The sequence below is a fragment of the Engystomops pustulosus genome, chromosome 8 (assembly GCF_040894005.1).
Source record: "Engystomops pustulosus chromosome 8, aEngPut4.maternal, whole genome shotgun sequence".
NCBI classification, from domain to species: Eukaryota; Metazoa; Chordata; class Amphibia; order Anura; family Leptodactylidae; genus Engystomops; species Engystomops pustulosus.
This window is the reverse complement of record NC_092418.1, coordinates 89,355,250-89,593,371: the sequence shown is the minus strand read 5'-3', so window position 1 is coordinate 89,593,371 and position 238,122 is coordinate 89,355,250. Positions and strand designations below refer to the sequence as shown.

The 238,122-nt window shown below is 42.1% G+C and overlaps 6 protein-coding genes across 8 annotated transcripts; all 6 read right to left on the bottom strand.

Moving 5' to 3' along the window:
- Positions 1 to 9,262: 9,262 nt before the first annotated feature.
- Positions 9,263 to 28,218, bottom strand: LOC140075586 (acetylcholine receptor subunit alpha-1-B). Its single transcript, XM_072121675.1, has 9 exons — positions 28,042 to 28,218; positions 23,194 to 23,339; positions 22,373 to 22,417; positions 19,325 to 19,434; positions 17,945 to 18,140; positions 15,379 to 15,616; positions 13,607 to 13,830; positions 12,948 to 13,181; positions 9,263 to 11,308 (listed from the first exon to the last, which is right to left on the bottom strand). Exons 1-9 carry the CDS (start codon positions 28,082 to 28,084, stop codon positions 11,177 to 11,179), a joined length of 1,368 nt encoding a protein of 455 aa, XP_071977776.1. The 5' UTR covers positions 28,085 to 28,218; the 3' UTR covers positions 9,263 to 11,176.
- A 5,205-nt stretch (positions 28,219 to 33,423) lies between these two features.
- LOC140075585 (acetylcholine receptor subunit alpha-1-A-like) lies at positions 33,424 to 41,155 on the bottom strand. Its single transcript, XM_072121674.1, has 9 exons — positions 41,007 to 41,155; positions 39,073 to 39,218; positions 38,271 to 38,315; positions 38,067 to 38,176; positions 37,036 to 37,231; positions 36,206 to 36,443; positions 35,515 to 35,738; positions 34,341 to 34,580; positions 33,424 to 33,766 (listed from the first exon to the last, which is right to left on the bottom strand). The coding sequence occupies exons 1-9, from the start codon at positions 41,044 to 41,046 to the stop codon at positions 33,635 to 33,637; spliced, it is 1,371 nt and encodes a 456-aa protein (XP_071977775.1). The 5' UTR covers positions 41,047 to 41,155; the 3' UTR covers positions 33,424 to 33,634.
- A 10,082-nt stretch (positions 41,156 to 51,237) lies between these two features.
- Positions 51,238 to 65,619, bottom strand: LOC140074762 (intelectin-1-like). The gene is made up of 8 exons (XM_072119922.1): positions 65,508 to 65,619; positions 59,681 to 59,748; positions 58,430 to 58,597; positions 57,296 to 57,543; positions 56,255 to 56,413; positions 54,150 to 54,270; positions 52,787 to 52,896; positions 51,238 to 51,750 (listed from the first exon to the last, which is right to left on the bottom strand). The coding sequence occupies exons 2-8, from the start codon at positions 59,742 to 59,744 to the stop codon at positions 51,598 to 51,600; spliced, it is 1,023 nt and encodes a 340-aa protein (XP_071976023.1). The 5' UTR covers positions 59,745 to 59,748; positions 65,508 to 65,619; the 3' UTR covers positions 51,238 to 51,597.
- A 7,924-nt stretch (positions 65,620 to 73,543) lies between these two features.
- Positions 73,544 to 136,893, bottom strand: CHN1 (chimerin 1). Its single transcript, XM_072121672.1, has 14 exons — positions 136,662 to 136,893; positions 136,473 to 136,563; positions 125,258 to 125,296; positions 122,430 to 122,485; positions 114,596 to 114,627; positions 113,599 to 113,712; positions 104,905 to 105,193; positions 86,837 to 86,914; positions 83,005 to 83,089; positions 78,532 to 78,705; positions 78,178 to 78,255; positions 77,332 to 77,469; positions 76,915 to 77,020; positions 73,544 to 74,613 (listed from the first exon to the last, which is right to left on the bottom strand). The coding sequence occupies exons 2-14, from the start codon at positions 136,489 to 136,491 to the stop codon at positions 74,442 to 74,444; spliced, it is 1,380 nt and encodes a 459-aa protein (XP_071977773.1). The 5' UTR covers positions 136,492 to 136,563; positions 136,662 to 136,893; the 3' UTR covers positions 73,544 to 74,441.
- Positions 136,894 to 159,066: 22,173 nt separating this feature from the next.
- Positions 159,067 to 214,920, bottom strand: ATF2 (activating transcription factor 2). Of its 3 annotated transcripts, none has more exons than XM_072121668.1 (12): positions 214,541 to 214,920; positions 203,727 to 203,797; positions 202,931 to 203,027; positions 201,028 to 201,146; positions 199,806 to 199,934; positions 197,788 to 197,963; positions 196,411 to 196,525; positions 193,448 to 193,534; positions 183,483 to 183,626; positions 181,272 to 181,478; positions 170,075 to 170,180; positions 159,067 to 159,753 (listed from the first exon to the last, which is right to left on the bottom strand). In XM_072121668.1, the coding sequence occupies exons 2-12, from the start codon at positions 203,772 to 203,774 to the stop codon at positions 159,527 to 159,529; spliced, it is 1,455 nt and encodes a 484-aa protein (XP_071977769.1). In that variant the 5' UTR covers positions 203,775 to 203,797; positions 214,541 to 214,920; the 3' UTR covers positions 159,067 to 159,526. The 3 variants fall into 3 exon arrangements, with proteins under 3 accessions (XP_071977769.1, XP_071977771.1, XP_071977770.1); XM_072121670.1 differs by having other exon boundaries at positions 159,067 to 159,750; XM_072121669.1 differs by having other exon boundaries at positions 214,693 to 214,920.
- An 18,515-nt stretch (positions 214,921 to 233,435) lies between these two features.
- Positions 233,436 to 237,262, bottom strand: ATP5MC3 (ATP synthase membrane subunit c locus 3). The gene is made up of 5 exons (XM_072121666.1): positions 237,112 to 237,262; positions 236,828 to 236,918; positions 236,046 to 236,123; positions 235,593 to 235,786; positions 233,436 to 233,841 (listed from the first exon to the last, which is right to left on the bottom strand). Exons 2-5 carry the CDS (start codon positions 236,864 to 236,866, stop codon positions 233,727 to 233,729), a joined length of 426 nt encoding a protein of 141 aa, XP_071977767.1. The 5' UTR covers positions 236,867 to 236,918; positions 237,112 to 237,262; the 3' UTR covers positions 233,436 to 233,726.
- Between the last annotated feature and the right edge of the window lie 860 nt (positions 237,263 to 238,122).

Below are 238,122 nucleotides of genomic sequence, written 5' to 3'. Positions count from 1 at the left end.
ACTGGTACAGTTGCTCTACATTTGTTTTATTGTAGATACCAGATGTGAAGCTAGCGGTGCCAGCAGTGGCATAACTTGAGAAGGGCCCCAGTACAAATTCTGTGCCAGGCCTCTTACTATAATGTATGGTTTATAGTATTAGTCTTCTCATAAGGGAAAGTGACACCATAAAGGCCCCCTTATCCTCTAGGGCCCGGTTGTGACCGCACCATCTGCACCCCCTCAAGTTAAGCCCCTGGGTGTTAGCATAAGGGGGATAAATAATATATCCGCAATTAATGCTGATCCCATGCTGAAGTACACCCTCTATTGCATAGTAACAACAATAAATAGTACCCCCATATTGAAGATGGCCCCAACACTAAAAATTGCCCCCTCCACACTAAGAAATGATCCCAGATAGTGCACACTGCACTGCTCTTAGTAAATGTGCCCCAATGTGCGGATAGGTCTCCAGACTTGTGCTACGCACCCCTCGCAACACACAGCATTATCCAATCAAAAACAACATGCAGGTAGAATTGCTGGCCTCGGTCAGGCGGTCCTTTTTCTGTAAGCTGCTTAGAGTAGGTATGTTTTAGGGCCAGCATAAGCGCAAGTTTAACCCCTTCCCGACATTTGACGTAATAGTACTGCATGGCGGGAGGTGCGTTCCCGCATTATGCAGTAATATTACGTCATGCTTCTGGTGCCAGCGCCTCAACGGAACCGGCGCCAGAAACTGCGGGTGTCGGCTGTATATTATAGCTGACCCCGCCTCTAACACATCACGGGTGTTAACCCCTAATAAGCCACGGTCGTGCGGACTGTGGCGTATAAGAGGCATTTAACATGAATCGGACACCCCACCCCTCCACGGCGCTTACGGGGGAGGGGGGGGTTTCCATAGCTCCGATCACAGCACCAGGATCTGCCAGTGTCCCGGGGCTGTGCAATCCTCTTCTGGAGCAGGGTCCCTGCCGCAGCATGCTCAGTATGTTACATAACACAGTGTAATACATAGCTTGAGAAAAATAGCTTGAACAAGCGATCAGAGGATCGCTTGTTCAAGCAAACCTGTAAAAGAAAAGAAAAAAAGTTAAAAACCCTAAATAAACTGTGTACTGCCCCCAAAAGATTCCAAAAAATCAAAACCAAATTTGACAATTTTCTTTTCCTCCATAAATTAAAGAGTTAATAAAATCTCATCAAAAAGCTAATGACCCACTAAAATGAAGTATTTGTAAAGTGCATCTCATGTCGCAAAAAATAAGCCCTTATATGTCCAAATTGGCAAAAAAATAAAGATTGTATAGCCAATAAAAAGTGACAATGCATAATCTGCTCTGAATGGCGCAGCTTCCCTTCGATGCCCTGGTGTGTGCCCATACAGCAGGTTACCACCAATATGGGGTATTGTTATACGCGGGAGGGATTGGGTATCAAACTTTGTGGAGCGTTTTGGTATTTTATCCACTGAGAATTTGTACATTTTATGAAAAACTCATTCATTTAGCCAAAAAAAATGTCATTTCGAAATTGCATCCGATTTTGTTTTAACCACTGTAAAGCAATTAAAGGGTTAACAAACTTCATAAAAGATGTTTTACGTACGTTGAGGGGTGTCGTTTTTATAATGAAACCTGAGCAGGTCCCTCAGTAGCGTGATTTTGGTTTTTTTATGAAAATGTGAAAAATCGCACCTAAATAGACATACGTGAATGTTAGTTATTACATATTTTGCTGTTATGACTATGTGTGGAAAAAGTAGAACATTGAATTTCGAAAATTGAGAATTTTTCCAAATTTTCACCAAATATCTGATTTTCTCATAAATAAATGCAAAACATACAACCAAAATTTTTTAACTAACATGAAGTACAAAGTTTCACGAGAAAATGTCAAAATCACTTGGATATGTTAAAGCGTTCCAAAGTTATAACCACTTATAGTGACACAGGGCAGATTTGAAAAAATGGGCCGTGTCAGGAAGGTGAAAAGTGGCTTCGGCGTTAAGGGGTTAAAAAACCCACAGAAAATAAATCAGGCGAACACCAGGAAAAAAATGCAAAGATAGATGCAGCGTAAAGATGAAAACCAAGCTTGTGGGGGAAAAACAACAGCACCAAAAAAATCCCCGCAAAAATATGAGCAAGTAATAAATGTGCAAGAAAAAAACGGAAAAAAAAAAACCACACCAACCCACCCAAAATAAATTAAGATAAATCTCCCCCCTGCAGTAGCAATGGACCCACATACACCACCTCCTACGTGGTGTAGTTTTGCGATTAAATTTGCGTTCTTTTGAAAATTCTCCGTTGATAAATGTGGTGTATTTTTTCTGCCATTTCTGTGACTGTAAAAACTGCCAAACTGTAAAAACGATGTTTGCGCAAAAATTTGCGACAGTGTTGGGTGCCCTAGGACTTTCAATATAGCACCGCTGATAAGGGCCCTATGGATCTTGCATAGTGAACGGTGCATCTAATTTATAACTTTTAATTATGTATAGATAAGAACACAGAAACTGTAAAAAAAAAAAAACTTTTGCCCATGTAAACCAATCACAGCTCAGCTTTATTTTTTATAACCAGCTGTGGGGAAATTAAAACTGGGAGCTGATTGGTTGCCATGGGCAACTTGAACAGTTGTGCTGTCAGACACTTCTGATAAATCTCCCCCAATTGTTTATCATTATACCTATCACAGTATTTTACTTTTTCCTTGTTTTCATCTATATATTATTAAAAGTTATATTTTAGCAGGACTGTTTATATCCCTCTTAACGACTCTTTTGCCAGGAAGCATCTTCTGACAACATATTTGACCACTTATAGTTTTAAACGCCTCCGCTCACAGTCTCTCTAAGAAGCTAATAATTTCATACTTCCTCTTCTGCAGGAAACAAGACTTTTTAAAGTTTTTATTTTGGCAATATTCATGCAAGACCTCACTGGAGTGTCCTAATCTGTTACCCATAATGTACCTAGTAACCAACAATAATAGGTTGAGCTCATAGACGGCTAACTTAGAGAAATTGGGCTATGATGCTAAATCTGTAGCAAGGCATATCACATATTCTTAAAGGGGGTTGTCTGGGATGAACTTTTTTTTAAATTATGGGTAAGGCTATGGGTGAGGCGATGTATATTTAGCCTCACCCGGTGCAGCATGGTGCTGCCTTTCACCACCATGCTGCCTCACAGTTGTCAACACAACATAATTGCTGAGCCTGTATGTACAAACAGTGGCTGGAAATGACTTACGCTACCACACGGCACCAAAAATGAGGTGAGTATACACTATTTACTGTGTTCATACCACCCTTGAGCCACTAGTGAAAAAAAAATCCTGGGCAACCCCTTTAATACACTGGTTTCATTCTAAGGGGCAGAGGAACATTTTGGGCCTTCTCAGGCTTCGTGGTATGGGAACAGTTGATCCTTACCCCCTATAGATAATTCAATGTCTCCTCCTTGGACAATTGGTAAGTATAACACAGCAGAGTTCACAGAGCTCCATGTGCTCTGCTTATACCATCCCATATAATGACCATGAAGTGGTAAATATAAAGTGCTACTAGGTTTAGGCTTTGGACAGAATCAGGCCTCTTCTCCCTCTTGCAGCTGACATTAAAATGTAACACCTATTTCATAAAATTTCAAAAAAAAAATCACGTTGTTTAGATTAGGTATTGGGAAGAGTGACTGAGCATGTCTGTCCACCAGCAAGCAGCTCATAAACTGGATGTGCACGTTACTGTACACTTTGAACACCAGATGGTGCCATACTATGTGAGTAAATGTAATCACAATCTCTGGATATTTCATGGGTGACAAAGATAGTTCATTTTTCTTATAATTTATACAATGAATGTGTGGACACCCCCTTTAATAGGTGACTTGGTTGATGAAATCAAAAGAGTCTCAGTTGGTTGTCTCTAGCAGGTTCTGTAAACACCGCTGTGAGTTTCCAGCTTGCTTTCATGTCCCCAAGATCTTATCTGACCCCATTGTAGTTTGGTGAGATCTGTAAGATTTATTAGTGTCCATTTACAGGCAGTTCTGCTGTGGAAACAAAGTGAAGACATAACTTTATTTACTTGTGATGTTGGATTGCTGTCCTCACTTGTATTGTGTAACAATTGGTCTCTCCGCTTTGGTGATTTTTGGTATTGTATGTGGGTCAAGTAAAGTCATCCAGCAGATAGCGGAGAAGCTGGCAGCAGCATTGCAGGTAACCTACGTCTCTATTAACCCCAAACAAAAGAGATGATGCTACTATCTCAGCATCCATGTCCTACTGTATATTTGGCCAGGTAAACAGCGCCACATTCATCCCTGGGCAGCATCTGGTACTGCAGCATCTTTCAGCATTTTACGTTTAATTCTTTAACTTTTGATCTTTACATGAAGACATTGGGGCAAATTTACTTACCCGGCCCATTCGCGATCCAGCGGCGCGTTCTCTGCTCTGGATTCGGGTCCGGCCGGGATTCATGAAGGCAGTTCCTCCGCCGTCCACCAGGTGGCGCTGCTGCGCTGAAAATCATCTCCACGCGCCGGAATGCACCACCTCGGACCAGGTGAAGGTAAGCGGTCCCCAAGCGACACTTTTTCGGTTTTTAAATGCGGCGGTTTTTCCGAATACGTCGGGTTTTCGTTCGGCCACGTCCCCCGATTTCCGTCGCGCGCATGCCGGCGCCGATGCGCCACAATCCGATCGCGTGCGACACAATCCCGGGGCAATTCAGGTACAATCGGCGCAAATCGGAAATATTCGGGTAACACGTCGGGAAAACGCGATTCGGGCCCTTAGTAAATGACCCCCATTGATTTTTGTTGTTTTCATTCTGTCATTTTAAACCTCTAAAGTAAAGAAAACTGTACTTTATTGGAAAGCGAGTAATGCTGGTACAGCCCAGGAAATTCTCCAGGGATGAGACTGAACACTGGAAGACAGAGAAATTCTGCCGATCAAAGCACTTCCAGATGTTGGTAATGTAGGAAAGGGCTGTATGGCTGCGTGTGCTAGGGGTCTCGGGAGGTGATTTTATGTGACCATGTTTCCTTAACAGTAAAACAACTATTAGAGGACCCCACAAGAAGGAAAAAGCAAACAAAAATACATCTGTGTGGTAGCACCTACATTAAGGATGAGTTCATATATGAAAAATGACTTCCAGATTTTACCATGGATTTAGCCACGGATTTGAAACAGAACCCAAGGATGATTAGTCCATAGTGTGGGGCACATTTACTTACCTTTCCAAGTCACGATACCCGAGATGCGTTCCCCGACGTTGATGCTCAGAGCCGCGACCCACGTAAATCCCGCACCCGATATCCTGCATGTGTCGCTCCCCGCTCAGGTCCGCTGAAGTTCACTTTCTTCTTCCAGGTGCATGTCAGTGCTTGGGTTGCGACACAAATTTGAATGTTAAATCCTGCGCTTAGTAAACCCCCCCCGATTTGTGTCACGTGAAAGCCGTGGTGATTGCGTCACAATCCGATCGCGTGCAACACAATCCCCGGCGCTATCCCCAAAAAGTCGGGAAACACAACGAAAATGCAGCCATGGGACTATTAGTAAATAGGCCCCACTGTGTCTAGTTGCTCTATGTGTTTACCTACAGGTACGGTCAGGAATCTTTCATACATACATAATACATGATACAAGATCACCAATCTATCAAAATAGCATACATGTCATTTAGGCATTTTCCTAATAGAACAAAATGGCTCCAGTACTGTATGCCAATGGATGTGGATGTGCCTCCAATAAATGTGGCACATCCATACATTTGGTGCATTTTACAACCACATAGCTGACCCTTTAACCACCAGCCTGTTATGCAGCAAGATGTCCAAGCATTTTTTGCAATTTTTTCACCATCACCTTTTAAAAACCATAATTTTTGACATTTTCAGTCCTCCTAGCTATATGAGGGCTTGTTTTGTGGGCCGAGTTTATTTTTTTAATGGCCCCATTTAGGGGTACATAGAATGTATTGATGAACTTTAATTGAGCCTTAAAGGGTTTTTTTTCCCCATGAAACAAGTCAGTGATGAGACAGATCACGAGAACGGGGGGTCCGATGGGGTCTCCAGTCGGACCCCTTGTCGCTCCTCGAGATGAGCTGTCCCATTCATCTCTATGGGGCTGACGGAGATTGCCAAGCAAAGCTTCTTGGCAAGAGATGAATGGTGCAGCCTGGACATGCTTGTCCTGCTCCTCTGTTCACCTCAGGAACAACGGGGGGTCTGACTTGGGTACATTGGACCCCATCTGACCCCTCATCACTGAGACCTCCACCAATCCACAAGTTAGACCCTATCCTGGCCTAACTTGTTTCATTGGAAAACCTCTTAAAATGAGTGAAATTAAAAAAAATGCTACCTTGTTGCTTTTTAAAAAAAAAATTTTAAACTTAGAATTTTGTGATTCATTTACGATTCTGCGTCTGGACCCCTGGTATTTCTCTGGTTATATAGTTTTAAAGGAAACCTACCATTTGATTTAATGCATTATGAAGCAAATATACCTTGTGAATGCTGTAGCTACACTGATGCAGGATCATATCAAGGTTAATCCCAGAGTTGAGTGGTTCTGCTGAAAAAAACAATTATAACATTAAGGACCTTGGGAAAGCTGGGTCAGGCTGGCTATCTACATTAACACATTACACACAGAGCTTTTCATTACACATGGAGCTTAGTCAAGACATGACTAATCAACCTCAGCTGGATCACTCATACACATCAGCTGGGGGATTGGTGCAGCAATTGATTATTCTGCTTTCAGGCACGACCCAGGTGTAACGGGTCACACAGACAACAGAACTAAAAGTCTCTATGGGAAGAGTCCGGAGGGAGGAGTCTGTGGACCAGTGGACCCTCTGGACCACCGCAGGAGATGGTATGCAGCCCGCAGTGGCAGGAAAGGTACAGGGATGTGCTGGAAACAGTCCAAGCTTGGGATGACAGCAGCAACACAGAGGAACACTGGTGACACTGGCACGGACTGCAGACACCGCTGGACTGGAGACAGGAGCACCAGAAGCGTATGGGAACGCTGTAGACAGGAGACACGGAGGCGTCTGGAAATGCTGGAGGAAAGGACACACCAGGGGCGTATGGGAACGCTGGAGACAGGAGACACAGAGGCGTTTGGAAACGCTAGAGGAACACGGAGGCGTCTGGAAAAGCTGATGGGCAATCACTTCAACAGGAACTGCTGTGGGAAGCGAGGTGTGGAAACCTTGGAAGTTCCATAGAATGCTGAAGATCCGGCCAGGAAGGAAGGGAGGAGACGGATTATAAGGGCTGAGCCGGATTAGCGAACGCCAATCAGGAGGACGCTGGCCCTTTAAGGCTTGAGAAGTCCATGCGCGGACACCATTGATTACATCATCCTCTCCTGCAGTGAATAACTAATGTGCTAAGAGAAGCGTTGAACCCGCAGAAGCGAGACAGCTTAATTATCATCATTTTATAATTGTTTAATCAGCAAAACTATTCAGCGCAGGGATTAAACAAGATATGATCCTGCATCAGTGTAGCTACAGCAGTCTTAAGGTAAGTTTGCTTCATAATGCATCAAATCAAATCAAATGGTAGTGCAACACCCCTGCCAATGTGCAGGCAGTGGAGTGTTTGTGAATAAGCCCCTTGTTTGTGTCTCCCTGTACAACTCACTTCACAGGATTATACAACTATCTAAAGGCAATTAGTAGCGGTAAATACTGCCTGGAGAGGCAAGGGTTAAAACTGTTTAATATTGTTATCCAATGATGTTCCAATCTGTAAGCTGGAGTGTGATTGGAGAGTGAGCACCACCTGACCAGGAATAATAAAACCCCTGGACAGGAAGTGACAAGTCCTCTTTAGGCCCAGCTCCTGACTGAGGAGCACCTCTTTAGGCCCAGCATCTGACTGAGGAGCACCTCTTGGAACCTAGTTCCTGACTGAGGAGCATCACCTTAGAGCACAAGCTCTTGCTACAGGCCTCATGGGCCTCAGCTCTCAACATAGAACACACACTGAGAGAAGGAGACAGTGTCAGTGCACCACTAGCACAGACACACAGAACACCCAGGACAAAGCTGCAGCTTCCATACCTGGACACATCTACCTCCCAGCCTGGTAGTAGGCTACTACTAGGCTGGTGAATCTACTCCTGAGGATCACTCTCCATGACCACTCCAGTAATCTGAACTTCTCCAATAATCCGGCATCTGTTCTGAAATCGTTTGGCTCATTGCCTGCAGTTGTTTCAATGAAGAACCGTGAGTTACTTTTACACAACATTGCCTCCGTCTGGTCCCTGTATACGCTGTACCATCAAGGGCTCCCCCATCCACTACCCAGGGACATATACTACGGACACTAAAGGGTTGCCCCAGGGAGATTCAGTACAGCAGCCTCTCCCTCTCTACAATTTCTTGCACACACCACCTGCTGGAAACCTGCCAGGCTGTAGGACAGCCCTCCGGTTCCCATACCAAGCACCGTGACCACAGCGTGCCTAGGCCACAACCGCCAGCCACTCCAGTATCCTGGGCCCCGCTGCATCCAGGCCCCAAGTAAAGGCTAGGTCCCAGTGGGGGATGTTGCAGTAGGTCAACCAAAGCATTAACCTTCTCCTATTTAAAGGGGACCTACCACCACGATTCTACCTATAAAGGTAGAACGGGTGGTAGGTGGATGAATGGGACGTGAGGATAGCCCTTTTTTGGGCTAATCCTCACGTCCCGGCTATCCTTTGGTAAACATTAATAAGTCTGTATGTAAATTTTTTACGAGGAGCTGCGCGCCAAAGATTACATGGTAGGCGGGGGAACGAGGCTACTGGGGCGTGGAATAGCAGCGACGTGTAGCCTCATGTCCAGCTACTCCACGCCCCAGTAGCCACTTAAAAAAATTTACATACAGACTTATTAAAGTTTACTAAAGGATAGCCGGGACGTGAGGTTTAGCCCAAAAAAGAGCTATCCTCACGTCCCATTCATCCACCTACCACCCGTTCTACCTTTATAGGTAGAATCGTGGTGGTAGGTCCCCTTTAAGCACTATCTCAGGTGAGCGGTATAAAGTAGGATGATTGTTCTCCCTTGCCTGACTGTACTACAGGGCGCAGTGTGCTCTCTCTATTTGTGGTATATTATCAGTCACAATAAAAAGAATAAACACCAGCTCCAAGCAAATGTCACCACAATAGAACACAGACTTAAAAAAAAAACTGTGACATCATTGATATAGACACAGTTTATAAATTCACACACAATATTGTGACATCAGCATAGTAAAGCACAATCTTCTGAAACAACTTAGTGACTTCATCATCAATTTCTGTAGGATGTAAATGAACACATTACATTGTAACATCATTAATAGAGCCCTGCCTGCACTTCTACAGAAACAGCAACAACAGTAGAGCACAAACAGACATGTATTATTATTGTGTTAACAATACACATCACAATAGAGAATAAATCCAGGAATACATGATAACGACATAATAACAAAAGAGAATATCCTATGAATAGAGCACAGCCTATAAATACGTAAGCACACTATTACTATATCAATTCATTATGGTACAACCTAAAAATATACACACACCTAGGACATCATTACAAATCGGTGACATCATTACAATAGTCCTACAATAGAGCCTATAAACACAGAGTGGGGCAGATTTACTTACCCGGTCCATTCGCGATCCAGCGGCGCGTTCTCTGCGCTGGATTCGGGTCTGGCCGGGATTCATTAAGGTAGTTCCTCCGCCATCCACCAGGTGGTGCTGCTGCGCTGAAAAGCAATGGAACGCGCTGGAGTTCACCGAGCCAGGCTGAGTGAAGGTAAGTGCAAGCTCCGTGACAGATTTTTTTGTTTTAAAAGCGGCGGTTTTTCCGAATCCGTTGGGTTTTCATTCGGCCACACCCCCCGTTTTCCGTCGTGTGCATGCCAGCGCCGATGCGTCACAATCCAATCGCGTGCGCCAAAATCCCGGGGCAATTCAGGGGAAATCGGCGCAAATCGGAAATATTCGGGTAACACGTCGGGAAAAAGCGAATCGGGCCCTTAGTAAATGACCCCCAGTGTATTCTGACATCATCAAAGCAGCCTGTAAAAACTGTACTCCATTTACAGAGCCGGGGCTTCCATGGAAGGTGGCAAGTAAAACTGTACTTATTAATGTAATGTGCTGTGGAGCTGTATTAGGCATGACAACATTGTTTTGAATTATTCCTGCACTATGATATCCTGTAATTACTGCAACATCATTTTTATTGTTTCTGTACTGTGACATCACTGTGTTAATAATAAATAATAATAAACCATTTATTTATATAGTGCACACAGATTACGCAGTGCTGCGCAGAGTTTGCCAAATCAGTCCCTGTCCCCAATGAGGCTCACAATCTAATCATCCTCCCAGTATGTTTTGGAGTGTGGGAGGAAACCAGAGGACCTGGAGGAAACCCATGCAAACATGGAGAGAACATACAAACTCTTTGCAGATGTTGAGCCTGGGACTTGAATGCAGGACCCCAGCGCTGCACTGTGTTGGTAATAATTGTACTATGATATCTCTGTATGTATTATCACTGTACTGAAGTCTTTATATATATATATATATATATATATATATATATAACTTTGAATGCTATACTATACATATAATCCTACATCTAGCATGTAATATATACTTCCCTAAATGCAGATAAGCATGAACACACCCTATTTGACTTTTACTGGAAAGTCATTATTAATACTCACCTAGAACATGGAAAGTAAAAGGAAAATAGAATTATTTTTTTTATTATGGAAGATACACAATCATGTGAATAATGTATGTACAGTTAAGGTTTAGCTTCACCCCAGCATTTCTTTAATATACCTTTATTACTGAAATTGCTTATGACCATCATATTATAAAGCAATAGACCTGAAATCTGTGTGCCCTTCCTTACTTAAACCATATAAACCATAGTGCCCCTTTAATAAACTTCCTTACAATGCCACAAATAAAGTACTTGGAGTAGTCCATCATCCAAACTGATAGGAGTTATCTTAGGGTAGGCACCATCATCTGCAGCTTCTTCAGTATGTGGCGGAATACGGCATTTCAGTATCATCAGATAAAGATATTCACTCATGTTGTTGCCATTCATTCAATAATGAAACATATTTCAATCCTGTGAATTAAGCTCAATCAGGCGTCCTGCAAAGACAGCTGTAGTTCCGATGACACAGACAACCATGAACAATGCGAGCAGAATGTGATCCAGCACCATCGCCACAAACTTCCATTCTTCTGAAGCCTGCATAAATGAGAGGAGAATGAAGATAGTCCTTCCAAAAGTTACATTTTCACCAGAAGCAAGGGCTACTAGGGGAGCATTGTGGGGGAACAGTGACTGCTGGATTGGCACTGTAGCTACTGGGGGGCAGTGTGGGGCTCTGTAACTGCTGGGTGAGCCATGCGGATTCTGGAGGTGCGCTGTGGCTACTAGGGGGCACTATGGCTACTAGGGGGCAGTGTGGCTACTGGTGGGCACTGTGACTATTAGAGAGCAGTGTGGGGGCACAGTGACTGCAGGGGGCACTGTGGCTGCTGGATGGGCACTGTAGCTACTGGTGGTGCAGTGTGGGGGCTCTGTGACTGCTGGGTGGGCCATGAGAAGAGACTTTTGGAGGGGTACTTTGGCTACTGTGGGGGGGCACTGCAACTATATTGGCTACTGTGAGGCACTGTGACTTGGTCCTTGTGGTTCTTTGTCCTCTATGTAGTAAGGTTGGTTGCTTTGCTGTTTCTATGTAGTAGGCTTGGTTCTGTTAACATATCTATGTTATAAGATTCTGGCCCTGTATCTATATAATAAGCTTTAATCTGGATATATATATATATATATATATATATATATATTAGTAATCTTGTTTCTGGTAATGTATCTCCATAGTAATCTGGTATATGGTATAGCTCATATGTAACAAGTATTTATATATATTAAATTGGTATGAGAGGGCACAAAATTTGATAGTCTTCCCCATGTGGGATGGAGGCACTGCTGTCCTCGTGTAAAACTGCACTGCAGGGACATCGGCCAGAGTTGCCCCGGGGCCTACCAAAACCTGGAGCCGGCCCTGGCTACTACACTAGGTGAAAAGATAAGGGCACATACTTTTAAGCTGAAAAAATAAAAAATAATGTTTTTTGTCCAATTTATGTTTGCACCAATCATTTTAGGATAAATGTACCTAAGTGTGAAAGAAAAGGCATAAATGGATAGCAATAAATGTATTCTGCAAAAGATACTTGTGCACATAGAATCTCTAGAAGTCCATATTCCAGTATGCCGCCATATAGTGCCACCAAGAGACATTTGACGCTAGTTGTTGTTTGCCACTCGTGGTGTTTTGTACTGTGATGTTATATTAGGGGGCCTTAATGTATTTGGCTCACACCATAAGAAGAACAAATGAAAGTCACACAAACCACATTCAGAAAGGGTTTCAGAAGTTGGTAGACTTGCTTATTATTGGTCTTATTATATGCTAAAAAATGAGCCAAAAAAAGTATCAGGAAACCTAAAGTGCAGGAAAAGTGTCAGGATTGAAGAGCTGCCCAAATTGTGCGCCAAAAAAAAAAAAAAAGCTGTGAGTATTGTTAAAGGAGCTAAATTGTGGCGCCGACATATAATAAATAAATATAATAAATATGGATCACAAGGCACAGCAACAAAAAAAATAAAAAATGTCTGCTAAATAACTGGCAGAAAGCAAATAAAAAATGGAAAAAAAAGTGTTGGAGAAACTGGAAGAGCAAGAAAGTGTCAGGATGCATAGGTTGCGACCAAAATTGAGCGACAAAAAAAATTCTGTAAATCAAATAATAAATTACCCCCGATGATCACTTTTGTTAATATACTCTGTTATCTAAAACCGATAAAACCTTCTAACCTTATTAGACTCTTGGTCCGATTTCATGGTCTCTGCGATATACTTCACTCCTTCTATAGCGCTCTTCACGTCAGGGTTCTTTAGGATGGGAGACTGGTAAACCACTGCCGCAGGACCCAGTTTCCCAGATATTTCCGATATATCAATGTCTTCTGCAAAGATCTTCTGTTTCTCTTGTGACGGCCGTTTCATGGTAGAGAAAAACATCATGTTTGGGATTGTTTCGATAAAAATCTGAATATAAAGAAGGGTGGTCATTGCATTTTGCAGTACGAAAACATGGCTTCTAATAGATAAAATGGATAACATTATAAATTATTTGACAAACTAGCAGTACTACTTTTTACATGTCTGCGATCATGTTCATAATATGAATTTCTTTATTTGAATGAGCAGCATGCAGTACTATATTTCCCCTGTAGTGGCCACTGCAGGATAAGTGTGTTACAGGACAAACCTTCCCTTGCTGATATCATCTAGTTACTAGCTCCTGAGACCACTTTTACTAGCTAATAGTAAAAGGGGTCTCAGGAGCTCACCCTGCAGTACCCAGCTGATTGCCATGTTTCTTTTTCTTTACATGGTTTTGTATTGTTTGGGCAACCCCTTTAAAGAAACCATATAGCCCCTTTAATTGTCAGCATAACAGCATAACTTACCTTCCTCACCCAAGGTGGCATTGTGTGAGTGCTTGGGGAACGATGATGAGTATTAATGACTATGACAGTAATAATAATTGATGCTATGACTAACACCATTGTAAATAACATGTATTTTCCGATCAGCGGCACCGCACTGGACGTTGATGGGATCAGTTCAACAATAACCAAAAGAAACACAGTCAGGGACACCAGAACGGAGATGCTTAGCGTCATTTTCTCTCCTGTTAAAAGCACAAAGAGAAATTGGAACATTAACTTAGCCCGAACCTCGTCCTCATTAACCCCTTTTATGATAAACTGGAGCATCGTCCAACATCAGTGTATGAACCCATAGGCTGGATTTCTACAAACTCCATAATCTTGTAGATATTATGTAGGAAATATTTCTTTAAGAGTAAAACTAAATAATAAAGACCAGCTTTCATTCTTTAGAATGGGATATTCAATGAGATCATATACTGTATGTATATACTGTACGCCACCTCCGAGTTGATATAGATTTGAGTTATTGTTAAAGGTAGGACTGCAGATGTCTATTAATAATCTGTGGAGAGGAGCTTAAAGGGGTATTCCCATTTCAGGAAATAAATATTTTCCAATATACTTTCTGTATCAATTCCTCACAGTTTTCTAGATCTCTGCTTGCTGTCATTCTATAGAAAGCTTCCATGTTTATCTGTACAGCGCTGCGGAATCTGTGTGCGCTATATAGCACCGATCGAGGGTGTTTTCACGTTGATCGCCGTGAATGCTACCGGCGGCTTCAAAAAGATGGCGGCGCATGGGCGCTGCCATCTTGCCGCGGATCGTCGCTCCCCGATGACGTCACCGGGAGCGGTGATCCGTTGCCATGACAGCTTCGGGTCTCACGAAGGCCCGAAGCTGTCTCATTTTAACCCATTCATTACAATGTGCTAATTGCACATTGTAATGAAGGAGGAGGAAAATCCCCATATACTGCCATACTGCAGTATGGCAGTATATGATAGGAACGATTAGACAACCTAGGGTTAAAGTAACCTAGGGAGTCTGAAAAATAATAAAAGTAAAAATAAAAAAAAAGTTTAAAAAAAAATTATAATAAAAAAAACCTAAAAATTCAAATTATCCCCTTTCCCTAGAACTGATATAAATATTAATAAACAGTAAAAATCATAAACACTGTGTCAGAAAATGCCCGATCTATCAAAATATAATAATGGTTTTTTACTACGTTTAACCCTGTAACGGAAAAAAAATTATAAAAAGTGATCAAAAGGCCGTACAGGCCTAAAATTTATAGCAATGAAAACACCATCTAAAGTCGCAAAAAATTATACCACTCACATCTCCGTACACCAAAGTATGAAAAAGTTATTTGGCGCCAGAAGATGACAAAATCCCCCCAAAAATTTTTGTACAGGAGGTTTTAATTTTTGTAAATGTATGAAAACATTATAAAACCTATACAAATTTGGTATCCCCGTGATCGCTGCAACCCAAAGAATAGAGTAGACACGTCACTATGAATTGCAATTTGTTACGCAAAAAATAAGCCATCACAGAGCTCTTTATGTGGAAAAATAAAAAAGTTATAGATTTTTGAAGGTGGTGAGTGAAAAATGGAAGTGAAAAAACTAAAAAAGGCCAAGTCGTTAAGGGGTTAAGATTAGGGTAGGATACACCAGTCTCCGCCATTATGTCACAATAATATCGATCATTATGGAAAGTCGTATAGAAGCCCTTCAAGATCATGTATGAAACATTTCTTACTCCAAAATCCTCCGTACCTGAATCAGTGGGCAGATAGAAAACCAAACCCGTCAAAAAGGAGAAAAGCAGACAAGGAATGATGACATTGACGATGAAGTAAAGTGGAAGACGCTGTAAGACGAAGTGGTAGGTGATATCCAAGTATGGGACATCAGGACAGCATGTGTATGTCACCGAATGTTTCCAGCAGCGGTAATCCTTCATCAACCACTCTCCACTCTCCATGAAGTTACTGAGATCTGGACGATCACTTTCCTAAATAGTAGAATATTCCATTTAGCAAATGTAGTTGAATGCGTTCAATGCTTTCACTGATATTGGAGAACACATTACTTGAATGTTGTTGGCCAAAGTTAACAATTTTGTCAGAACAGGCTAATTATCTAATGTAATGAGGTTTCTAGATTCACTCCCTGCTTCCTGGTTAGAACACATGCATGCCTAGCCAGGCTGAGGCAAGCATATACAGTATGTGTATGGGTGGGAGTGACTCTTTGTGGGACCACTGGTTGTGACACTGCTTTAGTAATGTTAATGCAAATCTGGGAAGAATGGACAACTCACAAGGGAGTGGTGTCCAAGATAAAGAGGAGGATGGGGGAAAAAAACCATGTGGAACATGTGGTGGGACACATTTGTGTAATAATAATAATGTTCTTAGTCATGAACATATTGATCAATGGTTCCATCACTGTTTTTGAGTCCTGCTGGCCTGTCACCAATGTAGTAGGGCAAAGCACTTAAAGAAGGACGATTCATTTGCATTGTACAATTATTTACTATTTCAAGTTTATAAAAAAAATTTCTTGGGAAAAAAAGAAGGATGACTCGGTGATAATCGGTGAATCTGGTATAAAATAAGCCTTTGCATGTTTCAGCTCAGAACTTAAAGGGATGTTTTTATTTCAGCAAGTTAATGTTATTGTTTGTATGATGAAAAGTTATACAATTTTCCAATATACTTTCTGTATCGATTCCTCACCATTTTCTAGATCTCTGCTTGCTGTCATTCTATAGAAAGCTTCTATGTCTACATCCAAGGGACAGAAATCTGACCATGGTCATACAGGTGCACGGCTCGTTATATCAAACAGCTCTGATTACTCTCTGTGATATAACAAGCCTTGCACCTGTGTGACCATGGTTAGATGTTTGTCCACTGGAAAGAAACATCGAGGGTGGTGGCACATGTGGCGTTTTGAACCAGTTTTTGGCCTGTTAAAAAACAAATTTGTTTAAAAATGCATGCGTTTTTTGAAAACCCATCCATTTTGAGCTTTTTTAATTAAGATAATTGTGAAAACGGACAAAAACGCATGCATTTTTCAAAAACCCATGCGGTTTTAAACGTATGCGTTTTTTAACGGACTGCTTAATAACGGCCTAAAAACGGGTTCAAAACACCACGTGTGACACCACCCTGAAGCTTTCTATGGAAAGAAAGCAAGCAGAGATCTAGATAACTGTGAGGAATTGATACAGAAAGTATACTGGAAAATTGTATAACTTTTCATCATACAAACAATACTATTATATTGCTCAAATAGGAATATCCCTTTAAGCCTTTGTCAAGTTCTGAGCTGAAATGCGTTCCAAAAAAAAATACTCTTATACCACAGTATCAGCACCTATGACCTACTCTGTGCTTTGTCTTAGTAATGTTTATGCCTGTGTTCCCAATGTTATACTACTACACTGGTACATCTAGCACAATCCGTTGTGTCGCCCCAAGGCATACATGGCAGCTCCATGCGTCACTGATTAACAAATATATTAATTTGTGGCAGAACTACATGTTACCATAGGATCCTAAGTGTAGGAATTTCCAATCTGTAATGACATAAGGACTTGAGGGTCTATTCACATCTGCTCTGGATCTTCCATTTATAACAGAAGCTACAATACAGTCACTGATCTGTCATACACTGAATAGTAGCTGAGCAGATCAGACCCCAGTGACACTGCTGATATATCACTGGAGAACTATTTCACATCAAAAACTTTGGACCTCTGGTTGGAAATGTGAACAACAACTTATGAGGCATCCAGCCAGTCATATACAACATATGAGACTAGATGTATGATAAGGATTCATGAAAATACACCATAACCATTGCCATTTTAATGGTCAAATCATATAATATGGATAACTTCAATTTACAGGCGGTCCCCTACTTAAGAACACTCGACTTACATACGACCCCTAGTTACAGGGTCGGACCTCTGGATATTGGTAATTTATTGTGCTTTAGTCCTAGGCTACAATAAACAGCTATAACAGTAATCACAGGTGTCTGTAATGAAGCTTTATTGTTAATCCTGGTTCTTATGACAATCCAACATTTTTAAAATCCAATTGTCACAGAGACCAAAAAAGTTCTGGCTGGGGTTACAATGATAAAATATACAGTTCTGACTTACATACAAATTCAACTTAAGAACAAACCTACAGACCCTATCTTGTATGTAACCCAGGGACTGCCTGTATTATTATATGTTGTGAACACAAAAAATGATAAATTAAGTAGCTAGAAATTTTACAAAACATTGACCCATTGACCAAATCCTGCATTCAGTCCTTACCGGGTTTATGACCACTAACTTGCCGTCGTAGGTCCACGTTCCGAGTTTCATGCTACAGTTCTGCTGGTCGAATGGAAAGTATGTGACTATAATTTCACAGTAACTTTTAAAAATGGCTGGAGGGGTCCATATAATCTTTCCTGTATAATCCAGGAGGACTTTTGTATCCTTTACAATTGCAAAGTCCCCATCTGCACTATAACAAAATTAAAAAAAAGATCTTTATTCACATTCACAAATGTTTCTACATATTAATTGATATACAAATTGTTGTAACGATATAATATAAAACTAAAGTTATTCCAGACTTTGGTGGCTGTTCATACAGGGGAGCACTACTTTGTTGTCAGTCTATTGTTTCGGGTTGTTGGGCTTATACTAGGATGTGGTGTCCTGTGCGAGCCTCATTGGTTTGGAGAATAATGCTAAATTATGTTTATGTATATAATATTGTACTATTATACATAGAAGACTTATTCTTGGAAATATCATTAACTCTAGAATTAACAACAACTTTATATAGATGATACCTATTAGATATATAGATAATAGATGTAAGATAAAGAGACAGATAGATAGATAGATAGATAGATAGATAGATAGATATGAGGTAGATAGATAGTCAGACAGATAGATAGATAGTTGGATAGATGATCGGTAGATAGATAGATAGATAGATAGATAGATAGATAGATAGATAGATAGATAATAGATAGATAGATAGATAGATAGATAGATAGAAAAGCGAGATAGATTGATAGATAGATAGATAGATAGATAGATAGATAGATAGATAGATAGATAGATAGATATGAGGTAGATAGATAGATAGATAGATAGATAGATAGATAGTCAGACAGACAGACAGATAGACAGATAGATAGATAGATAGATAGATAGATAGATAGTTGGATAGATAATAGATAGATAGATAAATAGAAAAGCGAGATAGATAGATAGATAGATAGATAGAAAAGCGAGATAGATAGATAATACCTATTAGATATATAGATAAAGGGGGACATTAATCATAGTTTGCGTTTTTTGTGCGCAAAAATCGGGCGCAGTTTGTTAATTTGGCGCATTTATGTGCCATTTTCTGGCGCACTGCAAAATCGCACTTAGTGGTTTTGAGTCCCTGCGCCGTATTTGACATAGTGAGAGGCTGCTATAAGGATGTTTAGCTTCATCCGAAGTCTTTCTCAAGGAAAAAGCTTTTGCTTGAGAAAGGCTTCGGATGAAGCTGAAATGTAGCAGCTTGGGAATAAACACCACTTGAATTATTCCACTATGATGGAGGCATGGATGGATGGATGGACGGATGGACGGACAATTGAGTTACCAGCCATATGATAAAAACAGAAAGTGAACTGATCTTACTTGTTGTAAAGAACAAAATCAGGATGCCAAATATCACTGGAAGGAATTCGTATTTTCTGGATCTCGCCATACTTTGCTGGGTTCCATTTTAAATTCACATCTACCCATTGCTAAATAAAGAAAACAAAATATATTAGTGTCATCTTACATGTACAAAACATTAACCATAGCTCAAGTCTATTGTGACACATATTTATACACATAGAGCTGTAGAATTTGAACAAAGACCTGAATTTTTTTGTCTTCGTGTCTCACTGACCTCCAGTGGATGTTAGGGTGCATTCACATGGAGGTATGCCCAAAAGGAGGAGAGGTGAGTGCTACTCACCCCTCCCCTCTCCATAGAAAATAATGATATATGGACAAAGATAGAGCAGCACTCATTGTTCTCACCACGTAAGGAGGACGTATATCGAATATATGTCCCTCATATATGTTCACAAATTTTGTTTTTGGGCATAAAATTATGTGCACATAAATGTTGTAGTCTCTTTTTTCTAGTCTCTCTTCTATCACAATGCAATATTTGCAGTGAAATTATCTGACCATATCCACCTATTGGAAATGTAACAGGACTTTAAAAATTTAGTGCCAATATAGGGTGCTTCTGTTTTTTTGGATTTGATTAAGATTATGATTGCATGCAGCAACCACTAGGAGGCGCTTATTGCTTATGTTTTTGCATAACTGATCTTGATGAATGCTGGTGAATACAGTTTCCTCTAGTGGTGGCTGCAGGTAACAACTATGACTATACTACTAGCAGGGGAAGCATCACATTTTATTGTCACCTATTGACAAAACATGGACGTCTATGTCTCTACTTTGCATCACAAAGGGAATCTGTCACCATGATTTACTAGCTGTGCCAACACATGTCACCCATACCTTTGATTTTATTGTACTTTATTATGTTTTATTGTGCCAAAACTTTAGAAATATGAAAAATAGAGAGAAGTGCTGTGGCTGGGCAGCTCAGGGCTCTGGCTCCAGATTTAGCTGGACCCAGGTGTGACAAGACAGGGAAGAATGAGAGAAGGTGCTGGATGGTGTTTGCGTGCGTTTCCTCCGGTTTCCTCCCACACTCCAAAACATACTGGTAGGTTGATTAGATTGATTAGATTGTGAGCCCCATGGGGACAGGGACCAATTTGACATGCTTTGTGTGCACTATATACGTAAAGAATTATTATTATTTTGGTGGAAGTGCAGCAGTTATTATTGCTTTGGAGCTGGAGTCCTGAGGTGCTCCGCCCCAACACCCCCCAGAGCACTTTAGCCTCATTTGCATATTGATAAAGTTAACTTTTTGCATAGAAGGAGCAACTAGAAAATAAAAACAAAGGTATGGATGACACGTGTGGTATAGCCCTATGTAACAGCAGTTAGTTTGTGTAGGCGAAACGCGGTGACAGATTCCCATTAAGCATAAACTAGGCACACAACAACATAATATTAATTGGTTCATCCAGGTATTATTCTCTCAACTATATATATATCCACTGACTATGAGGATAACAATGTCCACACTTTGTTTATTAATAGCTGGATGCTCCATATATTTTTTCTTCACAGAGATAAGATGAAGCATTGAGAAGAACTGGATGCCGGGATCTGACCATGTCTAATCCACAGTGATGATCGGTGCAGACAAGAATTGCCACAAGGATGGATACAAAGCCGTGTATTCATCGGGGTAGAATGAGAGTAATTATATTGGAATGACAGCCACGTGATGAGACGACGAGGGGGACGCCATGAGCTAAAGTTCAGTTTTATCTACTGATTCATAATATCCCCAAATATATAACTACTGCTATCTCCCATTAATGGATTTTCCACAACTGTATTCATTTTAAGGACCTGTCACTTTTCCTGACATTTCCGTTTAAAAGATACTTGTATTTTTTAATAACTTGAAGCTATTATTCATATAATTCTATATTGTGCCCCTTCTCTATTATTCCTATTTGGCATTTATGAAGAAAATGACAACTGGGTGGTACCAAATGATCTTATGGATTGGTTGTAAACTAAAAACAAGGATGTTCAACTTTAAACAAAATCTATCATCAAAATAAACCAGGGGCACGTAACCATAGTTCCAGACACCATGACTGTGGTTATCATCTCATTGGTTTCCTTCTAAACTTTTAAAATTAGCATCATTTTAAAAGTTGATTCAAGAAGAAAGGAGGCCATAGATAGCAAATATAAAAAGATAACCACAGTCACAGTGTCTGGATCTATGAGTATTTGGATCTATGCTAGTATTTAATGATACATTTCCTTTAAATTTTAATGGTCAACTTTGAGGTCCGATCAACAAAACTTGATTTGTCAAACGGGGTTTAGGTAAACACAAATGCTTATCAGTATTGTTCTGGGGCTCTTTGGGCCCACCAAATAAAGTTATTCTGGGGGCCCACCCTTCACCATATTACAGGAAAAATCCTGTAGCCTCAAGATTACCGTATTTTTCGGACTATAAGGCGCACCGGGTTATAAGGCGCACCATCAATAAATACCTGCTTAAATGTCTAGGTTCATATATAAGGCACACCGGATTATAAGGATGAATGACCAGCAGGTGGCAGACCTGTGCACAGTTCAAGGCAGCTGTTGTCTGTAAGTACGGTTCATATATAAGGCGCACTGGACTATAAGGCGCACCTTTAATTTCTGAGAAAATCAAAGGATTTTTTGTGCGCCTTATAGTCCGAAAAATACAGTAGGTTGTCTTCTACAATATCTATAGGGTCCAGGATTAGGTTAGGGCCTCTGGTGGACTTGCAGTACCTGGCACAGCTACTTTTAGCAATGAGGCACTGTGGCTTTATTTACAACAAAGAGAGAAAGGGACCTGTGACATTACAGTGACTATGTGCAGTTGATTATTGTGGTCCCAGATTTTCAAGGTTTTACAACCTCATTATTCATAAGATAGTATAGATCATTTACATACAAGTCCTGGAATTCTTCTTTTAATTCCACGTCCCAAAAGGAGACAAACAAAAGTAACATTTACATTATAAAAGATGCACAAACCTGCTTGAGACGAACATTTGTTGCTACAATTTGATTGACTTCATCCTGGAAACATATGAAATGATAGTATGAGTTGTAATATTGTATTAAACTACTTAAAAAAAGTTTGCGCTATTTGGCTTCAAAAGCAAAAAGTTCATTGTGCAATGATATTATATCATGAATGCAGGGCTTTTAATTTGGTGAATATAATGGCGATTTCTTCATCTGAAACAACAGTGGTGGGTATAAACCCACAAAAATGTCAAGGATAATAACTTGGCATGTGGCCTTGAGCATCATTTTTAGCGTGACAATTATGTCTCGCCCTTCAGAAGTCAACTAAATGCACAAGAACTCACTCTTCTTAAAGGGTGTCTCTCAGGTCATTGTGGTTCTGGGGCACAGAGTTACAAAACTCTTCACGGTGACTAAGCTAATCTCATATGTTTGCAATAACCATATACTGTTGATTAATTGTTAGGTGTTTTCTTGGTGTTTTCTTGGATGTTAAAATATGAACAGCATGATAAGGAGGACTGTTTAAATACCAATTTAGATTGAACAAGGAAATGTATTGGGTATTTCATGGTACAAACACCTGTTGTGAAATTTGCTGTTAAGCTCCTTGTTAAAGAAAGGCAAATTGTGCAAAAAATAATAAAACATTGAAGAATTGGACACACATGCATTCAAAGGCATGCAGAAAAGGTCACATTAAGTTAATCTGTAAAGGTTACAGTGCACTTAAGGTTCATCCTGGAATTTCACCCACAAGCAAAATATCCCTCATTATTTGTGAGTAGTAAATTCTAGCATTGACCCTTCTTAAAAGTTCATACCACATTGATAAGCTGGATGAGCTGTAATCCAACTGTGACCACCACTTTATCACTGAATGTCTCCACTGGACGCACAACTTTGTTGTAGTTTGCAAAGAGGTCTTTAATCAGACGCGTTTCATGTTCATGGGAGAGAGAGGCTCCAGCTGTAGAGATAGAGAGAATATATTATAGGATGTAGGCGTCCGGGAAGCTTATATATGGGGGCTGTCAGCAGGCTGGTGGGCAATTGCGACTTTACTTCCATCAACAGTGAATTAGGGCACATTTGTGCAGTTTGGTAAAGGTAAAATAGCATTATTGGGAAAAAGCATGGTTAGGCTACATTCAGCCAAACGTGTGCCCGTCGTACCATAGCACGCCATGCACACGTCGCCCCCCCCTGCTTGCCCCCACACTCTCTATTGAGATGCATGGCACATGGTGCCATAATATGGAGAAAGATAGGACATGTCCTATCACGGCACGGCAACGCTCAGTGTGCCCATTGCCGGCCAATGGGGGAAATATATACAACATATATATGGCGGCTGTATATATGTCCCCCTATGGCCGTGTGAATGTAGCCTTAATACTGTTTTTTACAGATTACAAATGTGCAAAACACATACCGTATATACTCGAGTATAAGCCGACCCGAGTATAAGCCGAGACCCCTAATTTCAACACAAAAAACTGGGAAAACCTATTGACTCGAGTATAAGCCGAGGGTGGGAAATGCATTGGTTACAGCCTCCCAGTATATAGTCTGCCAGCCCCTGTAGCATACAGCCTACCCAACCCCTGTAGCATACAGCCTACCCAGCCCCTGTAGAAGAAAAAAAAAATAACACTGTACTCATCTTTCCGACATCCCCCATAGGTCCTCTTCTGCCTCAGACGTCAGAAAGGGGAGTTTTGTCTTTATGTTTTTAGTTGACTCGAGTATAAGCCGAGTTAGGGTTTTTGAGCACAAATTTTGTGCTGAAAAACTAGGCTTATACTCGAGTATATAAGGTATGTCCTTTACGTACAGTACATAAATTAAGGAAAGAGCTTTTAATGACACTAAATACAGTATATTGGGGCAAAAATGTACAAAACTATAGAAAAAAAACTAGCAGAGTTTCCCTCAACTGCATAAAAATGCATTTAAAACCCTATTGTATATAATAAAAAAGTGGGGTTATTGATCAAGTGTTTCCCACACCATTGGGAAATCATGTAGATCGGTGGGGGCCCAGCAGCTGACCAATGTGCCTGCTTCATTCATTACTATGGGACCACTGGAAAAAGCTGAGTGCAATGCTCATCTAATTCCTGCAGTCCCATCTGTTCATAAGAAAGCTGAGTGACAACCAACTGAAAAGCCATATTAGCTCCCACATGGTTTGTCAACAACCCAGTGTGATACAAGGGCCAAAATTGTGCAGGGAAACAGAAATAGGGATGAACCTCTGCTTAAAGGGGTTTTATTTTCTAGAGGTCCAGAGCGGCTATGCCTCAATACTATTGTCACACAATGGGGCTCATTTATTAAGGGTCACTGCACTTTTGTCGGACTGTGCACTGGGGCTAAAATGGCTTGTATAGGTATTTAAGAAGTGCGTGCGCTGGGATTGTGGCACATGTGACCCTTTTTGTGGCACAACTGCGCTGGCTTCCACGCGACACAAATTAGGGGACGTGCCAGTGGTCGGTCCTGCTGATTCGGAACAAGCGCGGTATTTAACTTTTACATTTTTTGCAAGTCCTATGTTTAAAATGCACCACAAAAAAGATGGTGAACTCTGTCGGACCTGAGCGGGGAAGTGACACATTTATGTTTCCTGGTGCACAATCTTAGTGAATCGCTGCACGCAGCATTATAGAAGCACAATGCGGTCACTGTGATCTCCAGTGACCGGGTAAGTAAATGTGCCCCAATGAATATTAGGGACATCTGGGGTCAGGCCCACAGCAATCATGCATTTATCCACTATTCTATTGATAGGTGATAACCATTCCTCAACACTTCTAGACAATGGAAGGAAGAATGGAATTTGAAGACAACAATCCCTAATCCTCATTAGGAATTATTTATACACAATATAATTCCCCCACTCTTCGTGGCTCTACACTTGTAGACTTGTACACTTGTTGTATTTTCCAATGGCTTCATTTACAGGGTACAAATAAGATAACAATACAAATCTTTTAACTTTCATGAGGAGGAATGGAGGAATGGATATTTTTTTTTTTTTTTTTTTTAATAAAAACATTGATTCAGTTCTTGTATGATATAAAACAAATGCTTAATTATTTATGTGATTAGTGGTAAAGGAGACACCAAATATGTACAGGTAGTCTTAAGTTTTAGAGAACAAGTAACATCTTTTTAAGAAGAACTCATTTATGTATGTGTCATTATAGTCTGAGAGCCATAACTTTTATTATTAGGACTTGCTTTTTGTGGGATAATGTTTCAATAATACTACTTTGGGTCACATCTGAATTTTTGATCTCTTTTTTAAAAAAATGTAGGAGATAGGAAGCATAAAAAATTAAAAGGAAGCACTCTTAATAAAAGTGGCTTTATTTTGCAAAAGTTAACACACAAAATGGAGAACAGTTTTTCCCATTATTATGTGGTTATTGAGTAAAATTTTTCGAGGTCATAGCAGAACTGTTATTTTCTCCAACAATAAAACTTAATGGGGGAATTCATTAATGTGTCACAGGCTCTGACAGAGCAGGAGAACACTAGTTTTTTGTCATGATGAATCTGTTGCAATTTTAAAATAGTTGATTTCCACTTTTAGACCTGCTTTTAGCTGGTTTAAACTGTGTACCACAATGTGCCGGACCCTCCTATTTTTGGGGGCACAGAGACTATTTCCCACCCGACCATGTCCCCTTTTCCCAAAGAATCTTGCGCAGGTGGTTAATAAATTTCTCTCTATGTTTCCTGTGCCTCCAAATGGGGCCATTGGAAATCATGTACCGTATCTTCCTAAATTAAAAAATGTAAAGAGTCTTACAATGCAACAACACTGAAAAAAACTATGTTTGGCCTAAAATTTCAAAACACAGTGGTCACTATGGAATTTTAACTATAAACATTGTATTTGGTGTTCATAAGGACTAATTGTATTCAACCCCTTGATGCCCAGCTCCCTCTAACATAATGGGCTGAAAGCTGCCAAGGGAGTGTGGAGAGGGCTAATGGACACTCCGTACACAGGGGGTGTCAGCTGTATTATACAGCTGACACCTGCCAGTAACTGCCACAGCTAACAATGCTGCACATGGGCCCGGCCTTCTGTAAATGCTGATTGGCGCCCTCTATGACATCATCGGAGGGTGTTAATTGTTTGTCACAGTTGTCAATTGGTGCTGTATATTACTGTCTGCAAATGGTTGCCTGTAATATAGAAGCAGTATATTGTATATGTGATCAGACCCTTAAGTACCTTAGAGGGTCTAAAATAATAGTAAAAAAAATTTAAATGTTTTTAAAAATATGAAAAAATTACCCTCTTTTCTCCTTATCTCCACGCCTGTGTAGCAGCCTAATGATCAGGCCATCATTAGGCCATCAATTCCTCAGTCAAGCTTTAACTTAAATATTTTAACACAGGCCGCCCAGAGGTCCTTCACTGGACCCCGAGCAGAATCAAAGCCTTTCCTATCTCTAGTGTAGGTGCCGAGGCTGGACTGTGTTGCCACCTGCATGACCTGATGTCCTGCGATATTCTTCTGAAGTGGCGCTAGTGGCACTTAAAAAGTAAACAAATAAACCAAAAAATCTTAAAATATTAGCTATCCTGCATTCCAAAATATAATCTCCTTTATGAATGAAAAAAAAGGATCCAAACTGATGCATTTTTGTCATTTTGCCTCCTGTGAAAATCCGAATAAAAATGAAACGGAGGTACAGTTGTACAAATGGTAAAAAAATGGTAAAAATTGACAGCAGTTCCAAATGTTAAAGTATGAAAAAGTTACGGGTGTCGGAATAAGATAGCACAAAAGGTTTTTTTTTTATGCAAAGTTTTTACATTTTTTTTTATAAAGACAAAAAAACCCGACCAATTTATACAGTAAATTTGGTATCTCTGTGATCGTATTGAGCCAAAGTGTAAAGGGAGGTGTCATCTGGACCGTACAGTGAAATCTTATAACAAAGCCCAACAGAAAATAGTGCATCTGCATTTTCGATGCGAATTCCAGCACATTTGGAATTTTTTTTCCAGATTTCCAGTACATGGCACAAAAAATACAATTGGTGCCGCAGACAACAAACCCTCATATGGAACTATGAAAAAACAAAACTCAAAAACCTAAGAAACACTGAGCTTCAAGGGGTTATTACATTTCATATTTCACAGCCTTTATATAACATTGTATACAATGTCAAATAAATATTGATATTATTGATATTCAATAATATTTGTTACTTTAATATTATATTCCAATGTTAAAAAATGGCAAATTACGCATCCAGTTTTTCTCTGAATGTAAGATCCAGACTAGTATAACTTCTGCTTTAAAAATTCTGTCTTATCTAAGACCCTTTTGGCATGAGATTTGCTGTCAGAGGCCGGACCTTCACAACAAAATGTACTACAGAAGAATTCACTGTCCTAAAATATCGACCCACACATTATACACACAAAAAAACAACATAAACATCTACGGAACCAACTGAACTATCACACATTCTAACTATATTTGTAAGTGCAACAGAGGCTTCAAACCTTATATGCAAAATACAGGAATAAATGATCAAAGCGACATTACAATTATGTACCAGGGCGATTCCCACTCCAACATATGTGTTGTACAATGCAATAAAAGTGATATATAAAGTAAAAATATTAAAAATACCTGATGTTATGAAGAAAATAAGGCTTACGATAGTAAAATCCATTTCCTTCCTTTTCTCCCAGCTCTCTTACACTTTGGTTTGATGCCGGGAATGATGAAATCTTAGACAGTTGAAACTTGTCTGGTGTGTAGGACACAGCCGCTTCCGGTGCCATGGATTGGAATGAAACTACTGGGCTATTATTGCTCTCCACCTGTTCCCAGGGACAGCTGAGCCTCTGGGAGCTTGGAGAAATGATAGAGCAGACATGTCTCCTACAAGTTATTGGTTCAAGTAGAGTTACAGAGGGTTAAGCCCATCTTATTTATATTCCCCATTAATAAATTATCTCTAATTTATACTGTACGTAGGTGTGTTTCTATATCTCTGCCTGCAACCAAAAAATCAAAATGTGGTCTTGGACGCCATGAAGGCAGTTTTGTAAAAAATACTGTTGTCTTTATGATTTTTTAATCTTTTTTTTGTGTGGTGTTCGGTTTGGTTCCATTTTGGTTGCACCTATGCAGGATTTGTGGTTGAAGGGTGCAAATGTTAACAGGACTAAACAAAGGTTATTGTTTTTGTTGACTTTGTCCAAACATCAAGAAAAAATTTGGTTCGGAACCCAGACTTGACCCAGAACTTGGCCCCGAACATAAACCACATTGAAGTCAATGAGTAGCCAAAGTTTAACATCCAAAAATGATTGTAAAATGGAGGCAGTAAGAGGTAGAGGGCTGAAAAATGCTGGCCTTTGAAAAGCTCTAAAATTTTTTAGGGTTGTGGCCGTCCCACAATACAATCATTTCCAGCAGCCACTACTATTTTTCTCGGCAGGCCATCCCTGACCAGCACCAACAGCTGATACTTCCACCACCAAGCATTGCCGGTTATCACTCCTTCCGGTTGCCTCCTCCTACTACCCTGCTTCCTCTTCTCTTGCCTCTTAAAACAATCAGCCTCGGGCCGGCACCACCAGTTTCAGCAGAGTCATGGGGAAACGGCAGCAAGCCGCACTGAAACTCATCTGTCAGGGCAAAAGCCCATCCACTGCCAAAAGTAGCGAAAACCCTAGACTAACTCACTGGGACAATTGAAACTATTTACAAAAACATAAACTATTTACAAAAAGTAAATAGTGCGGTTCAGGTCCGCTTAACACTAGTCTCAATATCTTTCTATATTTATACTAGTAAAGGATTTTTTGGGGGTTCTTTGTTATATTGATACTAAGGACCTATTCTGGGCTCCCAATATGTTTCATCTGTACCTTGCATCACTAATTCCCATTGTGTCTCTGTAATAGTATCCCCACTTATGTGCCATTTAATGCCGATATCATCTTTTGTAGCAGTATCCTTGATACAAGGGCCTTAGTATAGACTGTGTATAGGCTTCCACATTTATTCACTATTTTACACATATTTAGGACTATGAGTCCCATTAGTATGGGTAGAACACTTAGCGTTTGCAATACGTTTACAAATGCAATGCAAATTCCTGAGGACAGGGCTTGGCTAGTGAAATACATGCGAACGGTAACAAGCATTGTGCGCGTGCAAAACCCTGGGTTCTGGTTACCGATCGCATGCCTTTGACTGGAAATGCAGATGTAATTGGGCCGAGCCCTGCCCCCGGCATTTGTAAACTCAATAATAAACGCCATATGTGAATGCAAGTCAAGGATTTTTTTCATTTTGGGCTTTGGGACATATTTATATAACTGTCTTTAAGGAAATCTACCATGGGGAATCTAGTTTCTGAAAGATTCCCCATGGTAGATTCCCTGTCCAGTAAGCAGCTGCATCCCGTTTGTCACTAATCCAGGGATGTAGCTGCTGCACAAATAAAGTTTAATGATTCAGTATGCAAATTAATCTCTGAGGCTACTGGGGGCATGAGGTAGCCTAAAGACAGCTCTAGGGGGGGTGAAGGCTACTGACCTGCCTCTATCCGCCCGTCTCTGGCATTATTTGAGCTCTGTGCCAGCGCAGTAGCTCTCTGCCGTCACGCTGCCCGCAGACAAATGGGAGCTCCCCAGCAGCAGATGAGTTAATTAATGAATTTATTAATTTGATGCTGGCCCAAGTCAGGTGAACCTACGCAGTCTCCTGCCTGCTTGGCAGCCCATATTCCTTGATTTCGGCTGTATCTTTCTTTTTGACAGTCCTTGACACTACAATCTGTCATGGAGTCTTACTAGGTGCCATCGTGCCATAGGTGCCATCACTGTAATTCAGGCAGAGTAAAAGGGTGTGTAAATTAAATGTTTTATTTTACGTCAAAGACAAAATAATGTGAGCTTATCAATAATATATCACAATGTGGGGAAGCTTAAGATGCACCGACTTTTGATGTTTCCCCCACTCCACGTGTAACATTGGATACACTAAGAGACCAGACTAATTCTAAAGCATAGCTACTAATGCACCGGCACCGGAGTGGGTGGTCCCCGGCCTGGCTCACTGTGCACCCCAGCATACCCCACTCCACACTCCTTTCTGCACACTTAGCATGGAGGTGATGTTAAGAGGGGAAAACCACAGGTCGCGTAGCAGGAATTACAACTTTATCAGGGTTCATATGCGTAGTATATCATATTCGTATAGCTCAGACTCTTTTTACCTAATATTCATGACCTAGTATTAAGGATTTCATTTGAAAGTTTGTTAGAGTATTAACAGGCACATGTCTCTTAATAGATTTGTTGCATCTTGGGTTGTGTTGAAGTCAAGAAATGTCTAAAACAGGTGAAAATTTGATTCAAAATTAGCTCTATTTTCTATCCTTAGTCATTGCAAATAGATCTTCCCCCCATGGAGTGGCTAGTGGCAAGTCACATATCTTGGCACAAGTTTAAGATTTTAAGAATTTTGTATAGTGACTCTGTGAATGAATAGGCAATATCCTTTGTGTAGTTTACTCAAAAATAAAAAAAACAAATAACATTCTTACAAATCTGCCCTATTGGTTGTACCAACTTTGATTGTTATTCCCTGTCCACTGTTCAGTGAAGGTCCTCTTATTGGGACCCCTAGTGATCATGAGAACAGACCCCGGCACAAAAATGGGTGGCGCTGTTGTGACTAGCTGAATTAAGAAGCAGGTCATGCATGGGTCCTGGTGCTTCATTCAAAAGTACATGAGTGGCGGATATTGCCAAGGACATCTGTCAGATGTCTGTGCCACTCTCATTTACTGTCTGTGGATATGCTGGAGATAGCTGAGCACCATGCCCGGCAATTTCTGGTGCTCCTGTAGAATTGAAAGGTGCTCCAAGCAATTAGTGAGAAAGGGACGCCTGTTCTTGTGAATTAAGAGCTCCATTTTCAAGATCGGTGTAATTTTGATTGATCAGATTGTTATTGCCTAATCTCTTTAGGGATAACAATCCCCTTTAAAAGGAACCTGTCACCACATTTTTACAAATACAAATACAGTGACAGGTTCCCATAGAGCCCTCTTAACTCACTGACATCCTTTTAGCAAAAATTGTTTCCCTTACATGCCCATGAATCAACTTTATGTTATATTACCTAGCATCATAGGCTACGTGTCCTGCTTGGACAGCCCCTCCGATCCCCCCCTCCCCATGTCCCATGCCTCTTCTCAGCATTTAGCACTTAATGTCATGTGACCAGGGTGATGTCATCTAAGGTCCTTTACCAGTTACATTTGCAACATCTACCCCATGTATGTATTTGATTACATGAAATCGCAGCAGCCTTCATGGACTTCTACTCCACCCCATCCTCCATGGAGGCTGGCTGTGATTTGATGTGCTTAGATACATACATGGGGTAGACATTGCAAATGTAACTGGTAAAGGTAACAGAGCTCTCTCCTAATGTTCCATACAGCAGCATGTCCTAGCAGTGAGACCTGTCAATCGGGAAGAAGGATTTGTATTATCAGAAAACCCAGGTATACACAGGCGCGCTGCTTGGCGATGGATCAGATATCATATTTATTCAGGTAGATAAAACGGAGAACGCATTTCGCGAGCGAACCATTCCCTTAATCAGGTCCAAATGACTAAAAATTTACGTTTTAACTACCTAAATAAAGGGAACGGTGCATTCCTGAAATGCCTTGTCCCTTTTATCTACCAATAAATCCAATAGCTGATCTACACCGAGCAGTGCGTCTGTGTATACCTGGGTTTTCTATCAATACAAATCCACTACCACATCTAATTTTACATTAGACACCAGGAGACGCTGCAGCTAAAAACGGAAGAACCCAATATTGTAATTGTTGACCTGACTGGCTGATTTTAACATTGCAGCCATGGAAAGGAACCATTTAGGGATAAGGGCAATGCTTTTTAATCCACGGTTTTTCTAAGGTATTTATTTTGGGTGGGTTCATTTAAATGGCAGGTTCTCTTTAAGTAATTTTGCAAATACGTTACAAGGTGTTCCAATTTGATGTAACTGCTGTTCTCTTATATTTTTGTGCACTTGCTTCTGATATACTGGGGCAGATTTACTTACCCGGTCCATTCGCGATCCAGCGGCGGGTTCTCTGCAGTGGATTCGGGTCCAGTCGGGATTCACTAAGGTAGTTCCTCCGACGTCCACCAGGTGGCGCTGCTGCGCTGAAGTTCCCCGAGGCCCGCCGAAATGCACTCAAGTTCACCGGCCTATTCCTAGTGAAGGTAAGTGCAAGTCTTGCGACACTTTTTTTTTTTTTAAATGCGGCGGTTTTTCAGAATCCGTCGGGTTTTCGTTCGGCCACGCCCCCCGATTTCCGTCGTGTGCATGCCAGCGCCAATGCACGACCGCGTGCGCCTAAATCCCAGGGCAATACAGGGAAAATCGGCGCAAATCGGAAATATTCAGGTAACACGTTGGGAAAACGCGAATCGGGTCCTTAGTAAATGACCCCCACTGTGTACTTTGTGTGGTGTGTTAAAAAGATAAAAATACACACAAACTTCAATTTAAACAGATAAAAATTTTATTCAAACCACATGTAATATACATATCAATATGAACAGACAATAATTACTACTGCACATTAATGGGTAATGAACACCCATTGCTTTGCTGGTAGAACATTATAAATACACAATTTCTTAATACAGGCGGTCCCCTACTTAAGGACACCCGACTTACAGACAACCCATAGTTACAGACAGACCCCTCTGCCCCCTGTGACCTCTGGTGAAGCTCTCTGGATGCTTTAAAATAGTCCCAGACTGCAATAATCAGCTTAAAATTGTCTGCAATGAAGCTTTATTGATAATTCTTGGTCCTATTACAGCAAAAAAATTTGAAACTCCAATTGTCACTGGGGCAAAAAAAAAAAATTGTCGGGAACTACAATGATAAAATATACAGTTTCGACTTACATACAAATTCAACTTAAGAACAAACCTATAGTCCCTATCTTGTATGTAACCCGGGGACTGCCTGTAACTACATTTTTTTTCCGGAAAATATCTGAATCTTTAATTATCTGTTCACACGTTGACTTTAGTATTTACAGAGGACATCTTTGTGCAATTGTGAATCATTTTGACAACTATAAATCACTTCATGGTGACTTTTGAGTAACATTTTTATCTAGGAGCTTCATGGCCTCATAGGATAACCAACATGTGGCAACTCAACCCTGCAAATGTAACTCAATGAGCCGTCCAGCAAATATAGCCACAGTCCCAATTATACAGACTAGCATAAAAACTGCTAGGAGAATGTGATCAATCACCATTGCAGAGAATATCCATTCTTCTGATGCCTGTAAATACAAAATACATGCATTATTATAGACTAAGCAGGTAGTCATATATCCTCAGAAGTCCGTAGGACTGCATATGACCTAAGAATGCAAGTCTACGTTTTGAATGGTGCTCCATAATAAAACAGTATACTAAGAGCCACTTAGCTCCCTCTAGTGGTTGCTGCAGGTAGCCATTATGTAATTTCTAATCAACATGTCTATATGGAGGATGTGCTGCTCGGTATAAAAATAAGGAGCCTCAATTGCTTTAAACTAAATCACAAAACTAATCATTGCAGGACTTCAAACCAATTAAGACACAAAAACCAAAAAGGTGGACACTGACTTTAGCCCATCAGATGGATTTTATTGCATATGTTATATTTGTCTTTTGCAGCATTAGATATTTACTTTATCGTGTGATAAAGCAATAAGCTGTTTTGTGGTCAGGCCAGTTCTATAACTAGTCCCACTGTCTGAGCTATTATTGTGGTGTGCTTGACATGCCGCAGAGGTTCTTACATGAGTAAGTGCATGTTTTGGAAATCTCTAAGCAGATGATTCCCACTTTCAGATGTGAAACATATTTTACCTTATTAGACTCTTGGTCTGAATTCATGGACTCTGCAATATATTTAACTCCATCTATGGCGTTCTTCACATCTGGGTTCTTTAAGATAGGGGACTGGTAGGTATCAGTGGCAGGACCCAGTTTTCCAGAGATATCTGAAATATCAATGTCTTCTGTGAATATCTTCTTCCCTTTCTTCTCTTGTGTTGGCCGCTTCATTGTAGAAAAGAACATCATGTTCGGAATTGTTTCAATGAAAACCTGGTGAAGAGAACGTATGACTGGTAACGCGTTCAACTAAACAGTGGTTGGCACATTCACAACTGAATTACAAGTGACTACTAAAACTGTAATATTATTGATGCCTTTAATCCACTCAGACTGTTTAGAGTTTGACTGGGTTTTTTGTGTGTTGCCATTCTTGAATTTCTGGACCATCATTTGGAGTTGGATCCATCAAATTCCTTAATTTTGCTATGAAACGGAACTATAGAACTATAATTTGTGACTACAGTCTAGCTACAGTGTTTCCAGAAAGTCTAAAGTAGTCTGAGGCACACCTCCTGCCTCATCATTGGTTTAGACAACTGTTCCCTCCTCCCCCTTGCAACTTTGTCTACTCTGTCCAGCTGTGTAGCAGCTCTCTGTACTCTGATTGGACCCTGTGTAGCAGCTCTCTGTACTCTGATTGGCCCCTGTGTAGCAGCTCTCCGTACTCTGATTGGCCCCGTGTAGCAGCTCTCTGTATTCTGATTGGACCCCGTGTAGCAGCTTTCTGTAGTCTGATTGGACCCCGTGTAGCAGCTTTCTGTAGTCTTATTGGCTCCCATGTAGCAGCTCGCTGTACTCTGATTGCCTCTTTTGTAGCACCTTTCTGTACTCTGATTGGCTCCTTTGTAGCAGCTTTCTGTACTCTGATTGGACCCTGTATATAAACCCAATGCAGTCAGTGCAAAGAAATATGATTTTTTATTTCATCAAAGGGCATAAGGATTGTAAAGTAGAGATTACTAAAAACTCTAAATTATATTATTAGGTAAAGGGTAGGGTCACTTTATGGCTGCTTTCCCACAAACGGGCCAAATATACTTCCCCACAACATCCATGTGAAAAGGGCCTAAGGCTGATTTTATATCAGTGATGAACTGAACCTATTATAATTATTATGAAGTATTATTTTGAAGGTGCAACTCACCTTTCTCATCCACTGTGGCATAATATGAGTACTCGGAGTACGGAAATGAGCATTGATTACAATAACGGTGATGACAATGGAGGCGATGACAAACATCATGGTAAATAACATGTATTTCCCGATCAGCGGCACAGCACTTGAAGTAGACGGGATCAATTCAACGATAACCAGAAGAAACACAGTCAGGGACAGCAGAACAGAAACACTAAGTGTTATCTTTTCACCTGCCAATGAAGAATTTGTTTAAGTCAATCGTAAATCCAAGAATTTAGATATACAGGTGGTCCTTTACTTAAGAACACCCAACTTACAGATGACCCCTAGTTACAAACGGACCTCTGGATGTTGGTAATTTACTGTACTTTAGCCCCAGGCTTCAATAAACAGCTATAACAGATATCACAGGTGTCTGCAATTAAGCTTTATTGTTAATCCTGGTTCTTATGACAATCCAACATTTTTAATATCCAATTGTCACAGAGACCAAAAAAAGTTTGGCTGGAGTTACAATTATAAACTATACAGTTCCGAGTTACATACAAATTCAACTTAAGAACAAACCTACAGAACCTATCCTGTACGTAACCCGGGGACTGCCTGTAGTACATATTAAATAGTTCTAGAATTGGAACTGGATTAGATCATAGGGATGTTGTGGGGACCCCATAATACAGCATAATAGAACACATACCTGAACCAGTGGGCAAATAAAACACTAAACCAGTCAAAAAAGAGAAGAGCAGGCAGGGAATGATGACATTGACAATGAAGTAAAGTGGAAGGCGCTGCAGAAGGAAATGGTAGGTGATATCCAGATATGGTTTATCAGGGCAGCAGTCATAGAAAACATAGTGCTTCCAGCATTGGTAATCCTTCATGAACCATTCTCCGCTCTCCATGAAACTGCTCATGTCAGGACGGTCGCTCTCCTACAAGAAAATAATGCAGATACATTTCAGTCATTATATACTCATAGTATATCTAAACTTTATATAAATACAATGTAAAATTGTATTGTCATGTATTATTATAGGTACATATAGATAGTTTGGTATAGATAAAGAAACAAATTTCTGATCTAGGGAGAATCCAACATGCGCATCCCTCTACATCTAAAAGAGAAAAAAGTTTCACTATCATGAGAGACAAGGATTCTTTACTGTGAGACTGTAGGACTCTCTACTTCTGTCATCTACTAAAAAAGTATCCGGAGATCGGTTGGCAAATGGGAGTGATTATTCAGTAGAGCTTCTCCTGAGTCATAGAGCCTTCCGCTTGACTATGGAAGTTGAATTTAGAGAAGTTGTCTACACATTACTGTTTATGGCCTATCCATAAATGGGAACCATTGCTGCTCCCAACTGCATGATCTCTAAGCATATGACAATAAGGATTCGCCTTCAACAGTATTTCCTGGACAACCCCTTTAATGTACCAGTGCCTTTTTACTCAATCAAACCAAGTAACTTTGGCTGACATGAAATCTAAGACAACAAACCAATTTCTACCTTTACGTCTTACCGGATTTATAACGACTAGAACACCATCATAGGTCCATGTCCCCAGCTTCATGCTGCAGTTCTGCTGGTCAAATGGAAAATGTGTGACGATCATTTCACAGTAACTCTTGAAGATGGCTGGTGGATTCCATACAATTTTCCCGGTATAGTCCACCAGGGCTTTCGTTTCCTGGACAATCGCAAAGTCGCCGTTTGCACTGTAAATGAGATAACAAGCCTAATAATTATCTATACGCCTAAAATGATATTCTAATGGTGATCAACATAAGGATTTGTTGTAGAACAGCCTTATTGGGCTGTTTCTGCACCTCCTGATCACCTCTGGGAGGAGGAGACAGAACAGCTGTTTGCTTTATTTAGATTAAAGGGGGTTCCTGTATGATAATATCCCATTTCTTAATTTATTTATGTCAGGATTCAGGGGTAGTGGACCCACTGAACCAATGTGGACGATGAAGTAAGCCGTCACCTGGTTTTCACCAGAGCCCGCCGCAAAGTGGGTTGGACTTGCTGCGGCGTGGTACCCCCACAGGTGTGACTTTGTCCACGGCCAAGGCGAGGTACAGAGTCTTCAGGCAGAATCGTGGTCGGGGACAGGCAGGAGGTTGAGACAGACACACAGAAGTGAGGTCAGTAACAAGGCAAAAGGTCAAGGCAGGCAGGAGAGTGGCAAAGTCTGGGATGGAACAAGGGTCACAACGACAATTCACCAAATAATCGCAGGGCATAGGAACAAGCTTTTCACTACGGCACAAAGATCCGTCGGGCAAGAGGCTGGCAATTTATTAAGTACCAGATGGCCAGTGCCAATTAGTGGCGCACTGCCCCTTAAAATCTCCGGGAGCTGTTGCGTGCGTGCCCTAGAAGGGTGGGATGTGTGCCATGGACCGCCGGAGCCATCGCTGGAACGTGGTCTGGTAAGCCAGGCAGCCGAGGTGAACTGGAGAGGGGCACGGTGCACCTAAGACCTGGGATATGGGTTGCAGGAGCACCTGTGACAATTTATTTAAATAATTAAAAAAAAAACCTTACTTGTTGTATAGGACTAAATCAGGACGCCAAATATCCCCAGAAAGAATACGTATTTTCTCAATTCCTCCATAATTTTTTGGGTCCCACTTTAGGTTGACATCTACCCATTGCTTAAAGACAAAATAAAAAGAACACCAAAGATAATGTAAACCGCCATTGGATCAATGTATTATTGGATGGATATTCAAATATTCTATCACAAACCTGTTTGAGACGAACATTTGTTGTCACAATCTGATTGACTTCATCCTTGAGAAAGGAAATAAAGGAAAACAAGATATTAACCATAAACGAAACAATATGTTCAAACAATGATATTTCTACTTTTTTTAATATTTTTGGAGTGCTGGAAAGGATTTATTTTTTCATATTTACCATATCCTGATGTAAGAAGACAGCTCTGGTATAGACTTTGTTCTTATGGGGCTTCAAGATAGACTTCATCTAGTGGACTATTCACTGACTATAAACCTCATCCATAGACAGACAACCAAAACTACAATTCCTCCATTATGCTCCATTATGGTATTACATGTGTTCATCTAAAATCTCCCTTACTGTTTTTATTTCTATACAGGAGGTCCCCGACTTAAGGACGCCCAACTTACATACAACCCCTAGTTACGGATGAACCTCTCTGCCCCCTGTGACCTCTGTTGAAGCTCTCTGGATACTTTACATAAGTCCCAGGTTGCAATGATCAGCGGTAGGGTGTCTGTAAAGAAGTTTTATTGGTGATCTTTATTTTAGTCTGGGGCTACAATTATAAAATATGCCATTTCCAACTTACATACAAATTCAACTTAAAAACAAACCCTAAGGTCTATCTCATTCATAACCTGGTTATTGCCGGTATATGACTTTGGCAACGTTGTTTGAAAACAGTCTGTGCCGAAAGAGGCTGCATTGCAAAAATTCAGGATTTATAAAGGTTGTGCAGTGTGTGATAGTGAGGTGGGGGAGTGCAGGGGTGGAAAGATTTGTTTGTTAAATGTAATATTCCTACCACATCAATCAGCTGAATCAACTGGAGACCGACAGTCACTACAACTGCGTCTTTAAACTTCTGGACGGGGCGAACAACTTTGTTATAGTCTTGGAACAGGTCCTTGATCAAGCGGGATTCATCTTCAGAGGAGAGAACAGTTCCAGCTACACAGAAAAAAGTTTTTAAAAATTTTATTTTCCTGTTATTAAGTTTATTTTGGTTCTATCAAAACCCACAATTTCCTAAGGGATCAATAAAGCTTTATTGTATCGTATTGTATTTAAAGGCATAGCTAACATAGCTTTATGGTCAAAGTATTACGGCACAATTTTTTGGGGAGAAGCTAAGGGAGATATAGGCTCATGTATGCAGTAAGCATATAGATCTGCTATTGGATATTTTTGACCTTGTGGGTCATTTACTTCACATTTTTTCGATTGCGGAAAGATATTATCCAATATATATGTATACATTATAGATCAGAGGATGAGGAAAGAAGATGATAATGAAATATGCAGATTGTTCACTACATATTTGCAGATTCATCTAGTGGATGTTTTCTATTCACCCTACATACAGCATAAAGGACCAACTACTCATATTACAAAGAACTAAAAATACCCCTGGCGTTCACCTGCAGCTGCCAGTCAGACACATTACACACATTCTACACAACACATCATGTTCCTGACATGAAGAAAACAGTATCAATAATTCTCAAAAAAATTTGCAAAATTTTGTGCCGTAAATTTCTACACATTTTCTTAGTCTTAGTTGATTATAAAGTATTATAGTATCTATACTGGTATCTTTTGGAGCAAAAATCACTGGGACAGTAGAAACTACTATCCTGCTGAAACCCATAAGGCAGAAATCCTGGTGAGGTTTTAACATGTGGAGGTCCATAGCCCACCATGGTAGGAATAAACAGTGTAATTATACATGTAACAGTCCGGACTGTAATGTATTACATGTGTTCATCTAACATCTAAAATATTCCTTATTGTTTTTATTTCTATACAGGAGGTCCTCGACTTAAGGACATGTGTACAAAGTTATATCTTTACTAATTTATTTTATTTATATATATTTTTTTATTATTTTGCAACGTTTATGTCTATGTTTTATAGATTTGAAACAATGTATGACAAATGTCACATATGAAGCAAAGTCATTGCTTCTTATTAATATGGAATAGCTCACTCCTTTTGTTCCATATGAATGTTTGTGCTCTGTCATGTATTATTATATTTGTATTTGTCCCCTATGATTTGTAAAGTGCTACGGAATATGATGGCACTATATAAATTTAAAAAAATATTATTATTATTATAGCTTAGAATCCTTAGCCTGAAAGTTGTGCATTTGCTTAATATGACTTGAAGATGTCATCTTAGAGACATTGATAAATATTCTAGTGTCAAGATTACCAAATTAAAGTAAATTTCATTAGGATCCAAACCTAACATAAATTTCATTGGGTTCTATTGCTTCTAGGGGAAACTACTAAATATCTAAAGTGTATGGGACAACCTGGAAGTTACATTCATAATGTATAGCTAGAATTTTATGTACAGGAGGTCCCCTACTTAAGAAAACCTGACTTACAGACAACCCCTAGTTACAAACGGATCTCTGGATGTCTGGATTTACTGTACTTTAGTCCTAGGCTACAATAACCAGCTATAACAGTTATCACAGGTGTCTGTAATGAAGCTTCATTGTTAATCCTGGTTCTTGTGACAACCGAACATTTTTAAAATCCAATTGTCACAGAGACCAAAAACATTCTGTCTGGAGTTACAATTATAAAATATACAGTTCCAACTTACATACAAATTCAACTCAAGAACAAACCTACAGAACCTATCTTGTACGTAACCCGTGGACTGTCCGTAATATAAATGTATCATTCTACAGTATAGATGGGGAGATTAGAAGGGTTACGGTACCTGTTAGGAGGAGAATAAAATGTGTGATGGTGAAATCCATTTCCTTCCACTTCTGTCAGCTTTATTCCTCTCTGGTTACATGTCTGGAACTCTTCCTCGAAGAGGCGGACTCTGTGCCTTCCCATCCAGCTATCAGGAATGATGTTACTGGGACTATTGTTACTTCACACCTGTTCGGGGAGACAGCTGAAGATTTCCGAATGACTCCATAGTATGTGACATGAGATCTACATTATGATTTCGGATGTAAATACCCTCAGATAAATGTGAATGCCCCTGCAGACAACTCTTTGATAATCTGTGGGTTACCACAGTGTTTCTGACATTTTAGAATAGAAGTCCAGAGATGTAGATCTATATATTCCTTTGACTGCTGTGATATGGGGTTGATGCCAAGACACTTCTAACACCTATAGCAAAATGTTTTGGTGCCACCAAGCTGTTTTTGTTGTAATTCCCCCATTACGTTTTCATGACATATAGATTGGGAACTAATCAAAATACACCATTCTCTCCAGAACTGCACTTAGGAGCTGCATTGGTCTATCTCGGACCTGGGCATTGTACCACATCCAGCCCACTATCACTGACAAGCCCGCGTGAGCTCATTGAAAAATCATTAAATAATTATGCAATTAGGTCTCCATATTTTCATTGAATCTTTGTTATGTTTTATTTACTTTTTTATGTAGGAATATGTTATATACTGAAAACAGAATATAGGTATTGGGTAGAACAGAGTTAATTATTGCTCCATGGAAAAATTAAATGCCCACCCCTTGTTTACTTGATACATACAATAAAAAGGTCTTCTATATGAGGCTTACATGCACTAATCCCTGCTGTATCACAGGTTTCGAATGTATTGGCATCCTGACGACACGAATACAATAGAAAGAAGATGGAGAAATTTGGATTGTAGCTTACCTTCAGGGTCCCCCGAAGAGGAAAAATCAGGGGACCCAGAGCAGGAGCTCCAACAATAATCCAACTCTGTCCACACCTTCTTGCTCCTTCTGTAGTCTTGGCAGCCAAGGATGCCGCTTTAAGGCTACATTCACACGATGTATGCCCGCCGTACCGTAGACATGTCCTATCTTTCTACGGGCTACAGAAAGGTGTGGTGCTGCACGCGTGCTGCACCGTACCGCTCTCGTATGGCGCCGTGAGGCCATAGAAGTGTATGGGAGATGTATATATAATGCATATACTTCAGCCGTATATATACGTCCGCCATACGTTTGTGTGAATGTAGCCTAAAATAGCGATGAGTATGGCACATCCTGGGCTGTCTTGGACCACAGGAGGAAGCCTTGAGTCCTGTCTGGCAAACTCTATGTTAGGGTGAAGGCCTTTGTACCCATAGAAAGGGCTCTGAGTGCCACCTCCAGCACCCATACCATATGTTCACCTCCGCTGCCCTATGACGTATAATTGGGATCATTTACTAATTCACGTTTTCCTGACGTGTTACCCGAATATTTCCGATTTGCGCCAACTTTCCCTGTATTGTCCCGGGTTTTTTGCGCACGCGATCGGATTGTGGCGCATCGGCGCCGGCATGCACGTGCCAGAAATCGGGGGGCATGACCGAACGATAACCTGGCGGATTCAGAGAAACCGCCGCATTAAAAAAAAAAAAGTGTCGCGGGACACGCGCTTACCTTCACCCACGATGGCTCGGTGAACTCCAGTGCATTCTGATGCTCTTCAGTGCAGCAGCGACACCTGGTGGACGTCGGAAGAACTGCCTTAGTGAATCGCCGGAAGACCCGAATCCACCGCAGAGAACGCGCCGCTGGATCGCGAATGGGCCGGGTAAGTAAATCTGCCCCATTGTCTTATAACCTTACAAGGGTCAAGTGTAGATGTTGTGTACAGTAATAACTGTACTAATGTGATACTAATGTTAAATGGGAGAAATTCAAATCTATCCTGGGTTTTTATACTTCTAAATTTATTCCAATAGGCAACAAGTATAGACGGGCTAGATTACACCCCGCGTGGCTTACAGCTACAGTTAAAAGGGCAATTAATGAGAAAAAGAGGGCATTTAAAAAATATAAATCTGACGGGTCACCTGAGGCTTTCAATACTTACAAAAAACTTACCAAAATCTGTAAAAAAGAAATCAAATCAGCCAAAATACAAAATGAAAGACAGGTAGCTAAAGATAGCAAAACAAATCCCAAGAAATTTTTTAGGTATATCAATGCAAAAAAAAATGGGTCACAACAGGTTGGACCCCTTTATTCTGAAAATGGGGCATCGGTGACTGGAGACCAGGAGAAGGCGGAGATACTTAATAGGTTTTTTAGCTCCGTTTATACAATAGAAGAGAGAACTTCTGACTTGGGTGGTGCCAGTGCGGGTCATGGATCCTGTGATATACTAGGCTGGCTAAATGTAGACATTATCCAATCTAAGCTCAATAAAATCAATGTGTACAAAGCTCCTGGACCAGATGGGTTACACCCCAGAGTTCTTAAAGAACTCAGTTCTGTTATTGCTGTACCGCTGGCTAAAATCTTCAGGGATTCCGTAATGTCTGGTGTGGTGCCAAGTGACTGGCGCAAGGCAAATGTGGTGCCAATATATAAAAAGGGCTCTAGAACTTCGCCTGGCAATTACAGGCCTGTAAGCTTAACTTCCATTGTGGGGAAAGTATTGGAAGGGTTAGTAAAAGACTACATACTGGAGTATGTGACATCAAATAGTATAATAAGTGACAGCCAGCATGGGTTTACTAAGAATAGAAGTTGTCAAACTAACCTTATCTGCTTCTATGAAGAGGTGAGCAGATGCCTGGATGGAGGAGCAGCTGTGGATATTGTGTTCTTGGACTTTGCAAAGGCATTTGACACTGTCCCTCATAGACGCCTGATGGGTAAAATTAGGACTATTGGTTTGGCAGAAATCATTTGCAATTGGATTGAAAACTGGCTGAAGGATCGTATCCAGAGAGTTGTGGTCAATGATTCCTACTCGGAATGGTCACCAGTTATGAGTGGTGTACCTCAGGGTTCTGTGCTTGGCCCATTACTATTTAATATATTTATTAATGATATAGAGGTAGGTATTAATAGCACTGTGTCTATTTTTGCAGATGACACCAAGCTGTGTAGTGTAATACAGTCTATGGAGGATGTTCATAGGCTGCAGGGTGACTTGGACAAACTGAATGTTTGGTCATCCAATTGGCAAATGAGGTTTAATGTGGATAAATGTAAGGTTATGCACCTGGGGGCTAATAATCCAAAGGCAAAATATGTCCTTGGGGGAGTAAATCTGGGAGAGTCCCTTGTTGAGAAGGACCTGGGGGTACTAGTAGATCATAAATTGAATAACAGCATGCAATGTCAATCAGCTGCCTCTAAAGCCAGTAGGATCTTGTCATGTATCAAAAGTGGTATGGACTCTCGTGATAGGGATGTAATATTACCACTATACAAGGCACTGGTTCGGCCACACCTGGAATATGCTGTCCAGTTCTGGGCACCGGTCCATAAAAAGGATGCCCTGGAGCTGGAGAGGGTTCAACGTAGAGCCACAAAAATGATAAGGGGTATGGAGGGTCTCAGTTATGAGGAAAGATTAAAACAACTAGATTTATTTAGTCTGGAAAAGAGACGACTACGAGGGGACATGATTAATTTATTTAAATATATGAATGGTCCATACAAAAAATATGGTGGTAAGTTGTTTCAGATTAGATCAAATCAAAAGACGAGGGGGCACTGTCTCCGTTTGGAGAAATCAAGGTTTAATCACCGGAGGCGACAGGGCTTTTTTACTATGAGAACGGTCAATCTGTGGAATAGCCTGCCTCAGGCGCTGGTCACAGCAGGGAAAGCGGATAGCTTCAAGAAGGGTCTTGATGCCTTTTTACACCTAAATAACATTGATGGTTATGTTATTTAGAATTGTTTCCCCTAAATCCCTTCCTCATCCAATCCCTTCCCTTCCTTGGTTGAACTTGATGGACAAGTGTCTTTTTTCAACCGTAGAAACTATGAAACTATGAAACTGCTGTCATGTCACTGGTACAAAACCAGTTTATATTGTTTATTCTGAGGAATTTGAATGTTAATATTCATATACACTTTATGTCCCCCCACCCTTTTCTTCTTTCTGTTCCTCACTAAAAGAGTGCTGAAAAATCTTCCAAAATAACAAAATGTACGTACATAAACTACATAAAAAACCTTATGTAAAACTAATGGGTGTTTTAGAAGTATAAAGTGAAAAAAAATCATTCACTCAGAGGCATGAGTGGAAGCTGGAATCGGCATTATGTTTTCTCAAAGAATAAATGGTGCAATTTAATAAAAGTTTGTCATTGTCCTCAGGTAATTGCGACTGGTGTATGATAAATAACCCCCACTCTTAATCAATGATCATAACAGTTTTAACAATCCAATACGTGTAATCATGTATGTTATGTTATTCAGGGGTCATTATAAGTCGGGGGCTACAGGGAGAGGAATTATACTATGGGAGACCACTAATGGGACATTATAAAGTGTGGATGACTCTAATAGGGATATTATACTTTGTGGATACACTATGGGGTTGTGAAAGAGGAGGGTCAAATGGAATGGCTCAAAATTCGGCATCTCACCGCCATCTAGAAATGCCCCTCACTGTCACAGCTGTCTCGCTGCTTCATCGTGTGGAGTGTCGTGTGGATGAAGTGGAGTATTGGTGTGTACCAAAGTTTACCTTAAAGGGGTATTCTCGCCTGGGCATTCACATTCACTTTGATTTATCTGCCATATGTAAACATTTCTTCAATTAGATGTTATTAAAAAAATGTTCCTGTGTGATGATAATGCCTCATAAATGTAGTCATATGGTCCCTTAGAAACAAGACTGACTCCTTGGATACGGCCACCTCTGCTGGAGGGATTGCACAAAGAAACAAAAAGTTATTGTATATGAAATGTCCGGGAGTTACTGCATGTCCCACAGACGTCCTGTGGTATTGAACGCTAAAGTCAGGGGGTCAGGCAGGACTCAATAGCACATGTCTGGCCACCTCTGCCAAAGTGTGGGGTGGTCGTATCCAAGCTATCTTGTTTCTAAGGGACAACATGGATATCTTTAGGAGAAATTATCTTCACACAGGAACATTTTTTAAATAACATCCAATTGAAGAAATGTTTACATAAGGCAAATGAATTTAATTAAATGTGAATGCCCAGATGGGAATACCCCATTAAGATTTGTTGCCCACTCAAATACTTTTGAAGTGGCAATAAGGATCAATTGTATCAACATCCTCTAAATAGCAATACAATTTAATACAAGAGTATTAAATTGGCATATATATGGCATATACCTCTCTCTATGACACAAGTAGTGTAATGATATAATGACACCGTTATTGTCATCACCCGGGAGGTAGAGGAAGCTGCGTCAGAATGGCGGAATGGTAGAGGACAGTGACTTTACTATTGACAGAATATTTTATAATTAAGAGAGGGGGGATGGCACCAACTCATCTTCAATCTTCAAAATGGCCTCCAAGACCTGGAGTTCAATTCATAGTTCACTCTGATCCACTATACTGCTGGCAAATGCTCCTCACAGGCTGCCCAGAACTGTGAAGAAGCAGGTTGTTGATTGACTGTTACCCCTTGAGGGGTGATCCTGCATCTATAGTTTTCTGTAAACTTTCCTGCCATTGTGCACACCTGACCCACCTTTGGGCACAAACAAAATCTCCTCAGAGCAGGTCAGCCGCCATTTTCTAGGAGACAGAGCACATAATTCTCATTATATTACGGTAGTTTCTCAAAATATGTATTTTACAGATCAGTGCAAGCACAGTGGGGCAGATTTACTTACCTGGTCCATTCGCGATCCAGCGGCGCGTTCTGTGTGAAGGATTCGAGTCTTCCATCGATTCACTAAGGCAGTTCCTCCGACGTCGGGCCGAGTGCAGGTAAATGCGGGTCAAGCGACATATATTTTTTTTAAATGCGGCTGTTCCTCCGAATCCGTTGGGTTTTCGTTCAGCCACGCCCCCCGATTTCCATCGCGTGCACACCGGCGCCAATGTGCCACAATCCAATCGCGTGCACCAAAAACCCAGGGCAATTCAGGGAAAATCGACGCAAAACGGAAAAATTTGAGTAACCCGACGTAAAAACGTGATTCTGGCCCTTAGTAAATGACCCCCACTAACTCTCTCAGTCACCAGTCCTGTAATATCTTATTAAAAAGTCCACATATCAATATTTTTTTTTTCTGTGAATATCAGCGTACCCATTTGTGGGTTGATATCTTACACAATTCCTTCTTTTTCACAATAATATGATATTAAGATTTGTTTCACTTCTGGAGAAGTAGTGATGAAATTACCTCAGGCCCTTTCACACAGAGTTTTGTCATTGGAGCCCTGACATTTTTCATCAGATTTCAATCAGATTCTGTTCAATTTGTGTGAGAAAAAAACCTTATTAATGTGGTCTATGTTTTCTATAGCAATGAATCAGTGAATATTGCATTGCACTTATATTAATTTCATAATGCTTTTTTGATGCATTCCCATAGATTTATTAGTAGAAAACGACCCTCTGGAAATCCTTGTACCTCTGGATACACCAGGAAGCTCGGCCCTGTATTTGGCGGCCAGGCTGTGCCGCATACAATTTTACTCTGGCCCTGCCAGGCGTAGAATTGCACCACAACCTGCAAATTTTTAGACGTGAAAGTGTGCAGGCTATAATGTGTGCTCAGCGAGTGCTATAGCGTGTGCTCGGCGTGTAGATGGCACAATAATAACAGTAATAGCGATTACTTCAAGTCCTGATAAATCTCCTCCAATGAGTCAGAGTAAAATGCAAATCCAAAATGTCAAAAATGCACACAGAACAATTGTGCGAAAGGGCCCTTCAGGTCTCAGGCCGGCCTGCAACATCTACATACAGCCCCTAGGTGTCAGCAAAACGCCCTGTAGAAAAAACATATTTTTCATAAACCTCTATATAAAATAGTCATGGCCCTGTGGGTCATTGCAATTTTTTTATTAGGTTTTTTTCTGTAAACTGAATAGTTATATAAAGTAACAAAAAAGCTACGTATATATATATATTTTTTTTTATTTGATCATTAAAAAAATACCTGATTTGATAATGATTACAATCCTAACTGCTGTGTAGATTAACCTATGAAGGTGATGACACAGCACTTACATTTTTCTAAGTACTAAGGTTACTACTCATGCATTTAAACACATCTCCTCTTCTTTCTTTGCTTTTTAAGGAGCCAGTGTGTACACCAGCTTATGTGTACACAGCCTATCATGGATTTACCTAAAGTGCATAAATGAAATTTTCTAGCTTGTCTTGTCTTACAGTGTTTTTGATTCTGCTGATTCCAATTGTTAGAGCCTTAGCCTATTCTGTACTAGGTTCCTGATCTATAATCCTATGAGTACGACCCTGACTTGTTACCGGCTTCTCATCTAGTGCTGCTGCGTATTTCCTGATTTTGCTTGTATCCTGCCTGTCCTAACCTCAGACTAATGCCTCATACACATGTTGTTTCATCAGGTGATACGGCTGAGATTTTTGCGACTCTCTCGTGGCTCCATGTATTTAAAAAGGACAACGAAAGGGTGATGCTGCATCTAGAGTCCTGATTCCTGTAGTCTGTGTATTCTACACATGCTGGGCACCATGTATGGTCTCTATCCTGTATAACGCTGAGGATTCCTTAGCCCTGTGTCTCAGCCTAGTGCCATGGGTTTGCAGTGGGCTGCTAGGTAACAGCCTCCCATTTTTTTGAGTGGATTCACAAAATCGGATAACATGCGGTCTGTTTTTGTGGCCATACAGTGGAGAGACGGTGAAAATACTGTTGACACATGGGCAGCAAATACAGCCATGTTTTGCGTCCATAGAATAAATATGTTTGTGTGCAGGAGGCCTAACCCTGGCTATTCTCTTTCCTGCTCACTATGTACATTTTGCCTGTGTAGAGTGCGCCAAATCTGGTGCCCTCTGCACTGCCCCGACAGAATGCTCCATTTATATTTTGGTGCACCTTTAACATAGGGCTTTGCATATTCAGGAATGGTAGTGCATGTTCTTCCTGAATCTGGCACTCCCTAAACTGCCCCGACAGAGTGCACCAACATTTTTTTTGAGCATTATAGGGCATGCAACACAATTCTGTCGAACACTGCATGATAAATTTGGCGCACTATAAAGGTATGGCACAATGCATAATAAATGTGTTCAACTGTGCACAGAAACAAATTTTGTGGGTATAGTGCACAGGGCCACCATCATGGGGGGGGAGGGTCCAGTGGGTTCAAGGGCCCCCCCGTTTTACTATCACAAGAATTGACATTAACATTTCATTAAAGGGGTGTCTGGCAGGATATTTAATTGAAGGGGGAATCTGGCAGGACATTTCATTAAAGGGGGCATCTGGCAGGACATTTCAGGAAAGGGGGCATCTAGAGTGGACATTTCATTAATAGGGGGCATCTGCTGTGAACTGAGGGGGCTGACTGTGAACTGGTGGGGACATGTGCTGGGGCTATCTATATACTGAGTGGGCAAGTGCAGAGTCTAGCTTGCCGTGGCTCAAAAAGGTTTTGGTAAAAAAAATGTGTATAATGTTATGTATCAATGTGGGAATTGAGGCCGGTGGGGGGGGGGCACCCACAGGGGGGCCCCAAAATTCCTAGTGGCAGCCCTGATAGTGCAGCTGAGACACAAATGTGTCACGAGCAACACATTTGCGTCTTGGACACTTCTTAAATACATGTGCTCTACCCTTCTACGTTCCACATACCTCCTGATGACTGTAACTTGTTTGTTCTTGTCTGAATGTTGTGTTTGTGTACCCCTCATTGATTGTACAGCACGGTGGAATTAATGGTGCTCTATAAATAAATAATAACAATAGTAGTGTCAGTATGCAATGCAAATAGTCACAAATCCATAAATCTTTTAAAGTTTTTTTTTGTAATCATCACTTTATTACAGTTTGTAAAGAGAGTAAAATGATCTACAAAGTCAATTATAGACAAAAAAAACCCATAAACCTAGGACATAAACAATTTAGACACCCCCTTCCCCCTCCCACACCGCTGGCCAGGGCTCATTTAGGCCTGTGAGTCAGGTCTACAGACTAACTACTGGCAGATTTTTGTTATAATGTGGGATAAGATAGTGGGCCCTGGCCCCCTGCCCCTACAAAATGACCTTCCTTTTTTGATAACCTTTAATACATTTTAAAAATAGATATATAGACATATAGACAGACAGATAAACAAAAGTCCGATGCATCACTGCTATATAAAAATTAATTTTAAAAAGTTGAGTTGAAGCCAATAGTGTGAGGCATTTACTCCATGTTACACATAATTTTAAAAAACTGGCCGCACTCCCGAAGCTTGTGAGGATCAACTGGATTTATTAAAGCAGCGACGTTTCGGCCTTCATTACTGAAGCCAAGACTTGAGAAAGGCTTCAGTAATGGAGGCCAAAACGTTGCTGTTTGAATAAATCCACCTCATTTACACAAGCTTTGGGAGTGCTGCCAGTGTTGGAAGGATTGATAGATAGATAGCTAGATAGATAGATAGATAGATAGATAGATAGATAGATAGCGGGGGACCAGAATACCGGGGTGGCTGGCTAGTGCGGCCTTGGGCACGCCCTGGTGACAACGGTGCTTGGTATGGGAACCGGGGGGCTGTCCTACAGCCTGGCAGGTCTCCAGCTGGTGTGTGCAAGATATATTGAGGGAGAGGCTGATGTATTGGCTTCTCCCTGGGGCAACCCCTGGTGTCTGTAAGAACTGTCCCTGGTTGATGGATGGGGAAGCCCATGGTTGTAAGCAGCCGTATCCAGGGATCAGACGGAGCCAATCAACTTACAGTTCTTTATTGAACAGCAGGCAATGTCCAAGCACAATAAGAGCAGATTCTTTATGTTGGGATGATCATGGTGAGTTGGTGCACGCAGCCTGATAGTAGATGCAGGCTGGGCGAATGCCGGTGGAACTGAGTCCAAGTGGTGAAACTTGCAGTTCTGGGCTTAAGTCTCAAGACTTGCCCTGTGTATCAGGCCTGATGCACTAGTAGTTCCTGGGATTGATAGCTGAGGCAGCACTGAGTGTGTGCTCCTCACTCCTCACTGAGACAAAACAGACAGGTCATTGGATAATTGCATACACCGGTCAACTGTTGCCTTTCCAGATACATTTGCACAATACCCAGGTTCTAGAACCTTCCTAGAGGGTTCGCGACCCCCCCTAACAACTTCTTACCTGGAGAGGGTGCTGTTCGCAACTACCAGCCTCCCTATGCATTGGCAGGGGTGTTGTAGATAGATAGATAGACAAGGAAGGATACTGGTTAGTCTGTTTGTGTACCTACAGATGATTAATTAGTGCAATATGTGCCTTTTAATCATTAATTCCAAAGATGTTATATAATATAAGCAGCTGATTAAATGGATGCATAAACTGTTGCTGTAGCTATGAAATATTCACTGGCTTTAATATTCAATAAGATATATCATTACTTTTGAACAAAAATGTGTTATATTGCTTTATAACAGAAAAGTCATTGATAGAAGATAAGTATAGAAGATTCTACAAAATCCCTGCTAGCACTCCATCCGCGATGTGTACCAACTCCATCCCAGTCCAGTGATGTAAAGTCTCCACATTGCCTGGGACTATCTTCCGGAAAATAACCACCTCCTCCAATACAGACCTGCAAGGGTTAAGGTGAGATTTAGCGCATTCACAGTCATGTATGCAATTCTTAGATACGACATGCAGGGACACACAGAAGCTCAGGTATCTAGTATATCAGAAAGCAGGAGGCTTGTCACTGTTAGTAATAACATAAATCATACACAAAAAAAATTTCTAATGAGTTTCATGTTTTTCAAGAGGCCTTAGCATATTATCATGATCGGTAATGGGGCATATTTACTAAGGATGGCGCTACCCACTGTTCACCTTTTTCAGGGATTACGTGGCTTGCACAGTAAGAGTTTGTGCCGGGATTTTGTGTTGCAGCTGCGCTGGCTTCCATGCGACACAAATTGGTGAGCGTGCCGTCGGCCGATCCTACTGAATCAGACTGAGCGCGGGATTTAATTTTCAAATTGTGTCGCAAGCACTTACATGCAGCACTAAAATAAAGGTGAACTCTGTCGGACCTGAGCGGGGCACATTTGGGTCACATTTACTTACCTGGTCCTGTCGCGATCCCCGATCCAAATGGTCCGACGAAGATGAAGGCCGACACGATTCACGTAGCTCGTGCGCCCGACTTCCTGCATCCGTCGCTTCCCCGCAGAAGTCCGCCAGAGTTCCCCTTCTTCTTCCCAGTGCTTGTAAGTGTGTATCTTGCGACACAATTTGAAATCTTAAATCCCCCTCATAGTCTGAATCCGTCGGTTGTCCGACGGCCCGCAAGCCCCCCCTCCCCCGATTACTGTCACGTGCAAGCCGGCGCCGATGCGCCAAAATCCCCTATTAAGTGCGCCGCAAAACGGAAATCGTGGCGAAACCCGAAGTAAATGCGCTCCGTGGACCATTAGTAAATTAGCTCCAATGTGTCTAAAAGTATGTTACACAAATAAGGTCTATAGAATTCTTTTTTTAAATGATTGATTATTTCCTAAAATTATTAGTGTATATACAGTATAGTGTAAGTAAATAGTCCCTGCATAAGATCAGTTTAAAGCACATAGAGCTATTCCATTTAATGACATGTGTAGATATGTTTGACAACTTACATGTTCTGTGTTACAAAAGTTTTCTTTCACTTTTATTCCGGCACATAGCGCTATTGCGGCCTTTTCATTGTTGAAAACTCGAAATTGGATAAATCCTGGCGTGAAGTAATCTGTGGATGAGGGTATACATGTTCCCATCAGAACCCCTACATTATACCGTGTCAAGGAATATCTGAGCAGGACTCAGTCAACAGTTCCTCCTTATACCCTAAGTACATCAGTGTATAGGCATAGAGTGACATGTGTTGTCCTTAGGCTCAAAAAACTACACCATTCTAATGTCACTTGTCATAGGACCAATTATCACCAAACAGCAGAGCAAACAAGCACAAAACAAGTATCACAGGTGCTCCTGCTACCCATGTTTTGGGTTGCAGGCGTACCTGTGCCCCCAGGACCCCCACTGGCTTACTCAATTGTCTTTGCTCCTGTTCCCATTCCAGCGGCTGTGCACGCATGTCCCCGTCTCCTAGGGTGCGCGCACCCCGGCTTCAGAGGATTTAAAGGGCCACCACACCGTTAACTGGCGTTGGCCATTTTCCAGTATCCCTTATAATCCAGCCTCTCCCTGCACACCCTGACGGATCTTGAGCCCTAGATAAAGCTTTGTTCCATGCCCTGTGCTGTTATTGTGATTTTACGCTGTGACCCCGGTTCCGTTCCTGACTACGCTCCTCTGCTGCCTGCCTTGACCTATTGGTACGTCCCCGACTCTGATCCCGAGCTGCCTGCCCTGACCTCCCCGACTACGTTCTGCTCAACGTCCTTGTACCTTGCCTTGGCCGCGGACAAAGTCGCACCTGTGGAATGACCTGGTGGTACCACGCCGCAGCAAGTCCAACCTGCTTTGCGGCGGCCTCTGGTGAGAAACCGGGTAACACTTTGTTTCCGGTCCTAGGTGTCAGCTTACATCATCGTCCACGGTGGTCCAGTGGGTCCGCTACCTCTGGTGCCTGACAACAAGTTGTTTACTTATTGGGACAAGCTGGGGCAAGCTGCTACCAAAAATGCTAACGGTAAGTCAAGTTTTGATAGTTTTGAAAAGAAAACTATTTGCACAGCACTGCTCGTCTGTTATTTAAACATGTTAATGACCATCATAGGTAGGAACTTCTGATGCGTTCAGGCAAAAAATTGCCCTTGATCTCAACCTATGTAGGCTAAGATTAAGGGCAATTGTTTGCCTAAAATGTCAGAAGTACCATTCTATAATGGTCATGGAAAAGTATTAATATGCATTAATAAAGTTATTGACTGGATTACGCTCGTGTTTTTTTTTAAGAATAGCCCCTGACCCAACCTCTTATTACTGTATCTAATCCCTGCACCACATTCATATTCTCATTCAAAATAAAAATCTTACTTTTCCCATTAGGGCCATACAGACTGGCTGTCTTCTCTTCTCCACCCTGATCATAAACCACTGGAACAGCCGGTCCATTGTTAGTGGAACATTTACCTGCATTATATCTTACAGGATACTTCTACAAGAAAGAAATAATTAATAATTAAGAAATAGACTATGAAGCCATAGTCTCTTCTCTTCCTTTAGCGTAATATTTTTATACAATGTGTGGCCCTATGTATGAAGACCAATCTCCAATGTTGCTTGAAGTTTGTGAACCCTTCAAAAAATTTTCTGTTTTTGTCTAAATCAAAAGTGGTGTGAAGAAGGAGAAGAATGCATGAGGAGACTGAGACACGGGTACACAGGCTGCTGCAGCTGACCCCCAGGACTCATCTTTAGCCAGGTAATGTGAAAAAAATTTAAGTATTGGCAGTACTCAGAATGCTAACAAAGGCATTTTTAAAATCAGCGTAGTGTGTGCTAAAGGGACCTTTCACCAGCTAAAAAATGACATATCTCCAGATATATCCAGTGCGTGCCAGGGGGCGAGTGCGGTTTACATTATATGTTAGTGCACCAGCGTGTGATAAATCCCCCCAATATGTGTTTGTGTATTTACAGTATGTTATATATATATAAATATATAATGCATGTTGTTTGAAGAGGATATATACATTGCATATATGGATGTGCACTGTGTGGGGTCGTGGTAATTGCAGTAGTCATAGTTAGTGGGTAGGGGGAACCTGTTTGGAATTTTACCCCGGGGCCCAGTGGACCCCTATATCCAGACAAGATTAGTAACTTGAAACTATTGGATCCTAGTACAAAATGTATTCCAGACCCCCTATCTATAAAATAGTATTTGTAGTAGCAATCTCTTCATATTTGCAACTAAGACATTTACACCCCATATTTCTAGTTACAGATTTTATAGAGGAAAGATTTATGGAGAGGCGCTCTCCATACATGCAGCAAATGCAGCCTTTTCATTACCCTATCCACAGCATTTTTGTGTCTGAAGAAGGTCCGCGACGGACAGAAATGTCACTGATAATCTGCTGTCTGAAAATGTATCAATTAAAAATAACCACTATGCATTGATACAGTGTGACTGGAATTTAATGGATCTGTACATAAAAAAGAATGTTTGACCCTTTCCAGAGCACCTATTTTACACCCAGACAAATGTGTTCAGCGAACTCATACAGCTTGGAGAATCGAGAAGTGGACATTTCAAAAAAGTTGCACGTTTTTGCACAACCACGGTAAAAATAAGCAATTGTTAGAGCAAATAAACTCCAGCCCTGAGCAGGTGTAGGCAAACGTTTAAACAGGCTTTAACATTTGGGGGGAGATCATTGCATGTATATTTTTGACTTGGGGGAGGGCGCTTTTATGAGCTTTGCCCTGTTGGGTAAAATACCTAGAAACTACCTTGGCATTGAATAACCTACCTAAACTGTAAATTATTTACTTTGCACAGTGTGCCTACCATTTCTAGGTGGCTTTGGCTGGTACTGTGTGCCTCGGGCTGGCACTGTGTGCAAAGAAGTCTCCACTCTCCTGGCACTCTGCCTGTGTGATAAACTTCTCCTCTTCTGTAATGGAGTCATCACACAGGCACAGCCATACACTGGGGGTGGGCAGACCTAGGGCAAAAGGGAGGTGCTGTGCCTACCTACAGATAGGAAGCGGAATGTGGGAGACAGCAGGAGGAAACTGATGCCGTCTTGTTGTCTCCTGGATTCACTGCAGCTCTGGAGCGGTGTGTCTCGGATCCTAAGACCATCAAAAATCTGTGTTTTCAGATGGTCTTAGGGCACCTAGTAATGCAATCGGCCCTCACAACAGTTGTAATATATTTTTATGCCAAAATAAATAAATTATCTAATGCACAATGTTCTACCTGGTGTGTAGTGAAGGTTATAAAGTAGCATCAACTTTGTTTACCTTTTCCATTTACCCATGAAACACATCATGACCCAAAATAAGATCCTTAAAGAATATGAAGTGTTTATTGCATACTGTCTGAATACATTTTCTGAAATATTGAATTTGTTTCTAGAATCCTGAGATACTAAGTGTAACCCAATGGAACCTGTATAAATATTAGGTACCTCATAAAGATGGAAGAGATTTCCTCCATTGGTGGAAAGGAAGCCATTTTCTGTCCGGTATCTTAGAAGAGATTTCTTCTTCCACAGGGAGAGGGGAGTTTTGTTCGGCACATGCCACAAAGCCATATTAGCTGCATGTATATCATAGTAACCTGGATTCTGAAGAAACAAATGTGTATAAGCTTTTACACATTTCTCAGTCCTGCTAAATTCTCAATGCAAATATTCCACAGCACTTCTGTTACGTGTATCTATGGCCCTAAGGAGAACCTGTCACCAGTGACACCCCCAAAGAAACACATTTAGAACCTTTTATATGTCTTTCATACACATTCAACTGATGCCTCTGTTCATTGGATTAAAGCCAGCATTGTTCTAAAAAAGACTTTTATTGATTCCTCTGTTCCAGTCATGGCGGTGGGGAGCTGTAGTATACAGTCATCCTAACCGATCTCCTCGGTCTCCTGACACTGCTAGCCGCTAAAGAGAATTCCTGAGAGTGGGGGAGCAGATGAGAGAGAAAGTGGCTTTGCCTCTGCTACATTATTAGTCACTCTTTCAGGAAGGGAGGGATGAGAGTGACGCTGGATTTGTGAAGAAAAATCAAATTGCTCCTCACTCCACCATCAGGAATTCTCTTCAGATAGCTTGACTGTATAATGCAGCTCCCCACCTCCATGACTGAGACAGAGATCATCAATAAAAGTCTTTTTAAAGAAGAATGGTTGTCCTATCCCCCTGATTAAATTCATTAGTGAAACATGTATAAAGACATCTAAAAGGTAGTGTTTGTGGTGTGTAAGTGGTCCCTGGTGACAGGTTCTCTTTAAAGAGATTTCCCATCATATAAATTCAGAATGTTTTACCAGTAAATGCAGTATCTGGTTGGAACCTAAACCGATCCTGATGATGAAGGGGTTGTTGCTCTAATTTAGTTCTGCACAGTGGAAATTGAAATGTAACCGATACAAAATCACTTTATAAGCCCTAGCTATAAGCTGCAATGCATTCTATGTACCTGTTTACATCTTTTGAAGTTACCTTGTAGTCATCACTTGTGGCTCCATCAGGGAGCCCAAATGTTGCATAGTTTGCCCAGTTTCCATCTCCTTCAGGAATATTCACATTGCTTCCCTGTTGACTAGACCAGCGATCTCCAGTTGTGCACTTCCCATTAAGGTTGTTTTCGTGAATACTTGCTACCAATGTCCAGCCTCCGCCATTGGTCGTCATGTCACAGAATGTTTGGTAGGAAATTCCATGCTCAGTAGTTAAGGTATAAATGCCATCTGTTACCACAAAGATCTATGTATCACTATTCATACATAACATTTTACTCATTACTTTCAGCCGCCAGTGTGGAGAAACTAGTAGTGGATGTGCTACACGGTGTAGCAGGCCAAAATAACCCTTACCCAAATTAAACCCAGGTATTACGTAGTTTGGCAGAAGCCAGAGTATACCCCATAAATTACCAGTCCTAGGCCAAACTATACCCCAGGGTATAAACTATACCTTCCACATCAGTGCCGAGACCCCCACAGATTGGAGATCGGTGATTTCCGTCAGCTTCATAGACATTAATGGAACAGAACGGTCATGAGCGCCCGTCTGCTCCATTAATCTGATGGAGCGACCCCTCATTTTCACGATCTGGGGGGCTCTCAGCACTAAACCCAATGATCAGCAAGTTAGGCCCTATCCTATGGATAGGGCCTAACTTTACTTTGCGGGAAAACCCCTTTAAGTCAGCTGTCCCACATACAAGCAAAGAATAACAAAAGTATATGAGATTTTTTCAAGTACTTTTTATGGAGTCTTCATTCTGATAATTTGAACCCAAACTCTATAATGTGCACAAGGTTTGGTAAATTTGGTGCTTTTTATAACAGGAACTATAAGAATTAATGACTTATTCATTATATGCCATAAATAGTTAGTGCCTGGAAAACACATTCTGAAATTTTGGTAATATTATGAAATGTTGAACTCGATAAATCTGGTGACACCGACTTTACAAATTTGCCAAATCTTAGCACAATTTTGCACAAAGTTGTAAAGCGGAGAATTGATAAACTCCCTTTCTCTAATACCGTAAGAAACAATATTCCTCCAGCGCATATATTTAACCGATATGAATAAAATAAATATAATATGACAACTTCTCGGACTCACCAATGGCGTTGTTGTCAAACTGACGGATGTCCTTGCAGCTCCTGTACTTGTAGTTGTACATATTGGTAGGGAGGAAGGAATATCCATTGACTTGGCTTGTTGCATCTTTGTCCCAGCATGCCAGGAGATTTAGAATCCTTTGCTTCTTCTGAAGATGGGAAATATTGTCTGATAAAATATGACATAACAGGAAGACATTATTATAATATATAAAGAAAAGTAACACCTAACTGGTGTTACCCATCATGGGATGTTTCTTGTGTGGCACCTTGATAATGAAACATCTTTTTATAGACCATCAGTTGAACCAAGTGATATTTTATACTAAGTGGTGAGATTGATTTCTAATTACTGATAGATTTCAGCTGGGGACTTTCCATGAATTTTTGTACCTGTTCTTTCTTCATGGGCTCATGGGATCCTGGGAGATTTTTTGTAATTTTCTATAACATTTTCTATGTTCAGTTTTCTGGTAACCGGACAAACCTTTCTCATGTTAAAAGGGCTATACCCATTTCAGAAAATGTATGTTATTGTTTATATGATGAAAAGTTATACAATTCTCCAATATACTTTCTGTATCAATTCCTCACGCTTTTCTAGATCTCTGCTTGCTGTCATCTTATAGAAAGCTTCTATGTTTCCTTCCAGTGGATAGCGATCTGACCATGGTCACACAGGTGCACGCCTCGTTATATCACACAGCTCTGATTACTCTCTGTGATATAATGAGCCATGCACCTGTGTGACCATGGTCGGATCGCCATCCACTTGAAGTAAACATAGAAGCTTTCTATAGAAGGACAGCAAGCAGAGATCTAGAAAAGCGTGAGGAATTGATACAGAAAGTATATTGGAAAATTGTGTAACTTTTCATCATACAAACAATAACATTAATTTGCTGTTATGGGAAAACCCCTTTAAGGGGTCCGCAGTGTCTGTTAAAAAATGTGTTATTTATGTCTCTGCTCTTATTTTTCTAGAAGTAATATACTGAGCTGACATCAGGAAAGAGCAAAGAATAAATGGAAAACCAGAAGCTCAATCTCATCTCCTGATACTTCACTTATGGGAAGCCCATGTGATAACCTCTGAGTCTGTCATCTCTTTTAGCTGCTGTGTCAGCATTTGATAATACAGCAAATCTAGTCATTTTATTAGAAAAAACACACATGTTCAATCAGTTGACTACAGGCAATATCTTCAATCACTGTCATCACAATCCTTACCATACAGCTCATGTTCACTCACCACAGGAATCAGAATGGCCCTTAGTAAATATTAGAACCAACACCAAAAATCTGCAGACCAGCATTTTTCTGGTAAGACATAAATAAATCCATAATACATTAGACAATACATAATACGGTACATACAGGTCACAGCATAATGTAATACTACATAATTTATTGTTAAACAATCTGTCTATATCCAGGGAAAGATTGATACTACTATGGTCCCTGGGCTGTGTTAAGATTATGGGCCCCATTTGTCTGAACATTTTAAATGATTTATTGTTTACTGCATAGATACAAGAATATGATATGGTACAAGAACAAGCTTACTAAATACAGAACCATGGATGCCATACAAGGACCAAGCTTTTACATATATACAGTACTGTAACAAAGATTGCTACATAGATACCGTACCAGGACCAAGCTTTCTCTCTATCAATATTATATGTACATTGGTGTGTATATATTTATATACAGTATATGTGTGTATGTGTGTATATATCTATATGTATACACTACTGGAAGATTATTACATAGATTACTACATTCATACAGCACCAGATCCAAGTTTACAACATATATACAGTACAAGAATCAAGCCTACTACATATTCAGTACCATATTCCAGCTTACTACATGGAATAATTTTCATTACTTAGCTACCTATATAAATACAGTACCAGAATCAAGCTTATGACATATGGGCAGTACCATAATTAAGCATACCACATAGATTAAGCATCAGAACTACATAAATATAGCACTGGAGTCCCAATATACTTCATAGATTCAGAATCAAACCTGCAGCTTGCTTCATAGATCCAGATGCATAATGCAAATACTATATGCATATGGTACAAGAACCAAGCTTACTACATAGGTACAATGACAGAATGAGGAAAAATGGGGAGAAGAGAGGGTGGGTGCAATATTAGGGGGAGTAGGGTGGGTGTCCAGAATCAATAAAAGGGAGCAGAGGGGGGCACAATGTGAGGGGGAGCAGAAAGGGGATCCACATCAGGAGATAAAAATATTTGGGAGGGTTTACAAAGCAAAGGGGAACAGAGAGGGAGTGCAACCTAGGAAGAGTGGGGCCCACACCCACTGCGGTTTACTGCTGTGCAGACCCTGGTTGCAGGTCCTTAGTTCTGTAACCCGTCATTTTAGTACTCAATACTGCCAATAAAGGCTTTTGTATCATATGTACTGGTATCTTTCAGACATTGGTACTAGAAGGAGCGAAAGGTGATAGAACCAATATTCATACTCAGCTATCTACATCAGTTTCATAGACAGTTAAATGGATCGGAAGCGCTCATGTGCAATATGTTCTCCTGATCCATGGGAGTCCCATCACTAAGACCCCCACCGATAGCAAGTTAGTTTGGTTTTCGTTATTCTCTTTCACTATGAAGGAGAATAACAGAAATCAAATACTTATGGTAAATGGAAGTGGTTCTATTTACAAACATTTGTGATAGACATCCATGTATAAAAGGGTCTCTTTTATCTTGCTTTCACATTAATACTGTAAAACATAATGCAAACTGCAATGTTAATTTTTTATATTATACCAGAAGCATGATGAAAGGGAACCTTTCATGCTTTCAAGTCTATTGTAAATGGTGGGGGGTGGGGCCACAAATTTCCAATTGCCATAAATATTGCCAAGGGCATAAGAGGGGCATTTTAATTGAAGAGAAAAGCTCTGTGCTCATAATTTTCTCTAAATACACAACCACATCTAATTGACTATAGCGGGATGCATAAGATTTCCTTGTGGGTATCTCTTAAGGTGGCGCCATTCTTGCCTCTATAAAATAATGGAAAGGGTTGACACAAATCTCCAAACATAAGAGCTATAACAACTCCAAAATTCACAGCTGATCCTAAACTTTAGGTACTATATAATATACAGGCAGTCCCCTAGTTAAGAACACACAACTTACAGACGACCCCTAGTTACAAATGGACCTCTAGTAATCGGTAATTCACTGGACTTTATTCCCAGGCTAAAATAAACAGCTGTAACAGTTATTAAATGTGTCTGTAATGAATCTTTTTGTTAATCCTGGTTCTTATGACAATCCAACATTTTTAAAATCCAATTGTCACAGATTCCAAAAAAAATTTGTCTGGAGTTACAATTATAAAATATACAGTTCCGACTGTGAGTTTCGCCAGGGGCTGAAGCCCCGGATGAAGCCACCTGGTGTAACTCGGAGTCGGGCTGTTAATGTCGACGTGCAACCACTATATTTTTATAAGGCCTTTTTATCTGAAGATTTTTGTGAGTACATGAAATAAAAGGAAAAGTTTTTTATGAAAAACCCTATTTCTCTTCCTTATCGGTGAATGGATTTGAAGTGTTCCCATTCCGGACCAGAGCGGAACCAACATTGGAGGAGTTGAGTTTCCGAGTTGGAAGACCGGACACACGCACCGCATTCCAGTAGGAGCCGCAGGATCCACGGGCACTTCGAGTTGAAAAGAACACTACACCAAGGGGGGATAACGCACAAATATGTGTTTGGAAATGGAGAGGTACTGTGTTTTTCCCTATTGACTGTTTTTAATAATACTTAAAGGGGTTATCCGGGTTTTAAAAATTTCTTATGGCCAGGCTGGGGAGGGCTATTTAAACATAATAAACATGTACTTACCTCCTCCGGTGCTGCCGATGTCCCACGTCCCTTCGATTCGTGCCCCTGTAAGCCACGCACAGGGAGCTTCCGGTCCATGCTGTGGCCGGCTCCTCCCATCCATCCCTATCTCTCAGCATTGTAAGCACTGGGAGATGGTGTCGGATGGGAGCTTCCGGCCCGCCAGAAGCTCCCTGTGCGCCCCTGTATACAAACCGGCGCACAGAGAAGACCGGCCATGGCGCGGAACATCGGTGGTGCCGGACAAGGTAAGTACATGTTTATTATTTTTAAAAAGCCCTCCACAGCCCAGCCATAAGTAATTTTTAAAACCCGGATAACCCCTTTAATACATATGGAGGACGTTGATGCAGAGGGACATTTGTATTCTTGTATTTCAAACATAAGATTAAGGCTACATTTATCCGATGTATGCCCGCCGTATCGTAGTACGTAGTACCGCGGGCATACATCGGCGCTGCGGAGAGGAGCAGGGGATGAGCACAGCTCACCCCGCCCCTCCCCATAGGAATATATGGCGCACGCCGCCGTATTCCATAGAAAGATAGTACATGTCCTATCTTTCTACGGGCTACAGAATAGTACGGTGCGGCACGTGTCATGGTGGTGGTGTCATGGTGTGGGGAATATTTTCTTGGCACTCTTTGGGCCCCTTGGTACCAATTGAGCATCGTTGCAACGCCACAGCCTACTTGAGTATTGTTGCTGACCATGTCCATCCCTTTATGAGCACAATGTACCCAACATCTGATGGCTACTTTCAGCAGGATAATGCACCATGTCATAAAGCTGGAATCATCTCAGACTGGTTTCTTGAACATGACAATGAGTTCACTGTACTCAAATGGCCTCCACAGTCACCAGATCTCAATCCAATAGAGCATCTTTGGGATGTGGTGGAACGGGAGATTCGCATCATGGATGTGCAGCCGACAAATCTGCGGCAACTGTGTGATGCCATCATGTCAATATGGACCAAAATCTCTGAGGAATGCTTCCAGCACCTTGTTGAATCTATGCCACGAAGAATTGAGGCAGTTCTGAAGGCAAAAGGGGGTCCAACCCGTTACTAGCATGGTGTACCTAATAAAGTGGCCGGTGAGTGTACGTCCCCCATACGTTCGTGTGAATGTAGTCTAATAGAGCATGAGAAAAATACATCCATATATTGGGTTCACATTTATATATTGTTAAAGGAAATCCACCATCGGAAGGACATGCACTTACATGCTGGTGTGTGCCCCCTTTGCTAGGATTTGCTTTTGGCTCCTTATGCCCTTGTTTTTATGACAAAAAAAAGCTTTAAAAATTATGTAAATGAACAGGAGGGGCTCCCGGCTTGATAAATACCTATGGAGCCTGGTTCCCTGAGGTTAATTTATAAAAATTTTAAAGCCTTTTTTTTGTAACATAATGGCATAAGAAGCTAAAAGAAGAGCAGATCCTTCCAGAGGAGGCATAATAATAATTATAATAATTCCTTTATTTATATAGCCCACACAAAGATTAGCTTTTCACATATCTTGCCAAATCGGTCCCTGTCCCCAATGGCACCTGCATGTAAGTGTGCTTGGTTTACAATCCTTCATCATGGTCTTAGATTTACTTTGACAAATTGACATCATGATGAGAAATATGTTGTATGTTTGCTTTGTTGAAAAAAAAGAATTTTTAAAAAATGTAATTATTGTAACCATATGGAAAGGAAGGGGTGAACATGGGGTAAGGCCCCAAAAGAAGCCATTACAGTGAAGCCTAGGCCAGACAAGCAAGCTCTTTGGTGAGTCTTGTATATATGAAAAAAAAAAGCAATCCTGTGTGTATATCACTTTGTGGAATTTCAATAAATACTTTTGTTGGATGATACAGTGTCCCATGTATTTTAAATCTATATTTATATCATATATTATATGTTTTATATTTTGTATTTTTTCTATCTGAAGTTATTGATCTAAGCTTTAGATTCTAATGAGACTTAAGGGAGAATGAAGCCTACACGTGTGAAGAAGTTGACTGACATCCTAATAAGGATCCATTCACATGATACAGCAACACAACTAAACCAGGAGCAATAATCCTGCAAGTCAAGTGGATAATCTCACGGCGTGGAACCTGTATAAATCTTCTGGGAAACAGTAATAGGGCTCCTTTATTTTGTGAATAGTCATTTATCATTAAATATGGTGAAACTCTTTAAAGTTCAATTGTAATTTCGGATGATATTGCTTGGGGGAGGGAGGGTTGTGAACATTTTTCTAATATATGTAATTAAGAAATTCTCCTTAGTTTGTGAAGAAACAGACTGCTAAGTTTTTCTTAGTTACACTGTTATTTCTATCTGTCTACAGGATTAAAGACAACTCTCTCCTCTCCTGTTGTTTACACAGCTGTGAGTGAGTGTTAGACCTTCCTGTTCTCTCCCTGGCTGTAGTATGCTATAAGCACTGTATACAAACATCAAACCGAAAGTAAAGGGGGGGTTAAACCTCCCTTCTCAGAGCTGTTTAACCAAACACAGAGAGATTAGATATAGGCTCATGCAGCCTCCATAGACAAACACTGTGCAGGCTGGAATACACATTTCTATGGGAGGGAGTGGCGTGATTTTTTTTTTTACAAACTAAGCAGAATTTGCTAATGAAGCATATTGGAAACATGTTCACCACATTCCCATACACACAATAGTAAAATGAAATGACGGTTATGCTTTAAAAGAGAAAAAAAAACATTGCTGTTTTTTGTATGTGTATAGTATTGCAACTCAGCCCAAATGTGTTCAAAATTGCTAAATTTAGCACTAAACACACAGAGGAAAACAATACAGGTGGTCCCCTACTTAAGGATCTCTCTGCCCACTGTGACCTCTGGTGAAGCTCTCTGGATGTTACTATAGTCCCAGACTGCAATGATCAGCTGTAAGGTGTCTGTAATTAACTTTATTGATATTCCTTGGTCCCATTACAGCAAAAAATTTTGAAACTACAATTGTCACTGGGGCAGTGCGAAAGAGCCCCAAATCTGGGAATGTCCGTCTCAATCTGGGATGGTTGGGAGGGTCTGATATTACAACATGTTCATATCGGTGATCTGCCCTTGAGGAAATGATCTGCCACTGCCTAGAATACGGGTTCCAAAAACAACTAAAAATATCTAATGGTTAAATAAAGGATTTCTTACCAGTGTCTTGTCTTCTGAGTCCCCCGGTGCTTTATATTGATCTGCAATGTCCTGTATATTAAAAGGTTTAGTCAAAAGATCAGGAAACAAATTTCCCACGTCACCTTCATGAGTTCGTGCAGGAATGTGCTGAGTTTTATATCTTAAAATACTTACATAACAAAATATACCGCCATCCGTTTCCTTTTCTCATGCACAGGCGATAAACAGTGGTAAACATTGTACATGGCGGGGATGTTGTGTAATAGAATTTTAGTAAAAACCTAAAAAAATTATGAAATATTGAATAAAAGGATTGCTTGAATGCAATAGGCCGGCTACTTTCCGTTGTTTTTTTTTTTGTGTGTTTTTTTTTAATTATTTGCCAAAAGAGGTACATGTGAATACCTAAACATTGTTACTATATATACCCCTTACTGACATGTGACATACTATTATGTCACATGTCTGCTGTGGGTGTATGGAGAGGGCTTACAGGCTGAGCCCTCTCTATATAAGGTGGGCCTTTGCTGCATATTGCAGCAAACACCCACCGGTAACACCCGCGGTCAGGTCACCTATGGGGTGTTAACCCTGTAAAGGCCTCCGGAAAGCTCCGGCGTGCAGATGCCGCCATTTGGATTCGATCGCTGCCCCCTGCAAAGTGATCGGGGGTCGACAATCAGTTGCCATGACAGCCTGGGGTCTTACAAAGACCCGAGACTGTATGGTTTTAACCTCCTCCTCAGAATGTATGATTTGCACATTGTAATAAATGATGCGGTAAATCCCTATATACTGCCATACAGTAGTATGGCAGTATATAGTAGGATCAATCAGGCAGCCTAGGGTTAAACTACCCTAGGGGGTCTATAAAATAGTAAAACTAAAAAAAAATTGTATTAAAAAAACCCTAAAAATTCTAATCACTCTGCTTTCCCTAGAACACATATAAATAAACAGTAAAAATCATAAACATGTTATGTATCGCTGCATCCCAAAATGTCCAATCTATCATAATAGAGTAACGTTTTTTTCCCCAATGTTTAACACTGTAACGGAAAATAGCGGCCAAAGTCGAAAATACCACTTTTTTTTGCCATTTTGAAAAATATAAAAAATTCTATAAAAAGTGATCAAAGGTCTGCACAATCCTAAAAATGGAAGCATTGAAAACGTCATCAAACATCGCAAAATATCACCACCCACAACTCCGTATACCGCAGTATGAAAAAATTATTAGCACCAGAAGATGGCAAAATGAAGAATGTAAGGTTATAATTTTTATAAATTTATGAAAATATTATAAAACCTATATAAATTTGGTATCCCTGTGATCGCACCGACCCAAAGAATAAAGTAGATGGGTCATTTGGGGCGCACATAGTGAAAGCTGTAAAATCAAAGCCCAGAAGAAAATGTTGCAAATGTGGTTTTTTTTACCATTTTCACTGCATTTGGAATTGTTTTCCTGCTTCCCAGTGCACGGCATGGAATATTAAATACCCTCACTGTAAAGTGCAATTTGTTACACAGAAAACAAGCTGTTACACAGTTCTGTACATGGAAAAATAAAAAAAGTTATAGATTTTTGAAGGTGTGGAGTAAAAATTGGAAACGCAAAAACAAAAAAGAGCCTGGGCGTTAAGGGGTTAAACATGACAATGACATGTATGAGGTCAACCAAAACAACTAGTTGCAGGCAAAAGACTTCTACTACGGACAGGGGCGTTGCTAGGTCAAAAGGATCTCCTTGGGTCAGCAGGACATCAGCCCCGCTGCCCGGGCATTCCTCCCCTCTCTCATATCACGATCCGTGTCCTTAGGACACAGATCATGATGAGAACGTTTGCACGCACTGCTTTCCTCTGCAGGTCCTAACTTCCAGGAGAAATTACAATATTACTAATACTAGGCTGCTGGACCTGTGATGATGTTATGATCACATGAACGGCAGGGGAAAGTGATACACAGAGCTGCATATGCGAGGTAAGGGTACATACACACGCGGCATGCTCTATCTTTTTGCGGTGTGCGGCCCGGATCGGTGCCATACATGTGTGGCACCGGATCCCGCTGTACCGCTATTGGCGTCTATGGGGACGTACATGCGGCCGCATATACGTCCCCGCAGACGCCCATGTGAATAATCCCTAAGGAGGTGAGGAGGAAACATAATAACAGCTAAGGGAAGGGGGAGAATATGGGGGTAACTGTGTGGGCACATTACTTACGGGGGGGGGGGCTGTGTGGGACATTACTTACTGGGGGTCTGTGTGGGCACATTACTTACGGGGGGGGACTGTGTTGGAACATTACTTACTGGGGGGCTGTGTGGGCACATTACTTATTAGGGGCTGTGTGAGCACATTACTTACTCGGGGGCTGTGTGGGACATTAGTTACTGGGGGGGCTGTTTAAGCACATTACTTACTGGGGGGGGGGGCTGTGTGGACACATTACTTACTGGGGGTCTGTGTGGGCACATTACTTACTGGGGGGGGGCTGTGTGGACACATTACTTACTGGGGGGTAACTGTGTGAGGCACATTACTTACTGGGGGGTAACTGTGCGGGCACATTACTTACTGGGGGTCCGTGTGGGCACATTACTTACTGGGGGCTTTGTGAGGCATATTACTTACTGGGGGGCTGTGAGGCATATTACTTACGGGGGGGTAACTGTGTGGGCACATTACTTACTGGGGGTCTGTGGGGGCACATTACTTACTGGGGGACTGTGAGGCACAATACATACTGGGGGGCTGTGTGAGGACATTACTTACTGGGAGGCTGTGTGAGGGACATTACTTACTGGGGGTCTGTGTGGGCACATTACTTACTGGGGGATTTGTGAGGCATATTACTTACTGGGGGGCTGTGTGGGCACATTACTTACTGGGGGGCTGTGTGGGCACATTACTTACTGGGGGGCTGTGAGGCATATTACTTACTGGGGGGTAACTGTGTGGGCACATTACTTACTGGGGGGCGGTGTGAGGACATTACTTACTGGGAGGCTTTGTGAGGGACATTACTTACTGGGAGGCTTTGTGAGGGACATTACTTACTGGGGGTCTGTGTGGGCACATTACTTACTGGGAGGCTGTGTGTGGGACATTACTTACTGGGGGGCTGTGTGAGGACATTACTTACTGGGGGGCTGTGTGAAGCATATTACTTACTGGGGGGCTGTGTGAGGCACATAACTTACTGGGGGGCTGTGTGAGGCATATTACTTACTGGGGGCTGTGTGAGGCATATTACTTACTGGGGGCTGTGTGAGGCATATTACTTACTGGGGGCTGTGTGAGGACATTTATCAAACTGGAGGAGATTTATCAAACTGCCTAACAGTAAGAATGTGCTTAGTTGCCCATGGCATCCAATGTCAGGTTCCCTTTAAAATATCCATGAGCACTGGTAAAATGAGAGCTCAGCTGTAATTGGTTGCCATGTGCAACTAAGCAAAGTCTTACTCTTAGGGAGCTTAATAAATCTCCCCCATTGTCCTGATGAAAAGGCCAAAACAGCAAATGATTGAGCTAATGATGCCTCGATAGAAGTTATCAGGCGAGTATGATGAAGTCACATTACCGACACCAACTCCCTGCAAATAGACAGGCTCCTTTTTTTTTTTAATTAAGATTTTTATTTATTTTCATAAATTATACCAAGTTTACAATACAATGTAAATAGACACGTTCTTAATAGGTTAAGCCGATCAATGCAGACAGTATTGCAGACATCCCGCGTTCACTACAATACAGTTTGTGCGGTGCAGGTGACATCTTCTGTAGGGATTTTCACTTTCCTTTTTCTCCTCAGTCTAGCCCAGACCCTCATGAAGACTTTTCCAGCTTCAACTTGCCAATGCAGAATGGGGAATATTTACTTACCCGGTCCTGCGGATCTCACGAAAGTGCATTGTCTGACCAGAACGCATTCTGCCGCAATTCACTAAGATTGTGCGCCCGATATCCTGCATGTGTCGCTTCCCCGCTCAGGTCGGACAGAGTTCACCTTCTTCCTGGTGCATGTAAGTGCATTGACTTGCGACACAATCTAAATGTTAAATCCCACAGTCACTCTCAATCAGTCGGATCGTCTGTCGGCACGCCCCCTGATTTCTGTTGCATGGAAGCCGGCACAGCTGCTCCAAAATCCGATCACGTGCGACACAATCCCAGCGCAAACCCCTGTTAAATACCTGTCACAGCCATGCAAATCCTGAAAACCGTGAACAGTCTGACGAAAATGCAATCCGCGACCCTTAGTAAATAAGCCCCAATATGTTTATTGGATTTGTTGTGATATCTTTAGCGCTTTACTTTTACAGCTTCTTTGCCATCATCCACCTAAACTGCAGGGTGGACACTATAATAGTTCCTACAATGAACACTTAACCATGGACATTGATACTTCCTCCCCAATGTAGTGGTGCCCCCTGAGTAAGACATCGGACGGCGACCAGTGGCATTTTGCTCTCTTTGGTCAGTAACGTGAGCTAGAATTGTACATATAACAGCCTGTGCACAATGTATCATACACAAGACTGAGCCTCACTGCACACATCTGGACCCGGTGATACCTGAATGAATCCTCACATGTAAGCACCAAGTCGCCATCTGCCAGCGTTATCCTTTGGGACAATCATCTCTTCCACATATATTCATTCCGTTGCACAAAGGTAAATGTAAAACTTCCATGAGATAAAACACATAGAAATAGTTGTTAGCAGTAACACAGCAGTAGTAGTCTACATAGTTATAGAAAACGCAGGGGAAGGACTGTTTCACACTGATGGTTGGTCTATAAATTACGGACCATGCAATGTGCGGTTTCATGGAATGACCTCACGTCTGGGAAAGGGATTCCTTGCATCATAGTGATATATGACACACAGAGTCCCTACAAGACAGCAGCACTGTTATCGTGATTCATGAACTGACCAGGGCAGCATGTGGGAGTCTGGGCACCACTTTACTATTGTCTATAGACTACAAATAAGTGAATGCTCTGAACTATCAAGAGTGGCATTACCCATACAAGAGGACACACAGTGGCATCTCCTAAACTCTAGGAAACAGCTGCTTCTCCAGAACTGGTTGTTAAAAAGTAAAAATGAAAAAAAAACCAAAACCTGCTGTTTTGGCTGGACTCCTTCCCAAATGCTTTAACACACAGGACAATCAACACAATTTTAAGCGAACCTCTCACCGGGGATGGCATTTTTATCTGGTGACAGGTTCCCGTGGCCTATGCTATGCCAGTTTTAAAAATTCCTTTGTCAGCATTCTGAAACTTTTCAGTACTTTATTTAACTTTATTTCACATTACCTGGCTCCCTGCCAGCAGCATGTGGTGAGTCCCAGAGGAGGGGGCAGCTGCAGCCTGTGTGAGTTTACTCTCCTCCCCACTTCCTGTCATGTGCATTGAGCAGTCAGGAGGGAGGGGGATGATGTAGAGTAGAGTAAGAATGCATGAGGAGACACAGGCTGCAGGTGCCCCTCCCCTGGGACTCACCACATGCTGCTGGAAGGGAGCCAGGTAATGTGAATTAAGCTTATATAAACTACTGAAATAAATGACAAAGGCATTTTTAAAATCAGCATAACATGGGCTATCAGAACCCATCACCAGCTAAAAATGACATTAATGGTGACAACGGCAGAGCAGGAAACAAGGAACTCCTTGCACTGCTTTAGGCAGCAGAGCTGTACTTATGCCCCTTCCTGCCCAACATACATTTGTTTGGGTAAAAATGTGAAATCCACCTCTGTTATATGAAAGAATTTAGAATTCAAGAGAAAACACCAGATTGATTGTCAGAGAAGATAACCATAACACGCGTCTCTGCTCCGGCACCTCCTCCCTGGCAGTAGAGAGGATTAGAATGGTCAGATACTGTGACTGATATCTCAGCAGCTATGGGGGCTAGAAAGAAAATTAGAAGTGCCACTGAATCTGTGTAGCGCCCCCTATAGAATGCTAGGTTTATCTTCAACTGTATGAGGTGGTGAAAGGTACTCTTTAATGGCATATTACTTTTGCAAATGCTGAGCAGACACCACGCTGTAAGTTTACCCCCTTGAGATGCCTAGTTGAAAAAAGGCAACAGCATCTAGGTGGCTCCCTCTTTCAACCCAATTATGGCAAGGAATTCCCATCGCAGACAGAACATACAGGTTGTCCAGGATTAGCAGGCCATTGGTCAGTACCAGGGAATATTATTAACCTAAAAACGTAGATAAACCCCTCTCTGCTTTGATGGCTCCCTCTGCCACTGGTTTGTACAACGTGGCTGCCCTAGGGATGCAACATTGATGTAAATGTGACCAAAAAAAAAAAAAAATTAAAAATGATTTAAAATATACAATTTGAAGATAAGGTAATACCAACAAAGTAAATTTTTCCATTGTTGAAATTAATTTGTATTAAAAATGAGAAAATGGCCACTTCTTCCTGATCAAATGTAATATATGTAATCCAAAACTTTGCATAGGCCATGCGGTTTTTATCTACTTACTGTGGGGGAAGGGGGTGGTGGGAGGTGGAGGGGTGTGTGTGAAAAACTTACAATAAACATAATTGAAAATAAAATAGGTCTGATTTAGTATGTGATTAGGATTCTCATAATTAAGGGACACAGTCACCAGCTTTTACCCTATTAACGAAAATCTACCAATTGCTTTTATGCATTTTGAACCAAATATACCATGGAAATGCTGAAGCTTCTGCTGATGCAGAAACATATCTTGTTTAATCCATGAATGTAGTGCCATTACCCTAATTATGCACTGCTCCAGAGTGCTCCACGCTGTATTAACTGTGTGTGTCCCTGACAGGCAGAAGTAATCAAATCACTGCACCATCCCCCAGCTGCTGAGTATGAGTCATCCAGCTCAGGTTGATTAGTCCTGTCTGGACAGTTCAGGAAGCTCCTGTGTATGTGGAAGTAATGTATTTATGTTAGCAGCCAGCCTGCACCCAGCTTTCCCAAGGTCCTGAATTTTATAATTTTTTTAAAAAAAATAAAACCACTTGAATCAGGGATTAAACAAGATATGTTTCTGCATCAGTGTCGCTACAGCATTCTCAAGGTATGCTTGGTTTATAATGCATAAAAACTAATGGTAGATTTCCTTTAAACTAGCAGGCCCCTCATGTAGAGTATAAAATGTCCTTTCTATTCCCTCTTATGTAAAATCTCTGTTTACCTGTAAAAAAATAGAACTCCTCCAAAGTCGTAAGCAACTGGAACCAGATATACAGGTCGTTAAAGATTTACAGAATCGTTATCTGCAGCTCGCCAGCTATACAGGCGGTCCCCTACTTAAGGACACCCGACTTACAGACAACCCATAGTTACAACCCATAGACAATCCTATTACAGCAAAAAAATTTGAAACTCCAATTGTCACTGGGGCAAAAAAAAAAATTGTCGGGAACTACAATGATAAAATATACAGTTTCGACTTACATACAAATTCAACTTAAGAACAAACCTACAGTCCCTATCTTGTATGTAACCCGGGGACTGCCTGTATATGCCTTTCACCACTTTTAACTTTCTTTTTCTAGATAAAATCTGGTGACCCTTTACAAAATGTCAAAACGAAGCATGATAAACCAGAGACATTACTCATACATCCATGTACCATGACCGTGGTAATCTTCTTATATTTCTTATCCATGGCCTCATTCCTTCTAAAATCAACCTTTTAAAATTATGCTAATGAGTCCAAAGGGCTTTGGGGGGAGTTACCAGATCCCCTCAGTGTTGTAGCTTCACAGGCTGTTACACTGTGAACAGCACTTCCTTTTTTCACGTGTGGGAGAGTGCTTAAGGGACATTAGAAAACAGTGTAACAGCCTGTAAAGCTATAGCATGGAGGGGCTCTGGTGGCTTTAATAGAGAAGTATACACTAGTCGTGTGCTACGAGATCCTATGATTTCTGTGCAGGCCCAGGTTAGATACTTGGAATATTCTCTACTCTTCATCCTCTTCAATGAACGGTCTTAACACATGGAGTATTAAATCGAGACATAGAAGGGTTTTCTAAAACCTAGGTTTAATAAATTAAGAGGTGCATGCCAGATGAAAAATACAAAAATACATTAAAAATGAAACAATGCAGCATGTACAGCCATCACCACACAAACAGCTCAGTAAACATCGTAAAAACTCAAGCTCTCGACCAAAAAAAAAAAAAAGATCCTGCCATGTTATGCGAAAAAAGAACCCAAAAAATGGAAAACAATCAAAAGGGGGAAAAAAAAAACAAACCAGTGCGATACAAGTGTCATTAAGGTAACCGCTTCACAAACTCATTCTCCTAATAGGATTATGCTGCAACAGAAGAGAGAATCACAATGTCGTCACACCAGGGGGATGAACATGCTGATTTTACAGTCACGACCCGTTTAGCTAGAAGATATCTCTGTAAGGAGAGCTCCGACAAAAACGGAGACATACATGCAGCCATTTACAATTACTGTAAACACGTTGCGGTAATGGCTCGGAGGGGCGGACGTTACCGCTTTCACAATAGCATTGATTGCCACAGCTAAAACAATAGAAAAAAAAATGGCGCAGTTTCTGTCCTGTGTATATAATAAGCACTAGTAACGTGTACCCTCCGCCTTGGTACGGTGGAGGCAGAAGGTGCCTCATGCCTCAGTGATGCGACTAGCTCGGACAGGCGGCATGCTAATGGATTCTGGTTTGGCCCATAACACGTTCTACTCCTGTGCCTCATGCTCGGACTAAGCAGAGGACGTCTACCAAATACTGTCTAGAAGATGGCTGCCTCCGCGACGTCATGGACTCTAGTGATCTGCCTACTACACGTTATGGTGGCCCCACTATACACAGGTGACAAGGGTAGGGTTTGTGTCTCCTTGACTATCCTTCATCTTCCCGGAAAATACGGATTATGGAAATTTCTTCCTCAGAATAAAATGTCCTCGTTCTTGATGAGCATTTCCACCACTAGTCTCTGATAACGGATGTCGTTTAGTGCCGCCATGGCATCCAGCTCCGGCGCTCGCATGAGAGTCGGTCCGAACACGATGCCAAGGTTCTCTGCGCTCATTAGGTTGTCCTTCTCGTGAAGAGTTACCCTGAGGGGGATACAAAATGACATCTCATTACGCCTGTCGTGCATCTAAAATGAGGGGTTATCTGTAGGGCATTGTGGGCAAAGCAGAACATGCAAATAAATCTACTTGTGCCCCAAAAGCATAAAGGACTTTTCAGTTTTGGTTTATCTCAGACGGTGACATTACTCGCTGGGAAAGACCTATTATGGGTTGCTAGGATACAGTCTCATTGCTGTCACACGGATGCCCGGAGGACTGACGCACGTGATATATAGTGACTGGCAGTAACGAAGGCCGAGGCCATCCCCTCTAATGAGCGAGCCCTAATGAGGACTGGCACACCAGGTGTAAGGGAGCCAATATCACTAACATTATACAGGGAAATCTACATTACTGTCCATGATAGAGACCTGCAGGATTACACCCAGGATTGGGACTGGATTCACAGTATATGGGTAGGACAAGGTCAATCATGACAACTTTATTAGTGAACTGTAAATATGGGGGGGGGGGGGGGGGGGGGATAAATCAGGGCTGGTACTCCAGTTCTTTTGGTGTACAAGCCCTAAAACATACCGCAGTTACTAGTCCCACTCCTCCACTAGTAGTGGAGGAGTGGGACCCTTCTTACTGTGCCCCCCTCCGGCAGATGCCCCTTCTTACTGTGCCCCCCTCCGGCAGATGCCCCTTCTTACTGTGCCCCCCTCCGGCAGATGCCCCTTCTTACTGCCCCCCCCCCCTCCGGCAGATGCCCCTTCTTACTGCCCCCCCCCCTCCGGCAGATGCCCCTTCTTACTGTCCCCCCCCCCCTCCGGCAGATGCCCCTTCTTACTGTGCCCCCCTCCGGCAGATGCCCCTTCTTACTGTGCCCCCCTCCGGCAGCTGCCTGGCGTATTGTATACCAGCACAAACTGCCCTCCAGATACAGCAGGAGGCTGGAGATTCCCGATGTATATGGCGGTGGAGGGGTGAGGACTTGATAACATTGTGCCTATGTTAATGGACAATCCCCTTCAAGACTGCACCCCAACCTACAGTTATCCGATAGTTGGGGGTATGCTGCTGCTGGAAGCCCAAAACTGAAAGATTCTAAACCCCCCTTTTCACAGTACAGTGTCTGGTCTCAAGTCAATCAATAGGCTCGTATACAAAGTGATGGTCTCCACAGCCCCCTATATGAGCGGACCACCTGAGCTGTAAATCTCAGAACAGGTCCTATTCCTGCCAAAGCTTCCGGCTTGGACAATGTTTTCTGCCGCCATCTGCATATGAACAAACCTTACACACAGACGCGAACAGCAGACCAAAGATCCGTAAAAGACACTTCCTTATTTTTCGGTTAAGTAGTGAGGAGGAATAGAGGACCTGTTTGGTGGTGGGACTGCTAGGAATTACTAATTTTCCAATTGTGTTGATAAAGTTTTAAATATTTCCAAAATAACGCCCCCCTAATGATCCAAAATAAAGCAAAGTAACCAATCACGGGCTGAAGTGGGTTTCACTGGAGCTGCAATACCGGATTGTATTATTATATTTTTTTTACTTCCCCCATAGCAATCCGGTACTGCCGCTCCAGTAAAACCCACTTTAGCCTGTGATTTTTTGTTTTATTTTATAAAATTTGCATTTTTTTCCACCATTTCTGCAAAGAGGCAAAAACCTCTTTTATCTGTGGCTTAAAAGAGAATTATCTCTCTCATCCGGCTACAGCATTACTTTCTTTTGGGTCTGCTCAGTGTTGGATAAATAATTTCCTAACAATTTAAGAAATTTTACAATGGCCACCAGGGGACATCTGGATGGAGCAGATAGTAGGATATCGGCTAATCCCAGTTCATGCTCCTTTACGAAGAACGTGAACACTCAATAGGATCGAATTGAATTTTTTAGCGTCTTAGGTTTTTTTTCGGGCATCTCAACACTGAATATTTTAGTTTCAGAATTTTTTTTGCTTAAGACTGTGAACGTAGTCACGGAAAATTTACTTTTTTTCAGTATTTTTAGTAAAATGTGCCAGTTTTTGGCTGTATGATAACACAGGCTCATTCTGTTATCTAGTCGGCAGCACGGACTCTATAATGGGACTGCATGCGACGATAAAGAGAAAGGATTACAGAAAACGTATCATGTCGCTCAGCGTGACCAATTAGCAGATAATGCTTGGCGAGCCCTGGGAACCTGGCAAACTGAGAGGCGGCTTCACAGCCAGTGGGCATGGAATAATTTCCTCCTCCTGGGGCAGGACTAACTAGAGCTTTAGCTCCCAAATACTGCTCAGCGCCTAACAACGTCGCGCCATTTGATGTGCTTAGATGGATTTACCTTTTCAGATGGGCCATGAGATAGCGCAATGTTTCACAGTGTGCAGGAGGTAGCAGCTTCAAAGCTTCGTGAAGAGCTTCTAACTGTGCGTCCGGGTCCACAGCCTCTGAAAAAGGAAAAAAAAATGGGGTTAATCTACAGATTAAAGCGATAGTGGATGAAACGTATCTAATCACTGCAAGGCATTGTGGATGCTGACTACTACCACTGATTGTGAGGCAAAGTATGAATTTTATAGAGCGGAGAAGGAGCCTCCGGTAACACTGACACAGGACCACAAGTAGCAGACGATCACATGACTCTTGCCAAATTATCCTTGAAATAAGTTTTTATTCAACTTCCACTACAGCTACATTCAGTGTTGCAATATGATGGCTGGCAGCCGGGGATATGACATGATGCATTTTGTGCACTTACTTGCAGACTCGAGGAACTTGGGGTAGGCGTCATATGTTATCAGTGGGATTGGTAATTCCCTGAAGTACAGTTTCAGTGCACCAGTTATAATGTTAATGTCTTCATAGACATTCACAGATATATCAGCCTTCTCACCATCTACAAGGAAAGACAGGGATAAACATGATATTCTATAGGTTATATGAACGGACACTTGTACATTTGTTCTAATTGCGGTATAATTGGGATTGCTTTCATTTGATCCCATTTCATGCCTTTAATTTAAAGGAAATGTACCATCAAAAACAGTATAATATACCAAGGACACTTATTTAGGACGCTACCAGAGCCTCTTCATGCTGGAACCTCACAGGCTGTTACACTGCACAGGAGAACTCCCCCCCCCCCCCCTTCCACTGTGCACTGAAACTTTCTCTGCTGTCATAAGATTACTTCAGACGGAAGGAGGGGGGGGGGGGCTGAGGGGGCTGAGGGAGCAGAGGGATAGGGGGGGGGTGCTGAAAGAGCAGAGGGATAGGAGGGGGGGGTGCTGAGGGAGCAGAGGGATAGGATTAGACAGTGTAACAGCCTGTAAAGCTAAAGCACAGAGGGGCTCTTGTTACACCCCCCATTAGCCAGTCAGACTCATTAGCATAATTTTAAATGTTGATTTTAGAAGGCAGGAGGCCATGGATAACAAATATAAAAGATGACCAAAGCCTGATGGCTGGATCTACAAGTAAGCATGCTTGAACTCTGATGGTAGATCTCTATTAAACTAAAACTTTCCAATGAGCCCATTTTTAACCATTTGTATCCCCACTAAAAATAAAGTATTTGCTAATTTATAAAAGGCTAAAGATTTACCTCTGTCGAAGGCCATTTTGGCGTCTTCAATGAGATCAGTAAAACCTGATATTCGGTATAATCCTTCTGAGTTCAACCCTGTTGAAACAAATACAGTAGGATGTAAAAAAAAATCATATGGGACATCTCATCATATGGGAACGCAGACAAGAGGAAAGGGTTGTAGGAGGTGAACCATGGCCGATGTCTTCTAGTACCAGAGCTACTCTTGTCTATGGGTTGTATTCAGTACTGCAGCGTGACATTTTTTCACATTTTTTACAACTTCATTAACAGATCTTCACTACATTATGTAGAACTTTGTCCACTCATGTAGAAGTTCTGACCTCTAGTGGTAGCGGACAGGAGCCTTACCTCTAGACTCTATCTCTCGTATACACATGTCCACCACCATTGGCCTCTTCGTGTTGTGTGCTTTGACTAAGGTGGTGAGGTCACAGCTGTAAACTTTCTTGACGTGTTTCAAGTCCGGCTTGCAGTCATTAGGAACCATCTTGGAACATTGCTTGTGGACATTCAAGCCACAATCTGCAACATAAATACAAAAAAGATATAGTGTATAGAAGTCAGAAATAGGCAGCATCACTATAGTTGGAGGAGTTTTCCAGGTCTAAAAAATAGCTGTGTTCTTCTGAAAATACAGGACTACAAACACCTCAAGTTGTTTTTTTTATGGTATCAAAGCTCAGCCATAGTCACTTCAAAAGAGTTGAACTGCAATACCCAACACAACCAAGGACTGGTGTGGCACTGTTTCAGAAAATGCACTGGTAGTTAAAGGTGTTGGCCACTTTTCAGTAATTCTCTTCCATTAGACATGTCTCTACATGTATATGTACTTATATCTTTGCCTGCTGTGATAGCTTCAGGCCCTGTCTAACACTTCCCCAGCCCGTCCAGTCCATAGTCTCTCTATTTTTCACTGTTCGTCCTCACTGAGAAAGACTAGGAGAGGTAGCAGGAGGAGTCATAACTCTCCTGCTGCAGCTACTCCTATTCAGCGAGCTCAGAGATGTAAACAAAGAATCATGGGGAGTCTGCACACAGCAGAAAAGTAAGTATCAGGACTGCTGAATCACTTGATGAACATTAGGTAGTAAAGGCACATGGGAAACTTATTTAAAAAGTAACCAACCCCTTCACCAGTTAGGGATTAAATATTAACCCCTGCCTCTTGTCAGGTCAATATGCCCAAAGTTGATACCTAAGAGCTTGTGTATAGCTTTTCAGTTGTTCTAAATTCCACCGTCAGCATGCCACACAACAGATTGGGGAACACTGGTTTAGATCAGAAAACCCCTATATATTTGGATATCTTTATACACAGAATATGATGTAAAAGCCAAGACAAGTCTTACTTTGTAACAGCATATAAAGCGGGTAATGACTGCGTTCAGTGTAGGGACACAATGCCAACCACAGAACTGGCAGGGCACAGCGAAATGTCACCAAGTGTCAGTCACAGGGTGACAACAGATAATTTTGAGCACTTAACATTTCGTTCCAGCCAAAAACTAGATATGCTCCTGACTAACGCAAACACTTTCCATGACATATGATGTAAGGAGCCTTCAGGCCACTTAGGGATGTCAGAACGAGGCGATTGGGAATTTAGCTTCTGCGTGGAAGCAATAGTAATAGCAACTTTTTTAGGTAACGTTTCATGGGAAGAAAGCATGAAACCCCTTAATAGGGATTTTTCCCCCTCATCAGTTCAGAGCAGGGTAAATGAGGGGTCATATATTCAAGTTCAGGGGCATTTCATTCAGCCTCCAAGTAACCTGCAATGTACTAATGAGGGGCAAGCACCCTAAAACAGCACCACCCCTTCTCATGGTTGTGTGTGGCATTGCTTCTCAGCCTCCTATACTTCATATCTACATTTGCAATTGCAGTTCCAAGTTCAACAACAGGTTATCTCAAAGTCCTCCAAAGGGTGCCTGCAAAAATGTGTCATGTTCCTGACCAATAACGCAGGATCTCTCATCAAGGTAGGACTTAGATTTTTGGCAAAAGTCTGCCTCCCAGTTATGAGCCAACCCTTGTTCATGTACATATCCACTGCACATACACCTAGAGTATAGACACTAGTAGTAGCAAGGACAAGTGCAAAATAAGTCTTTTTAGGATATAACAGAGCTGTGTAGTCTTGCAACGAGTTTATGGCAAGAGATGACCTAAAAAGTCTGTGAATTAAACTAAATTGATGAGCACATTTATATTACACACACGAGTAGACCGGATTAATGCTTCCACATCAAGTGACTTGGCCGCTGAACCGCAGGCTGCAGATGGCTCTACAACACACAGGTCTATGAATAGAATTCAGCCTCAGTCCTCTCCTTTCTGCTCCAACAGGGAACTAACCATCCCGGAGGCCCTTGGTAAAGGGAAGGCGCCAGCTTTTTTGGCACGATTCATTAGGCACAGGTTAATGGGCAAGATGTCCTCCTGTCCACCGTCACAGATCTTGGGAAGAGCAAATAAAAATGGCTCGTTTACCCTTGGTGCTCGGATCTTTTTGCTCCAATTCACAACCATGTGTAAGTGCTCAAATATTCTAAGAAAACACTTGTCCTCCCGAATTCTTGGCAAGATGGTTATATCTCCCTGAAACGGTTCCCCTCTTCACTGTGGTTTATTAGCAGAATTGCTCTTACTCAACTGAATCACAGAACCAGACCAGGGTGGTGCAGTTTCTGGAAGAACCAAAGACCTACTCTTCTAAACCCATCTTGCGCAGTCTTGCTCCCCCGTCATTGCTCATATCTGCTGCTTGGGTTAATGTAGTTAAATGGGTAATGATATAAAGGCACAGTTTTAGGAGATGCCATTGGTTGTCGGTCCAACATCTCAACCCACCACTGATCTAGGAAATGAAATGACTCCTACGCTGGTTTTCTGGACCACCACTAAGCAGCAAGAGAATACGAAGAGGACATTATTCTCAGGATCAGAGACCAGACAACTACTCATCTTGTGATATACCATAACTACTCAAGACCTACACACTTTCTTACACCACGCCTTCCATCCACTGGTCGTCCATCTACCATCATGCTCCACTTCAATGAAGTTGCCACGCTATTTACATATATAAAAATATATCAAGCGATTCAGGCTGTAACATTTTATCAATCATTCTTAGACTCGGAACATGAATACAAGATCCAGGATAAAAGTAGATGTTCTGTATATCTGGAACATGAACACAGATGGTGCGCGGAAACAGTCATCACCACCAGCCCTTGATCTGTAACACATGGATATGTTCTTCCTGTAGTAGAACCAGAGATTATTATCTTTGCCCAGTTCATTAAACTATGGAAAAAGACAACACAGCAGAACTGGACTCGCCCCTTTAACTCTAACATGATGACCTAATGACATTCAGAATCACCAATGCATTGTGTTATCACTATGATCGGCACCAATGAAAACCCAGCGCTTACACCTGGTGAAGCAGGGATATATTATTACGCACAGTTATTGCACCTGTAGCATTGAGCTTTTCTGCACCGGATATTAGGTAGCGCTATTCTCGCTAGGTTTCCATGTACTCTGCATCTCTTTGTCCCTACAGTCCTGAATGATGGATGGCAGGCTCCACAACGCTCCAACTTTCATTAGAAATATTTCACAGCCTTGGTGAAGTATGCCACGCTGCTATTTAAAGGTCAATGGTGACATTAGGCAAATGTGCAACTTATTCTACGCTCTGGTAGTTCATCAAAATCAGTGAATAGTCTATTAAAAGTGTTTAGAAAAACCAATAACCATATAAGGGAACTCTCAAGGGGTGAGGGTGGGGGTTTGTTCTTGTGCAAAAAATCTTTCATTCTTGAGTCGGAAATCCTTACTAAGAAGCTTCCCTCTAGTTGGAGGACCAGTCCTGCCCTTACTAAACAATAGACATTGTGTAATGCTTCATTTCCCCTGTGGTGGCGCTGTCAGAAAAATTAAAAACACTTACGGACAGATTAGAGCCCATCATAGGATCTCAGCACTTAGGAGCCTAACAAGTGGAAATGGTCAAAAAACAACATTAAAAGGGGTTGTCCACTCACAACAAGTTAGCCCCTATCCACAGGAAAGCGAATAACTTGCTGACTAGTGGGGGTCTCAGTGGTTGGATCACAAGAACAGGGGTCTGTTGTAACTTTTTTTGCACCCCAGAAGAATAAAGTACCAGGTGGGACGTGTGCGCTGCCACTCCATTCACTGTCTATGGAACTGATAGAATATGGTGCTCAGTCATCTCTGCCAGGGCAATACAGATGGATAAAGTAGCAACAGGGGTACACCAGACACCCATTCTTGTGTTCCTTGGTGGTCCCTCCTATTAGCAAACTAGCCCCTATTTTGTGGATATGGGCCAACTTGTTGTCACTGTAAAACCCCTTTAAAAGCTACAAGTTGTGTCCAATCCTTGTTCTGCTGTGACAAATGACAAAGCCAACTAAGTGCATGTTCAATCTACAAGATTTGGGTCCAAACAAAAAAGTCTTCACCTAGAGCACTACACACTGCTGGACAAATGCGGAAACATCTCTTGCAGAGTTTAGCACATACAGGCATCTACTGTAGTTTTTTTTTTTTTTGTCTCAGTATGGAATAGTGCAGCAAACTGCAGAACACCATACAGCAACAAATGCAGTATATGGCAAAAAAAAAAAGAAAAAAGGATGGCATCTGTGATGTGGTTTTCTGACCTTCAGATACATTCGATGTATACGTTGATGTCCTGTTGTCCTATCTGTAGCATGGAAGCAGCTGTAAATTATTATTTTAGCATTTGATAGTGGTGTATTTCCAGGAGATACATACCTGCACATTTTACTCCCTGAGCGATTAGCCCCCACATGAAGTTGGCACAGTATTCACACCAATGAGGACCCCTGAATGTGTGTACCTGTAAAAATGCAGAATACAATTACAATGCAAAAAAAGTTCCAAGGAAATGCAAATTTAGAGAGGAAAATAAATATAATCGCTTCTGGATAAGTGGCCGCGGGTCTATGGATTTGTGCCGTGAAGCCGCAATGACTTAAATCTGCAATGACTTTGTATATGTATGATGGCACAATGGAAATCAAACCATTACCAAGGCGGACACGGCGCAGCAGAAAATGTGATTATATAGTATATTTTCATTGCTGTCAGCCTCCTGCATCAACAATCTCCTTCCTGCCAAAGGGAAAGTGAGTGCATTTATATTCATTGCCTTACTAAAGCCTCTGGCTGTCAAAACTGCAAAAGTGACATTCAGGCGACAAGATCCACTCAACGGCACAGGAGAGACTGGAGGTAAGTACAAAGTGTCACTCAGATGCTGACAAGGTAAAATGTCCACATTACAGACTGATGAGGACGCGACAACAACGCAGGAAAAGACACAAACCTACACGAGTAAAAGATTCTAGCAGATAGAAGAGTAAACCATTAGCTCTACGGAGTGTGAGGCAGAGAATAAAGAGGGTCTGAAGAGCTCACACCCCAATACTGGCCTCAGTGGCCTGCCTGACATGTCATGTGTACAAGCAATGCGTAAAAATGCATAAAAACGGCATGTTACAGAGCAGGATAAGCTGAGCATTTGATATTTGGTTTGGGAAAGGGGGGGGGATCAGTAATCGAACTTAAAAAACACACTATGAGCTCTAGAGTCCAGTGGGAGGTCTTTCTTGGTGACCGGCAAACTGTATGAGCTGTCGATGACCGTTTAGAATCGCCCACCAGAACCCCAAAAACAACATTTTTACAGTCATCGATCAATAATTGATGTTAAGAATTGCAAACTGCTCCACCTGCTCTATATAGGACACCATGTTGATTTTCAGCTCCTCCTGCTCTACAACATACTGCAATCAGCTCAGAATCTCTTGCTCTACAATATACTGATAGGATGCTATGTACAATCTGCTCACCTCCTTCTGCTCTACAACATACGGTCTGCAGAGAGGATGTTAAGTACTATCTGCGCAGTCCCTGCGGCCTGCAAACAGGACACTATGTTCTGCTCAGTCCCTCCTGCTCTTTAACAAGCTGCAATCTGCTCAGTCCCTCCTGCTCTATAACATGCTGCAATCTGCTCAGTCCCTCCTGCTCTATAACATGCTTCAATCTGCTTTGATTCTTTCCTGCCCTATAACATGCTGACTGCAGATAGGTCACTATGTACAAACATATCTCCTCGTGTTCTATAACAAGCTTACTGCAGCCCTTAGGCTCCCAATAGTAGATTGAGTGGTCCTCACAACAGCAGAAGGTTGTCCTGTAAGGCTCATACTATGAAGGAATACACAGGCTTCGTGAATAATATATGGTTGGTATTTGGAAGACATTCTCTATAATGTGAAACCTGATGCCAAAATCTAATTCAATGTGTCAAGTGAAAGGCTGAATAGATTCTGCCCAATTTGATGAGAGGAGATCTCGAGTACTCCCTATAATGGCAGGGACACAGTAATAGCCTCCATCTGCCTCCTTTCTATACTTTTCAAACATCAAGGCAGTCCACATTGTGCACCATTATAATGCATTGATTCCCATTTTGGAACTGAATGTAAGGATGAAACCATCTGGACAAGGCCTTCTATACCTTATACCAAAAATCAGCAAGACAATAATCCTAGAAAGCAAGTACCTGCACTTAAAGGGGTTGTCCACTTTCAGCAAATAACTGATATTGTTTGTGTAAGGAAAAGTGATACAATTTTCCAATATACTTTCTGTATCAATTTCCCATAGTATGCTTGCTGTCATGCTATAGAAAGCTTCTATATTTACTTCCAGTTTATAGAAATCTGTCCATTGTCACACAGGTGCACGGCTCGTTATATCACACCGCTCTGATTACTCTCTGTGATATAACGAGCCGTGCACATGTGTGACCATGGTCAGATTTCTGTCCACTGGAAGAAAACAATGAAGCTTCCTATAGCAGGAAAGCAAGCAGAGATCTAGAAAACCGTGAGGAATTCATAAAGAAAGTATATCGGAAAATTGTATAACTTTTCCTTACACAAACCATATCAATTATTTGCTGAAAGTGGACAACCCCTTTAATGTAAAGTATCAGGTAGCGGGCAGGGGGTTATGTCTCTATATAATGTCCATCATTGTAAATAGAGACATAAATATGGATTATGAGAAGTGAACCATCAAGTATCAGGCTCCATTGGAGTCCAATGCTCTGTACAATGGCAGCTGTGTCCTGATCAGAGGAGGTGTTGTGGCCCACTTACTGTACAAGGGACGGGGAGAGGACCCCAATCTGTCACTTGGCATGTACACAGGGACAGATTTGCATAGTTATTATTATGCGGTGCGGTCTCTGCTGATGCGGAGGCACATTACAATGTGAGAGCGTCATTGTGAAGCGGGAGAAAATGTCATTTACATTACAGTAAAGACAGTGTCAGTGCATTCAATAGACACTTGTAGGCGAGTGAGGACACTTCATTAATCCCCGAGAAAAGCCAGACAAGAGCTCCAGACCATCTGGCTGATCTGCGTGCAGGAGCATATGTTTGCTCTAAATGACTGATCTGGGCTTAGAAGGGGGAGAAAAAACTGCCAAAAAACAAAGATCATTAACTCTGATCATTGGGAAAAAGAAAAAAATGATTATACTGAAGGTCTCTGATCTGATTATTGATTCCACCCTATAACAGATCAACTATAGATCACTACTTTCAATATGAGCCATCAATTTATTCTCCGGTTGAATTGCAAATCCAATAGGTTACAGCTACAGAAAATACAGTGTAAGCACAATAATGAGGTTTTTTCCAGTCACGGTGGCTGCACCTACCAATATAGGAGGGATGGGATTGACCGTCTAACGTTATAAGGGGTCACCTAACTTTCCTGACATCTGCCATTCAAGAAAAGGGGTCAGGCTCCCTGAGTCTTAAGTTTTTGGCAAGACTTGTCAGACACTAACTTTTTCCCCTGTTGATCGCTAATCGATTATAATGTGGCAGCATGGGTGGTAGCCCAGGGCCCAGGCCTTCTAGGGGCCCATAGCCACCAAATGCAAAACTGAGAAAAAAACTTCACCCATAAAAGCCTTGTACATCTGTTCCTGCTCTCAAACAGCAAGGACCTGTAAAAGGTCCTCCAAAGACCCTGAAACCACAGATTGACAGCGAACGGATACATCCTTCATTCCTGAAAATTGCTACCGTTGCCGATGTAGATAAAAAGTACCTTGGAAGTCAAACTTGCTCTATGTTTCAGTGGCTCTAAAGTCTACAGTGTTTTGTGCTATTGTGTCCATCCACTATACGTTATCTGTAGCTGGTCACCGGTAGTAAAACTACACAGAACACTGGATAACATTAGTATATGGGTGCATACAACCAACATATATACGTGCATACAAAAACCCCAACAATAGTGATGGAGATATGGGGACCACAGGCCAGCGCTATACACTAGATAAAGTCCTGCATTGTCGTATGGGCTGTATCATTATTAACACAAGAGTAGGTTAAGATGCATTGAAATGCCTATATATGCATTGCTTAGAAAGTCAAAATAAAATGAAATGGAATAATCCAAGTTTATAAAATATACAAAATACAGTAAGACAACAAAAAAATTGTAAAGGTTCAAGCTCAGCAACACAAACTCATGCAACATTAGATCTTACCTTAAAATTGTGGACTTTCTCATACTTGGGAACCTGTTCGTTTTCCTTTAGCGTCGCTCTCCTTACCAGGGACGTTAACTGCGAATAAGCAAACAGTTTCAGAGGTTTCCACAATGTAGCAGAAGTCTTTCGCGAGTTCAGCTTCATGCTCAGCGCCGCTGCCAGCAGATCCTGCTGCTGGCTCTCCTGATTTTTAGGATTCCACCCAGATTGAACATATTTTAGGTTGGACTGGGACTCTTTAGACGGCATTTTGTTACAAGGTTAAGAAGTGAAAAATGATAGACAAAACTTCTATCAACAAAATAAATAGGAAAATGCAAAAAAAAATATATATATATACCAGCGTTAAGACAAAAATAAATAATAGAAAAATAATATGAGGACTTCTAAGTGCACATCCTGCAGAAGGGGCTTTATCGGACAGTCACGGCAAAGGGATGCTTATCAGGGATTATTTCTTGGATCCAGAGACAGAAGCTTGTAAGGAAAAAAGGAATATAGGAAGTGCACATTTAAAAGATGCCAAAGACGTCTAGCTTCCATTTACAAACCAGATGCAAAAAATACATGTAAAGATATAATGTCCATATGGTTAGTAGTGCAGCTCAGGAGGATGCTCCGAGGCTGGAGATATCGGCTTAGTGAATGAGGGGAAGGAGGAGGGAGAATGGGCTTAGTAGTCACGCTGCTTCACACAGACCACAATAAGAGGATATCCAACCAATGAGACCGAGCAGCAGCCCTTATGTATTCATCTGCTCACAATCCCACCCCCGGTTTCCCCCTACGCAAGAATTTTCTTTGATTACTTAACCAGAACGGAGCTGAAGCACTTGGAAAATGTAACAATAATAATATGGAGTGCAGGAAGTGTCTGCCATGAAGAGGTTAAGGCGGCAGACATACAGAACAAGTCGCAGGGACCCTTATGAGCAATGGATGAGTAATACTTTGTTACATTGTATGTTCCCTGTAAACCCTGCCGCTTATCAATCACTTCTATTCACCATCACGGTGGAAAATCCTGGGACAAGGACTAATTCTGGTAATGAAAACATCCAGCGAGATAAACTATGGCTTCCCATCCGGGAATGTGAATGTAATATGTTACTAAAACTAATTTACTATGGTCACCATAATTTATGTGCAAAATGATGGGATGTGCATTGTGTGGTAACAGGGGGAAAACATGAAAAGATACATCAACCAGACAGAATGTTAAGCACTATATGGAGTTCGAGTAGGTCCTTCTACCAAGAGAGCCAAGATGGGCAAAGGACTCCTGCTAGACATTGGAAGGCGTCCAGCCTTCCAGTAATTTATCCTCCGGTCCAGTGATATTATAGATTCTTGAGCACCCATGACTGTCAGTTCACTTCACTGGACCACTTTAGGTAGGTCTTGGGAGCCACCTCACTGGACCTGCTGCTTTGGTGATGCTTGCAGGTGTTGAACGGACCCGATGTTCGCTTTCGGATTTGGCGGCGCGATCCGGACACATTGTCTCTCTGGCCACTCATAGCCATGGCTGCCCAAATGCTAATCCTGCACTGTGTCTGGGTCAGACGTCCGGACCTGAACATTGGGTCTGCTCTTCTCTAACTGGACTTGGTTGCGTAGCCAACATAATTTAGTATGTGTCATAGTTGCCCAGTCCCTTACTCATTATTCCTGCTTCGAACACATCAAGAACTGATGGCTCACTTATCACCGAATATATCCCACTGCTTACCAGGACTGATCCATGTAAAATTGGATCATCGATTCTTATGCTATAGCGGATCACGTGGCCAATAATTAGGCTGGTTCCTTTAATTTCCTCCATTGTAGTTTTTTTTGTGCAAAATATTTTCTGTTACAAACACAAAAACTCTCCAGTCTACAGCAAACAAAGAGAACTCCCATTTGGGTAATAAATGAAGCATGCAGACAATATGGTTAATAAAAGTCTACGGAGCTCCGGGGTAGGTAATTTTCACTTTATAGAAGAGAAAATGGAAATGAGCGCGATTATTACTCGCAGAAATCTATAATAAGTCTTATGGGAGCAGTAATTAGGGAAGTGAGACATGAACAAGTGGAGGCAGCACATCCTTATAAGGATCCTTCCATCCAGCAATAATTACATGTACGTGGGAATGCGGTATATATATTATTCATATGTAGAGACCAATCTATTCATTATGTGATTATGGAAATATTAACTTTATTACGAAAAACAGAGTGCAGGGCGCTTCACCCAGCTATAGCTAGAAGAACTGCAAGTCACGTCTGTGATAGCAGCACCATGACACAGACTCCCCTCAATACAGGGTCATGTGATGACAACAGTCTCCTCCATAGAAGCATTGCTATAGGATGTGAGGATTTTGGTGATACTGGTGACTGGAATCTCCAGGTCTAGACATGCTCAACAAGTTTGAGAAATCCTAGAGAAGTCAGTGGTGGGAGATTGGAAATATATTCTCTATTTAGGCTATATCCTTTGTATGTGCTATAAAATGTCCGGATGGGGATTACCTTTAAGGAAATCTACCACCGGGATCATGGACTGTAAAAATTATGCAAATGAGCCTAAGGGGCTCTGGACTAAATTAACAACTATGGAGACGGGAGCCCCTTGGGCTTGTTTGCATAATAATTTTATTTTAACTTGCATATTTTTTGCATAAATTTATTTTTTAAAGCCTTTTTTTTTGTAAGAACAAGGATGTAAAAAAAACTAAACAAAGACCAGATCCTGCGCTTGGTTTACAGTCCTTACAGTAGATTTCCCTTAACCAAACTTAACAAAACTGTTAAATAAATATGCAATACGTAGCCTTTCCTTATCTGTGCTGTGTACAGGAAATCAGATACACTGCTTAATACAGGAGAAAGAAGCAGAAAAAAGGCAAAGAAGCTGATTTATACAAGTATAATAAAAAATTTAAAGTTATCATTTGCTCCATTCATTTGGACAATAAAAGGATGCTTTATTCCTTGTGCTACAAAGGAAATCTACCAGGATCAAGGATTATAAACCAAGCACACATAAACCCCTGCCAGATCCACTCTTCTTTGTTAAAAGAAGCACATAGGAAGCTAAAAGAAGAGTGGATCCTGCCAGATTGGGTATACACCAGCATGTAAATGTGCTTGCTTTACAATCCTTCATCCTGGTGGTAGATGTCCTTTAATGCTGTATCCACATATACTCTCTGCCACAATGTCACGGTGGACACGGTATACATGTTTAAAAGGGGCCTGGATGACTTCTTAAAGAGCAAAAATATAATTCATTATGGGAAGAAAACATTTGTTTAATCTCATAGGTTGGACTTGATACCATGACACCATATTGACTTTGAACCAAGGAAATGTAACCAGAAAATCCAGAGTCAGATACGGATTCAAAAAAGGGATCAAATATTGACTGTGTGAAAGACCTGATACAGATATTATTCACATGATGCAAAAAATATGCCTTGGAAATTTCATTGTGGTGTCGATTTAAAATTCACAGCAAGAACGTGAACATTTTTAAGGTGAAGTCCTAAAATTATTTATGTAATTCTAGCAACACCAGTAGTTTTAAAACCCTGAGAACAATGTATTTGGCATTGCGATTTTTTTTTTTTTTTTTTTTTTTAAAGGTCACATAGATTTCCAATGAAAATCTATGACTCAGAAATATAGTAAAGCTTACGCTCCGGTCATTCCTATAAGGTCTTCCTGCAAACCCTTTCTCATAAATCCTGCGCCGCTAATCAATGAAGTGGAAAAATCAATAAGTCCATGGAATTCCTAAACTCCTTTCAACTACATCACTTCATTAGAAGGAAATGGCACTACTCCAAACACGGCTCTCCCCGGCTGCAGGTCCAGACGTCCCCTGTACAGCCGGCCAGATTAGGTGGCTACAGACAGGCAGCAGTTACAAGGATAGCATCTCTTGGCACGCTCCGTAAAGAAACAGGGTCTGTTTTGATTCCGTGGCCACTGTTAGTCATACTTCCTAACCTGCCCTATATCCCAGCTTGTAATCTCTGCGAAATGACGGAGAGATACAAAACAACAACGTTTCTTTTTCCTATCAGAATTCCATCGACTTAACGTCTGGTAAACGTCTTCGAAAACCCTCTCGTCTGGACGCGTAGGGAACAATAGGAGCTGAAGATTCCATGGAGTGAAGAGGAAGTCTTGTATTTATATATATCTATACCTTAACATTTACTGGACATAAAAAGGTTTCCCAACTTGCAATTTCAAAACACAGATTTCACACTAAGTCCCCAATACTGAGGACGACACTGCGAGCCTTTCTATGTCACACAATAGATTGCTACATCTAAACATAACCTACAGCAAATCCATCAAAAACTCATTCAGGCTGGAGACTCACACTGGGGGGGGGGGGGGGATAAGATTTTACTGAGGTTAAGGATTTTCTTTGGTGCAAGATTCTTGTAACATAGTAAAATCTGTGAACTTGCTCAAATATTTTCACCTTTTTTAAAAATTATTATTATTATAACGCTTTATATTATATATACAGGCGGTCCCCTACTTAAGAACACCTGACTTACAGACGACCCCTAGTAACAAACAGACCTCTGGATGTTGGTATTTTACTGTACTTTACCAACAGGCTACAATAAACAGCTGTAACAGTTATCACAGGTGTCTGTAATGAAGCTTTATTCTTAATCCTGGTTTTTATGACAATCCAACAATTTTAAAATTCAATTGTCACAGAGGAAAGACACTTTTCTGGCTGGGGTTACAATTGTAAAACATACAAATTCTTGCATACAAATTCAACTTAAGAACAAACCTACAGAACCTATCCTGTACGTAACCCGGGGACTGCCTGTATATCCATTACTTCTCACGTCAGACTTTTTCTTCAAATTTTTTGCAGTTTAGGTGAAAAAGGTTAAGGAAATCTTACCTTATAAAAGTGACTGAAGCCTCTGCAGGATCTGGCTAGTTGTAATAGTCTTTTATGGTGTTCTTTTCCTAAAATATGTAAAAAAATATATATATATGCTTATGAGCTGCACGGGCACTTGCAGCTCATCTGCATATTCTTAATTCATCATTTTTAGGAAAAGGAGCAGATAAAAGACTATTACAAAAGGCCAGATCTTGCATCAGGGTTCAAAGAGGGTTCAGTCAGTGATGCTGTTTTACGAGGCAAGAATCAGAAGTCCTTGACACCATGGGACACTTGTGATCTAAGAGAAAACAACATCCCATAGTCATTGAGGCTCTAGGCTGGGGTCACACCTTGCTTTTGTGCATACGCCGACACGTCAGGAGGATTCCTGTCTTTCCATCCTGTATTTTTTTGACGGACAGAATGTTTAGTTACCAGATGGAGGCAACAACTCTGGCACAATTTGTCAATGTATATGCTAAGCGTTTACGTTAGGTGCTTACGCTTAGCGTATACAAATAAGGTGGTGTTAACCCAGCCTAAGGGTGTGTTCACATGTTCAGTTTTTCAGGTGCAGTTTTTGATGTCCAAACTAGGAGTCAAGTGAAAAAAAGAAGAGGAACAGCTTCTCTCAATGATATGTTCTTAACCATTATGATAATCCAGTTTTTGACTTAAAAAAAAAAAAAAAAGCATCAGAAAACTGAAGCACCCTAAAAGCTACAACTAATCAAAACGAGTCAATTGGGATTGTAATGAGCTTCATACCATTTAGCATTAATCACCTAAAACTAAATGCCAATGTAAAAAAAACTATATAAAAATGGAAAGTTGGAAGTGTAGATCTCTCAAAACTAAGGAAATTCCAATCTTACCCTCAGAATCAATGAAGCAAAATCACTCAGAAAAATAGCAAGAAATTTCCTTATCTTATCACAGAGGAAGAGATATGAAATGTTACGACCTTGGGACGGGAAATTTTTTTAGAAGACCTTCTGCTTGCCATGCGATTTTCAGAAGGACTGATAATCAAATACAATAGGTTACTGATAATCGTGCTACAATATGAAATATTCCTTCCTCTGTACTGTGTCCATGCAGGGTGTCAATCACTGGATGTCAGGTCAAAGGGCTTCATATACCTTAGATAGCGGTCACGCACCTCTGGTCCCAGCTTATTCTCTTGTACGTGTCGAAAGCCTACATGCCCCCCACCCTCTCTCTCCTAAAATTGATGGGGTTGTGGGTTGGCCAACATTTTAGTTTATGACCATCTTTAAAGTACATATTCCATCAGGATGAAGGTTTGTAAACCAAGCGCACTGACATACTGGTGTCCCCCCCCCTGGCAGGATCTGTTATTCTTTTTGCTTCATATGCCCTAGTTTTTATTTAAAAAAAATCTTTTTTTTTCCATAGATTTCCAGTTGACTTTTGTATTTGAATAAAGTTTATTTTAAATCTCTGCAAAAGGAAATCTGTAATATCACTGCCGGTTCCTAGAGGGGCTGTCAGAAAAATCTATAAACCACTTTATGCCTTTGAAAATATTGTAGTTATGGTACTTATTCTAGTGTTATGCCGCTTTTAGTGTTATACCCGACATGCTGTAAATCTACACTATTCTTTTAAAATGCTTCATTTTCTATTCATAAACATAGATGTATCAAGATTCTGCTTAAATCATACATATACATTAGGCTATATTCACACGACCGTAGACGGCTGCAGGCTTGCGGCTTTACATACGTTCCCTATAGGCCGGCAATGGGCGCTCGGAGCGATACGGTGCCGCATCACTATGGAGAGGAGAGGGGTCAGCCCTCCTCCTCTCCATGGCTCCGGCTACGGTCAGGTAGGCATACAAGCATACGTGAAAACACATACATACTGACATATGTATGGCATATATGGGGAGTTAGAAGAAATACTCATCCATATGGGCACCATTAGACATGCACGGTGTGACTTAATTTTGCAGCATATGGGAAATTCATTTTTCAAAAACATTAAAAAGTATATAAACAAATAATGTAAAAAAATATTTGATACAAATACAGCAAAAAACTTTCTTGGCTGCGGACCATAACCAAAACTTTTATGGAAAAGCTTCAATTCTGCAGTAAAATCACATCGCTCTTGGAATCCATCATCCCTTCTCCATGTTCCTAGATGATCTGCACAATCCTGTAATTGACTTCAATTACCAGACCCATAAAAATACAAAAGGATTTGTCTTGAAGAAACACAGGCACGATATTTATTGCTGCAAGTCAACTGGGTTTAACAACATTTCACAATAGGGTTTCGCATGGCTGATTGCATCAATAACCGGCTACGTTACTGCTGACATCTATTCCTCCGAAAGGCTTAGGATACAGATAAATAAGTCACTACAGACTTGGGGAAGGACAACGGGTTCATAATGTATTAAGAAGTTATTCTTTTACTATTTCCGAATAACCTAATTTACATAATGCAGGGATTATTCCTTATGTAGTTATTGCTTTCTATCCGAAAAGTTTGGTTGTCTCCTTATCCTTGGATCTCAAAATTACTGGAAAACCTTATAAAGGCTTAAAAAATAGCGCCCTACTCCCGATTCCTGCGTCATGTCTTCTACCTGTTCACAGACACTTTAGGCAGGGTATGCAGCTGGAGCAGGGTATATACACTAATTATTTTACCTTTAAAAAGGATATTCTCACAAAGACAAGGCCACCCGGTAGTTTTCGGTGGGGAGCATCCAGTAAGCATACAGGGGCACTGCTCCGACGGACAGCAGCGTGGGACACCGGGAGCGAAGGAGGAGGTCAGTACAGGTTTATTTCTTTTAAAAAAAAATCCCTCCCCAGCCCTGCTCCTAGATTTATGACACTTGGAAACCCCTTAAAGCAAAGCCTCTTAATGGATGTAAAAAGTAAAATCTTATCCTAATGCCCCAACTAAATATTCACGTAACATTGATTCTAAAGTAACCTCTAAAACTGGCGTAGAAGCAGTGATAAATCTAACCTAATGCCCCCCTACAAATTCACGTAACATTGATTGTAAAGTTTCCTGCCATTCTCTCCTCCTTGGTCCCTTAACATGGATATCAAGAAAAACCAGGAAGTAGAAAGGTGCTACCAGAACCGGGAAGTGTCCGAATACAAACGCTGGGGGAACGGAGAACTAAATGACGCCAATCTGCACAAACCTTCGCTCATTAACATAAAGCAAAGATTTCATCTGCAATCCAATGACCTAAGCTTTTGTCAACGCGTATCCAAGATGGCGTCTATTGAGGAGTTTGGTTCAGGTGCTGGAATACAGTTTTTTTATATTATACCTGCTATGTGATGCACTGGATATCTCGTAGTTTAATAGGGTCTAAGGATAGGCACAACTCTACCAGTCATCCCAGGATAAGGTAAGACTAGCAGGATAAGTTTTACATTTCCGCTATTCTGTTAAGGCCATTGGACAAGTCAAATAGACCTCTGAGAAATACTGATACATTTTTATGTGCTGTATAAAATGGAATAAATACATTGGAGGCTTGTAATGAAAAACACAGGCGTTGCTATCAGCGAGGCCGTTCATCCATTTGATCAAACCCTTCCTGTACAGTAAGGAGTCAGCAGTAATTTCCCAGCAAGTTTCCTTCCTTAGAAAAGCAATGTTCTCGCTCCAGTCATTCAATGTACAGTTGTTTGTTATGCAGCGTCGCGATGGAAAACTGCAGGTCTTTCTTATAGCAAACCTATTTTTAAGAATGTTCCATCAAAACAACGACAAGAGAGGATTCCCCTCATAAAGTAGCAACTATAAAAAAAATAATCATAATCCGTAGAGAAAGCAGATTTGGTGGCGTTCCTTGGTAGCCTGGCAGATGAAGTAGATGCCAGGAGCGTGCTGAAGGATATGATGGTGGATATAAATTATTAAACCGTGCAATGTATACCTGGGAGGGAGACCAAATTCAGTAAAAATAAATTACCATATATACTCAAGTATAAGCTGAGGCCCCTACATTTACATAGGGTGGGAAATGTTGTCACTTCAATTTAATAGAATGCCCAGCAGAGCCCCCTAATCACTAAATGTGCCCAGCAGATCCCCCCCCCCCATCAATAAACATGCCCAGCACATTCCCCCGTCATTAAATATGCCCAGCAGAGCCCCCCCCCATCTGTATATTAGCCCAGCAGATTCCTCCCATCAATATGCCAAGCATAGCTCCCTCATCAATAAATGTGGCCAAAAGAGCCCCCTTGAAAATAATAAACCCAATAATTAACTCTTGTGCTCTTCGTGCTACCGGGGTCTTTCCGACAGGGATGGAAGAGGCACATCTATGCGATCTGCCCTGTCAACACCGCCACGTCATTATACGTGCATGCTGAGTGTATAGACATGCCTATGACAGAAAGACGCCGGGAGCCGCAAGGAAAACAAGAGCTGTTTGGAGCGCCGTTGGAGTGCCTTATACTCAAAGATACATGATACCTAGAAATACTCATAGTAGATTTATTATTTTACGCTGGCGCTATGATAAAGCCCCATCACCACAGCAGATACCGATGTATGGCATCCGTCACCATCCCTTGGAGCTGTCCACTGCTATAACTGTAAGTTAGAAAATCCTGAACTCTAAAATGGCAGCAGAGTAAATAAAGACTTGGCCAAATCGGCGATACACAGACAGCAATCTATGACTATATAAGGAATATGACCAGACTCACTGCTCGTGTCTTCACTGCATGGTGTAAAAAACAACATGTGCTTCCAATATTGCGTTAAAAATTGAGAATGTGATTAATCTAATTTGACTCCCCATAAAACATAATGCTTTGCCTTGTGAACCAATACAGCCCAGACCACTGCAAAGAGCACAATTACACAGTTAACTTAGATCTACAAAGACAAATGTGGTATTTTATGTGTATAATTACCAGGAAGAAAAGATGAATTGTTAAACGCGATCTGCGTATATAGTAATGAACCCACAAGGTCTTCTACGCAACATGCGGAAAAACCTTCATTAAAGAGACTGTCAAATCTTTTGATACTGAAGAAATGGCCTTAGGAGAGGCCATTAGTATGAGGCTGCTCTCACACTGACGTCCTGGGGACGTATATCCGGCTGCAAATATATGTCCCCCCACCCCCATAGATACGTATGGCGCACCAGACCATAGCTGGGATATTTCCCCATAAGTACAGCCATGCACCAGGCGTCCCTATGGAGAGGAGTGAGAAGTGCTTGGCTGTATGCTAGTATGTTATGTGTGAAAGTGGCCTTAGATTGGTGGGGGGCTGACAAAAGGAACCCCTACCACTCAGCCTTTCAAGAGTCACCAGCATGAAAAACTAAAGCAAAGTTAAAAGTGTCACTCTAATGGGCGTACTCAACATGATCATGGTGGTTATGCTCTACAAAACCCTCTGGTAGGTTACACCAAGGCCATTAAAGGGGTATTCCGGGAGTATGAACGTCTGATACAAAAACCCATAATGCTATAAACAAATGAATACAAAAACTCAATGTTATTAGTCACAAACTGTCACACGAGTCACAAAATGTTATGGGCCTTCTAAAGTAGGCGAAGTTATCACCAAGATGGCCACCACTGGAAACTACAAGTCCCATGATCCCTCAGTTTTCAGTAACTCCTCGTCCGTCTCATCCTCTGCTCCCAGTGATGATGTAACAGATTGTCCTGCTCTGTTACCATAGTAATGATGTGTAACTGCCATCACTGCACATTACCTCATTTGAATGGCGTCTCACGACAACACTGGCATGCACTGCAACCAACCAGCTAGTGTACTTTCTGTATCAATTCTTCACAGTTTTCTAGATCTAGGCTTGATGTTTTCTTGCCGTCATGCAATAGGAAACTTCACCGTTTACTTCCTGTAGATGAACACTGGTCCCTGGTCATGTGATGTCCCACGGGTGCAAGGCACGTTATAACACACAGCTCTGATTACGCTCTGTGATACTAAAGAGCTGTGCACCTGTGTGACCTCACATGAACAAAAACTGGTATTTATCTACAAGAACTGAACAATAATGAAGCTTCCTGTTGCATAACAGCAAGCAGAGATCTGGAAAACCGTGAAGAATTGATGCAGAAAATATATTGGAAAAGTAAATATCTTTTCGTTAACACAAACACTATTAATTATTGGCTGGAATGTGCTGGAATTATTGACCGTCTGTTCTGGGTCATTAGAGGTTCACTTCCTGTAGAGTCTATACACACCAATAGCTTCAAGGTCTTGATGGAAGGTCAGTTTGTACTATAGACATTACACTTCATTAACCCAAAAGAGACATTTTTGAGCTTATTCGCAGGTTCACTGTAATTTTGGAGATAAAGGGATATTATAGTATTGGCTTTTTTTTACATATATCTTCTCGTTAGCCTCCAGCCCATTTCCAAGTAATCAACGATTTTCGGCAATGAATGGCTCCATTTCCCGCTGTCATTTACAGTAGACTTGTGCCTGCGCAGCGTCACTTACATCTTTTCTTTCTACAGGAGCCAGGACTTTTCTGGTTAAATTCTGATTCAGAGTCGTCGTATCCTGTTTAGACTGTCGCTGGTCCTGGTTATTTATATTAGTCGCGCTCTTTACAGAAATCGTTTCCAGTCATTATAGACTTAAGGATTTCAACATCACAGAAGAGTTTGTCAGGATTTTTATACTTCACGCAGTAACACAGGCCAATCTTTATAGATATACAGTCACGTGGCTCTAAAAACCTTATATCATTACCCATTTATGTCGGTAGGTGAGTTCTATGGTGATGAATTAGAAAGTAGGACCATGGGGAGCCTCATGGGATCTGAATCTGACAGGGGTACAGAACGTCTAAGCGCCTATGAAGGAGACAGGAGGTAAAAGTATGGAACCAAGCACAGGAGAGGCGAGTAGATTTCGATGAAGCTAGTGTCCGGTCAAGGCAGGTAGACATCAAGAGAGGGTTTCACAATGACTAGACAGGAACAAAGGATACTAGGGCTGTACAGTGGCTCAGTGGTTAGCACTACAGCTTTGCAGCGCTGGGGTCCTGGGTTCAAGTCCGACCCAGATCAACATCTGCAAAATGTTTGTATGTTCTCTCCTTGCTTGTGGGCATTTTTTCCGGGTCCTCCGGTTTCCTCCCACACCCCATTGGCAAGCTCTGTGCAGCTCTGCATAATCTGTGTGCGCTATATAAAGATTATTGTTATTAATACTTATGCAACAGCAGGATGTCTTCATCAGGAAAATGTAGTCTTCATTGGATTATGTACTGTTCCTTAAAGTTCAGTCAAGGTAAAGCAAGGATTCTAGGTGCACCCATCTAATATTCCAAAGTTGTGAAAGGTTTGATGTTGGATACATATGGTTTTAGCTCAAGTGATGCTTCAGCCTTCGAACTCATTTCAGGTAATAAGGGACTCAGCTTATTTGCATATGACTTTTGAGGTGGTTTTTAATAAAAACATTTTCAACATAAAAATGGGATATTTCATACCTGAAATAAGGGACCGAGAGTTAAGTGGGTTAAAAGCTGGTGACTGAGTCCCATATGTTTACCGCCAAGTGCTTGGCTGCACCTGTACTATCCATGGATTAGCTTCAGGTACAGTAATTGTCATCGATTCCCTTGAGGCTTTGTCATACATTTGCGGTAAATTGTTCTGCTGTCTGTAGTAATAAATTTCTTTTTGGTACATTTTTTTCCTGTTGTATAAGTAATAAGCCATAAAGTCTTCTATAAGAGGAAGCTTGGCTGGTACTATTCCCTAATTCTTCTCACATGGCAGCAGGGTCTCTTACATAAGGGATTTCCGCACAGTAAAGAGGTTGTGTTCCACCGTCCTTAATTCCTGGAATCTGAAATGCACGGCCGTGTCTTATCACTTTCCTATAAACAAGGAGCCCTGTGACGGCTTCTGCTCTTGATGCAGAGACAGAAATTAATTTTAGCCGAAAAAACAGAAGACAAGGGAGAGCTTTTCATCTGGTTTACATAACTCGTTCTTGGAATGTAAAGTCTTAATGGGATAATGTTTGTAAATAGGGCAGAGAATGTTATTATACACAGTATGTGACTGCGTGCAGGCAGCTGCGGCGTTATATACCAAAATGTACAGTATAAACACCGGGAAGCAAGAACAAGACCTGATTTACATTCCACTTTAACATTCAACTTTTTAGAAGTTGGGGCCATACAGTATAATATTTCCTTCCTGCAAAACCCCTTTCTGCTGCAGTTATTTTTCACCTAAATCCAGAGGAATAAGTTTCCTTTGTTTTCACCAATGCTTCCGATCAATAAAGTCACTGTAGTTGTATGAGGCCTAGTTTTTAGTAGGACCAATTGTAGTTGGTAATCAGGGCTGTGGAGTCGGAGTTGTGAAAAAATGGACCAACTCCACAAACGTACAGTAATAGATTATAAAAATTGCTAAATTTCCTTTAAAATGTCTGTTCTATTCCTGCATCAAAACAGAAAAAACCAGTGCAGACCCCAGAGTAAATCCTCTCCTTTTCTGACTCTTCTCTTCCCTACTTCCCTCTTCACTACTCTGTAGCTTCTTCTCGCCCTCATGTGCCGCTCTGCTCTGTGTCCTCTGCCGGCTAAACGCGCGGCATCAGGACCCAGAGCAGAGCTGCACCAGGACAGCTGACAGTACTTTCCACTCATGGGTCGTCTCCTGCTCCTGTAGGCGCCCCTATCTGGGTCCTGACCTGGGAGCATACCACCAGTGTCAGGAGTCAGGACACAGAGCGGAGCAGCAGGAAAAGACCCAGAAGCAATGAGGACTTCTAAGCTGCACTCACCGCTACCCGGCCTCCTGCACCGACGAATGCTTCCATTAGTAGCTTTCATCAGTTACGGAAATCCACATTGGACTCACTGTCAGAATGGTGCAGACTGCAACGCATGGCTTGAAGTGCCTGCACTTTATGTACATGCTCAGTAGTGAAGCTCCTCTGCTATAGAGAGGAATAAGACACTGGAAGGAATGTCCGCCTTTATCTCAAGCACTGCTATAGGGGACCAGAAAAACAGAACTGCCAGAGTCCTGAAGTCAAAGTCTGTTATTTTGGAGAAACAGAGGATTTGGAGGTTTGTCTTACAGACTCCATAGCCCTGTTGGTAATCGTATAATTTTGGGCTCATGCGTTGCACTGATGAACTTTTATTCACCCTTTCTTTACAGCAGACTAAAAAAGGAATGCTAATCTGAAGTCTTAATAATTTGAATTTAACTAAAAATTTTAATGACCTACATTTGCACATTGAAATTCTTTGGGGGGAGGGGGGTGGGGGGTGGCAATGTCACCTTCCAATAGCTGTGTGAGGGCTTGTTTTGTTCGCAATAAACTATAGGTTTCATTGGTACAACCCTTGAGAATCAAATCTTTGATTGCTTTCAATATAATTTTTTTGTGTGCGATGAATGATGTCAGTGTCAATTTTGCATTGCTTTGCCTTAATATATATTTTAAGTTTTTGGTTATGGAGGATAAATACTATTATAGTTTGCTATACTATAATTCTGGGTTGGTATATGTTTGTACGTGCCAAAATGTTTATTCTTTGAGAAAGATGATCTAGGCAGCCTTGCGGTCCATCAAATGACCCCTGGCTACCATGTGACACTATCTGCATCCCGCGATTGCTGCTGTGAAGTGGAGTCCCATGGAGAAAGAGGGAGCTCCCTTTACAGCCACTTAGACACTGAGCTCCATGTTTGACCACAGTGTTACAATGGGATAAACATCTGGGATCAAAGCTTTTCCAATCCCGGATGTTATCACCAGTGCATGGGCTGTGATAACAAAGCTGTGCAGCAGCAGCAGTAGGACACAATATAATGCTATATTCTTCTTAAATGTGGCTGTAGAAAGCCGATGTATCAGAAGAAGTAGCCTCAAAAACTGCTGTAAAAGAATTAAAACAATACGGTGGCTTAGAAAACCAACATGGCTGCTTGTCTGGTATTGTAGCTCAGTGCCACTCACTGTAATGCAACTGAGCTACAGTAATACCATGGACAGGTGGGGTCCTGTTTCTGAAAGAAAGTAGCAACTTTTTTCTAATTCTGTTCATATTAGTCATCAGTAGGTAGCGTAGCACCTACAATGCCATACTGAGCAAACAATGGGAATGAAGGGCCAGAAACCGTAAGCCTAGAATTGTGCACCTTAGTTTATGGCTTTGCCGAGTTCTCTTTGAACAATGGAGAAAATAATGAAGAATAGAGTCAAACGCTTCTGGAATCCAAAATTTTTAGGCCATGTTACTGTTTATCTTTCTAAAAGTGACAACAATCTTTGTCGATCTGTCCTTATTGTAAGTCTACCATCAAAATCCATCATGATAAACCAAGGTCACTTACTGATGGATTCAGGTTCCATGACTGGGATAATATGCTTAGATTTATTATCCAGGGGTTCCTTCCTTCTAAAATTCACTTTTAAAATTATACTAATGAGCCAGACGTGCTACCCAAGCCCCTCTGTGCTGTACAGGCTGTTACATTGTACTGGAGCACTGCCCCCTCCCACTATGTGAGATTACATCAGTCAGAGGGAGAATAGGGGAGGTTGAGACACCATGGAGGGGCTCTGTTAACGCCCATCAGGAGCCCTCCTGGTCAATAAGCATAGTTTTAAAGTTGAAGGAAGGAGGCCATGGATTACAAATATAAAAGAGTACCACAGTCATGGTGTCTGGATCCATAATCATGCCCGATTTTGATGGTAGATTTCCTTTAAAATGTACCTCTTGAACTGCTCCCATAATTGTTCCATATGAATGGACCATAATTATATAACCTGATGCCTTGCATCTCCTTAAGTAGGTGAATGTAAAATCCAGAACACGTTCCTTTGAAGCTCCACAACCCAATTACATCACAAGATGTTTTGATCAATATCAGAAAAGCAGCAAGAAAATAAAAAGTTTACGATTTTACATGTTCTACGCTGCCAAGTTCTGACAGTCGAGAACTAGTCAAGTGAAAAGGTTTCACGTTTTTTATCCTTAATGAACAGAATAATTTATAGACTGGTGAACTTTTCAGTCACAGCTAAAAATATCCAGGCAGTAGAAACTAGAGATGTCAAACTTTTCCCCCCAAAATATTTTTTTGTGAACGTTCCGCAACTTTGACGCTGACTGGGGTGAAGCCACAGAATACAAATGGGTTAAACACGAGAATCCTACTGCAACTAAACTTCGAACTCAACTTCTTCTCTAAAAGGTTGATCGTCACTGCCCTAGAGTTTTGAGTGCAATAAACAAATGGGTTTTGTCTGTAGTTTGGCCAAAGTGCCAACACGGCAATGTAAGCAGTGACTTATTGCTCCTTGCTCTGCCACCGCTTTTAATCATATCAGCATCCTGAGGAAGGTCCAAGGTCCTTAATAAGAGGGGGGCTGGAGAAGGAGCTCCAATGATAATCCAGCTCTGTCCACAGCTACTCAATCACCACCGGCAGTCCCAGGTGGCCAAGGATGTTCATTTTAAATTAGCCCTGAGTGCAGCAAGTCCTGAGCCATTTGGGACTACTGGAATAAGCCATGTGTTATATCTAACAAACTCTGTTCTGGAGCCACAGTGCACACAACTGCTCTAAGTGGTCCTAAACCTGTGAATCTACTCTTGTGGCTTGCTTAGGTAATACAGTGGATAATCTTGACAATATGATGGCTCCAAAGGTTGGAAAATCTGAATCTGTAGTTGTTGGATTGGCCAGCTCTTTTCCAATTTTATTCTGATTTGATGTCCATAAATGGATATTACACCTTAAATGGGTTTCCTGGTTTCCTCTGTCCCTCCGGTAATGGAGGTTTTTGACTGGTTTTGTACCTGGCCACAAGTTCCTGGGGGTCATGGGGCCCCGATTCAGTCAACAAGCGACTGGCTTGAATATAGGCCAGACTTCCATTTTCCAGAGAAACTTATCACCTTGTACAGGTGGTGGCAGTTAATATAAAATACTTAGCAAAATAAAATATTAGCAGAAATGGTACCCCCAACCCTATGCCGGAAAGTGTCAACAAGACCGTGAAGACCAGTTATGAACTGGTGTCATTGGGAACAGATTGTTACAAACCATGGATTACAGGTTATTTAAAGCCAATTCTCTTATGCAGATAGAGAGCGCTAGAACTGAAATGTACAAAAAAAAAAAAAAAAAAAAACACGGATAGTGCACAAATGATATCGGACATACAGATAGAAAATCATAGAATATGAAAAAAAAAAAAAAATAGGAAAAGTTTTTCATCTATAAAAAAGGCGAGCAAGGATATGTAAATAAGGCTCAATTAAGTCCAGTGTTCCACTTTGGGCCTTCACAAATGCCAAATTATATGACTTATAGCTCTGTGCTGGAAACAAATGCAGAGTTTGGACATGAAAGATTAACATAGATTCCCCTGGCTTCCATTTTCAGTTTTAAGATACATTGGGCAGATTTATCAAGCTGTCTGACAGTCAGAATATTGCTAGTTGCCCATGGCAACCAATCACAGCTCAGCTTTCATTTTGCCAGTGCTCATGAATATTTTAAAGGGGAGCTGTGATTGGTTGCCCTGGGCAACTAGAAATATTCAGACTTTCAGACAGCTTGATAAATCTGCCCCATTGTCTTCGACATCCAAAGATCTCCCTCCTACAGCTGTAAATAATAATGCGACTCCTAGTCCATATATCCCTCATCCCTACATATTGACTCCGGACATGGCAGGATAAGGTCATAATATGGGAGGCAAGTAAATTGTATATAGTGAAAAAAACACAGGGCTATAAACAATTCTGCCTATCCCTGCAAAGTTTACAATTACCGTCCCCTTTCGTCCAGTCTCTTATGTGGTGACTTGATGTCTATATGTGCAAAGATAGAGCACAATCACAATATCCCAAAAATAGAAGAGACATTAGATCACAGATGTCAATGACCCCGTATCACAGCCAGTCGGAATTTACTATACGGAAAATAACATTGTGTCAGGAAACAGTCATCCTGATAGCATTCTTACAACTAAAATTAGAAAATGTAAAAACATGTAAACTACATTACCCTGGAAAATACTTCACAGAACCAATCGATCAGATTAGATTAAGTTAAATAAAACTTACCCTTTTCTCTACTACTGCGTCCTCCCCCAAGGATTCCTTCTCGCCCTGCTCTTCTTTCACAGCCGGCATCTGTTTCTTATGTGTTGGCTCTCGGTTTAACGTTGTGTAACCTATATGTTCATAAATTGGGTTTATGGTCATCTTGGCGATGTACTCGGCTGCTTTCGTCTCAATGTACAGAGTGATCAAGCCGTCGGTCACGAGGTCGTGGATAGATTCAAATCTCTTCTCCCCGACAAAATGCTTCCCGTCATAGTAGAGCCTAAAGTTTCTAGTCTGGTTTCCAAATCTGCCTCAAGAAAAAGAGAAAAAAAAAGTAAGATTTTATTTCAAGAAATTTATAATTTTTTGGAAAGGAAAAAGACAGAAGATCTTATTCCTTCCGAGAATCTAACGCTCTACTTTGGGATTTGGGGCAGCCTGGTAACTAGAGAAGTAGAAGTCTCTGTGCTGTAATTTGTACAAGGCAGTTCATTACATTGGTGGAAAAAAAAAAGCCATATATCATTAGTCCATTTGAGGTTTTTTTTTTTTACTGGCAGAACTGTGGCTTCTTTTTACAGTGAGCTGAAGATGCGGCATGTTCTTACAGAATACTCTACTATTGCAGGTAATCAATACAGCAAACTGTTGCGGACAGAGCGCCCGGCGGTCTTGTCATTTACTAGGGAAAGCCTTTTCAGGATTCAGCTTGGCTCCGGTGCCAATAATTACACTGAAAAAGCATCTGCTGCCAGAATCTCAGCAAAATGGGACAGAACGGCACAAGGATAATTATTCTTTACTTTTGGAGAAAGGCCAAGAGCTAACTCTTTGGCGTTTGACAAAAGAAGCTCTGTGGTGCGCCTGCTAAAAATCACGCTGTTTTTAGGAAACCTTTCATGTTCTGGCTGAAAGACATAAGTGGCGTGACATGGCGGCTCGGCTTCTGAAAAATGTATTTCTTCTGAAGGCCTTCAGAGTAAACAGCTCAAAGAGAGGAGAGTGGTACAACAAATATATCCATGATTGTGGTTTATAATAAGAAGCAGGGGATGTGGCCTGTGCCCCTTAAAATCCCACTTATAGGCCATATGTTAAGGACTACAAGACAAGGGGCACATTTCTTAACAAAGCAAATATTAATATACAGCTAGGCAGATTACTGGGAGTATAAAAGTTAAGAGTCTAGGAGAAAACATTCGGCACAGGGAGGACTGATAAATGTCATTTTGGTTCAAAGAAGTTTTGGGCCAAAATATATTAATGACCTCTTCATAGGATGATGGATTTATAGGTGGTTTTAAACCGATTGGTTTTAAACTATGGAAGGAGTTTTCTGCTTGGGGCTTCATCCAAAGTGTTTTGGATACCTTGCCTCACGGAAGATGACAATCTTGTTGAAGTCCAATTCCCAATTCAGAAAAAAAAAAATCCCACCTATCTACTTTTGGAAGAATTACCATAAAGCAGACTTTAGCATATGGTAAGGGTTTCATATGGGTTTCCACCATTAAAACAACATAAGTCACAGAAATAGTAATACCCAGAAGACTCCAAGTCAGTTTAGATTTGTTGGAGACTTTGGGTTTAAGTTCGAAATAACTTCCCGATTCCCTTTAAATATGTCAAAAGTCAAAGTCTAAAGGACACTATTTTACTTCAGAAACAAAAAGAGAAAGTTACATCTGAATATCACATGAAGTAATGGGTGAGGAGGGTCTATCTTAAGGCTATTTGTGAAACATGGTTGCCATCTAAAAAGTCACCATAATAGGAAGGTGGTCAAGTAACAGATCAAAGAAGTCCATAATTGTCTCCATCAGTTTTGCAATATCTCTTGTGGAACAAAAGTTATTAACACAGAGTTTCTCCATAGGTTCCCATGAAGGTTCATAATGATTGGTACAGGAAAACACAGCAAAATGTGGTACTTTCCAGGCAATGTTGCTTATTGTTCCTACAACTTTCTGTGTTCATAACTTTTGAAGCACATTGAAAATCTGATTGTGGCAATTGGAGAGACAATTCTGGTCATCTTTGATATGCTACATGAACATCTGCCTATTGGAAAAAAAGTCGCCTTGATACAATATGGCGAGTTTCAAGATTAAGGTCAGGTCCCAGACATAACCTTAAAGATAGGGTGCCCATGATCAGGTACATGCTCGGGTATCAGTTGTGTCACTTTACCTTTTGTTTGACATAAAAGGGTGTCCTGCAACTTTTGACTCTCCCTATAGAACATCATTCAAAGAACAAAAATGTCAGAAAGCCCAGGTCCATTTGGCAATGAAAGAAGCTGTTTGTATGATGACTAACTATAATGAATTTTAAGCCTTTATTTTAAAAATGGCTTTGCTATAAAAAAAAGATGATGACATAAAGCTACCATGTTCCACTGCTTTCTTACTACAAGTCCTAAGAATCTCCATGATGGTTTTTCCATGCAGGAGGCGATCCAAAATATTTGATGTGCAGGAACCTTGGATTACAAGTAACCTTATCTGTAAGTGTTTGCCAAGACATGCTTGCATTTTACAAAAATTGGAACTTGGTTGACAAGAAAAATTTCATAATACATAGTACATCCTTCTCTCACAAAATTGAAAATAAGCCACTATTGAAGAAGTAGAATATAAGAACTAGATGCACTACAAATGATGACTATGGGAAAACTTGCTTTAATATACAAGCAGTTTGAATTTAGAGCAAAAATTCTGCTTGTAATTTGGTCCATGTTGAACCAATTGTCTGAGTTTCAACGATTTCCTATGGTAAAGCATGCTTTGATATACAAGTGATTTGGATTACAAGCATCTTTTAAAACAAATTATGCTCGTAATCCAAGGTTTCATTGCACTATGAAGACTGACAAAAATAAATATAGTTAGAAATTTGTTCATCATTGAAGAAGTTCTCTAAGATGATAAAATAGGAAGCAGCTGTTACAATATACGTTAATAAGACCAATTACTTACGGAAGTGCTTCAAGTTAAATTCCATCCTACATGAAAATAATGTATGATATGCCTACTGTATGTAGCAAACATGCAGATACAGGCAATAAAATATACACAGCTGTACGTCGCATGGATGAAGAGTTTACTTTCTCAATAAATACAAGAACAACATTAATAAAACAAAAGCTAAATATATACCGTATTAAAATGTGTTGTGTCTAATCATCAGTGACAGCTACATTATTATACAGGATGCAGAGTCCTGGGAATAGTTATATGATTTTGTATATTAAAACTCAAACTAGCATACATGAATATTGCAGGAAAAAAACGACGAAATTAGGTCTGAAGGTACACACACATATATATTATATACACTCACCGGCCACTTTATTAGGCACACCTGTCCAACTGCTCGTTAACACTTAATTTCTAATCAGCCAATCACATGGCAGCAACTCAGTGCATTTAGGCATGTAGACATGGTCAAGACAATCTCCTGCAGTTCAAACCGAGCACCAGTATGGGGAAGAAAGGTGATTTGAGGCCTTTGAACGTGGCATGGTTGTTGGTGCCAGAAGGGCTGGTCTTAGTATTTCAGAAACTGCTGATCTACTGGGATTTTCACGCACAACCATCTCTAGGGTTTACAGAGAATGGTCCAAAAATGAAAATACATCCAGTGAGCGGCAGTTCTGTGGGCGGAAATGCCTTGTTGATGCCAGGAGAATGGAGAGAGGAGAATGGGCAGACTGGTTCGAGCTGATAGAAAGGCAACAGTGACTCAAATCGCCACCCGTTACAACCAAGGTAGGCAGAAGAGCATCTCTGATCGCACAGTACGTCGAACTTTGAGGCAGATGGGCTACAGCAGCAGAAGACCACACCGGGTGCCACTCCTTTCAGCTAAGAACAGGAAACTGAGCACAAGCTCATCGAAATTGGACAGTAGAAGATTGGAAAAACGTTGCCTGGTCTGATGAGTCTCGATTTCTGCTGCGACATTCGGATGGTAGGGTCAGAATTTGGCGTCAACAACATGAAAGCATGGATCCATCCTGCCTTGTATCAACGGTTCAGGCTGGTGGTGGTGTCGTCATGGTGTGGGGAATATTTTCTTGGCACTCTTTGGGCCCCTTGGTACCACTTGAGCATCGTTGCAACGCCACAGCCTACCTGAGTATTGTTGCTGACCATGTCCATCCCTTTATGACCACAATGTACCCAACATCTGATGGCTACTTTCAGCAGGATAATGCGCCATGTCATAAAGCTGGAATCATCTCAGACTGGTTTCTTGAACATGACAATGAGTTCACTGTACTCAAATGGCCTCCACAGCCACCAGATCTCAATCCAATAGAGCATCTTTGGGATGTGGTGGAACGGGAGATTCGCATCATGGATGAGCAGCCGACAAATCTGCGGCAACTGTGTGATGCCATCATGTCAATATGGACCAAAATCTCTGAGGAATGCTTCCAGCACCTTGTTGAATCTATGCCACGAAGAATTGAGGCAGTTCTGAAGGCAAAAGGGGGTCCAACCCGTTACTAGCATGGTGTACCTAATAAAGTGGCCGGTGAGTGTAGATAGATAGATGATCAAAATGTCTTTCAAAATAGCAGTCATTGATACCAAGCAGTTATGGATAGGGGGTTTGTGTCCCAAATAAAAAAAAAAAAAAAAAATACAAAAAAAACATTTATACTGACCTTGATTGCGCGGTCGCGTAGTGAAGCCGACGTACTACACTCCAACTTCACTGAGGATGTTACAGGCACAATAAAGCTAGGGTGTACTACTCCAGTTTCACCAAGCAACTGTGCAGGGAGCGCATGAGATGGGTCTGATGCATCTCAGTGGATCCAACTATAGGTAAATATAAAGGTTTTTTATAGCGGGAACATTAGGACTTGCTAAAGGGACTATTTAAGACACTAAACCACTGGGACCATAAGGACTTGTGGGTGGGTTAGTGTCCGAATTTGCCCTGTTAAGTACCTTTAAGACCCCTTGACCACAAGAGTTTTAAGGAAGTGGTTAAGAGCAGAGAGAAGATGATTTGTGCCATTGTTGCATAGCCCTGGGAATCTCTAGATAGACTCGGACAGTCGCTGAGTAAAGTCGTGCAATTTTCAACATGGCTCTAGAAACAATAAAAATCCTAATCCTCTGCCAAATCATTCCTGATTACCTGATTACCTGGGCACCACCGCACCCAAGCACTGAATGTTGTTCCGGCCAGTGATTGCCTGTAAGGCTACATTCATATCTCATTATTGTCCTCCATTGTCAGGATTCCTGACGTGTCCTTAAAAAGAAAACCCAGGAAATATACCACTGGATGCCCATCAGTGGGATATCTTTTCCTGTTCATCCTCTAAAGCGAGAGGAGGAGTGAACATTGAGAGCAGTCATTGGTTGCTGCCAATGCTTAGGGTGTTTCCCCAGTGATGTCACTGTCCCTATATGCAGGTAATATGTATGAGCATGCTTTTCTTTACAAAATCTTTGGTCCGAATATAGAAATCTTTAATTTTTATTAATATGTAAACCACATTTTGATAAGTCATGCCATTTCCAGTAGAGCCCATCTTTGGAGATTCACAGGGGAAACAGGTCACTGTCAATCAAGGATGCGAGTGCCGTATGGCAACAACGCTCAAGGAAAGGTGCACCGGACCATACTGCACGGCATTTCAACAAATCGTGGGTGTTTGCCAGCTAAGGTATATCCTAATGCATGCATAGAGCATATAGAGTGTATCTATTGGTTGCCTTTATCATAAAATTGTTGTCGTCGCCCAGCCCCCCCCCCCCCCCAAAAAAAATGAAATACATTTTCCCTTTGAATACACATACGGACTAGAAACCATGGTAACCAGATCCTTAACAATAATTAAATGAAGAACAGAAGGATCTGGAACGCCAACACCTACTTTTTGTGAACTCTTCTAGCGTTTTTTCCTCCTCCTACCAAAAAATACATTTAAAGAAACATGAATGATTGAAGTTGCACAAATCAAACCGCATCAGATCCATACTTGTATTTTGTTATACTTGGCCTCAGAGGAATCCAGCATCTTCTGAACTCTTCAACTCTGCAGCTTATCGTCCATCTAATAACCGTTACTTTTATAGAGAGAGACTGTAGACAGTTCCATTTATAGAGGAAGATCACAATGTAACGTTAATGCCTGGGTCAAGGAAAATTACACGTTTCCATCTTGAACTTCAGTGTCTTCAGTACATTATCAAATGTCAATAATAATCAGTGCCGTTAACCGTAAGGCACAACCTCTCTGGTTGTCTTGGATTAGCAAAAAATAAAAAGACGCTGTACTCCTCGCCCTTAAAGCCCATTTATTGGGTATATGTTACGTACTACTAGAGATCCGTCAGGATGATTTGGTACACAAAACTACCCATAGGTAGATTGGTGGTTTAGTGTCCCAAAATCACCTATAAGTGGTCAAATTAAAAAATAAATAAAGAACTCCCACATTTATACTTGCTTTCATCTGGAGCTCCCGACATCCCAGTGCTGCGGCAAGTGAAGCCACCAATGAAGCCTGGATACTATCCCAGCTTAACTTGCCACAACACCAGAGGAGGCGCTGCCATGGGATCTGCAGATGTGCCTCATTGGACTCGCATCCAGGTGAGTCTGTGCAAGACTAATATAAAGGTAGATTTGAGACCCTAAGCCACAGGCCCATATGGATCTGTAGGGTGGTTTAGAATCCCAAATTGACTCTGGCCCAAAAGGTCTGTATTTGACCGGGAAAACTGATCGATGCGGGGGGCTGAAGTTTACAACCTGAAATTTGAAGACATCCTTAGGACAGGCCTCTGCTGAGTGATCCACTGGCTGTAGAGGGGCAGGAATTAGACCTGCTCTGTAATTTGTGGCCTGGGAAGTTGGCTCGGCCATGACACGGTGGACGCACCGGTGCTGGGCATGAGCCCATAAAAACAGCTGAAGAAACGGATAGCACACGGCTCTAAAACACATTTGGGCATGTAGCCTATATCTGGAGCACAGTATGTGCGCCTGTTACATCGAAGACTCTGAACGTGTGCATAGGACTGACCCATGGCCATTGAAAGAAGAAGAAGAAATCGAGAGCCTTGGAAAGCACAGCCGTGTGTACAAGCATATAGACAGACAATCAAACAACGGCTAGAACACCTCTCCAAGCAATGTTCATGACCTCTAGAGGTTGCGAGGTTACGGCATACATTAGTGATGAGGAGACTTTGCATATGCAGGATTTCGTGGCTCTTAAGAAATGAATAGTCAGCACATTTGTAGACATGTGGTTTGTGGCGCATCTCCAGCAGCACTTGATGCAATCCTCAATGTTATTCTGAGGTAAGTCACAACATTTACAAGATACACTCCATCAATGTGAATTCATTCTTCATTTGCCTCTTGCAGATGCAGGAATTATATATAAACTGGTTATTAGATCATAGGATAGAGGACAAATTCTTGCATCGTTTGAGGTTTGCATGTTTATTCATCTTGTGCTATATCCTACAAGGGTGTAGAGAGTACAGGATCCTACAAATCCCGCTCCTTGTAGCTGTGCAGATCCTGAATATTAGTCAAGGCACTGAATCCTCTAATAAAGACGCGCACATGTTTGCCGTTACCCGCAGTATAGAAAGCACTTCAGTCATTGCGCTGTCACCGCTGAGGACACGACAATCCTGCCAGAGATATTAGCCGTTCACGTGTTCCCGAGTTTCTCTACATAATCATCTCCAGCGAGCGGCTTGTACTATCCCAGCGTGGGCAGAATAATACCGCCATTACTTCTTCCAGCAGATTATGCTCCGTTCTATTGTCTTAACAGAGGAAGAAAATTACCATCACGAGTCCTTGAAATGCTGTAAAGGAAATGCAGGAACATGTGATGTGTTTTCTACCTTGTCCATAGACTCTGGTGAATCCCGGCACCAATTTTAATCCAAACAGGTAGCGACTCCCATTGTCCCATCACAAGGGACATTTACTAACCTCTGAGAAGGGACATGAGGAAACTGGAAAACAGGATGTGTCCTAATAATAAGATCAGACTCCCCTGTAATCCAAACCTTTGACCACACTCCCGCCTTTAATACAGCGCGGCCAGGACAGACTCCCGCCTTTAATACTGCAACTCCAGAAGAGACTCTAGCCTTAATGAGAGACTCCCACCTTATATAGGGCGCCTCCAGGAGATACCCCCACCTTTAATACAGCTCCCTAAGAAAGACTCCTAATATAGCCCCCAGAACATAACTCCCCCTTTAAATACAGTCTCCAGTGAGCACCAAAGACAATGGGGCAGATTTATGAAAATTGTGGTAAGGTAAGATAAGATTCATAAGAGCCTTCTCTGGATAATAAATTTGTTGTACTTTGCACCTCCTATATTATTTTACCCCTGAAAACTAGGACAGATTTCTGTTGGGTCAGCATTATTTTTGGCGCACTGACTTTTTTCCCCATGAGGCCATGCCCCCTTTTAATGTCGAATGAGTCGTAGGAGAGCCAGAAAACGGTCTAAAACCCCTTATAAAAGTGTTGGCACAGACAGTTTTTAGTAAAAAGTATGATGGAATTCTGGCTTGGACAGATTAATAAATCTCCCCCAACTTTTGCCCCAGGAGTGTTGACAAGTATAGACATACAGCACCCACCACAGTATAACACATCACATAATAGACCAGCAGCAGCAGCGTACATGACATGTCTTACCTTAAAGCTAAGGTGTATGTTCCAGGCTGCCGCTGACTTTCACGAATTAGGTAGCCTCCTTCTGCAATGCTTAGTAAGTGATCGGTTTCTTCCCTCGAAATCATACCGAAATATCTAAAGACAAAGAAACGTTCACCGTGAGCTGACAATTAGTATTGCAATAAACATACACATCCCCTGCAATGTCCGCCATGCTCCATGGGCTGGTAGGCGGCTTCTCAAGCAGGGCCAAGTTCAGCCCTTTAGTGACTTAACATAGAATTGTAGCATTGCCACTACTCTCCAGTATTATGAGCCTGCTAGTAAGCTGGTAAAGTTAGGCCCATGTTCAGATCTGCATTCAGACCTCCGTTATTACAAATGAGATTTGTTATCTTGGCCTACGTGGCTGGATAAATGTGGCATGTGCTGGATATCCAACATATTTGTTCGAAAGTTGCGAATTTGGCACAACAACTTCCTATGTTTTTCCTACCTCCAGGAGGAGACTGCAGTGAATTTTTGCCAAAATTTGCAACTTTTGATCAGATGTGCCTACCCCTGGTTCATATGTAGAGTTAGTTGACCAAATGAGAAATAGTGGAGAGGTTTGGCAAAAAAGATGCAGATCTGGCGCTACTAAGAGGGAATTTGAAGAAATAAAACGGCAATGAGACATCCCCATTATGAGCTACAATGAAAAGCAGCTCTGGCAGACCTGAGCCATCTATGGGTTACAGCTACACTCATGCCAGTCATGTTTTATCATAACAGGGGGGGATGAGAAAACCCTGTGCCTCCCGCTGACACGATCTTGTTGATTGACAATACAGTGTAGAAGACGGAATATTCTATCATCGCTGGATAACTCATCAATGCTGTATAGATTATCTATAGACAATAATTATACAGTAGCACCTGCCATTGGGATAAGGTTCATCAGCCGATCATAGGAACATGTTATAATGAGGATTTGCCTGGCTGTAAAAGATTATATGCGGAGGAAAGGTCTACTCACTCTCTTCCATAATACTTTGGTCTGTTTTCCACCTGAAAAAAAAAAACACATTTGTTTAATGACGATGACCCCTGAAATTGGTGTTTATTTTTTCAAAATTATGTTTATTAAACGAATATTCCTATCCGGACAGTGTGAAGATAATTTCCCATAAATGCCGCCATGTTGTCCCTTAGAAACAAGACTTTTAGATCCTTGGATACGACCACCACCCAGCTATGGCAGCAGCGGTCACAGATGTGCTCCTTAGGCACCTGGATTCTGAATTAATGTAGTAAATCCCAGACATTTCACATACGAAAACATTCTATTTAAGGAGTGGTTATATCAAAGGACAAAAATCTTGATTCTACGGGGCGTGTCTACATTTATGGGAAATTTTCTTCACATATGTACATAATTTTTTATTACATCCATTTGAAGAAATGCATATAAATGTCACTGCCAAGATGAGAACATCCCTTTAAAGGAAACCTACCACTTGAAGTGGCAGGTTTAAGAAGAAAACACCGGAGCTTATTTTTGTTAGTGTTTTAAACCGCAGTATCGCGGTTTAAAACACTTTTTAAACTTTATAGCCGGTGCAGGGAGGTACGCGCTTTTATCAGAATTCACAATATTCGAACTAAGTATTGCCTCAAGGATTTGGCTCAGCAAGACAACACCTCGCCATATGCCCAAACAGACCATATGGACATCCTGGTGGTGGGGGAATCATCTACGTGAGGCTCCAGTCTATGGGACAGAGAGAATGGCTGCTAATAAACATCAGTACTACATGAGATGCAGGAAGATGTCTGGCTGTTATTAAAGACCAATTCAGACAGACGCGAGTATCCAGGAAACAGGTCACTTTTCCTGTTCTGCACTGATGAGAAGCAAAAACTCTGAAACAGCTGCTTGCAGATGGGAATCTTAATTCTTGAAAAGACCGATTTGGTTTGTCCATTTTCATGTCACAAAGGAATTGACTAGTCGGGAGGAAGAGGAAGAGTTACTGAGCTTAAAAGAGGCTCATGCTAATTTTTATTATTATCTCCTATCCAGAGGGTGATGGTCCAAATTAAGGGAACACTGAATGATAATGTTTGGGGGGGTTCCCTGTTTAATAAATGGAGTAGCCGGTAAAGCATGCATCTATGGGATGGCTGGAAGATACAAAGCACATTGCTCGGCTACATCTACCACTCTCATTGAGGCTCAGAGGAGGGCTGGAGATACCAGAGCGCTGTGCTCTGCAACTCCCGACACTCCCATATTATAGAATAGGCATTAGGACGCAAGGTCGAGCTTCTGCTCAATTTTATAGTGAAATGGGGAGGCCTGTTCTAATGATCAATGTGGGTCTCAACAGTCAGACCCCATTACAGGCGGTCCCCTACTACAGAACACCTAACTTACAGACGACCCCTTGTTACAAACGGACCTCTGGATGTTGGTAATTTACTGTACTTTTGCCCTAGGCTACAATAAACAGCTCTAACAGTTATCAAAGGTGTCTACAACTAAGCGTCATGGTTAATCCTGGTTCTTATGACAATGCAACATTTTTAAAATACAATTGTCACACAGACACAAAAAAAAAATTGGTTGGGTCTACAATGATAAAATATACAGTTCCGACTTACCAGTACATACAAATTCAACATAAGAACAAACCGCCTGTATTCTGATTGTTATTCTATATGCACATGATAGGGGGTAAACAAAACTTGGTAAAATCCATACAAGATTCCTTACATGTAAAGGCAGTCTCCTCAGGATAACATATTACCCAGCCTGCCACACTGTACACAGTGCTTTATCAGGCTTAATAAAGCCTCAACATCAGTGACATACTGCACGTTAGATCTGTAATAGATGAGAATCACTAGGGCCGCCATCAGTCAGAGTATCACTCCGTTCAGTCCAGATGAGCAATGCTCGGACCTGGAAATGAGCATAAACCAGGTTTCTTGGACTGAAAATTGGTTCTAAGACAATTCCTATGGTAGTTGTTATCCTACCACATTTCTTTACTTAAAGGAAACCTACCACTTCCGCACCGTGCGCGCGACCACGGACCACGGTGTGGTGGAGCTACTTGTATATAAAGACTACTAAAGCGTTTAAACGCTTTACATCTGTTTAAAAACATAACGGAGATGAGCGCCGGCACCGGCTCACCCTGAGCTGGTGCACGGCGTTTTCAGCTTCCCACCATCGGACACGGTAGGTTTCCTTTAATGAAATTTCCATATTTTTGGCAAACAGCGAAGAAAAAGGAAAGATTTTTTTTATTACCACTAGTAATAAATATATCTCCACTTTTAAAAACATTTAAAAGGGGAACTGGTAAATACATAAAACTCAGTCTTTAAAGAGAACCCGTCATGCAAAATAACCCCCTAAACTAAATATATTTTCATAAACTGCCATTAGAGAGCATTGCCTCTATCCCTTCATTGTCCCTCTACATGCCTGTAAACCTAAGCAATGAGGTCCTAAAGCTGTATGCAAATGACCTGTGAAATGTCCAATGAGGCATTAGCATATTCAAGCTGTCCACCTTATTCATGAGAGGGAGGCACAGCCACGCCCCCAGTGCATGACTGACAGCCTGTATAATGATGTGAGGCTGTATAATGATGTGCTTCCTGGTGCTGGTGGCCACACCCCCTGCAGCCTGTGTGTGCATGTGTGTGTGTGTATAGGAGAGATACAACAGCTCCAGGCAGCCATGTTACAGCAGAACATGTCAGATTCATGTGTAGCTGATGTCTGTGTCTCTCACCTGTATATTAGGAGGATGCAGCATGTCAGCAGATGCAGCACAGACACCAGCAATGCTTTACTATACATTACACACAGACATGAGCAGGGGGAGGAGAGGGGAGGGGTAACAGGGGTGACATCACTGCCTCTGACCATGTGACCAGCCTCATTTACATGATAAAAAATAGATGATTTTACAATGAATAATGTATGAAATGACTAGATAAAGACTGGGATGGGATCCTTGTGAGCTGCTCCAACACGTAGGAGTGACAGGACTAGTGGCAGAGACCTGATGACAAAGTGTCCTTTAACTATTAATATCCAAGCCCATGTGACGGTAACATTATTATTGAACAGACAATGCTACTCGTACAATGATCCCGTACCCCTGCTGGTCCCTAGCGTTGTGTACATTTGCCTCCATAGACACACAGGAAACACATCAGAAGTAGGACAATCTGTTTTGTGCATGTAAACAAATTAAAAATTAAATTCATTTATTTCTCAGTTTGAAAATAATATTTTCTGGTGACATTTCTTTCTGTTTGTTTCAGGAAAGTGTAGGAAATATCCACAGATTTATTCAGGGGAAACAAATTGCACCAATATTTTATAAAAACAGCAGGGACTCAATGCTCAGCGCTGCTTCCGCTGTAGAGTTTCATGTGAATGGGCTGAGCTGCAATACCAAGTACTGCCACTATACAATGTATGGCACTGTTCTTGATAAAGAGACTGCAGTGCTCATCCAAATGTCTCTTCAAACAGCTGGCTGGGTGTTGTACTGCACACCGAATACACGTTACCGGAATACACCATAAGAGGGGTTGTCCAGAATCAGGGGTTTTACATACAGTGCATGGAAGGATATACAAATGAAACAAACACCATTTAAATATCATACCTGGTGCTCTGGTTCAGCGAGTCGTGGTTGTCACCACCGGCCTCTGCTTGTATAAAGGTTCAGCAGTGTCCATAGTCAGCAACCAGTTGCCCTCAAAAGGAATGAAGGCCCTGATCACAGGAGCTTACAATCAATAATGGTTGAAAAAAATGCAACCACCCAGACGGGAAGACAACTATTTTATGAGAGCCTGTGTCCAGCTGCTGAAAATAGCTATAAAAGGTGATTGTAAACTTTATTTATTAAAAAAAATTAAGTATTACAAATCAATAGAACATAACATATAATATTTAATAATTTTATTGCGACACCCCCAACCTGACTCTAGATGAAAATGTCACTGAATATATAAGTCAAGGAACTCATTATCACTTATAGCTGATCGAACTGACATCCATGCAAATGACTAATAATTATATTCTGTAATGTTCTATCCTGTAGTAGTTGAAGTTGCAGATATTCCATGTTTATATCCATACAAGTTCAGAAGTTCGCTGTATGAATGGAGAACAGCTGGATACACAAAATGTTGTTACATTCACTAATCAGTAAAGTAAAATGTATCTCCCACTGCATAAATATAATACAGCAGCAGAGAGGGGGCACATATAGAGCAGTGACATCCATCACTGCATGTACTGGCACCAGAACCAGCATCTATACACTGGATCAGGGAGATCACCCGATGCATTTATTTTCAGCCTATGTTGGATGTTTTGAAGTATTTTCTAAAAAATACATAAGGTAAAAGTAACAGCACAATTATCCAATTCTATCACAGCAGGGAGCAGGATGAAGCCCCCCGGTCTGGTGGCAATTAAAAGAATTCTTCATTAACATGGATTCATGATTACAAACCAGTACAACAGCCTGGGGGGTGTTATGCATCACATCTGTGCTAATAAGGAGGACTCCTCATAGGAGTGGAGCTCTATATAATGATAGATCCAGTAGATACATCTTCATCATCTTACATTCGATAAATTGATCAATTCTAAATGTATATTTCGGTTATAGATCCTATTACAGTTTATGGATGGTCTATATGTTGTATATAGAGTGTAGCCACATGCACCCACAGACTATTTTAGTTTAATCTTTTATATAGAGGCTTTCCCAAGACCATTTTCCTATCCATCCCAGTATTTTTATTTACCTAGAATACTATAGAAATACACAAGAAATATGGCTCCTGTGTGACATCACAGGAGGGGGGCACACGCTATCCCAGCCCTGTGTGACATCACAGGAGGGGGGCACACGCTATCCCTGCCCTGTGTGACATCACAGGAGGGGGGCACACGCTATCCCAGCCCTGTGTGACATCACAAGGGGGGGGGGGGGGGGACACGCTATTCCTGCCCTGTGTGACATCACAGGGGGGGGGGGGGGGCACACGCTATCCCAGCCCTGTGTGACATGACAGGAGGGGGGCACACGCTATTCCTGCCCTGTGTGACATCACAGGAGGGTGGCACACACTATCCCAGCCCTGTGTGACATCACAGGAGGGGGGCACACGCTATCCCAGCCCTGTGTGACATCACAGGAGGGGGGCACACGCTATCCCAGCCCTGTGTGACATCACAGGAGGGGGGCACACGCTATCCCAGCCCTGTGTGACATCACAGGAGGGGGGCACACGCTATCCCAGCCCTGTGTGACATCACAGGAGGGGGGCACACGCTATCCCAGCCCTGTGTGACATCACAGGAGGGGGGCACACGCTATCCCAGCCCTGTGTGACATCACAGGAGGGGGGCACACGCTATCCCAGCCCTGTGTGACATCACAGGAGGGGGGCACACGCTATCCCAGCCCTGTGTGACATCACAGGAGGGGGAGGGGGACACGCTATTCCTGCCCTGTGTGACATCACTGTGGGGGGGGGGGGGGGCACGCTATCCCAGCCCTGTGTGACATCACAGGAGGGGGGCACACGCTATCCCAGCCCTGAGTGACATCACAGGAGGGGGAGAGGGACACGCTATTCCTGCCCTGTGTGACATCACAGGAGGGGGGGGGGGGGGGCCACACGCTATCCCAGCCCTGTGTGACATCACAAGAGGGGGGGGGGGCACACGCTATCCCTGCCACGTGTGACATCACAGGAGGGGGGGGCACACGCTATCCCAGCCCTGTGTGAGATCACTGTGGGGGGGGGGCACACACGCTATCCCTGCCCTGTGTGACATCACAGGAGAGGGGCACACGCTATCCCAGCCCTGTGTGACATCACAAGAAGGGGGGGCACACGCTATCCCAGCCCTGTGTGACATCACAGGAGGGGGGGGGCACACGCTATCCCAGCCCTGTGTGACATCACAGGAGGGGGGCACACGCTATCCCAGCCCTGTGTGACATCACAGGAGGGGGACACTTTTCCTGTTCTGTGTGACATCATAGGAGGGGGCCACACTATCTCAGCCCTGTATGACATCACAGGAGGGGGGCACATGCTATCCCAGTCCTGTGTGACATCACAGGAGGGGGACACTTTCCCTGTCATAGGAGACTCATTTGATGCTATACATGCACCCTAGTTATTTTATCTACAAAATAATAAAATCTTCATTTTTGGCAAAATTCTTGGCATTACTATAACCACAACATGTTTTTTTCCAATTTATACCTACAAGACTAATGTCTCATCTCTCTTGCGATCCCATCGCTTAGCAACAAACCTGACAGATGAGAAGTTTAAGAAAAAAACGCCTCGCCATGCTGCCAGGAGGAAGGCGCGATGCCAGCTGCTGCATATCTAATAGCTCGGGCACAAGTACTCTGTGCTAACAGGTATATTCAGTATGGAGGTGAATGCAGCGTATATGCAAATATCTCTGGGATTATACAAAATACAATGGCCACGTATGCCAAGCGGGAGTGCAGAAAAAAGGTATAATGTTACTCTGCCTGATACCACTAGGAGGAGCTGACTGCCAATGCATATTAGAGTTCAATGATAGCAATAGTAAAAACCACTATGCAGTGAGCGACCCCTAGTGGCAGCCGCTAGAAAGCAGATAATGATTGTGTTACTTCATGGATTTTGAGCTCAAAAGTGCAAAATGTGGTTTTCATACAAATTCTGTTCATATGCATTAAATAAAATGAGACATTTTTCTGCAGGAAAAAAACACAGGATTTAATAAATTAAAAAATGATCCCATACATATCCTATTTCAATGTTAATAGCTTCTGCTGATAGTACAACACATGATGCATCAGAGAATTTGTAAGGGGGAGAATTATAAATGTTTTTTTTTTATAATTTAGAACAAATCCTTTCTTCAGGGGGTTACCATAAGCCCAATCATCACCAGAACCAATCAATTATTACATTATATATTAGGCAAATGTTAACTAGTAAAGCACCACTGACCTCTAGTCAGTATGATCCCTTCTAGTCCCATAACTTCCATGAATAATGTGCTCCACCAATCACAATATTACTAACCTTAAAGGGGTTGTAAGAATTATTGTTATCCCCTACAACAGCAAAGGGGCTAACAATCTAATATGTGAGGGTCCAACTCCTAGGATCCCCTACAATCAAGGTAGTGGACTGCAGTTTACAAGAATCAATCAATGAGAACGGGACCACCCACTGATCAGATTACTATTCCCAATACCTGGCAAAACCCCTTTAAAAACCAAACTGTTAACTAAGTAATTGTTGGTTCACATAACTTCCTTATACCAAGAAACATCACCAAAAAGATGAAATGTTAACAGTCCAAACAGGAAGAACCCCAAGCTTATCATTATGGTGAAAACAACTATTTTGGTCTATACTGCCCCCTACTGACATATTACAGCCACCACCAATTATTCCCATTGAATACTGCTAACAGCCGAGCCAAAAGTCTTTTCCATAAAGCAAGGTATCATTTCTGGTAAAATCAGAAATGTCAGGATTGTTAGTAGGTCTCAAATGCATCAAAAATATAATAAACTGTATTCAGGTTGTAACAGGGCTCCGGAGCACCTCACATGGGAGTGAAAACCAGGCGGAGTAAAATGGGAAAAAATGACAACCCGGACAATAATGAAAGCATAAAACAAGACTATAAAGCCATAATGAGAAAAAGAGAGAAGCACTAGGCAGCTAAAATAAATGGAAAGAAACAATCCGGCCACATGTTAACAATAGGAAGACTCCCGGGTACCTACCTCACACGTGCAGGTGATCCTCCGGGGGTGAGGAGCCTCCTGCTGCAGCTGATACACTAAGGAAAGAAGAATACACACATTATTATCATCTTTATATTTACACAACAGCAGGACCAAATTATATATATAGTACATTCTCCTGAGGAATTCTGATATAAGTGAGATATTACAGACCTTCAGAGGTCCTTATAGGTAAATAAGTGTATTGTACATGTAGCACAAAATGCTTTGTATATTGTACATAGTGTCCTGTCTGCAGGGAGGATGTTATAGAGCAGGAGGAACTGAGAAGAATGCTGTAAAGCAACTAATGACAAGCTACACAGAATTTTTTTAATCAAAACATATACACTGAGCTTATCCCGCTCTATTACATTTGGCCAAAGGATAGGACATTGTGGAAAATCTGCTCAGAACCTCCTGCTCTATAACATGCTGTCTGCAGATACAACACTATGTACTATCTGCTCAGCAGTTCCTGCAGATACAACACTATGAACAACCTGCTCAGCTGCTCCTACTCTATAACATGCTGCCTGCATATAGTGTACATTCTGCTCAGCTGTTCCTGCTCTATAATATGCTGTCTGTAGATAGGGCACTGTGAACGATCTACTCAGGTGTTCCTGCTCTTTAATATGCTGCCTGCATATCAGACTGCATATATAAAGTGCATAAAATATAGTTACAGGGTTTTATCATATCTTATTTAAATTTGTTTTTGAAAAAAACCAAGGGAAAATTAAAGTGGTTTCAGCCCTTAAAGGAACAGTGGCTCCACCAATTAGCCCGATATCTTTCCAGTCCTCCAATGGTCATCCCTACCAGTAAGTGTGATGAAGCAGTAAGGGTGTAGTCTTACTATAATGCGGTCTCATACTATTACATAGACCTCTGGCAGCGCTGCTTAGCGTGACAATAGAAGCTCATCAGGATCATCTGCGTTTCTGACCCGGCTTATAATAGCAGCATTTATTCAATTATATCCTTCCTGATGTAGACATTTCCTGGTTATAGAGTTCAAAAACTGTATTCAACAATTCACCGTATTCATGTTTTCTAGACAAAGTCACAATGAAAGGCAGAGGATATCAGAGGCCTGTACATAATGAAATTACCATCTCACTATTAGGTGCAAATGTGGATTCATTTCTTTGCACATTTTAATAGCCCATGGGGCTACTTCAAACCCCTTGGATAGGTGGAAATTTCAAACATATTCTACTGCCTGCAGCCACCACTAGAGGGAGCTCACTGCATACTATTATTATACTGATATGAAGAATGCAGTAATTTCTGAATGCCCCATCTAGAGATCACTGTAGGCAGCCTGGAGATTATAAAAAGAGGTATATTTCCTTGTTCTGTTTGTCATGTGGTTTCCAGCAGACATTGCATGTCCTCTAGTGGTCTCAACATCCTGATCCCCTTCTACACACAGGAGATGACCTCTGACTGTACATATTCACCCCTAAATGAGTTTTCTGCATGTTGAAAGACAATGAGAGATAAACAGGGACAAATGCATCCCAAATAGCACCCATAATTGAAGGATCTGTTGCTGTGATCTGATCATTTATTTTCCACCCCTGGAAGTTTATATGTGAAACAGTCAAGGAGGAATCAAACCAGCTTTCCATAGACACTTAAAGGGGTTGTATCATTTATGACTCTTCTCTGATTAATATGGATCTTATCTTACTGCTATGACCCAGACCGAACACGAGGACAAACCTCCTACACATCCAGAGAAGGGGCGTAGCAATTGAATGAAGTGGCAGATTTAACATGTGTCCAGTGATCCACTCTATACTATGGGAGAGTCGGAAAGTGCTGAGCACAGCGCTCTGGTATCTCGGCTCTTATTCTAAGTGAAAGGTTGTTACGGAGATAGCCAAGCGCAGTGCTCAGCATTTTCTTATGCTCCAGTAGTATTGAATGTAGTGGCAGGACAGACCCATGACCTTGCGCCTAATTTAATTAATGGCCCACATTCTACAGAAGGATGGGGGTTTGTTTTCGTGATTGGTGTAGTTCAGAGATTTCAGATGGATAAGAAATAACAATAATACTTAGGTACAAACCCTTTAAGCACTCATCTACTGTGCTATGGCAGTCATTTCCAAATATTTTTAAGTCACTTTGCCCCCAACATCAACCGAGTAACCCCTAACAAAGTTTCAGGGAATGCTGTTTGGGAAGCGCAGTATTATAGGGTAATTGTCTTCAGGACTCCATTGAATCCCTATGGAAGGTTATGGGACAATGAAATCAGATCATTACAACGGTTGGTAATTCTTGTTGGGTGATTCATGACACTTTGGGCATGGAAGAATCCAGGTGACGATACCTAGGCTGTCATTACATGGTGGGTATTAATGCACTCTAAGGTTAGATTCAGACAGTGTGATAGGGTTTGGTAAAATCCTATAAGAACCACATTAAAAAAAAAAAAAGCAATAGCGGTGCCCGGCAGCCCTTGGACATGCCATGGCTTCAGGTTGGCACGTTATAAAAAAAAAAAGTACACAAAAAAACCACCAGTTTACAATTGCCTTTTTTGATAAGCCTTTCACATCATTGTCTGAATACACCCCTACAGCATGTACCCTGTAAGCAGGAGGGTAGGTTCCGCGATTCATAAAGGAATGGGTAGAATTGTGTCTACATCTTCCCTCTTATTACTCCAGTCTTTCCAGAGATTTCCTGTCTGCCTGAGATGAGAGGACAATGGCAGCTGCCCGGGCTCATGTATCAGCATGTTCTTTCCCGCTGCAGAATATCTGATAAATGGGATCTGATAGATTACGGGATGGTAGTATACTTACAGTAAGATTTCCATACAGGAGGCCTGTACTCGTCATTGTCTGCAAGACAAAGAAATCAGAAGTTAATCACATATGACAGTGGTAAGTACAGACAAAGTGACCTTCACATGTATTGTAAAACAGACCAAACCTGAATACATTTTAACTTCTACACTAGGTTACATGAACATTTTATTGGGCCATTTGTTAGTGATTAATTCATCAGCTAACACACAGCCCCATGTATTAATAAGGGTTCATACAAATGGCTGTGGATTTTGTGGCCAGCGCATGGGTAGACCGCAAATTATGGAGCCCGTGTTTGTGGCTCGGGCAATCCTCATCTACTGACATCAGCGCCTCACACCCAAGTTTTCTTCAACCACCTGTATGCTGCAGTCACTTCTCACTGTGGCATCCAAGGGATGCCTTAGACTGGGGTTAGAGGTTTCCTTCATCAGTAAGGGCAGGATCTGAACCATCATAATCATCTTTATATAGGCATTGTGGCAGTCACTAAGCAGTTAACAATATAATAGAAAACGTAACACATATCTCCTACTTCTAAATTTATTGCTTTTCTGTACTAAGATATGGGTCTAGGACACTGACCTGTAGAGGGAGGAATTCTCTCTCATAAAAGAAATTCTAGCCCATACCATATCCATGAAAAGACAAAAACGTAGACATCATCATTCAGATTTTGGCTGCCGTCCACTAAGTGGAATACAGATAATAAAGTCTCCTCTTCATGCCAGCAGTGATCTCATATGACTGCCCCTTTAACTCTGGTAAGTAGGAAATAAGCATAAAAGGAACAAAACTACTGTGCTACAAAAAACAACAACGCCATAAAGATCTGCTGTGCTATGGAGTAAGCAGCAGGCGCTCCCCTTCATGCACACAGAGACCCCATGATAGCAGCACAACTGGCTGGAGACACTGATTCATCCACAGGCTGCTCAATAGCTGTGACCTCATATAACCTTCCCTTAAAGAGACTCGGACACTTCTCTTAAAATGAGGGTGCCTATTAGATTCTGCAATTACTAGTAAAGTAATGGGCACTACTGACCCCACTGAACACTGCCCCCATCTCCCCCAAACAAAGATTGCTGTATGTTAAGTGGTCCTGCACGTCTTAATGGTCACACTGTTGTGTTGTGGTTGTGTTCAGCATAATATTCTATAATTATCAAAATTGCGATCGTACAAAGGGGGCTCATAATCTTCTTAGTAGGCATCGCGAGCCTAAGACCATGTTCACACTCTGAGTGTAGAAACACATTTCTTGCACAGTGGGAAGTAGTTTAACCTCAAACCAGTTGCCTTTATACCTGGACGCTTGTTTTTGGGAACAATCAATACGTGTTTTGCTGGTAAACAAAGCAAGATACTCGTTGCTCGTTCCCAAATACAAGAATTTAGGTCTAAACGCATTCGGGTTGGGGATTAGCTCCTCCCCCATGCACTTGAATTGTGTTTTTAAATGCAATTCAAACACAGCTTGTTATCCGAGTCTCAACTTTCTTAAAAGGGTTGTCTGTGGAGTAACAATCAATTTCAAACCAACTCCCAAGTGCAAACTACAAGTTTTTTTAATTCTAGATATATTCACGTCATTGATCACTCCAGTTTTGACAGTCTCCATTTCTTGGTCCCTGCTGTGTAGTCAATCCCTACATGAGTAGGACAATCCACCGCTGTGGGCAATGACTGGATAGGGGGAGGGATTTTCCATGTGTCAAGAAAGACCAGGGACCAGAAACTGGCTTCAAGGCAGAGTCAGAATCCAAGGGGGATGAGAGTTGGCCTTTGTTCCTAAATTTTTGCTCACAATTTTAAGAGTTGAAGCAGGCTATATCACTTCATTCAAATCATGGTTCATATAGGGGTTTTCCCTTCTATTTGATGTCCATATTCCCTAATAGTAAAGGCGTTATCCCAGTGGAAGCTCTTTCCCCACATTCTTGCATAGACAAATACCAGCCCCCCCCCCCATCAGGAAAAAGTGCTCTGAAGAAATGTTTCTATGTCCCTAGAACCCAGTATAGTGTAAGTATACAGGCGGTCCCCTACTTAAGAACACCTGCCTTACAGACGACCCCTTGTTACAAACGGACCTCTGGATATTGGTTATTTACTGTACTTTAGCCCCAGGCTACAATAAACAGCTATAACAGTTATCACTGGTGTCTGTAATGAAGATTTATTATTAATCCTGGTTCTTATGACAATCCAACATTTTTAAAATCCAATTGACACAGAGCAAAAAAATTCTGGCCTGGGGTTACAATTATAAAATATACAGTTCCAACTTACATACAAATTCAACTTAAGAACGAACCTACTGAAACGATCTTGTGCGTAACCCGATGACTGCCTGTATGTATGTATAATGTGATATATATATATATTTTTTTTTTTTATTAGTGTCACACATTAGTGACACACACCATTGACAATAAGAATGGCAACAACTAATGAGCGATTTTTGCATCTCCACTAGGTACAAAAATCATTGTAAAGTACACCTATGATAAGGTATTCCAGTATTGCTATTTTATATAGAAAGCAAAGTTTGGCTGATACGTAGTATTCGTCCAGTACCAGAGCCTGTATTCTGCAGTGGCGGGGGGGGGGGCTATAATTAATACACTTATAATATACTATAAGTGGAAATAACACATGATAGGATTCTCTCTCATAAGAAAAGTTGCTAATGCATTTTCATATACAATAAATGGATGGCCAAATTTAAAAAACAAACAAAAGAAAAACAGATCCCTGGCGGACAGAAACTGGAGGAAACAATCTGATCTAGCGCTGGATTATATAACCTCCCGCCTGCTCTCCGTTTGTTATATTTCAGCCTGGATCAGCACTTCCTTTCCTGTCAATTCAATACAAACCTGAAAACTTTCACTCACCCCTTCCCGTGTTGTGGGAGCCGAGTGCAGAAAAGGAAATACTAAGGAAGCGGCCGCCAACAAAGCTGGAGGAAAAACACACGACCTGAAGATGGATCTCACAGGCTGTCAGTAAGAAATATCCAAGATCAGTCCTAAAGACTTTGAGGAAAAGGAGGACGAGAGCAGCTGAGCAGTTTTCATGCATCATCTCGGCACAGGGGGAAACCATTGAATGGAGACACCTCCTTCTAAGAAACTCAAGTTTTGGTAATGATAAGTGGCACAACCCGTCACTATTACCCAACTCTCCCGAAGGTTTCCAAAAAAAAGGGAGTCCACTCAGAGCCCTGGAAGAGTCTGCTGGACTAGGCTCTGGATTTGATTTTAGTCCACATGGGCATTTTATTGGGCATGACCGACACGTCAAATATTCGGACAGGTCATATAACCAAATGTACAATAACAACCAAATTCTCAATAAATCATAGAACAAAAAAGGCGATGTGCACTAAAACAAGATAAATCTCTGACCAGGACATGTGAAGCAAAGCCTCATGGCATCTGGACGGACATGAGAACTAGCTATGGCACATATGCCGCCCGCTGGTGACATCTGTGCAGTTTACATGTCGCCTTGGCTCCATAGGGATGATTTATGTACCAGAAAGTTTGGCTGAAGTAAAAAAAAATTAGATTCATTGGAAGAAAAAAAATTCTTAGGTGACAGAAAAAATCCTCTACAACTCGTTCAATGGGTATCAACAAAAAGCATCTAATATCATGAGACTAAACTACTCTCTACTGGAAACGCAACTCCATGCATCCATAGACAGGCAGTCCCCTACTTAAGACACCCGACTTACAGACAGACCTGTTTGCCCACTGTGACCTCTGGTGAAGCTCTCTGGATGTTACTATAGTCCCAGACTGCAATGATCAGCTGTAAGATGTCTGTAATGAAGTTTTACTCATAATCCTTGGTCCCATTACAGCAAAAAATTTTAAAAATGCAATTGTCACTGGGGCAAAAAAAAAGGTTACAATTATAAAACATACCTTTTCAAGTCGAGAACAAACCTAAAGAACCTATCCCGTATGTAACCCGGGGACTTCCTTTACTGCCAAGTGAAAGACTACGTAATAAATCATCTAGTACCGGACTAGAAAGTAACTACCGTATATACTCGTGTATAAGCCGAGATTTTCAGCACAAAAAATGTGCTGAAAAACCTCGCCTCGGCTTATACACGAGTCAATGATACATATACATAATGATACAAAAATAAATACATTAATACTCACCCTCCGGTGTTCCCGATGTTCCTCGTGGCTCCCGGCGGCTCCCGATCCCCATCGCGGCTCCCGGCGGCTTCTTCACTCTTCTCTGGCCGGGAGATCGCGCCGGCCGTCGCATACTGTGATGCGACGCTGTCGCCGCGGATGACGTCATCAGCGGCGACAGCGCGGCATCACAGTGTGAGACGGCCGGCGCGATCTCCCGGCCAGAGAAGAGTGAAGAAGCCGCCGGGGACAACGGGACAACGGAGGGTGAGCATTATGTTTATTTCTTTATCTGTATAGGGGCTGCTGTATACTACTGGGGACAAGCTGTATACTACTGGGGGCAGTGCTGTGTAGTACTGGGGGCAGGCTGTATACTACTGGGGGCAGGCTGTATACTACTGGGGGCAGGCTGTATACTACTGGGGGCAGGCTGTATACTACTGGGGGCAGGCTGTATACTACTGGGGGCAGGCTGTATACTACTGGGGGCAGGCTGTATACTACTGGGGGCAGGCTGTATACTACTGGGGGCAGGCTGTATACTACTGGGGGCAGGCTGTATACTACTGGGGGCAGGCTGTATACTACTGGGGGCAGGCTGTATACTACTGGGGGCAGGCTGTATACTACTGGGGGCAGGCTGTATACTACTGGGGGCAGGCTGTATACTACTGGGGGCAGGCTGTATACTACTGGGGGCAGGCTGTATACTACTGGGGGCAGGCTGTATACTACTGGGGGCAGGCTGTATACTACTGGGGGCAGGCTGTATACTACTGGGGGCAGGCTGTATACTACTGGGGGCAGGCTGTATACTACTGGGGGCAGGCTGTATACTACTGGGGGCAGGCTGTATACTACTGGGGGCAGGCTGTATACTACTGGGGGCAGGCTGTATACTACTGGGGGCAGGCTGTATACTACTGGGGGCAGGCTGTATACTACTGGGGGCAGGCTGTATACTACTGGGGGCAGGCTGTATACTACTGGGGGCAGGCTGTATACTACTGGGGGCAGGCTGTATACTACTGGGGGCAGGCTGTATACTACTGGGGGCAGGCTGTATACTACTGGGGGCAGGCTGTATACTACTGGGGGCAGGCTGTATACTACTGGGGGCAGGCTGTATACTACTGGGGGCAGGCTGTATACTACTGGGGGCAGGCTGTATACTACTGGGGGCAGGCTGTATACTACTGGGGGCAGGCTGTATACTACTGGGGGCAGGCTGTATACTACTGGGGGCAGGCTGTATACTACTGGGGGCAGGCTGTATACTACTGGGGGCAGGCTGTATACTACTGGGGGCAGGCTGTATACTACTGGGGGCAGGCTGTATACTACTGGGGGCAGGCTGTATACTACTGGGGGCAGGCTGTATACTACTGGGGGCAGGCTGTATACTACTGGGGGCAGGCTGTATACTACTGGGGGCAGGCTGTATACTACTGGGGGCAGGCTGTATACTACTGGGGGCAGGCTGTATACTACTGGGGGCAGGCTGTATACTACTGGGGGCAGGCTGTATACTACTGGGGGCAGGCTGTATACTACTGGGGGCAGGCTGTATACTACTGGGGGCAGGCTGTATACTACTGGGGGCAGGCTGTATACTACTGGGGGCAGGCTGTATACTACTGGGGGCAGGCTGTATACTACTGGGGGCAGGCTGTATACTACTGGGGGCAGGCTGTATACTACTGGGGGCAGGCTGTATACTACTGGGGGCAGGCTGTATACTACTGGGGGCAGGCTGTATACTACTGGGGGCAGGCTGTATACTACTGGGGGCAGGCTGTATACTACTGGGGGCAGGCTGTATACTACTGGGGGCAGGCTGTATACTACTGGGGGCAGGCTGTATACTACTGGGGGCAGGCTGTATACTACTGGGGGCAGGCTGTATACTACTGGGGGCAGGCTGTATACTACTGGGGGCAGGCTGTATACTACTGGGGGCAGGCTGTATACTACTGGGGGCAGGCTGTATACTACTGGGGGCAGGCTGTATACTACTGGGGGCAGGCTGTATACTACTGGGGGCAGGCTGTATACTACTGGGGGCAGGCTGTATACTACTGGGGGCAGGCTGTATACTACTGGGGGCAGGCTGTATACTACTGGGGGCAGGCTGTATACTACTGGGGGCAGGCTGTATACTACTGGGGGCAGGCTGTATACTACTGGGGGCAGGCTGTATACTACTGGGGGCAGGCTGTATACTACTGGGGGCAGGCTGTATACTACTGGGGGCAGGCTGTATACTACTGGGGGCAGGCTGTATACTACTGGGGGCAGGCTGTATACTACTGGGGGCAGGCTGTATACTACTGGGGGCAGGCTGTATACTACTGGGGGCAGGCTGTATACTACTGGGGGCAGGCTGTATACTACTGGGGGCAGGCTGTATACTACTGGGGGCAGGCTGTATACTACTGGGGGCAGGCTGTATACTACTGGGGGCAGGCTGTATACTACTGGGGGCAGGCTGTATACTACTGGGGGCAGGCTGTATACTACTGGGGGCAGGCTGTATACTACTGGGGGCAGGCTGTATACTACTGGGGGCAGGCTGTATACTACTGGGGGCAGGCTGTATACTACTGGGGGCAGGCTGTATACTACTGGGGGCAGGCTGTATACTACTGGGGGCAGGCTGTATACTACTGGGGGCAGGCTGTATACTACTGGGGGCAGGCTGTATACTACTGGGGGCAGGCTGTATACTACTGGGGGCAGGCTGTATACTACTGGGGGCAGGCTGTATACTACTGGGGGCAGGCTGTATACTACTGGGGGCAGGCTGTATACTACTGGGGGCAGGCTGTATACTACTGGGGGCAGGCTGTATACTACTGGGGGCAGGCTGTATACTACTGGGGGCAGGCTGTATACTACTGGGGGCAGGCTGTATACTACTGGGGGCAGGCTGTATACTACTGGGGGCAGGCTGTATACTACTGGGGGCAGGCTGTATACTGCAAGGGGACAAGCTGTATACTGCAAGGGGACAAGCTGTATACTACTGCGGGGCAGGCTGTATACTACATGGGGGCTGGCTGAATACTACACCCTCGGCTTATACTTGAGTCAATAGGTTTTCCCAGTTTTCGGTGGTAAAATTAGGGGTCTCGGCTTATACTCGGGTCGGCTTATACTCGAGTATATACGGTACTTACAGGCAGAAGTCAACCCAAAGTGCTGCAGCTTAAAAAACTCAAAATAGAGGGCAGGGGAAAGAGACAGGGGTAAAGGTAGAATCTGGTACAGCCAAGTAGGTTTCTATCTCACCCCAAGTGCTTTATTCAAATCAATGTTGGCCATTTCTTTAATGCGATGTATAATGTGACCCATGAGTGAGATAAGTCACTGCTTTCTGTGTGCAGTGTATGGGAGACATGATACAAATCCCCCACAAAATAGTCAAGTTTATTTTGTAAGATGAAGGATTGTAAACCAAGTACACTGACATTTTTATGCCCTGTTTTTTTAAAGGCTTTTAAAATTATGCAAATGAACCTAAGGGGCTCTGGGCTCTATAGGTGTTAAAGGAGCCTGGAGGCCCTCAGACTTTAAAGCCTTTTTTTGTAAAAACCAGGGCATAAAACGCTAAAAAAAGAGTGTACTCACACAAGTATGTCAGTGTGCTAAGTTTACAATCCTTAATACTAGTGGTAGATGCCCTTTAAGCTAATTTTGTTGATGGGTTAGGTTCACTTTATATGCAATGTCAGCTTTACCAAGGCGTGACTAAAATAATGTGATAAAAACTGAGTAGGATCTGGACATAATATGCTTATTTTGGAACCAAAAATACATAGGTGCAGATTGGTAAACGTCTACACAGTAATATCCCCAATAAACTTTGTAGACAATGGGGAATATTTACTTACCCGGCTGACGGAGTTCCCGAAATATGGAGTGTCTAACAATCATGCACGCCAGCGCCATTCACAAAGATTGTGCGCCCGATATCCTGCATGTATCCCGCTCAGGTCCGCCGGAGTTCATCATCTTCTTCCCGGTGCTTGTAAGTGCATTGGTTGGGACACAATTTTAATCTTAAATCCTGCACTCAGTCCGAATCAGTCGGATTGTCCGACGGTGCACCCCCCCAATTTCTGTCACATGAAAGCCAGCGCTATTGTGCCACAATCCAATCGGGAGCGACTCTAATCGCCAGTTAAATACCTGTCACAGCGGCGCGAATCCATAAAATTTATAAAATCTGACGAAAGTGCGATCTGCAGACCCTTAGTAAATAAGCCCCAACAGGTCACTCTTAAAGCCAATGAAAACAATTGGAAAATGATAGGTACATCTTTTTTTTTTTTTTTTAATTTTTAATAGATGATATTATGGGACTTTTCTCCTAATATCAGGTTCCTTTTAAAGTATTTTTAGGAAAACCGATAAATACTCAACCTTGTGTAGGGGTTCAAACCCCCCCCCCCCCCCCAAAAAAAAATCTGACATTAGGAAGTGTATTACTCTGCTACCAGACATGTCTATGGTTCTGTAGCAAGGAAAGCTGAGTGACAACCATCATGAGGACTGTAATAGCCATATCTTCACATATTACCAAGCTTTTCTAGATGTTAATTTTGATAAAACTCTTCTTATACATGTGGAGAGCCACAGTTATAGACTTTTATATTGAGTAGTTCCCTCTCTCAGTAGACATCTGCTAGTGCATTGATCTCTAACCCCTAAATGGAATCCCATTCATCTGGACAGATACAGTTCCCTTCTTATATTACACTCGAATAAAGTGCATTTAGTCCATACACAGGACAGTCCATTAGGCCTGAATAAAATAGGTGTCATGGATGCACAATTAGCCCGATTCATATGCAAATGTCAGCAGCGCCAGATAATAATTGTACTCCCACCCCCTAATGATACAGCAGCTAAAGCAACATAAAGCCACATAGCTTGGGGTCTATTATGTGCAATAAGGAAGCTTCTCTCATTGAGCAGCTGCTTTACAGGGAACAGAATAAGGGCATATTCACACTGCTATGATCAGAACTAGGAGCATCATAGTGATATATGATACAAGGAGTCCCTTCTTCCCTGCAAAACAGTGGCGCCAAATTATAATCATGCGGGGAAGCAGGGACTCCTTGTACCATATATCACTATGATGCACCTAGTCCTGACCAGGGCAGTGTGAATATGCCCTTACTCTGTTCCCTGTAAACCAGCTGTTCAGCGAGTCCCATCCTCTGCACTGTGGTTCATCTGTTTTAGCCCCTATGCACCATTTCAGTGTCAATATTGCAGCTGCAACACCCACAGCTCTTGGCTAGAGATGAGCGGACCAGACATTGTGGTTTGGGTGCTGACCCAGACGTATTGCGGTAGAATAGTCAGTCCAGTAAATTCACACTCATAACAACTAGCCATGATTATGATTGGCCTGGAACATCAGGTCCGCTCATTTCTACTCCAAGGCCGTATTCACATGACCGTTATGATGAAGCACGCTCTACCTTTCCCCGTGTTTTCGGCCATGGGGCGCCGTTTCCTATGAAGAGGGGAAGGGTGAGCAGCGCCAAATGGAACAGGACCTAAAACACTTTACTAAGGGTGGCGGCACAGGCTTTCATGCGACAGAATTCGGGGGTGGGAGGGGTAGTCGGACAATCCCACTGATTTGGACCAAGCGTGGGATTTAACTTTCAAATTGTGTTCCAAGATCAAGCACTTACATGCACCGAGAAGAAGAAGGTGAACTCCGGTGGACCTGAGCGGGGAAGCGACACATGCAAGACGCATGATCTTAGTGCAGAGTGCATTATTGTAGGACAATGCACTCTCGTGAACTCTGTAGGACCGGGTAAGTAAATGTGCCCCAGTCTGTTACAGTGGCTGAGCACTTCCCCCTCCCACTATATTAGATTACATCAGACCGAGGGAGTTGGAAGTGCAGAGGAAACACAGCAAGTTCAAGACAGTCTAAAAGCATGTGAATCTCCAGCACAGAGGGGCTCTGGTATCAAGCCTTTCAGGCTCATTAGCATAGTTTTAAAAGCTGATTTTAGAAGAAAATAGGCCGTGGATAACAAATATAAGATTACCACAGTCCCGGTGCCTGGATCTATGAGTAAGTGTCCCTGGTTTATCATGATGGATGATTTCCTTTAAGGTAATATCATGAGAAAAATCTACTGCTGACCCTGACTATGTACAATTACCCACATGGATCTAACAGGAGAGGTGAAGCTTTAATTCCCCACCCCCTACAATTTTCCTGTTGGCCACAATTTTGCCAATGTGTCTAGCAAAAGGAATATATCACTTCTCGACTATGATGACTACTTTTGAATCAGATTTCCATTTCCTTTATGTGATTAAAGCAGAGAAATGTTATTTCCCCTATTATTTTTAGTAAAAAAAAATGTGAACAGTAATAATATGTCAAACAGTAACCTAAAAAAAAAAAAAGTATCCAGTGAGACTTTGCAAAAAATATAACATTTCTATCAACCATTGGACACAATTTAGTGACAGTCACCGAGTTGTTATACAAATAAAGTCATGTTAAGGCTTTTAGCGCATGGGTTTCATCATACTTGTATGCAATATTACCCAAAAAAAGAAACACTGTGTAACCGCGCCGTGCCTCCATAGTCTTAAATTGGACAATAATTGTTACGTCGGCATCATTGTTCCATGTGGGATGGTACATATGTCTAATGTATTGATAAATCGGCCACAACATGCCGCCATATGGTACACCGCGTATTACAATGGACACCTGGCCATTAAGGGTGATGCCACACATGGCCTTTTGAACCCGTTTTTAAGCAAAAAGCTTGTTTAAAAACGTGCCAAAAAACGAATTCAAAACAAGTTCAAAACGCCATGTGTGGCATCACCCTAATAGGGGTATAATTAAGGATGAGACAATTAGGTAGAGGGGCTGCACACGCCCATAGGCAGTGCCTGGAGAGGAAACAATAGATAAGGATGGATGAAGGATCCTTGGATCCAGGATTAGGGATCACAATGACACAATACAATCCTCTACTCACCGAATAATGTGAGGGCCATGGTCAGGACCTGGGGAGTCCTTGCACAGAGACCTGGGGCTGCTGCAGATCCTTCAAGTTGTGCTGGAAATCACTGTAAGAGATAAAAGTTACATTGCAGCAGAAGCCTCCATCATGTCCAGGTGCTCGCACCCTCCCGCCTGTGTGTGTCATGGAGGCAGCAGCACTCACTCGCTATCAGGACGAGCGGAGACGATCGCAGTCACGCCGCATCCCTCTGCCTCCCGGCCGCCATCTTGCCTCTGCCTCCCCCCCTCACACAGAGGCGGCGGTCAGGCTGGCGTAGTCCTGGCAACAGGAAATCCTCGCTACCTCTCGCCCAGTGACTGAGCTGTCATGTACATGTCCTGGGTTATATCACGATATCACATATATTATCATAGTATAATAAATCATAACTGCAAACCTTACGTATATATCATATGGAAAGTAATGCATGCACACCTAGCAGCCAATCAGGTTACAGCTTAATATAGTCGCAGTGCAGGTTAGCGGAATGAAAGCAGTGATTTGATTGGTTGCAATAAAAATAACATTTTTTTTGCTTTTACCTTACTTTTAGGTTTTTTTTCAAACAAAATTATTATTATATTAGTTTCTTATAGCGTTGTGATGTCAGAAACACATGAAAAGAATATACAGTGTTTTACAGTCCCTGCAATCTTTCCGGGATTAAGGCCCCACAACAATATTGGGGGCCGTGATCTGTCCGCATAAATTATAGTCAGGTAACTGCCCCCTATAGAGGTCTATTACACCCAGTCATGGCGGGCATACCTCACAACTTTTGGGCTAAGAAAAGAGGGACAAAAGGCCCCTGCCCTTTCCCCTAATCCACACACATTATTCAGCCATTTATCCCACAACCAAACATAGTATAATACTGACCTTAATTGCCCCCACATATTATAAGGTCGTAGCCCCCTTCCAACCCTTCCCATATGCAATACCTTCGCTTTAAAGTGTTTTCCCACTAAGGAAAGTTAGGCCCTAACTCGGCGATCTCCGTCAGCTCCATAGAGTTTAATGGAGCAGAACGGTCATGCACGGCCGTCTGCTCCATTAGTCTGAGAAGCGACAAGGGGTCCGACCCTCGTTTTCACAATCTGCGGGGGTCTCAACCCCCACTGATCAGCAAATTAAGCCATCGGTCATCCTTTCTCCATTTCATATAGTGTCCTTCTGTCTACCTCCATTTCTCTTAAATAGTGGACTCCTGACAACCATCTCTCTCATATAGTGGCCTCCTGTCCTCCATCCCTCTTATATAGTGACCTCCTAACCTCCATCCCCATTATATAGTGGCCTCCTGTCCTCCTCCATGTCTCTCGTATAGTGACCTCTTGTCCTCCATCCCTCTCATATTGTGGCCCCCTGACCTCTATTCCTCTCATATAGTGTCCTCCTGAGCTCCATCCCTCTCATGTAGTGGCCTCCTGACCTACATCCCTCTTATAAAGTGGCCTTCTGTTCTTCATCCCTCTCATAGTGTAGCCTCCTGTTCTTCATCATCCTGTTCATTCATGCTATAGGGCATAGCAGAAACGTGTGGAGGCAGCAGGAGCTGATTCCACCTCCTGGTCCCTGCTCTGCAGAACTGGTATGTTGGGGCAAGGACCAGGAGGAGGGTAAACCCAGGGAAGTAAGGGGTAGCCCAGGACATTCTCTGAACCAAACAGTATGGTGGGACAGCATCCAAAAACTGGGACTGACTGTCCTGCCGAATCTGGGACAGTTGGGAGCTATGGTGACCAACCACATCTCAATGGGTGGAGCACACCATTTCACGCCTCATAAGATTTGGGACAAACAACAACAGAAACAACAACAAACATGGACAGCAGACGGTTGAGGAGCACATACTCTTCCCCTTCTACACTTGGCTGTGTGCTTCTGGCCCAGGTGAAGCACACAATGAGGCCTAACCCTGAGGGCGCTTTCATTACTATGCATTGTGTCACCTTATTTTTATACGTTTTTGACGCATTCCAAAGACTTTTGGAATGCATCAAAAACACATCAAAAAATGCAGTGCTTCGTGTGAATGCACCCTAAAGGCGCTTTCACATGATGCATTGCATAGCGTTTTTTGATGCATTTTTGAAGCATTCCAAAGGCTTCAGCCTTAATCACATGCTGAGGTTACATTGTGTTTCCTCCAGGTTCTCCAGTTTCCTCCCACACTCCAAAACATACTGGTAGGTTGATTAGATTGTGAGCCCCATGGAAACAGGGACTGATTTGGCAAACTCGGTGCAGCGCTGTGTAATCTGTGTGCGCTATATTAATAAAGAATTATTATTATTTACCCCAGCAGTTATTCCACAGCCATTCTGTGTGCATCAGAAAACAACCAAAATTTTCCGGTTACTGATTCAGTTTCATGCTGTGATTTTTGCTTGGGGAGGGGGAGCATAGTTCAACCATTGGGGGTCATTTACTAAGGGCCCGAATCGCGTTCTACCGGCGGGTTACGCAAATGTTTCCGTTTTGCGACGATTTTCCCTGTATTGCCCCGGGATTTTGGTGCACGCGATCGGATTGTGGCGCATCGGCGCCGGCATGCACGCGACGGAAATCGTGGGGGCATGGCAGAACGAAAACCCGACGGATTCGGAAAAACCGCATTTTAAAAAAAAAGTGTCGCGGGACACGCGCTAACCTTCTCCAAGTATAGCATCGTGGACTCCGGCGGGCCTCGGCGGACTTCAGCGCAGCAGCGACACCTGGCGAACATCGGAGGAACTGCCTTAGTGAATCGCCGGGAGACCCGAATCCACCGCAAAGAATGCGCCGCTGGATGGCGAATGAACCGGGTAAGTAAATCTGCCCCATTGTGTTGCAAAAGTTGAATTCCACACTGGGATCCAGAGCAAACAAATTACATGCTGCAGACAGGGGTGTAGCTGCAGCTGCTATGGGGCCTGCAGTGTGAGGGGGCCCCAGCATCTGTGTTTTGGTTGTGTATGTACGGTATTTGTATATGTGTTTGTATATGTGATGTGTATATGTTGTATTTATGTGTATATGATCTGTGTGCACTATATAAATAAAGGAATTATTATATGATGCATAGCTTTATATGCTGTATGTATGTATACATGGTGTGCATATACTGTGTTTGATTGTAACTCACATGTCGGTATATTATTTTAAGGGGGAAGTCTGCTTTGGGCCCTACCTCTCCCTGGCTGCAGATCATAAATACGGCACAAAAATCTGTTTGCAGTGGTTTTTCACCACAGTATATGAGATTTTGATAAATTCCCTACACTATAAGGCTTCTGTATCATTGATAGTGTGCAGCAGCCTTTAAGTAAAAAATATGTGCATTAATTTTTGACAACTACTTTATATCTCCTATATATTATTTTTTATTGTAAATGAAATAAAGAGCAGAGAGTTATTCTGATGGTCCTACTTAAGGACACCTGACTTACAGACGACCCATAGTTAAAGACGGACTCCTCTTCCCATTGTGACCTCTGGTGAAGCTCTCTGGATGCTTTAATATAGTCCCAGACTATATAAAATTTTGTATGGATCTACAATTATAAAGTTGACAGTTTCGACTAACATACAAATTAAACTTAAGAACAAACCCTATCTTGAACGTCACCTGCCTGTATCATCTATAATTTATCATTAATTTTTGGAAATTCAACTGAAAGTAAAGATTTTATGTAATAAAGTAAGTGCTGTAATCGTTCCATTGATGAATCCCTGCAGGTCATGTTATCCATACTACAACGCTATGACGTTTTATACATTTCCAGCTCTGTACTTTCTCTGACACATCTGCTGTAATTGCTGGAAGATGATCCTGTGCTGCTCCTATATACAGTTACAGGTTTTAGTGGCCATATGAAAAGCTGGTCTGGTCTGTAAGGAAGGGAGGTAACTATTCCAGGAAAAATCCCTGCACGAGTGACCAGTGCCAAAAAGACTGTATTTAAGGTCTGTAAAGATTATAATAACATCTTTAGAATTTTTTTTTTTTTGTTCTGTTTGAAATGACAGAGTATTTCTGAGCAGCGCACAATGGTGGGTGTGGGTTCTCTGTAGGAATTGGAGAGGAAATCTAATACAGATTAAAACTAGAAACCTGGAAATGAAGCTTCCTACAGCATAAGGCAACATGAACATTACTTTAGTCCTTGTACAGGTTGGATTTTTTTGCTTATGATGTACTGACCCATTCATTTCAATGGACCCATCCATGCACATTATGTGCTTCTCAGTGACTCTTGTGTTCAACAGGTATTCAGACCCTTTTTAATTTGTCACTCTGTTTCATTTCAGCCAATTGGTGAAATCACAAAAAGTTCTTTTTTGCTCATTAATGTACACTCTGCACTACATCTTCACTAAAAAAGAAATGTAGATATTTTTGCTAATTTATTAAACAAGAAAAACTGAAATATCACAAGGACATAAGTATTCAGCCCCTGTGCTCAGTATTGAGTAGAAGCAGATTTGGAGCTGATGCAGGCATGAGTCTTGGGAAGATGCAACAAGTTTTTCACACCTGGATTTGGGGATCCTCTGCCTCCTCCTTGCAGATCCTCCTCAGTCCCCTCAGGTTGGATGGTGAACGTTGGTGGAGGCCATTTTTCACTCACCATTAGGTTTAGGTCCAGGTTCTGGCAGGGCCAGTAATAAATGGTCACATAGTTGTTCTGAAGACACTGCTTTGTTATTTTAGCTGTGTGCTTAGGGTCATTGTCTTGTTAGTAGGTGAGCCTTCGGCCCAGTCTGAGGTCCAGAGCACTCTGGAAGAGGTTTTCATCCAGGGTATCTCTGTACTTGGCCTCATTCATCTTTTCTTCAATTACAACCTGTGGTCCTGTCTCTGCCCCCATAGCATGATACGTCCACCACCATGTGTCATTGTTGGGATTGTATTTGGGAGGTTATGAGCAGTTCCTGGTTTTCTCCACACATATGGCGTAGAATTAACACTAAAAAGTTAGATTTTTGTCTCATCAGACCAGAGAATCTTATTTCTCATAGTCGGAGTCCTCCTTATGTCTTGCACACTGAATGCGGCTTTTATATGTCTTGAACTGATGAGAGGTTTTCGTCAGCAGAGGCTGCAGTGATAGGCGACTTTGTGGAAATTTCTCCCATCTCCCTACTGCATTTCTGAAGCTCAGCCGCAGTGATTTTGGGGTTCTTCTTTAGCTATCTCACCAATGCTCTTCTTCCACAAATTCTTAGTTTGGCTGGTTGGCCCGGTTGAGGAAGAGTTGTAGTTGTCCATTTACGGATTATTGAGGCCACTGTGCTCTTAAGAACCGTAAGTGCAGCAACAATTCTTTTGTATCCTTGGCCAGATCTGTGCCTTGCCACAATTCTGTCTCTGAGCTCCTTGGGCAGTTCTTTAGACCTAATGATTCTCATGTGCTCTGACAGGCACTGTGAACTTTGAGGTCTTATATAGAAAGGTGTGTGCCTTTCCTAATCCAGTCCAATCAGTTTAATTAAACACAGCTGTAATCCAATGAAGGAGTAGAACCATCTCAAGGAGGATCAGAAGGAAATGGACAGCATGTTTAATGAGTTAAATATAAGTGTCACAGCAAAGGGTCTGAATACTTATGACCATGTGATATTTCAGTTTTTTTCTTATTTAACAAATTACCAAAATTATCTACATTTCTGTTTGTTTTCTGTCAAGATGGGGTCCACCGTCTGCCTCTCCCTCCATGCCTACATGGCATGCAGAGGACTTAAAGGAGAATGTAATTGCAATTACTGGCGTTTTACAAGGCTTTGTGATTATTTCAGGGATTGTATGCAAAAAATTGGTATACAACTACTGATAAATGTCCCCCACTGAGTATATGGACTTCCAGATTTTCCTCTCTTAAGCTTGACAAATCGTGAGTATAGGTTAGTAATGACACCACTAAAGGAGAAAGTTATTGAATTTATAGGATTTAGTTTTTTTCCTTTCACAGATTTGAATGGACTGTGGCCAACAGTGCACCAATGGTTAACTGTGTATCCTTAGGGTACGCATACCACAGGTTGAGAAACATTGAGAAATTTTAATAGCTTTAAGTAAAGGAACATTCTTCAAAATGTCTCTTCTTGAAAGACTGAAAGGCTTGTCCTGACAATCACAGCAAGGAACACATCATACAGTATTCTTTTGTGTAATTAGGAGATGATACATTTTAGAACATGGTGGATTATGAGCTATGTCTACTTGTAGAATACTGATAAAAAAAAACTCTATATCTGGTTCTTTAAAGAAAATCTACTGTTAAAATCAAGCATTATAAACTAGGGATCTGGGCACCATAACTGTGGTAATCTTCTTATATTTGTTATCCATGGCCTCCTGGACAACAAATGAGCCAGAAGTTCTCCTGATGGTGTTACCAGAGCCCCTCCTTGCTGAAGATTTACAGGCTGTTACACTGTGCAGTAGCACTTCCCCCCTCCCTCTGTGTGCTGACACTTCATCTGCTACAGTGAGATTACATGAGGCAGAGGGAGGGGAAAGTGTTGAGGGAGAAGGGGTTTCAGTGAGACAGTGTAACAGTCAGTGAAGCCAGAGCATGGAGAGGCTCTGTTAATGCCCCAATAGCCTTTCCGACGCGTTGGAATAATTTTATAAGTTAATTTTAGAAGGAATTAGACCATGGATAATAAATATAAGAAGATTACCACAGTCACGGTGTCTGGATCTATGAGGAAGTGGTTTATCATGCGTGACTTTAATGGTAGTTCCTTTAAAGTATTTAAGCAATATTTTTTGATATATCCATTCAAACAGCTGTTTTAAATGGACTTGTTTTTAATGTGCTAAATGTGTTAAATTTAACCCTCGCTTTCTGAGTCTCTTTCAGAGAGAAGTTATATATGTGCGTCATTTCCTTTTACTGAGAATAGAACAAATCTTACTGTAAGATGCAAATAAACTGTAGTGTAGATTTTTTCCTTCAGATAATTCTGTATAGGGATGAAGTGTACTGGTTATAACTACCTACACCCTGGGGATTATGTTAAACCATGGTAAATTTACTAGTCACACACCAACTAATGCATTGCTTACAGGATTTGCATTTCCCAATTCTGAACACGAGATGGCAGACTTGTATGCAGCACCAAATGCATTATCTCATTCTATTTCTCGGAACCAGAGATGAGACTTTTTGTGGTCGGAAGGCAGAGTTTCTTACAGAGACTTTGCCAATTAATGCCTCCTTACAAGGCATGTAGAGAATTACTGCCATTGATGCTCCACTAGGGGATTCTGGGATGGAATAAGGAAAACATTGGCTCTTGGCTACCTTGTAAACAAGCCTCCTTAAAAGGACACTTGTTATCAGGTCTATTTAATGAATCCTGTCACCATTGCCTCTTGGAGCAGCTGACAAGGATTCCATCCCAGCCTTTATGTAGTCAATGCATATACTAATCATTCTAAAATCATATTTTTTATTATGCAAATTAGCTTGGGCACATGGAGAGAGAAAGTGATGTCACCCCTGTTACCCCTCCCCTCTCCTCCCCCTGCACATGTCTGTATGCAATGTATAGTAAAGCATTGCTAGTGCTTGTGCTTTATCTGATGCCTGGGTGGGGCACAGACATCAACTACACAAATACCTGACACGCTCTCTTCGCCTATACACATGTGAGAGACACAGACATCTGCTACACAAGTACCTGACATGCTCTCTCCTCCTATACACATGTGAGAGACACAGACATCAGCTACACAAGTACCTGACATGCTCTCTCCTCCTATACACATGAGAGACACAGACATTAGACACACATGTGCCTGGTCTCCTATACACATGTGAGAGACACAGACCTCATCTACACAAGTACCTGACATCCTCTCTCCTCCTATACACATGTGAGAGACACAGACATGAGCTACACAAGTACCTTACATGCTGTGTTCTCCTATACACATGTGAGAGACACAGAACTCATCTACACAAGTGTCTGACATACTGGGGGTCATTTACTAAGGGCCCGATTCGCGTTTTTGCGATGGGTTAACCAAATTTTTCCGTTTTGCAACGATTTTCCCTGTATTGCCCAGGGATTTTGGCGCACGCGATCGGATTGTGGCGCATCGGCGCCGGCATGCACGTGATGGAAATTGGGGGCGTGGCCGCATGAAAACTCTACGGATTCGGAGAAACCGCCGCATTCAAAAAAAAAAAAGAAAGTGTCGCTGGACATGCGCTTACCTTCACCCGGCAATGGATCATGAACTCCAGCGGACTTCAGTGCAGCAGCGACACCTGGTGGACGTTGGAGGAACTGCCTTAGTGAATCACTGGAAGAATCTGCCCCACTGTGTTCTCTTATACACATGAGAGAGACAGACATCACAAGTGCCTGCCATGCTCTCTTTTCCCATAGACATGTTAGACACAGACATCATCTACAGAGCTACACAGCTACCTGGTTTTCATTATACAGGCTCTCAGTCAAACACTGTGCCTGACTCTCATGAATAAGCTGGACTGCTGAATATGATTCATTAGTTTTATTTTAGTCTGTGAAATCCTTCAGCGCATGGTCTGTTTTTCATGGGTCAGACCTTGGTCTCTTCATAAATTTGCCTCAGCTACTGCAGTCTAATCACTTAGTCATTTTGTGGCTGTTACAAATTTTAAAGATCTCTGTACATTGAGCTCCCCCTAGTGGTTGTTCCTAAAAATGAAGTTGATTACTGTTTGGAAGCAGAAAAACTTCAGCACAGGGTTGGGGGGGGGGGGGGGGGGGGAAGGATTGTGCACCGTTTTCTAGGCTAAAACAGCTTGCACATGTGTCACAAACCTTTTTTTAGCGCAGCTGCGCTGGCTTCAATGCAAGACAATTCAGGGGGTGGGCCATCAGACGATCCGACTGATTCGGACTAAGCAGGGAATTTAACTTTCAAATTGTGTCGTAAGCCCTAGCACCTACATGCACCACTATAAAGATAGTGAACAGGGACCTGAGCGGGGAAGCGACACATGCAGGATATTGGGCGCACGATCTTAGTGAATTGCAGCACAGTGCATTATAGTTGGACAATTTGGTGAACTCCTGCAGCACTGTAAGTAACTGTGCCCCAGTATCTTTTAGATGTCTTTATCCATGGGTTTAGAGCATTCTTCAAAAAAAGACCTTTATTGATGTCCTCTGTTCCAAGCATGGAGGTGCGGAGTTGCAGTGTACAGTCACGCTACCCTGTACTCCTTTATGATCCTGAAGAGAATTCCTGAGCAGAGAAAGTGGCTTTGTGTTAATGGGCCCTGCTACATCATTAACCACTCCCTCAACAAAGAGGGGGATTGGAGTCATTCTGGCTTTGTGTGGCTCTCTCACCCCTCCATCAGGAATTCTCTTCAGCCAAGTAAGCATTGTCAGCATCAGTGAGGAGGTGGGGTAGCTTGGCTGCATACTGCAGCTCCCTGCATCCATCATTATAACAAAGGACATCAACTGAAGTATTTTTAGGATAAAGGTGGCTCTAATCCCATGAATAGATGCATCTAAAATGTACTGTGAGTGGTTTGTGGATCACCGGCGACAATTGTGCAAGGTGGGTGTTTTCCCAATTTCGCTGCATCCCAATACGTTTCATAAAATATTAAATGGTGTCTTTAAGATGGTACAATGTGTCTGGAAGATAACAGATCCTCATAAATCTCTGTAAAAGGAAAAATAGAATAAAGTTATGGCTTTTCGATGGTAGGGTCTAAGAAACAGAAATGCAAAAATGGGAAAAGTTGTGTTAAAGGGGGCTGAATATTCAAGTTAAATACTCTCTACCACCAGGATCAAGGATTATAAACCAAGAACACAGACATACTGTTGTTTACCCTCTCTGGGAGGATCCCCTCTTCTTTAAGCTTCTTATGCCCTTGTTTTTAAGAAAACAGGCATTAAAAATTATATAAAATGAGGGGCTCCAGTCTCCATAAAAACCTATGGAGCTCAGAGCAACTCAAGCTCATTTGCATAATTTTAAAAGCTTTAAAAAAAAAAAAAACGAGGGCATAAGAAGCTGAAAGAAGGGGACACACACCAGGATGTCAGTGTACTTGGTTTACAATCCTTCATCCTGGTGGTCAGGCCTGGCGCCAGCACGGGGTATACATGGGCAAGTGCCAGGGCCCATGTCTGCTGGGGGACCCACATAAGGCTGTACATAAGGAATCCATAGGGGGTGAAGGGGGCTGTATATAATAAATCCATAGGGGCTAAGGAGGGCTTCATATAAAGTACCATGAGGGGGCTGTTTGGGATGATAAACTAGGGAATAGTTTCTGAATTTTTAATGCCGCCAAATGAGTTCACTGCAAAGGAGCCCACTGAGGCTCAGTCACCCAGGGGCCTACTGATACCTGGAGCCGACCCTGCTGGCGGTAGATGTCCTTTAAAGATAATCTACCATCAAAATCCATCATGATAAACCAGGGACACTTACTCATAGATCCAGGCACCCTGACTGTGGTAATCTTCTTATATCTGTTATCCATGGCCTTCTTCCTTCTAAAACAAAGTTTACCAATTATGCCAATTACCCTGAAGGGCTCTGGGTGTTACCAGAGCCCCTCAGTTCTGTAGGGTGTTACAATGAGCAGAGGAGGTCTCCCCTGCCCCTGCACTTCCTGCTGCTGCTTGATTACAAAGGCAGAAGGAGGAGGAGACATGTTCTGCTCATTGTAACAACAATTGAAAATACATTACTAAGGGGCTCCGGAATCACTCCCCAGAGCCCCTTAGACTCTCTAGCATAATTTTAAAAGTTAATTTTAGAAGGAAGGAGGCCATGGATAACAAATTTAAGAAAATTAACAGTCACAGTACCCGGATGAGTAAGTTTGGATTTTCATGATAGATTTTCTTTAATGAAGTACATTACAAAGTTTAATACTCCTCTATTCATTTCTGGAATATAAAAAAAAATATTTAAAGGTTTAGTTACTATTGGAAAAGAAATAAAAATGTATACTTTTTTATTTTAAGCATAAGCCTCAAAAAAAAAAAAAAAAAAAAAAAAACAACTTGCAATTTGTCTTTGTGTCCACTAGATGGCATGATGCACAAGCACACAGAATCCACCTGACATTCCATTACATATCAGAACATCAATTCTATTTTCTCTATAAAATAAATCTACAGCCATAAAGTAAATCAAATCATTGTACAATATAAAACTTTTCACTATTGGTCATCATCTTTCAAATAGTGATTATTCAATTCTAATGGCCAATATATAAAAACTATAAACATAGTTCCCTATGTAATGCCTGTAGAGCGGCTGGTGGGATTTGCATGCTTTAGAGATCCCAATTGTAGAGTGTTTGTGCTTATTACTGGTGGGGGCACTGCACGTACAACCAAGAAAAGGAAGGACCAGAACATCAATAATTCATCAGCTGATTTTATAGCAGGTATCAAAAAGCTTTCATCATGGATCAATGTAAAATACTGGCAGGTTCAATGGGGGAAATGCATTAAAAATATTTGTTATTGTGGTGCTGCAAACTGGACCCACCAGTCTTATGGTGGTTTCACAGGTTTTCTCTTCCTGGTTTCAGTGATTTCTTACTGAACCATTCTTTTCAATGGGCTTTTTCACACTTCAGTTTTTCCATTGATCAGCTTAGATCCTGCTCTTTTTGAGTTCACTGACAACAACTGATCAGTGAAAAAAAAAAAACTGAAGTGTGAAAAAGCCCCAAAATGGGTTCAGTGAAAAATCACTGATATGAAAAAACACCTATGTGAAACCGCCCTTATACTGCACCAAATTAATCATCCAGCATCAGACACAAGGATTGATATGGTGCAGCTTAAAGAGGACCTGTCACCCATAATTTCGGCACTAGGAGCTGCTTACTAAAGTAAGCAGCCCCTTGTGCTTAAACAAACGCCGCAGTGTTAGAAGGATAGCATTACCAGAAACCTCCGGTAACGCTATCAAACACTGCAGTGGGGTACAATGTAATCATCGGACCACTCGCAAAGCGCTCCGTCGTATTGATGAGTTGGGGCGTGGCTAGGGGCGGTGACTGCCGCATTAATACATCGGACAGCTTTGCGAGCGGTCCGATTACATTGTACCCCGATGCAGTGTTAGATAGCGTTACCAGGGCTTGCCGGTAATGCTATCCTTCTGACACTGCAACGTTTGTTTACTTTAGTAAACTGCTCCTAGTGCTGAAATTATGGGTGACAGGTCCTCTTTAAGACTTGTCAAGTTCTACTCTGCACTGGTCTAAGGAGCAACATGTTTACACATCTCTTCCAATGTGAATGACTGCCATTTTCTTCATGCCCCCTGTAACCCACAAAGTTTTCAAAAGCAAAATGGTCTATACAGGCAGTCCCCGGGTTACATACAAGATAGGGTCTGTAGGTTTCTTCTTAAGTTGAATTTGTATGTAAGTCGGAACTGTATATTTTATCATTGTAATCCCAGACAGAACTTTTTTGGTCTCTGTGACAATTTGATTTTAAAAATGTTGGGTTGTCATAAGAACCAGGATTAACACTAAAGCTTCATTACAGACACCTGTAATAATGTTACAGCTGATTATTGTAGCCTAGGACTAAAGTACAGTAAATTACCAATATCCAGAGGGCCGTTTGTAACTAGGGGTCGTATGTAAGTCGAGTGTTCTTAAGTAGGCCGCCTGTATTATGCAATTGAAATGAATATTCTAATCTTTCAGGCGCCTTCTTATGTATGGATATATATTAAATATATAATCTTGTTACATTTTGACTTTAAATGCTACTAGACATTTTATTACTGTGGGGAGGTTGCTGGATATTTCATCAAAGAGAGAAGGTTGCTAGACATTTCATTACTGCAGGGAGGCTGCTGTATATTTTATTAAAGAGAGAATGTTGCTGGACATTTCATTACTGAGGGGAGGCTGCTGCTGGACAGTTCAACGATGAGAGGGGTTGTTGGATAATATATTACTAAGGGGGATTTTGCTGGACAATATATAATGAATATAGCATACATGTGTATCCTCAAGGGTAATGTATGGAAAGAGGTGGCAGCGAGAGTTTAGGTATATGGGGCCCCAATTGAAAAATTTGCATCAGTGCCCACTGAAGTATTGTTACCCACTTTTATCAACAAGTTTGGGGAAGAGGACTGAAATTGTCAAAACCTCTGTTATATCTCTAACGACTCAGTATTTCTTAATGCAGTATTGTAACTAAAATATATGTATCACTTAAAGGGGTTGGCTACTTTACATATGTGTATATGTGTGGGGGGCAGGATATTAGGTAATTTACCAATGTACATCTATTATAAGTTCTGCTCCGCCTTCTTGATATGTAATGTAAAGCCTAAGATGATCTCTCCAGTGGACATTTTTAAAATTCTATATTCTCTGAAACGTAGGCTCCCACATTAGAAAGAACTATTGTATTGTGTAGTAGCTGTCAGATTGTTTATAGGTTTCCTTTAAGATCCCCCAGCCAGAGAAAGGTTTTAGGTCTTTCTTTGGCAATTAAAAATGTCTGAATCCAGTCTTTATAGTGTGTGCCTATGCAGGCTGCATACAGACGGCGGCTGGAAGGGTTCCACCTCCCTAATCCAACCTTCCTGTCCTTCCTCTGCCCATATTTCTCAGTTTGTCTTCTAACACAACACCTTGTTTCCCTATTGGCTTCCCTCCTTATCTGCATAAAAGTAAAAAGTAAGAGAGGTAAGTAGGGAGATAAGGTGTTGATAGAAATATGGACAGAGAAAGTAAAGGGAGGTTAGAATAGGGTTAAAACACTCAGTAGAGATAATAGCCAAGGCCAGGTTTAAGGAGGCTGTAACCCTTAGAGCTGAAAACTGTATTCAGCCTGCATAGACATACACTATATAGGGCGAATACAGGCAGTCACTTTAATGCTAACATTTTTTTTTATCTTTAGTAAAGTATAAATACAGGCAGTCCCCGGGTTACATACAAGATAGGGTCTGTAGGTTTGTTCTTAAGTTGAATTTGTATGCAAGTCAGAACTGTATATTTTATCATTGTAACCCCCAGCCAGAATTTTTTTGGTCTCTGTGACAACTGGATTTTAAAAATGTTGGGTTGTCATAAGAATCAGGATTAACACTAAAGCTTCATTACAGATACCTGATTATTGTAGCCTAGGACTAAAGTACAGTAAATAACCAACATCCAGAGGTCCGTTTGTAACTAGGGGTCGTCTGTAAGTCGAGTGTTCTTAAGTAGGGGACCGCCTGTAGTATTTTTTTCCATAAGAAAAGCTTCTTTATCTTTATTTTTGAACAATAAAAGTGACTGTCTGTATTCAGCCTATATGATTTTTTTCTCCCTCCTTTTACTTTTAACTTGATAATGATAGATGCCCATAGAGAGATAATGGGGCTTATTTACTAAGGGTCCGCGGCCGCACTTTCTTCGACGTTTTCGGGTATTGCGCGGCTGTGACAGATATGTAACAGGGGATTGTGTCGCACGTGGTCGGATTGTGGCGCAGCTGCGTTTGCTTTCATGCAATAGAATTTGGGGGGGGGGGGGTGTTTGTCGGACCTGAGCGGGATATCGGGCGCACAATCTTAGTGAATTACGGCACAGTGCATTATTGGCGGACAATGCACTTTAGGTGAACTCCTCCGGACGGGTAAGTAAATGTGTCCCAATGTGTTCAGTTAGAAGAGAAGGAGTTGTATAGGGATAGAACAGGAGGGTTAAACACACAGTACAGATAAGGGAGAGCTGAGGCAGAGGCCAAGGAGACTGTAACCCTAAGGCTACATTCACACTGCTGTATGGGGGACGTATATACGTCCCACATAGACGGCAATGTGCGCACGGTGCCCAACACGTGCTGCACCGTACCGCTCCGTACCCCGTGAAAAAATAGGACATGTCCTATCTTCTGCTGTAGTACGGTGCCGTGCGCCATATCTTCCCATGGAGAGGGGCGGGGGTGATCTGCGCTCAACTCTTCCTCCTCTCCCCGTGCGCTGCAGGTGTCCGCTACGGTGGACAACAGCAGTGTGAATGCAGCCTTACTGTATTCAGCCTGCATAGACAAACACTATACAGGCTGAATACAGTCACTTTCACTGTTGCTTGGAGGAATTTTATAGCTCGTTTCTACACAAAATAAGAAAATTATCTGAAATGACCTCTGGGTGGTTACTAGAGGAAAAGCTGATTTATACATTGCTAAAAGCAGCAAGAAAGGGGGACCGAAACAGGACAAAGAAACCTTTAACTACAGTAGATCATATTACATATTTCACTTTTATCATCTGCGCTATCGATTTATGCAATCCGGCTAAAATTTTTATGACACTTTGATGACTCCTAGAGTGTGACAATGAGGTAAGTAGGGATGGGGGACTTTAAGCAAATCATTGTTATCTGCTAGGAAGATGATTTCTAATGCAATGATAAAGCAGCAACGGTTATCATATCGGACCTACTGCCAGACCATCGGGTCATACTTCGTGTTAAGTGACCACAGACGGTCTCATTCTTGGCAGGGCACATACAGTATACTCTATGACCGGCACTAGATATAATTCACTTTCTGGAGCTTACACTGAAGAAATATAGAAGACTAAAATAAAGTATATGACCTCATTCAGTGCAATGGTGAAAAATAATACACAAGCCATCACATAACACTAAACTATGGTATTAAATCCAAGCCCAGTATGAAGTGCTCGATTGAGTTCTTCTATTAAAACAGATTACAATATAAATTCTGTACCGAAAAATGAGCAGGAAATTGGAAATGTGAGACTTGCTTTTTCTTATTATAGCACAGAAGAAGAAGAAAAAACATAAAGTGACTATAAAAGGGATTCAAGCCTGAACTCTGATCAATGCAGGGCAAGAAGAAGCAGCTGATGTGACTGCACAGGTGAGGACCTCAACAGATATTTATCGGTTTGCAAAATTTGGACGCTAGCTTACCACAATACTACCCTAGACCACCAGGGATGCTGGCTGTAAAGCGTTTCAATGGTTCTCGTAGATGCTTGGACTTGGTGGCTGCCTCACTAGACAGGGCAAGAGTTGATAAGACTGTGATGGGACCAATGCCTCTAGCATGCTATATAAAAACATAAAAAGTGTACTCCCCCACCGGCCCATGCCAGGGAACAGAGGACCAATGACCAAGGTCAGCTCCAGGTTTCAGTAGGCCCCTGGTCAATGGAGCCTCAGCGGGCCCCTTTGCAGTGAATTCATGTGATGGCATTAAAAATTCAGAAACTAAAACTAACAGTCTCCTGTTCCCTAAAATATTCCCTAGTTTATCATATCAAACAGCACACTCATGGATGCTTGGGCCTGCCCCTGTCCTGGAAAACTCTTAAGAAGGAGCTATATAGGCAAGTCACTTCATCGTGTTGTGAGACGAAAGAATTAAAAGTATCTGTCTATGAGAAGAGCTAATATCCTTTTCTTCCCATCTCAATACTCATACCTAGGCAAGTGCCGGGGCCCAGAGCTGCTGGGGGGCCCACATAAGGCTGTATGTAAGGAATCCATGGGAATGAGAGGGGCTTTATCTAATGAATCCATAGAGTGTTGATGAGGTTTATGTAAAATAATCATCAGGGGGCTGTTTAGGATGTTAAACTAGGGAATATTTTAGGGACAGGAGACTGTTTTAGTTTCTGAACTTTTAATGCTTCCACGTGAGTTCACTGCAAAGGGGCCTACTGAGGCTTTGTTGCCCAGGGGCCTACTGATACCTGGAGCCAACCCTGTGAGCCACGTTTTTTTTTAATGTGGTGGTGCGGAGGACTATGCCTTATGCTTTGCTCCCATGGTGCCATTAGCTAGTGTCAGTTTCTACCACTGAAATTTACTTGTACACATGTCCATGTGAATATGTATGCTGCCTCCTTCATGAGGGGTCACCAGGAATCTAGGGGGCCAAAGTGCAGGGGGGAGGGGGTGAATGCATACTTACCCCCCTAAGGCTCCCACATCACTCTGGTATGTCTGTTTTTGGGGCTTGTGCCATGCCACAACCTCTGGCAGAGTCATGGGACTTGTTGTCCCTTAAACGGGTATTCCAGGGATCAGCATAATTCATATACAAATGGGTCCTTAAAATATAAGCCAATACGTAATTAGCTAAAATTTTGCTCCCCTTAGCAGAAAAATAATGTGGACAAGCACTGTAATAAAAGAATTAAAATGCTACTGGCCCTATAACCATGTCCGTTGATTTCCTCTGCACGGCGCAGCCACAGGACGCTGGTCACATGCCCATATCACATGTCCTGCACCTGTCCTACCACATGTACTGCATCCAGTAAGGCCGGTGTTGTGGTGAGACGTCATCTCAGTGAGGTAATGTGCAGTGATGGCAGTTACACATCGTTACTATGGTAACAGAGCAGGGCAGTTTATTACCTCATCACTGGAAGCAGAGCATAAGAGGATGGAGGAGTTACTGAGAACTGAAGGATCATGGGACTTGTAGTTTCCAGTGGTGGTTATCTTGGGTGATAACTCCACCTACTTTAGAAAGCCCATAACATTTTGTGAATCATAAAATCAAACTATTTAAGCTCCATTTTGTGACTACTGACATTGAGTTTTGTTATATTTATTTTTTTTATAGCATTATGGGTTTTTGTATCAGACGTTCATATTCCCTGAATACCCCTTTAACTTTTGCTTCCTTGGACCACAGGACAAATAAAGTAAGTGATATCTCTTGGTAAAAGAATGTGATATCCTGTGATCTGAGGAGGCGACGCATTAGGTCCCATGAACCCCGGAACTTACAGCTGATCATAGACCTAAAAAGCAGGAGTACCATAGAAATGAGGGAAGAGGGAGCCGAGGTAGGGAAAGTATTCTTTTGTTTTTGTTTTTTTGTCACCTTGGCCCCAACTTTTTCCCGATTCCTGGAACAACCCCTTTGCGTCTCAGACATTACATTTAATGAAGTAATATATTAACAAACAATGATTTGTGTATATAAAACCCCAACAATCGAATCAATAATGAAAAAAATAAAGCATCAGAGAAGTCATCAATTTTGAAACCGTTTATTTCAATGTACATTTATGTGCTTGCCTTCTAGACAGATCATAAAGACATTTTGTAAACAATGGCGATACAGTAACCGAAGATTATTAAAAATAAAAAAAAACAATTTTAAATAATGTCTTATTTATTTTATACATCATTTACTCATGCAAACTGTACTTACAAAAAAAAAAAAAAATGATGGCGTACAGTTTGTGAAATGTTAATTAAATCCAGAGATTAGAAATTGCTACGCAGAGATGTGTCGACAAGTTGCAAAATGGACTAAAGAACAAATCATTTACTCGCTTATTTCCAGGACACAGATGCACTTTGTTATTTTCCCTAATATTAAAACTAACACCATTCACCAAATACATTTTCTCTCCATACTTACAGATTGATTTCTCAATTTACAGCTGCAACAATATTTTATATTACAAAAAAAAAATGTAAAAATTAAGAACCAAAAGATTTCATAAATTATCTTCGACAACAAATAAAATATAATAAAGCTTTCCTGCAGAATTCACATTTCACATAGCTGAGGTTATGGGGCATTGTGTACGCCCCTTCAGCTGGAAAATTAAAAATGATTCATTAAAAAAAAAAACAAACAAACAAAAATAATAAAACATAGTGCATTGTCTTTACACTGGATTACTGCAGCTTCATCCAGTGCTTGATTCGTGCTGACTCACATATACCCAAAAACGTAAAGATAAAAATCTACTTAAAGTGTAGGTTTACTTTCAACATTATTTTAAAATCAAACTCCTAGCTTGAGCCGAAATATCTTGTTGTGTAGTCTGTCCCGCCCCTATAATAAAAAGCCAGGCTGTGTAGTCTGTCCCGCCCCTATAATAAAAGCCGGGCTGTGTAGTCTGTCCCGCCCCTATAATAAAAGCCAGGCTGTGTAGTCTGTCCCGCCCCTATAATAAAAGCCAGGCTGTGTAGTCTGTCCCGCCCCTATAATAAAAGCCAGGCTGTGTAGTCTGTCCCGCCCCTATAATAAAAGCCAGGCTGTGTAGTCTGTACCGCCCCTATAATAAAAGCCAAGCTGTGTAGTCTGTACCGCCCCTATAATAAAAGCCAGGCTGTGTAGTCTGTACCGCCCCTATAATAAAAGCCAGGCTGTGTAGTCTGTACCGCCCCTATAATAAAAGCCAGGCTGTGTAGTCTGTACCGCCCCTATAATAAAAGCCAAGCTGTGTAGTCTGTACCGCCCCTATAATAAAAGCCAGGCTGTGTAGTCTGTACCGCCCCTATAATAAAAGCCAGGCTGTGTAGTCTGTACCGCCCCTATAATAAAAGCCAGGCTGTGTAGTCTGTACTGCCCCTTTAAGGGTGGTCCAGGGAACACAGCCAGACTCCAGTTATAGTTTAGACCACTCTTCACCTGGTAGTCCTGACTACACAGCTAACCTCCTGGTCAGGACTGCCCTATGTAGTGTGGTCCAAACTATAACTGGAGCCTGGCTGTGTTCTCTGGACCACCCTTTCAACAGCAGTCTGACTGTATAATCTGGACTACACCTATAACAGCAGCCTGGGTCATACTATAACTGTAGCCTAGTTGTGTAGTCTGGGCTGGCCCTATAACAGCACTCAGCATACTGAACTGCAGTCTGGCCCCAATAAATTTTTTTTAGCTGTGCTGTCTTCCCCATAATATGAGCAGTATCCTATTAAATTCTGTGCATATCTAATAGCAATAATCTGACTTGTTCTACCCAATATATCAAAAATCAAGCCAGGGAGTCAGTCCATCATCTAAGGAGTTCCATTACTGGACCATTACCCTGTTTGAACATTTTGACCATTTAGTCTGGTGTCTGCAAAATTTATAACAAGATAATGTATGAGTCCAGTCACTTTATATGGTTTTTTTTTAAAAAAAGTAACCTACACTTTAAGTCTGATTTGCATTTAAAATGCAATAAATAATTTGGGATTGAAATCCTTAAATTGGGTCTGCAACCATTATTTTAAATACATAAGAATTGTGAAAAACTGATCTAGAGTCAAGTGAACACCTTTACTTTCCCAGTGATCCTTGAAATATTGCATTGTGAATGAAAATACATAATGGCACATTGAGAGAACTCAATACCCTGCAGGCAAATTCTGTGATGAGAATGTCTACCTTACAATCATCTCCTCCAACACAGACCACCTTACATCATGGAATGTTACGTTATCAATCATCACACACAGAAATATATAGATTTATATACATTTAACCTTTTTTTTTTAACCTGCCGTCTTCTATAAAGCCAGCATCACACTGAAGGCATCAAAAAACATTCAGGGCATAGATTGCTGGCAAAATCTATGGGTTGCACTCTCCCCTTTCTATTCCCTTACACTCCTGACTTATACCCAATAGGGAAGGGGAGGGTGAATTGACATTTTTAATAAATAAGGGTTAAATGGGGTATCCAGGATTCTTTTTTGCCATTTATCACATATGCTGTCACTTAAAAACTCATACTAATTCAACAGATCTCTAAAAACAGCTATTATACTGCAGTAAAACTATCCCTATATTGTTATTCCCCATGCCTGAAAAGTTCCACAGTCCATTTGTAAAGTTGACTCATCATCTATGCATACGACCGCATGCGAGTTTGATTTCCTACGAGCTGTGCCCATAAAATTCATGTCCTTCTTGCTCAACCGCGCCTACAAGGAATTTCCCTTAATGCAGAAAATTCCTGAAGGAGGGGTGAGACAATTTCTCTTAAAACTGTCACATACAGCCAGTGTTTCTCTCAAACCCCTCATTCACCCCTCCCTTGGAAATTCGTGACTGACCTAGAAGGAAAAAAAAGAATATGCACAGATATTGAGTCAACTTTACAAGCAGACTGTGGATCTTTTCAGGTATGTGGAACAACAATATAGGGATATTGTACTGCTGTAAAATAGCAGTTTTTAAAGATATGTTTAGTTATTGTGGGTTAGTTTAACTGTCAAGTTCCCTTTAAGCTGATCAATATCAGATTGGCACCTGGTACCCCACCAAACAGCTGAGGAAAGATACAGCAGCCTTTTCATAGTCCAAGCACAGTGCTGTATATTGTATAATGGATGTGTCTGGTAATACAGCATGGCCCAATTCACTTGAAGGGACAAAGCTACAAATGGACCATGTAGCAAATAGATGTGATATCACTGGACTGCAAAAGATAGATATCTATGTATACATCTACTCTTTCATCGAGGGTATGGATAGGTTTAAGGAAACAAATATAAAAAAAACTAGGAATATGCCCTTTATGGAATATTTGTTTATGGGGAATCCAATGTAATGAGGTCTTCAATTTCTCCATTAGGCTCTCTTATGTCTACATGTGCCAGGCAACACAAGAAAATATTTAGGCAGGTTCTGTCACCCTACACTTTTTTCAGCAGTTCTATAAGCTGCCACATATTCCGTTCTGGTATCACTCACTAAGGTGCCTCTTTGTGCGCCTAACTTTCCCAAATCTCAGCCACACACAAACTAGAAAGCCACTGAATCTACCAGTACATTCTTAAAAGGAAACTGAGAACCCACCCAAAACACTGGGAAACCATACAAACTCCATGCAGATGTTGCCTTTAGAGTTGACCCCGGGGACTAAGTGCTGCAAGGTACCACTGATCCAACACGCTGCCCCAAATTTAGGGATCAACTTAGTACAAACAAGAGGTAAGAATACACCTAGTTCTTTACTATATACATTATATACCTACAATGACAGAAAATTCCTTCCCGATGGCCCAATCGGTTGGCTTTCCCAAAGAAACGTGTAGGACATCTACCACCTGGATGAAGTAAACCAAGCGCACTAAGATACTGGTGTGTGCCCCCTCTGGCAGGATCCACTCTTCTTTGAGCTTCTAATGTTTAGATTTTTTACAAAAAAAAAGGCTTTTCAAATTATGCAAATGAGCCTGAGGCCCCTCGGGCTCGTTGCATAATTTTTAAAGCCATATTTTTCTTAAAAACAAGGGCATAAGAAGCTTAAAGAAGAGTGGATCCTGCCAGAGGGGGCACACACCAGTATGTCAGTGTGCTTGGTTTACAATCCTTCATCCTGGTGGTAGATGTCCTTTAAATAATAGTTTCTGTATGTACATAGCTTCCAATAAAAACAAAAACTTGTGTTACAAGTGTTCTTTCATGTGTAGGTAGCTCTTTAGGCTCATCCTTGCACAGTAAAGAGAAGCTTTGGGTGCCATTAAAGCATCTACAAAGGTCTAGCTCCTAAAATATGTTTCATTTTCCTTAACTAGTGCTCGTTTTCACTAAAAATAAAAAAGTAAATAAAAAAAAACAAAAAGGCAACTAAAGAATATTGCACTTAGACTACAACGTCTACAAATGAAATATATTTTTTAGTTTTTTTTCCCCATATTAAATGTAAATCATGTCCGGACCATTAAGATTTTGTGCAATTAGAGGAAAAAAAAAAAAAGACTAACAAAACATAAAAGAATTATCCTTCACTACTCTCCCTGTGCAAATTAAAAAGAAAAAAAAAAAAAAAAAAAAAAAAAAAAAAAAAAAAATCGGCAAAAAGATTAAAAGCAAAAGTGATTTTGTCTTTCTATCTCACGCCTAGTGCATTAAGACCTCAACTATGCAACTTTGGTATAAAGGTGACATAGTAATTGCTGTAGCCTCTGACCTGGGTCTCAGATGATCATCCCAATATTTTAAGAAGGCTACTTTTTTTTTTTTTTAACCCCGTACTGTCAAACATATGATACACATGTTTTTAGAAAGAAAGTGATCACATTAAAAAGATTAAAAGCACAAAAGTAACTTTAAGAAATTGGGAGACACTTCCTCCTGAAGAAGGGCAGGCCTTGTTCCTTAGTGGCTACAATGTAAAACATAAAAGACGTTTACGATATTTTCACCTCTCACGATAAAAACTGGCCTTTTGACGACTTTTTCCAATGAGAAGTCACCAATCATCGTTTACGATACAATGTGGTACATGGTTCTAATCAACTTCCTGAAGGCTGCGTGGGCGGAGGGGCCATAGAAGCGTGTGCGGCCGCTGGTTCTGTACTCTGATCCGCCATCTGGGTGAGAACGGATGTCGCTATTGCTTCTGCCACGGAGGTGGAGCTCACGCCATTGGAAGTGCTGACTGAACTGTGCTGGATGGCTTCGGTCTGTGGGCTGCCAGGCATCGACAGGTCTTCGGAGCTGTCATCTTTCTCGGTATCTACTAAAGGTATAGATACAAAATACATGTCAGTGTCCAAATATATGAAATATCTACATGACTTTACTGCCATAGGATACCTTATCTACTATAGACTTAAAGGGGCTAGTCTAATTATAGAGGTTTCCTAATTTTCTCCATATTGATAGGCTATCCATCGGAGATGGGTTGGGGATCCGAATCTCTGCAGCCTGTCAATCAGCTATTTGAAGTGGCAGATAAGCTAGTGTGGGAAATCCGCTCATCAGGGGTGGATTAAGACTGCCACGGGCCCTGGGCTGTATAAATATTATCGCCCCTACAAGTCTAGAATTCACTTTCTACATATGGTACAAGGTTTTTCGGGAATGGAGGATGCATCCGTTCTGCCTGCTTTCAAACTGCAGTTTCAGGACTTTTGGAGGTCCTGAAATGGCTCCTGTGTACATGTGTATTGAAAGCAGGAAGAGATGTATGACGATTACATGGGTGAGGATCTTCTCAGTGTAAAATTTGCTGGGTGGTTTGGGTGGCCATGGACCCCGTAGAAGGTTTGGGCCCAAACCACCTATATTATAATTCACTACTCATGCAGACTATGGATATCTCTCTAATTTCAATGGCCATCATGTAATGCCTCATTTCACCTGAGGTGGTGTTGCAGAGAATTTAAGGACTTAATTTCAGGTTCTCCAGCACATTAAAACTGATGAGTTCACTCGGCAAATTTGCATAATTTTAAAAGCCTTAAAAAAAAAAAAAAAAAAAAAAAAAAAAAAGGACATAAGAAGCTAAAAGAAGAACAGATCCCACTAGAGGGGGCACACACCAGTATGTCAGTAGGCTTGGTTTACAATCTTTCATCCTGGTGGTAGATGTTGTATATTTGTGCTCTCTCGGTTATTCATCCACAAAAATGCTAAATAAATTGGTTGGTCACTCCCAGCTGACACTGTCCAATCAATGGTAATGGTCAGAAGGGCAGTATAACTCAGTTGTAAAGAAGATGTTATGTCATTGAGGATACAAGAGGCGCATCAGGTCTACTTTATTCTGAACACTCTGTCTGCCCCAACCCCCTACTTCCCAGTCCCATTTCTCATCCATCTACAAGAAGCATTTATCTTTAAGATGGAATATCAGCAGCCGCGCAGCTTCATTAATGTCCCCGGGCATCTGACATTTCCTGCTTTTTAAATTTAGATAAAATCCTGAGGAAAAAAAACCCCACGTCAACCGCGCAACTTGATTTTTTTCGAGATGAACGCGCAACAATGTTGTTCTTGAAAAGATTCTACTGTAAAGCAGTTTAATTGAACTAATGGCGTCTAATTATAGATGTGATGTAAACACACCTCGCAATGATTCCATGGCAAATAAAGATGATTTTTCACATTTATGGGGGGGATGCCTTTCCATTAAGTGCAGCGAGTGATGATGCCGGCACCTGACTGTAATGGTGTGCACTCAGGAGAATAAGCAGTATTTAGAGCCTAAATGCCACCAGCTGTTCCAGAGATGCACAAATTAATTGGGCTCAGGACACCGAAAACATCCACTATTCCGCACGCTGAATCTAATAATTTAGTCCTTCTGAGCGGATCCTAAAAAGATAATTAAGAAGCCAATGAAAATACATCACTGGAAATTGTAGATGGCAAAATGTGCAAATCGCTTTGCTAACCAACAAACATTTTTAAATGGCGAGGTAATGATGATGATGTTTTAACACATAAAAGAGTTAAGGCGAGCGCCGCGATGTTGTAAAGAGACCGGCAATCATGATCCGAGCCCACAGACTTGGCTTCTTCCTGAACAGATTTTTACGCTAATGCTGCAGGAAGGACACCCCAAAGTAACTTTGCAAACACGTTTCCGCTTAATTATTCTTTGGAACCGGCGCAGAAAATCACAGACAAATGGAAAAACATTCACTTTATTCTATTCCATCTCTGCAGAAAAATGTATTAGTTATGTGGATTGCAATTTAATATACAGGTGGTCCCCTACTTAAAGGGAACCTGTCACCAGGAGACCCATTTTTAGCACTCCCCCAGTCCCCACAGAGCATAGTACATACACTGCCAAGGTGTTTTTGTATAAAAAATAGGTTTAACAGAAAAAAAGATGTTGTATAGTACCTTTCATTAGCATCTGCTGTGTGACTAGGCACTCGTCCCCTGGGAGGGGCTGGAAAGGAGCAGTCCCCCCCCCACCCTTGGGAAACTGCTCCTCCATGTGATATATATATATCACACACACACGCACACATAACATTCGGCCGCTTTCAGTGTGGCGTGGCCGGCCGGCAATGTTAATAAGCAGGTCCGCGTATATCCAACTGGAGTTCACGATTTTTAGCACACAAATCATTATCTGGAATTCTGTACACACTATGTTGAAAGAAAAATCAGACAGTCATATGGAAGCAACAGTGAATTTTACCAAATGCATTGCGGAGAGCCAATATAAATAAAAATATATGCAATGCTGCCGGCTTCTCCTATAGCTCCTATCTGACAGGGGTGTGCTGGGGGAGTGAATGAACCCGACTGCAGCTCACAAGATACGAGGGTCCGACCTCTTATTTGGTAAGAGGTTGGATCTGGTAAAACCTACTTTCCAAGCATAAATAAAAAAAAAAAAAACAAACAACTGGCTGGGGAGAGGATTATGGGGGGTGGGGGGGCACCTTTGGTGGGGGTCTTTTTCAGGGTGACCGGCCCTCTTTGAGAACAAGCCTACAGGACCTCTCTTATACATAACCCGGGGACTGTATATATATTTATGGCATTTGCTAAAGGATATACAGTAATGTTATTCCCCTCCTGGAATTATTTCTATAGTTGATTAAGAAAAAAAAAAAAAAAACAACAACAACTTAAAGGGATATTCCAGGAATGCTATAAATAAATGAATATAACAAAACTCAATGTCATTAATCACAAAACGGAGCCTAAATAGTTTGCTCTTATGATTCACTAAATTTTATGGCCTCTCTAAAGTCGGCATAGTCATCTCCAAGATGGTCGCACAGGACAATACAACTCTGACAATCCTTCAGTTCTCAGTAACAGCTCCTCCCTCTTATACTCTACTCCCAGTGATGATGTAACAGACTGTCCTGCTCTGTTACCATAGTAATGATGTGTAACTGCCATCACTGCACATTACCTCACTGAGATGACGTCTCACCACAACACCGACCAAACTGGGTGCACTGCAACCAACCCACTACAACCCAACATGATGATGTGATGATCACATGACCTGCCCAGGCAGATGCAGGACATGTGATTTGGACATGTGACCAGCGGCCATCTTCTGTCCAATGTCTCCTCCACATGGACAAAGTCACGGGACTGAATAAAGGGCCAGTTGCATTTTAATTCTCCATCATACTGTATATCCAAAACATTTTCCGCTAAGGGAAACTAAATTTTAAATAAGAACTAATTACATATTAGCTTATATTTTAAAGACCCATTTGATTATGATTAATATATATTCCTGGAATATCCCTTTAAAGAATAATAATTATAATCTTTATTCATATAGCGCCATCAAATTCCACAGTGCTTTACAAATCAATCCTACATTTTCTCTGCAGCGACCACTACAGGAACAATGCAGCATTGCATGTGGTTGTATAATTGTAATCCATTATAATAAGGGCTTTGGGTGGTCACAGAACGTCTCCTATTAATTTTGGGAACATCTTACACCAGTGTAACTATCTGTCTTTGTAATGATGTCCACGCAAGGACACGTAACTGATATGACCAATCCATGGCAGGAGTGGAGAGCTCAGTGGTCACGGCTGTGTCAGGAGGAGCAGGATGGAGAAGTGGAGAAGGTAAGAAGTGGATTGGTAGTGTCAGAATAGGAGTGATGAGGGACTGGTAAGGATAGGATTTCCATTTAAAGGGAGCCTGTCACCACATTTTCACAAATACAGCTAGTGACAGTTACCCATAGAGCTCTATTAACTAAATGCCCCATTCATTTAGTGTAAAAATTGCTTACCACACATCCCTACAAAATCCACTTTATGTTATATAGCCTGTCCTGCTCAGCCACCCCTCCCATCCCATCTAGGGAAATAATCCGACTACTGGGATTCCCATTGATCATAATAACAACAGGAGCCCCAGTGAGGAGAACGAGGTTCCCGTCCTAACTAGTGAGTGAAGCCGCAGATCAAAAATGGGTCCGGTTATTGTATAGGAGTGTCAGAAATTTAGAGTGCACAGCACTGACCTATCTCCAGCACTCAAATTCACTATCTATTGCAATGCCAGAGCTCTTTGCTCTGCAATTTCCTACATTGTCATACATTAACAGGAACTGGACCCTCGTTCTCTGGATTGCAGGGCTCCCTTCATTGAGATCAAGGGGGGTTTCAGTTGTTGGACCCTCAGCTTGTTATCCCCTAACTTAGTTTGTACAAAACTTAAAGAGAACCCGTCATGCAAAATAACCCCCTAAACTAAATATATTTTCATAAACTGCCATTAGAGAGCATTGCCTCTATCCCTTCATTGTCCCTCTACATGCCTGTAAACCTAAGCAATGAGGTCCTAAAGCTGTATGCAAATGACCTGTGAGTCCAATGAAGCATTAGCATATTCAAGCTGTCCACTCTATTCATGAGTGGGAGGCACAGCCACACCCCCAGTACATGACTGACAGCCTGTATAATGATGTGAAGCTGTATAATGCTGTGCTTCCTGGTGCTGGTGGCCACGCCCCCTTCAGCCTGTGTGTGCATGTGTGTGTGTGTCTGTATAGGAGAGATACAGCAGCTCCAGGCAGCCATGTTACAGCAGAACATGTCAGATTCATGTGTAGCTGATGTCTGTGTCTCTCACCTGTATATTAGGAGGATGCAGCATGTCAGCAGATGCAGCACAGACACCAGCAATGCTTTACTATACATTACACACAGACATGAGCAGGGGGAGGAGAGGGGAGGGGTAACAGGAGTGACATCACTGCCTCTGACCATGTGACCAGCCTCATTTACATGATAAAAAATAGATGATTTTACCATGAATAATGTATGAAATAACTAGATAAAGGCTGGGATGGGATCCTTGTGAGCTGCTCCAACAGGTAGAGGTGACAGGACTAGTGGCAGAGACCTGATGACAGGTGTCCTTTAAGAATAGTTTAACTTTGTACCTCTTTGATTTGTTCACACCAGAAATAATTTTGACTTTCCCACAAAGGTCATAACCTTTTATCTTACTAATTTTTAGTGTCTAAAACCTGTGACAAATATGTCACAAATTACAATAACATTCTATTCTACCAATAAATCTTCCCCAAAATATTATCATTCCCTGTGGCTCTCTCCCCGGCTCTTGTAACTTGCCATATGGGTTCATATTGTGTATTTTGAGCACTGGTTTACAGTCTTATCCGCCTTGGATTGGACTTGGGTTCGGACAGGAGCTGGGTCATAGTATTGACATCTATGTGATATTGTGTGATATTTATGACGACATTTTTGGGGGGTGAAGGTGTTGGAGAGTGATTATACCACACTTTAGTGGGTATTGTATATTATTATATATGGTTCTTGGGATTTTAGAGGTTCTTCCGATAGGTTCTGCTTATATGCTAATAAAGATTTACATTTTTGTATTTACGTTGGATCTGCTGTGAGCATATCTCTGCTCTTAGTGTTCTTTGTAATATAATGTTATGTGCTCTGATTCCTGATAGGATTGGTTACTGTGCAGACCACATATTGTCTACAATAATCCTAAAATCCCTAAGGATGCGGTCACACATACCGCTAGCACTGTGTTTACAAACACAGCGCTAGGGTACAGGGACGGGCCTTGGTCAAATCGGATGTGCGTTTATAAGGAAATGCAACCAATTGCTAACCAGTACCCGGTGTCTTGCATTGTTTTAATGCAAGACAACGTGTTCCGGTACTTGTGACCACACCCTGAAAGTTTACAATTCGGATCGCAAGGACTTTAGTATACAGCCAGACCCCTGTAGTATACAACCAGCCCAGCCTGCCCCCTGTAGTATACAGCCAGCCCAGCCCAGCCCAGCAACTAAAAAAAATAAACTTATATACTTACCCTTCGCGGCCATGCGCTCTATGACAATCCAACATTTTAACAATCCAATTGTCACCAAAAACATTTTTGACTGGAGTTCCAATTATAAAATATACAGTTCCGACTTACATACAAATTCAACTTAATAACAAACCTACAGAATCTATCTTGTATACATACATACATACACACCCCCTCCCCCCAGACATTCCCATATTTTTACAAGGTGACACAATGTTGATTGAGCATATATCAGGAATGATAATATTTCCCCAATATGACAGCGCATTTAGCTATTGTAATTGTGTAGCACCGGGACCTCATTAACTACGCAGATGAATATCCATGCTGCACGTTTTATAAGGATATTGGGAAGACATGAAAGCGGAGCCCAGCACACAATGCCAGATATTGGGAGCGTCTATGTGACATTATGTGGGTTTATCAGATGTAAAGGATAATAGCCTCATCCTCCCTGCAATCATTGTTAATACCAGTCTCCCAACATATGCCTATGCCCATCCAATTTACTGCAAAATGTTATTCTCTCGCCCTGTCAGACGACTGTGCCTCCGTGTAGTAAGATTTATCAGCTCAGAAATGACAAAATCAGCTTCCCTAAATATATATGGCAATGGAAAGTTGCCTTTGCCGCTCAATTCTTTTAAATTAAAAAATATTGCCTGTTCTGATAAAACCGCTTAAAATGACTACAAGTAAAGATGGAGGCTATTAAGTTTTATCGCGAGCACCTGAGGAACTGTTTGCATGCAATTCCGAATGTTTCTTTATCCTCCTGAATTACTGACACTGGCAAATTAAAATGAAGTGGCTGCATATGGCGGAGACAATCTTCACATTTACAAATATCCTGGAATATCATTAAATCATAAAGGAGAAAGCTGTGGGTTATATATTATGAATGTTGCCTAATGCATTCCCCAGCTTTGTTATTTGTTACAAATTTGTGTACCAGGGACAAAATTGGCCATTTATTCCGCGGTAGCAGCTGGTTGGAGCGCTGTATATCACAGCCAAAAAAAAAAAAAGAGGGAGCCCAGGCAAGGCGCAATTAACCTTCCAAATGCCAAAGAGGTGACTAGTCACATCCTGATGGACAGACGCTCCGCTGCATCGACTGTCATGAGCCCTACGTCTTACTATAGGGATAGACATGAATAATTAGCGGGGACGGGATTTATGGGCAATTTTTATCCCAGGTAGAGTGTAGTTTTTTCTCATTAGGGCTCATCCTGACATACGCTTTACTTCCTCCGTGAAATATGGCACGGGAATATCTAGCTTTAAAAAAAAAATAAATGAAAAACATGCTCTTTCCCTTTAAAGTCGGTGTAAATAGGCAATACATTTAATATGAAAATCCACAGGATGGGCAGATATGGGATTTTACAACAGAATGTTGTATATTCTGTGTGATAATCTTATCCCATGACTGGATCCGTAAATGTACAAAATTGCTTCCTGTTGGGATAAATAAAGTTGTATTGAATTCTATGCTATATGTTGGGTTCTCTAAGGACATCAAGGTGAACTGGAAATAGTGGTTTCTCTGTGGAATCAGAAGGACAAAGGTACAGGCGGTCCCCGACTTAAGAACACCCGACTTACATACGATCCCTAGTTACAAACGGACCTCTGTATGTGGGTAATTTACGGTACTTTAGCCTTAGGCTACAATAAACAACTGTAACAGTTATCACAGGTGTCTGTAATGAAGCTTTATTATTAATCTTTGTTCTTATGACAATCCAACATTTTTAAAATCCAATTGTCACAGAGACCAAAAAAAATTTGGCTGGGGTTGCAACGGTAAAGTATATAGTTCCGACTTACATACAAATTCAACTTAAGAACAAACCCACAGAACCCATCTTGTACCTAACCCCGGGACTGCCTGTATATGGTATTTGTATAGACTAAAAATCAGAATACAAGGTCAATAAGATACCACTGAATATTGTTGTGTGTTCTGCAAATGGCCAGTCCCCTGAAAAATTGGAGGAGATCTCTCAGATTCCTTGAGGGGTGGTCAAATATCCTGGGCCTGGCAGAGCGCTCTCATATCGGCCCAGCACTCTACATTTTATGTATGAATTAAACATGTTATATACCAGATACATCCCATAAAAGGGGAGTTGGGCTACATTAACATTAGCATCTCTATTTTATGAGCCTCCAGGATAGAATAAGGAAAACATTGCCTCTTGTAGCTAGCTTGTATGGCAGCCCCCTTAACATCAAGCAAGACTTTCAAAAAGCCTAACAACATGATATGGGCTTCAAAGCCAAACCAGCATTTCCAGTGGGTACAGAAAATATTCAGACTCCTTTATATTTTACACTTTGTTCTATTGCAGCCAATGGAAAAGATCAAAAAAGTACAATGGACACTCTGCACCCCATCTCTTCAGAGATGGCTAATTTGGACTTAGGTCCAGGCTTTGGCTGGGTCGGTCAGGGATGGTCACAGAGATGTTCTGAAGCCACTTTTTTGTTATATTAGCTGTGTGCTTAGGGTCATTGTCTTGTTAGTAGACAAACCTTCAGCCAAATCTGAGATTTTCAACCAGGTCATCTCTGTACTTTGCCACATTCATCTTTCCTTCAATTACAACCAGTGGTCCTGTCCCTGCCCCATAGCATGATACTGCCTCCACCATGTGTCACTGCTGGGATTGTATTTGACAAGTGATGAGCAGTGCCTGGTTTTCTCCACATACACTGCTTAGAATTAACACAAAAAACACATCAGACAAGAGAATCTTATTTCTCATAGTCTGGGAGTCCTTCATATGTCTTGCACACTGTATGCGGCTTTCATATGTTTTGCAATGAGAAGAGGCTTGTGTCGGCACACCCTGCCATAAAGCCCAAACTTGTGGAGGCTGCAGTAATATGTGACTTTGTGGAACTTTCTCCCATCTCCCTCCTGCATCTCTGGAGCTCAGCCTCAGTGATTTTGGGGTTCATCTTTACCTCTCTCACTAAGGTTCTTCTTCCAAGATTGCTTAGCTTCGCCTGACAACCAGGTCAAGGAAGAGTTGTTGTCGTCCCAAACTTCTTATAGAAGCCACTGTGCTCTTAAGTCCATGAGTGCTGCAGACAATATTTTGTATCCTTTGCCAGATCTGTGTCTTGCCACAATTCTGTTTCTGAGCTCCTTGGGCAGTTCCTTAGACCTCATCATTCTCACATGCTCTGACACGCACTCAGATCTTCCCAAGCAGTAATGTCACAGCTTTTTTTTTTAAAACAAGTACCCACATTATTAGCAGTTTAGAGCCTTTGAGAGCAAAAGAAGAGTGAAGAAATTAGGCAATACCTTTTTGGGGCTGAGTATATTTGATGGTGTGTTTTTGTGGATACTAGGATCTAAAATGGGTTGTCTGATATTTAAAAAAAAAGTATATAAGGGGTAAACACCTTATGCTCATCTCCTCTGGCGGCCCTGTTCTCCTGTGGCGCCGTCTGTCACCGCCAGCCTCTGTTTACAAAGGCTTCTACACTACCAATAGTAGTAAGCAATGCAAGCATTGTCAAAAAAGAATCAGTAAAAAACTGGGAAAAAAAAAAAAAAAGGAGTCATCCAGGTTAACAGATATGCAACTCATATAGGTTAAACACCGCCTGAAACTTGGTAACCTGGGGCTACCTACCTCTGCAAAATATGGACATTCTAAACACGAGCCGCCAAACAGAAATATTAGACTTTTAATCCGAGATGCAGAAATCAATTCTGTGTGCAGCCGGAATAAATCCCATTACAATAAAACCTGTCAGACTATACATACATATCATTTTTTATGTGTTTATTTCGCACGCTGGAGAAACTTACCCCGGTCTTTTGCATATGTTTATCCTACTGTATATGTGGAAACAGGAGCAGCCTAGCTTTAGGGATTTTTCAACATACATTGCTAATTAAAAACTGCTTGGAAGAGAGAGAGAGGGAGGAAAAAAAAAAAAAAATCTGCAAAATGTTTTAAAGCTTTAAGTGCCAGAGAGACTTACCCTGAAGTTAATCATGTGCAGCAAGGAAATATTTCACGGAGAGCGGCGTGCGGATTAATTCTATTGAAACAACATTGCAATGCAGCGAGCGCTAACCTTCCCTTATTTCCAATATTTAATGCTAAACACTAGAAGTGCATACCAGCCTCCCCATATTAATAGAGGCACGGATCATTTTGGCAGTATTTCACAATGTAGCCCAAGGCCATGGGTAATGGAACATTACTCACTATGATAGCCAGATTTCTTCTGCATGGCGGTTACAGGGCAATCTTTATGAGCCAGAAGAAGCTGTTTCAGCTGCGCCACTTCATTTCTCAGCAGGGTGACTTCATTCTAGAGGTAAAGGGGAAACTTTCTCTTTAGAACCAAATGGAATAAGTTCTCAAAAGTTCATAGCAAAGTAATAGCATCCATGCAGGGATCTGACAGCTCTGCAGGGGAACTTTACGCAAGGTATAAAAAGGAGAGACTGACACCAGGGACATAAAATGAGGGACAGGGAATGACGACACACACAACGCATTACTGATAATATAATACATTATATGGCATTGCCCATTGTCTTACAGTTAGCATCCCTTTAATCCTGAACAGGATGGCGGCCGTGCAACATAATGCAATCTTTGTATTCAATGTGTAATGTTTCCAGAAAGAAATTAGAATTATCTGTAGATTAAAAATAAATCCACTGTATTTTAAGCAAATTCACTGTGGATTTCCATCCAGACATAACTACGGATCGGGTCTGGAACTTGCCATACCTGTGATGCACATGATACAAAATTTAGGTCATGGAAATGGTCAGCGGCATAAACATTAAGGCTACATGCCCAAGAACATTTTTTTTTTTTAACCATGGACTGGGCCGAAGAAAACTCAGAGCGTGTCCTTTTCCTGTCCACGTTGACGTCCAGAGCCTGCACATAAAAGTCTAATGGAACGTGAAAAACACGGATGGAATGCAGTTGTAATCCATATGCCATTTGTATTTGCGGACCAGTTTATAAGTTACACAATCATGTGACAAGTTAGTGACATCAATTGCCGGACGCCTTCTTTTTGCAGATCCAGAGATGCAGATGACACACAGACCATTTTTGTAGACCATTTTTTCAGCATTGGATTTCATGCTCATGACACACATGGTTTGTGGACCCAGAACAGAACCTGTTTCTGTGCATGTAGCCTGAGGGTGCAGTCACATGTACAGCTTTGACTCATTTGGCGTGCCATGGCCCAGTCGCATATGCATTTCTATGGAACGGCATGCGATAAGTAACCAGCACCCGCTGTCTTGCGTTTAAACAATACAAGAAACCGGATGCTGGTTACCGATTGCATGCGTTTCCATAGAAATGCATATGCGATTGGGCAGTGGCACGCCTCTGTGCGCTTTGATTCCACTTTTAAAACTTTTTTGTCCAGAAGTTGAAAATCATGTCTTCTTTCTTCCAAAAAACAGTCGGACAAACCCCTTTAAACCACCTCAGGTCATTTTATGATGAGGATTTGTTTTTTATGTCTTTTGAAGAGGTTTGTTCAGATCTCATCCACTTTTTTGCTACGGTAAAACATAAAACAAAGCGCTGTATCGTCTACCTCTTATTTCTGCTTGCAATGTCATTAGCTTTAACATCAAAATGTTATTAACCATACCTCTGATTGGACCATGTAAAGACACACCTCTAGCAAGTGACCCCCATTCGTCAATTTTTTTTTTTTTTAAATTAATGGAAAAAAATAATAGCTTAACATATAGTTATAAGATGAGATGATCAAGAACCTTGATGTAATAAGAAAACTGGGGATAAATACAGTCTCATCAATAGTTGGCAGCATAGTCTGTAACAGAAAGTTTTATATACTGTATATGGTATTGTATATAACAGCCAAGAGGCAAGTTGAGCCGCTGGTCTCAGGCAGCACCACCTGCAGCATGAGGGGTGCAGTCACCTGCTACAAAGCAGGTCCTGACTCTTAAAAATATAAGTGTCTCTTCAAACCTAATGTTAATACAAGTGTAAGACACTGCATGGAGTACACACCTACTAAAAATATATATATATAATTTTCTACTCCATTGGGTGTTTAGGTTCACCCTTGGGTATACGTGTAGCTATCTTTACCCTAAACTAAAATCTGCTTACTAGTGGCCAAAAACTGGTGGTGCACTTCTCATTAGTGTCTATTGGTGCTGCTGTTGCTCTCACGATAATATATTTTTTCTTTTCCAATATAATAATTGACATCTTCCTTTAAAAATGAAAATCATAATTGGTGAAATTTCTTTCAAGGAGGTTCCTATAAATATTTGAGAACACAGTTTCTAGCTCGGGTCAGCGTGTAGTAAGCATGGTCATACACTCCAGACTTTACTAAGTAGTGATTCCAGGTAAGAATCTGAACTAAGGATCACCCATAAATTCCATGTTGGTTAACACCTTATGAGCCTACGCAGCACACATTGCAATGCAATTTATACAGAGCTTTTCAAAGAATAGGCATTTTTAATAGGGCAAATATGGCTCTGCTCCAATGGGTTAATTTTCACATAAAATCTTTATGAGCTGTTGAGAACTGGCTGCAAACTGAAGGTAAATCATTAGAGAAGATGGCAAATGCATTGAAAGTGGAATAGACGGTATAGGCTGGGCAGTAAAAGTAATGCATTAAATAATTAGATTTAATCATGGACAGAAAGGAACAACATTACAATGTAACGTATGAACAAAGAAGGGCTCTGTCTAAGGAGGACGAAAATGATATCCAGAGATATTCTAGATAAAAGGACAGAGAATTCAAGTCAAATATCATGCTCATACCTCCTTAATGAGAGACTGTGCCCACAGACGTGGACAGTCAGAGAAAGCGCCCAACAGACGGGCGCCCTCTCCGACTGTCCACGTCTGTTGGGCGCTCTCTCTGACTGTCCACAACACATAGTGCAACTGTGTCCGCTGTGTGCCCAAATAAGTTTGGCCAGAACACCAGCATATATAATGTATACCAAAAAAACTAAAAGGATCTGGCATTATGAGGCTCCTTTACAAATAAAGTACACTACAGGCAATCCCCAGGTTACATACAAGATAGGGTCCATAGGTTTGTTCTTAAGTTGAATTTGTATGTAAGTCGGAATTGTAGATTTTAGAATTGTAGCTCCAGACAAAAACATTTTTTGTCCCAGTGACAATTGGAGTTTAAATTTTTTTTTGCTGTAATGGGATCAAGGACATCTTACAGCTGATAATTGCAGCCTGGAAGTAAAGTAAAGCATCCAGAGAGCTTCACCAGAGGTCACAGTGGGCAGAGGGGTCCATCTGTAACTAGGGGTTGTCTGTAAGTCAGGTGTCCTTAAGTAGGGGACGGCCTGTATAAGTAAAATTTAATTCATGCCTTATCAACTTTTGATGTTTTTTTTGTTTTAATGTTTTTGCGTTTTTTACTGCCAGGCACCCGAGATGTCAGGTGGCTGGCATCTCACCCCCGCTAAGTTGTCTCCCAGGTGACATGCACATTGAGGAAGGAGGAGTGGGGCGCCGCGTGCGCATTCTTCTCACGGGAGGAGCTCCAATACAACTGATAGTTATAAAACTCCTCAACTGGTATAGCAAATTACCCCTGACAAAGCCACAGAGCGGTGGCACTACGCATGGGGCAGCGACTCCCCCCAGATTGAACACAGGGTTGCTGTTATTCGGTTCATTTATTATTACCTATGGTTACCTGTATATTTGCATTTGTTGCCAATGTGTCACTATTTGGTCTAACTTCAGACGTTAGTGGGGGTGAGATAACAGCCATCTGACATCTCAGGGGGCTGGCAATAAAAACCGCATCAACTTTTGATGTTTTTTTTTTGTTTTAATGTTTTTAAGTTTATATACAGTGTACTTTATTTGTATAGGAGCCTCATAACGCCAGACCTTTTTATGTATACTCTTTTTATAGTTACATGTACAGGCAGTCCCCGGGTTACATACAAGATAGGGTCCGGAGGTTTGTTCTTAAGTTGAATTTGTATGCAAGTCACAACGGTATATTTTATAATTGTAGATCCAGTGACAATTGGAGTTTAAACATTTTTTGCTGCCATGGGACCAAGGATTATCAATAAAGCTTCATTACAGACACCTTACAGCTGATCATTGCAGTCTCGGACTATAGTAAAGCATTTAGAAAGCTTCACCAGAGGTTAGAGGGGTCTGTCTGTAACTGTGGGTTGTCTGTAAGTTGGGTGTCCTTAAGTAGGGGACCGCCTGTACTACGGAATTATACAAAGACTGCATAAATGTTAGTGACCACAAACCTATATGGGACACATTGATGCCACTTGCTACATGCAATTATACTGTGACACGAGTGACAATGCCTATATTTTAGCCTATTTTTGACAATGTTAGAGAACCCCTTTAAGCAAGTTAACACCTTGATTTCTAGGTTTATAATTTTTAAAAATTTGACTTACAACTTATTTTTCTAATACATAGCATAGCGTAGCTATAAGATAAAGATAAAGTGGCAGGACGATCCTGCTGGCTCGCTAGTATATGAGCTCGCGCTATACAGGCGGCTGATTTAGATTGAAGGATTCAGTAAATCAATTATGTTGGTGGAGGACACAATCATTCCTGTTCTGGTCTACTGCCTCAGTAATATAAATTAAAAAAAATATATAACTAATAGAAATGCTGTCAGACCCAACACTGAAAGTTGTACCATTCTTCATTTCCGTGAGATGTTTACCTACAGCATATTATATAACTATTTTATCACGGAGATTTTAAATGGTAAGTCCAGAACTTGTTTTATAATCAGTCCTATATACATATTAAAGGGGATCTTGTTAGTAGTTTTAACCATAAAAAGCTGCCAACAGGGTTGAATAGAAGCCTCAGAGATCTGTGTAGTTGTAGCCTTTGTGTATAAAACAGGACAGTGAAATTATAATCCAGCTCTGCAGCTTCTTGTAAGGGCTCTGGGTGGGTCTTTGAGCCTGAAGAGCTTTCTGCTCTCTGCACTGTGCTGCGACCACTCCCCCCCTTCTTTGAGTAAGACCTGTATCATGATTTTGGTTGGATACTTAAAGCAGTCACTCAGAGCGGAGGGGAGGGGCTGTGGAGCAGTTCATTGCAAAGAGCAAAAAGCTCTTCAGGCTAAAAGACCTTCTCAGAGCACTTGCAGGAGCTGTAAATCTGTCCGTCTGATACACGCGTGTTTGCAGTTTATTATGGTCAAAACTGATGACCGATTCCCCTTATAAGACCTGTCCCCTAATCCTGGCCAGTCTATTGTAATAAATAATTGCATTTCCCATGACATAACATTTCAGGAGAATCTTTTCTTAGAAGACTGCATGGCGTGGTCTAGAACCAGTGGATTGGTGCTATTAAAGGGATTGGTTAAAGTTTAATCTATAATCCCTCATCTGTATCAGTGTATAAACTGGGATGGTGATAGATTATGAGCAAGTGAGTATCATTTTGTCTCATCTAACATCCTATTGCGTGGACAATATGCTTGAGCCATCTGATGTTGGCTACAAACTCTGTATAGTTATGCAAGAAGCTGTTTAAAAGGGATGTCAACTGTGGCACCTACTCATAGAAAAGGACAATATTAGTGAAAAGGTCCACTCCACAAAAGGCTCACGTATGAAATATCCCTTTTAATAAATCTTCCCCAATAATGGCAGTGTTAGTCTTGGTGGACAGTTTTTCTCCAATATTAAAAGGGGTTGGCCACTCTTTAACATAAATTGCCTATGTGCCTTTACAGACTTAATAATATTCTCTGAATGTTCACCAATTCATTCATCATCCCTTATGCTTCCTTTAGTGCTGTGTGCAGACCCTCTGTGTACTCTCTTTGTTTACATGTCTGTGCACTGATAAATAGGAGGGGCCTGGAGCAGGAGATGATGACTCATCCCTCCCCTCTCCCTGTGAATGAGACTGATTGAGAGAAAAAAAAAAAAACACACACTGGAGGCGGCCATTACGGACAGACAGGGGGAGCGAGATACAGGAAACTGTGTAGAGATGCAAAGTACAGCATGGGGAGAACAGGGAACGGCTGAAGCTCTCACAGGAGGCAATGATACGGGTACATATACATGCAGAGACATGTCTAATGGAATAGATTTATTGAAAGACGGCCAACCCCTTTAAGAGATTTATTGAAAGATGGCCAACGGATACCTATATGAATGTGGTATATTGCCCCAATCTCCTAACTGGGGTATCTGTCTTTGGAGTTTATGTTATCCCTAATGCAATGTTATGCCTTTAGGTCTGCACCCTTTTACGTTTTTAGGCCATCTCAGGCTAATGTATAGTGATAGGTACCACCCATTCCCTTTCAGCTATGCAGGGGCACACTCCTGGGTACGATGCCAGGTGATCCAGTTCATGGTCTAAATTGCCATGTGAAAGGCAGACCTCCAAACATATTACTTTTACTATTAAATGCAACGTAAAAAGTAATCATGGGTCATTACTGCCCACTATGCTCATCAGCTCTGCCAGCGCGTCAAGTGAAGAGTTATTAAGGAAAACGCCGGATTGATTAATGTGCGCACATAAAGAACACTTTAATTATTTCTGTGACATTCAATTTTCTTTACAAGTCATTCTGTTCTTCACAGCCGACGGTTCTGCTGTTGGCAGACAGAAAGATTTCGTTCTCTTAAAATCACTGCCGGTGTGGGCATTTTAACCTCTTCCAGTCTGGATGGATATGCAAATCAGACCTATAAATCAGCGGTAAAGGATCAGTCATGAACGCATCATCATTTACAATACACCAAATGATTACGGTCCAGTTGTCACCTGCCCCGACCCATTTCTTTCTATGTACATTGTGAAACAGTCTCCTCAGTATCAGGCCTCATAGGCTCATGTGCAGTTTCGGGGTCTGTGGTCCCTTGTTTTCTTCTGTAATTGGGGTGTGACGGGCAGCAGAGACTGTACGAGCTGCAAAATTGGGCAGAGACGGGATCTGCTCTATAATTTGTGGCCTGGGAAATGGAATTCGCCACCCATAGAAATAAATGGGGATGTGCGCTGCCACCAAATCAACTGCTAGAGCACGTCCTCATTTTATATGTGTGCGCCTTAAAATCTGTGATAATAGTCATTTTTATCAGTATGCAGAATTGGGCGTGGCTCAAACGGGGCGGTACAGAGGGTGCGCCAAATCTTGCAACCATCCCCAGGGTGAACTGAAATGCTCATTTGCATATAACCAGGCCCAAACCTTTCTCAAGAAAAGTATTCTTATTATGAAGGACACTGTCTACATGGCCGTATGTTTAGTTTATGGGGCATTACAAGGACAAGCTGTTTGACTGGGGGAGGGGGAAACTGTGGCACCCCTAATGCTTAACAAATAAGGGGGCACATTTACTTACCCGGTCCTTTTGCGATCCCTGATCCGGATGGTCCGCCGAAGATTAAGTCCGGCGCGATTCACCAACACCGTGCGCCCGATATCCTGCATCTGTCGCTGCCCCGCTGAGGTCCGCCGGGGTTCACCTTCTTCCCGGTGCTTGTAAGTGCATGTCTTGCGACACAATTTACAATGTTAAATCCTATGCATTGTCCGAATTCGTCGGGTTGTCCAATGGCCCGTCCCCTGATTTGTGTCGTGTGAAAGCCGCCGGCGATGCGCCAAAATAGGATCGCGTGCGCCAAAAACCCGTTAAATACGGTGCTAATCGGAAATTGTGGTGAAACCCGACGAAAATGCGCTCCGCGGACCCTTGGTAAATGAGCCCCAATGTCTTATCTATAGAAAATGACAATATTAAAGGTCCAATAACACCCCTCAAAGGCTCAACTGGGACACTTCACAATAACTAGAATGGATATGTGCCAGGCCCCGACTAGGATGTATGGTTTATAGTACTAGTCTTCTCATATGGCAAAGAGACACCTTATGGGCGGCCACACCCTCTGCAACTCCTTAAGTTACGCCCCTGATGGGCCCACTTCTAGCAATTGTTGGGATACCAAACATTGACACTTTCCAATGCAGAACCTTTCCGCTATCAACTGCATAAATGTTACTTTTGCTTTATACATTCTAAGTTCTTAACAAGTGCAAATACAAACTGTCCAAATCTAAGCTAAGCCGCCTCTGAGGGATACATAGTCCCAGAGCTCTCGTGCCATGGGGTTCCGGCCCGGCACTGTGGGACCGTATATGGTCCCAGCGAGAGCATACTAAAATTTCTAATGCACCTAAAAAGTATTAATTGACGGTAAAAAAACAGGAAAGAAATCCATGGCTGGCTAGGAAAGACAGGGTTAACACTTGTAGGGCTCTTAAGTAACCATATGGCTCTTACAAGATTTCCACACTGTGCTAGAATTTTTATTGGCAACAGCTTGTCTGTTTTACTCCTTAAGGTTTCTGCTGCAACAAAACCGCAAGGTTTAAATTTTAAAAGTTCTACAGTCTTAAAAGAATGTACCAGCCTCCCAAGAAGATAGCGAGGGAACACCCCCAAAATTCCAGTCCTCTTGGTCCTTCCCATTCTACTAAAGACTGTGTGTCAGTCTGGACCATACCTGAATGCATGAAAATAAGCTGGGATGGATAAATGCTACTTATATAGCAATGAAACATTAAATTAAATCGCTTAATTAATAACATGACTGCTTCATCTCACATGGATAATATTGTCGCTTGCCCATTACAAAACACTACTGTGGTAGGTCACTCGGGAGGTAAGAGTCAGCAGTGTGTTATATTAAGGAAGAAACCATTTTGCATTTAAAGTGTAGAAAAAGGCTTTCAAAATTCAGCAAAATGAGTCCGATGGGCTCCGGTTTCAAGTAACCGCTTTGGAGCCCGAAGCCCCTCAGGCTCATTTGCATAATGTAAAGCCTTTTTTGTAAACACAAGGGCTTAAAGGAAACCTACCAGTTAGAATGGCAGGGGTAAGCAGTAAGTACCGAGCACCAGCTCAGGGTGAGCTGGTGCCGGTGCTTAGTTTCGTTAGTATTAATAACCGCTGTATCGTAACTTTAGAGCAGAAGAGGCTTCGGCGCTGCGTGCGCACGATCGTGCGCGCGCCTACATAGGAAATGCCGGAGATGTTGCGCGCAGCGCCGAAGCCTCTTCTGCTCTAAAGTTTAAACAGTGTTAAAACCGCAATACAGCGGTTATTAACACTAACGAAACTAAGCACCGGCACCAGCTCTCCCTGAGCTGGTGCTCGATACTTACTGCTTACCCCTGCCATTCTAACTGGTAGGTTTCCTTTAAGTAGCAAAAACAATAGCGGGATAATGGGGCTGGAGAGGACACACCGCTGCATTAAAAAAAAAAAGTGTTCTTGGTTTACAATCCTTGATCCTGGTGGTAGGTGTCCTTTAAAGGCCACAGATGTTCCAATGGGGATTCTTGGATATATGCAAATCTGTTTTCCTTCTATTCCTTTAAGTTTTGGTTGACGTTAGGGGCTACCTTCAAGTTAGCTTTGAGGCAAAGTTTTCCTTAAGATACACTGGAAAAACTTAATTGCATATTTCCAAAAAATTTACACCAAGTGACCAGAAAAACTTTGCAATATACCTAATTAGAGCCAAGTGTTGACTCTTTTCATCTTCCTTCTGTATGTCTTCCAAAAAGCAGATGAAGCACCGTGAAGTGTCAAATCACGTGAAAGATCTATGGAGATGAAAGGGGGAGCAGTGAATCACAGCATAGGTCTCCTCCTTTTTTATTTCTAAAACCCCTGCATTTTTTCTAAATTAACCTATGCAGCTTAGGTTTAGGGTCCCAGATCCCAGGGTTCTGCAGCTTTTAGAGCTCAAAAGCGGCAAGAGTGCACGGTCCTCCGTCACATGCGCACTACACGTAGTTGCTTTGTTCGTGTCCGGTCCGGCACCCATACACCAGCGTCCATGTGACACCTACTTCAATGACTCCTGTTATGTCCCTGAATTCCTGGTCTACACATTTGTTTAAGGAGAACCTGCCATGCAAATAACCCATCCAAAATAAATACTTCATTAAAAACTATGTTTAGAAAGCATTGCCCTTATCCCCAAATGGTTCCTTTTCATGGCTGAAATGTTACATAAAACAGCTAATAAACATATATGCAACTCACATGATGTGAGTCCAATCACGCTAAGTGAGTTCAATGAGGCCCTGCATATTCAGTAGTTACTTGCATTGCTCTGCCTCTTTGTTCCTGAGTGACAGGTCTCACTACTACAGAAAAATGCTACTATGTGGACCATTGAGCTAGAGCTCTCTTAAATCATTGGCCACTCCATGTCATGTGGCCAGGTTGATGTCATCTAAGGTCTGGTTACATTTGCACAGCCTACCCCATGTATGCATCTGATCACATGAAATCATAGCAGCTTTCATGGACATAAAGTCCATAAAGGTATGCTGTGATCATGCCATGATACCGACATGTGATCAGATGCATACATGGGGTAGACGTTGCAAATGTAACTGAGTGAAGGAGCTTAGAGTACATTGCCCCGGTCACATGACATGCAGAGAAAAGCATTGAGACATGTGGAGGTGTAGAGGGAAGGGGGTCGACTGGGCAGGACTCGCCTCCTCTGATGCCAGGTAAAGAAAAATTGATTTTATGGGGATGTAAAAGAAATCATTTTTAGCTTAAATAAGGGTGTCATTTAGTTAATAGGGCACTAGGAGAACCTGTCACTAGCTGCGTTTGTGAAAATGTGGTGACAGGTTCCCTTTAAGAAAAGCTACAACCTGCTCACGTTAGATTGAGGCAAACATTAATGATAGCTTTTAGTTTAAGTACACAATGAATTCCAAGAGGAATGATGAACATGTCAGCGGTTTATACCATCCCTGCGAGGCATTCCTCTGTTTGCTTTAAGGACTGTAATATGTTCTTATAATGAATGAAATAAACCATCCACGCTTTAATTGCCCCCCAAAAAATGTATTAAGAGCGTTCATTACTGTATGTTTGTGAAAATCCCGGTATCTCAAGATACATTGCAGCCGGTTATGGGATGAATTAGCATAATGATCCCCTATCCAAAAAATACGGTCTATAGAAGACAAGCTACAAATAAAACACGCTCGCGAAATGACAACCGTCATCAGCCCTGCCGTCTAATTGTCAGGCTCATCCTATAAGGCATTTCATTAAACCGCAAACCATTCATATCCTGTCAACACTACCGATAAAGCTTTCCGATTCAATGTATCAAAGCAGTTTTTTTTCTTCTTTTTGTCGGTATTTTAAAAAGAATTTCATTATACACACACACAACAGGGAAAAACATAAGAGACTGTTTAATCTTTTTGTAAATTATTACCAGTTTACGAGTCTGAAAACTCGTAACGCCGGAATGAGCCTATACGCAATGAATGGAAAATGTGAAATGTAAAGTTTTTCCAGGTCATCCGTACCTGTAGCTGCACATTAAATGAACTCAGATCCTCGGCTTTCTTTTCCAAGGATTGCACCCACACTTTCCTCTTCTGCCTGCACCTGGAAGCGGCAGCGCGGTTCCGTTCTAAAAACTTCCTCCTCTTCTCATCTGGGTCATCGCTTGCTGCTTTCCTCCGACGCCCCCCTGTGCTTTGAGTTTGTGGTGCGGGGGGAGCTGGAGATGCCTGTAACAAACAAGGACAAAGTAGTTTGGCGTCTCGCTGATTTGTAGATACAACTTTTATTTTTGCGTCGCTTGAAAAAAAACAAAAAACTAAAAAGCAAAGGGAAAATGTAAGCATTAAACAAAGGAGACAAAAGCTGGGGAAGCAATCTCCCAGAACTGCCTTCTGTTCAGGAGATGGTGAGGAAGTGCATAGAGCAAGAGGGGAATATTGCTCCTTCACCGCCGAAAGACAGCATGTGCCATTTCAGACATCATAAAGCAACGATAACACATCACATTTATGTAGGATGTAAGCGCTTAGAGAAGTGGAACTGCAAGTTTTTACATAGGAGGCATGTCTCCTGTCCTCATTTAAAGAAACTTACAGCAGGGATGGTGTTAAAGGCACAGCAGACCCAAATTCTACAAAAATATTTTTTTTTTTCAGGGCCCCCTAGTGGCCAAATATTCCTCGTCTGTATACAGTTCTTCTTTAGTAGCATCAGCAGTAGTTAGTGGTAAATACTAATTGTTAACCCCTTCATGACCAACATACATCCTATATGCACATGCCCCGTGCGTGTTTATAAACGCCACGACAGTCACCAATGGCTACATCTTCTGAACCATGCTTCATAGAACCAGAAATATCCACCATCATATACAGCTTTCTATTTCCAAGATAACCCCCTTTAAAGCTACAATTGGACATCTTCGGTTCTGTGAAGCATCCATACACAATCCATATCATATTCAATAGGAACCCGTTTAATATGAAGTGTGTTTCTAGGTGCCAGGGTTCAGGAGATATAGGCGTTTGAAACATGCCCCCCTCCAGCCATCTGAAGGCAGAATGTAGAAGTAGCTGCAGTAAAGAATAAGCTTACAATTTGCAGAAGTACATGCACCCTCTGCATTTGTAGCAGAACTTGAGGAAGGATTATGGAATAATGATGTACATATTTATAACATATCTTGGTAAAAGTTTATTCAGTTTTTCTACTTATTAAAAAAAACTTATCAGAATAAAAAAAGTGACAAAAAGCATACTTTTTTCCTAATTTTTATAAAGAAAAAAAATGGAACTGTCCTATCGAGTTAAAGTCTCACATATCATTAAAAAAACCATAGGCTCCCTAAGGGATTGGGGACGGGGGACACTTTAAATAGGCAGTTTTCCATTTCCCACCACGTTCCCCGAGCTCAATCCTCAGCAGAGCCTTCATGGCCTTTTAAACTCCATACACCTGAGAAGGTGACCTGCTAAGGCAATCTCCATAAGGGTAAATTCCTTCTGGACTTATGCCTATGGCCTCTAAGTCATGTCCGTTCCCTACAGTATACTTATGCAATAACACAGAAATAGCACTTGGCACTCGGCGTTTATTCCTTTTGGCCATTATCTCACATGTCACTAGGCTTCTCAATAGTCAAATACTGATGTTATGGGAATTGCTCTATTTAAAGCATCACTATGGAACAGTTTTCATTTACACACCCTGGAAAACCTATTTCCATATTCCTTACCCTGTGATTTTCTTTCCATTTTTGCCACATCTTTTGAATTTATGTATTGATTTTTTTTACTGTACACTTTGAAAAGGTGTTTACCAGCCCCTAAACGATCAATAACCCACGATTGTGAATTTCCCCTCTGTGGGACTAATAAAGGATTATTTTATCTTAATATCCACAGGATGGGCCATTAATATATGATCGTGGAAGGTGCGACACGTAGCACCCCTACAGATCATCTGTTTTACACAACATACTGACCAAGGGAAAATACAATTCCATCAGTGGCTGTCCCGATTCACTGCAGATGCCACCCTCATGAATTATGGAGATGAAAGGGTAAAACAGATCATCGTTGGGGGGTGCTGGGTATCCAAACCCATTGGTCACATATTTATGTAATAAAAACTACTAATGACCCAATTAAAAGGCATTTTCTAGCAATTATTAAAATAATTGTCATAATATTGGTAAATTAGTGGTTGAGGGTTGGTATTGCTGCACATACCGGTGTTTCAGTAGTAGACGTTGCGGGCTGCTGTAGCGATTGTGGATGAACTTCCTCTGTCTTTGGGGTTGCACTCGCTTGCCCCTTCGTGGTTTCACCATTTGTTACCTGAGGATGCTGCTGGGTCAGGGCAGCTTTGAGTCTCTAAAAATTAAAAAGACAAACAAACTAATAATCAACAAATCTGCAACAAAAGTAAAATGGGTACTGTATAAAAAAGTTGCATATATCAAAAATCATTGCCATAGATCACAAATTATCCAACGTAACCTATTACTAGGAGTAATATTTACATGGTTCTCAAGCCTTCAACAGTTTGGCTGGGATGTGGCACAAAGCCAAGTCAACAGATGGGAAATGGAGAACCCACCAGAGGGATTCATGGGGTTGTCCACTTTCCGCAAATAATTGATACTGTTTGTGTGGTAAGAAGTTATACAGTTTTCCAATATACTTTCTGCATCAATTCCTAATGGATTTTTAGATCTCTGCTTAGTTCCTCTGGATAAAAACCGGTCCCTGGTCATGTGATGTCACACAGGTGCACAGCTTTTTATATCACAGATCGTAAACAGAACTGTGTGATACAACGAGCTGTGTACCTGTGTGACATCACATGACCAGGGACCTTTTATTTTTATCTACAGGAAGTAAACAATGAAGCTTCCTGTTGAACGACAGCATGAAGAAATCTAGAAAACCGTGAGGAATTGATACAGAAAAAATAACTCATACACAAGATGCACTGTTGAGAATAAATCAAGGTTGAAACTCATTTCCCCTTCCTGCACAGTGATGGGGTCACAAAGCATGCCCACAACATTCTCAGATAAACCATGCTATGCAATCGGAAATCTTCAGTATCCTGTACCCATGTAGCGGCTGTAAAGCAATTTTAGTAATATGCAAATTTACTGAAGAGGCTACTGGGGCGTGTACTAGCCTGGACAGGAAATTGTTGCTAAGGCTACTCCACGCCACAGTAGCCTCTGCAGTTAAACTTTATTTTAGTAATATGTGAATTAACAGTTAGGTTCCAGGATTATTAAATTACAGATTAGGTGGGCAGGAGGAATCTACCATCAGGTAGGTTTCCTTTAGGTGTTGCATGTGGCTCAGAATTGCTGTCCAGGCACAAAGGCTGTAATCTGGGGTAGACATACAAAACTAAAAGAACCTTCCAAATTTTACAACCATCAGGTAACCCATGGTTGCCCTTATCTTTAAAAAATAAAAACATATTAGAAAAAAAAAATGTAAAAAACACAAAACCGCAGCCTTGAAACAGTCAATATTTGTATAACAGTAGACATTGCCTTCCAACTGTGCTGGAGCGGAGGTCCCAGAGAAGGCCAAGAGGATTTGTCCCTTGTCTTTGGCAAGGTTTGTTATTAAAGTCGACACCTTCTCTAGAGTTCTGGGGTTAAGCATTTGTCAGTGACCTTCCTCTTGATATTTCCATTTGCTGACACGCGCGGCCTCCAAGTTATGGGGGGAGATTCATCTTTTAAATGGCCATTAAGACCATGCTAGGTGTTCTACATAGTCTTACACAGAATGTAGGTCATCCTCATCTCCAGATGAATCTCTCTATGCCAATTAAGATGATGATTTAATCAACTTGCATAGAATTAATTATCCCTTGCCAGGTTTTAATGCATTCACATATATGTTTGTGTGTGGCATAGGGATTAGAGATGCCAGGTGGGCATAAGACCAATTAGCAAGAATTAAAAAATCAGCAGAAGCAGTTATTAATAGGTTAACTCTTTATCATGAATATGCTAATATTATTGTGCTCACTGCCCAATTTACATGCTAATCGCAATAATGCCGCACATATACATGACTTTGTCCAATGAAAATCTTCCATTCCGATTTGACTCAAATTGGCCTTACACCTTGTGGTCACACAAATGGCTCCTTCATTAGTTATTCCTCATGACTCCCCGAGACACATGAAAGCTTGGCCCTCTATGGAGATAATAATGCAGACAACTGTGGCTAGGGGTGCATCTGCCATGAATTAAGCAAGTTGAGCCATTGGCCTCAGGGAGGTACCACCTTCTAGAAGTGTGGATAGAATTAGGGGCAGATCTACAGAGCAGGACTTGCCAAGCGTTAAAAGTCCTCCGGGGACAGGCAGGAGGTTAGGACAGGCAGCACAGGATCAGAGTTGGGGATGTAGTGGAAGGTCAGGACAGGCAGCACAGGAGCGAAGTCAGGAACGGAATAGAGGTCACAACCGGAAATCAGGATAATCACACAGGGCATCAGGAACAAGCTTTCGCTAAGGCTATAAGGCACAAAGATCCGTCAGGGAACACAGGAAGGGGCTGGAATGTTTCAGGGCAGACGGCCGCACAGCGCTAGTTATCAGCACGCTGGCCCTTTAAATTTCACAGAGCTGACGCACGCCCTAGGAGACTGGAATACATGCGCTGGAGCGCGGGCATTGTGGAGACCGCCGCTGGAGCCAGGAAAGGTGAATTTCCATTCAGGCTGGCCGGGGCACATGGAGGTACAAGGGTGCGCCTGCGACCCAGGATATGGGTCGCTAGGGCACCCGTGACTTAGAGGATAGTACTATAAACCATATATTATAGTTGTGGGACCATAAAGATTTTGCACTGGAGCCAGTGGCCTCAAGTTATTGGCCAAGTTCTCCATATTCACCAAATGTGGTGTAAAAACACGGCCTCAGTAATTCACAAACAGCCAAAATGAAACAGTGATCACGTAGACTCCACGCAGGACAGTGAAAAATACAGAAGAATCATTATGATGAAGAATGACTGCAGGGCGAGGCGGTAATCTCATGCAAGGAACCAGCAGCCATGATTTCTCATCATCTCCTCGTGTGCCCGGATCACACAGCATAGACCGTATGGTCTCACAGACACCGGCTATATGTCACGCTCGCACACAGTTTAGGAGAACTGATTAGGTGTGACTTAGCCCTGTAGGGCAAATACGCAGAATAGTCTTTTCCCCCTTAAGATTTGTTAAATTAAATAAATGTACACAAAGAGATTTGTTTAAAACTTTAAACCCCTCCAGTGCAATATGTTGCGGGCCCCATTGGGAACAGTTGAGGGTTAATGGCGCTTACAATGCGGTGCCTACAGTTTAATACAAAACACAGGGCGGCTAAAAGGAAGGGGTTTTATTTAGTTTTTTTGATTGACAAAATGTTATTTTCTCACCACACTTGACAATAAATCATATAGCTACCACAAGGAAAAGCCCAATATACACATATGGTATAATATACATACATGGTAATTGTTAGATTACACACTGTGACAAGGTGACATTCCATCGTTTTGGAAATTACACTTAATCAATTGCTACTACCTAGTCCTGTATATTTTGATCTCCACTGTGGGGTGTTGTTGTAACAGTGGTGAAAGGATTCACACATATGAATGTTTGCCACACATATAAGGTAACTGGCACCAAATATATATCAACCAACCTTTTATCCACAGAAAAATTTCAGTTAACAAGCCCTGAATGAATATTAAGATGTTCCCCTAACCCCACCTTCTAGTGTGCCTACAATACCCACCCATCTTACTGGCCCTAACACTATATCATGGCTCCCACATTGTAAGATTCCCCCCTTTGAGGGTCTCTCACACTGTATAATATCCCTTTTGCTGTAGCCCCAACTTTAGAACACCATTTTTCCTAGCCCTCCTCACTTACAATGCCCCTTTTCCAGGTGAATCGCCCCATTTTTGTAGCCTCATCTGTATAGTGTCCCTGGTCCCTAGAGCCTCTCCACTTAAATGCCCCCTTTCCAGTATTCCCCCCCACGGACCCACTTTTTGTAGCCCCAATGTTTATGATTCCCACTAATCTATTACCCCCACCATTCCCCCTTCTTTCCTTTTTGCCATTGTATGAAAATAAGATTGTTACTCACCTTTCCACTTTCCCGCACAGCAGCCCTCTCCTCTACTGCATTCACTTCAGGCTTGCACTGGCTATCCTCTGCTGCACACAGCATTGGCAGAGGCTCAATGGTCACGTGGGGTACCAGTGGTTTCGGAATTGCTGTCATTAGGCCAATGACATGCATTCCGACACCAGGGACTGTGGGACAGGCCTGAAAATCCAGGATTTGTCTTGCTCAATGTGGAATGATTGGGAGGTACACCTTGTTAAACTTTAACGTGTACAAAATGTAACCAACAGGTTATCCAGAATTAGAAAACCCAAGGCTAAATTTCTTCCAGAAACAGCACCCTTCCTGTCCACAGTAGGAAAAATCTTGTATTGCAGATCAGCTCCAATGAAGTAGATTGGGCTGAGTTGCAATACCACACGCAACCTGCGGACAAGCAAAGTGTCCGCTTACATCATAGGAAGCTATTTACAGCTAAATATTCTTTTCTACCATAAACAAAAACCATGACGTAATGGAGGTTCCAACTCACGACTCACACTAGTGGCGATTAACAGACCCCCATCTTTTATTAGGCTCCACTGAGATCTATTGTGTCCATTAAAGGGTTGCGCTCTTTCTTTGAGACACAAACCCCACTCTTGTCTAGAGGTCATATCTGGTACTGCAGCTCAGCTATATTACAAATAAATAGGACAGAGCTGTAATACCAGACATAATAATAATTAATAATTCCTTTATATAGTGCAGAGAGATTACGCAGCGCTGCACAGAGCAACCAGATCAGTCCCTGTCCCCAATGAGGCTTGCAATCTAATCAACATACCAGTATGTTTTGGAGAGTGGGAGGTAACAGGCGAAAATCCACAAAAACATGGAGAGAACATACAAACTCTTTGCAGATGTTGACCCTGGGACTTGAACCCAGGTCCCCAGCGCTGCAAGGCTGTAATGCTAACCACTAAGCCACAACTTGTGAAGCGGTCATCCACTTCAAATAGAAGACAGCATGCAATCCAATGAGTGAAACTGTATACTATCTTCATACTGCTTGAAGATCCAAACCGAAATCCAAGTCTATGCCAGCGATCATAGGACAGGTTTCAGAATCTGTGGTATGAGTGAACCAGACGTGACACCTTAAAATCAACACCAGGGGAAATTTGTAAGGATTTTTGGAACCCTATATGCCGTATGCAATGTAATAAGTCAGCAACATGGCACCAACCTTCTATATCCTCAAATTAAATGGGTGAGCCATGCACTGGGAGTTAATGGGAAAGTGTCTATCCTACCTTATAATAGATATATGCTAAAAACAGGCCATTGAAAAATCTCCGAAAAACGCTTTCCTCATTAGCGTTCATACATGGAGAATGCTTGTTCGCAGCGCATTAAGTACCCTTGAAAACAAAACCCCTTAAACATCTGTCAAAATTTGGTAGGGATAGGTCGCTCCATCATCGGCGTACACAAGCCAGGTAATGTTCTCCAGGAACAACTCGGGAAAAAGTCAGATCCATATTTCATATCTGCCACAAAAGCTCATCAGGGTAATAACCCTCCTCCTCCTGGGTGTTATCCGACCATCTGCCGCTCTATTACTTATCTTTATTTTGCAACTAATTAACAGCATAATCTTCTAAATTCAGCAAGTTAATTATCATTATTGTGGTCTTTGCAGCATCATCAGTCCTCATGAAGTCTTGTCTCTCCTCCCCCAGAGGACACGGGGAGAATGGAGTAGGTTGGGAAGGGGTCTGTATGGAGGGGGGTTCATTAGGTGTTTGCTGATGAGCTTGGCATGCGGAGAGGCAGGTCAGGAGATTTCTGCTGAACACAAGCTTCCATGCCGGGCTCAGCCACTGTAATATCCATGCCAGCCTGCCCTCTGCCAGCTCTCCATAGAAGCCTCCCGCAGTAATCCTACTGGCATCACACTGCGCAGGAGAAGGACTCACAGTTTGTCACACACGTCTTTACATGGTGGATCCCACAGGGCAGAACTTCATTTAATGTTCTAGTGATTGTTCTTCCCTCCCTTCCGGCTCTTTCGCTCAGTTTAAATAGAGCGATCCAATAGATAAAGCAGAGATGTGCACCTACAGTCACTAACCTGCAAGTGACACGCATGATGATAGGACCCATTTCTTTTTTTTTTTGGGTTGTCATAAAAAAAATTAAACACTACAAAAGTATCTGATGAACCTAAAGACCCATGTTCACCATAATAAATCTTCAAAGGACTTGTGTACATATCAGCTCAACTAGGAGAATGAGAATATTTAGGAATAAATTACTAGAGCAATACTTTATCACATGCCAACGCATTGTGTGACATTACCTGCACCCTTTCATAGGATGGGAGATAAGTGTCTGGGGGTAAGCCAGAACGAGTTATGTTTAAGGGGAAGGTGCTTAGTGGTTAGCACTATAGCATTGCAGCACTGGGGACCTGATTTTGAGTCCCAGAGTCAACATCTGCAAAGAGTTTCTATGTTCTCTCTGTGTTTGAGTGGGTTTCTTCCGGGTCCTACGGTTTCCTACCACACTCCAAAACATACTGGTAAGTAGATTAGATTGTGAGCCCCATTGGGGAAAGGAACTGATTTGGCAAGCTCTGTGCAGAACTGTGTAATTTGTGTGCTCTATATAAATAAAGAATTATTATTATTATTATTATTAAAAAGGGGACTGGTCTCTGGTACAGTAAGCATGCATTTCTTGAGAAAATGAGTCTCCTAAAATATAACATGTTTTGGCTTATCCTAGACACTTGCCTCATATCCTTAGAGAAGGCACAAGTAATCGTTCCAGCGCAGCCAGCTTCCTGAAACATCTGGAGACAGAAGCCTTCTGATGTATCCACACGTGTGCAATAATAAATTCCCCTATACTCTTATAGGCGAGTACTTCCGAATCATTACCTTGATTTTAAAAGTTAATTTTTAGAAGGAAGGAGGCAATGGATAACAAATATAAGAAGATTACCACAGTCACGGTGCCTGGATCTATGAGTAAGTGTCCCTGGTTTATCATAATTGGTTTTGATGGTGGATTTCCTTCAATGTTCTCTGCCATTCTAACCTCTTTCTACATCTTGATCCCAGTGTTGGCAGGTGCTGTAAGGAAACCAATAATTCTCAGACTATACTGAATGTGTAGATAACAGAGACAACACATCTATGCTATTAATGAGACTATATATTAATCTATGGATTTACAACGATACTAATAATAAATAAAAAACTGGGAAACATTTTGATGCCTTGCAGTTTTCAAAAGGGGTTAGAAAGGGGCACGGAAATCTACAGTAATGTACTATAAAATGCATATGAATGGGGTAAGCTATTCACACCTTGTACGGAAATGGGGACATGTCTCATGAATTTACGCAGTGCTGATACCTTGTGGATTGCCATTGTAGGTCATGCACATCTGGCTGCTCTGCTCATCTCGGGAATCAACATGGGGTCAGACTGGTATACATCGGACACCATCGGACCACCCGTTCTTATGATCCAACTTGTTTAGTGGGAAAACCCCTTTAAAGAAGTTGTCATTCACAGGATAGTGGTAATTTGCTAATATGAAGGTATCATTGGTGGAACAACCTCAGATCATGAGTACAGGGGCCAGATGTCCCCCCCCCCCAAACTAAAACACTCACAGTCGTCCTGCTGCTACAGTATATTCATTACTATGGTGCTAATGGAAATAATTGACCCTTAAGGTACAATTCTACTATAGGTCACACAGTCAAAACCCTTACCTGTGTAGCATTCACATACATCCACACCCGTGGGTGGTCAAAGGTTTTTGGCAGGTCATTTTTGTCTGTGTGATGGTAAGGTAACCACATACATATAGTGTAGGCTATCATTTTCCCACACCAGACAAGAAACTGGGAATGTGGTGAGGAAATGCAGCGCAGCACCATGAATACTGGTATTATGGCAGTGTCTGTATATACACACTCCTACAATGCCAGAGTAAATGTTTGCTTCCTGGTCAATACCTCCGATCCTGCTGTTTTTGGAGTGTCATATGAATGCACAAAAAATAAAAAAAATTAAAAGTTTGCAAATATGACTTCTGATTTGTATGAAAGATGAGCTCCTGAGCAAACCCAGCCATGTTCCCTAACACGATGCGCAGAATAGAGAAGGTTTGTGTAGTTTTTTTTATGCATGAGGATTGAAATGGGCCTCTACATATGGGTTCTCCAAAAAGAAATTGTTCATGGAGGTAAAGGGTATACAATGAAGAGCAGATGCCAATGGGGGGGGGGGGGGGGGGGGGAGATAAATACCGTATATACTCAAGTATAAGCCTAGTTTTTCAGCACAAAAAAAATGTGCTGAAAACCCAAACTTGGCTTATACTCGTAAAAAAAATATAGGTTTTACCAGGTTTTTGTGGTAAAATTAGGGGCCTCGACTTATACTCGAGTATATACGGCATATAAAATTTATAAAGACATTTATATGATATCCTACATGACATGCCATAAAGTCTGCAGATCTCCAGATCATCATCACGTCCCATGTCTGCTGGGAGAGAGGACACATTTCTGACACCTCGCCGGCTGGATGGGTGACACTCGTTTTGGAGATACATAAGGGTGACAGAGGTAGAATCCCATCTACCAGAAATTTATGGTATATCTGTGTATTTCCCACAAATTACTAAAATGGAAACCCCCTTTTAATTTTTGCTCTCTTGCTGTACTTCCACTGTGTACAAGTAATCTGAGAATATGATGAGGTCACCTGCATCTAAAAATGTCACTATAAAATATGACGCACTTATAGGGAAAAAAAACATTTGACAGGTTCAAAGTGGACCAAATAGCAAGATTATTTTTGTTGTGCAAACACAACACTGAAATCCTTCACTCCTTGTAATATCCCTCAACACATACCAGGGTATACATGAAGAGAGAATGGCACAAAAGAATACAGTATTGGTACTAAGGCGCTGACGTTGTAACACTTTTGGGTGAACAGTGAGCTTAGAGGAAATCTTCCATATAAGTCAAGCATGATAAACCAGGGCCACTTACTCATAGATCCAGGTACCGTGACTGTGGTAATCTTCTTATATTTGTTATCCATGACCTCTTCCCTCCTAAAATTATCTATTAAAATGATTGTAATGAACCTGAAGGGCTCCTGGGGGTTTTTCGAGAGAACCTCCATCCTGAAGATTCACAGGCTGTTACAATGTGCTCTCTGCTGCAGTGAGACTACCTGTGGCGGGAGGGTGAAGTGCTACTGTAACAGTCTGCAACGCTACTGCACAAGGGGCTCTGCTAACAACCCCAGAGCCCTTCTGGCTCATTACCATCCGGTGCTCAGACCGTGCACCAGATTTAACATGCAAAGTCCGACAGAAGTGCGTCGTATGCCCCATGTTAAAGCTGCACCAAAAAAAAAAAAGTTGGGGCACTCTGTTGGGGCAATGCAGGGGGCGCCAGATTCATGAAGAAAGTGCGCCAGAAATCCTGAACTTGGCGCCCTCTGGACACTACACAGGCAACTGCACATAGTACAGACTGCACTGTTCTTAGTAAACGTGCCTCATTGTCTTAATAAAAGAACAGGATTGCTTCTATAAAGACCCCCAATGTTTCCTACAATCCCTCACCCCTCAGTTACATGATTTGATTTCACCATGAAACATCACAAAGAGTTGAACATTCATCATATAAGGTGCACCGCAATAAATCCAATTTTTGGGGACAGGAAGAAGGAAGAGGTAGTTGAAACATTAACATATGGTTGCATGAGATCTTGTTGTATAGAGATGTATGCACACAGATCATTCTAAGGAAGCCATGTTTTATACTACAGTCACTTGTTAACCAAGCGACTGCTACTGCTGTCACACGTTCATCTGCTGGATCAGTGGATCAGTAAAATGCAGAGACCCGCGGTAGCATCAAAAGAAGAGCACTATTACACCGTTCTTCATTTCATCAAATTATTTTTCCAAAGTTCTAGAACAATAGAAATAAAAACACAATACAGATATATAGGCGAGCGGTTACCAGTTTTGCCTCTGACTGAACAGGTGGTGGAGAGGGAGGGCCTGGAATCCCTGGGACAGTAGGCACCACGGTGACTGGTCGGACAATCTATAAAAAAAAAAACAAAAAAAAAAAAACGAGTATTTGATAACTTTGAAAAAAAAAATCAAATAATGCAATTCTTTCACACAGGGTTATAATGGCCTGAAAGTTCTCAACAGTAGGTTTGGCCACTTAACAGCCCATATTGAATCATCACCTTTCCACGTGGACATTATAGCGGGGGAGGTCACCCATTCAGGGCCATCTAAATCATGCCAGGTCACTTATGTGTTACAATGAGCACAGCTTCAGATTACACGCTAAACCGCAGTCTGTTTCCGCGGGCAACCAACAGAATTTGTTTTAAAACCGCTAAATATATGTAGAAAATAATATAAGACACAAAGCAATATCAACTTTCCTAGCACCATTACCATTTGCTAGAGTATCCCGTGGCAGTCATATATTATAGGACATTACAGAACAGTACTGGACATTACTTGTGTGAATAAAGCTCATGAGGACGGGCAGGAATCTTCACCCTTACACCTCCATACAAATGGAGGGGATCAAATAATTTTTTTCCCAGGTAAGAAAATATTAGGTTCCTTATAATTAAAGGACACCTGTCATCAGGTCGGTGTCACTATTTCTGTCACCACTACCTGTTGGAGCAGCTCACAAGGATCCCATCACAGCCTTTATGTAGTCAATTCATACATTAATCATTGTAAAATCATCTTTTCTTTATTATGTAAATGAGGCTGGTCACATGGTCAGAGGCAGTGATGTCACCGCTGTTACCCCTCCCCTCTCCTCCCCCTGCTCATGTCTGTGTGTAATGTATAGTAAAGCATTGCTAGTGTCTGTGCTTTATCTGCTGACATGCTCTATCTCCTAATACACATGTGAGAGACACAGACATAAGCTACACATGTACCTGGCATGTTCTGCTATAACATGGCTGCAGCCTGGAGCTGTTGTATCTCTCCTAAAGAGCACATGGAGGAGCCATTACACCATTATACAGGCTGTCGGTCATGTGTATAGGAGTATCTCATACACACAGGCTGCAGGGGGCGCCAGCACCAGGAAGCAGATAGAGGAGCCATTACACCATTATACCTCACATCATTGTACAGGCTGTCAGTCAAGCACTGGGGGTGTGGCTGTACCTCCCACTCATGAATAAGACAGACAGCTTGAATATGATAATGACTCATTGGACTTCTCACAGGTCATTTGCATACAGCTTTAAGACCTCATTGCTTAAGGCATGCGGAGAGACAATGAAGGGATAGAGGCAATGCTTTCTAATGGCAGTTTATGAAAATATATTTAGTTTAGGGGGTTAATTTGCCTGACGAATTCTTTTTAATAGTAATATTGATGCATAAAAAGTTTCAGATTGAGCATATACATTTTGTGACAATGTGAAATAGTAACAAAGACTTAATGTTCAGGGACAAAAACCCCACATGTATGTATACTAGGCATAGTGTATAGAGGGTCACACTCCACAATTCCAAACCTAATGGGCTGTCTAGAAAGGAGCATGCACTAATATTCCCAGGAGTCATATTGATAAATGGTAAAGGCCTACACATCCCCTTTAAGCAGCAATAAATATGAAAAAAGGAGTTTTTATTATAAAAAAAATTCAGTGCGTTCCTTTATGAGCTGTAATTTACAGACTGGCCACTAGAGGGAGAGCTTTACAAAGGAAATATGAAGCAGCGATAGCAGAGGAGCCTAGGTGACAGTATACAGTGTATACATCATCCCCAAGAACACAAGCATCAGGAATGGAAATGTGACTTAAATATCCACAAAAAAAAAAAAAAAAATTATCTGTTAGGGGCAAGTAAGGACACACCCATAAATTGAGAGAGAGTGGTCTGCCCCTCAAGGGAGCTGCTTAACAAGACAGCTAAAAAAGAGGAATGGACACACACTGTATTGAGGAGGTTCTGGTAGAACCAACATGTGGACCTCTGAGCAAGCGTTTTCCCTGTATCCCAGTATGACAGGTATAACCCTATTGTCCTGATCAGGTGGTCCTAGCAATATACCATATTCACTGGATGGATATAAGTATCCAGAATTCTGCAGGAGCCCTGTTTTGGATAGATAAAAATGATAAGTAGGTCATAAAGTTGATGATTTTATTGAGTTGATCTCTTTAATACGACCACTTGCACGTTGAAACCTTCTAGGACCTGACATTGTAAAAGTCAATGTATACCCAGTACAATATATTGTAACCAAGAAATCCTGAATATGAAAGGGACCGTGCCGCCTCTTTTTATGTTAGGACAAAGGAAAGGCCCTCACAGGACATCTCACTGCTGGGATCCATATGACAACATACTGAAACCTTCTAGGATCTGACATCGAAAAAGTCAATGGGGCACATGCAAGTCTGGCCTTGTCAGTCTGGTTTTTTTGGGACTTGTCTTTTCCGCAGTTCATATGTATCTTAGCATTTTTACCTTATTTATACATGTGGCATTTGGTCTATAGTGAATTTGCGACTTTTTAAAACAAGACTTTTTTTTGTTAAAAAAAAGGCGCAACTTTCACATCTGGATTCTGGTGATAACTCCGGAAACACTCCAGAAAACTAGACAAGGGCAAACTTTGAAGGGAGACTGTCTTAGGCACAAAAACTGTTGCAAATTAGCACAAGCGCCATGAAAAGTCTCAAAAATTAAAGAAAAAGGCAAGCCAAAAGTATGATACATGTGCCCCAATGTATACTAAATACAACAGACGGCAAGAAAAACGAAGCAGAAGAATAATTTCCGGTTCCTAATCTTACAAGTCAGAGATGAATATGCTCCGGTGTGATGGACACAAGGGAAATGGAAGACGTAGACAGTGAAGACTGTTCTATCTACACATCAACACCACAAGGAGAATTCACACACATACAGACTTACTGGGACTGAAGCAGGTATGTGTACATTGGAATTTGTGATTGAGGCAGGAATAGCAACAGGCATGGTTTGTCCATTAGGTAGATGTAACAATAGAGGAAAAGGAGCTGGAACTGGTCTGAGGATAGAAAAAAGCAGGGTTCCAACCTTAAAAAATAACAAGTCAACCACAGACTTGGCAATGCACAAAGTTTGGGCATATTAAGCCAATATAGTGTAAAGTTACACAAAAAAGTTTGCTCAGTGAAACATTGAGCAAACTCTTACCAAACTTTTTTGTCCGGAGTTTAGGTCCCCCAACGCTCACGCTTCCCCAGCAAATATCCTGGGATCCCCTGCTGCTTCTTGCAGGTCTCTATTGTAGCCATCACTTCATTCCTAAACTGTATTATTTCCTATGCAGGTTCCCAGGTGGCCGGCAACATCTACTACTAACTGAAGGAGCAGGTTTTTAAAATTAGGTTTAGGGCAGTGATGGCGAACCTATGGCACAGGTGCCAGAGGTGGCACTCAGACCTTTCTGTGGGCACCCAGGCTGTTGCCCCAGGACAAAGTTGACCAGACAGGACTTGAAACTTCCTGCAGTCCTAGACAATTGAGATGCAGCTCTCGGCACTCTTTTAAGGGGACATATCCTTGACTGATTGGAACTGCAAGAGGAGTTAGAAGGTTTGAACAGGGCCAAAATATTTTTGGAGGTCCTACTGCTGGTGCCACGACTCTTCCTGTACAGAGAGACCCTGGAGAGAAGCTACAATGATGTCTGAATTTGCCCTCCTGCTTTCAACTGTATTGGTGGCCTCGGAGGGCCGAAACAATTGAATGTTGTGGAACAGCAGAGAGCAATAAGTTACTGTTTAAATTGTCATGTTGGCACTTGAAGGTAAATAAGTAGGTTTTGGTTGCAGGTTGGGCACCCGGTCTCTAAAAGGTTCGCCATCACTAGTCTAGGGGATCTTTGTATCAACAGTGACTTGGGGATGACTACGGCTTCTAAACTCCAGACAAAAGCAGATTTTTCATCTTTTCCCTAGATTTTAAGGGTGCAAGAAAAACACTGTCTGCCTAATATTTTAGAAACATTCTCATATAGTTTACTGCAGTCTCTGCAATAATATAGAGGAAGAAACTTAGTTATTCAACTACACTGATGCCTGTGAATGTAGCCTTTAAAACAGGGGTGCACAACAAGACACATAGGAGGAGGGGGGAGGGTGGGGGGTTACATGCTGACACTGTAGCCCTTGGACCAAAATAGGTTGTGCACCCCTATCCTAAATCATATTACCTCCCTAACATAGCACATCTCACAGCGACTGTACATAACATATATACACATACAATACAGTTCCAGTACTATGTAGTGGGCGGGGTACTCACACTATGGGTCTGTTAGAGGGCGGCGCTTGGGTTATTACAGAGCTAGATGTTGGTGAAGGTATCGCTGGTTGAATAATAACACTTGATTCGGAATTTGTAAGCAGCACATTAGGAACTTGAAGTGATGGCGGCCGAACAATGGTAGATGTGGGCTGTGCGGTTGGCAATGGCACTTCCTACAAAACAGGACACAGGACAATTCAATGTACAGAAAATTTACCAGTGAAGAATACAACATGAAATACATTTATTCTCTTAACCATAGGAGAGGCCTTGCAGCACTGGGGTCGTGCAAGTCCCACCCAGGTCAACATCTGCAAAGAGTTTGTATGTACCCTCTGTGCCCAGTATGAGCGCTGTATATGGGGGCCTCATCTGTGACATGAGAATGATTATGATACCAGCCCCCTGTCACACTACAGGATCGGGCTGTCAGTGTGACAGCCTGATCGTGCGGATGGCTATGTGTGCATGTGTACACAGTGTCATGGGCACAGGCAAGGTTCCTCTCGGCCGCAGCTGTGTAAGGTTATGTGACGGGAACACTGCTGCATTCATATGACCTTACATCGGGTTGCGAGGCTGCAGCCATAAAACGGACAGCCCGCGGCCAGAGGAGAGCAAAAAAGACCCATACGTATTTATATGCACAGGGCTTTTTTGAAAAAGTAAAACTGCCTGTACACGTGGGGAAAAAGGGACACACTCAATATATCATACTTGCTCCAACACATACCTGTTGACTTGCGTTTACAAACACCTACGATTGGTAATAAACACCCTGTGTTTTGCATTGTTTACATACAAAACATGTGGTGCTTGTTACTGATCACGTGTGTCTGATAAAAATTGTATTTGATCGCACCAAGTTCCTCCCCATTCCTCTTGACTTGCGTTTCTAAATGCAAATCAACTGGAATGTGTAAATGCAGCCTAAATCGTACTACCTTTACCCTGAAAACATGGGCAGGCGGGTTATCCGTGTCTTATTTATCCTTGTGGAGCAGGGGGAGCGTGTGGGCTGCAGCCGCACAAACTGTTGAAGCACTTGACTGCACTCAGCTAACAATAACTATTTTGGGAGTAGTGGCGCCCAACGATGCGTCTATAAGGCTCAGTGAGGTGTTAATGCGACCTCTGATCCAAGTTCTGTTTCATTGTAAAAAATGCAGGTCAGCGAGAATTGTGGATCGGTGGTCTGGCAAACTCAGCAATCAGATATCCCCGTTTATTTATGAACACAATCATATGTATACACGTACACACATATACAATACTTTAAATGAAGTCCCTTTCTCACTTGTTGATGGAGTGATATACCGAGCATGCATCCAAAAGCTCTATTCAATACTATAAAAAATGAAAATGGTTGAGCACAGCGCCAGGTTTCTTCAGCACTCACATAGACAAGGGAGCACTGGAGATACTCAAGCGCTGAACTCCTTCAGTTTTGAATGTGGTGGGCCCATGCTTGACTTTTAAAATCTACTTTTAAATTATGCTAAAGAAATAAAAGGGCTTTGTGGGCATTACCAGAGCCCCTCTGTGCTGTAGCCCCACAAGCTTTTACACAGTGCAAAAGCACTTACCCCCTCCCACTGTGTGAGATTACAGGCAAGAAGGAGCAGGGGACGGGGAAGACACTGTAACAGCCTGGGAACATGGAGCATGGAGGCGCTCTGGAAACACCCCCTGGAGCATTCGCATGCTCCTTGGTATAATTATAAAAGTCGATTTTAGAAAGGAGGAGGCCATTGATAACAAATATAAAACGATTACCACAGTGCCTGGATGTTTGATTAAGGCCTCACGCACACAATAGTTATGTCGGCTCAAAAATTGGTGGCCAGATCATGGAAGTCTGTGGCACCGTGTCACGTTTGTGTACGGGGCCTGAGTGTCCCTGGTTTATCATGCTTGATTTTGATGGTAGATTTCCTTTAAGTAAACCCAAGTTTAATACACAAATGTCACAATACTGCATGGACCTGATAAATACATGTAAAATGTTCGCTAACCTTTTCGTCACTTGTGGTAGACTCGGGATGAGGTAATGGACTGTCCTGATGTGTGGTTTCAACTATCGCAGGTTCCTCAATCTTGCTTCTTATAACAGGTGTTACTAGAGGTGACAGGTCCAAGGGCATCTACAAGGCAGATGGTCAGCAAATCTTACAAGTAGGAACATAAATAACCAAGAATATTACTATATATTACACCAGTTCCATCATGTTCTAATATGTGACACCATGATTCCAGATTCCTGCTCTTTTCCATTGCCCCCAGAAGTGGCGCTATTTTTGGCAACAATATGCTAATTAGACCCTGTACTGTCAGGTGGGAGGTGCCAGTCAGTCTGCTCCATGTCAGGTCTCTAGTCTGACAGTAGATTCCAATGTCCACATCGGGTGCTGAAACCAGGGGTCCATGCACCCGACCAGCCGTAGCCAGACAGGCACATGTCGGGTGTGCTGGAGAGGAGAAGTAAGTGCTGCTCGCCCCACCTCTCTCCATAGAAAATAGTGGCGCACAGGCGTTCTTATGGCCAAAGATAGAGCACACTATCTTTATTGCGGCCACGGCACGGTATGGTGAGCACACTGTACCGGGCGCCAAAGACAACTATGGGGGACGTATATGCGGCCGTAAATGTGTCCCCCAAACGTTAGTGTGCACGAACCCTAACAGAGGCGATTACTTCGACATGGCAGGAACTGGAGAAAAAAAAAAAATTCCACCCGTACCAGTGGAGGTCGATGAAGTTACACCGATTAAAAGATGCAAAGAAAATGTAGGTAAAAGTAGTAAAAGGTTATATTATTATAGGTTATATATATGGTACCTAAAAAGGGATTTCAGATCGGGAATAAGAGACTAATTGTTAATGGTCCATCTACTGCACTTTATAGAATTTATAGATTCCCTCGGCTGCTGTATACGAGTAACACACTCATCATCCACTTCTACAGAACTTGTAGAAATTTCACCACGCCCTACAGAAGTGAATAGAGCCATGTACATGTATGTTTTAGCTATATCTGCAGAGGAGTGACGTCCGTGCACATTACATCTCATGTAGGTAGAATTTGCTATTGTGTAGCCTACATAACCAGCTATCCACCGCCACCATTTGCATATCATCTCATATAACATTACAGGACGGTTGAACCTGAGGACACAGCGGTGTCGTCTCTCAGATGTCAGCGATCTCCTGCACAGAGAGAGTAATAATTCATGTACCTTCTTAATGTCATCATCTGACGCCTTCTTAAAATCATTTTCAAATGGACTGGCGAGCTCATTAAACAGGCCCACTTCTTCACAGTTCTTTAGAAACCGGGTGGGGGTTGGCGTTTGATCTAGAAGTTCATTGAAAAAAAAAAAAACACAATAAAAGAATTCAGAATTGTGTATTGTATTTTAAACCGTTACCCATTACAGACGATCTCCTATTTAAAGAGGACCTGTCACTAAAATTTTGACCCCCCCCCCTGACTAATAATGCCTACTGATAAAGGGTTACAAGTCCTCTACAAATCACCTAAAATTAGCTGCCAGTGGGGCTCTGTACCTTAATTACAGCCATTTTTCCGATTTTTTGCAAATAGGCTTTTCTGCTGGCTGTGACTCTTCTCCTCTCTCAGGCCAGCAGTCAACCACGCCCCATTACTCTGAATAACAGCTCTGTGTCTCTTCAAAACACTGCTCTGCCTCCCTGTACTTAGGGACTGTCTGCCAACTATAGACATATAAAGCTCTATTTACTTAGAGGAAATTATGGGGCACATTTACTAAGGGTCCGAATCATGTTTTTCCGCCGGGTTTCCCGAATTTTTCCGTTTTGCGTCGAACTGCCCCGGGATTTTGGCGCACACAATCAGATGTGACGGATACTGAAAACCTGCGGAATTTAAAAAAAGAAAAATTGTGTCGCAAGAATATCACTCACATACACCGGAACGAAGCAGGTGAACTCCGATGAACCTCGGCGGACCTCAGCGCAGCAGCGACACCTGGTGAACATCGGGCGCACGACCTTAGTGAATCGCTGGAAGACCCGAATCCTCGTCGGAGAACGCCCTGCTTTATCGCGTCAGGACCGGGTAAGTAAATGACTCCCATTGTGTCAATTTCATACATGGTGCCTTGTGTTACATTCGTGTCATGTGACCAGAGTGACATCATCGCAGGTCCTTTAGCCTTTTAACAATAGCAAACTGTACTACATTTATGTGATCACATAAAATCACAGCAGCCTTCATGGACTTCTACTCCTCCTCATCCTCCATGGAGGCTGCTGTTTCTCCATGCAGTCAGATACATGCATTGGGGAGTTTTCCATTGGACCTGAGAGATTAAGTCTATTATGAGAGGACCTGAGATTATGTCTCCCTGGTCACATGACCTGAACTACTAAATAGTAAAGAGGCATAAGACATGAGGAGTAGTAGATGGGAGGGTCAGCCAAGCAGGACACGTCCCCTTCGAATCCAAGTAGTGTAAGATAAAAGTTGATTTATGGGGATGTAATTGAAACTATTTTTATCTAAAAGAAGGGGGTCAGATAATTAATAGGGCTCTATAGGAACCTGTCACTAGCTTTATATGTGCAAATGTGACAGGTTCCATTTAAGGACACCTGACTTACAGACGACCCCTAGTTACAGACGGACTCCTCTGCCCACTGTGGCCTCTGGTAAAGCTCTCTGGATGCTTTACTTTAGTCCCAGGCTGCAGTCATCAGCTTTATTGATAATCCTTGGTCCCATTACAACAAATAAATTTTAAAATCCAATTGTCACTGGGACAAAAAAAAAAAACATTTGTCTGGAGCTACAATTCTGAAATATACAGTTCTGACTTACAGTACATATAAATTCAACTTAAGAACTGCCTCATACTTGTACTTCATGAACCCGGGCTGTGGTTGTTATTAAAGTGGTGTTTCAATTTCTTTCATAATGAAGCAGTAACAGGGGTTTTCCATGAATATAGAAAACTAACAGGGGTTGGGGTAGCTTCGGGCCTGCACCCAACCATAAGTCCTGGGGAGGTCACAGGACCCACTTTCATATGAGTGGCCTCCGTGGACACAAGAAAAGAAGTCAGATAGCAAGATAGATTCATTTGTCAAGTGACCTACCTGCAACAATAACACTGTCATTTCGTGCAGGGCCAAACTTCAGCGTCATCTCATGTTTATGCTTGTGTACGGCCAAATGGTCTTCATTAGTAAAACGCTATCAATAAAATAAAAATAAAATATGATATGACATGTAAAAAACAATTCTAGAGGTTACAAAAATATATTTTTTTCTAGATTTAGGAAAGATTTTTCCTAGATCAGTTAGACTTCACTAAATACATACATACACATGGAGCATTGATATTTTACAAACTTAGGCTACATTCACACAAACGTATGCCCGCGCGGCTATGGCCCTCTGGGCACAAGTCTGGCGCCATGGTGAGAAGGAGGGGTAACCCCCCCCACTCCATAGGAATCTACTGCGCACGGCCCATCACATGGGGAAAGATAAGAACATGTCACACGATGTATGCCCGCTGTACCATAGCGCTGCTCACCCCTGCCCCTCTCCACAGCGATATATATGGCGCACTGCGCCGTATTCCGAGGAAAGATAGGACATGTCCTATTTTTCTCCCGGCTACGGAACGGTACGGTGCGGCACCGCTCCCATATGGCGCCGTGAGCCCATTGCCGTCTATGGGGGGACATATACACAGCATATATACATAGGCCGTATATACGCCCCCCATACGGAAGTGAGAATGTAGCCCAAGACTGACTGTCTTGTTTCAATAGGACTTAACACATGTGTTAAACCATTCCATTTTTGGGTCTCAAAATGCTTATTTCTACAGAAAATGTTAAAATACAAAATTTTAAATAAAATTTTCGATGGATCATATCTTACCTGGCCACATCCAGGGGCAGTGCATACAAAGGGTTTGTCATCACTCATATTCTATGGGTCCTTGAGATTACCTGTCAGAGATGCACATACCGATCAGTAAAAGTACAAAATCATGCCACCAAGTTATAAATATTCAGAAACATATATATCTACAGGCAGTTCCCGACTTACAAACGAGCCATAGATTTTGGTAATTTACTTCAGTTTAGGCCTAGGCTACAATGATCAGCTGTAACAGTTATCACTGGTGTCTGTAATGAAGCTTTATTGGTAATCCTGGTTCTTATGACAATCCTAAAAAGTGTTAATATCCAATTGTCACAGAGACCAAAACAATTTGTCTGGGGTTACAATTATAAAATACACAGTTCCGACCTACATACAAATGCAACTAAAGAACAAACCTACTGAACCTATCTTGTACATAACCGGGTACTGCCTGTACCCCAAAATCTATGCATGGTTTAAAGAAATTAAGATGACAAATGAAGAGAGAGCTGCCTTCAGTTATGGGGAATTTAACAAATCTGCCCCTCAAACTGTAGCTTCACAGACTGTTACACTGCCTCACCTCCCACTGCTCCCTCAGCACTTCCCTCCTCCATCTGCCTGCAGTAATCTCACAGAGTGGGAGGGGGAAGCCTGTGAATCTACAGCACAACTATGGTAACAACCCCAGGAGGCCTTCTGGCTCATTGTCGTAATTTTAAAAGTTGATTTTAGAAGCACGGAGGCCATGAATAACACATATAAGAAGATTACCACAGTCATCGTGCTTGGATCCCAGATAAGTGTCCCTGGTTTATCATGCTTGATAAAAAAAAAAAAAAAATCTTCTATATTAAAAGGAACCTTAGCATCTCCACTCAGCTTCATTGATGAGCTTCAATATGCAAGTAGGGAGAGACCTCTCAATAGTGCCAAATCAGACACAGAATTATAGACGATATGTCTAATAAGAGGAGCAATGCTGCCCACTGCTTGATAAATTTGTAGCCACTTGGCATGGAGGTGGCATAAGGAAGGACGGAAATAATTGTAGTTCCTGGCGGTTCTCATGGAACTGTGATTATTTCAGGGTTTGGACCAAAAGTGGCGTAAAATCCTGATAAATCTGCACCATTTAATTCTGTTTCGTATAGTTCCATTACTTCCCGATTAGAAATTAGCGAATCTATTCATTGGTTTTGCATTTTTCAAGCACCGAACTGAATCCAAATTTTTTTCTGCTTTGGATGAACCTTTAAAAATGGCTTCTAGAAGATTAACTGAGATCCAGCTTGTTAACAGTAGAATAAAACATCATCTGTGATTGGGACGCTGGAAGTGCCTACATATGGCAGCATCTTAGCCATAAAGTGGGGTCCTGTGCCTCCATAGGTAGCATGTGCCACATCTCTCCCAATGGAAGGCGCCTGTGCATTGTGCGCCCTATACAGCTAGTCCCCTACAACAGTGCTATATATATAGCCAATATCGGATTTCCATTTTAATAACCATCTACCACTGATTTGGCTATTCTGAATCTTAGGGATGACCTAGATCACTAATCCGACTCTGAACAGATGTTGAACCACTTGCCCGGACCCAAAAGCAAAGTTATTCCAAAGCGGGGAGAGCTTGACTTCAGAGCTAAACTGTCTGCCGACATGCTTTTATACAAACAATTTACATCTCACTTCAAAGTGGATTCTAGATGATGCCACCACACTGCGCCATGAAAAAAAAACATGGAAGGGTTTAAGCTTTCTTCCAACTAACTTAGGCTTATTAGTTCAATTTATGCTGACAGGTTCCCTTTAAAGGACATCTACCATTACTTTACTAATGGTAGATGTGTCCTAATAAGAAGTTCCTAAAGAACCATGCTCCTCATCAGGGTCCCCCAACCTTTTTGTATCTGGGGACCAGCTGCAACTAAATTTTTTTTCCAGGGGCCTGGCAACCCTCTTAACATGGTCATTGGGAAAAAAAATTGTTTGCCCCACAAATATTACATATCTAACCCTAACCCATATGTCGCCTTTCCTCAAGCCCCCCCCCCCCCCCCTGAAGCACTCTTAATGTCTTGATAAGAAGACGGCTACAGAAAGGGGGACATTATAATACCCCATTTTCTACAACCCCCACACACCTAATCGTCCCCTTGTCTTTGGGCTTTTCATTGAAACATGCCCAGCAGTGCTCGAGCAACCCGAGGAAACATGCCCAGCAGTGCTCGAGCAACCCGAGGAAACATGCCCAGCAGTGCTCGAGCAACCCGAGGAAACATGCCCAGCAGTGCTCGAGCAACCCGAGGAAACATGCCCAGCAGTGCTCGAGCAACCCGAGGAAACATGCCCAGCAGTGCTCGAGCAACCCGAGGAAACATGCCCAGCAGTGCTCGAGCAACCCGAGGAAACATGCCCAGCAGTGCTCGAGCAACCCTATGAAACAATCCCAGCAGTGCTCCCCTCACCCAATGAAACATCCCCAGCAGTGCTCCCCCCACCCAATGAAACATCCCAAGCAGTGCTCCTCCCACCCAATGAAACATCCCAAGCAGTGCTCCCCCACCCAATGAAACATCCCAAGCAGTGCTCCCCCACCCAATGAAACATCCCAAGCAGTGCTCCCCCCACCCAATGAAACATCCCAAGCAGTGCTCCCCCACCCAATGAAACATCCCAAGCAGTGCTCCCCCCACCCAATGAAACATCCCAAGCAGTGCTCCCCCACCCAATGAAACATCCCAAGCAGTGCTCCCCCACCCAATGAAACATCCCAAGCAGTGCTCCCCCACCCAATGAAACATCCCAAGCAGTGCTCCCCCACCCAATGAAACATCCCAAGCAGCGCTCCCCCACCCAATGAAACATCCCAAGCAGCGCTCCCCCACCCAATGAAACATCCCAAGCAGCGCTCCCCCCACCCAATGAAACATCCCAAGCAGTGCTCCCCCACCCAATGAAACATCCAAAGCAGTGCTCCCCCACCCAATGAAACATCCCAAGCAGTGCTCGACAAACCCAATGAAACATCCCCCTCAGTGCTCCCCCCCCACCCAATGAAACATCCCCCGCAGTGCTCCCCACCACCCAATGAAACATCCCAAGCAGTGCTCCCCCACCCAATGAAACATCCCCCGCAGTGCTCCCCACCACCCAATGAAACATCCCCAGCAGTGCTCCCCCCACCCAATGAAACATCCCAAGCAGTGCTCCCCCACCCAATGAAACATCCCAAGCAGTGCTCCCCCACCCAATGAAACATCCCAAGCAGTGCTTCCCCCACCCAATGAAACATCCCAAGCAGTGCTCCCCCCACCCAATGAAACATCCCAAGCAGTGCTCCCCCACCCAATGAAACATCCCAAGCAGTGCTCCCCCCACCCAATGAAACATCCCAAGCAGTGCTCCCCCACCCAATGAAACATCCCAAGCAGTGCTCCCCCACCCAATGAAACATCCCAAGCAGTGCTCCCCCACCCAATGAAACATCCCAAGCAGCGCTCCCCCACCCAATGAAACATCCCAAGCAGTGCTCCCCCACCCAATGAAACATCCCAAGCAGCGCTCCCCCACCCAATGAAACATCCCAAGCAGCGCTCCCCCCACCCAATGAAACATCCCAAGCAGTGCTCCCCCACCCAATGAAACATCCAAAGCAGTGCTCCCCCACCCAATGAAACATCCCAAGCAGTGCTCGACAAACCCAATGAAACATCCCCCTCAGTGCTCCCCCCCACCCAATGAAACATCCCCAGCAGTGCTCCCCCAACCCAATGAAACATCCCCAGCAGGGCAGTGCCCGGAGCGCCGGCAGATGGCAGAGGCATGCCTCTGCCCGAAACCTGAGGAGAGATGAATTCGGAGCTGCTGAGTTAAGAGGAGGCAAGTACTGAATTTCTTTCCAAGTTTATATTTTTGGCCACAGCCCGGCACACTTAAAGGATGTAAAGAGTTATGGTCTTAAAAGTTCCGCTTTAAGATGAAGGATGGGAAATTATGTTTGTAAAAGAAATTATAAATCAAAGTTCACAAATGCCTTATTATTTGGTTTCTTTATGGGAACAGAAACCTGAGGTTAAAGGGGTATTCCAGGAATCAGCATAATTCATATGCAAATGGATACTCAAAATATAAGCTAATGTGTAATTACCGTAGTTGTTATTTAAAATTGTGCTCCCCTTAGCAGAAAATGCTGATGACATACAATGTAATGAAGAATATAATGCTACTGGCCCTTTGTTTTTGTGTCAGACGTTCATATTCCTGGAATACCCCTTTAAGGAAGTTGGTGTATATTGAGGGTGATAGACCCTAAGTGCACATACAGGTCCCTTTGACTATAGCAGGGTTCACATAGTTTCTGTAGTAGTGCAACATCCAGGCTGGGACACCAACATACTGTAAAAGTTTTCACTTCCATCTTTTGTACAATTTAGGAATAGGTATAATGACAGTTCCTAGAAGACAGAACAAGGAATAACACTCCCAATAGGCAGAAAGAAAATATCCAGAGCATGTACATTGTCGGGGCTCACAGAGGCGCAGGTGTCTACTAGAGAATTTGGATAAAATGTGCAAATGAAAAATGCTAATTGTCAACCAGAAATCAGAGGCCTGAAATACTGAGACCGTATTGAAAGAAGATGGTTTCACGCAACCAGTGTTAAAGAGGACTTGTCACCCATTAAAAGTAAGTAAGCAGCTCCTAGCGCTAGCCCATTTTTAGCAGTGATAAACTGCTGCTTTATCAGAACCCTCTGATAACACTAGCAGACACTGCCGCGTAGTACACAAGAAACGCCGGACCAAGCTCAAAGCGGTCCAGCGTATTCATGAGGGGTGGGCCAAGGCGCTGCTTCTCCCCCTCCCACTCCATAGGCCAGCGGTGACTGCCGAGCTTCACCGCCCCTAATCCCACCACCTCATGAATATGTCGGACCGCTTTGAGCGCGGTCCGGCGTTTATACTGTACTACGCGACAGTGTCTGCTAGCATTATCAGAGGGTTCCAATAACGCTAGCAGTTTATCACTGCTAAAAGTGGGCTAGCGCTAGGAGATGCTTAGTGCCTTTTTTATAGGTGACAGGTTCTCTTTAAGTAAGAATAATAATATTTATATAGCGCCATCATATTCCGTACTGCCTTAAAAATCATAGGGTAACAGCTAAGAATACCCAAAGTTGGTAGGTAGTAGGTGCTGCACAGCCCCACAACCAGCATGCCCCAGTAGTTACAGCTGTGCTTGCGCTTCTTACGGTACTATGGTAAATTAATCTGTCTACAATTTTACATAGATGTTAGGTATTGATCCTGGAGATCTGTGAAACCATAACTTTGTGTGTGTTTTGTTAGTAGCAGCAGAACTGTATTTATATTTCAGGATTTCACCAAGTGATCTGGGGATCAGTCCTCACCCTGCTGCATCCTTAGCTCTCTGCACTAGAAGGAACCTGTCACCAGGGAGAGGAGGTGCACCGAGGATACATGTGAATGACTCGATGGCTTGCATGTTCCCGTATTTGCCCTTGTATGTGGCAGGTAGATTTTTGCAGCAACAGAGCAGAAGGCTCAGGAGTGTTTCCTATGTACTATAGGAGGCTGACATGAGGTTCCCTTTAAACCAATTTAAAGGCCGTCATCTCTGTTCTAAGTGAATACTTTTGTTTGTAATTGGAACATACGGGAGAGGCTGTGTAGCAGTTCAATACAGAGAGCTAAGAGCACAGAAGTGGACCAATACCGGATACTGTCTACAGCTTTGTATGGTCAGACTCCCTAACACTTCAACATAACCCACAACACATCAATAAGAGATCAAGAATACTGACAATGATCACATCAGCTCCTCTTTTACCAACAGTTTTGCTTGCAGTAAGGCCCCTTCTACACTTGCGTTTTTCACGCAAATGTTCTGCGTGTGCTTTTGACGCGCGGAACTTGCATTGAACGCTGACCCATTGTAGTCAATGGGTTTTTTCTGACATTCTTTTTCACGCACACATGCAGGTTTATTTTTGCATTTAAATCTCAGCATGCTCTACTTTTGCAAGTCAAGCGCGTGAAAAACGCACCATACAAGTCACCATAAAAACGCATTGCACTCTGAGACATATGCAAGTCCAACGCAAGTGCAATGCGTTTTTCACTGATCAATTGCCACAGAAAAGATAGAGCTCAGTCCTGAGTCCTTTTCGTGCGTGTTATCTGAGCATGAAAAACGCATTGAAATTGCATTGAAAACGTGCGTGAAACTCAGACACTGAACAAACTCTGATGAAAAATGTCAGTTTCTCACTGAGCAAACCCTGATCGCTCCCTGATTAGACCCTGACGGGATCTGCAACGCAAGTGTGAAAGAGGCCTAAGATCCGCTGCTTCCTGGAAGAAACTTCTAATGTGCGTTCATGGTTCTGTCTGTTAAAGCATTGGAAACACCATCCAAATGCCTTGAGACTATGTACCTGTTTTGAGTACATTGCGTTTTCATTGTGTTTACAAACAATGTCAATGTGTTTGTAAACACAATGTCAACATGGAAATGCAAAGCAAATGCAACCTAATACAATGCGTGAACACACCCCAAACATTTCATTCATTCCCAACATCATTCCCCTGTATTCATTACAAAGTTTTTCTCATTACTCTTGAAGTCATGAAAAAGTTCCTTTCTTCTAGTTGTACAAATTCTACCCCTACAGTCACTTGCTAGGATGCGCGGGTTACCGTTGTCTTCTGATTGGTGGAGAGGGACATGGCAATGCTGTATCCCAGCAAACCCCCCATCTGTTGTCAGTCCTGTCATTTAGACCTGCTTTCCCCATAATAGACCTCACCCAAAACTGATACTAAATCCCAGAAAATCCCACGTCAATAAGTATACTGCTAACTCTTTAGGATATATGTATAGGCAGGACAAGGTATTACCACACACCGACTATAGAAATGTATAATGGGATTGTGCTACATGATCATTTATGTTCACACATTGTGGATTTGTTGCAATAGAAAAAAACTGTTCTACAAAGATTTCTGGAAAGAAAGAACAAAGATCAGAACCTAGAGGTCCAACACAGTTGCCCATAGACACCAGATTAATATCGGCCAGTGGCGAAGTAAGGGGAGGCCACCACAAGCGTCTTCCAGCAGATCAACCACTTCCAAAATCTTGAGCATGCATGTACTCTGGAGGTGTTTTAGGTAAAGTCGTTGGCTGAAAAAGCATTGGCCAGGACCATCAGTCTCAACATGCAGTCAGTTCACGGACCCCTCATTTCTATTACAGTACACTTCTCCAGTGCTCCAAGTTCAGCTACAATCCTGGAATATAATAGTAGCATCAGGACTAAAAAAGGCTAACACAAAATGGTAAGGTTACAGCAATCTTCAGGGCAATACATAAAACTATATGCAGTTTTCTATGGTCAATACTGCTGACAGATTCCCTTTAAGAACCATGTACTGAAAAAGGTAACATTTTTGCAACTTTCTACTATACTTTTGGCATGAATTCCTCACCATTTTCAAAAACTCTGCTTGCTGTTAAAGGGATTCCCACGAACAAAAGTTAAGCCCTATCCATGGGATAGGGCCTAACTTGCTGATCAATGGGGTCTCAGTGATGAGACCCACACAGATCAGGAAAACGAGGGGTCCGATGGGATCCCACTTACCTCCATCGGATCCCTCGTCTCTCCGGCAGACAAATGGAGCAGTCGGCCGCACATGACCATTCTGCTCCATTCATCTCTATGGAGCTGACGGAGATTGCCGAGCGGTGAGTTACGCAATCCTCTTGGTTCTATACAGTCTGATACATTGCATCAAGCCATCATCAAGAGAGGAAATAGAATCTAGCAAAGATAAGAACACCGGAAACAATTGTGACAAAGTGTCATCTGTGTATTAGCGCAGACCAGGTTTTCAGATTATGGATGTGAACAACAATAGTTTCCATGCCAGAAATCATTATGCAGTTGAATGAGGAAAGTATAAAAAGAAGTCTTCATTGTGTGTGGATTAAGTTTTACACACTTAAAGGGGTTTTCCCCACAAAGCAAAGTTAGGCCCTATCCACGGGATAGGGCCTAACTTGCTGATCAGTGGGGGTCTCAGTGCCGAGACCCCCGCTGATCGGGAGAATGAAGGGTTTGTCGGACCCCTCGTTACTCTGGAGCAAACGGCCGCGCACGACTGTTCTGCTTCATTAAATTCTATGGAGCTGATGGGAATTGCTGAGCGCAGCGCTCAACGATCTCCGTCAGCTCCATAGAGATTAATGGAGCAGAACGGTCACGCGCAGCCGTCTGCCCCATTAGTCCGAGGAGCAGCGAGGTCCAACGGACCCCTCATTCTCACGATCTGCGGGGGTCTCAGCACTGAGATCCCCACTGATAAGCAAGTTAAGCCCTACCCGGTGGACAGGACCTAACTTTGCTTTAAGGGAAAACCCCTTTAAAGGGGACCGGTCACCAGGTTTTACCCTACTAAACTAGTTCCCTTAGGTAGGGTATGAAATGTCCTTCCTAAATTTTCCTCTTTTATGTGAAATCTCCCCCATATGACTCTTCTCAACACAATTTCATCAGAGATTAAACAGGTTTAGTAGATACAGGGGCAGCGTCACTGCAGAAGCCTCCATCTTCTGTCTTATAGGACCTAGAAACATGCTACTGGTGTTATATTAAAGATAAGAATCTCATCTTCATATACAGATAAAGATACAGGCAGTGATAGACACAGTTGGAAATGCAAGCTGCAGAACAGATCCAGTTCCAGACTATTATTTAACTGCCTGTATGTACAGTTCCTTAGCTCAGAGAGCCTTATGTGATAAGAAAGATGAGATTCTTATCTTTAATATGACACAAGCACTGAAGATATGGGAATTCTCAAGTGACACTAGCTCTGGAACCATAAACTTGACTTATCCGAAAATGGGTTAAGAAGGGTCATTTTTGCCTGACTTTAAGGGAGATTGATTTTGATAGGAAAAAGGGTGAGATTTCACATAAGTGGAAATTCCAGAAAGGACATTTCATACACTACCCAGAGCTGGGAGTATAGTGGGGTAAAACATGGTGACAGGTTGCCTTTAAGATCAGAATTTGCAAGTTTAGGTCTTCTTTATGAAAAGGGCAAAGTTCATACATATCAGTTTTATGAAGCCACATTTGCAGAGTACATCAGATGACAGGTAAATATTTGCAGGGAGCAGCATTCTGTATAATTACAAGGCGACATCAGAGAACAGCAGCTCACCTGACAGGTACAGCGACAGATCCTGGATCATTACATATACAAATTATAATAGTTATTATATCTGAGGGATCTGGTCTGTGGACATTCATTTTTGAGACTATTCTGGTGTTTCATGATAATCTTAGGGGTCTTGTCTATGTCCGATTTATCTTAAAGGAGTTGTCCATTCACAATAAGTTATTCCCCATCCACAGGATCATTGGGAGTCCCACAGGTGTCCATTGTACCCCATATGAATGGAGCTGCAGGTCAGAAGCAACCAAGTGGTGAGGTCCTCTATCTCCATCACCACCATAGAGGACTAGAGTAGCACATGAACGAGGGAGCAGATGTGATGTTTATGTGGGGTACACAGGACCCCCCTTCTTGTGATCTGTCAGAAGAGCATAATTTGTTGTGACTGGTTTTATTAATTTGAGGATATTCCAGTAGTCATAGCCCTAACTAAAGGGTTAAGTTATGGGTCTGGATTCTCCTGAAAACAATACAAGACACTGATCTAAGTGGTCTGGTGTTATCCCACCAATCTCTAGAAAGTTTGGTCACTGGGGAACTGACCATTGAGATCCAAACCGATTACCATAGCATCAATGAGTGCTCCACATTGATGGCAAAATAGTGCACCGCTCCATTCACTTCTATGGGGATTCCATTATAAATAGACACACACTACAGCTCCAAACGTGACATTGCTGAGGGTCCCAGCAGCCCCCAACATGATACAGCACAAAGACACTTGTGGCCATGCATTAAAAGGGATAGTCCATTTGGGGCATGCCTTTTAAAGGCCACAACATAAGACATAATAGATATTGGTATAAAACAAAACGATTTGTATTCCACAGGACACAATTGTGTAGTCGTCATAGATCCACAGCTCCTCAGGTCACTTATATAGACTCAGCTCACCTATATACTTCACTATATAGACATAAAGACTTGACTCACCTATATACACATAAAGACTCAGCTCACCTATACAACTCTATATGTGCTCAGCTCACCTGTGTACCCCTCTATACACAATTGGGTCACCTATATACCTCTCTATACACTCAAGTCATGTATATACCCCTCTATACCTCAATATACAGTGAGGTCACCTATAAACCCCTATATAATACACATATAGGCTTAGCTCACCTATACACCTCTATATCTCTAGATATGCTCAGGTCACCTATATACCCCTCTATACACCCAGATCAGCTCTATACCCAGCTATGTGCTCAGCTCACCTATATACCCCTCTATACACCCAGATCAGCTCTATACCCAGCTATGTGCTCAGCTCACCTATATACCCCTCTATACACTCAGATCAGCTCTATACCCAGCTATGTGCTCAGCTCACCTATATACCCCTCTATACACTCAGATCAGCTCTATACCCATCTATGCGCTCAGGTCACCTATGTACCCCTGTATGTAACTAGAGGGAACATTCTGGGCACTGGTGTGTATGGTCCATGGGGGGATGAGAGAAGAAGGATGCTGTTGCCATGGTAAGCAGACATCATGGCAGACAGTGGCGGGTGTGCGGGGCTGCTGCCTCTCCCGTCCTACCTGACGTACAGGTGCAGTGCGGGGGCAGGTGATGGTGTCCGGGCAGCTCCGCTCTCCTGCACTGATCACGGCTCTAGGTGCTCCGCCATGTTACCGCGCGCCCCCGGCAGTGCAGGTCCTATCCGCCACCACCTCCGTGTTTACAAACTTACCCCCTGGAAGGGCTGAACCTTGCTCAAGGCCAAATCCCACCAGCTCCCTGTCAGGTTATCGCGATATCTCGCCTGACAGTTGAGCGGGTGGGAGTGTGACTGCTGCTTTCTGCTCCGGCTGCGGGGGGGAGAGCCAAGCAGAAAGGATTACGTCATTTGTTTAGGTTACTGGCATGCCAGGAGTTGTAATGGAGGCGTGACAGCTAGAGTGGGTGGAGCCAGAGCCGGATAACGTTGCCTTACAAAAGCTTTTACTTCCTCTCTGTTGCGCATGCGTACTGCGAAGAACGTTATTCGGTGGTGAAAATAAAGCTGCCGTGGCCTGGTGTTTACACCGAGCATTACTTACAATCACTTGTTACAATAATAACAATTTTGAAAATAAATTTGAGATATTACAAAATCCCCGCCTTCAATTGATCTGAGCATGCGCAGTAGTGACAGCTAGTGTCTCACTTCCATGTTGTCCTATGTTTGACCCTTTCACTGTTTGGCATTTTGAGGAGCAATATACAGATTCGATCATATACCTGCGAATGCACTTTTGCAATTAGACCACAATTTTCTATTTTATCTTATAAAACCAGAAAGGAATTATAATTTTTCTAAACCAGTTTTATTACCCCAAAATGGATTTAGACTTTTTCTATTTTCCATGTTTGTGGCGGCTGCCATGTTGCCTTAGCTCCTCCTCTGCTTTGTTGGCAGCATTTAGTGTAATGTTTAGTGAAATTTACAGCAGATTTCATGCTCACTTAACCCCACCCCCTTTGACCGCGTGTGGAGTGGGTGACTAGCTGGACTGAGGCTCCCTATTGTGTATTTAAAGGAAACCTACCAGTTAGAATGGCAGGGGTAAGCTGTAAGTACCGAGCACCAGCTCAGGGTGAGCTGGTGCCGGTACTTACTTTCGTTAGTGTTATAAACCGCGGTATCGCGGTTTTAACACTTTTTAAACTCTAGACCAGAACAGGCTTCGGCGCTGCGTGCGCACGATCGAGCGCGCGCCTACATAGGAAATAGCGGAGATGTTGCGCGCGCACGGTCGCGCACAGTGCCGAAGCCTCTCCTGCTCTAAAGTTTAAAAAGTGTTAAAACCGCGATACTGCGGTTTATAACACTAACGAAAGTAAGTACCGGCACCAGCTCACCCTGAGCTGGTGCTCGGTACTTACAGCTTACCCCTGCCATTCTAAATGGTAGGTTTCCTTTAATTGGGAGCTGTTCAGGAGCCAGAAGCTCTTCTTAGGAAGAGCCTGACTTCCCATCACTACTCTGCTCTGTGCAGGGAGGGGGAGGAGAAAAGCTGTGACATCATTTATTGTTAGTAGTGATGTAATGATGGGTCAGTGTTATCTATATAGAGGTCATTGTACAGGGAGGGGGAGGAGATAAGCTGTGACATCATCTATTGTCCGTAGTGATGTAATGATGGGTCAGTGTTATCTATATAGAGGTCATTGTACAGGGAGGGGGAGGAGATAAGCTGTGACATCATTTATTGTCAGTGGTGATGTAATGATGGGTCAGTGTTATCTATTTAGAGGTCATTGTACAGGGAGGAGGAGGAGATAAGCTGTGACATCATTTATTGTTAGTAGTGATGTAATGATGGGTCAGTGTTATCTATATAGAGGTCATTGTACAGGGAGGGGGAGGAAATAAGCTGTGACATCATCTATTGTCCGTAGTGATGTAATGATGGGTCAGTGTTATCTATATAGAGGTCATTGTACAGGGAGGGGGAGGAGATAAGCTGTGACATCATTTATTGTCAGTGGTGATGTAATGATGGGTCAGTGTTATCTATTTAGAGGTCATTGTACAGGGAGGGGGAGGAGATAAGCTGTGACATCATCTATTGTCAGCAGTGATGTAATGATGGGTCAGTGTTATCTATATAGAGGTCATTGTACAGGGAGGAGGAGATAAGCTGTGACAACATCTATTGTCCGTAGTGATGTAATGATGGGTCACTGTTATGTATATAGAGGTCATTGTACAGGGAAGGGGAGGAGATAAGCTGTGACATCATCTATTGTCAGCAGTGATGTAATGATGGGTTAGTGTTATCTATATAGAGGTCATTGTGCAGGGAGGGGGAGGAGATAAGCTGTGACATCTATTGTCAGTAGTGATGTGATGATGGGTTAGTGTTATCTATATAGAGGTCATTGTAGAGGGAGAGGAGGAGATAAGCTGTGACATCATCTATTGTCAGTAGTGATGTGATGATGGGTCAGTGTTATCTATATAGAGGTCATTGTACAGGGAGGGGAGGAGATAAGCTGTGACATCATCTATTGTCAGTAGTGATGTAATGATGGGTCATGGTTATTTATATAGAGGTCATTGTACAGGGAGGGGGAGGAGATAATGTTACACTGCCTCCCTTCTCCCACTCACTTCCCTGAGCACTTGTGAAGTTATCAGAAAGTGCTCACTGCACTAGTGCTGAGAAGGCAGGGGGGACAGTATAGCAGCCTGTATAACCAGGCACTGAGGAAGTAGAGTAGCCTCTCAGGCTCATTAGCATAATTTTAAAAGTGGATTTTAGAAGGAAAGAGGGCAAAGATAACAAATATAAGAAGATTACCACAGTCACTGTGCCTGGATCTATGAGTAAGGGTCCCTGGTTTATCATACTTACTTTTAAAGGTATATTTCATTACATGGTGAAAAGCTGATGACCAATTCACTTTAAGTCTGGTGTCAAAGTAAAAATTGCAGAATTAAAGACTTTTCATTAACCCCTTGCCGGACCCGGCCCATTTTTAATAATCTGACATAACCAGCTGATTTTGAGATTGTTTTCTCGTGACACATTGGGGCACATTTACTAAGGGTCCTCGGACCGCATTTCTGTCGGGCTTCCCGACAATTTCAGTTTTGCAACCAGATTTAAGAGGGGTTTTTGGGGACGATTTTCATGCGACACAAATCAAGGGGCGTGTCCCGCTTAACCCGACTGATTCGGAACAAGCTAGAAATTTAAAATTCAAATTATGTCGCAAGACAATGCACTCACATGCACCAGGAAGAAGATGGTGAACTCCGGCGGACCTGAGCGGGGAGTGACACATGCAGGATATCGGGCGCACGATCTTGTTGAATGGCGGCAGACTTCATCCTCATCGGACAATGCACCTTGGGGAACGTGCAGGGACCGGGTAAGTAAATGTGCCCCTTTGTACCTCATGTAAGTTGAAAAAATTGGGTGATATGTTTGGCGTTTATTTATGAAAAAAAAAACATTTGGCGAAAATTTGGATAAATTCACAATTTTAACAGCAAAACAACTTGATAACTAACATTTATGGAATGTCTGGTTTATGTGGACCTGGTTTTTTATGCTTCCTCTCATTTCTGTAAGATGTTATGGAGCTGTGAACGTTAGGTGCCATTGTTCACATTTACATAAAAAATGCAAAATACTGCTTCTGAGGGACCTGCTCAGATTTCAAGTCACTTTGAGAGGCCTAAATAAGAGTAAAACTCCATAATTGTTAAGGACACTGCGCATGCTCAGTGTGTTACAGTTGGGTCCAGCCAGGAGGCTGCCTGTCAGCCGCTGCTGACATCAGAATTGTGGGCTGGCCGGGCTGTGCACACGGAGCTGGAGCCGGCACCCGTGCACATGAAGATAGTAGAGGAGCTGCCTGGGGCATCAAAATGGTGAGTACTCTGTTTATTTTTTTATGCGCTGGCCATACTGGAGGCTGGAAGGCTATATACTAAAGGGGCCTGGATATATACTAAAGGGGCTGGCTGGTTATATACTACTGGGGGCTGGCCAGCTATATACTAATGGGGACTGGCTGGCTATATACTACAGGGGGCTTGCTGGCAATATACCGGGGGGCAGGGGCTGTTTGTCTGGCTATATACTGGGGGGGCTGTGACCAATGCATTTCCCATCCTCGGTTTATACTCGAGTCAATAGGTTTCCCCAGCTTTTGGTGGTAAAATTAGGGGTCTCGGCTTACACTCGGGTCGGCTAATACTCGAGTATAATCGGTAAACGTAAAATCTCACTAGTTAATCTATAAAATAAAAAAATTGAAAGATAAGTCAAGCTACTGTAGACCCCTGTATCTTGGGTTCTATAGCGGTTAGATCCATGATTCTTGTATTAGAGGCAAGGTTCTAAAAGCTATAGAACAGAGATAAAGGCAGTTAAACCCTTTGTGACAGAGAGCCATTTTTTGCAGGTCTGCTATGCGCTTCTTTAAATGACTTTGGAAAAGCTTTACATAACATAACAATTTTTGCTTTGTTTTGTGAAATGTGAGGCTTTAACTTGATAGGATTTTTGTATGAATTAAAAGTTTTTTCCTCATAAAATTAGCCAATAAATTACAACAAATGTGAAAAAATAAGATTTTTTTGTAATTTTTCCAATTAAATCTTTTCTTACAAAGGCATAGAAAAACTGAATAAACCTCTAATGTTATAAAATATGTACAATGTCATTCCATCACCGTTTCCATAGTCCGGGTACAGATGCAGAGTGTGCACTTCTGGAAACTGTAAGCTAAGTCTTTACTGCAGCTCCTGCTGGATTCTGCCTTCAGATGACAGGCTGTTGGGGGCACACTTTTAATGCCTATATATCCTGAACCCTGGCACCTAGAAACACAATTCTGGTCTTGTATAAACACATACAAGAGAATTTTCCCTTTAATTTAATGTCATCATTGTTTGGATGTTTCAAAAGAAACCGAGATATCACATTTTGTACTACAACTTCAACAGGGGATATTTCTTGTTCTTTAACCCCTAAAAGACACAGCCATTTTGTAGCTTAAGGCTCAGTCCCATTTTTTGGATTCTGAAATGCGTTGCTTTATGTGGTTATAACTTTTTTAACACTGTTACTTATCAAAGTGATTCTGAGATAGTTTTTTCCCCACATGTTGTACTTCATTTTAGTGGTAAATGTTGCATGATAAGTTTTGCGTTTATTTACAAAAAAAAGAAAAAATAATGAATTTTTTGAATTTTTCGAAATTCGAAATCATTGCGTTTTCAGGCAGATGGATTTATCACCCAAATAAGTTGCTGAATAACATTTCCCATATGTCTACTTGACATTTTCATCATTTTTGAAATGTCTGGATAATTTATTTTGACGTCACGCGGCTTACAAATATCAAATATCGCTTTTCCGGATTTTCAGAATTGACTATTTTGGGGATAAATACAGTTTTGAATGAAATTTTACATATTTAGCATCAAAACCCCCTATATAACCAACCCATTTTCAAATCTGCACCCCTCAAAGTATCAGAAACAGCTTTTAGGAAGATTGTTAACCCCTTGAGATCTTCATAGTAATTGAATAAAAATGGAGGCGAAATTTAGAATGGTCAAATTGTGTCGGTTATATGTTCATTTAGCCCTAAAATTTCCAAAAGATAAAAAGAGAAAACCCACCATACAATTTGTTCTGCAATTCCTCCCGAGTACACATGTGGCCGTTACTTGTTTTATGGGCGCACAGCAGGGCGCAGAAGGGAAAGATTTTAGTTTCCTCATTGGCCCCTTTTGTAGGCTGTAAAATTTTTGCTTTTTCCAGTGTTACCATTTTGGGGTTGGTATCACCTATTGTTGAAAATTTAGGAACTTTTTTTTGAAGGCAGGAGTAGAAAAGCATCAATTTTGTACTGGATTTTTTACTTTTTTTTTTGGTGTTCACCGTATATCCTAATAATCCTGTTATCTTTATTCTATGGGTCGATACGATTACGGGGATACCAGACATGAATATTTTTTCTTACGTTTTACTAAATTTGTCAAACAAAACCCTAATGTGGGGAAAAATCTATCATTTTTGCATTGCTGTCTTCCAAGTGGCATAACATTGTTACGTTTTTGGCTACGGAGCTGGTTGATGGCTTGTTTTTTTGCGGGACATGTTGTACTTTGCACCAGTATCATTCTGGAGTACATATGTTTTTTTGATCACTTTTTATAGCATTTTCTGTGGGATTGAATAGGTAAAAATCATAATTTTTGGAGGGTTTATAACAGTTTTTTTAAACGGCGTTAATCGTGTGGTTTCAATAATGATTTACTTTTATTCTACGGGTTGTTACGGACGCGGATACTATATATGTGGGATTTGTGTTATGATTTAGACTTGGTGCTTATGGGCATTTTTATTGATTTATTACTTTATTTTTTATTGAATAACTTTTTTTTAATTTTTTTTACTTTTTCCACCATGGGACATGATAATACTCTTCAATACTGATGTTTTGCAGGGTATTAGCAGTGTCAGCCTATGCACATGCATAGGCTGACACTCTGCCTGTAAGATGACTTCACAGACGCCATCTTAATGGCAGTTCTTACAGGCAACTCTGGGGTCAAGATTGGACCTTAGAGTTTCCATAGCAACGATTGTCGCCCCCCACGAAAACGGCTCGGGGGGGGGGGGGGAATTGTGGGGGAAATACCCCCCCATAGACATGTTAAATGCCGCAGTCGCACTGACCGTGTTTTCATTGCTATAATTTTTGGGACTGTGTGACTTTTTGATCACTTTTTATAAATTTTTTTTATATTTTTCAAAATGGCAAAAAAATGACATTTTCGACTTTGGACGCTTTTTTTTTCCATTACAGGGTAAATGCAGTGAAAAACCGTTATTATATTTTGATAGTTCGGACATTTTCGGATGCGGCGATACCTAATGTGTTTATGATTTTTACTGTTTATTTATATTTATATCAGTTCTAGGGATAGGGGGGTGATTTGAATTTTTAGTTTTTTTTATTCTAATTTTTTTTTAAACTTTTTTTTTATTTTTACTTTTACTATTTTTCAGACTCCCTAGGGTACTCTATCTCTAGGTAATCTGATCGATCCTATCATATACTGCCATACTACATTATGGCAGTATATGTGGATTTTACTCCCCATTCTTTACAATGTGCAATTAGCAAATTGTAATGCATGGCTTAAAACAAAGTAGCCTCGGGTATTCGGAACACCCGGGGATACCATGGCGACGGATCGCCGCTCCCCATGACGTCATCGGGGAGCGACGAACCGCCAGGAAGATGGCGGCGCCCATGCTAGCACCGATTGCGGGTGTTACCGGTAAGCCTTACCGGCTATGGAGAGGGCTCGGCCCGGGAAGGGGTTAAAGCATCCACACACAATCCTGATATTATATTAAAGGGGATTACCAGGTTCCAGAAGATAGAGCCATTTAAATTTGGCCATTGTCATGCTTTTAAACGTGCTATCTGCACAGGGAATGTGAAAATATGACATATATAGGCGTTTAACCTCTTAACGCTCAGCGTCCGATATATCGGACGCAGAGCCCAGTGACTTAGCGCTCAGCGTCCAATATATCGGACGCTGAGCTGATGCCGGTTAGGCTCAAGATCTGAGCCGAACCAGCATCAGGAAAGACGGGGTGCCGGCTGTGACTGATAGCCGGCACCCCAGTGTAACACCCGCGATCGGAGTTGTCTCCGATCGCGGGTGCTTAACCCGTTAAATGCCGCGGTCAGCGCGACCGCGGCATCTAACATGCATCTGGGGGGTCTTTCCCCCACGATCGGCCCCCCGAACCGTTTTCGGGGGGCGCCGATCGTTTCTATAGCAACTCTGGGGTCCGATCTGGACCCCAGAGTTACTTGCAAGAATTGCCGGTAAGATGGCGTCTGTGACGTCATCTTACTGGCACAGTGCCAGCCTATGCAAGTGTATAGGCTGACACTGATAATATTCTGCAATACATCAGTATTGCAGAATATTATCATGAAGAAGCAATCAGATTCATGTCCCATGGTATAAAAGTGAAAAAGTAAAAAAAAAAAAGTTATTCAATAAAAAAATTAAGTCATAAATCACTAAAAATGCCCCAAACCCCCAAAACATATAAAGAGACATATAACTCAAAAAAAAGTCTAAATCATAACACAAACCCCACATATATAGTATCACCGCGTCCAACATGATACTGGTGCAAATTACAACATGTCCCGCAAAAAACAAGCCATCAACCAGCTCCGTAGCCAAAAAAGTAACAATGTTATGCCACTTGGAAGACGGCAATACATAAATGATAGATTTTTCCCACATTAGGGTTTTGTTTGACAAATTTAGTAAAACGTAAGAAAATATATTCATGTCTGGTATCCCCGTAATCGTATCAACCCATAGAATAAAGATAACAGGATTATTAGTCTATACGGTGAACACCAAAAAAAAAAAAAGTTAAAAATCCAGTACAGAATTGATGCTTTTCTACTCCTGCCCTCAAAAAAAGTTCCTAAATTTTCAACAATAGGTGATACCAACCCAAAAATGGTAACAATGGAAAAAGCATCTCATCCCGCAAAAAAAAATGGCATCACATGGCCCAAATAACGGAAAAGCGAAAATTTTATAGCCTTCAAAAGGGGCCAATGAGGAAACTAAAATCCTGGCAGCTGCAGGGCCCTCCTTCCCTTCTGCACCTCGCTGTGCGCCCATAAAACAAGTAACGGCCACATGTGGGGGGTCTTTGTACTCAGGAGAAATTGCAGAACAAATTGTATGGTGGGTTTTCTCTTTTTATATTTTGGAAATGTGTAAATTTTAGGGCTAAATGAACGTATAAGGGAACAATATGACCATTCTAAATTTCACCTCCATTTTGATTCAATTACTATGAAGATCTCAAGGGGTTAACAATCTTCATAAAAACTGTTTCTGATAGTTTGAGGGGTGCAGATTTGAAAATGGGTAGATTATATAGGGGGTTTTGATGCTAAATATGTAAAATTTCATTTCATTCATTCTGTATTTATCCCCAAAATAGTCAATTCTGAAAATCCGGAAAAGCGATATTCTATTTGTAAGCCGCGTGACATCAAAATAAATTATCCAAACATTTCAGAAATTATGAAAATGTAAAGTAGACAAATGGGAAATGTTATTCAACAACTTATTTAGGTGGTAAATCGATCTGCCTGAAAACGCAATGATTTTGAATTTCGAAAATGGCAAATTTTTCAAAAAATTTATCATATTTTCTTTTTTTTTGTAAATAAACGCAAAACTTATCAGCCAAAATTTACCACTAAAATGAAGTACAACATGTGGGGAAAAAACAGTCTCAGAATCGTTTTGATAAGTAACAGTGTTCAAAAGTTATAACCATATAAAGAGACGCAGGTCAGAATCCAAAAAATCGGGCTGAGCCTTAAGCTACAAAATGGCTGCGTCCTTAAGGGGTTAAACAATGCAAGACACCGGGTTCTGGTTACCGATTACATGCACTTCCCCTGTTGTTTATGCATTGCAAGTGGTGCGTCAGGGTGGAGTCACTTGTTTACATTGTTTTGTAAATAAACATGTTAACAGCAATGCAATTTGGCTAATCTCGTACCCTCACCTGTTTTCAAAACGCAATGTAAACTCTTATGTGTGAACGTGGGGGCAGGGTGTGGAATGGTCAGAAGGGGCTCTCTGCCTGGACACACATTAGATGGACTGTGTGAGTCCACATGTGAGCTGCATTCACACGTGGTGCTGAAACACAATACAACAACAGAGTAGAGATTTGCCTTATTCCATTGCTGTTAACATTGTGTTAACATAATGTTAGTGAACTATTAGTGCGCATAGACATTGCATTTTGAAAATATAAATGTTGATAGCAATGTGATTAGGCAAATCTCATCCCCTTAGGTGTTGTAAAACACGTGAGAACGCAGCCTGAGAGTGTTCTGTAAACTGGAATATATATAATATATATTACTGTCCAAGTTTATCTTTTTAATAAAAAAAAAAAAAAATCGATAGATGATTGCATCCTCCTGTGCTATGTTTTTTTTTTTTAATACAGCTTTATGCTAGGACACATTAGAGCGCTCATTGAGAGGTCCCGCTGACTACTCATTTACCATTTCATCCCGCTGTACAGTAGCCCTAAGCACTGAGCAGTCACTGCGATAACAAGTCCAGTGGGTTCCTCTTGGATTCAGATAAATGTTCTGTGATATCCAGGTCACTTGCATCATTTACTGCACATCATGGGCGCTCTTCTCCGCTTGCTCTGCCTATAAATGCAATGACACATTTCCCCAGCACATGACCTATATAAGGAGACCCCTTTGGTTACCTGTACACGTGCTCTCAGAAATTACTTTACACTACATTTATTAGTATTCCCTGGGTACTACAGTGCACCAGGAACACTTCGACCTCATTCAGACGGCCGTCGGGGGACGTATATATATGGCTGTCGTATATACGTCCTCCATATTCCGGCAATGGGTGCACGGCTCCATACCTGGGGAAAATAAATGATGTCTTATCTTTCCCTGTAATATGGCGCCATGTTACTCTATGGAGAGGGTTGGGGGCGAGCCTCCTCTTTTGGGTGGAGACATGTGCCAGCCGTGCTACAGTACGGTGGGCACGCATTCATGTGAATCAGCCCTTTCTCATAGATCCAGGCACCATGACTGTGGTTTGTGAAGCTGCAGAATTTGGCATAAGTCATAAGGTAGTATGTGCAGTCTGACTTGCACCTCCCTAGCACAGGGCAAACAGGGACAGAGAACCTCTCTCTGAGGGTTGGGATATTTGGTTCAACTTAAAGGAAACCTACCATTTAGAATGGCAGGGGTAAGCTGTAAGTACCGAGCGCCAGCTCAGGGTGAGCTGGTGTCGGTACTTACTTTCGTTAGTGTTATAAACCGCGGTATCGCGGTTTTAACACTTTTTAAACTGTAGACCAGAACAGGCTTTGGCGCTGCATGCGCACGCCTACATAGGAAATAGCGGAGATGTTGCGCTCGCACGCAGCGCTGAAGCCTCTCCAGCTCTAAAGTTTAAAAAGTGTTAAAACCGCGATACCGCGGTTTATAACACTAACGAAAGTAAGTACCGGCTCGGTACTTACAGCCTACCCCTACCATTCTAAATGGTAGGTTTCCTTTAAGAAACACCTGATGGTCCTGTAGATCTCCAAATTTGGAGTAGGACTCAAGGATTTTACAAAATGAATCTGAGAATGGGGATGAGGCATGGTGGCATGGAGAGACCCCCAGACTCGTTTGGCAAGGGAAAACTTAAATAATTTAACCTTGGAAAAGCTTATGTATTGTAATGTAATATCCTCTTGAGCCATTTGAAATATGCCTGTTTTCATGTTTTATGTTATTGAAAAAGTTTTGAATAAAAATTGATTCTGGATGATGCCACCACATTGGGACCATGAAAGAATAAAACTAGAATGTGTGATGCTGCCTGACAATATACTAGTAGTGTTTTTTAGATCAATTACTGATGACAGGTTCCCTTTAAAAGGGAAACTAACCTAATATACTTCTGCCAGTATGTTGTCAAGCAATCAAACACCTTCCATGTAACGTTTCTTACATGGACATTAGTGGTGGCATCAACCCAAAAAAAAAAAAAAATCTACTTTGAAGCAAGATGTAAATTAGTTGTATAATGAAATGGAGAGATTAGAACAGGTTCTCCCTACCACATAACACCACCTCAACTGTAAACTACAGCTTGTAACAGGCATAGAGAAAATGTTATGTCCCTGAATGCAGGATGGTCATTTACATCAGGGAATTCTGAGGTGGAGGAAAAAAAAATAAAATAAAATCTTGACTCCAATGCCACATCCATGATGTTAAAAAAGTGAATTAGTCTCACCGGTAATTCTGTTTCCATAAGTCCACCATGACGGCACCTGGAGGTTGCACCTTGACCTTTGGTAGGGACAGGATGTTGCGAAAGTTATAAGGCCCCTCCTCTGCCGCTGTTCCCCAGTGTCTTCCAAATAACCACCGGAGGTTCTGGTAGAGCGCTAGAAGATATTAGCCAGACATCATTAATAACACAGGGCAGGGTATATATAGCCGTCATGGTGGACTTATGGAAACAGAATTACCGGTGAGACTAATTCACTTTTTCCATCACGTCCCCCATGACGGCACCTGGAGACTTACCAGATAAATAGACTAGGGAGGGACCACGGCCTGGAGAACTTTCCGTCCAAAGCTCAAATCATGGCTAGAGGGTAGATCCAGGCGGTAGTGTTTTGGGAATGTCGCTGTACTTGACCACGTAGCTGCCTTGCAGATCTGGGAGATAGATGCTCCCCGTTTTTCTGCCCAGGAAGTAGACATAGCTCTAGTAGAATGGGCTGTTATGCTTTCTGAAAGACTCACATCTTGCAGCTGGTAGGATTTACAGATAGTCTGTTTTATCCACCTAGCAATGGTGGAACTTGATGATTTCTCCCCTTTATTTTTTCCCCCAAACTGAATAAATAGGTTTTTGCACTTTCTGAAAGACTTGGTTCTGTCTAGATAAATTATGACAGCTCTTCTGACATCAAGAGTATGCCAGAGTGCTTCTTTCTCATTCCTTGGGTTGTTACAGAAGGATGGTAAAACGATTTCCTGATTTCTATGGAAGTCTGAGACTACCTTTGGAAGAAAAGACGTATCTAACTTCAGTACTATTTTGTCTTCCGAGATGATCAGGAAGGGTTCTTTGGAGGACAGGGCCTGAAGTTCTCCAATTCTCCTGGCGGATGTTATGGCCACAAGGAAGGAAGTTTTGAGGGATAGGTCTTTCAGGCTGCATTCCGAGAGTGGTTCGAACGGAGGCTTCATAAGGGAGTTTAGGACTAGTGATAAGTTCCATTTAGGGATATCGGATCTGATTGTAGGTCGCAGTCTTATGACTGCTTTCATGAACATCTTCACCCACTTGTGCTCTGCTAAGGGGAAGTCAAAACAGGCGCTTAGGGCCGATATTTGGACCTTAAGGGTGTTAGGTCTTAACCCTTTAGAAAACCCATCCTGTAAAAAAATCAAGAATTTTGGCGATATTTGGTTTGCCTGGAATCGGGGGAAGGTCCTCGCACCAAGATATATACTTTTTCCAGATTTTGTAGTATATTTTGTTGGTGATTGGTTTTCTGCTTGCTATTAGGGTCTGTATAACCTGGTGAGAGATTCCTTTAGCTAGGAGCAATTCCCTTTCAGGAGCCAGGCCGCTAGGTTCAGAAACTTCGGGTCTGGGTAAAGAAGAGGGCCCTGGTGTAGCAGATCCCTTCTGCAGGGAAGGAAGATGGGTCCTGAGATTGCTAATTTTAACAGTAGTGGGAACCATGGTTTTTTCGGCCAGAATGGTGCTACTAGGATCACTGTCGTCTGACTTGATTGAATTTTTTGTAGGACTCTGGAGATTAGGGGAAATGGAGGGAAAGCATATGCTAGATCTGTCTTCCATGACTGGCTTAAGGCATCCAGTCCTAGAGGGTTGTCCTTGGGTGAAATGGAAAAAAATACCTCTATTTGAGTATTCTTTTTTGAAGCGAACAGATCTATTGACGGAGAGCCCCATTTCTGGGTTAGGGAAAGGAAGACTTCCCTGTTCAGGGACCACTCGTGTGGGTCCATCTTTTCTCTGCTCAAGAAGTCCGCCGACTGATTTTCTGACCCTTTTAGGAACACCGCTGTTAACGAGTTTAGGTGATTCTCTGCCCAGGAAAAAATCTTCTTGGTGACCTCCATCAGGTCCGAGGATCTTGTGCCCCCTTGACGGCGAAGATAGGCCACTGTAGTCACGTTGTCTGACAGGATCCTGATATTTTTTACCTGGGTCTTGGGTAGTCTTTTTAGTGTTTCCCACACTGCCGATAATTCTCTTAGATTTGACGATTGTCTTCTCATCCAAGGGGACCATGACCCCTGAAGGTAACGGTCTGGTAGAACGGCTCCCCATCCTGAGGAACTGGCATCTGTTTGGATGACCAGGACTGGAGTCGGATTCCATGGTATTCCCTTTCCTAGATGATGCTGGTGTTTCCACCAGTTTAGAGAATTTTTGACTTCCAGAGGAATGACCTTCTTGAAGTCTAAATGTTCCAAGTTCTTGTCCCAGATTTTTAATGTCCACGCCTGTAGTGTTCTTACATGGAACTGGCTCCACAGTTTAGGCAAGCTGTTAAGTGACCTAGTAGTCTCATGGCTGATCGGATACTGCATGACTTTTTCTTTTGGAATTTGTCTATGAAAGAGGTAAGGGATTCTCTCTTGTCCTGTGGGAGAAAAGAAGCTTGGCGCCTGGAGTCTAACATCACCCCTAAGAATCTTATCTCCCTCTGGGGGTCTAGATGGGACTTTTGGAGATTTATAATCCAGCCCAGATTTTCCAGGGTTCGGATTGTCCGCTCTCTGTAGTTGAGAAGAGTCAGAGTCGAGTCTGCCACTATGAGGAGGTCGTCCAGATATGGAATAATGGAGATACCTTCTTTCCTCAAAAATGCCGTCACTTCTGCCATGATCTTCGTGAAGATTCTTGGGGCTGATGAAATTCCGAAGGGCAAGGCTCTGAACTGAAAGTGGCAGACTTTCCCTTGTGGTGATTCTACCGCGAATCTTAGGAATTTCTGATGATTTTTGTGTATGGGGACGTGATAGTAGGCGTCCTTTAGGTCGATGGTGCACATTTGTGCGCCTGGGGGAATTAGTGGGGTGGCTGTCTTCACCGATTCCATCTTGAAATATTTGTATCTTATGTTCTTGTTTAGCCGTCTGAGATTTATGATAAGTCGAAGGGTCCCATTTGGCTTTTTCACAAGAAATAAGGGGGAGTAGAAGCCCTTCTTTTTTTCTTCTTTGGGAACTGTAACAATTACCTTCATTGTTAATAGTTCTTGAAGATTCTTCCATAACTGTATTGTCATTCTCCGAGATGTTAGGTTGGAGACAAGAAATTTTTGTTGTGGAGGGGAGCTGAATTCTATCTGGTAACCTGATTTGATGATACTCAGGATCCACTTGTTTGATGTGATCGTCTTCCATCTGTGGAGGAAGAAAAGAAGACGCCCCCCTACCTGGTAGTCACTGTTTTTTTGACTGATGTGGAAGGTTGGAGAATAGATATCCTCGACCTCTTCCACCTTTGTTGAAGGGCCAGCGGCCCTGTTTTCCTCTGCCTCTGGAGTCTTTAGGATCCCTGGGATTCCGAAAGGAAAAGTTTTTCTGAGGTTTTTTAATTTCCGGGAACCCTTTCTTTTTATCAGAGGCTTTTTCCAGAAGAGTATCTAGTTCAGCGCCGAACATGAAGTCTCCTGTGAATGGGATGTTGCAGAGCTTCGTCTTGGACTTCACATCCCCACCCCACTGTCTAAGCCAAATAGCTCTGCGGACTGAATTAGATAGCGCCCCTTCTTTTGCTGACAGTCTAATGTTCTCTGCTGAAGCATCAGCAAGAAATCCTGTCGCTGAACGCAGCAGCGGTATCGTCTGTAGAAGGAGATTCCTGTCCGCATCTGTTTTAAGGTGGTCTTCTAATTCTCCCAACCAAAAAAACAGAGTTCTTGCTACCGAAGTAGCGGCTATGTTAGACTTGAGGCTAAGCATAGAAGATTCCCAGACTCTGCGGAGTAGGCTATCAGCCTTCCTGTCCATGGGGTCTCTTAATTGGGAAGAGTCCTCAAAAGGCAGGTCCGTTTTTTTCACCACCTTGGACACTTGGATGTCTACCTTGGGGGGGCTGTCCCAGGTTTCTGTCTCTTTGGGGTCAAAGAGTAACCTGTTTCTGAATTCTTTAGTGATGTTTGCCCGCCCCTCAGGATTCTTCCATTCTTCTTGGATGATATCCTTTAGGGTTTGATTTATGGGAAAAACCCTTTTCCTTTTGGATTTTAACCCTCCAAAAAGTTCATCTTGAATGGATTTAGGCTCCACCACCTCTTCCACATTAAGCGTATTGCGTACGGCTTTAAGGAGGTTATCCAATTCATCATTAGAAAAGAGGTATTTTGAGGTTCCTTTGTCCTCGGATACTAAGGAGACGTCTTCAAGCGAGTCCTTCCAAGAATAGGTAGGAGCCGCCGAGTGTTTATCATAGTCAGAATCAGTATCTAGAGATCTAAGTCTTTTAGAAGCTGGCTCTGGATATAAATCCGGATCCTGGTCTGGTTCAGGTTCAGGATTTGGCTCAGGACCTAGTCCCGGTACTGGTCGGTTTAAATTAGTAAACATCATAAGGGAGGATTGGAATTCCTCCCGCATGGCCGCTTTAAGCTCATTTAACATTGACTCCTTTTCTTGTTGTAAAGCCCTGGCTAGACATTCAGAGCATAGCGATTTTGGATATAAATCTGATAATCTTATGTTACAAGAAAGGCATCTTTTTGATTTAGTAAGACATTTTCCTTTTTTGGGGTCCTTGTCTTTCCTCTCCTTGTCCTTAGGTCTCGAATGGTCGTCCTAGGACAAGGAGATAGACTATATTAAAAACCACAAAATATTGCACAACAATATTCTACCCCTTTAAGAAAAGTTTTTTTGGTTGTACTCACGGTACCCGGGACAATGGGGGAAGAACCAAGGTCGTCCGCCATAGCAAAGGATATCTCCACAGCTTCAGTAGTGAACTCGTTGGTGGTATAGAGGCTGACACTAAGCAGGAAGCATTTTTAAACTTCCCGCCACCCCCTAAGCCAATCAGATGGCTTCTCTAGCGGTCACGTGACCCAAACCCGGAAGTCAGCGTACTGCGCATGCGCGAATCGGCCGGCGATACACGGCCGTCGCGCAGTACGCGCCGACGTTCTGGGGGGAAAAGCTGTGGGAGGTAGCGCCCGGAGGCACCTTTATCCAGGGTCCGGAGACCCGTACCCCCCTCGGCTTTGGCTCTCGGCTGCAGGAGGAGGGGGGTCAGGATCGCGTCCTGCAGGACATTAGGTCAGGAAGGAAGGTAAGACCCCCGCTCGCGACCAGTCCTGGGGGGTTCCAATTCCATCTCTTCCCCCCCCCCCCCCCCCCCCCAAGGGGAGAGACGAGGTCTCGCAACCCTGACCCTTGGTAGGGACAGGAATACACTGGGGAACAGCGGCAGAGGAGGGGCCTTATAACTTTCGCAACATCCTGTCCCTACCAAAGGTCAAGGTGCAACCTCCAGGTGCCGTCATGGGGGACGTGATGGAAAAAGGCAATTTACAAAGTTGATTGTCATGAGGTTGTCACCAAGCCCATAATCCACCCTGCTCTGGGAGGTGCCAAGCCACTTAACATACTGGTAATGGTTTATTAGACATCTTAATTTCTACTGACATTGCACTGTATAATAAGACCGGCAGCATGTCCTTCAATTATTGGAAATCCTGCTGACAGTTTCCCTTTAAGCAATTACCCTTTTTTTATAATCAGGATACATTGACTTTTTCCATCTTATTTTTGTTTTAGGAAGTAGATTCCATTATTTCTTTCAAAGTACCATTTTCCTTGATACACTAATGGAATGTTTAATATTGTAGTCTTACAAGAACAAAACATTTAGTGATCTTGGATTAACAGAACCTTTCACTCCAACCAGCCCTGTCGTTCACATGCTGTTATAGTTTGAATCATTCATTAGCTTCCCCCATATGTTCATGTGACTGTAGCCTTAATGCTACAAAAGCTATAGGACCTGCAATTATGTCACCCTGGTCACATGAAATTAGAACTGCATACAGAGATAGATTCAGCCTAACAGCTCCTCTCCATCCTGAGGCCACACCCACCTTGATGTATCCATGCTTAGATGCCAGGTAAAAAAAACTTTAAAGTTGAATATATGGGAATCGCAGGGGAATAATTTTTAGCTAAAAGAAATGTGTCAGTTACTAGGGCTCTATGGGAACCTTAAAGAGGACCTGGCAGCCCCACAAAATGTGCCCCCCCCCATACTCCTCACCCCAGCCCCTTTCAAAAATTTATGTGTTTAATTGCTTTAAAGCAATCCAACCTCTTACTAAGAGGTCGGATTCTCCTATCTTGAGCACGGGCAGTCTGCCTTATTCATTAGGGAGCTGGCCGTCACACCCCCTCCACGCACCCTGTCTGCGAAGACCTGTAGAAGCCGGCAGCATCGCATCTATTGCGTAATTGCTGCCGGCTCTCCGTGATGCGGAGCTGTATATAAGACTGGCGCGGCCGCATTGACAGCACAGCACGGCCGGCAGGCAATGTATAGGGGGCGATCACACAATACATGCGATGCTGCCGGCTTCTCCTACAGGTCTTTGCAGAGAGGGGGCATGGAGGGGGTGTGTCGGCCAGCCCCCGAATGAATTAGGGCGACTGCCCGGGCTCAAGATAGGAGAATCAGACCTCTTAGTAAGAGGTTGGATCTCTTTAAAGCAATTTAACAAATACATTTAAAAAAAAACAAAAAAAAAAACTGTCTGGGGAGAAAGGGGCTGGGGTGAGGAATATGGGGGGGAATATTTTGTGGGGCTCATTTTTGGGGTGACAGGTCCTCTTTAAGGGATATGAATGATTGCCTCCAGCAAATGGTTGGTGCTTTAGATAACCTCCCCAAATTTGACAGTGTGGGGGGGTCCAGGCATTCTGGTCCCCACTAACCAAATTGTTATATTTTGTGGTGAGGAACAAAGTTTAGATATCCAGGACTGTCACATTCCAAAAACGTGATATGAAAATCTTTATTACAATTGTAAAGGGTGGTGCATCTTTTTGGTCAAACTTCATTAGGAAATGGACAAACTTTGCAACAAAAGCCAACCAGACCCCTTTATAGTCAATTAGATCTTTTTGCACATGTTGTAAGTAGTCACCACATGTTTCTTCTTGGTTCTGCCCCTGTAAGCATAACATTAATATCTGGAGCAGCTGTAAGAACTGCATCATCTTGTTTTACACAAGTCAAACACAAAGTTACTAGACACTAGAGCAGTGGCAAAGTTTGTTACCATTATAGGTTTTAATGCATTTGTAAATTACAAGATACATTGTAAAAGTAGTGCCCTCATTTACCCCACCGAGTCCTTCCTGATCGTAATCTTTCTTCTGTGCATCAAAGGAATTAAGTGCAAATGACAAAACTGTACAAACTTTTGTATCTAAGTTTTACCATTTTTAATGAAAGGACTTTGGAAATATGGTACATTTCGTTGACAACACAACATTTCTTGGGAGCCACAGTAAAATATTGTTTACAGCTGATCAGTTGAATGTTGACATTTCCAGGATCATTTACATGGCGAATAAAATCAGGAAAGCAACCATCAAACAGAACAGACCCATAGCTTCAGACAGGGCAAATCCCAAGATGGCGTAGGAGAACAGCTGCTGTTTCAAAGAAGGATTTCTGGGGACAAAAAAAAAAAAAGGAATGTTTACTACAACAATATTTTTTTTTTTTACAGCAAAGTTTTCATTAAGAAAAAAAATATCAAAATGTATTCTATAGTTTGCCCAGCTATCAATCAGGCTGGATGTGTAATGGATGCAAGAGCCATGTCCTCCCCAGGAAAGCACCATTCTGGTCCTAGAATACCAAATATAAAAGATGCCAGAAATGCATCTTCTCCCAACCATTTCCATGCTGGCATCATAATGTCACATTCAGAAGAGTTTTGTCTGCAATTGTGTGATATTGAGGCAGTTTCAGACATTTGGAAAGTCTGTATTACAAATTAAATCAACAAAGAAGATTTTCAGGGATATTTGGAACACAGCACCCACAGGTTCTTATGGACCCATCAACAAGTCACCCTTTAGCTAGTCCCTCTAAGCACATTAATATGAGCAAACCAAACCTTTAAAGTAAGCTAGCAATGGACACAATGAGGCACAGACCCATCTCTTCCACTCCGAATGGAGTAATTCAATGAAACCTGAGCATTACACCTTGGATTTCTGCCAGCGATGTACCAACAGTGAAGCTGGGGTGTAGTAAGCAGGCTTCACTTGGCAACTGCGCAGGGAGCCATTTTTTGTTACACCTGGCATCAAAGTAAGCAGGTCCTGCTCAGCCAGCCCCTCTTATTTACTCCTCCCCATGTCATGTGAACATGCTGACATCTTCACAGCCTCCTAACATTAGCAAACTTTAGACCATGTATGTATCTGATCACATGAAATCAAAGCAGCCTTGGACTTTTACTCCTCTACATCCTTATGGAAACTGCTGTGATTTCAAGTGATCAGATACATACATGGGGTAGATGTTGCAAATGTTTCAGGACCTTAGTCATTTGGCCAGGACGACATCATGTAAGTCTTTAATGAAGTAACAGCTCTCCATACAGCAGAATATCAGCCTGTCAATTAGGAACATTGAGGCAGAGCAATGCAAGTAAACCATAATGATTGACTCATGTCGAGAGTTGCATAGAAGTTAACCGATTTTTTTTTTTTTTTTTTTTAAATATGGTTAATTTGCATGGCAGGTCCTCTTTAAAAGAAGAAATAGTTATCCCCATCCTCTGATCAGAGGGTCTGACTGCAGGGACTACCACCAACCATAATGGAGGTGCTGTTTTCACCAGTTAAATGAAGTATCCGTAAGATTAATCCTGCTACTCCATTCAATACTATGAGAGCCGTTAGAAATTGCAGAGCATAGCACTTGTGCATATCCATTAGCCCCATTCACTGAGACCTAGAAATACCCTAGGAATCCAACACATTTCAAAACATCAGCCTACAGTAACCATCGAGTCCTGCATAACAGATGAGGTGCTCTACCATTACCTGCACTAACCATCTACTAACTCCAATCCTACAAGTTTAACACTTGTACTGCAGAAGGAAACATTGCTCCACATAAACAAGTAAATGTAAGCTACCACAAGACTATTAATACTTTGAACCAGTAAACTTGTACAACCCCTTTTAACAGACAACCTGTCAATAAGTCTAATGTGTAGGGTTCATTAATTGTTGGGATCAGTCCGACACATAAACCATAAAATCTATGCATTAACTAGAAAGGTCTCAAGTGATAACAGTAAAAAATTCCCTTAAACTTAAAAAAACCTTAAGTAAATTAGATACAGTACCAACAAAATACATCTGATTGCTGTCATTGAACACTATCAACACAAAGTTGATTACCTGGCATAACCAATGATGAGACTACCAAAAACTGTTCCGATACCAGCACCAGAGCCAGCCACACCAACTGTAGCAGCACCAGCACCAATAAATTTAGCAGCAGTGTCGATGTCCCTGCTGATCGCACTGGTCTGGAATCCCCTCAATACCAACTGGGTGCAGGGGTTCTGTGTCCCACTGAGGAGTGCGCTTCCCTAAAAGAAAGGCAAAAAAAATAATATTAGTTTTCTTCAATAAAGTCAGACTCATAAGGCTGATCCTGCTGATCACAACCCAGACAGAGGTGATGCCCTTGAATTAACCCAGTGACCCATAGTGAGGGTGCCCTTCAGGTTAAAGGGATCAGCTGTAACAGGCTACAGGAAGTGTCCGTGAAGGTTGTACACTATAAGAGGACACTGCACCAGTAGAGAAACTTCAAGTGCATAGACAGAACATTGTAAGGGTTATTACCTCTCCAGTTCGGACCTCTGGCCGAGACAAGACTGATGCAGAGATTGGTCTGTACAGAGCTCTGGACCCAGCACGGATCTGACAGGAAGACAAAGACACAATATAATCTACAGAACACTAGCATCCAACATTGTACTGGCAGCCCCTGACTTACAGATGACCCCTAGTTACAAACGGCCCTACTGTACTTTAGTCCCAGGCTACAATGATCAGCTGTTAGTTATCAAAGTTGTCTGCCGTTAATCCTAGTCTTTATGACAATCCAAAAGTTTTAAAAACCAAATTGTTAGAGACCCCAAAAATTTGGAGTTACAATTAAAATACAGTTCCAACTTGCATACAAAATTCAAATTAAGAACTTAACTTGTGCACAACCCATGGACTACCTGTACAAGTCACTGCAAATCAATGGGAGCTCTATGCACATCAAGGGTTAAAAGTAACATAACTTCTACATCTGTCATAAAGACCTGGATACATTGTAACAATAAGAAAATCTACTTCTGACGAATCTCAGCCAATCAGTGTGCAGAGCAGGGATTGGCTAGCGGCCTGCTCATGTCCTTGGGCTAGGTCATAGGCGACAGCAGCAGGCCTCCCCCTGCCAAACACACATGGTTACAACCGGCAATATTATATAATAACAGTCACTGCAGGAGTAAACCAAAGCGCAGCAAAGCGGGGGGAGAATGCGCCTGCAAAGACATTGACTTTGACCTACAAAGGCCGCATAGTGTAGTAGGCCGCATCTGCTCCGCAGCGGCGCGGGCTGCAAGACTCACCAGAGAAGGAGTAGACACGAACTTAGCGCAGGCATACATGTTGTCTGAGGTCTGGGGCTGCGGCTGGGAGTCGGCTCTGCTGTCTGTCCCTCTGCGGGAAGAGAACGGAGAGAAGCGTCAGGCAGGCGGAAACGTCAGGAGAACAGAAGGGAAATACAGCGAGAAATGTGACACCCTAAGGGAGAGACTCCCAAATCCCAGCAGCGGGGAGCAGTGCGCGGCGATAGGAGGGCGGATGGCGGCGGATTCCCTGCACCCCGGGGCCTATGCTTCCCTCCTCTTACCGGCACCAGAGGTCGAACTGAACGGAGGACACCACGCAAGCGCGCTACGCTCTTTATAAAGAGGACCCGGATGGAGGGCGGGGAACACACTCAAGGTCACTTTGTAACAACTTTATTGACAACGAATGGAAGTACAAAGTGCAATTACTGGCTGGGATTAGGAGGAAGGAGTGTAAGTGACCTTAGTGTCACATGAATGCGCTGTCTCCTTCTATCGGCGGACACTGGCACTTCCTGCTGTGTGTAGGAGGAGCTGGACAGTGACAGATCTGACAGGAGATTCTCACAGCAAATGTATATAAGGGATTGAAGTTTCTAGAAATTGAAGATGTTCTCCCCTGTAGGTTTTCATCAGAGTTTTCTGCAGTATTTAAAACCAGAATGAGGTGCAAGAAGGAATTGAAATTATTTTTCCCTTTACGCTACCCATCCACCCACATGATACATTATAGTGATATATCATCCAGATTACTGTTCAGTGCTACTTTTTTGCAGGGAAGCAGGGACTCCTTGCATCATATATCACTATAATGCTTGGAGTCTTGTCCTGTACATTACATCCTGCCAGAGCACAGTCCAAGTTTCATGGAGCGGCCGTGGTCGTATGCTCTTGACCTTACACTGCTCCACAACCCATCCCCTTTGCTCTCAGAGTGACTAAGGCTGGTGCCACACGGAACGCGATCGGCTTAACAATCGCATGCGTTTCCCTGGAAACGCATGTGCGTTCGGGGCGAGGACCTCCTCCTGTGCGCTAGCGTCTCGTTATGACAGACGCCTAGCGGTATGTGTGACCGCAGGCTTAAATTAATGCAAAACACCGGCGACTCATTCCTGATCGCATGTGTTACCATAAAAAGTGCGGATGCGATCATGCAGCGCCCGCTTTGTCAAACACAGACAAAGCGGTGCGTGTGGCACCAGCCTTCGGCTGGGGTCATACGTTCCGCTAGTGTTGCGTTTATAATGCGACGCTAACGCACAGGGGGCCGGTGCTCGGCCTGATCACCC

What these genes read in the sequence shown, in the direction of transcription:
- LOC140075586 (XM_072121675.1), bottom strand. Translation starts at nt 28,084, where the DNA reads ATGGATTTTACTATCGTAAGCCTTATTTTCTTCATAACATCAG. An exon ending in TCATCCAGCTTATCAATGTG is followed by an intron (nt 22,418 to 23,193) that starts GTATGAACTTTT and finishes ATATGTTTCCAG; the next exon opens with GATGAAGTCAATCAAATTGT. An exon ending in CGGACCAAGAGTCTAATAAG is followed by an intron (nt 11,309 to 12,947) that starts GTTAGAAGGTTT and finishes TCATTTATGCAG; the next exon opens with GCTTCAGAAGAATGGAAGTT.
- LOC140075585 (XM_072121674.1), bottom strand. Translation starts at nt 41,046, where the DNA reads ATGGATTTCACCATCACACATTTTATTCTCCTCCTAACAG. An exon ending in TTCTAGTCGTTATAAATCCG is followed by an intron (nt 36,444 to 37,035) that starts GTAAGACGTAAA and finishes ATTTTCTTGTAG; the next exon opens with GAGAGCGACCGTCCTGACAT. An exon ending in CAGACCAAGAGTCTAATAAG is followed by an intron (nt 33,767 to 34,340) that starts GTAAAATATGTT and finishes TTGTATTTACAG; the next exon opens with GCATCAGAAGAATGGATATT.
- LOC140074762 (XM_072119922.1), bottom strand. Translation starts at nt 59,744, where the DNA reads ATGCTGGTCTGCAGATTTTTGGTGTTGGTTCTAATATTTACTAAGGGC. An exon ending in CCACAAGTGATGACTACAAG is followed by an intron (nt 56,414 to 57,295) that starts GTAACTTCAAAA and finishes TTGTTTCTTCAG; the next exon opens with AATCCAGGTTACTATGATAT. An exon ending in ATCTCTTCCATCTTTATGAG is followed by an intron (nt 54,271 to 56,254) that starts GTACCTAATATT and finishes TCTTTCTTGTAG; the next exon opens with AAGTATCCTGTAAGATATAA.
- CHN1 (XM_072121672.1), bottom strand. An exon ending in ACATACACCTTAGCTTTAAG is followed by an intron (nt 105,194 to 113,598) that starts GTAAGACATGTC and finishes TTCTTGAGGCAG; the next exon opens with ATTTGGAAACCAGACTAGAA. An exon ending in CAAAATGGCCTTCGACAGAG is followed by an intron (nt 77,470 to 78,177) that starts GTAAATCTTTAG and finishes CTTTCCTTGTAG; the next exon opens with ATGGTGAGAAGGCTGATATA.
- ATF2 (XM_072121668.1), bottom strand. Translation starts at nt 203,774, where the DNA reads ATGAGTGATGACAAACCCTTTGTATGCACTGCCCCTGGATGTGGCCAG. An exon ending in CTGCCCCTGGATGTGGCCAG is followed by an intron (nt 203,028 to 203,726) that starts GTAAGATATGAT and finishes TTTTATTGATAG; the next exon opens with CGTTTTACTAATGAAGACCA. An exon ending in CCCTCTAACAGACCCATAGT is followed by an intron (nt 196,526 to 197,787) that starts GTGAGTACCCCG and finishes TTCTATCCTCAG; the next exon opens with ACCAGTTCCAGCTCCTTTTC.
- ATP5MC3 (XM_072121666.1), bottom strand. Translation starts at nt 236,866, where the DNA reads ATGTATGCCTGCGCTAAGTTCGTGTCTACTCCTTCTCTG. An exon ending in TCGTGTCTACTCCTTCTCTG is followed by an intron (nt 236,124 to 236,827) that starts GTGAGTCTTGCA and finishes TCTTCCTGTCAG; the next exon opens with ATCCGTGCTGGGTCCAGAGC. An exon ending in CAGAGGTCCGAACTGGAGAG is followed by an intron (nt 235,787 to 236,045) that starts GTAATAACCCTT and finishes CCTTTCTTTTAG; the next exon opens with GGAAGCGCACTCCTCAGTGG.